This window comes from Manis javanica, chromosome 1 (assembly GCF_040802235.1).
Source record: "Manis javanica isolate MJ-LG chromosome 1, MJ_LKY, whole genome shotgun sequence".
Classification (NCBI taxonomy): Eukaryota; Metazoa; Chordata; class Mammalia; order Pholidota; family Manidae; genus Manis; species Manis javanica.
This window is the reverse complement of record NC_133156.1, coordinates 170347125-170588759: the sequence shown is the minus strand read 5'-3', so window position 1 is coordinate 170588759 and position 241635 is coordinate 170347125. Positions and strand designations below refer to the sequence as shown.

At 46.3% G+C, this 241635-nt stretch overlaps 5 protein-coding genes across 23 annotated transcripts in view; 3 read left to right on the top strand and 2 right to left on the bottom strand.

The window, feature by feature from the left end:
• The first annotated feature begins 31842 nt into the window (after window positions 1–31842).
• TCF7L1 (transcription factor 7 like 1) lies at window positions 31843–170949 on the top strand. Its single transcript, XM_017674300.3, has 12 exons — window positions 31843–32328; window positions 32412–32475; window positions 32720–32847; window positions 153253–153336; window positions 164401–164533; window positions 165260–165362; window positions 165644–165727; window positions 166460–166603; window positions 167245–167404; window positions 167493–167600; window positions 168355–168430; window positions 169570–170949. The coding sequence occupies exons 1-12, from the start codon at window positions 32095–32097 to the stop codon at window positions 170001–170003; spliced, it is 1752 nt and encodes a 583-aa protein (XP_017529789.2). The 5' UTR covers window positions 31843–32094; the 3' UTR covers window positions 170004–170949.
• A 4109-nt stretch (window positions 170950–175058) lies between these two features.
• TGOLN2 (trans-golgi network protein 2) lies at window positions 175059–184007 on the top strand. The gene is made up of 4 exons (XM_017674265.3): window positions 175059–175205; window positions 175439–176742; window positions 177953–178036; window positions 179636–184007. Exons 1-4 carry the CDS (start codon window positions 175160–175162, stop codon window positions 179639–179641), a joined length of 1440 nt encoding a protein of 479 aa, XP_017529754.2. The 5' UTR covers window positions 175059–175159; the 3' UTR covers window positions 179642–184007.
• Window positions 183954–197321, bottom strand: RETSAT (retinol saturase). Of its 2 annotated transcripts, XM_017674263.3 has the most exons (11): window positions 197138–197321; window positions 195196–195378; window positions 194052–194293; window positions 193337–193538; window positions 192696–192893; window positions 190774–190893; window positions 186221–186359; window positions 185887–185993; window positions 185641–185807; window positions 185267–185426; window positions 183954–185038 (listed from the first exon to the last, which is right to left on the bottom strand). In XM_017674263.3, exons 1-11 carry the CDS (start codon window positions 197304–197306, stop codon window positions 184899–184901), a joined length of 1827 nt encoding a protein of 608 aa, XP_017529752.1. In that variant the 5' UTR covers window positions 197307–197321; the 3' UTR covers window positions 183954–184898. The 2 variants fall into 2 exon arrangements, with proteins under 2 accessions (XP_017529752.1, XP_017529753.1); XM_017674264.3 differs by lacking the exon at window positions 192696–192893.
• A 122-nt stretch (window positions 197322–197443) lies between these two features.
• ELMOD3 (ELMO domain containing 3) lies at window positions 197444–227762 on the top strand. Of its 15 annotated transcripts, none has more exons than XM_073241737.1 (13): window positions 197549–197779; window positions 198957–199028; window positions 199929–200054; window positions 203510–203587; window positions 204060–204129; window positions 207020–207088; window positions 208067–208158; window positions 209345–209468; window positions 209698–209820; window positions 212448–212578; window positions 225810–225886; window positions 226179–226306; window positions 226791–227762. In XM_073241737.1, the coding sequence occupies exons 4-13, from the start codon at window positions 203519–203521 to the stop codon at window positions 226991–226993; spliced, it is 1086 nt and encodes a 361-aa protein (XP_073097838.1). In that variant the 5' UTR covers window positions 197549–197779; window positions 198957–199028; window positions 199929–200054; window positions 203510–203518; the 3' UTR covers window positions 226994–227762. The 15 variants fall into 15 exon arrangements, with proteins under 15 accessions (XP_017529755.1, XP_036868061.1, XP_036868062.1 ...); XM_073241731.1 differs by having other exon boundaries at window positions 199929–200060; XM_073241718.1 differs by having other exon boundaries at window positions 199929–200221.
• A 2036-nt stretch (window positions 227763–229798) lies between these two features.
• CAPG (capping actin protein, gelsolin like) overlaps window positions 229799–241635 on the bottom strand; it is a 14395-nt gene continuing 2558 nt past the window's right edge. For 2 of the 4 annotated variants that reach the window (XM_017674273.3, XM_017674274.3), the window contains exons 3-11: window positions 235658–235693; window positions 235328–235500; window positions 235067–235221; window positions 234697–234864; window positions 233315–233464; window positions 232886–232978; window positions 232271–232403; window positions 230524–230612; window positions 229799–229974 (exon numbers count right to left, since the gene is read on the bottom strand). In XM_017674273.3, coding sequence (XP_017529762.1) covers window positions 229909–229974; window positions 230524–230612; window positions 232271–232403; window positions 232886–232978; window positions 233315–233464; window positions 234697–234864; window positions 235067–235221; window positions 235328–235500; window positions 235658–235680 — 1050 coding nt within the window. In that variant the 5' untranslated portion in view covers window positions 235681–235693 and the 3' untranslated portion in view covers window positions 229799–229908. Of the gene's footprint in view, window positions 229975–230523; window positions 230613–232270; window positions 232404–232885; window positions 232979–233314; window positions 233465–234696; window positions 234865–235066; window positions 235222–235327; window positions 235501–235657; window positions 235694–240813; window positions 240962–241168; window positions 241368–241635 lie in introns of those variants that run through there. The other 2 variants (XM_017674276.3, XM_017674277.3) reach the window with 2 other exon arrangements.

Sequence of the window (241635 nt, the reverse complement as noted above, 5' to 3'; positions counted from 1 at the left end):
ATTTATGTCCTTACCTTTATTGCCAGACCATGTTTTTCTGAGAGTGCTTAGAGTCATTTCTCAACTTTAGCATAGCCTGCCATCTAGAGAGACAGAGACCTTTCAGAACCATCAAGTCCTGGCTCCTTTTTCTTTAACAGTCCTTCCTTCAATTTATCTCTCTCCCTTTGCATTTTACTACAAGCAGCGAGAAGAAACTAAGAAGCACCCTCACCACCTTGGAATCTCTTCAGCTAGATCTACAAGTTCACTAGGTACATGCATGGCTCAGCTGAGCTCCATGGCTCAGGGCTTATTACAGGCTGCATTCAGAGTGTTGGCCAGGGCTATAGTCTCATCTGAAGGTTTGACCAAGGAAGATACATTTCCACTCACATAGCTGTTGACAGGATTCAGTTCCTTATGGTTTGTTGGACTAAGGATCTCGGTTCACCTTTGGCTGGTGGCCACCCGCTGTTGCTTGTCATGTGGGTTTCCCCTTATGGACAGCTCACAATATGGCAGCTTCATCAGAGCAAGCCAGATGAGCAAAAGAGAGAGTGCACTTGAGCAAGACACTTCCTCAGCTGGGAAGTGACATTCCATCACTTTTGCCATATTCTATTTGTTAGGATCAAATGACTAGGTCTAGCCTATGCTCAAGGGGTGGTTACACAAGGATGCAAATATCCGGAGGTGGGGATCACTGGGACCCATGTCAGGAGCTGCCTGCTATAGAAGCATTCTTGAAATTCTCTCTTGTGGACTTGTAAATATACCATTTGCCAAGTTCTCCCCTTTTCAGCCCTCAGAGATGTTGATGGACCTCATCTGTCTTCTTTTCTCACATGATACCTTCTCCTTGACTGAACTTAATCTCTTTTCTACTGTTAACTCGGGTTCACTCAGAGGTCCTCAGAGGTAACAATCTGGCTAGAAGATAAATCAAGACTTATGAAAAGATACAAATAATAATACAGCCCCCAGTATAAGAAACACAACAATATTGAGTTCCAGTCCCTGAGTCCTCCTCCCCATTTATATCCTTACCCTTACCCTTCTCTTCAGAGGCAACTGCTGTTTTGAGTTTGGTGTTGATTGCTGTTATGCAATTCTTCATATTCTTACTATATATGTATGTATTCCTAAGGCTTATTTCCTGTTGTTTTGCATATTTTAATCTTCATGAAAACATAATCATATATTTTTTTCTGCAACTTGCTTTTCTTGCTCACATTGTGTTTGTGGATTCATCCATGTTTTACAAGTGGCTCTGGTTTATTCCTTCCCATTGCTGCATAGTATTCCATTGCATAAATACACCACAATATATGTTCTTAATGGACATTTAGCCTCTGTTTCCAATGAGCCCTCTTATAAACAATGTATGATGAATATCCCTGTACATGCCTGTATGTAAATATAAAGTATGTACCAGGAGAAGAAATAGGATATGTGTATCTTAAGTTTTTTCTAGATACAATAACAATTAGCTCTCCAAAGTGGTTGTCCCAATTCATGCTCCAATCAGCCATGCATAAGGTTTAATTTGTTCATGTCCTCAACCCTTGAAGTGTCAGGCACTGAAGTGTTTGCCATTCTGATATATGTGAAATGGAATCTCATTCTGCTGCCAGCACTGAGATAAATTAGATATTCTCAGAGGACCTCCCTCAAAAACCAAAACTATAACCGTTGTTTGTATTACTTTGCCGCATTTGCAAGAAACAGAAATCTTCAAAGAGGAAAAGTTCTGAGAGTTGCCTAGACAGGAAATGCTGACATAAGCTCTGTGGCCCAGAGATTGAACCTTGGGCCAGCAGCAAAAGAGCTGGTGTAGGGAGCTGGGCCTCAAACTCTGATGGGGAAGGGTCCAAAGGGGGCTGAAGTGGCCCCAGGAGTTTGGCCCTCTGGCTCCCAGCAGAAAGAAATGTGATTTTATTTGGAGGGAGTTATCCCCAATGTAAATCCTTAGGATACCCCCAGATTAACATAGACTAAATATGAGCTCACAATCTGTTATCACCATAGAAACACAAAAATGAGAAAGTGACAAGAGACTGTCAATAACAAGACAATTTTTAAGGCAAATTAAGTAGAATGTTTAGAAATTGAAAATATAATCATTGAAATAAAATGTTGACAGACCAATCTCCCTCATGAATATACATGTAAAGATCCTTAACAAATATTAGCAAATAGAAGTTAGTAATATATAAAAGAATTATACATTATGAACAAGTGTCATTCCAGGGATGCAAGCCTGGATCAATATTCAAAAATAAACCAATGTTACCCACCATATTAACAGACTAAAGAAGAAAGATCACATGATCATATCAATTGATGGAAAAAGCATTTGACAAAATTCAACACCCATTCATGATTTTTTAAAAACTCTCAGAAAAATTGAGTAAAAGGATGACTTTCCAGAAAACTATGCTGAGTGTAAAAAGTTGATTCAAAATGGTTACACACTGTATGATTCCATTTATATAACATTCTTAAAGTGACAAAACTGCAGAAATGGGGAACAGATTAGTGATTGCCAGGGGTTAAGGAGGAGGTAGAGATGGGAGGGGAGTGGGTATGAGTAAAAGGACCACTGAGAGATCCCTTTGTGATGGAAATGTTCTATATCTTGTCTGTATCAATGCCAAAGTCCTGGATATGATACTGAACTACAGTCTTATAAGATGTTACCATTGGGGAAACTGGGTAAAGAGCAAATGGGATCTTTCTACATCATGTCTTAAAACTGCATGTGAATAGAAATACCATTTTACCTAGGAATTCCACTCCTAGGAATTTACCCAAAGAATACAACTTCTCAGATTCAAAAAGACATATGCACCCCTATGTTATTGCAGCACTTTTTACAATAGCCAAGATATGGAAGCAACCTAAGTGTCCATCAGTAGATGAATGGATAAAGAAGATGTGGTACATATACACAATGGAATACTATTCAGCCATAAGAAGAAAACAAATCCTACCATTTGCAACAACATGGATGGAGCTAGAGGGTATTATGCTCAGTGAAATAAGCCAGGCAGGGAAAGACAAATACCAAATGATTTCCCTCATTTGTGGAGTATAAAAACAAAGCAAAACTGAAGGAACAAAACAGCAGCAGACTCACAGACTCCAAGAAGGGACTAGCGGTTACTAAAGGGAAGTGGGTGAGGAAGGTAGATGGGGAGGAAGGGAGGGAGAATGGGATTGAGGGGTATTATGATTAATACACATGGTGTGGGGGGGGTCATGGGGAAGACAGTGTAGCACAGAGAAAACAAGTAGTGACTCTGGGTATCTTACTACACTGATGGACAGTGACTGCATAAGGATGTGGGGGGGATTTGATAATATGGGTAAATGTAGTAACCACAATGTTTTTCATGTGAAACCTTCATAAGAGTGTATATCAGTGATACCTTAATTTAAAAAACTGCATGTGAATCTACAATTATCTTAAAATAAAAAGTGAAAAAAAATTTAAGTGAAAGGATTAAGCAGAGATTATACAAAGATGAAGAAAAAAATTATCCAGAATGAAAAGTGAGGGAGGTAAGGAGATAAAAAATGTGAAGAGGAAGTTATGAGACAAGAAGGATAAGATGCAGAGATGCAACATGTTTATCAGAACTCCAGATGGAGAGAATAGAATGGAAGAGAGACATCTTTGAAGAGATAATGGCTTAGAAATTTCTAGTCCTGAGGATAGACCAGATCAATAGCTGAAGGAAATAGGATGAGTAAAAAGAAATCAACAGAGTGCAGTAAGCCTGCAGAACACCTAACACACAGATTTTTTAAAAGACCCCAGAAAAGTGTCATATTACCTACACAGAATCACAATTAGGCAGTAGAATCCCACACCCATTAGCTGTCACTTGCTCCTCTTCCCACCCTGGCCCTAAGCAATTCACCAACCTGCTGTCTACAGATTTGCCTGTTCTGAGCATTTCACATAATGGAATCATACAGTATGTGGTCTTTGTGTCTGGCTTCTTTCAGTTAGCATGTTTCCAAGATTTATCCATGCTGTAGCACATTTTAGTTCTTTCTTTTTCTTTCTGATGAATAATATTCCATTATATGAATATACCACATTCATCAGTTGACGGACATTTAAGTTGTTTCCACCTTTTGGCTATTTTGAATAAATACTACTACAAATATTAACATACAAGTTTCTGTGTAGACATATGCTTTAATTTCTCTTGGGTATTTATCTAAGAGTAAAATTACTGGGTTATATGATTAAACTATGTTGAAATTTTTTCATTTTTGATTTGAATATAGTTGATACACAATACTGTATCAGTTTCAGGTCTACAATATACTGGTTTGACAATTATATTCTATGTTGAATGTTTTGACAAATGGCCACACTGTTTTCTAAAGAAGCAGCACTATTTTACATTCCCACCAGCAGTGTGTATGGGTTCCCATTACTCCACATCCTTGCTGACACTTGTTATGGTCCATATTTGATTTAGCCATACTAGTGGATGAAAGGAAAGGAGCGACACACAGCAGCAATTCACTGGAGAATTCCGCTTTATTAGGGAAAGGTGCTGGGTTATATAGGAAGGGGCATGGAGTAATTGTGGTGTTACTTCTACTGGGCTGGTGGCTGTTGGCTAGGTGCTGGGATTGGGAGGGGAGCGAGAGGTGATTGGGCTTCAGGTGGCGCTGGCAGGAACTGAGGACCCCGAAGAGAAGCCAGAAGTTTGCCATCTTACTGGTGGAGGCCCTTCATTCCCCCCTTTCTCCTCTATGGGGTTGTGGACATTGCTTTCTCTCTGTCTGCTTCCAGCTGAACAGGGGCGGAGAAGAGAGTGAGGGCTTGAGGATTGGGAGGAAAGGGTTGATAGGACTCCCCACAGTAAGGATGAGTAGATGTGGACTTCTTCAGGTTGGAAATCAATGAAGGTTCCCTGTAACCATAGGTTGAGGACCTGTTGATTCCAATGGTGCCAAGAGGATATGGGTGTCAGGAGCCAGGCATCTGCGGCCATTGTTTCCAGGAACAGTTTCCAGTGGAGAGAGGGGTCCATCTCAGCGTGTGGTGAGGAGGTCACGTGAGGGTGAGGGATCTTCTGTGGCCAGAAGCTGATAGTTCCTGAGTAAAAGCTGGTTGAAAGCTTGATTAGAGATTTTTCCGACTTGGGATTTGATGAACTTTATTATACAGGGTAAGAAGAGACAGGCAAGAAGAATGATTATTATGGGGCCTGCAATGGGCCAGAGCCAGGTGAGGAGCGGGTTTGTTAGTATTGTAGAGAATGGGTTGGAATTGGAAGCAGAGTGAAGGCTGGAGGCAAGGTCAGTGAGTTTGGTGATGTCAGTTTCTACAATGCCGGATTTGTTGATGTAATAGCAGCACTCTTCCCGGAGGAAGACGCAGGTACCGCCCTTCTCGGCTGTAAGCAGATCTAGGGCCTGCCGGTTTTGAAGGGTGACCTTTGCTAGCGAAGTGACCTGTCTTTGGAGAGAGGCTAGGGAATTGGCAGTGGATATCAGGGCTCCCTCAAGTTTGGTGTTGAGATCTCTAACTTCCCATAGAGACTGACCCAAGGCTTCTCCCGAAAACCCTGCCCCAATGGCTGAGGTGATCAAAGAGATACTGACCATGATGGGAAGAAAAGCAGCTCTTTTTTTTTTTTTTTTTTTGAGAGGGCATCTCTCATATTTATTGATCAAATGGTTGTTAACAACAATAAAATTCAGTATAGGGGGGTCAATGCTCAATGTACAATCATTAATCCATCTCAAGCCTAATTCTCGTCAGTCTCCAATCTTCTGAAGCATAACAAACAAGTTCTTACATGGTGAACGAATTCTTACATAGTGAATAAATTCTTACATGGTGAACAGTACAAGGGCATTCATCACAGAAACTTTCGGTTTTGATCACGCATTATGACCTATAAACAATCAGGTCAAATATGAATATTCGTTTGATTTTTGTACTTGATTTATATGTTGATCCCACATTTCTCCCTCTATTATTATTATTTTTATTTTTAATAAAATGCTGAAGTGGTAGGTAGATGCAAGATAAAGGTAGAAAACATAGTTCAGTGCTGTAAGAGGGCAAATGTAGATGATCAGATGATCAGGTGTGTGCCTATGGACTAAGTATTAATCCAAGCTAGACAAGGGCAGCAAGACATCCACGGATGCAGATTTCTCTCAAAGCAGGGGGGGTGAGGTTCTGAGCCTCACCTCTGTTGGTCCCCAAATTCTCACCTGATGGCCCCCTTGCGACTGTGCCTGTCTTAGGTTGTTCCTCCCTTGAGGAATCTTACCCGTCTCTGGCTAACCAGTCATCTTCCAGGGCCATACAGGGAGATGTAAAGTTGGTAAGTGAGAGAGAAGCCATATTGTTTGAAAAGGTTAGGGAAAGCAGCTCTTTTTGTGTGCGAGGGCAAGGGAGGTTGGAGCTCAAGAAATTCTGCCATGCTGTAAAGTGTAAACTGTGGGATTAGGGTGACGAGAATGCAGGGTGTATCGGAGTTGAGAGGCAGTGAGTTGAAAAGACTGCCATTACACCAAAAGAAGTGTCCCGGTTGCGTAAAAGTCTTAGAGCCGGAGGTAGGGGTGTAGATAGAGAGGCAGTGAAGTGCGCTGGAGGTGGGTGGAGTTGGGCCTACACAGTGGTGGATGGTGAGATTATCTGCGTATTCTGGTTCCCATAGGGGTATGTCTGCCAGGGGGTGGAGGGGTTGTCCTTCTGCATGGAAGGAGTAGTTGGAAATATTAAGGGGCACGGCGGCCAGCAGTGGGCGCTGTAGTGATGCGCACAAGAAACAATTGGTGGTGTTGAGGGTGTGGTTGAGAAAGATGGTGGTGTCTTGAATGAGCTGTAACTAAGAGTAGGAGGAATAAGAAGATGAAGAGGCGCCGTCAAGAGTTTGGATAATGACTTTTTCAGGATGTCTGATATCTGATGCAACTTGAGAGATCTGGGTGTGAGAGGGAACATACTCTCGAGAGATATGAAGGGTACCGTGGGGGGCCGAGGACCCCCCGTAGTAAACTGAGGCTCTGACTCTGGCAGCCCATCGAGAGTCTCAGGGATCTGGGATTGATAAGGAGAATGAGCCGTTGGGATATTTCATGAAATGGTTGGAGGAGTAATACTGTGGGTACTGGAAGTTACCCATGTAGTGAATGGTGCAAGACCAGTAGGGACATCTCCTGTAGGTGTCTGGCTATCGCCTGCAATAGGCTTGTTTTTGGTCATAGAGGAAGCAGAGGTAGGGAGAATAGTAGCTGCTAGTGAACACTTCGGTGGAGGGAGGAAAGTGGAGGTATAAAGGCTCAGAGCAGCTTTTCAGAGGGCAGTCTGGTGTGGCAATGAGGGCAGTAACTTTTGTTTGATGCTGTGTGTAAGTTTGTCTGACTTTGAATCGCCATACAGAGGAGGCTGGGGTGGTGGGGAAGACAATAGGAATGAGGGGGAAAAAGCGAGAGAGCAGTAAAGGAGGAAAAAGTCATGATTCACGTATGGATGGCAAAGGGGGTGAACGGGATTTTGGAGGAAAGAGGACAGTAAGGTCAGGAGTCTGGAGGGAGGGAGAGTCTGTAAACTTTTGTAGGTTAAGAGATCTTTTAGGTGATGTGGGGACAGAATGGTAAGGGGCACCCTGAATGTCAGTTTATGAGCTTCCTTCTGCAAGAGCTGTCTAGCGGCTAATGCTCGTAGGCAGGGGGCTCATCCCTGAACTGTGGGGTCTAATTGCTTGGAGAGATAAGCTACTGCGGCAAAGGATGGGCCATAATATTGGCCTAGGACTCCTAGAGCTTGACTGGACCTCTCATGAATGTATAATGAGAAGGGCTTCGACAAATCAGGAAGATGGAGAGCTGGGGCTTCCACAAGGGCTTGACGGAGCTTAATGAAGGAGTGTCGGGGTGAGGATAATGGTTCTTTAGGGGGGCCCTTGCTGAGGTCATATAGGGGTCTTGCCAACAGGGAGCAGTTAGGGATCTACGCTCTAAAATATCTAGCCAGGCCTAGAAAGGAAAGGATTTCTGTCTTGGTTTTGGGAACGGGCAGGTCAGAGAGGAGCCGTTTTCTGTCTAAGGTAATGGACTTTCTTTGTTGAGATAGAAGGAATCTGAGGTAAGTGACAGGAGGGGAAGAGATTTGAGCTTTGACGGGGGATACTCAGTAACCTCTGGAAGCTAGAAGGTTAAGTAGGGAGGCAGTGTCAAGTTGAGACTGTTCCCACGAGGGACTGCAGAGTAGAAGATTGTCCATGTATTGTAATAAGGTGGACTTGGAGTGATCATGATGAAACTGTTTGAGGTCCTGAGCTAGGACTTGTCCAAAAATATGGGGACTATCTCGGAAGCTTTGTGGCAAAACTGTCCCATGTTCAGAATGTCTCGTGCATGGGTCCGTCCAGGTGGAGGTGAAAAAATCTTGGGAGGAGGGTTCCAAAGGGATAGAAAAAATGCGTCCTTGAGATCTAGGACTGAGAAGTGGGAGGCCAAGGCAGGGATCTGCGATTAAAGGGTGTACGGATTTGGAACTAAGGGATGGATAGAGTCAACGGCCATGTTGATGAGGTGAAGGTCTTGGACAAGGCGGAAAGATCTGTTGGTTTTTTTAACAGCTAATATGGAGGTATTAAATGGAGAGTGAGTGGGTCTGAGGTAATTTTTGTTTAAGAGATCTTGAATGATGGGTTGGAGGCCTATGAGGGCTGAAGTGGTTAGGGGGTATTGGGCCTGACAGATATACTGAGAGGGGTCGCGTAATTTGATAGAGGCAGGAGGACATAGAGCCACGGAGGGGCTTGTAATGTCTCAAACTTTGGAATTTACAGGGTGTATGAGGGCGGAACTGGAGCTTTCACTGGGTAGAGGGGGGTCGTCGGCTATGAGGGCCATCAGAAGGGGAGTACTGGGGGCTGTGGGAGTGGATATAGTTATGGAAACGTGGAGGAGAGAAAGGATGTCCCGTCCTAGTAAAGGGATGGGACACTGGGGCATAACCAGGAAGGAGTGGGAGAAAGGTATGGATTGTCTTGGATTGTGCATAAAAGGGGGGGGTTTAATGGGAAAATCTGTTTACCTCGTACCTCGACTATAGGAGTAATGGCTGGTGTGGTAGGGCTCCGGTATTCTCGCAAGACTGAGAAGGTGGCTCCTGTATGTAGGAGGAAGGAGATGGGGCGACCGTCTACTGTTAAAGTAACCCTCGGCTCCTGTTTGGTGATGGAAATGGTTGGGCGAGAAGCCCCCGGGCCCCGTCAATCTTCTTCTGCCAGCTCCACTACGGCGGGCTTACGATGGGGGTTGTTAGTCCAGTCTCCCTTTTGGGTGGTTGGGCAATCAGACCCCCAGTGGCCCTTTTTGTGGCATCTGGGGCATGGGGTGGTAGGAGATCTGGGGGAGGAGCATGCCCTTGACCAATGTCCCTCTTTTCTGCACTTGAAACAAGCTCCTGTGGGGGGGGGCTTGTTTGTAGAGGGGCGCCCAGGTTGTGGCTTTATCAGCTGGGCCAACATTTGGAAATTGGCCTGATCAGCCTTTTGTTTACGGCGTTCTTTCTCCTCCTCCCAGTTATGGAAGACTTTAAAGGCCACTGTTAGGATCTCAGTCTGTGGGGTAGCGGGGCCCTGTTCTAACTTTTTGAGTTTAGCTTTAATGTCGGGGTAGCTTTGAGCTAGGAAGTATGTCATAAGGACATGTCTTCCTTCAGGTGTTTCTGGGTCCAGGTTGGTATACTGTAATAGGGCTTGAGTGAGTCTGTCTAAGAACTTGGAGGGGGTTTCGTCTCTCTTTTGAATTATGTCTTGGAGCTTTTGAAAATTGACTACTTTACGAGCTGCCTTTTTCAGACCTGCTATTAAGCAGGAGGCAAAAATATCTCGAGAGCGGAGACCTACGGCGGTGTTATAATCCCAGTGTGGGTCTTGTTCGGGGACAGCAGTGGGGCCAGGGGGATAGGTGGGGTCAGTCCTGTGGGTTTCGGTAGCGTGCGTTTGGGCGAAGTCCCAAACTCGTCTACGCTTTTCAGGGAGGAGAGTATTGGCCAGGAGCATGAAAATGTCATGATGTGTGAGGCTGTAAGACTGGAGGGTCCATTGAAACTCCTGATGTATGTCGTGGGATCAGTGGAAAAGGAACCTAGGCGTTTCTCTAGTTGGGCTAAATCTCCTAAGGAGAAAGGGACGTGAACGCGCACGATGCCTTTGGATTCTGCTACCTCCCGGAGGGGGGCAATAATTTTGGGGAGCTCTCAGGACCGAGTCTGAGGGGGACTGAAGGGTTCTGGCTCAGTCTGTGGGGGAGTGACGCGGTCTAGCCACGCCTAGTTGAGCAGGTCCTGAAGTGCGGAATGGGGGCAAAGAAAGTAAAGAAAGATAGAATCAGACCCACGTGTTGCCAGCCAGCAGCCCAGCTGCTTGCCTCTGCCGCTCTAGTTGGGCTTGAACTCATGACTCTGAGGTTAAGAGTCCCATGTTCTACTAACTGAGCTACAGCAGGGCTCCAGTTAATTGCTTATGGAATGCGTAAACAGAATGTTCTTTGTTCTCCATTCCTGCCACATCGGCAAGTGGGGGAAGGGCATAGTTAGAAGCAGGGGCGGTGTTTCTACACATCTTCAAGGTCTCCCTATTTTCAGAGTGAGAAGTCTTGGCTCGTCTTCGAGGACAAGATATGTTTTTGTGGACAGATAACTTCCAAGGACTGCACCGGTTGTTCTCTAGCTTGTGCTTTCCCATGCTGCGTTCAGACATGGGGGAAGGTGCTTTCCCATTCTCCCTACAAACATGTGAGAAGACAAAGGTGGTCCCTAACAGGGGAGAAACAGGTGATGAGGGCAAAGACAGAGGAGGCCCCCGGGACCTAGTTAAAGGGGGGCTGAAAGGCTCAGGCTTAATCCGCGGGGGACGAAGGCGGAGGTGAGATGGGGGAGGAGATGGTGGGGGAGGAAGGGAGAAGGGCTGTTGTAGGAGAAGAAGGGGAAGGGAGTGAATGGGAGGCTTCTGCGGGGGCAGCAGCTTGCAGGCTAGGAGAACTTGGGAGGGGGCGGGGGGAGAAGGAGGCAGAAAGCTTCGATATAGGGAATCTCCTTCCATTTTTTCAGGCGCTGGCAGTAGTTAAAGAGATTGCAAGTGATGTTAGGATCAAGAGTTCCCCCTGCAGGCCATTGGTTGTTATTGTCTAGGGGGTATGTCGGCTAATCTTGGGAGCAATATTTACGGAGAAGTTTTGGTTTTATATCAGGCGTCAGAGAGAGGGTAGCCAGATGCTTGAGCAGGCATTCAAGAGGTGAACTTTCAGGGAGGGATGAGGAGGCTCCCATGGCTAAAGGACAGAGAAGGAGACAAACAGGGGAAGACGAACGGAGATCCTCGGACTGGAAGCAGACCGCAAGGAGACAAAGGGCATCCCAGATGATCCTTGGTGGTCTGCGGAAACTCGTATACGAGTCGGAATTTCTTAGGAAGTGTGGGTCGTCACCCAGACTTCTCTAAGAAGGCAGAGTGCTGGAGTCACGAGGTACCTAGTACTAGGAATTTTTGGCAGACAGAACAGATTTCGGTGGACAGAACGGAAGGAGGAGGTGGGGGAAAAGGGAGCATTCTCATCCGCAAAGGAGTCACCTTGTTTTTGGCTGCCGGAGGAGGGGCCTGAGGGTCCACCGCAGCCGTGAAGGCCTGAGGCGGGGAGAGTTCCCTCCTTGTCCCCGAGCGTCAGGGCCTTGCCGGATCATCACAGTCAATGGCACTGCGATAGCTCGGGGAAGAGTGGCCCACTCCCGGGGGAAAACTTACCTAAAGGCCAGAGAGGAGTGGTGAGTGTGAGGAGCCAGCGCCGGAAAAAGAGGACGAGGGCAAGCTGCTGCTGGTGTCGGGGGGAAGACGGGGCCCAGTTGGGGTGTCCCGTCTCCCGGGTTTCAGCACCAATGAAAGGAAAGGAGCGACACACAGCAGCAATTCACCGGAGAATTCCGCTTTATTAGGGAAAGGTGCTGGGTTATATAGGAAGGGGCATGGGGTAATTGTGGTGTTACTTCTACAGGGCTGTTGGCTGTTGGCTAGGTGCTGGGATTGGGAGGGGGGCAAGAGGTGACTGGGCTTCAGGTGGCGCCGGCGGGAACCGAGGACCCAGAAGAGAAGCCGGAAGTTTGCCATCTTACTGGTGGGGGCCCTTCAGTGGATATGAAGTGGTATCTCCTTGTGGTTTTGATTGCATTTCCCTGAAGATTAATAAGTTGAGCACCTTTTCATGTGCTTCTTTGAAATGATATTTCAAGTATTAAGAAATGGCCATCTAAATTTATGTACCCTACAAAACTACCTTTCAAGAAAAAGGAAATCAACAGTTTCAGATAAACAAAAATGGGAGAGTTGGATATGGAAGAACCATACAAAAGAGCACCTAAAGGGTACTGTCTTGGGTCAGAATCCCTCAGAAGTGAGGCTGTATCAGGGTTCTTTTGCAAGTGATTTACTGACATAGTGCTCTCAGGAAAAGCCTGCATGGAAGAGAGGGAATCAAGATGGGACAGGAGAGGCAGACTTTTCAGCTGAAATCTAACATCAAACTAATCCCACGGGAGTTTGGGGGCAAAAACGGCCCTTTGGAGTTGTCTCACCTGGATGTGAGGCGGCTGAGCTCATGTTCCACCCCTCCCATCACTGGTTGTTAGTCATGGGTTATGCTCAAGGGGCCATAATTTTCCAGGCCTCCAGAGGTGAAGTTCTCTTGGCAGCCAATGCTCACAGGGGAAGGAGGGGAGGCGGGGTGCACCAACCCAGGAGGGACATCTGGGAGGGGTGAGCACAGCATTACTAAGGTACTTCGGGAAGAAGAAAAACAACCTGAGATGCAAAAACAAACAGAGAGCAAGGAAATTGCAAATGCAGGAAATCTGCATGAACATTGTCTATAATAATTAGTAGTAGCAATGCCTCATTTGTAAGGTTAAAAACTACAAAACTAAAATACTGGAGAAGATCTTCAGATTTTTTCAGTAGAGTGTTAAGATAACTAACCTTAGACTTTTCTAAGTGTGCCTGGTGAAATTTCAAGGGTAACTACTAATAGACTTTTTAAAGTGTATATAACTTTCCTACCAGCAGAAGAAAAAAATGCACTAACCAAATTTAAATATCATTTCTTTGAAAAGACAAAAAGGGAAAAAATGAAATGGTATCCAATCATGAATTGACTCTAGGTCCCCCCAATTTCTAGTGAGAAACTCTTCACATATTTGTGACCCATTCATGGACTTCTGTTGGTATCTTTGGCCCATTTTTCTTTTGGATCCAGGTTCCTGACTCCCTCCCCTCTACTGATCTGTAGTTCTTAAATATTCTCCCAACAAATCTTTTATTGGATAAATGTGCTGTAAGTATTTTCTTTCTCTCTGAAATTCAACCAAGCAATGATACTAGTGGAATTACCTTTGGAGGCTGTGTGATTTAAAAAAAATCAAAATAATATATGCATATAACTTCAAAACTCACACAATGGCTACAAGTCTATAATAAGATCAGCTGGTTCCCCTCACCTCTCCCTTTTTCTCTCCTCCCTGGCTCCCTAGAAGCAACCACTTTCAATTGTTTTCATTTTTTGTTAGCACCTATTTCTAAGTAACACGAGCATCCTGCTGTCTCTTAATATCAGTCTCTTCATTATTCCTTCATCACTCACTGACTTCCCATTGGGGCAGGAAGGGGCCTTTTCTCTCTCAGGCACACCCTTCTCCTCATTCCTCTATCCTTTAAATACATCACACTTTCCGGCTGAATCAGTGTTTCCCTTATTTTGCCTTTGAAACACTGTTCACAGCTAAGCCAGGTGGAGTGTTGTGACTCCATTTCCTCTCTGATGTAACCTTTCATGTTGCCTCATTCTTCTCATTTGTTCAGCATTCTCTGAATGCTTGGCCAAATCTAGCCCTTCCTTCCAACAGCTCCATGTGATTTTTCCATAGGGGCAAATGTATGCCAGCCATCGTTTTCCCTGAGACACCCACCCTGGAGTCCTGGGTCCTTGGTCCTTCTGCTCCACTCTGAACTGGTTGGTTTCTAGGTATGATGCACAGTAGCTTTCTGAGAAAAGACACATTCTTTTCTGTCCATTACAATCCCCTGAGGAGTTTCTAAACACGGCACATACCCTCTCCCATGCCCAGATGTACTGATACAGTGAGTCTGGGGCAGGACTCAGGAATGCAGGCCCTCTGCGGCACTCTCACCTGCCTCTGGCATCTTGGGAATTAAGTCAGGTTGTGGTTCTGCCCCCCTTTCAGACTTGCAATTCACTTGGCTCTTCTGGGCCTCAGTTTCCTGGGCTTCGAAGCAGAGATAAAGTCTAGCTGCCTTCCTCACCATCTCACTTCCTGAGATGATGTCCGAGGAAATGTCTGTACATCACCCAGACCCCTCAGTATATAAGGGAGGACTAGACCACGGTGTTGCATTACCAGCTGAAGTCTGCATTCAAGTCCTACAGTGTGTCATGTGACGCTACCTGGCCTCCAGGCCTCAGCTTCTCAGATTACAAAATGCAGCATTTGGACTCTGGTTCTCCACCCTGCCTGTGCATCAGAACCACCTGTTGATGGCAGGGCCCCCCTCTGGAATTCTGATCTAATAGGTCTGGAGTGGGGCCTGAGCATCGGTGTTTTAAGATGCTTCCTAAATGATTCTCACATGCAGCCTGGGCTAAACCACAGGCTAGGTGATCTGGAAGGCCCATCATCTAAAAATAATACCACGCCTGCTGCGGATTGACAGGCCAGAGGCACAGATGGTGGTACCGGATGGGCTGGGGCTACCACAGCAGTTCTTGGCTCCCTCATCTCTGCTCGGCTCCAGCAGGACCCTCTCCCCGGCCAGCCAGGCCCTCGATTTGTCATGGCAAGAGCAGTGCAAGCTGTGAGGGTTCACAGCTGTGCACCTGGCAGGCGGCCCCGAGACACTGGTCCATGCAGCCTGCTGAGACTTTGGGCAGGCAGCTGTGGGTGGGGTGGGGGGAGTCAGCTGTCTGGGGGGCTGGCTTAGTGCTCAAATGTTTGCAAATCTAGGGAGCGAGGGCTTCTAGCTGGGAGGTGCTGCATTTCAAAAACCACATTTAAAAGAGTCTTTTGAATTCATTAAAGTAAGACATGATTTTTATAAAAAACTTCAAAAATACAGAACAAGGTAAGATAAAAAGAACAACCAAAAAGCATACAAAATACTGCCATCCAGGGATAATGTCTATTAACATTTTGGAATATTTCAAGTGTCTGTACATGTAATGACCCTGACAGTGACTCGTGTGCTTACTCCAGGGCAGGCAAAAGCTGAGCCTTGTGTGGACTACCTGGTGAGATGGCCACAGGACACGAGGAGGTGAGGACTCCTGACTCCATTCTTAGAGATGAAGAAACCTGCCCGAGGCTGCCTCTGGAAGGTGCTAGATTCACACCCAAGTCTGCCTGGCTACAACTCTACCACTCACTCCTACCAACGGCTACAGCAGATTTAGCAAACATTAAAGATACTGTCCTTCAAAGGAGAGTTCTGGGTCCTTTCCCCCTTAATATCTCCTGACCTTTTCCCAACAGCATTAAAATACTTCTTCAGAGTGACTCATAATCTAAAAAAAGCAAATCAAGGAAGATACCATTTTCACATAACACATTTACAACATTTAAAAATATTATACACATAAAGATACCTCAAGACAAATGCTGGGCATAGAAGCCACAGGGCATAAATCTGCAAAGAAGTAAAAAGCTAACCTTTTCAAAGAATATTGCTTCTCTCTCACTTACCAACTTTACATTTCCCTGTATGGCCCCGGAAGATGACTGGTTAGCCAGAGACGGGTAAGATTTCTCAAGGGAGGAACAGCCTAAGACAGGCACAGTCGCAGGGGGGCCATCAGGTGAGAAATTGGGGATCAACAGAGGTGAGGCTCAGAACCTCACCCCACCTGTTCTGAGAGAAATCTTCTGCATCCGTGGATGTTTTGTTGCCCTTGTCTAGCTTGGATTAATACTTAGTCTATAGGCACAGGCCTGATCATCTGCATTTGCCCTCTTACAGCACTAAACTATGTTTTCTACCTTTATCTTGCATCTACCTACCACTTCAGCATTTTATTAAAAATAATAATAATAATAATAATAATAATGGAGAAATGTGGGATTCACATATAAATCAAGTATAAAAATCAAATGAATAATCATATCTGACTTGATTGTTTATAGTTCATGATGTGTGATCAAAACTGAAAGTTTCTGTGATATGACTGCCCCTGCACTGTTCACCATGTAAGAACTTGTAAGAACTTGTTCACCATGTAAGAACTTGTTCGTTATGCTTCAGAAGATTGGAGACTGTTGAGAATTAGGCTTGGGGTTGATTAATGATTGTGCATTGAGTCCCCTATACAGAATTTTATTGTTGTTAACAACCATTTGATCAATAAATATGAGAGATGCCCTCTAAAAAAATATATATATATTACACACGTGCATATGAGGAGTTCAAACTGTTCAAATGCCTTGATTCTGTTGCCCCATTCCTAGAAACCTATCCTAGGGAAATAGAGGTCCTGGAAGCCATCCACTGCAGCATTATTTAGAGCTGGGGAAAATGCCATGGGAAAATTATTTGAATGTACAATATGCAGACTTCCAAAAAGTATGCCAGTACCAAAAACCATATTTTTAAAGTATATTTAATGGCACACAAAAATATTTCCAGCCTATGTAAAGAGAAAAAAGTAGTATGTGATCCTGATTTAAGCTTACAGAACAAATCCACATACATTAAATAAAAATTCAGTGTTCCTGTTAGCCAATAATGTAAAAAGGGGAAACAGTATCTCCAAATGTGTAGGTTAGGTTTAAGATGGGCTGAATTCAAACACAGTTTCATGGCTTACTCACAATGACCTTTGTGGGCGTGAGCGCCTGACACACCGCAGAGATAAGCAGCCAAGAGGCCAGGGAGAGACCTGCGTGAGGGCCAGAAGGGGCCTGCCCGAGGAAGATCCTGGGTCAGGGAAAAAACTAGTTTCAGATGTGCCCCAAAACCACCGTGCCAAGGACTGAGCCTCCTTGGCAAATTGGCAAATTTGCAAGCAAGTTGCTCCTCCCAGGGGTAACCATGAGATGTGCCTCCCTGGGAATAGCAGAGGCCTATGTTTATTTAATGATGGCTAATGACACTACTAAGCAATGCAGGAGAGGCCAGGGTTTGCAAATAGGAATAGGAACAGCCTACAGGAACACTCCAGTGTTACCAATCACATCTCTGAGTGGTAGGATTAACCAATGAGTTTATAGTTTTTATACTTCGGCATTTGCTAAATTTTTTATCCTGAATATATATCATCTTCTAAAAATTATCACTGAGGAACATTTCAAATAGACCAAACTTAAAGAGACTAGTAAAATGAAGGTTTCTATGTCCATTGCTCAGCTTCAACTATTCTCGACATCCTGCCAAATATGTCCATTCTCCCAACTTTGTTTTTTTCTGGAGTATTTTAAAGCAAATTCCAATCATTTCTATTTTAGGCCAGTGTAAGACCCTTCAGGTTGTCTCCTGTGTCCTTCTGAAATGACTCTGTGAGTCTCTGGCAGTTTCTGTTCTTTCTGACACACAAGACGTCCGTGCTTGTGGTAGATGTTTTTAAATGGTCAGCGACTCCTCTAGGTATGCCTCTTTGCAATATGAGCACAGTTTCTCCCATCATGCTGGGATTTCTTTTTGGGGTGATGAAGCTGTTCTAAAACTGACTATGGTGATAATTGCACATATCTGTGAATAAACTAAAGGCCACTGAGTTGTACATTTGCAGTGGGTGAATTGCATATGAAGTGAATTACATCCCAGTAAAGCTGTTTAACAATTTTGGGGAAAGGAAAAAAATCAATTTCAAGACAGGTAAGCTAAGCTTAGCTTTTTTTTTTTAGTGAAGTTTAGCTAACAAGGCATTTTTAATTTACAGTGGGGGGTAAAAACACATTCCAAATATCACAACCCCGATAACATCTTGTTTGGCAGAAATTTGTAATAAGACTTTAGATCTTCTTGGATAATATAAATAATCAAGTTGGAATTTTTTTAAAAGAAAAGCTGAAGGCTCCTCTACTACAGTAGTGATTTGCATTGGAGTTGATATTTTTTATGAACTGGAGGAACCACACCAAAGAAGTATGTTAATTAGTTAAGCAAAACACACACTCTGCAGGAAAAAAATAACATTCTCTACTCAAAAGAGCATTATTGATTATTATTAGATGACTATGTTTACATTTTGCTAATCACACTCATGTAGGTATAATTTTTATTCAAGGATTCCCTGAGATATAAAAATCATTTCAGGAGTTCCTCTGGAGTAAACAGATAGGAAAGTTGCTTTTAAATGGTAGGTAACCATTTATGCTTTCATTTTTTTCTTTAGGAAAGTATCAGCAAATACATTTGCATGTTCATATTTCCACATTTTTCTTACCCAGAGGATAGTGTACTATACACTATTCTGTACTTTGCTTTTTCTACTGAGCAATATATCCAGGAATCACTCCATAGAGGTAGATAGGTTATCTTATGCAGCCTGGGCTGCCATAACAAAATACTATAGACTGGCTGGCTTATGCAACAGAAATTTATTTTCTCCCAGTTCCAGAGGCTTGAAGTCCAAGATCGAAGTGCCAGCACGGTGAGTTTCTGGTGAAAGCACTCTTGCTGGCTCACAGATGGCCACCTGCTCCCTGTGTCCTCACATAGCAGGGAGAGAGAGTGAGCCCTTGGGTGTCTCTTCTTATAAGGGTACTAATACCATCGGGACGGCACCCCCTGCCCCCCGCCCACCGTCGTGATCTTGTTTACACCTAACAACCCTCCCAAAGGCTCCTTCAAATACTATCTCATTGCGGGGGGGTTAGGGCGTCAACACTGAGTTACCAGGGAACACAATTCAGCCCAGAGCAGCAGGGGAGCTCACTGCTGCTTATATTTACATAAGAATCTATTCCATAGGTGAAACATTCCACCAGTCCCTTACTGAGGGACATCTGCACTGTTTACAGTCTTTTTTATTACAAATAGTGCTGTAATAAACTCCTTGTTTGTATGGCATTTCATAATTTTACCTCTTTAGGATAGATTCCTAGAAGTAGGATTGCTAAATTAAAGGGTAAATACATATTTAATTTTGCTAGATATTGCAAAATTGCCTTCCATAAAGATTGTATCTCTGCATTCCACAAGCAGCATATGGGAGCCTGAGTCCCCACATCTCACCATCAGAGTATGTTGGCAAACTTCTGGATTTTTGCCAATCTGACAGGGGAGAAATGTTATCTCAGGGTAATTTTATTTATTTATTTATTTATTTTTAATAGTTTAAATAATGTAATTTATGGCATAGAGAGTACAAAACGTTGCTTTCCTCTTAATGAACTTAACAAAGGTTTTCCTTGTCATATCTTGTAGCAGTTTTTTTGTTTGCAATTTTTTTTATTGTGGTATCATTAATACACAATCACATGAGCTACATTGTGGTTACTAGATTCCCCCATTATCAAGTCCTCACCACATACCCCATTATAGTCATTGTACATCAGCATAGTAAGATGCTATACAGCCACTACTTGTCTTCTCTGTGCTGTACTGCCTTCCCCGTGCCCCCATCCCACATTATGTGTGCTAATCATAATGCCACTTAATCCCCTTATCCATCCCTTCCCCACCACCCTCCCCAGTCCCTTTCCCTTTGGTAACTGTTAGTCCATTCTTGGGTTCTGTGAGTCTGCTGCTGTTTTGTTCCTTCAGTTTTTCTTTGTTCTTATACTCCACAGATGAGTGAAATCATTTGGTACTTGTCTTTCTCCACCTGGCTTATTTCACTGAGCATAATACCCTCTAGCTCTATCCATGTTGTTGCAAATGGTAGGATTTGTTTTTTTCTTATGGCTGAATAATATTCCATTGTGTATATGTACCACATCTTCTTTATCCATTCGTCTACTGATGGACACTTAGGTTGCTTCCATTTCTTGGCTATTGTAAATAGTGCTGTGATAAACATATGGTTGCATTTAACTTTTTGAATCGGGGTCCTGAATTCTTAGGGTAAATTCCTAGGAGTGGAATTCCTAGGTCAAATGGTATTTCTATTTTTAGTTTTTTGAGGAACCTCCATACTGCTTTCCACAATGGTTGAACTAATTTACATTCCCACCAGCAGTGTAGGAGGGTTCCCCTTTCTCTACATCCTCACCAGCATTTGTTGTTGTTTGTCTTTTGGATGGTGGCGATCCTTACAGTGTGAGGTGATATCTCACTGTGGTTTTAATTTGCATTTCCCTGATGATTAGCAATGTGGAGCATCTTTTCATGTGCCTGTTGGGCCATCTGAATTTCTTCTTTGGAGAAGTGTCTGTGCAGAGCCTCTGCCCATTTTTTAATCGAATTATTTGATTTTTGTTGAGGTGTGTGAGCTCTTTATATATTTTTGTCTCAGAATAACTTTAACCTGCACTTCCCTTACTATGGAAAAGACTGAGCATGTTTGCCACTGCATTTCCTTTTCCACTACTGATGTTCATATATTTTCTCATTTGAGAGATCAGGAACACTTCAGATTAGGATTAGTCCTTTGTGACATAAATTGTAAATACCATCTCCAATTTTGTCAATTTGTCTTTTGAGAATTTATGCTGATTTTCTGTCTCAACCTCTCTCCTATAAAAACATATTAATATCTATGTAGTAAAAGGTATCAATCTTTTCTTCTATTACTTTTGATTTATAAAATTATGAATGTTTTCCCCACTCCCAGGTTATAAAGAACTGCACCCCAGTTTCTTCCCAGTATGTATATATTTTCACTTCTCAAATTTAGATATTTTACTTATTTATCATTTATTCTGGTGTATGGGATGAATGAATCTTACATTATTTTTCTCCATATGGGTACACAATTGTCTCAACACCCTTTACTTTAAAGTTTGTCTTTTCCTCGCTGACCTGGGATACATCCTTTTTTGCATGCCAACTTCCTTTTGCTCTTAGCTCTATTTATGGATTTTTCTATTCAATTCCATTGGTCTGTCTGTTCACATGTCACTTCTATACTGTTTTAATTATAGAGACATTATAACATTTTATGTCTTGGAAGGCTAACCTCTCCACATTTCTCTCAAGGAATTTTATTAGCTATTCTTGCTTGTTTATCCTTCCCTTTTGGAAGAATAAACTTTATGTAATAAACTTGTTTCTCTACAAAACAAACAAAACCCAATGGTAATTTCCATTGAGATCATGATTAGTATTTTGCGTATTAAGGGAAGAATTGACATCTTTATGATACTGAGTCTTCTACCCAAGAACATGGCACATCCCTCCATTTATTCAAGTACACTTTTGTGTCTTTCAAGTGTGTTTCATAAATTTTACTCATACAGATTTTGCACATTTCTGTTAGGTCTACACCAGACATGGTACTTTATTTTTGCCATTTTAAATGAACCTTCTCTTTCATTTTATCTTCTAATTGCTCACTGTTTGTATGTATGAAGGCTATTGACTTTTATATATTGATTCTGTATCATGTTACTTTACTAAATTTTCTTATTGTTTGATAGTTTTCCCTTCAACTCTCTTGGGTGTTCCAATTAAATAATCATATCATCTGCAAACAGAGATAGATTTTGCTGTTCTTGTTTGTTTTTTGGGCATTTGCTGCAAAAGCATTATTGTTTCTGTTGGTCTAAGGCTTGGTAGAGGGCTCAGAGCAGTTGAAAGTTGCCTTGTGGCTTCAGGGAGAGGCTCAGGCAGAAGTCTGACACCAAGGGGATGCAGAGGAGGTCCTCAAAGGCCACTGGGCTCTGGGGCCTCCTACCTGTGCTTGAGGGTAAGCCTTTCAAAGAGACACCTGCCCAACCCAGCCTGGGGTCCGGCCAGCCTGCAGAGGTTACTCACAAGGTCACCATCTTCTTGATGAGTTTCACCTCCTCTTCTAGGAAGTGGGTCTCCAGGAGGCCAAAGAGGTGGGGGTCTGTGTGGGCAGAAGCCAGGGCATGCAGATCTCAAAAGGCCTGGTTTAGGGTCTTCCCCAGGGCCATAGTGACTTCCAAAGCATCCAGGGCTTTACCCTGCTCATCTTGGCGTGGCCTCTGCACACCTGGAAGAGGGCAAAGCCCTGCAGAGCCACATCATCACAGTGAAATAGAAGTGCAAAGAGTTAGGTGCCTAAAGCCCACAGATGCAGGTTGACCAGGTGATTGGCAGCAGCCTCCACAGTGGCGGAATAATTCTGACGCATGTCCTAGATCAGGTTGGTTGGCAATAAGTAGCTAAGCACAAAAAACACTGTTGGCTGGTCTGGAAGGCAGGGTAGTCGAGAAGATGGTTCCAGAAGTCATGACTAGAGAGGAGGTTAGAGGGTGGTGGGAGGATGGAAAAAGGGAAGTCTCCAGGTCTATTCCCTCCAGTGTAGAAGCAATAGACAGATCCATAGGACTGTCAGGAGTGCTGTTAAATAGAATTGCTTTGTCTTCCTCTCCAGTGATTATATTTCTTATCTAAAATGCTTTCTCCTGTATAATATGTGTTGGCTAATACTTCTCAAATGATGTTAAATAATAGTGGAGATGGTAGCACGATTGCTGACTTCAATATTTCTACATTAAGATACATGTATGAATGGTTTCTGAGAGGTTTCTGTAGGCATCCCATGGCACCAGGTCACAGAAGCCCTGGTGAGGACAATATTTATCATCTCACAATTTCTGTGGGCTAGGAATGCAGGAGTAACTTATTTAGGGGGTTCTGGCTCAAGATCTCTCATGTGGCTGTAGTCAGGATGTCCACAGGTCCTGCAGTCATTTGAAGGCTTAACTGGGGCTGGAGGATTCACTTTTAGGATTACTCATCCACATGGCTATTGGCTGGAAGCCTCAGTTCCTCATCACATGGGCCTTCCTATTGGTTGCTTGACACAACATGGCACCTAACTTCCCTGAGAACAAATCATCTACAAGGGGAGAAAAGTTAGTCTCAAATTCCTGAAGCAAAGCAAATAAGTGAACTTGGCTTTGTTTCCATAAAACTTTATTTACAAAACAGACAGTAGGTGGATTTGGTCTGTGGGCTTTAGTCCAACCCTTTGTATCAATGGACCCAAGGCAGTGGATATGAGAGAATTCGTGGACGTATTTTAAATCCAGCACACCATCATAATATAGTCCAAATAGATCTGGACTGTCTGAACTTCCTGAAGAACATCACATGGTCCATTATGTCAATACATCATATTAACGGGGCTACAAGCAAGAAGTAGCAAATATGCTGTACATGCTCTCCAGAGAATGGGACATAAATCCTAGGAAGATTCTGGGGCCCCCACATTAGTAAAGTGTTTAGCAATCTGCTGAAAAAGAAGCACAATACTTTGGTAGCCCCTTTGCGTTCTGGAGATAAAATGTTTCATCTAGAAGAAAACTTCTTTGAGCTATTTATTGGATCACATGGAAGGCTGACAACACTGAATAGGGCCCAGAGTAAGAAAAGGCCCTGTAACTGGTTGACGGGACATTAGAAGCAATCCTGCCACTTGGGCCATGTAATCCGGGAGACTTTAAAATAGCAGAGATTTCTATGGTGAAAAAAGACCTGTGATGAGTGTATGACAAGCCCAAGACAATTATCCACCATTCAATAAACAGCTCCTGAAAATGTCTATGGGCCATAATAGAGATGGAACATCTGACAATGGGACATCAAGTGGCCATGTGGCCAGACGGCAGACCTACCAAGCCTTAAGACTGAGTGAGCCCAGGAGCAATCCATTACAAATTTAAGTGGTACATATCAAATGGAACCAGAGGCCAAAGTAAGCCACACAGCACGTAGACCACTCTCATTCTACACTGTTGTTCTAAAGCCTCTTTCTGCGATTACTAGCTGATAGGGGAGGCAAAAGGCCAAGGCTGATTCTTGGATGAGTTGCCTTGATATGTGGGGGTCAGCTAAAAGTGGACTGCTGATACAGTACTGGCTCACGCAGGGGTGACCCTGAAAGAGTGCTGAGAGGAAATCCTCCCAATAGTCAGTACATCTGGCCACCTACTCTGTGTAGAAAGACAAGTGGCTGAAGGCAAAAATACACACAGGCTTGAGGGCAATGGTAAATGGCTTAACTGATCAAAGATGTGAAAGGAAAAAGATTGGAAATGGGGGTTAAGGAGGTATTGGAAAGAAGAATGTAAACCAGTCTTCTACAAACTTTTTCTGTAAAGGGTCAGAGCAAATATTTTAGACTTATGGGCAATATAGTTGCTATTACAACTATTAAACTCTGCTGTTGCATTGTAAAAGCAGCCATAGACAATATGCAAATAAGTGAACTTGGCTTTGTTTCCATAAAACTTTATTTACAAAACAGACAGTATGTGGATTTGGTCTGTGGGCTTTAGTCCAACCCTTTGTATCAATGGACCCAAGGCAGTGGATAAAAGGTGTGAATATTTTTGTACTGCATTTCAATGACTGCACCAGAACATCCTCCACACATAGAGGAGCCACCAACCAAATGGAGAGAATGACTCAGCCAGTTGTTGTTGGCCAGCCTCTGGTATCACCACCCTGGTGCTGGTACCGTTGGCTCAGGAATAGCATAGCACTGTGGTAGGGTTGGAGGCTACGAATGGGCCCAAAAGCATTAACTCCCACTCACCAAGGCTGACCTAGCTATGACTGCTATGCAATGACCAACCAGTAGCAGAAGCCAATGCTGGGTCCCTGATACAGTGCCATTCCTCAAGGAGACCAGCCAGCTACTTGGTGCCATGCTGATTCCTGGGCTCCTCTGGAAGTAGCATTGCTTCATCTTGACTGGAATTAACACATGTTCTAGATACAGTCTTGCTTTTCTGCCCGCAGTGTCTTGGGCAACACCCCATCTAAGGACTTACAGAGCAGGGAATTCTGCATAACATCACCTCTGATCAAGAAACCCAACTTACAGGAAGGGAGGTGTGGCCATGACATGATAATGGAATCCACTGACCCTTTCACATACCACACCACCTAGAAACTTCCAGACTAATAAAGTGATGGACTAGCTGTTTGAAGGTGTAGGTGAGGCACCAGCTTAGAGATGATAGTCAACAAGAACAGGACATCATCCTCCAGGATGCAATATACACTCTAAATCCACTGCCATTATATGGCATTGTGTCCACTATAGACAACTACTTGAGTTTGGAAACTGAACTTCCATTGACCCACCTGGGAATTTGAGCCTCCAATCCCTTTAGTTTTAAGTTCTAGAGATCCTGGTTCCTAGAGGGGAATGCTTCCACCATGGGACATAGTAAAAGTTCCCTACAGCTACAGCCTTGTCTCTTTGGGCTCCGTACTGAGAGACTAGCAAGAAAGGAAAGGAATAACCATACTGTCACAGGTAATTAATTGATCATGATCATTAGAAGGAGATAGGATTCTTGTCACTCACTGAGAGTAGGGAAGAATACATTTTGCACCCAAATGATTCACTGAGGAATCTCTTGGTACCCACTGCCCAATGTTTATGGTAAATGGACAAGAGAAACAGCCAGTCTAAGAAAAGTCATCTAGAATGAAGATGAGAGAAATCTGAAATTCTAGACTAGAATGTGTTTTAGGGGAGGGAGATAGTGGTTTGAGACCAGTTAAAGCCTGAGAGCTATACTTTGTCTCACTAATATTTCTCTCAAAGGTTTTCCCAGGAAAGGAGATCATTCAGAACCCTGGAGTTGGTCCCAGACGAAGTGAACTGATTATATGAAGGAAGCAGATCCAAGTGGTACAAGGGATAGACCGTTGTGGATGCTGTGGTGTGCCACATAGATATCCTGTGAAGACTGAGATACTCCTTTCCTCAGCTGTCTGTATTGGTTGTCAATGGCTCCAGCTGAATTTTTCTCTAAAAATTGCTCTGGGAAAAAAGAGATCTTCCTTGTTAAAAATTGTGCCCCCACTCTGGTAGCAGCCCAAATCCAATGACTAGTCAATGTAGGAGTACATAGGTCTGGTCCTTTGCCTCAGTTTCACAAAGCCTAAATGAATATTCCAGTTCTGGAGCTCCCATGGGATCGAATTAGTCCTCTGTTGCAACTGCTTTGCAGTTCAACTTTTTCATCTAACTCAACCCTGCCTACCTCACTCATAGACGCTGTCCCTGAGATCATTCCCCAGTAAACCTGCACACAGATCTGCTTTTCAGAATCTGTTTCCTGAGAGCCTAAGACTGATCTTGTAGCTCTCACTCTCCCAGTATCCCTTGCAGGTATGATATGGAACAGACAACCTAGACTTTGACAAGTAGTCATATCTACTTTGGACTTTGAATTAGGAGTTAATTATGCAAAGAAGCAGAACCATGGTACATGCTTTGATGCACTGGTGTTTACAGCCTGGTGGAGTTCCCATAGGGAGCAGGGCAGCTGCACTAACCAGCAAAGAGGGCCAGCTATGGCATATGTCTTTCCCAGACAGGTTTGTAACATGCTTTTACATCCTTTTATACTTTGCTCTTTTTTCAGCATTTTGTGAATTGTCTATTTTCTATAATTTTTTCAATATATATGTTGTTTGTGAACCTAATACATGTATGTATACCTAATTATTATACACACACACACACACACAAAATGTGTTAGGTAAAAAGTACCCTATTAGTTCTTCTCCAGAAAATAGCACTGCTCACTGCTTGATGGGTATTGCTTCAAATTTCTCTTTTATGTGGCCAATATTCCTTTCATAATTTGGAAAAATAAAAATAGATTAAGACTATTTAACAAACCAAAAGATGACAAGAAATGGTATTGGAAACTTTGTACTAGAGTTTGGCTAAATGTAGGGCTCTTGGAAGCAAAAATTAACTCCCTTTATCAAACCAGGTGTGCCCCATTTCAAGGTACTAGAATACTTACTGACTTGTGATCAGCAGAAAGTGTTAAAGTTCCATCTTCTCTTTCAAAATCAGAAAGAAAAAGAAAATAAAACATATGTAATTTTGCCAAGAGCATTAACACAAAATGGTGAGAAGCCAGAAAGTCCATAGTAAATTAAAATAAACTAAGAAAGTGAATTTGTTGGAAGGAAATAATAAATAATAAGCCTTATTTTGATAAATTATCATCTCTTGTATACTTCAACCATGTTCATTTCTCCAATTGGACCAAAAATGTTATACAGCTGATTTATTCATTTAGTTAGGATGAGACAGGGCACCCTGTGGTTTTGTTTCACTGTTCCATAGATGAGGAAACCAAGGCTTCAAGTTACTAAGGTGACTTGCTCAGAATCACATAGTAATTACCATTACCCAGGTGTAAATCCAAATCCTCATGATGATTTAGTGGGATTTTATGGATGGGAAAATTCTTTAACTCATGGAATGACTAGGCTCTGTACTCTTGTTCAAATGTTAACCCATCCATAAAATGATTTATTAAATACTCCATATTTGCAAAAAGGCTAAATGAAGTAACGGGGAAAATTCATTATGACTGCCATGGATTTGTCATGGACAGGCATGTAGTGGCGAGAAAAGAACTTCAAATGCATACTTCCATATTAAGCTGGTGTTATGTGCAGGAGGAAAATTTTGGACCACCTGGGAAGAACATTCATTCCTTCAGAAATGGTAACCCAAAAAGTGCAATTTGGGAAAAAATTTCTCCAGGTAATGAATGCTCTTTGAAAGGAATCCACAATGAAAAATTCAGTATTTTCTGCAAAGTACTTGCTGGCGAATAATATAATACCACAGGCTATAAATACTTTGCTTCTCCACAAGCTTCGAAGCTTGTGCAAGTAAGCCTTTTTCTGCTCCACACATATTCTTACCCCTATCAGTTGTACTACATCTTAGCACATTCCACTTCAGGTTGTACTGAATTAGGTATTTAAAACTATTCTTTCTTTGAAACTATTCTTGCTTGTAGCTGTTGCATGAAGACTAGTTCAGTCACTTCAACTTTGTCATCGATTCTGTGAATAAACAGTAACTGAATAATATTGTCAACATATCAATTCATCAAGAGCCAAACAAAACCATTTGAAACCATTTGCCTTGCTTTCTCATTGACTATTGATGTTGTTCCCAATGATCTCAACTCCTTAAGCAAGACTAAAAGGCTAATAGTCCTATGCAAGTTTATTTTCTTGAAATATATATTTTTGGTTACTGTAATTACACACAATTTAATTAACTCACTATTGGTAAACAACTTTCCTTGCTTGACTAGCAAATAAGCCTCTAAGAAATTTGTGAAGAAATTTTTCTGTGATAAGGTATTCTATTTTCAATAAAAAAAAATTGTGACTATTTCCTCTCAGTTGGGAAAGTGCTTTATCTTTTAATGTTGATATATATTCTTTTAGTATATCTGGTGTTGCATAATAAACAAAATGCTTTACCATCTAATTTGATAATAAAATAATCCACCCTCTAGTATGCCTTAAAAGCACAACTTTCATAGTCCACTTTTCCTTTCTTGCTCTGACATGATGGGTATGCATCTGATAAGAAAAAAAAAAATGTCATGGTACAGTGATACATAGCCCTTGAAACACTATCACTACAATTTATAATATAGAGAGCAGTGGTATAAAGCAATGAGAAGACCGCATACAATCTTTGTTGCAACTACTACATTGACATTGTAGTGTGAAAGCAGCCATAGGTGGCAATATATACATTAATGAGTATGTCTATATTCCAGTAAAACTATCAACACCAAAATTTGAATTTCATATAATTTTCATGTCATAAACTACTATCTTTCTTTGATTTTGTGGGGGGGGGGGACCATTTAACAATGTTAAAAATTCTTAGCTCATAAGCTCTACAAAAACAGGCAGCTGGCTGTAATTTGTCTGCTCTAGACAGTTGCTTTTGTTTGGCCTCCGCTTAGTGTTGTAAATCACTGAAGCTCTGAGGGGATAAAACAGCAGTAAATATGAACTCACTTCAGTGAACTTCTCTTTGGTATCTTGACTCCTTAAGTCCTAGCTGATTTGGTTGACCCTGATGTTCTTCAATCAGCTGGGTTTTGTTGTTTTATTTTGGTATTTTAACCAGCATTTATTGTTCCTGATGGAAAGATCAATCTGACATCAATAGTCCACTAGAATGGGAAGCAGAAGTCAGTATATGTTCACTGCAATTTGCTTTTTCACTCACTATCATGGTCTCTTTCCACATAGAGGAAACATATTTCCACAACGCTATAGCATTCCACTGGATGAATACTCTATGGTTTTACTTAAAAACTCCCTATTTGGGGACAATTAGATTATATTCACTCTAAAGAACACACTTCTACAAGTTTACTTGTATGCCTGGTTATTTCCATAGTATAAAATCCTAGAAGTGCACAAATGAGTCAAACTGTTTTCACTTTTAAAGGTTTTTCATAGGTATTGCTAAATTTCCCTTCAGAAATGTTAGCCAATGTTTCTGGGAATAGGGGCCAGCAGCTGTATGTTTCTGGCATGGGGGCCAATGCTAGGTGTGCTATTCTTTTCAACTTTTGCCAATCTATCTGATAGAAGAAAAATCGTATCTCTGTGCTGTTTCAATCTGCACTTCCTCCAGGTTGATGCATGTGTTAGGCTGATAATGGCTCACTCCCAAAGCTTTGTCCACCTACTAATCCTTGGAACCTGTGAATATTACTTTTAAGGAAAAGGGGCTTTTGCATGAGTGATTAAGGATCTTGAGTTGGGAGATTATCCAAGATTATCTGGGTGGGGCTAAATAACATCACAAGTGTCATTCCTTATTAGAAGGCAGAGAGAGACATTGGACAAATACTAATAAGAAGGCAATGTGACCACAGAGGTAGAAACTGGAGTGATGAGATCTCAAGGAAGGCCAGCAGCTACCAGAAGTTGGATGACGCAAGGAATATATTCTCCCTAGAGCCTCACGAAGGCCTAAGGCCCTGCCAACACCTAGATTTTGATTTAGTGAAACTCATTTTGGATTTCTGGCCTCTAGAATAGCGAGAGAATGCATTTCTGGTATTTTAAGCCAACAAGTTTGCAGTGATTTGTTATAGCAACCATGTGAAGCTAATACAATAGGTTTTTCATGTCTGGGATCACATGGATACCTTCTCACAAAAATGAAATGAAATGAAAACTTTAAAACATGAAATATCACACAGTAGTATGAACATATAATTCTATTTATATGAAAGTAAATCTGAATATTTGTACATTAAACATGTGTGCATAACTGCCTAGGAAAAAGTCTGGACGGATACATACCAAACTAGTGACCGTGGTTAACTGGAGGGAGGTAGGAAAGGGGGAAAAGAGGAACTTTTACTTTTTTACTCAAGATAACTACTTATGATACATCTGTATTGTCTGAAATGGTTTTGCAAGACTACATACATGTACTGTGTAAAAAAATAACTAAGGCCTATCTGCTTGCTGTAACAATAAAACATTTAGAAAGTAATAAAACTGCCCTGCCTCTCAACTATCCCTTCCCAGAAATATTGTTAATCAATATTAATCATCAATGGTATGAATGTTCTCAAACTTTTTCGGTGCAGAAACAAATGTATGTGTGTAGTTTTTTAAAAAAATGAAAGAGTGACATATATACTGTCTTTCATTTAAGGGAGTTCAAAACCTACGATGTGCAGGAGCTTCATTCCGTGGAGCTGGTTGGTGCACAGACTCTCGCTGCAAGACAGGCCCAGAACTCCTTTCATCAAACTTCCTGCTGCTTTGAACTTCCTTGTGACTTTGCCCTTATGTAGGGGGATCACTGAGGAAAATTCCTGTTGTGTTTAAATAGTTCTGGGTATTCCCACACCGCCTTTCCTGCCTGCTTTTAAAATGGATGCTCTCACCAATAGCTCCCCACCGTGGATGGCTTTTTGAAACTTTTCCCAACTAGTTGGAGAGGGATGCTGTCCTCATGCTATTGTAACATTTCTTTAAGCATGCGTCTGGTTGGGTATTTTTCGTACGCTAACGAGGCAGCTTTGTAAATGGCTTCAGACGTCACCGGGCAATTTTCCTTCGAACGAAGCAAATCCAAATCCTTTCCGAAGTCAAGACTGTGAGTATTCGTTATTAAAGATCTAGTCCCAAACTATGGGGTGAAGGTGATCTTTGGGGTTTCATCGGGGGAGTGACTCTGGACACCTGAACAAAGCAAAAAACCTGGGCTAGGGCAAGGGGTGTGTTGGAACCCCACAAGAAAGAGAAGCAGAATGCCGCCCGGTATGATCCGCGGAGCCATCAATTTACCTAGTCCTCTGCTCCGTGTATCCCGCGTGATACTTCGGCCGGGATACACGGAGCAGAGGATCCCAGCGGCCTGGGTGGGATCCCGCGCTCCGAGGAACTCCAGGCAGTTGGTGCCCGCCGCGGGTCTGTGTCTCCGAAGCGTTCCCGCAGGGGGCAGTGCCGCCCGCCTGTGCGCCGATGCGGTGGAACCATGCTGAGTTCTGGGGGTTCTTCGGAAGAAAGTTAGGGGATGCCTAGGGGTGGGGGCGGGACTGCGCGGTCCGCGGGAGGGTGGGGACAGGGCCGCCGGCGGTGCGGGGGTGCCGGGGCGGGTGTTGGAGAGGGGGCGGCTCGCGCGGCGGGAGGTGCAGCCCTCGGAAGGTTTGCCCGAGCCGAGCGCGAGTGCGGACGCGAGGGCGTGTGTGCGCGCCGCAGCTCTCCGGGTTCCGCGGGGCGCGCGGGTGTCAGCTTGCAGCCGGGCTCCTCCCTCCCGCCCCCCTGCCCAGCCCGGCGGTCCCTCCTTCCTTCGCCGCTCGCCCCTCCCCGGCGGGCCAGGCGCTGGGACGCCCCGGCGGAGCAGGCGGCGGCGGCGAGTTGGGGAGCCCTGGGCTCGGCGCCGCCCGAGGGGCCCGAGCCGCGCCGCGCCGCGCCCGCCCCTGCCCGGCCGCGCCGGCCCCGCTTCCCGCCGGGCCACGCCCTGTCAAACTTTGTTGCTGCGCCCGCCGCGGCGGCCAGCGGAGCGGGAGGGAGGGGCGCCGGGCCGGGCCGCGCCGGGCTGCCAGGGGCTCGGAGAGCGGCGGCCCCGGCCCGCGGCCCCACCATGCCCCAGCTCGGCGGCGGCGGCGGCGGGGGAGGCGGCGGCGGCGCGGGCGCCGGGGCGGCCGGCGGAGGGGACGACCTCGGGGCGAACGACGAGCTGATCCCCTTCCAGGACGAGGGGGGCGAGGAGCAGGAGCCGAGCAGCGACAGCGTCTCGGCGCAGCGGGACCTGGACGAAGTCAAGTCGTCCCTGGTCAATGAGTCAGAGAACCAGAGCAGCAGCTCGGACTCGGAGGTAGGGAGGCTCCCGCGGCCGACCCCGGGGGACCGCGGCCCCGCGCCCGCTCACCCGCCCTCGCCTTTGTGTCTCCTCCGCAGGCGGAGAGGCGCCCGCAGCCCGCCCGGGACGCTTTCCAGAAGCCGCGGGACTATTTCGCCGAAGGTACGTGCCGGACGGGGCAGCCCCCACTCCCCGGTCCCGCTGCGCTCCGTGCCTGAACTCAGGCCGCCCACGGGTCCCCTCGGCCCGGTGGCCGTGCCGCTGCTCTCCGCCCCTCTTGGCTTGGCCTCAGCGGTCCTGGGGCACGCGTGGGGGGCGCTTGAGCCTCAGGTCCACGCCCTGGGTTCCCTGCCGCCGCGCTGTCCCGAGGGCCCGGGCCTCACCCCCGCCCTGGTCTTGCCCGCAGTGAGAAGGCCCCAGGACGGCGCGTTCTTTAAGGGCCCCCCGTACCCTGGGTACCCGTTTCTGATGATCCCGGACCTGAGCAGCCCGTACCTGTCCAACGGACCCCTGTCTCCGGGAGGAGCGCGCACGGTGAGTGCCTGTCGCGCCGCGCCGGGTGGGTGCGAGGCCGGGGCCCGCGGGATGCGCCCCGGCCTCGGCGATGGGGTGGGGGATGGGGCCGTCCCGTGAGGATCCTGGGCAGAGCTTGTTTGCGGAGTTAACTACTCGGGCGGCTGAGCGGTGGGCTGCGCTGGCCATGCCTGGGTGGAAAGTAAAGTTCGTTTAAATTCTCTCCTTTGCCTGGGGAGAGAGGCTTTAGGGTCCAATTCTTTGGGGTCTTCTATGGCCTCCAAAATTCTTTGCTCTCACTCAAGGAAAACGGATTTGTGCCGGCTTTGGGGGATCGGAGTCTCGCTTTCTTTACTGGAAATCCGTCAGCCCTCCCTGGCTGTGGGCAGTGAGCCGGGGGAGCTGGGTAGGCAACGTTGCCCCCCGACTCCAGTTTCACTGGGCGGTTGCGAATTAGTATTTCTGGCGAGTTATTCACACCCCTCTCCCCACCCCCAGCCATAGCGCAGAGGCCTCAACTGTTCTGTAGATCGGGATTTTAAACTCCCCTAGATGATTTCGAGGGTGACCCGAGGCATTCTTCAAGATGAGGAACTTGGCTTTTTCCCCCTTTGTTGACGCCTTTTCTCATTTAAAGCGAGCGCTGCGACACTTTAAACCTGTTAATGGGCGCGCATTGTGTGCTGCGCTCTGGCATTTAGAGCCGTGATTAAGCAAATTGACCGGGCCCCAGACGACGTGCAAATGAGGGCGGATTCCATCGCCCCCTCCCTGGCTCCAAACTCCCGCCCCCCGCATCGCGAGGGGCACAGCCCCGGCTAGGCGAGGCCTTTGTGTGCCCCTAGCCGCCTCCCCACCCCAGGGCCCTTTGTCCAGGTGCTAGGACCTATGGCAGATCGTGGGCGCTCGCCTACCTACTATGTGGCAGGCTCTTGCGCTTCTGTCGCTTGGGCGCCAGGCGCAAGGCAGTAGTCCTCTTTGCTTCCCGCCCGGCTTTCCAGGGCCCGCCACTTCGTTCTTGCATCGGAGGAGGAAATGTTCTCACCTTAGGAGCAGGGCCCGACAAAGTCACTTTATGCTCAAGCTATACTTAAATAATGATCGTAATTGAAGGGCCGCCAGAGAAGCTCTCGGTGCTGAATGAGCGCTGTCATGCATGGTACAGCGGTCGGTGGAGAGCCGGGGCACCGGCTGTGGCTTCAGTAGACGCGCTCTTCTGGCCAGATGGGATGTGGAAGTGGCGGTGGGGGGCTTTGACCAAGCCAGAGGAGAGTGGGGGGAACCACACGGCCCTCTCACCTTTCAAGCACAGAAGACCCCAAAGCTTTGTCTCTGCTTTTGAACCCCCTGGGAAGTCCTGAATATAAACTGGATATGGGCGTCTGGCTGTTGCTTTTTTTCATTCATATCAGAAGAAAAAGGTATGAGTAAAACTTGCTCAAAACAAGCTGCAGTGACTTTAGGTTTTCATTGATTCCTTCCCATGTGGGAGAAGTAGCTCAGTTATGAAAGTTCTGGAAGGATTCCTATACCTTTGTGCTACCAAAGTTTCATTTTTGCATTTACCGTTAGATGTCTGGAAAGAGGATCCTGGGAGGTATTAACATCTGTGAGTCACCACTGATCCAGATCCTGAGGCAGGGAAAGTTACCAGAAATGTCCCAAATATGACTAGTTATTTCCCTCAAGCAAGCTATTTCTTCTACTTACCCATTTCTCTCTAGGGCAACCCAAGCCCTAGAGCCCAAGTGGGACAGTTTTAATGTTTTTGTCAGTCCCCTCCTTTCCTCCTACTAACTTCCATGTTCTTTTGCTCAAGAACTTACAAAGGCTGATTCTTGCTTGTACTGAGGATTCCTGATTACCAAATCCAGGCCTACATAGAATTTTGGAGCCTGCCTCTCCTCTGCATCATTCTGACTGTCCCTGTTCATTCCTGCAGCTATTCCTGCTCTGTTCCTGTCACCGTCCTCCTTTCAAGCCCCCAAGACACTCAATCTCTTGCTCGGGTTGCTTCTTAAGGGACCTAGCATGTCCTGTCCCACTCCCATGCCTATATCTCGTCTCCGTGGTGAACTGCCCTTACAGAAGGAAGTTCAATTCCCCCATAGTTCCTGGCCCCTTAGGTACCCATCATTGTGGTAGGCCTGCCTGGTTACAAAGTTCATCCATATATTGGGGATGTTTCCTGCAGTTAGATCAGCTCAGTGGTACCTGCTAATTTTGACGCTCTCTTTGGGCATCATGGCCAGTTAGGAAAGCAAGTGAGAAACACTGAAGCATTTGACTGTCTGGACTACAGGACTGAGGTGATGCTTTTCCTCCAGATGATTACATTAATTTAATTAACATGGTTCTTGTTATAGGCAGACTGTAGGGGCAGACAAAGTGGCCCTCTGTTGGGGTCCCAGCCTGGTAAAATGAGTGTAGACAGATGTGGGACAGAGGAACAGGGAGGGAGGTGACTGAGGTGGGGGTGGGGTTGCCTAGAATATATGATCTGGTCTCTCTTGGCATCCTAGGTCTTTTGTTTTATCGCTAAATTTCACAACTTTAGGCTTTGCTGTTCTAAGGCTTAGAAAGAGTAATAAAATTGAGTGACCTCAGTTCTTTGCTGCTCTAACACTTTCTGGAAATACCAAGACAAAAGCAGAAGTGGGGACTGGCTGGAGCATTTTCAGGGTGTTCATTGGCCCTGGGAGTAGCTAGAGAAGAGCTGCAACACCCTCACCCACTGGCACAGCTCCTGCTGGGGTGACTTGGGGCTGGTCAGCCCTTTCCCATGCATTCCCTTTGCCCTCTACTCTGGTTGGCTGGGAGGCTGGAAGTGGCCTCTTCCCCAGGCTCTTTAGAGAAGAGGTCCCCTTAACTTGGGGTGTGTGCCAAGCCTTCGAGCTGTGATTCATTCTCATCTGGAGCCCCGGGGACTCCATGGCCTATGAAAGGGAGAATGACTGCCATAGACCATTTTTCACTCCTTCAAAGAGTCACCCTGAAATTACACATTCATTCATGAAAAGGCTTCACCAGCTTCCTAAACTCTAGTGCATTGACTAGAGTTTTGTCAAGAAAATGTAAATCCACAGAGAAGAAAGGGGATGTCAGAAATCATTTTAAGACTAATAAGAGGCAAAAAGACAAGGTTGTGATTCAGTGAACGAGCTACAAAGTGACAGTAGTTTGACTGACCACAATATGAGTGCTAATGACATTCTGGAATAGAACACTTCTAGGTAGAGTTGCTGAGCGAGTCCATGTTTTTGTATCCAGTTTGTAAATGTAAGAGCTACTGTCATGCAACTCAAGCATCCCGCTGCTTGAACCTTTCTCAGACAATTCCAACTCAGATTTCTGGATGAAATTGTTCTGTTCCCCAAATGGGTGCTTGTGTTTATGTCCTTTGCATCCCACTGCTCCCCATGGGCAGTCTTGCCAATATCCTGAGCACTCCTGTTTTCTTTCTGACAGAAATCTTTGTATGTATATTGAGAAGTCAGTTTTTAGGAGTTACATGTAAGTCTTCTTCCTTCTTCTGGAAGATCAGTATAAACGCACTGCTTTTGGTAAAATTCTTTTCAGCCATTTTATCTAAATATAACATCTGTTACATTTTTTTTCTAAATGTAACTTGGGGTTTAATGAAGGTTTTTCACATGGAATGAGCTTTTGTGAGGGCCCTGCCTACATTGCTGGAAGTTTTGGCACTTGGATTGCTGGAGTGACACTTAGTGACAAACTGTGTCGAGGGTCTTGAAACCCGTCAGTCTTTTTCCTTTGGGTGGGAGTGGATCTGGCAAGGAATACCTGACTTGCATTGTTATAGTTACGGGAAGTTATAGGTTGCTCACACCCTTCTTGAGGGGAGAAAAGTAGACTGGCTCACATACACACAAAAAACTAATCTTTAACAGAGTGTTGCAGCCTTCTAGCTATGTGCAAAGTTACCAAAAAATTGTGACATGAAAAAGAATTTAAATGATTAAGTCATTGGAAAATCTATAATGCAAATATCCCACTTGTATTCCAATTTAGAGTCAACTTTTACTTGCTAAACTGGGGAAATTTAGATTGGCATCCTTGAGATTAATAAGTAACTCCTCAACTTTATCTGAGGTTTCTTGAGGACCTATTGTGGGCAAAGGCTAAGGGTCTTAGGAAGGTAGGATGAATTAGACCCAGCTTTGCCCTAAAGGACTTGAAAAATTGAGTTAGGAATAGATAATGTTAGCATAAACCACTATAGTAGGAAGTCTTATGTTAAGAGCCAGTAAACTCCAGAGAAGAGTTTTCAGAGTAAAGAGAATAGAAAAATTGTTTTGGCTGGCGTGGTGAAGGAAGGTAGGGAGAGGAAGTTGTTCTAAACTAGTCCCTGAAACTCCAGCATTCTTTAACAAAGTAGTTCTTGTTAGTTATAAATAATTTTAACAGTACAGAGGTATTTACAGTGAAAAGTGGAAGTCCTCCTTCACCCTCATCCTGAGGTAGGACAAAGGCAAAAAGTTCTGGGCTATTTGGGGTAATGTTACTCCATTTGCCTGGAAGAGTGAGGGGTTGGGATGGGAGGCCATGAATGCTAGTGAAGGAATCTGGTCTTATTCAAGAAGCATCAGAGAACCCTTGAAAACAGTGCTGGGAAGTGATGTTCCTCATATGTGTGCTTGGAAAGATAATAGTGATTGTAGGGAGAGGACCTAGAAGGAGCTAGAAAGGACCTGGTCAGGAGACTCACACGAGTCCGGGGGTGAAGTGAAAAGGGACCAAGAATATCCGAATGGAAGGGGAAGAAAGGAGAGACTGGGGTGGTGGCTTAGCTTTGTGCGGAGAGGGGGTGGTACCAGAGGCAGAAAGCGGCTGACGTCACAGTGAACTCTCCGTGTCTGAGCCTGGGTGACCTGGGGGAGTGACTTCTTGCAGGTGGGGCCTGGGCCTGCCTTCTCTGCCTCCCCAGTGCTGGACAGATGCTCATCAGCTGGTTTGGCTACAATAGCCTATGTAGCCTGTGAGGCTCTCATTGGGAGAACTGCTGAGTTTCACCGAAGGACACATGGGGCTCAATGGGAGTTGAGGGTATAGTTGAAATGGCAGCAACTGGATAATGCAAGGGAGGAAGGGGTGAGGATGCTCAGGGCAGAGGAAGGGGTTGCCAGGGAGGATGGAGGGGGGGCACTTGCCAAGGAAGGAGATGAATTGAGGAACTGTGACATGGAAGTTGGAGGGAGAGGTAAGTGGAGGGGTGGTCGTCAGTGTTAGATGCCACAGACAGAGGGGACAGGAAGGTCAAAGAGTCAGAGGAGCTTTGGGAATTGGGCAGTTAGAAGCTGTTGGTGCCTGCGGAGAGAAGTAGTCCAGGCAGGTGTTGGTATGGACAGGGAGGCAGTGATACTAGCTCAGCACTCCCTGACGGGTGCCAAGGTGCTGTGTGCCTGTCCCTCAGTCCTCGGCCAGAACCCCAGACTGAGCAGCCTCCTCTCTCTTCCCCTGTTACTTTACACATTTCACTGTTTACTGTAACCTGGAAGATGTTGAACCCAGTCTGCAGACAACTGGAGGGAAGCTTGGCTGTGACAAGAACAGGGAAGGGAAGAGCCGCAGGCTTTGAAGAGGGTATTTTTTAGGATGCTGGAGCAGGAGCTTGTGTATAGGGGCAGTGGGGCAGGGTGGAAGAGGAATGGGGAGAAGATGGGAAGAAGAGATGAGACTGGATCTTCGGGAAGAAGGCAGTCTTCCTTCATTGATGGAGGGTGCTCGGCAGTAGTGGTGTCCTCCCAGTTTTGCAGACTAGCCCAGAGTTGAAGATGAGGATGCGGAAACGTGCAGGGTGGTGCTGGCAGAAATGGAAGGTAGCGTGCACTGGGTGGCTAGATGGCTTTGATATTCTCAGTAAAACCAGGGGCGCGTTGGCTGGGGTGTGGGTGCTGGAAGTAGGGAGACTTCAGGCCCCATCTCTGCATCCCATTATAAAGCCAAAAAGGTTGGGAACATTTTAACTACATGTTAAATAATGAAACGTTTGTGCATTGATTGAAAGATGTGACCTACCTGGGAAATTTTCCTTCTTATTGTCTGGAGCTGGCTGATTTTGAAGGGGGATAGAGATGGAAATCAAAATACAACTCATTTGCCGTCAGGCAGATACTGGGGTGTGATAAGTAATAGGGGATGGGAAAGGACTGACTGCTTAAAAGTATGTAGAAATGGCCCCAAATTAGCTAATCTAATAATGTAGTTTTGGAGGAGGTTTTTCTGTGTCCTGTGTTTTATTATCTTCTCTGAAACTGGATTGGATTTAGGAAACAATGGAATAAATGCAGTTTCCAAAACCTTGGCATTTGGGAATGAGGGGAAATGGTGGGGACTTGCCTTTTCCTCTATACTGTATGTGCTGCCCAGTGAAAAACTCCTGATACTGTATAGTGTCTCTCTGAGGCTCAAGCTGTTACAGATGGGCTGAGTTACCTCAACTGACAGATGCCTGTAAGGTTCTAAAATGAATTTCAGAACCCTACATCCTTCCTTTTCATTATGTGCATAGCCTACAGATTTTCATGGGAAAATAAACATTTAGTTCAGATATGTATTTCAAGTTTGAAAATAAAATAGTAAAATTGTTATCCTATATACGGCCCCTTTTAAGAATTTTTGGTCAAGCGTTGAGTGGTATTAACTAGTGACCTGGTGTCCTTAGGACAGAGAATACTCATACTCTCAAACTGTGTTATAGCATTTTAGAAATCTAATTCATTGAAGAGGAGGAACAAGGCCCCAAGTGTTCACCCTAATTGTAGAAAATAAACTTATATATAAACAAAAAATTCCCCAAAAGTGTTAAGATGACTAGCAAATATGTGAAACTGTTCAACCTCCCAGACAGTCAAAAAAATGCTAATAAAGAAAAGGGTTATTTTTTTGGCCCACCAAGTTAATAACGATTTTGTCTGACACGACTGTTGAATGTTGGCAAACGTATGGTAAATTGGATGCCCTCCTTGGCTGTTCTTGAAGGGTGTAAAACATACCATCCCATTTGGAAAGCACTTGGCAGGGGCTACCAGAACTTTGAATATTTTTTCACAGCTTCTGACCTGCTAGGAAGTAGATACTTGTTATTCCCATTTTGCTGTGGGGCAGACAGACTTGCAGAGGTCAAGCATCTTGTTCAAGGTTACTCTAGTGGTCATTGACGGCGCACAGATTTGAACTTGGTTGTGAGTCCCAAGTCTAAGGCTTCCTGTTGCACCTTCTGACCTTACACATACCTGATAGAGCTAGCTCCTGCCCCTCCTCTTGGGAGAAGGGCTGCTGACCTTTGTCTTCCGGCTCAGAAGTCCTGATGTGAGCTATCAGTTGGCGTGGAGGGTGGCTAATTTGCCTTGACTTTATGGATTGGACTGGGGAATGTTTCTTCCCAAATAAACAGTTGTCTAAATGAGTGGCTGTGGTTTTAAGCTGTTCCACCAGTTCCGCACTCCAGAGGAGTTAGATGACCTTCAGAGGGTGGCCCCAAGAACTTCACCACCACAGGTCACCCTCTTTCAGAGGAAAGAGTGGTTATCTACTAACAGTTGAACTGAATGAACTTGGGGACTGTTTTTCCTTGCTGAAGTCAGTGAGGGTTGGAGGAATAGACACGTGTGTCTTTGGTGTGACAGAAGACAGGGGGAGCATACTTGCTCACTCCCCCTGCACTTGGTGTTACATTGTAGTTTGGTTAACAAACCAAGCCCTGGTGAGCCAAGCGTGCAAATAGTATTTCCTTATTGTTCGCTTTACAAAATATGTTATAAATTGGTTGCTTATTTAAAGCTCTCCGAAAGTTAAATATCAGTCCCAGTCATCTGTAGCTATTTCAGTAAATTGACTGTTAAAGAAATAAATACTAAACATTTCCAAAGAGAATTATTTTAGGAACTATAGTGTCTTAGTCTCGCCCCAACCCAACCCTACTCGTGTGTGTGTGTGTGTGTGTGTGTAAGATGATTTGAAATTAGGATTCAAGTAATTCAGTGCTTTTTTCTTCACTTCCCAAGTAATCTTCCAGGTGGTCTCTTTCTGAAAACAATAGTATGGTGGGAAGATTAATAAGCGGGGCTTCTGAGTATGGTTGATAGAAGTTCGGGAGACATGGGGTCTAAGCTAAGTCCTCCTGGAGACGTAGGAACATCTGTAGAAAATGTGTGGAAAAAAGAAAGGCATAAATAAATATGAGAGATAATAAGTCATTAACGGGTGCCTCTGATGATGCAGAAGGAGAAAGAAGAATGACCGATATGAAAAGCTGATCAATTTACAAATCCAGGTTTGTTGGCAGTAGTGATTTCTGATGTCCAGGATCACATTTCTCCCCATCCATTCCATAAAGGCTAGTCAGGGTCACTAAGATTAGTTGGATTTATGACACATCCCCACTAGAGGTAGGTTGGGTGTTTCTCTCTACTGTTCTTATGCCAGGACCCTGCATCTGTCTGAGCTGGAAGGACCATCCAGCCTGTCCCACAGATGAGGAGTGCAAGCTCAGGGAGATTGTGAACTTGATCAGGATCAAACAGTTATGAATGATGCACAGAGGACCAGGGCTCACTACTTAGGGAGACCTACAAGCCCGCAGAAAGCAGTACTACAGAGGAAGCACACCTCAAAATGTTTTATGAAACAGTAGCACCTGACTCATGATACATGATTCATAGACATTTGTTGAATGTTGACAGCATGAATATTTAAACATCAGCATTAAAGGAAAAAAAAAGGCCCTGTAGGCACCTTCCCTGTGCCAGGGCAACTATATCACACTGTGTACAACTGTTACCACTTGGAACATGTTGCAGTGTTTTCATGTCTGATGATAATCTCGGTTTTGTCCATGAGGAAGCTGAAACGGAGTAAGCGAGGGGCCCAGGATCACCTCTGCAGAGAGTGGGAGAGCCACAGTGCTGCAGGTTTCCTCCACTGAGAAGTGATAGCCATATTCATGTACAACTGCCATTTGAAACAGGATGCAAAGAAACGGTGTGCACAGGTTAAAGATGAGTGAGGAGTAATATCTCTGCATTCATTCTTTTTGGTGGCATTTCCAGCCCTTTCACTTAACAGGCACCTTTTTTTAAATTAAGGTATCACTGATATACAATCTTAGGAGGGTTTCACATGAGCAACATTGTGGTTACAACATTGACCCATATTATCATGTCATTCCCCCCGCCCCCCACCGCCCTCCTCCACACACAGCCATTGCAGTCACTGTCCATCAGCGTAGTAGACTTAGCAGGCACTTTTAATCACAGCTTCTGCCTGGGGTAGACTCAAAGCCTCAATGGCTGGTCTCTACAGTTTCAGAGATGCTGTTCATTGCTGTCTTAATCTTTCTCTGCTTTTCTGTGTTCTACAGCTCCATTCAATCTATTTTTTCCCTCCAGTTTCCCTGTATTTTTCTTTGCACACCTCCAAGTGGTGCACCACTTGGTTCCTTAGATACCTTGATATGTAACATGTCGTTTGCATCTGTTGACTTGGTGTGTTGCCTGCGTCTTACTCCCTGCCAGCCTCCCTTGTACGTATTGTTTTAGTGTAAATTGAATACAGTCTTTGCTTGTTATATTATCTATTTAAGCTTTTCTAGATGGGATGCATAGAGGAGTATTAGAGGTGCATGAGATGAAAATCCTTTGTACTTCTACTTTATATCATAAGCTTTTCTGTTCTAAAATTGTCTGGTAGGAGACAATGGTGCTGAAACTTTGAAGCAGGAAATGGATCATTTATTTTTCTTTAAAGTATTGTTGATACACAATCTTATGTTGGTTTCAAATATACAACACAGTTGTTCAACAGTTACCCATTTTATTAAATCCTCACCACCTCTAGTGCCATTACTATGTCTTAATGTACTAAGATGTTACAGAATCTTTGCTGATATTCTTCATGCTGTACTACTGTCCCCATGACCAGCCTACATTGTGATTGTGAACTGTTGTGCCCCTTTACCCTCTCCACCCACCTCACCCCTCCCCCTTGGTAACTACTAGTTCCTTCCTGGCATCTGTGGTATACTTGGTATCTGTGGTATCTTGGTATACTGCTATTTTGTTCATTCTATTTTGCTTTGTTTTTATACTGGAAATAGATCATCTTCACAGTGTTCCAGGCCCTTGTAAGGAGAGTTAATAAGGGTAGAGGCTGGGACAGTGAGAAAGGGTCTGGAGTTTGGGGAGAGCCCCTTTGACCTTTCGTTGAAAGAGAGGAGAGGAACTTGTGTGGAGAGGAGCCCAAGGCTGGTGGGATAGATGAGCATCCTGTGCTAAGCTACCCCTTTTCCCTTGCAGAGGCCATGTGACTAAAGGGTCTCAGACTCAAGTTTGGCCTCAGTTGGCCTGATCTTGAATGATCTGTACCCCTGTGCCCCTTAAGCAAAACAGATAATGGTAGTATTTAAGGGTCACTGAATTAGTATTTTGGCCAGATTGCATTTTAAAACCAGGATTTGTCCAAAGGTAAAACTAAACACATCCTACAGTGAATCTCTGGGATATTAAAAAAAAAAAAGAATTGTCATCAAAATAATATATAGTATGATTATGACTTTATTAAGGTTTTAGTGGCCAAAAATTTCAACCAAAGTGGTAATAACTGGATATTTTCTTGCAGTATTTTAAATCATTATTTTTTTATTTTTATTTTTATTTTTATTTTGGTACCATTAATCTACAATTACATGAGCAACATTATGGTTACTAGACTCCCCCCATCATTAAGTCCCCACCACATACCCCATTACAATCACTGTCCATCAGCGTAGTAAGATGCTATAGAGTCACTACTTGTCTTCTCCGTGTTGTACAGCCCTCCCTGTGCCCTCCACCGACATTATGTGTGCTAATCGTCAGGCCCCTTTTTCCCCCTTGGCCTTCCCTTCCCATCCATCCTCCCTAGTCCCTTTCCCTTTGGTACCTGTTAGTCCCTTCTTGGATTCTGTGAGGCTGCTGCTGTTTGGTTCCTTCAGTTTTTTTCTTTGTTCTTATACTCCACAGATGAGTGAAATCATTTGATACTTGTCTTTCTCCACCTGGCTTATTTCACTGACCATAATACCCTCTAGCTCCATCCATGTTGTTGCAAATGGTAGGATTTGTAACATTCCTATGGCTGAATAATATTCCATTGTGTATATGTACCACATCTTCTTTATCCATTCATCTACTGATGGACACTTAGGTTGCTGCCATTTCTTGGCTACTGTAAATAGTGCTGCAATAAACGTAGGGGTGCATCTGTCTTTTTCAAACTGGGCTGCTGCATTCTTAGGGCAAATTCCTAGGAGTGGAATTCCTGGGTCAAATGGCATTTCTATTTTTAGTTTTTTGAGGAACCTCCATACTGCTTTCCACAATGGTTGAACTAATTTACATTCCCACCAGCAGTGTAGGAGGGTTCCCCTTTCTCCACATCCTCACCAACATTTGTTGTTGTCTTTTGGATGGTGGCCATCCTTACTGGTGTGAGGTGATATCTCATTGTGGTTTTAATTTGCATTTCTCTGATGACTAGCGATGTGGAGCATCTTTTCATGTGTCTGTTGGCCATCTGAATTTCTTCTTTGGGGAAGTGTCTGTTCAGAGCCTCTGCCCATTTTTTAATTGGATTATTTGCTTTTTGTTTGATGAGGTGCATGAGCTCTTTATATATGTTGGATGTCAACCCTTTATCGGATATGTCATTTATGAATATATTCTCCCATACTGTAGGATGTCTTTTTGTTCTATTGATGGTCTCCTTTGCTGTACAGAAGCTTTTCAGCTTGATATAATCCCACTTGTTCATTTTTGCTTTTGTTTCCCTTGCCCGGGTAGATATGCTCATGAAGAAGTTGCTCATGTTTATGTCCAAGAGATTTTCGCCTATGTTTTTTCCTAAGAGTTTTATGGTTTTAAATTATTTTTATAGGAAATGATTAAATGGTATAGTCATGGGAGAACCAGAGATGCTTAAACAAAAATAATTAGCACATTAACTTCAGAACTTAGTACAGATTTTTAATTTAACATGGTTATCAGTTCCCTTGCAAAGACTTAGATATCAGTTAAATAGAATTGCCAATTTGTATGAGGTTTTAATCAAGCAGCTGTTAACAGGATGATTTATATACAATTCATGTATATGGAATCTATGTATGTTAACTTTTAACTTTTTAGTTTGGGATAATTTCAGACACAGAAAAAATACAAAATAGTACAAAGAATTTCCATGTATTTCTCCCTAGATTTCTCCACATGTTAACATTTACTACATTTTCCTTATCTGTCTTTCTGCAACTTTCTTCTGAGCCACCTAAGGGTAAGTTGCAGGCAAAATGCCTATTTACTCCTAGATAACTTCATATATATGTCCTAAAGCCAACAACATTCACCAGAGTATAGTTACCAATATCAGGAAATGAACGTAGAGACAGTCCTGTTGCCTCATCTATACACCTTAGTCAAATTTTACCAGTTGTCTTCCCAATGTCTTTTGTAGCAAGAAAAAAAAAATTAAAAGTTTTGAGTGGGTGGTGGTATCCAGGATGCGTCCAATGTCATGAGTTACACTTAACTGTGTCTTAGGTCTCTTTCCATCTAGAACACATCTTGTCAATGTCTTGTGTGTTCTTGACTTTGGAATTTCAAGACATTTGTTTTGCAGAAGACCTTGAAGTCTGCTTTCTTTTTTTTTTTTGCTGAGGTATCTTCATGAGTAGATTTGGTTTGTATATTTTAGATAAGAACACCTTGTAGGTGGTAACTGTCTCAGTGCCTCTCAGAAGGTACCACCTATTTTTCTCATTACAGGTGATGTTAAATTTGATAATTTGGTTAAGCTATGTTTGCTAGATTTTTCCAAGAAGTTACTATTTTTCCTCTTTGTAATTAGTTAGTATTTTGTGGGAAGATACTTTGTGACTATGTAAACATCCTACTTCTCATCAAACCTGCACCCACAGGTTTTAGTATCCATTGTCCCTTTTGATCACTGTTCCCTCTAGTGAAATCCTTGCCCACAGAATCTGCACACAGGTGACCGTTTGTTATTTATTTACATTTCCCTCTTCAAGCATGAAGCATCATATGTAATAAACCAAAAGCAAAATCTGTCTTCCTCCTGCACATTTTTAGGCTAATAGGGAAATCATTGTTCACTTCTGATGTCTTTCAGGGTATAATCTTTGATAAGTTGATTGCTGGTGGTTTATTATTTTTATTTTACTTTTTTGAAAAGTTTCTCAATTCATCCCAGTGTTGAGGCTGTACATCCTTTTAAAAATAAAGCAGATGGCACTCTTTCTCTAAAAAAAATAAAAATAAAAATAAAGCAGATGTCTGTGCTGGAGGTAGAACTTTGAATCTGGCCCACTGGCTTGTAGCTGCGGATGCTCCTTCATCTGTGATCCTGGGAGTCTGTTAGCTGTTGTGAAAGCCATATGTTTTTATAGGCTGGCGCCAAAGAAAATACTTAAGAATTACATTAGTAACTCTAAGGTATTTTGGCTGTTCTGAGAGGACACTTGATAGTTTTCCAGTTACACTCAGAACAGCTTTTGTTTCATGCTGAAGGTTCTTACAGGCTAAGAGAATAGTAGTGCCTACCAGCATTGCCCAGAGTAGCATACTTGGGATAATAGGTAGGACTTCTCAGGCCTCTCACATGTCAGTGTGCACCATGCATCCCTTACAGAGGTGTGTAGAATACAGGATGCCTCTTGCCTTGTGTTCAAAATACCACACTCAGCACCTGCTTCCCTCGTGTGTACGTCTCACCTCATACTCCCTGCCTCCCAGCCTTAAACGTGCTTCCCCGTTGCATATTGTCAGTGACCTGTAACTGAGCTTATTTCAGTGTTGCTAAATATGTGGCAAGTAACTATCTGATACACACTTGTCTCTGGATCCTAAACTCACTGAAGAAAGTGTGGAGTGGGTCTGTTGTATTCTCAGCACCAGGTATATAGAAAGGTCCCCAATAAATATTTGTTGGGTATGTGAAGGAGGCATACAACCCTTTACTTCCATCTTTTGGGACTAGTGCTTCCACAAAACCCAGTTCGGGAACCATAGATTAGTCTGTGATACCACTCTGCTCTTCATACTCCATTTTCAGTGGGAATAATTAGAATTCTGTAGCTCTTTATGATTTCACTTAATTTACTCCGTGCACCCAGCTAGCAGGGAACTGTCAATGTATTAAAAGATGGGGCTTGGTGCTTGAAATAAGCTTGTCTCAGTGGTACACAGTGGATCAGCCAGGATTAGAACCTTAATTTTCTGATACCTGTCTTAGGGCTCTTTACCCACAGGCTGGCTGCAGCCTTGCATAAATAGGAACAAGTGTTTCAGACTCTTGCGGGAAGCAGAAATCAGAAGCCCCTTTGTACACTAATTGAGGGGCAGAACAAAAGGCCCAGCCTAGTTTTCAAGTTCAAGTTTGGCTCATATGTGGTCCTCAGTGAAGATTATGATCTTGGGTAAATTAAAAACAAATGTTAAAGAAGTTGTGATGAGGTAGAAAGGGAGTTCAGGATTTTTGTTTTTAAACACTGGGGGTAAACAGACCTCTCTTTAAAGCAGATGTTCACCTCCCCTCCTCCACTTTACCGCTGTGCTCCATCTTTATGATTACTGTTAATTTGCCTAAGATAGCTAGGTGGGTAGGTAGGCATGTACCTAGGGTCTCATGGCAGTGTACGCAAGCCTCGTTCACCAAGCCCCTAGCTCAGGAAAATAGATGTTCTACCAAATCGGCTAACGCATCAAGTTAGAGGGAATTGCACATGTGGCAAGATGCCCTCCTCTTTAGGACTGACCCACGACGTCCTGCCGCCTCTCGGCGGCTTCCTTTTCCGCACGTGTGCTCCAAGGCATGTTCTGGGAGGGAGCTCACAGAATGTCCCTGTGTTCTGCTCCTCCAGGCTGAGTTCCTGAGCACAATCTTGGCGAGACCCGAAGCTCAGCCGTAAGTTTACTCACTAAATAGGACTCTGTATGCACAAGCCAAATAAAGCCTGCAGGCAGCCTTTACAAGCACAGTAACCGTTCTGCAGATGTAAAGAAGCTCAGAAGAACTGTGTGTGTGTGTCTCAGCCCCTGTAAGGTTTCCATGAGCACATTGCAGGGGCTCGATACCTGGAAATTTGGTTCCCCTGTTTCTGCCTTGCCTAGCTTGTCGCTCTATCGAAGTAGGCATTGTATTCCGTGCGCGTGCGCGCGCGTGTGTGTGTGCGCGCACGCATGTATGTACAGGACTTGTTCTCAACAGCATTTTTCCTCCCCACGGGACATTTGGAAAGGTCTGTGACATTTTGGGTTGTTATGACTTGGTAGGATACTACTAGGCTCTAGAAGGTAGAGTCCAGGAATGTTGCTAACCTTTTTAAAGGGCACAGGATAGCCCCTCACAACAGAAAGTTATATTGCCCCAAATGTCCATGATGCTGTGCTTGAGAAATGCTGCTATACAGACACACTTACATACAGACATGAATAAAACCATGTGAATGTGTGTGTTTGTTTCTAAGAAGGGACATTAGAGATACTAGTTGGATTTTAGTTACTGAAGAAACTGAGGCCCAGAGAGGCAAAGAGAATTCCCAACGTCCTGGAGCCAGTGAGAAACTGAGCGGGACCAGTACTTGGAGTTTCTCTGTCTCCAAACAGCACTTTTTGCAATGACAACAATTTCATTCTTTGAATGTTCTGTGTGGCCCAGAGGAGTATTGCATACATCAGCTCATTTAATCCTCAAAATGACCCTGCAGGTGGGGACTGTGGTTATTCTGGCTTTACTCTAGAGGAAGTCAGGGCTCAGAATGGTCAAGATCTTGCCTTAGGTCACCCAGCAGTCCAGGGGTGGGAACTGGTTTAGAACCCAGATTTGCCCAGCTCCTCCTGTGTGGTGCCATCTCCCGCAGGGCCACGCTGGTGGCTTGTGTGAGCTTGAGGGGTGTGGCCCTCCATGAGGATGCTGAGCTGGGTGACCCCCGGAGTTCCTTCCAGTAGTTGCATTCCGAGGCTACAGTTGGTCAGTAGTGCTCTCTAAGAAGCCCTGAGCTATAGAACCCACTGTGTTTTCCATCCCCACATGCCCTCTGGTGGGTCCACTTGGCTGAGGAGGCCTCAGCGTGGACAGCAGGAATGATGGTGGAAATCAGCCTGCACAGCCACGGGATGCTGGGTGGGGCAGTACCGGAAGCTCCTGACTGGCTTCTGGCCTTCAGCTCCTTTTCCCTCCTTCCCTGCTCAAGGGAGGTCTTGAAGTTAGTAAAAGATGAGGGCCAATTAGAGATAATTACTCTTCATTTGTGCTGACAGGGAGCATGGCTTAGAGCTGGCTTCCAGGACAGAGAGGGGCTGGGGAGCCCTTTGGAGGGTGTTGCGTGGAGGATGAGAGAAGGGAGGGAAGGTGCAGAGCCTCCTGCTAGGGAGGGCAGGTCTGCATACTCCCAAGCATAGAGGAGCCAGCGCACAGCCCAGGAAGTGCTGGCTCTGCGGGCAGAGGATGGGCAGCGGCTGGGAGAGCTGGCAGGGAGAGCTGGCAGGAAGCAGGTACAGCCAGAGACCTGGGCCTGAGCCTCCATCCAGCCCAGTCCCTGCAGCCAAACCCGAAGAATTGACTTAATTTTGCTTCCTTGTCCACTTTAGGACATGGGCGATCCATCTGTCTGGGACCCCTCTCGTCTTTTGAGTTTGGTGTCCAGGACTCCATCTGCATGACTGTGTGAAGCTGAGATCTGTCCAGAGCTCAGAGGTCCATGGACTTGCTTTAGCACTTTTCAGATGTATTTTGTTGTGAGGAGATATGAGCCCATTTAAAAATAATTTCTAAACAAACTTTTTGTGAGAGAGAAAGCCCACATTGCAGTCTAAGGAAAAGTCAGTTGTGTTTGAATTGCCAAAACTACTATTGTCTAGGCTGATACGGTTTTGGGGGATGATAATGTTTCCTGTCTCCTTATGGAAGAAAAGTTCTGGGGTGTTCTGCTATCCGTGTACCTTTCATCCATGTGTCCTGCTTTAATAAAATGCTATTATACCTCTCTGTAAGTGGAAATTGAGCAGAATAGCATGCTAATTTATCTCCCAGGTGGGTCTGCAGTGTGGCCTGGTTCTTTGGAGATGGTCCAGAACCAAATAGCTTCAACTCACCTACTGACGGGCTCTTGGCACCGTGACCCATCGAACCGCTGCCACACCTTTGTGCCTGTCCTTAGAGGGCTCTTCTCCACCCTAACAAAGATCTCAAACGTGCTTTTAAACCTGACTGCATTTCCGTTTCTGGTATGAACTGTCTTCCCTCAGGCAAGCTTATGCCTCAGAGTTGGCTGTGAGGATGAGGAGGCATCCGTCAGGCTTTGCTGCGGAGGAGGGCTTTGCTGTGCCCTGGAAGGTGGGGTTCAGCTTTGTATAAGTAAATAACAGCAAGCTCTAGCTTCAGGAAAAGGGCATTCCTGGAATGAGAGAGGCTGGTGTTTCTGCTTCGTGTGGCCTGCGGGCAGCCCTGGGGCCTGGTGTGCTCTCCTTGAGCTGCTGGGACTCCCTGAGCACCCTGGACCAACCACTGATCCTCAGGAACCTGGTCTGCACCCCTTCTGTGGTCCAAAGAGACATGCTTTGCCCCTCATAAGGCCCAGCCTGCAGCCCTGGTTGGTTTAGCTGTTGGCTGCTTCCGGTTACTCAGAACCAGGTGGGCCAGTGCCTGCCCTGCTTTGGCCTTTTCTCCTCCTTCCCCTGTGGACACTGACTGCGTGCCCAGTGATGCCCTCTGCAGAAACAATCCTGGGGACCAGGAAGGGCACATACAACTTTGGAAGACGTGGTGGGGTGCTAGAAGCCATTCCTCCCACTTCCACATCAGTGCCTGCTCTCCAGCTGGGTTTGATGATAGACCCTTTGACTGCAGAGATAGGAGAAGCCCTGAAGAAATTCAAGCCCATATTCCGGCCTGCTTGGCCCAGGGCCCATGGAAACCTTGATAAAGGGGCTGCTTAGGGAGAAGCGGGACATCTGGTCCTGGACCGGGTATCCTGCCGGCCATGCGGCCCTGGCAGCCTCCTCCTGCCATGCCCTGCCAGTTGCCTTCTGCCCCTCACAAAGCCCTTCTTCTGCTCACTTAGAGGGCCCAGCTTCCTCTCAAAGCATCTCTGCTGCTTCCCTGCTGCCTCAGTTCATCTTCCCAGGTGCTCTGCCTGAGTGTCAGTTGGTTCGTGGGGTTTCAGGGCCTGCCCGTCTGAGGAGAGTTTGGCTGAGCACCCATATGTGCCCAGCAGGAGCCCTGGACACTGTCACATGGCAGGAGAAGGGCATTAGCCACACGTCCCATCTCCAGCCAACACTTTTTTCCCTCTCTTTAAAAGCTATTTCTTTTAATTTAAAAAATGTTTTAAATATACAGAAAATTTGACTCTTCCTTGTGTGCAGTTTTATGAGTTTTAACGTAGGTTTCATGTAGCCAGTACATACTTCCAAATTCCAAAGACTCATGCTATCCGTGTGCCCTCAGAACCCCTTCTTTCCCCAGCAACCACTGCTCATTCTCCGACCTGTTCCTCAAAGATTTGTTGGCTACAGTATATGTGCATCTTCCCAGAAATTTCATTGGCTACTATTGGTATAAGAAAGAAACATGAAAATCAGGTGCACTCTCCAGGAAGCCCCCCACCTTCCTTTGCCCCTTACTCCGCCTGCTCCAAGCTCTGACTCCCACCCCTACGCTCCATAGGGATAAGTCCGCCTTAACCCAGCTCCTCCCTGCCCCCTCAGCTGTGTCTGCAGTACCACATTTTTTGGTCTCTTCATCCCTTTTTTCTTAGACTCATAGTAAAAACACTTCTCTTAGCACAGTGCCTCAAAATTATGAGCTATAGGAAGAAGCAGATGAATTCTAAGTTTACAGGAATGCTGTCTATGATAATAACCCTAAGCTGGAGAATAGCCCAAGGGAGAAAGAGGAGCTGAAAAAAAAGTACACAGGAAACTCTTGATAGTGGATTTGAGCCCAGCTTTTATTTTTTGAAGTCTTGGTATATCTTTTTTAAAAAAGCTAAGAGGCTTAATTTCATTCCAGAAGATCATTTGCACACATCAGAGAGAACCTACAGATCATTCCTCTTTAACCGGTGTAAGGCAGGGGGTGGTTGTTGAAGTGCGTCTGGGCTCCCCTTGCCAGCATGGAAGAATTAAGACTTACGACCCATCAGCTCACAGACGTTTGAATGCCCTCATAGGGCTGGCTTTGGGGGAATATGACAGTGTCCTTCTAACTAAAGATTTGCCATCCGCTTTGCCCACAGAGAAAAATCTATTTCCCCTGCCCATGTCCTCCCAAGTACTGTAACAGCATCAGCTCAGGAGACACATTTTTTTCATTTAATGAAGTGTTGACTACAGGGTTTCCAAGATAAGTTGCAGTTGCCCAATTTCTGTATAAATTTTCAGATTCTCTGGTGGTTGTGAGGGTGTTTTTATAGGGTAACTAAAGTCCATAAAGTGTGATTTGGGTGCCTGCTTGTGTGACTGTCCCTTGAGAGGGAACAGAAGTCAGTGTGTAGTTTTCTGGAAGCTGGATTCTGAGATGGGAGCCGGGGGAAAGTGGGCCTGTGGGAGTGCGGCTGGTTTCCTGAGCTCTGGGCTCTCCCTTACACCAGGGGCTTGTCCCTCCTGCCTCCTGGGAGCAGATGGCTGGCTTAAGTGGAAGGGAATGACTTCCTTGTGCAGAGGACGACCATAGCCTCTGGTGGTGGTCTTTGGTCTTGGAGAGCCAGGCTAGCATGCAAAGCACACAGGGCTTAAACAAGGGCCCACATTGTACCCTTGTGCATATTCAGCCCCTGTGAAAGGGTGGGAACGATTCTCCACTCTGTGAGCTGAGGGTTTGTGGCAGTTACCTTGTGGGGCCTGCACTCTGAGGACGGCCCCTTGGCCAGATTGGTGCTGGGTTCCTGGCCTAAGGAAAGGAGCCAGAGCTGGAAGAGGGGCTGGGCCTGGCTGGGTCCTTACAGGGAGAACTCAGGCTCTGGGTGGTCAGCTGGAGCCCCGGCTGGGAGCCAGGGCTACAGTCCCACATGGGAGACAGAGGCCGAGGGTCTAGCTAGGCAGGCCCAGCAAGGTAAGCCAGTGGCGGACCACGGGCCTGGCAGACTGCCCTCCAAACAGGTTTGGAGAGTGAAGCTGTGAGGTACCCCAAAGACTGAGAATTACTGACCCATTAGAATTCCCTGATGTGCGTGGATTTTTTTGAAAGTACACATGCTTGACCCCTGTGCCTCACATCTCTAGGTGTGGGACCCCAGAACATGTATTTATTAAAAGCTCTTTTAAAAGTTGGTTCACAGGCAGGGTTGACACTGCCTGCCTTGGGCAGTGGCAGCATCTGCAGGCTGCTGTATGGCTGTATGGCTGCAGGCAGAAGCCAGCCCCGGCTGGAAGGTCAGAGAGCAGCAAAGGCCAGCACTGCCTCACCTACGCCAGGCCCCCCTGCTACCCCGGATTCACAGAGCAGGGATTCTCGTGTTTTCCTGGTGTCTGCAGACGTACTGTCTCCTCTGAGCTGAACACATCGTTTCAGCCCATCGTGGATCAGGCCTTCCCGTGCTCTTTTGTCCTCATGAAAGACATTCTCGATCTCCTCTGTCATCTCTGGGGTCACCTCCTGTTGCCTTGGGGGTGATAGCTTGACTCCCGCTCTTATGTGCACCTCTGCCATGGTACTCCTCACTTCCACAGCTGTCAGCTTGTTTCTGGAATAAGACTGTGAGCTTCTGGAGGTCTAGGTATTTGTTTCTATTTCATCTTTTGAGTTCCTGGCAGGTAGGAGCTTCCTAAGCAAAGCTTACTGGATTGATGTCTTAATCAAAAGGTAGAAGGCATTTTTAATTCCCTCCCCTCTTTGCCACCCTCTCCCCCTGGTTTCATAAGTATTCTTCCACTCCTACCCGATCAAGGCCCCCATAGACAGGACCTATAAGAAACCAGACCTGAGGCAGCCCCCAGCATGCTCCTGAGAACCACTAAGATAAACACAAAATGCACTCTTGCCGAATTCTGAGAAGGAAAGGCCCTCAAAGGTCAGAGGGTCCAGTGGCTCTCAACCCTGGCTGCACATTAGAGTCATCTGGGGAGCTTTTAGTAAATGTTCATGCCCAGCCCCCACTGCCAGAGGTTTTGATTCAGCTGGTCTGGGGTGGGGCTCAGGCTGGGGTGGAATTTTCTTACAGCTCCCCAGGGGCTTCTGGTAAGCAGCCCAGTTTGTGAACCATTGCTCTAGGCCAAAGCTCCTTGCAGACTATTTGAATGAAGGATTAGGAAGACCCCTGCCTGGTGCAGTGATGGCCCCCCACTAAGAGATGGGCTGGTAGTAGAATCACCAACAGTGTACCCCTGGATCCCCTCAGCCCCTCCGTTGTCCAGCCCTGTCATCTGACAGACCTGGCCTTGGCCCACCCCTCCTTCCCAGAGACCAGAAGCAAACTGAACAGAATCTAATTTTAAACCGATGAGTGGCCCACGTTAAGGAGACGTGTGATGGGCTCCTGAATTAAAGATCTCCTTTCTACAGGCCATGTAAAGATCTCCTTTCTTCAGGCCATGTATTTGACTTTGAATATTGTATTCTTTTCCTAGGGCTGCTGTAACAAAGTGCCACACACTGGGGGGGCTTAAACAACAGAAACTGACCATCTAGCAGTTCTGGAGGCTGGAAGTATAAAGGTGGATTGGTTCCCTCTGAGGGCTTTAAAGGGGAGTCTGCTGCCGTGGGGGAGGCTTTTCTCCTGGGCTTGTGGATTCCCATCTTTTCCCTGTGTCTCCTCACACTGTCTTTGCTCCGTGTGCGTGTGTCCAGATTTCCCCCATTCATAAGGCCATCAGTCATTTTGGGTTAGGGCCCACTGTAATGACCTCGTTTTAACTTGAGTCCTGCTGTAAAGCCCCTATCTCCAAAAAAGGGCATATTCTGAGGACTGAGGGTAAGGCCTTCAACATATCTTTAGGGGCATACAATTGACTAATGACTAATATCCAAGCCTTTTCCAGCATGACTGCAGTTTTCAGTGGGTAGAGCCCACTATATTTTTCCTTCCCACCTACTCCCACCCTCCAACTGCTCAGGGCCCAGGGCTGGTTGCTTATCCGCATTCAGCAGTAACTTGCTGACAGACTGACATCTGCTCATCTGGTTCTGGATACAGCTGGAGGAAGATAGTTCACATTCAGGCTCCACCAGAGATGGATATAATCCCTCTGATGTGCTCAGAGCAGCAGAGGCCACCAAGAGCCTTAAAGAAGAGGTTGGGTGTGAGGGGTGGGCATCCCCTGCCCGAGATAAAGGCTGAATCAGGTGCTGATGTTCAACATTAGCTTGAGTGGATGAGTGAAAATTCTTTGGATGAGAAGGCCCATGTGGGGTGATGGCACGTCCTTGGAATGTACATACATTATCCTTGGCCAACAGGTGAAGAAGTGACAAGAGTGTGGAAAGGAAGCCCTGTTTCATTCCATGCAGGTTAGACACAACTGCTTACTCCACCAAATTATGGCTTTCTCTACGACCCTCACCATCCTCCCAGGCCCAGCCGAGGCATCACTTTACCTGTCCCCTCATTTCCTGTCCATCCCTCTTCACACCCCTGAACTGACTGAGCTGTTGGGCCTAGCTGCCAGATACCAGATTGAAATAATAGTTGCTCCAGTGCCTGGCTGTGGTGAGGTAGAAGGGAAGATAGTGATACAAGTTCCCAAGGACACTCTGAACTAAAGTGGTAACTTTTTCCCAAAGCTATGTGTTTATTGTATCTTTGGCATCTCCCATTAACCAGGACATCTGATTCAGTGAAACACTCCATTGCCTAACCACGCAGGAGGAACATGGTACTTATCACTTCTGGGTTTTATGGTTTTAGCCTGTCAGGGATGCTGTGCATGTGTGTCTATTTTTATTTTTTGTTCACTGGTTTTTCCAGTTTCTTCGGTTAATGTTTTCAGGTAAGTTCTTAACCTTTAGTCAGAGATAACACCCTGTTCCATACCTGTGCTCACCCACCCCACCCCCCCTTTCTCCTGGCTGATTCCAGTCATGTGGGGCTGCCTGGAGGTGAGAGCTAGTCCCTGGTAGACCACCAGCTCCCAAGAGCAAGTGTCGGGACACTAGACTGAAGATGCGGCAGAGGGGAGAGAGAGCACGGCAAGGGTGTCTGGTCAGCCAGGCCCAACACAGTCCTGAGGGGCTCAGTGAACCAGGTAGAGGGGCCTGGGCCAAGTGAGGAGGCCCGCACCGGGCAGGGAGCTGGGGGAGCCTCGGTACTGCCACGTCCGAGCACCATCCCCCGGCTGGCTGGGATTCAGGCAGAACCCAGGAACTGCAACCCCTGCAAGTTATCAGAGGACCTCACATCCATTTGTAAATATAATTTTTTAAACTAAATTGTGGCAAGAAGCCAAGGTTGCCACCATCCCAGGAGAGAAACCGATGGAGATAACATCCCGACTCCATTTCCTGCATTCAGCTCACCCTGCCAATTAGTATGAGTTCCATCTTCTCCCAAGCACCGTCATCTTGTGACGCTGTTTCTAGGGCGGCAGCAGTCGCTCCCTAGCCCCTCCCACGCCCAGGCTGGACCTCCCTGCCTCATGCTCCAGGCCCCCCTCACCTGACCTCACCTGGCCCCATCAGCCTTACCACTACTCAGTCCTGTCCTCCCGGCCTTTCTGATGCCCACACAGTGTGCTTTTCCTTCCCTGCCAGATTCTATCCTACAACATTCCGTCCCTTTTCTAAGCATTGGCTTTGGTGACCTGAATGCCAGATTCACCTGCTGTCACGTTTTCTCATACGTTCTTCACAACCAAACATAATCGGTCTGTTATATATGTTGGTATTTTCTTGTAACTTCTGTATGTTACTTATCTGTATGTGATTTGTGAACAATGCAAAGCATATTGTGTTGTTTCCTAATTATTTCTGTGCTTAGACCTTGTCTCCTTAACTAGTGGGAAGGCAGGGTCCCTACGCTATTATTTTTGTTTTTTATAATTTATAAATTGAGGTACATACAACAAAATGAACAGACCTTGTGATGTACGGCTTAATGAATTTTGACATGTGTGTACACTTGTGTAACCGTTGCCCAGATCAAAATATCAAACATTTGCACTAACTTTTCCCTCTCAGTTATTTCATCGTCCCCCCATGGTGTATTTTCAGTCTGCCCTGACCACCAAGCGTGGCCATGTACATTCTCCATCAGTGTTTGCTAAGTGAGGGATGCAGTCAGCTCTCATCATGAAGTGCCAGACAGCTCTGGTCTGGGTTCTCATTCTGCAGGCTTTCCAAATAGACTGGAATTCATAACTGCAGGCTCCCTGTTTAGTACTCACTAGCTTAGAATGCAAGGGGCTAGCAATCAGGATATTTTAGCAAATGGTTAGGTTTTACTTGAGCATGAGCTAGGTAAAACTCATTGAGATAACTGAAAGATCAGAATTGGAAAAAAGTGATGATTTATTCTTGGAATTAAAGTGGAGGTAGTTGAAACCTGCTTTCTACAAACAAGTCTAGAGCACAAGACAGGAGACTTGAAAGATAAGTATTTCAGAGGGAGGATGATGAGATCCCAAGGGCAACAGTTTGCAAACTCCCTGGAAGAGCCCCCTCAGCCCTGTGAGTGGAGATGTCTGCACCACCCTGGTGTGGAGAGAGCTGACTCCATGCTGCTGGGCTGTCTTAGGGTTGGGGAGAAACCATGTGTTCCATAGGTGAGCCACCTCGGATGATAGAATTAAGTTATAGGGGGGAAGTCATATATATTCATCAAAAGAAAATCGTTGTTCAAAAGAAAATTGAACAACACAGAAAATGGAAATATAAAAACAAATTCTTAAAGGAGCAAATAGTGCCATGGTTTGGTTTGCATGCCGAAGCGTGGGTTACTCCTGGCCACCATCACGCTCTGTTCGAAGAATAAAACAAGCCAGAATTTCCATTTATATTTAGCAGCTCCTCCTTGGTTCCATTTGCCTCTGCCTTCCTGCTGCTGTCCCAGGACTTCCCTTATTGTAAAGGGAGAACGTGCTCTCTGATGCTTCTTCCTACCTCTGTCTGCTAATCGGAGCAGCCTCACTCTCGTACAGATCTTAGTACGGAACCTCTCAAGAGAGGAAAATGGTGCCCAGGAAACTCACCCAGACTGGAGTTTTGAAAATCAGTTTTTCCCTCCTGCCCAGGAAGCCAGCGCACAGGAGGTATGGAGGTAGTCTCCCTTCCCTACAGTCGCTCCCGACTGGAGCCTCAGCAGGCTGTCGTGCAGGCAGCCTGTGGATAAAGGATTTTCCCCTTGGTTTTTCTGCCTAAGACCACCTTTGAAAATGCACACCTTGAAATTAGTTTTGTTTCCATTTGCCAAAGAATACTGGGTTTGTCATTCTTGGGAAGGAGGAATGTGTTAGAACGATATGGGACCGGGCAGGAGAGGAAGGAATTCTGTCTTAACATGCAGATGCCTGGACTTTAACCCTTGGACTTTCTGACCCCAGTAGGTCAGGGCTGGGACCAACGAAATCTGAGGAGAATCTGACGGCAGCCAGGCTGGGAAACCTCAACAAAACCTTGAGGTGTGCGCTGCTGACTCATAGGGATGGACAGTCCTCTAATGAGAAGTTCTACCTCTCTCAGGAACCTTCAGACCTTCTGTTGTAGATAAATACTGGGAGTGCCAGGCCTGTCCCTATGGTCTAGATGAAGCAGCCGTTCTCATAGTTCACGAGTAATTGATGATTGGCAGTTGCATATGGTCGGACTGATAGAAAGAGCCACCAAGTGAGGATGACCTTGACTTGCAGTCGAGCACCTCCTGTCTGGCAACTTTGCAACTTAGGCCAAGTCACTTGGCCTTTCAAGCATCTTGCCCTCGGTAGAATGGGGATTGGAACATTGCCTTTGCGAGATATTGTAAAGTGTAGGGATCATGCACATCCAGTGTCTCTGGTGCACAGTAGCTGCCGTTTTTATCCTGTTGGGATAACCTCCCCCTTTCCCCACTCCGCTTCATACTCTGAAACACATCTTACTGCTTGAGTACTGCCGGCCCCTTGGGGAGACAGCTTCTCAATCCACCCAGCCCACGTTCTCCTGGACCACCTAATGAGACGGGCAGGGCCATCCCACAAGGCTGTTTGAAATATCTCCTTGATGTTGCCTCCAGAAGGCAGGCCCCAGGCATGGATCCACCACAACACCCCCATGGTACTCACTACCTAGCGTCACTCTCAGCTGTGTGTCCCGCAAATTGCACCCAGCAGGGCTGTGTGACAGGTACCGCCTAGCAACGTTCTGTAACGAGGCAACGTTGAAAAATTAATGAGGCAATAGTTCTCTTTCTCTCTCCTCCTCCTTCCTACCTGAGCCAACCTACCCACGAGGCCTCTGACCCCACATTGCTGGGTCCTTTCTTGTTCCCAAACCCACTTGGGACTGTCTTGTCTCAGGGCACTTGCTCTGTGCTCCCCTCACAGTTACAGGGATGAACATTCTTCCTTATAGCTATGTGCTCTCTCCCTGCCCTCCTTTGGCTTTCCTATCACTTGCTCAGTTCCCTGACCACCCTCTTGAAAAGTGCAGGGCCCCTCCACCAGTACTGCCACGCCCCCCAGCACTTAGCACCATCATCTGGGCACTTGTCATTGTCCACTCCCTAGGACATCAGCCCCACATGGACTTATTCAGCTGTATCATGGCACCCGAACAGTGCTGGACACATAGTAGGTGCCTAATAAATACTTTTTAATAAATAAGTGGCAGCAGTATTGACAAAGATACAAATTTGCTTCCTTTTCCCACACGAACGTTTTCAGAGAAAAATGAAACTCATCAAATAAATCATCCTTTTAAAAGGAAAGTGAAGATGACAAAGGAATCTCCTCCTCCCCTCCCCCACCCTTTCGGGCTCAGTCTCTGCAGAGGGGCCTCGCCCAGGGGCCAGACTGCAGCAGTTTGTTCTGAGCATTGACACAAGCGGGCCTGTACTGCGCAGCAGAGGTATGCAGGGTTTGGGGAGGCATCCTGCAGCGGGCAGGGGTGGGCCGACGGCCTGACAGGGAGGCAGGACAGAAATGAGAACAGGTACCTTACGGGGAGATTGAGAAGCACTTGGCTGGGGCAAATTATTCTAATTACAGCACATGGTGCCTGTGGATTGATAATTAAAATGATGACCTTGAATTATTAATAAAGACTAAGTTGAATCAAGTACATCTGTGTATGAAGATAGGAGAATAGCAAGTATAGTTAGAAGAACTTCCATCAAACCAGTTTTTCACATCACAGCTTTATTGACATGTAATTCCCCTACCATAAAATTCATCCTTTCAAAGGGTGCAGTTCTGTGGATTTTAGAGTTGTGCCACCATCACCACTCTTTAAATTTAGGACATTTTCATCTTCTTATTAGTAGTCATTCCCCGTTTTCCTCTCTCCCCCAGCCACTAATCTACTTTCTCTATGTTCTGAACATTTCATATAAATGGAGTCATTCGACACATGGTCATTGTGACTGGCTTCTTTCATTTAGCATGTTTTCAGGGTTCATCCATGTTGGTAGCGTGTATTAGTACTTTCTCCTATGGCTGAATAATATTCCATTAAATGGATATGCTGCACTTTTTTTGGTATCATTACTCTAGTTACATGAAGAACATTATGTTTACTAGACTCCCCCCATCACCAAGTTCCCCCCACATTCCCCATTGCAGTCATTGTCCATCAGCGTAGTAAGATGTTGTAGAATCACTACTTGTCTTCTCTGTGCCCCCCCACATTATACATGCTAATCATAATGCCCCCTTTCTTTTTCCCCACCCTTATCCCTCCCTTCCCACCTACCCTCCCCAATCCCTTTCCCTTTGGTAACTGTTAGTCCATTCTTAGGTTCTGTGAGTCTTCTGGTGTTTTGCTCCTTCAGTTTTTTTCTTTGTTCTTATACTCAACAGATGAGTGAAATCATTTGGTACTTGTCTTTCAGTGGCTTATTTCATTGAGCATAATACCCTCTAGCTCCATCCATGTTGTTGCAAATGGTAGGATTTGTTTTTTTCTTATGGCTGAATAATATTCCATTGTGTATATGTACCACATCTTCTTTATCCATTCATCTACTGATGGACACTTAGGTTGCCTCCATTTCTTGGCTATTGTGAATGGATATGCTGCACTTTTATACATTCACCCTCTGATTGACATTTGGGTTCTTTCTACATTTTGGCCACACTGAGACCTTTGGAAATGAAAAGAAAGGCTTGATGCTAATGGAGTTTCCTGTCTCCTAAAATGGAGGTGGTGTTTCCCTGACTCCCAGATGGGTGTGAAGATCTGCAAAGGGCAGCCTCTCATCCAGCTGGCTTTTATACTCCAAAAGTGGACCTCTCCCCCTTCTGTGGCCTTTCTATGCTGGTGTACAGTGTGTAAAGTTACTAAAGTGTTCTTCCCCTTTGACCTGTGAGTTAAACCTGAACTCAGTAGCCCGCCCCTCCTTCCCTTCTCTCTTCACTCCTGCCCAGCTGTTTCCACACAGCCTGCTCCGAGGGCCTCTAGCTTTGCCAGGCTTTTGCTGTGCTTGGCCCTCTGGGGACATCTTGGGCTTCTACAGTCCCTTCACGTCCTGCCCAAACCCCACCCCTCCTACTTAGGATCCTTATATTTGGTCAGCCCCTCAGGCCTTTCTGACATGACTACCTCAAACTGTTATGGTTTGTTTACGTGTATGTTTTCTTGTTAGTATGTGTGATTTTTTTTGTTTTTCCCTTTGGTGGTGGTGTCTTATTGTACAGCCTCAACTAAACCACAGCTGTGACGGGCACGGACGCCATCTTGCAAGGCCCTTGTCCCTGGCCCTCCCGGTGCAGATCACAGTGGGCCCTCTGTGAATGCTGGCTGGTCTGGTGTCTGGGAGTGGCTCGCCCTTTGCCATGAAACTGGAGAGGTTGGAAGGTGTGAATGGAGGCACCTGCTCAGCTGTACAATGGTCTTTGGAGGGGGGATCAGGTTTAAATCATTTTGAATCCTGTATTAACTTCTCATTGTTATTTCCTGAAAGTGCATGGCTGAGCAGGCTGACAAGTAACCTGAATTTTGGTCAAAATTTAAACTATGAATTTTCTTCTTGAGTATGCCCATCTGTGTCAGTTCCACAGAATAGCAACCAGGGCCCAGCCACCCTCCAGTGGGACCTTTGCTGACTGCCTCCCTTTCCCAGCTTCCCTGCTGGTCACAGACTGGAGCATTTGCGTTTAGCACCAGCGAGGGGGGCGGGGTGTGACTTGAGATAACCACATCGCTGACAATGGGCACAGCCCCATTCTTTGTTGACTTGTCATTCTCTGTTTTCCCCAATGGATCAGGTAATTCACGTAGTAGGCAACTCAGTTAAGCTTTCTCACTGCCTCTCTGTTGTCTGTGTTCAATGTCTGCTGAGATAACAGTGAACAGAAAAAGAAGAAAATTACGATAGGAAGCTGGGAAGGGCAGGAAGAGAATCTGCAGGCCAGGCAAACAAAAGTCGGCTGTAACACGAGCCAGGACATGGAAGCGGGGCCCAACCCTGTGGACGGTCTGAGCAGGCCCTCGCGTTTTCGTTTTGGTCAGCCCGTCTCCCTACCTCCCTGTCACCAAGCATGTTTAGACCAGTTTTCTTTTTCTTTGTTTTTTTGGCTGTTGTTTCTGAAAAAAAGATGACCAGACGGATCTCTCAGAATCAGTTAAAGACTGGAAGTGTAAATGGGACTTCCTTCTAACGAAAATTTACTAGCTTTTGTGGGAAACCTCTCTTCCCTTTGCTGCGGTGAGAGTCCCTCTCCATCATTCCCCCTCATGGCAAGGGTGTAAAATATGATACTTGTAGGGCACACTGGGTGGATGAAGAAGCTGGAGGCTCTGGGAGGAGGGCCTCCCCGATTGCTTCAGGCATACCCCAGCCCCTTATGAGGCCAGAGGCACCCACCACATTGGAAGCTTCCAGTGGAGTAGTGCAGGCCTGAGGAGATCTGGGATTGAGGCTCCCATCCTCCCCTGACCCTGTGTTAGTCTAAGTATATGGTGGTAAGGAGTGGGCCCTGGAAGCACCTGAGCCCACCGCTTCTGCAGGTGCATGGTTACTCAGAGCCTCCCTCCCCACATGGCTGCGCGCTCGGAGACCAGGGCTTGGCAGTCACCTCCCTTGTTGGACAGCTCCCCTTGGGGAGGACTTGCTTCCTTATATTCAGCCATTACCTTCTCCAATCTTCCCTCAGGAGCCCCCCAGGGTGGGCCTCGCCCCGCCATATCCCCTCTGTCAGGCCTTGGGGTCTCAGGGTAGTGTGGCGGGGCCCTTCTCACCCTCCAGCAGCCCAGCAAAATAATGGCTTTGCAAGTTCCATGCTCCATCCGGAAGCCTATGTTTATCATGTATTTTTTTTTAATTTTAATACTCAATTTAAATTTTCAATATCCACCACATTCTATGAAGAAGAAAAAAGATGACAATGGAGCATTTCCTTTGTCTTTATTCTGGCGACTCTGTATCATTTCGATAAACTTAGGATATATACACAGTGGTTTTTTAATTCACTAAACAAGTATTTCCCCCTGGTTCTAGGCACTGTTAAGAAGATGATTAACAAACAGATGTCCTGCGGCTACAATGAGCACCTGGGTGACTGCCTCAGTCTGCATTTTTTTCACCAGAGACAGTAACTAGACCTACTAGAAAGATCAGTGATGTCGTGGTCCTCTACCCCTGAGAGAGAGCAGGGGACCTTTGGAAGAGGGGAAGAAATTGGTGTGTGGCTGGGCCACATCCTGGTGCGTGGGGAACATCCCCACATGTAGGACAGTGAAGGTTTTTGGACTATTTTAATCATTCAGAAGAAAAAGAAAACAGTGCCCTTTTTACATACTTTTCAGAGTTTCCTGTGTTTTATATTAGCTGGTTCGAGTTTTGGCTTCCTTTCGTGGTAGTAAACACCATTTGTTTTGTTTAGCAATTTCCTTCCCCTTCAAATGCCATCACTGATCAATTCTGCCTTTGCCTGAGTCACACATTCAAGGGCCTTTCCTTCCACTCTCACCTCTCATTTCATTCTATCACTGAGCTCCCGCTGTGCACTCAAGATTCCAGAAGGGGCTGTGGGGCAGGGGTTGAGGAGGAAGGGCAGCTGTGCAGAAGGGGGCATGTGCTGGAGTCAAAGTATCTGGATTCTTCCATCCACCTCCCAGAGGGCTAGGATCGCTGACATTTAATGAGCACTTACTATACAGTTATTCATCCATATAAACAGAGAAATTGAAGCCTAGTTAAGTCACTAGAATCAGAGGTTGGTATGGCCTCACTGAAGCCCTGGCTCAGCTGTGGTTCCCTTCGGTCCCCTCTGAGCTCTGAGAACCACAAACGTCTGAGACAAATGGCCGGGGCTCCATTTTCAAGCAGTGTTGTCTTAAATGTCTCAGGTTAGGAGCCACTGTGGAGCCTCAGATGCTCTGCTGAGTTTTGGGCCTCCTGGCTGCAGCCTGTTGTGACTGAGTGGAGTTTGGGTAGAGGAGACAGTCAGGAGGTGAATGGATAGGGGGAGAAGGGCTGGTTAACCGGAGATGCAAGAAAGTGGCCATCGGCACGGATGGGGCCCTTCAGAGTCCCCTGCTGGGAAAAGAACAGGACCTAGAAGATCGAGCTGATATTCCCTGGACACTTGAGCTGCATTCCCTCCAAAGCCACCATATTCTGCAGGCATTGTCTTTTGCTCTGTAGTTGCTTTAACTGTCACGTTAAAATCATTAGAGCTGCTCACCTTGAATTCAACATGATGTTGATTTTTCCAGTGAAATTGGCAACACCTGGAGTTTGTTTCCAACCAGTTGGGCAGGGAACAGTTTTTGGTTTTCCTTGGAGTGAAACGCGACTTAAATGCTGGAGTTGCTGGACTCATTCTCGAGTTCTCGAGTGTCAGAATAACCTGCAGGGTTTGTTTATACACGTTGCTGGGCTCCTCCCTCAGGGTTTTTGATTCAGTGGATCTGGGGTGGGATCTTGAGAATCTGCATTTCTCACAAGTTCTTCAATTATGCTATTGCTGCGGGTCCAGGACTGTGCTTGAGAACCTGTGTTCAAGGGCATTTCTCAGATTTGGGCTTTTGCTCCCATTTTCATGCCGCAAAACCAACACAGTAAGCAGGGTAGAGAGCCATTGTCTGCAAGAGGATTTATTTGCTTTTCAGTGGAGTCAGAAGACTGGCTAAGTCCTAGAGCTAATCGTCCCTTGGTCTGCCCATGCCCTGCTCCCCTCCCCGAGGCTGAGCCTTCCACTACCTGCCCCTGGTGCTGGGGCTGGAGCAGGTTGAGCTAGCTGCCCCAGTGCCGCTGGGGCCTGCTGCCGTTTGCAGGTTTAGCTCCTTTTAGCATGTGGAATTTGTCAAGCTAAGCGTTTTCCAATTGTAAGTGCATAAAAAAGATTTCTTTTTTTTTTTTAATGAAAAAAATATACATAACCTTTCTCTTGAGTCATAACTATTATTGTTTGATGCTGAATGAGAAAAAAGACAATGTTTCTCTTCATCTAAACAATTTTCTCTGACATTCTTCAGCTCTGGATCTCTTGAGCTCATTTTTAATGACTTTAAGCATGCTGGGCCGGGGAGCCTCTCCTGTGAAGGATGTTCAGGATGCTCAGGACGCAGCTCAGCAAGGCCCCAGCTATGGCTCCAAGGCCGAGTGGGTCAGGAGGGGCAGAGGGGCACCAATGGGGGGAGGAGAGATGTGGGGCTTGGATTCTGGTGGTGTGCCCTGAGGCTTCCAATCTACAAAGTGCTCTTTTTGGTTAAATTTGGGGCAGCAGTGTTAGCCAAGGATCTGGCTTGCTGTTGTGTCTGCTTGCCTGACCCTTGATCATCTCAGCCTCATTGTGGCCAGACCCTGCTTGTTATCATCCCCCTCGGATGTGCCTTGTAATCCCCAGCCTGGGAGTCCTCTCAGGTGTCCACACTGCCTGCCTTCTCCCTTAACCCTCCCAGCCAGGGACTCCCCAACCTCTCAGGTTCACTGTGTTAATTCCTCTGCCACCTCCTCAGATTGTTCGTGAATTCTTGCCTAGACTATTACAATAGTTTCCAGGCAGTCTCCGCCATTTCTCGCCTTCCCAATCTGTCCTTCCTCCCCTGACCATACCATCATCCTGGCCCCTGTTGAGCCCAGGCTGCTCCCTGTGAGTATGCAGCCCTCTATGGCTTCCTGTGGGTCATTAGAAAAGACCCGTTTCCCTGGCATCAGAGCTTTCCTATCAGGGCCCATCCTGTCTGGCCAGAGTTAGAACATGGATGCTCGTGAGGACCTTGAAAATCCTGGTAGCTTCTGGGTACCTGAGCTGCTGAAAGGAGTCCATTTGATAAGATGGTGGCTTGCCCAGAGGACAGGCAACAGTGAGAGGATTTGCTGCTCTAGCCCCAAGTATGAAGGAGGAGGAGGGTGCCGTGAAGTGGGGGAAAGAGGCCAGGGCCTGGAACAGTGGGAGAAAACCAGGGAGCAGAGCCCAGCCCAAAAGCAGAGTTCTCCGAGCCTGGCTAAGAAGAGACACATTCCATGCAGATGACCCTCCCTGGAGACAGCTGAAGAGCCTGGGGTCCTCTAGTGTCGGCTTCTGAAGGTGCTTGGGGGCCCCTCGGAGGGTTCCGGGATGCTCACCCATACAAGGGCAGGCCCAGCCTGCTGGCAGCCAGGTCTGCAAGATGAGGTTCCATACATGCAGGTTCTTACACTGAAGATGGTAGATGGGCGCTTTCATTTTGTTTTGACTATGTAGAAAGTCAGTGTTCCTGATGCTTGGGATGTCATTTTGATGGAGAAAAAAAGGAGTTTCCCAAGGTCTGTCTCACCTCTGTTGTAGGAAAACTGCAGTCCACACAGAGGGGAGCTTGGTCCAGGTCTAGGGGTACTGCTGGAGGGGCTGCTGGAGCATTGTCCTGCCTCATCAGGTCATATGAGGAACCACTGAATCAGTGCTATGACTCAGACTTTATAAGGCCCATAGATGGCTGGAGCTTCCTGGGCTGGTGGGTGGTTTGGGGGGCAGGTGCCATGGGGTCCTGAACCTTACCAGAGAAGGTGCTCTACTGAGCTCTGGAGGGAAAGAAGAGAGGGAGGGGTCATGAATTGTGCCTCAGACAGTTGAAGGGTGTCACAGAGTGCAAATCCAGCTCTTTGTAAGGACAAACAACCTGAAGGTCAAATCCATCCAAAGGTGAAATAATAGCCTAGTACCAAGAATAATCATAGCTTTTCCTTTCTTTTTTTTTAATTGTAGTATAGTTGATACATAATACTTTATCAGTTTCAAGTATGCAACGCAGTGATTCAACAGTTACACACATTATTAAGTCCTCACCCCAGCTAGTTGAGTTACTGTCTGTCATCACTGAAAGATGTTACAGAACCATTGACTGTATTCTCCATGCTGCACTTCTATCCCCATGACTGACTTATATTATGGTTGAGATAATAATAGCTTATTTTTCATGGGGCACTTGACAGTTTGCAAAGCATTTGCATGGAAGGTGGTGAGCCTTCCTTCTTTGGAGGGATTCAAGTTCATGGAGTTATGTTGTTGAGGGGATTCAGGCCCTCCTAAGAGTTAGATGGATCCAGATGGGTTTTCCCAAATGTGTATCAGAATTATGCAAGATAGTTAAAAAATATGCAGTATCTTGAGGCATGCTGAATCAGCATCTCTGAGGGAGGGGCCCAGGGATCTGTACTGACTTCAGGTGGCTGGCCTGCCCAGCATCACTAGGAGAATGTCCACTAGAGACATGGAGTGAGTGCCAGTTCCATGGCAGGTATCCTTGCCTGTCCCGGTCACCACTAGCTCCCTACTACCACACAGTAGGAGGTTGACAAATGTTTGTTGAGTCCATGTGCTGACATTTGCCAGTGTAATTGCCCTGATCTCTCACTGCCTCCTCCCATGTTATCTATAGTGTGGTTGCTCCAGCCTCCTTTCTGCTCTTTAAACACATTGCCTATGTTCGCTCTGCTCAGCCTTTGCTCACACTGTTTCCTCAGGCTGGCTTGCTCTTCTGCTTTTTCTGCTACAGAAGTCCCGTGTTTTTGTTGCACTCTGGCAGTGTGGCAGGCACAGTGCTGGGTGCCACTAGCCCTTCAAGTCAGCCTGGCACATGTGCTGTCCTCTTCCTGGCAGCCCCGTCCCTTGTATCCACAAAGGGGAAGGTCCTTTGGGCCTTTCTCAGGTTGTAACACTCCTCAGCATCTAGATGCTCTCCCTGGTGCTTATAAGTGAAAATATTTGCAAGCTCAAAAGATATGGGTATATGAATAATATGCACACATACGTGCATTTCCTTATTTGAAATGAATGTGTTTAACTGAATTTATGTTTAATTAAATGGCTTCAAAATGAGAGGTCATCATTGCCAGCTTTAGTCAATTACTACTCAACTCATCTCCTAGGTGAGGGATTCAAAAGGATTGTGCTCCATCTGGCATGGTGACTGTGAAGTTTTCCAGATGCTCTTCCATGGACGCTCTGGGTTCTGGAGGGTTCTGTGGTCATGTGCTCCCCTTGGCCTTTACCTTCTGGCTCACAATGGTCTCTATTCCTTGTCTTTCACATTCTTCTGGGGTTAATGACCTCCTAAAGAGAGGCCTAAGGACATAATAACATGGCAAGAGTAAGAGCTGACTCCCGTAGAGTGTTTCCTGTGCACCAGGCGCTGTTCCAAGTGTCGGGATTTATTTCCTCATATAATCTTTATAGCAGCCCTAGGATGTTAGGACTTACCAGCCCTGTTAGCCCTGTTTTACAGGTGGGGAAACTGAGGTTTTGTGATTGCTCGATGCCATGCAACCAGCAAATAACCAGGAGTGGACTGCCTCCTCTCCTGCGGGTCTGAAGCATGTGATTTGCAGTCCTGGCCCCAAGTCCCAGCTTGCTAAGGGCTCCTGACAGACGTTGCCTGCCGATGGCATGTGGGATAGCTGCTGCTTGACTGGGGCAGTCAACTGTTTCTGCTGATGGAAGGAGAGAAAGGGGAGGCTGGTGGTTTCAGGCTCCATTAATTTCAGAGGCATGCTGCCCTGTGGCCCTGCCTGGCTTGGGGCTTTTCTTAGGAAATTTGGGAAGAGACTTACAAAAGAGCAGGGGGCACCTGAGAGAGGGCTGGGTCACCTAGTAAGCAGACTTGCCTAACAAGAGTGGTCAGCATGCTCCAGGGGAGGGGGTGCACTCCTAGTCCGGTTTGCTGTTCGGCCAAAAACCAAGTGTAAGTAAGACAGACACATCTTTTAAAATTGCCCTGGGAAAGGCCCTGCTTTGGAAGATAGAAGGAAGTATGGGAGTCTCCCAGACATATGCGTGCTCTTGTGCTGGGCCTGGCTTGTTGGGGATAGCAGCAAGGGGATAAGTAGCCCATGGGGAAAAGACTGCATGGTGGGGAGAGAGTTCAGTACAGCAGGGGAACCCCAGGTAGCTCCTGGAGCCATGGGGGAGTGAGAGTCAGGCTGCAGGAGAGGGAAGGGGGCTCTGCCTGGAGGAGAAGGTCTGGGGCCACAGTGTGCCCCCTGGAAAGAAAATAGGTTTGTGCCTCTGCATCCTAAATCTAGGTTCAGGGATCCTGCAGATGTACGTGCAAGGCCAGCAGGGAGCTCACCTGGGTGTCACCGTTCTCCCAGTTACCTCACTCAGCAGTGAGTGTCAATTTAATGTGTGCCGATTTAATGAGTGTCCTGTGTCTGATGCCAAGATATGCAAAACACAGCCCCTGTCCTCAGGAACTGTGTTCTAGCGGGGAGACACAGAACTTTGTGCAACGCAGTTAAACTGCATGGTGTGGGGCCCAGTGATGTCTAGGGTCACACTGAAAGTCTCACACATAAAGGGTAAGAACACAGGAGAAGGGATCAGTCAGTAGCCTGTGGAGGAGGCAGGATGTGGGGGGACCTTGCGGAATAAGTGGGATTTCATTGGGGGAGAAAAAAGGGAAAGATGACAGGTCCTCAAAGCTGAGCTTGCTGGGGTAGGAAAACGGACATCTAAGTCTCAGGACAGCCTGGGCCCTGGTTTATTCTTCAGCCACAGCTGCTGGCCTGCAGAAGCTGGAAGCACAGGTTCCCTGATACTTGCTCTTTGTGGACTGAGCCCAGGTACGGGCTCTGGATGCCAGGCAGCCTGTGGTAGGCAGGAGGGCTGGAGGGCACCAGAAAGGTGTTAACCCCAACAGCTGGCTGCTGTCTGAGCCTGGCCCGGGAGTCAGTGACGTCCGCTTCCCCCATTGTTAGCATACTAACCACACTGAATGAATGAATGAGTGAGTGGGTAGATGGTTTCTGTGCAGGCTCTCACAGCTGGGATAAAGTAACCCCAGCTTGCTGCCCTCCAGAGAGCTTGTCCTGCCAGCCTTTGACACTGGGAAACCCCAGATGGGAAAGGGCCCTAATGAGTAGAGAGACCTGAAACCTGGTCATTGTTAGGTGTTGGTTGGGTCAGGATACTTCCTTTACAAAATAACCCTCAAAATGGCTTAACACAACACAAGTTTATTGCTATTCCCCGAGCAGCTCCTCCTCCAGTGCTACAGTTCATCCAGGGACGTAGAGCATTCCATCCGAGCTCTGCTATCATCTGGAGCAGTGGTCCCATTGCTGGGCCCCTCTCCCGAAGTGGTGGGCCTGGGAATTTGCATTTTTAACAAGTCCCACTTGCTACTGATGCACTTGGTCCAGGGACTGCACTTAGAAAACCACTGTTCTGGGGCTCTGTAGTTCTCCATTGAAGCTTCTGAATCCAGCCAGGAGATGAGGGATGAGAGAGAGCAGAAGTCAGTCACAGTGGCTCCATTTGACTCCAAGGGAGCCTCGCAATGTAGTCCTCTGGCCCAGGAGGGAAATAAAATGGCGTTGTCTTTGCCATAATTAAAAAGGACAGCACAGATCCTGATTGTACCTGACCTCTGCCTGAAGTACTAACTCCAAAATGGATTCCAAATGCATGGAGAAAATCAGCCAAGATGTACATTTACTCATGACACAAGTGCCTTTCAAGAAGGCTAAACCTTAATGGAATTCATTACTGAGTTTCCAACTTGTCCCACCATGCTTGTACAGATGTGTCATTTGAGACTCAGGTTCCTATGATGGATGGTCTGTGGTGTCCCAAGTCCAGCCTTTGTATCTCAAGCGTAGGGAAGAGTGCTGCAAATAGTAGTCAGATAATTTTTGCACATGAGGGACTTTGCCAGTTCCTTCTTGGCATCTCTTCATGTCTGTTGCCTGATGGCTCTCGAGGCTCTAACCTTGCTTGCTTGTCCAGGGCAGGAGAACTTTCACTGGGGTGGATAAGCCTGTCTTGTAGCTCACACCTCATCTGGGGCAAAACCAGGGAGCGAATCAGCAGGTAGTTGTATGCCTTGCCTGTGCCCGGCACTCTGGATGTTGCAAAAGAACGTGACTCCAGGCCATTTTCAGTGAGCTCATTACTGTTGTAGAGGCCAAAGTGACCCAGGGTTTGGTGAGGACTGCAGGGATATGGGCCAGTAGTCAAATCAGAGGGCCCAGCTCAAGTAGAGGATGGCCTCAACAGCCCTGTGCTGCTCAACCCACATCTGGAGCTTCAGGCTTAGTTCTGGGAGCTGCAGCTTCAGCAGGACTTAGACAAACATGATTGGGAGGGCTCTGCGGGAAGCCCCCACCAGGAGCAGATGAAAGTGGGGTGGCGGGGGCAGGGAATCATGGCCTTTGTAAAGCCGGGCAGTGCTTGTGGGAGGAGAGCTGGAATAATGCGTGGTTCTGGGGGAGGACTTAGAACCAAGTGGAAGTTAGATGGAGTGAGTGGATCTTTGACTCAGGGTGTGGAAGGAGAACTTTTGAACTCTTGTGGCAGCTTAGAAACACAGGGCACTACTGCCTTGCCCAGCACCAGAGCTGTTCCCGCAGAGCTTGGCAGATTCCCCATTAAGGCGATACCTTTGGCAGAGAAACTGGACAAGAAGACAAATGAAGTGTCTGTGTTGGCTGGAAATCTGGAAGGACCTTTTCTGTGGAGGAGGTCTTCAGCCAAGGTATGAAGACCAGGCAGGCTCTGGGCGGATAGGAGGAGGGAAGGGTTTCACAGCCTCTGTGTGCACCAAATCACATGTTGCACACCTTAAGGTCACACAGTGCTGTATGTCAGTTACATCGCAGTGAAGCTGGGGGAGGGGGGGAGGGAAGGAATCCAGTCAGCAGATGGTCACACTTGGGGTGGGGCACAAAGGAGAGGGCCTGAAGAATGGCCTGAGCAGGGCATGGCAGCCAGGAAGAGCAACTGGACGAGGCCTGGCAGGGGCCACTTTCCGGAAAGGGGAGTCTGGCTGAGGATTGTGAGATCTCCCAGGTGGAGGGTGACCTGGAGGTGGCTTTAGAAGTTTAGTGGTGGAGTGCCCGGATTGGGTATTTGAGGGGAATGAGAGGCACAGGGGCAGTGTGCGGAATTTAAGAGTCAGTGTGCGGGAGCAAGGTCTATAGTCCCTGGTAGTTCTGGCATTTTTGTGATGGTAATTACCAAGAGGCCTCCCTACAGCTCCAGCCCTCAGAGCATGGAGGTTGGAGGCCAGGTTCCTTACCTGAAGAGCCTGGTGGAGGATGGCACATCAGCCTACCCTTGCTGTGTGTAAGGACAGGGCTGCAGGACTTAAACCCTCTCCTACTGGGTACTGCTGTGCTTGGGCTGAAAAAGTGGCCGCACTGATGTTCCCTGCCCTTGGGCCTCGGAGTGGAATGGGGTAAGACAGGCTCTTGGTGACTGACTGTGCCTCCCTTGTTGCTTGCACCCAGTCCTGTGCTGTTCTCCCCAGGCCTGCCCACGTCTGGAAGCTGGCCTTTACTGTTTAATTCAGCCCATGAGCTCTTGTTGATGACAGGTGTGAGGCCCGGACATGAGTTGTCCCTTCTGATCCTTACATCTCAGAAAGTCAAGGGCCTGACCTGAGGTGTCCCAGTGAAGTTGAGTGACTCCCCATCTGGAGCTCATTCCAGCATTCAGGATCTTTCAGAGCCCTGGATGAAGAATCTCATGTTCCTTAGGAATTTGTCTGCCTGGGCAGGGACTAAGATGCTTGGGAAGTCAGCTTCAGTGAGCATGAGCTGGGAAGGAGAAGTGGTCTGTTAACCATTGGCCTGCACTGAGGCCTACCCTACCAGGCCTGTGTATTGAGTTATGAACACGCATCACAACATTGACAGCTGAGGCAGCTGGGGCACAGAGAGGCTAAGTGGGCTGCCCAGTCCCGAGGACTCAGGTGTCAGCACCCTCACACTTGGCCTCCGGGCCAGCAGGGCTCCTCACAGAAGCTCCCTTGGCTGCAAGCGGCCTCAGCTGGGGAGAGGGGGATCTTCTCTGTGCTTCTGGGTTTTCTCAGGAGGCCACCTTGAGTGGAGGATGTATTGTTTCTCAACCTGAGATGCCACCTGGCACTAAGGTTGCAGCCGCTCATGGCCTGTGGTGAGTTTTTATAACTGTAGAAAGGTTGAAAGGTTGCCAGAACTGGGAGGGCTTTTGTTGTGCTGTGTGACCCACATTGGGTTAGTCCTTGCCTCTGGTCTATTTGTATGCTTTGCTGCCTCATTTTACCTTGAGGATCATCGGCTCTGAGCAGCCCAGCCGGGAGATAAGGGTTTACTTCCCAGTCAGGAGAGAACACAGGGAAAATGTCAGGACCATTGGAGGTGACATGAAGAGCTGAAGGTTTGCTCTAAGCTGCGGTGGCTCCTCCTTGCCTTCAGGGGGCGCCGTGGAGACCTGATGCCTCTTCCCTGTGGATGGGAAAAATAAGCAATTGGCAGCCATAGATCTCATGGGACCATACTTTCTGGATTTAAATTTTTAATTCCTGTTGTTTCCATGATGCTTACGCCTCAGATGATATGACGCAAATTTATGGTTGGGTAAATACGGTTACACAACTATATGGCTTCCATTGTCCCTTTTGAATGAGCTTAGATGAAAATTCTGTTGCTACAGAGTTTGAGGGTTAAAAGCACTTGATTGTTTTTGATTCTTTGGAAGTTGGTCATATGCCCAGTGTACCTGTAACTAGAATACTCCAAGAATGAGTCCCCAACAAGGCATTTGCCTGAGGAGTTCCATAAAACATCCATGTAAAAGAAATAACAAACCCAAGAAGGAAAATAGCAGATAAGTGATAAATATATCTTCCATACTGTTAACCTGTTTGGAATATAAATTCTTTGTTTGAAGCTAGGTTTGTACTATATTAATGAAGGACCATCAACCCCCTATTCTCTTAAGCCAATAGACAGACTTTCTCTGAATATAAGCTACTGGATACCTTGTATGAATGTCTGCTTATGTTCGGTGGGCGTAGTTTGGTGAAAACTCATTATCACCATCGCAGCCAATGATGCTGAACCAGGTCGAGATTTAGAAGAACTGACCTTGATAGCATCAAGCATGTAGGTAGAACTTGTCAGAAAGTCACCTTTTTCCTCATACTCCTTTCACTCAGCTATCAGCTGAGGAGTTCTTGATAATCTGATTCACCTCTAAATTTAAAGCTGCTGTCTTATCTCTCCCAAAGGAATTTTCTGGATGAACCCTGTAGTCAAAGGTATGACTATCTAATAGTGGAATTTCAGTCATTTGGGACAGACTGGAAGAGAAGATGTGTTAAGAGGCTCTCTCTCCAGGGCTCCTGTTTTTTCCTAAAGGTTTTATAATTTTATGTTTTACATTTAAGTCTGTGATTCATTTTAAGTTACTCTTTGTATGAGGTATAAAATTGAAGTTGCTATTACTATTTTTTCTTTTTCTTGTGTGTGTCTGATTACTCCAGCACCATTTGTTGAAAAGGCGACACCTTCACCACTGAATTCATTGCACTGTTATCAAGCAGCACCTGGGCATTTTTGTGTGCAGCTAATTGTGAATTCTCATTTTGTTCCATTGATGGTATGTGTCTATCCCTCCACCAGTACCATGTTGTCACAATTAGTATAGCTATATGGTAATCCTTAACATTGGAAAGAGAGAGCCCTTTATTTTTCAAAAATTATTTGGGTTCTTTTAGGGCCTTTCTCTTACGTTCACAAAGAAACTTATGCATGAATGTTCATTGTACCATTATTCAAAATAGTCACATGCTGGAAACTACCCAGGTGAATGGTTGAATAAACTGATATATCTACATATACCATGGAACACTACTTAGTAGTAGAAAGGACAGATGATCTTTATGTGCAACAGCATGGATGAAGCTCAAGGAAATGGAGCTGAATAAAAAAACCAGTCTCCAAATGCTACATACTACACTATTCCACATCTATAACATTCTTTAAATAATAAATCATAGAGATGGGCAACAAATTAGTGGTTGTCAGAGGTGAGGAGTGGGGGTAGATGATTGGTGTCCCTGTAATGGAGTATAATGCTATAAACAGGTAGCACAAGTGGGGACAGTTTAGTATCTTGATTTTGGTGGTTACACAAAGCTACATACTTGATAAAATTGCATAGAGCCACACACACTCCTGTGTAAGTGCTTGTAACACTGGTCAGATCTGAATAAGCTCTGTGGATTGTGCCAATGTCAATATCCTGGTTTTGATAGTATACTCCAGTTACTCCAGTTATTTATGCAAGGTGTTCATAGTGGGGGAGGCTGGATGAAGAGTACATAGCACCTTCCTATTCATTTCTTTTCAATTTCCTGTGAATCCATATTTTAAAATAAAAAGTTAAAAACAAAACAAAACAATATTATACAGTCTGTTCATGTTGCATTAATAATGGCAAGTCTTCTTTTAAAATGGATATACAGGTGCCTCTGCAGAAGTGGGGCAAGTGACTCCTGGTCCATAACATTTTATTTCTTTAAAAAAAACCCAGAACTTAAAGCAAGTATGACAAAATGTTAACATTTGTGAGTTTAAGAAGATGGATTTATTGGTGTTTGTTGTGTTTTTTTCTCTGTCCTTTTTTAATGTTTGAAGTCCTCCATTGTCCACGTTACCTTGATCTGTTCACAGACTTGGTCTGAACATTTAATATTTCCTTAGTTAAACTGCTACTCAGCCACAGACTTCTCCTTTCTCCCCATGAATTGCCAGCTCTGGGTTGGGAAGCCTAAGAATGTAATCCATCTTTTTTATTATGACAAGCTAATTTAAGTTTAATTGCTCATTATAGCATTGCATTATGAGGAGGAACTATCTTTAATTATCTTTTTGAGGGGCTGTTTCTAAAGTAATGTGATCTCGGGTGCTGAGAACCATCCTTTCAAAGTAGCCATCTGACTGAACTTAAAATATTTGTGTGCACCAGTGTAAATAGACTCCTCTGCTCCTGACTGGCAGAGCCTGCCCTCCCCTTGGAGCAATTAAAAGAATTCCAGGTGGGTGGTTCTCCCCTTCCTCCTATTTAAAAATATAAATGCTGTTTCAGAGATTTTTTTTTCCTGGAAAACACCAAGTGAGTGACACAAGAATGGGACCATGTCTCTCCAATCCTCATTTATATATTGGCTGTGTCCTTTCAAGATCATTTTTCTTGGTGACATGTTCAACAATCTCAGGTCAGCCCAAGTCCTTAAAGGTCACCATGGGTGTCAGGAATGCAGTCCTAACCAACATACCAGGCAAGCATATGGAGGTGCCCTTCAGCTCCTCTGGTCCAGAGCCTCATCTTGCTGTTAAAGAAGGGGGTATCTGTTTATTACTGTTTGTTGGATTCTGACTTCTGCCACTAACCCTGTCAGCCTTCTCTATGCCATGCCATCTCTGCTGCTGTTACCCGCTTTGGGGCCGAGGGGTGCGGGGTGTCGTGCAGTTGGCGCCCTGAGGATGCCATGGGAACGTGAAGTCTGCACTCTGGGCTTTGTGGTACTATGGCCTTCCTTCCCGTGGGCAGTCCCTGCGGCTAGAGCCCTCCCGGCTGCCCAGTGGCTTTTGTGTGTATGCAGCTTTCAGCTCCTGTCTATCAGCCTGAATGGGCCCATTCAAGGGCATTCATGCACCTCGGAGACCCTGGCTGCCGGGACACAATCAGCTGAGAAGGGCGCCGTGGGCCGCACATGAGAATGTGCGCCTGCTTGCCCTGCCTCTGGAGCCCCCAATTGTTCCATGGAGTCCGGGGCCCAGGAGTGAGCCCAGAGGGGTGATGCTGGACAGCCATTTGGGGCTCATTCATTCTGTGCACTCTGGGGCTCTGGAAGGGAGAGCGCAGCAACACCTTGCAGCAAAGGAGGAATGTGCAAACTCAGGCCTGCTTGAGCTTATCTTTGGCTCTGACCTTGGGCTTTTATCTTTGTGTACCACCCTTCTGATTCCCTGTTTAAGAATGGAGACCTTGTCCCTTTTATCGTCATGTTCCTGCATACCTGCGGCACTCAATAACTGCTTGTTGAATGAGGGAAGTAAATTGGTGCTGCTTCCCTTGGCCCAGGGTGCACTGATGTAGATGTACTCCCATCCTTCATCCTTCGAAAAACCTATAGTGTACTCTGCCCCAGGGGTGTGGGCAACCTGCTGAAAGAACTAGGACCACCTTGTGTTTAGAAGGACAGTAGATTTGAGACCCTGAAGGGACAAAGGACATTTTCAAGTTGGCAAGTGGCCATAGAGAAGGGCCTTTTGGTGGCCAGGCAGCTGCATCTGGAATTTGAAAGGTTATGTAAGGAGTGTCCCCCAGGAGCATCCCCTGCAAAGGGTGGCCTAAGGCCCATTTGCAGGAAGGGGCAGCACCTTGGGCTGACTTGGAACCAATTGGCAGTAGACGTGGATTTGGGAGCCTGGACTTAATGTAATTGACTCCCTGCGGCTTGTGCCATTTGGCAGCCAACACCTTCGGAACCGCTGGCTCTCAGCTCGGCTTATGTCCTCACTGTGGCTCAGGCTCCCTAGGACCATGTGGAGAACATGGAGGGATGAACGGCACAGGCCAGATGTCCTCAGCTTCACAAAACTGTGTTTGAAGATCACTGCCACAGTTGTGGTAGTAAGAGGAGAATCTTCCATTTGCTGGGAACTTCCCGTGCTAAATTCTTCGTATATAATACTTTCTTTGACTGCAGCCATGAGGCTGTTGTACATACACGTATCTATACAATACATACATGTGTGTATCGTAAGTGCTCTGAGCATTCTAAGGTGGGGAAGATTATTGTTCCCACTTGCACATGGAACAACTGAGGCTGAGAAATGTTCTATGATCTCCCACGGTGAATGGCAGAGCGCCATGGAAACCAGGCCTCAGGCCCTTAGATGCTAAGGTGAGGGCTGCTGCAAGCATCACTCTGCAGCAGTGACCCAAGTGAGTGTCATCATTTCTACCTCAGTTTTAAGTGTTCAGAAAAAGGAAGAAAAGGAAACACAAGCTTTCATGAGGGCTGTGACATTCAAATAATAGATTTCTTAAGAAATCTCGAAGAGTCTCGCATTTAATTGGGGAAATGTAACTCACAATATAGCAACGCTTTCCAAACTGCCAGCCACTGAAGTGGCGGCTGCATCTGTGCTGAGGACAGAAAGGGAAGAGCTTCTCCAGGTATCTCATAAGCTGGGAGGTAGTCACAAACCCACTGGGACAAATTCATGGCCTTTTCTGCCAAGGAAGGAGTTGATTTGCTCCACAACTGATGGAGGGACGTGGATCCACTTACCATGAGGCCAGCTTTAGAACATCAGGGCCAGCAGCCTCTCCTGTGCAGTGCAGGCCCTGTGTGGGGTCTCACACACATAGGTCAGTGCCAGCTCAGCCCCAGGCATGTCAGGGAACCCAGCTGTGAAATGGGATAGGACCCCTCGTAGCATTAGCACTCAATACATGGTGTGCGCTCAGTACTCTTCTATTTCATGCATCAGAAGGTGACTTCTTCATTGCATGTGGCCAACTTGCTACAAAGGGGTGAAACTTTATATTCAGCTCCATAGGGAAAAAGCGCTTCCATATGGAGGGGACAAAAATTCAGGCCACCAAGAGAAATCATTTTGCAGCATGGAACTTGGAAGTTTTGTTGTCAGTGTGATCCCCAAGTCCATTTCTCCTCCACCCCAGGACCCCGTGCTGCCTGTGGCCAGAGTGTGCAGCTCTTCACACCTGCAGGGCCCTATGCCCGGTGGCCTCTGCAGCCATGGTGGTCCTGCTTGTAGATTCTACCTCCCTCTAATCTGCGGCACTTACTTCAGCCTAGAGGAGATTGGTCAGATGGTGAATGACAAGAGTGTGTTTTCTTCCCTCTTTATTTCTAATTCTGAATTAAACCTTCAGCAAATTTCTCAACCCCTACAAACTCAGTTTCTTCATCTGCAAATGGGGATAATAGTGGAATTGGTGGGGCTTGGATGAGATGATGAATGTAAAACATGTAGAGCTCTGACACCTAGTAATCACCAAGTAAAATCAGCTTCTCTTTTCAGTTGAATGAATTGTGTCTTGCATGGGGGAAGCTGAAGGTTTGTTACTTGTGACCCAAGTGACTGATGGCCTTCCATATGTAGAGCACCTGGGCTAAACTGCCAGTGGCTTCCCTGTCCTTTATCCTCATGGGTGATGGAGGGTGGAGCCCAGAGAGGAAGGTGACTTGTCCAATCTGGGTGGACATGTCTAGAAGCTGGCAAGTTCACGCTAAGCACTGTTCAGCTTGGACAGGATCCTGGACACTGGGTTTGTTCTTTTTTTTTTTTGTCTTGCTCTAAAGGACATCATTGGGACAACTGGCAACATTTGAATAAAGTCTGTATCAGTGTTAATTTCCTAATTAGGTAATTAAACTGTAACCTAAGAGAATTTCTTTTTCAGGAAATGCACACCAAAGTATTTAGAGGTAAAGAGGTATCTTCTGTGCAACTTAGTCCCAAGTGTTTCAGAGAAAAAACATTATATGGAGACAGAAAGAGGGAGAAGAGGTGGAGGGAGCTCATTTTACTATTTTTGTGACTTTTCTATAGCTCTGAAATTATTTCATAATAAAATGTTACAAAAAAGAAACCCTCATGTGGTCAGGACTTACACAAAATAACAGCACTTGGGTGTCAGATTTATTGCAGAAAAGTTCCTGATCAAGGCAGTGTTTCTAGAAATGCTCATCCCTGTGTGGTGAGGATGGAGCTGGGGAGCCGAGGACTGTGGCCCTTGGGAGAAGAAGGAGGGCCACCTGAGTCCAGAGAGGAGAGGGTGAATCGCCTGAGAAAGAAATGGACCATGAGCATGGTACCTCTCCACCAAAAAGAGGGGCCACTCTCCGGAAAAGATGTGGAGAGAGAACAGGAGAAACCAAGGCTGCCAGGAGAAATAGCTCTAATTTGGGCCCTGGAGAGTGAAAATTGTAAGAGACGTAGGCAGGGTGCATGGACAGGGCAGTGGATGGACAGGTCAGAAGATCCTGTGAAGCTGACTGGGACCACATGGTGCTTTAAGAACAGTGAAAATTGAGGAGTTTTGTGTAAAACTTGGGCTCCCAGGGGCCCTTGAGCTTTTATGGTTTACACAGTTAGGGTCGTGTGCCACATCGCAGTAGACGCCCTGGGAGAGAACTCTCCCAAGAGGAATGCCCTGGCAGGAGATTTGGAGCTGAATCCTCCTCACATCCTTGCAGGGTGGCCAGAGGAAGCCACTGCCCGGGCACTGGAGACCCAGTTGCCTTGAGTTTGCAAGCATCCTTGTTCAAGTTCAGTCACTCTGCAATGCTGCTTCATCTGAAAGTAGTACATGAATGGTTCTTGTTGTGAAAGATTCAAACCAAACAGAAGGACACATCAGGGCCTTCTTCAGCCCCACCCCCAGTCCCACCCCAGAGGTAACAGGGGTGGACAAACTGTCTCCCTATAGTCCTTCTGCTCCAAGCATTTGCAGGATTAGATTTGCACAGCAGCTGGGACTGTGGGCTCTGGAGCCAGATTTCCTGGATTCATGAACTGCCTTCACTGCCTACAAGATTTGTAACTGGGCAACTTATTTACCCTTTTCTGTGCCTCCATTTCTCATCTGTAAAATGAGAATGAATAATAGTACCTAATAGACCTAATAGGGTTGTTTTTATGACTAAATGAATTGGGATGTGAAAAGTTCTTAGACAGTGCCTGGCACATTGTGAGTGCTCAAGGAATGTTAGCTATCAAGATCTGTTGACATATAAGGACGTATTTCCTTTGTTAAAAACCATAAGAGGAGTCCTGCTCTGAATATATTTATCAGTAGGGTTCTTAGTTGCAAGCAATAGCTATCAACTAACTGATTTCAACAGAAAAGGAATTTCTTTAAAGGACATCAGGGTGGTTCTCTGATGTACTGGGAAGGTATGGACTCAAACTGGAAACTAGTCAGCAGCCTAGACCATGGCCTCAATTATGCTACAAAACTGGAATGTTGAAGACAATGCACCACCGATATTGCTGGCATTTGCAGCTTCTAGAGTGGGGAGTGGAGCCTGCCTCTCAGAGCACTCAAAGGGAAGGAGTTCAGATGCCAGGGGTCAAATGTCTCCTTGAATAGTGTATTATTCATTGGAGCCGTCAGAGTCCACAGATACAGATGATTTCATTCTTTTTCGTGGTTGCATAGTATTCCCCAGATGGACCCTCCACTTCCTTGACCATCCCCTAGTGATGAACCTGTAGGTTGTTAGGCTTTTTGTCCTCCTGCAACATGCCCCACTGAGCATACTTTTGTACATCTGTCTACATAAATGTGGCATTTCTGTTGGGTTGATATCTTATAAGTAGAAAATTATATTCTTTTCATTATTTTTAAGTTAGTATTGTTTATGTTCTGTGAACATTGAAAGACTTTTGAATATATGTAAACACTATCTTAAGCAGTTTTTTAAAAAGTTGTGGTGAAATGTACGTAACAGAATTTACCATCTTAACCATGAAGAGTACAGTTCAGTTAAGTAGATTGACATTGTGGTGCATCCATCACCCCCATCCTGGTCCAGGATGTTTCTCAGCTTCCCAAAATGAAACTCAGTCCCCATTAGACAACAGCTTCCATTCCCCTTCCCCATGGCAACTCTCAAGCACTTTTTTATAGTTTTATTACAGAAATCACTTGCACAGGGTTGATGGTTGAAGGGCAAAGAGATGATTTTGATGTGGAGCTTGAATTTCCAAAGACGGGTGGGTGGGGAGGAAGACTGAAGACACCACTGTTGATGGCAGCTCATATTTTTTTGGCCCTTCCCTGAGGCCTGGCATTCTGCCTCTGCTCTGAGGGCATGGTTCTTGCTTCCACTGTGCTTCAGAGTCACCTGGTGAGCTTTGATGATTCAGTGTGCCCAGGCCAGTCCTGGTGGTGGGACCCACACATCAGGACTTTCTGAGGCTCCAGGTGATTCCAAGGTACAGTCAAGGTCAAGGATGATTCATCTAGAGGATAGCTACCTTAAATCACCACCTCTGTCTGGGGCAGGGGTCATGATTATTCTTAATTTACAGGTAGAAAACCAAGTCTGAGAAAGTGTTCACAGTGACTGAGACATTCTTACCTCCCAGTCCATACCCTGAACTTCAGAGATTTCATTCCTGCCTCCCTGGATGAAGATGGTAAGAAGCCCCCTCTGAAGAGGAGGCCCTTGCTTCTTCTCCAGCCCACTTGAGCCCCCCACTTCATCAGCCTGCTTTCAGATGGCCCACACTCCACTGTCTCTGGGTCTCCTGCTCTGGGTTTGCTCAGCTTAGAACGTTGTTACCCTCACTTCTCACTTAGATAATTTCTACCACCCGCACCCACTCTGAATCAGGCCCCCTGCTCTTTTTTTCTTCATATTGCTAGAAACAGTATGTGATTATGTATTTATCTGCTTTGATTTCCCAGTTGTTGCCACATAGTAGGTTCAGTAAATAAGAGATGAATGGATGGGAAGAAGGCAACAGTGAACTTGGAGCACACATCAGGTGGACAGTTGAGAGAATTCCCTGCTCAGAGAGTGATAGGCATTAAGAACAGACATAAAAGTGGTGCATTTTTCAGGTGCAAATGAGAGGCTTGGGCCACCTGGATACGATCTTGCTCAGAGTTGAGTTTACCTTCAGAAAGTGGAGACATGTGGGACTAGAACTATAGCTCTCAAGTCCACTGCACATCAGACTCACTGGGGGGATTCCAGGTGCTGCCTGGGTCCAGGGCCCAGCTCTGATTGAACTGGTGCCAGGCAGAGGTCTTTGTGGGAGGCCAGGGTGAGGCTGAGTGACATGGGCTGCAAAGTCCAAGGGGGCAGAGGTGGGATGCCCTGGTGGAGGCTGGGTGCTGGGATGGAGCAGGGGCCAGAATGAAGCCACCCCAGCTCGCAGGAGTAGCGCCCGGTGAGACCAGAGAGCCCCGGAAGGTCAGTGGATGATTTCAAATTCCCTGCTACAGGTCCAGTGCTTCCGACATTTCTCAAATGTTGGGCTTGATTTCTTTTTTTAATTCTGCTTTTAATACATGAAAATATGCCACCCAAATAACACATGTCTAATTAAATACCCCACATTTTAACATACTGGAGACCACTGGCACTCTTAACTGGAGCTGCCAGCAGGGTGGTCACATGGGGGGAGGAAGTCCCCTACCACTTTCTGTCTTGTTGAAATTTCTTATAAATGTGGTATTGGTTAGGAAGCTTGTAGCCAAGCACCCGTTTTGTTAAACATGCAGGCACACATAGTCTGCTCTCGTGCCATTATTCAGATGCTCCCACATGGCCTTGGTGGGCCTGGCTTGGGGTGTCTTCTGAGCTCAGTTGAATAATGTCTCATGATGGGTGGTTTCGGGCTTAATGGGAGTTCTGGGTGCATCTTGCTTGATTTTTATACACGTGGTAAAGAAATGAGCAGTTGCTCAGTAGTCTGGGAAGGCAGCGTTGCCTTGTGGTTCTGGGTGTGGAGCTGGGGCATAATTCTGCCATGAGCCACCTGTGTGGCCTTGGGTAAGACACCTAACCTCTCTGTGCCTTATTTTCTTCATCTATTAAATAAGGATAATAGTATTACAAGGCTTGTATGAGTAAATGTAGGTAAAGTGCTTAGAACAGCATCAACAAGTCAGAGTTTTCCATTATTGCGTCTAGTGTTCTTTTAATGATTCTACTTTGAAACAAAAATTGTCTCCCCTGTTTGCAGCTTTGGATCAATTGAACACTAACCCATTGTCAACTGGAATGGTATTGCCTCCGAGAGGGTGAAAAAAATCTAGCTGTGACCATGGTGCACAGCCCCTTGGATGGGTCACCAAACATAAAGAGATCCACCGTGTATGTGTGGTATTAAGATTTCATGGAGGGAGAGAGCACAGTTAGGCAAAACTGGCTACCAAGGTTCCTTAGTGGGGGCAGGAATGACAGAAAGGCCGAAACACTGATGTAACGAAAGAATATTCTAAGGTCAGAAGGCAGTCTCCTAAAAGCCTGTTAGTAGTTGCTACCGCTTACCTGTGGAAATGAAGATTTTTCTCAGTTTTCTGCAAATAAGAACAAGATTCAGAAATACATTACTAGGCAATGTGGCTTATATGAGAAAACACAACCATAAGCATGGATTTTAGGATACAGCAAAACACATAATTTGTTCTTCTCATTGAGTTATCTGATTTTTATGTCTGATGATTTGCATGCTCGTTAACAAAAAAGGTTTCCTTTGCGGAGAGTTCGAACAGCCTCCTGGTTGTGCAGAGTGGCCAGCAATGTGATTCCTGCCTGGCTAGGTGGCAGGTACAAGGCAGTGGCCCAGGCAGTTGTCACCCTGGCTCTTGCAGAGTAAGCGACTTTGGTGAGCAGAGCTGGGCACATTGGGCAAAGCAGGAGGCACAGACGGATGTGCTGTGGTCCTGGAGTGCTGTGAGGCTGCTCGCAGGAGTCCTCAGAAAGGTTCAGGCCCCCCGTTCTGTGTGAAGAAACACAAACCCTTCTTTATTGCCACAAAGGCGGGTGAGGGACTGAAGCCCCCAGATGGTGCACAAGCTTGAAAACCAGATCAAGTTGACCAACAACCCTAGGTCACAGTCACGTGGCATCTCCAGTACTCCTGAATTTCCTGCTTGGGGTTTTACTAGCTTTGAGTCAAAGGCGACATTGTGAAGAAACCCAGATTAGACTTCAACTTATAAAACAGGCTAGTGAGAGAGCAAGTGGGCTGGAGGAGCCAGGGAACCACAGAGAAAAATCACACAATGAGAAGCCAACCAGCTGCCCTGTGTGTGTGTTCCTTGCGAGTAGGGGAAGGCTCGCTGAGCAGGGGCCAAGGGAGAAGTGTTGGTATCTTCCTCGTTTCTGGTCTCAGAGGCCTGGAGGGTCCTTGATCTGGGAAGAATTTCCCGTAGGCAGTAGCTGGGTTGGGGCCTGGGCAGCCTCCCACAAATATACTAATGAGCAACATGCACTGGCCATGACTTTGCCAATTGGAAACAGCTTTGGGCTCCGAAATAAAGGTGGGGCCTAATCAGACCTGGCATGGGTTTCACCAGCTCATGGGAAAATAATGAGAATCAGACAAGCAGTGTCCAGAAAAGTGAGCACTTTGGGGTAACTCACCTGAGATGGGGAGGTCAAGTAAACCTCTAATTCCCAGCCCTCTAAGGAGAATAGGCTTGCTTTTTGGGGCAGGTGGGAGGAGGGGTGGTTCCATTTGACCAAATGAGAAGGTCAAGAGTAGACTTGAGAGTTTGCCGTATCAGACCGACGCTCCACCCAGCCCTTCCGCCTCTTGCACCAGGGACAAGGGTGCTCACTGACCTGACCACTCGACCTCTGGTTCTGAGGGGGTGTAACTAGTGTTTAACATTGGGGTCCCAGGTTCCCAAACACTGAATTGTAACTCAGTCCCCACCCCAACTCAGTGTCTTAGCTGTTTTGTACTTCAGATTCCCTGTCTATAAAATGGCAACCTGCTGACCTTGGGGAAAAAAAAAAAGAAAATGTAGAAGAGACAGCAAAATAAAATCCCAGTTCTAACAACCAGAAACTGAGCCATTTAAAATTTTGTTTATGAGAAAGGATAAAATAACAGATATCTAAACCAACACCAGGGACTCTTAGAAGCTCAAATTCTAGGGCAGCAGTTCTCAATTCTGGCTGCACATTAGCATCAACTGGGAGATTTTTGAAAACTCTGTAGACTCCATGCCCCACCCCAGACAAATTAAATCATAGTCTCTGGGAGGGAGGTCCAAGCACCAATGTGTTTTTAAAAGTTCTTCCTGGGTGATTCTAATGGGCAGCCAGGGTTGGAGACCACTGTTTGGGCTATGCCAGTTGGATGTAAAGGTTCATGCTTTATTTCTAGAAATATTGGGCAAGATAATTTTTCCTTTTATTTCTTTAATGGCTTAAAATTTTTTTTATTTTATTTTATTGAGATAAAATTCACTTTAATATGTGAACAGTTCAGTAATTTTAGCATATTTACAGACTGTGCAACAATCACCACTATCAAATTCCAGAACATTTTTATCACTCCATGAAGAAACCCTTACCCTGTTTGCAGTTACTTTCCCTTATCTTCTCCCTCCAATCCCTGGCAACCACTAATTTGCTTTCTATCTCCATGGAGTTGCTTATTCTAGACATTTCATGTAAGTGGAATCATACATGTGACCTTTTGGGGTTACTTGTTTGACTTAGTATAATTTTTTCAAGGTTTGTTCATATTACAGTGTGAATTGGTATACATTCCTTTTTATGGCTGAATTAATCATCTATTTTATGGAATACCACATTCTGTTTATCCATTCATCAGTTGATGGACATTTGCTTTCACTTTTTGGCTATTATGAATATTGTTATAATGAACATTTGTGTGCATTTTTCTATGGACATATATTTTCAGTTATCTTGGGTATATACCCAGGAGTGGAAATGCTAGGTCATATGGTAGCTCTGTGTTTAAACCTTTGAGGAATTGCCAGCCTGTGCAAAGTAGGTACACCGCTTTACATTGCTGCCAGCCTTGTGTGAGGATTCTGATTTCTCTATATCTTGGCCAACACTTACTATTTTCTGTCCTTTTCATTATATTTATCCTAGTGGGTATGAAGTGGTATCTTGTAGTTTTGATTTGCATTTTCCTGATGGCTAATGATGTTCACCATCTTTTTGTTTACAAAAGTATTTAATTTTATTGAAATAAATCTGTGACCTGCTCCAAATCTGCATGTGGATGCACATGTCACCATTTTTCATCCACCTCTCAGTCTTCTGATGTAAAATTGATTTCCTTGGAGGCTTCCTTGGGAACAAGTGTAAACTTAGGGATTTTAAATAGGAAATAAAGTGACAAAAAAGCTAAACATAGAATCATGAAGTACACCTACTGCCCATGCAGTGTTCACCATCTTTTTACGTGCTTATTGGCCATTGGTGAGTCTTTTTCAGAAAAATGTCTGTTCAAACCTTTGGATCTTTTAAAGTTGGGTTACTTAGCTTTTTATTGTTGAGTTGCAAGAATTCGTTATACATTCTGGATACTAGATCCTTATGAGATATATGATTTGTAAATATTTTCTCCAATTCTGTGGTTGTCTTCTCACTAATTGATAGCATCTTTTAGGCATAGAATTTTTTAATTTTGGTGAACTCCAATATATCTGCTTTTTTTCTTGGTGCTTTAGATGTCATATCTAAGAAACCATTGCCTTATCCTATGTCATGAAAGTGTGTGTCTGTGCATACATTTCAAGAGTTTTAGTTTTGAACTCTTTCCTTTTAAACTCCTTTCCTTCAAGAATTTTATAGTTTTAGCTCTTACATTTTAGGTCTTTGGTCACTTTTGAGTTAATTTTTGTTATCATGTGAGGTAGGTTTTATCACCCCAAAAAGTTAGGGTTCCAACTTCATTCTGTGCAAAGATAATTTGATTATCTTAGAGTATTACAGCAGGCCATGGACCTGGGTCCTCAAGCCCCCTATTGTAATGGTGAGGAGCTTGAGGTACTGCATAGTCCATATTGACCCTTGGGTCATACAAGAACCTAAAATACCTCCTGACCCTTACGAGAGGTAAAGTGTTATCTCCATGGTTTCAGTGAATTTTATTTCATAGCATTTCTGGTATTTGAAGGCTAGAACTTATCTCTGAGGCATTTTGTGTATCTTAACACCAGATTAACTGCAGTGACTAGACTCTGCATGTCCCTATCACAGGTGAAATGCTAACTCAGTATTACATTGTTAAAGGTATTCTAGAGTAGATAGCTAGCCAAGAGTAATTGAAATGCAAGTTCAGATTATGGATACATCAGTCTCAAACTAAATGGAAAATGACATCATGAAAGAAAATAAATTCCAAATGGATCAAAAAGTTAGAAGGTTAAAAAAATTAAAAGGTGCTTTAAAAAGTTTTGAAAAGGATGCTAAAGCATCCTGTAAAACCACAGGTGTGTAAGAGAGAGCTCCCACAGGTGCAAGCACATGCAGAGTAAGGTGGCCTGGGAGGCAGGAGTTAGATCCCTACCTCACGTTGTATTCAGATGCACCAACTTCTACATTAATGGAAAAGGAGGATAAAAACCACATGGTCATTTCAGTAGATGCTGAAAAAGCATTTGGCAAATTCACCATCCATTCATGATAAAAACTCTCAACAGATACATCAACTGAATGAAAGATTTCCTTTCATCATTCTTTTTACACTTAATATTGAGGAATGCATCCTGACTGTGTTACACATTCAGACAGTGCAAGAAAAGTGAAATTGTACCTTGATCCTCCCCTTCCTTTTCTTTACCCACACCACTTCACACTTTATTTGCTGTGTGTCTTTCCAGGCTGGTTTTGACATGAACACAACTATTGTATTTATTTTGTGCTATTTTTTAATACAGAAGATACTATTCACATTTGGTAACTAGTGTGGTTCCCCACCCCATTTAATAGTATATCTCAGAGACCTTTCTAGATCAGTACATGTGGATCTACCTCATTTTTCTTAGCTAATGTGTTGCATGCCAATGTAGAGGTAGATCTTGTAACCACGCCCGTATGATAGACATTTGAAAAAGTAATTAAAATTCTTGTACATGTCTCTGTGTATTCACAAACTAGTTTTTCTCTAGAATAGGTTCCTAATAGCAGATTTACTGGGTCTAATCATATATATGCATTGTTCATTTTAATAAATTCAGCCAAAATGCTATCCAAAAAAAGGCTTTCTGTAAATGGAAGTGTGAATGGATTACACTTCCCTTAACAGTATTGACAGTATGGGAGTGACTTTGAATACATACCCTTACCCATATTTTAAAACTTAAACTAATCCAATGGGCAAAAACTTTTATACATTTTTGGGGGCTTCCTTTATAAGCAGAAAAAACTCTTAGGAAAAGGTATTACCCAGGTATTTTTCTTTAATCTATGCATGGAAAACTATCTGGACATGGAATGGGATTAGAAAAAGTCTTCATTTTCTTAATTTGAATGCTGCTTTGGCTGTTTTAAAATAATAAATCTGTATTGCTTATGTAAATAGAAAAATAAAAAATATATTTTTTAATAGAAAATGCAACAAAAACCTCATGAAGGGTAGTGTCCATTCCCTATTCCTCTCTGAGAGCTGAGGGCAGCTGGTGAGGTGTATATTAAAAGCTTTTGTTTTCCTGCAATGGGGAGGCCACACTTCTTCAGGACCTACTGTCAACTAAAGGTTGAGTATAAAGTCTTGAAATGGCAGCTTTATGTGCAGACAGATTGTTGCGTGCACCTGCATGCAATTGCTACATTGATGGAAGACTTGGAGGGAGCAGGCGGGAATAATGCTTGTCAGCTCACGTCCTTTATTCTAGTTTCTTAATGTAATAATTTCCAAGGGGTTTTCTCCACTCCTGTGTATTTCTAAAACAGTGGACATTATGTAAAAAGTGAATGTTACCACATTAGCTGGCTCCTGGGGATTGATAAGTCATTGATAAGGACTGTTATCTCCTTGGATGCTTTCTTCAGAGCCCTGTTACCAGAACTGAGCAGCAGCTCTCTTCCAGATATGATGCCTCTCAGCTGACCTTTATTACTGAGGAGGAGAGACAGTTCCAAGTGAAGGTGCAGCCACCTGGGGGCATTAACTCCCACCCATTGGGCTCCTATACCTGCCCAGAGGGATTTGGGGCAGTGGCCATGGTGGGAGATGAGAGCATGTGGCCTGAGAGTGGTCCCTGTAGCCTTTCCACAGGACTCCATCCACGTGTCGGAGAATTTGGTGGCCCTTGTTGCACTCAAACAGCACTGATCTTGCATTTGTTGGTGGCCCATTCATCTCTGAGACCTTGTATTGGTTTTTGACCCAGGCTCTGCAGTCGTCCTTGGCCCTGTGGGCCTGTCACTGGGTTAGTGCTTTGTGCCAAGTTAAGATTCTGATAGAAGTCAATTAGGGTGATAATGCAAAAGCTACATGAATAATTTGGGGGACAGTCATCCCTGCCACATAGTGATTAGCTGCCAAGTCCCAGGATGTGGAATGGGTACTCTTTTTCAATTACCATTTCATTTCACTTTCTGGAAAGTGAGTTCCAGAGCCTGTCATCCTACAGGTGGCATGTAGGCAGACTAGTGCTAAACCAACTAGCAGAGTCTTGACTAACAGAGACCCTTTCATCTCATTAAACTTGTTCTGAGGATCTTTTATGGACCAGGCACTGTCTTGGTGCTGAGGACTTGGAGAGAACGCTTCCCTTCAAGGAGTTTATAGTTCCATAAGGAGGCCCTAGTTTATTTTATGCAGTATAAAATTGTGGCGTGTATTGTAATTTTAACAGGAGAAAATAAGGCCCAGGGAACAAACTCACACAAGATAGTTTGCTGTAGTTTAAAAAAGGAAAAAATCCAGTCTTTAAGGACTTGTCTTTCAGGCAGTGTACATTGAGTCCAGTCTCCAGAACGGGAACATTGCCTCCTCTCCTCATCAGCAGTGCTGTACGAGTGGCGGTGTACAGGGGCAGCACGGTATTCTGCCATCAGGGGATGTGTCCACTGCATTTTCTTTTCATACCAAGGTTTTCTCGGACATTTAGGAAACATCTTCAATGATGCAGGAACAAATGGGGATTTTCACCCATATTTTAATAATTAATTTGCATACTCTTTTACAGTTGGTGTGGAAACAAATATTTCCAGTCTGTCTCTTCCTTGCTTCTGTAAATCATGTAAACCATCTTGATGCTTGGTCCTCACTAACTGATTGAGTTCCAGGTTACACCTGCCTGCTGCCATACACACAGCACGGGAATCGAGGGATGGCCCAACTCCTTGTCTTTTGTGCCGCTCTCTCCCGTCCACAGCCACCAAGCTTATCCCTCCCGGACCTCTCTGTGTGCTTCCTCTTCATCCCATGCTTTATTTAGGCAGTGCCCTCTCAGCCTACAGGTCCCAGCTTAAATATTGCTTCCTTGGGGGAACTCCCCGACCTCCTGGCCTTAAACAGGCCTGCCTTTTTCTTTCTCATAGCATCCTGCCCGTTCTCCTTAGCCACTTAACTTCAAACATAGCTTTGAATTCTGTGTACACACATCTGCTGGGACTCATCTCTCTGAGAGCATAAACCATGTATATTCCTGTTACCATCTGCAGAACATCCAGCATGGTGCTGAGATCATGGGCAACATCTACTGAATGGGTAGATGTTTGGGTGGATGAGTGGACTGATGGACAGACGGGCAGGGGGATGGGGGTCCTTCACTAAACAGATACAGTGACAGCAGGCACTTTCAAGGTACTGGGCGTATGGCAGTGAGTAGAACGTCGGCTCCCGAGTTGCTTGCCTTCTGGAAGACAATGCACAGATACACAGTGTGTCAGGTGGTGAGGAAAATAAAGCAGAGTGAGGGGCATAGAGAATAAGTTTGGGATGCTGCTTACATGGTGTCAGGAAAGGGCTCGCAGAGGGAATGTCTGAGCAGAGACCTATAGGCGGCGAGGGAGGGAGCCATATCTCACTGATGGCAGAAAGCTGGATACTCACCATTCCATGTTTTCAGAGTGATTTCTAGGTATGTGTTCATCTTGTCTCACACATAGTTTTATTTTTTGCCACATGTCTGGAGCTGAGCACTCAGTCCAGCACAGAGGGAGCCTCTGGCATGGCAGGAGCTGCCTTTTCTGTGGAAAGGACAATTCCAGCAAGAAAACAAGAAGATGTTCACAATCCATTCTCTGTATCTTAAGTTCATTTTTTATTATCTGGAGGAAGTGATGGATCATAAAAAGTTGATTTTTTTTCTTCTTCTTCCCTTTAGGAGTCAGTACGAAACTAATAAGAGGAAGGTTACTTTTCAAAATGCCCTGGGCTTGGCAGGTGTGTATTTGTATGTCAGTGGTGTATTTTTCCTCTACATCTTTTATAGCATGGATTTTATAGTAGTCATTGAATAACTGGGTCAAATATTTCTCTTAATCTGAAAGGTGCTATATTAAAGCAGGGGGCCTTAGCTGTGACAGATTTCTCCAAGGGGACAGATGTATAAATGCATCTAGTTCGGAGAGCAGGCAAGCTACCCAGGAAGGGCCTAGACGTGAACAAAGAAGTAAATGCCCAGGCAGCAGCCCAGAGGAGAAGGGGGCTGGGCCTCTAAAGCAGGGTCTGCAAGGTCAGGGGAACCCGAGTGGCAGCTTCACCTTTTCTTGCTGGAGGCCGTGCGCACAGTTACCTGAGGATGCCGGCACTTGTCCTGTTTGGGCACATAAATGAGATGTGGGCTTGGATGATGCTCTGCAGGGCCTTCTGTCCTCCGTAATGGGGGGCGGGGGGATTGGGGCGTGAGGGACCTGCGAGGAGTTGCCGGCAAGCCTGCTTCTTGTCCCTGTGTCTGCCATTGTGCCTCCTAAAGACTTGTTGCTCAAACCATCAGTGTCCAAAGGTGCTTCTTGGGTCAGAGGAGGGAGTGGGAAGCTATAGGGGTCTGCCCAGAGGCTTTAAACCTGTAGAACCTTCAGGGCAGTGGTTCTCCAAGTGTGGGCCTTGGCCCTCTGCTTGTGATCATCCTGGCTGCTTGCTGAAGTGCAGATTCCTGTGTCGTGCCAGGTGCAGCCCTGAGCCTGCAGGGCGTGGAGGAGCCCCGGCATTGGGGAGCAGCACCTGTGCACAGACCCTTGTCCTGCAAGTCCTGCTGCACCACATTATGAGGTGATTTCCCCCAAAGGGGTCCTGTGTGTCGTTCCCAAGGAGCCTAAGGTAGCATGGCTGAGATGGTTCCAGACAGGGAAATTGGTTAGAATAATAACTAAGGAGGAAACTGTTCGTCTTCTTTGAAGGGATCTCCATTTCAGACATGGGTGTTCTCTTGAAAGAAAATATGGCATTTGGATCTCCATAAACCTAAAAGCCCAGAGAAGAGGAAGATCTAGGTTGTGCCCACAGGGACAGGACATAATCTTCACAGGTCAAGTTTGATTCAGTCGTAAGTTAAGTCCAAGTCTTGTGTCAGACATCGTGGGGACATGACCATTATGGCTCCTTGTAGTGACCTTGGCTCACATGCTGGGCCTCCCACTCTTCATGCCATTGCAGCCTAGCACAGCCACAGCCCCGGCTGGGAACCCCGAGGTTTCTCCCATGGCAGGGAACTCTAGCACTGCTGCAGGGGCATTGTGGGGTAGACAAGATGGACAGGCCTTCTCCTTTGCGCAAATGACGAGTACACAGTGCTAGGAAAGGAGAGATGGGTTGTGCTGGTAGCCCAGACAATAAAGGTTAGAAAAGAAGAGGCAAAACAATCAGTGTTTGCAGAATGTCTACCTGGAAAACCCAAGAGGATCAAACCCACCATAAACAGACAGATGTTGCCGACTCGTCCAAGGCAGGAAGTTTTCAGTAGGCTGTCAAAGGAAGTGTCAGATGACTGGAGGGCTAGGGTCATCCATGTTGTTCCTAACCCTTTGTCCATGTCTGGTAGGGCCTCTTCCTTCCATGAGGGATGGCAAAGAGGCAGCAGCTTGGGTTTCTAAATAATAACATCACTTCTGGACTGCTTGTCATGTGCCAGACATGGTGCTAAACACAAATGTCAACTAATTCACCACATGCAACAGCCCCAGGAGGCTTGGACTACTGTTAGGGCATCCTCATCTTCCCCACTTCTTAGGTGGGAAAACTGAAGTGTGCAGAAGGCAGGGGACTGGCCTGAGGATCACACAGCCCAGGAGTCCATGAGGCTCCCCCCACACTGTGCTGCCTCTTAGATCCATAGAGATGGGTCATGGCAGGATGGATCTATTCCCTGGAGATGGCTCTGCAGTTCACTTTGAGAGCCGCCACCCCCCCCCGGTGGGGATTCAGTAAATATCAGTGAATAAGCCTTTATCTCTAGGGCAGCATTCAGACTTCAAGGCAGCCAGCATGGCCCTGAGAGCTCTGAGAATTTCGATATCCAGGGATCCACGTGCTTTATTATTCACTGAGAGCCTTTCAAACCAACTGTTCTCTCACTGATTAATTTAGGAATTGATTTCCCTGCCTGGAACCACCGAGATAGAGCATAGCAACAATTACTTACATCCACCCTGTGAGCTGAAAGGAACGTACGTGGTGCTGCCGTTAAAGTCCGTGACTTTAGTAGGTAAGAGACTTAACCCCTCTGGACTTCACAGTCTTTATTTATTTAAAAAGAAAAAGCTAGGTCAGTATTACTGACCTCCACTGGTCATTGTGGGGAATTAAGTGAGCTGAGACACAGAAGGGTCTTGAACACCGCCGGCACGCTGTAGGGTCTCCAAGGAAGGAAGCCGTTCTACCCGGGAGGGCATGAGGCTGTGAAGCGTTTCATAAAACATGAATTCGAAGACTTGCTGCCTGTCCTCACTTCACTTGTAATTTAGGTACGAAGGGATGTATGAAACCTCAAACTCTTAAATCATGATTCCAGGCCGTGGAAGGAGAGGCCCCACATAGCAGTGTCTGGTCAGATGCATAATGCATTGTTCAAGGCAAGCATGACCAGTGCCTGCTGGCCCATTCGTCTTTCAGATGTGGTTTGGGGCTGAACAGTGATTTCACAAAAACATCACATAAAAAAATCCGTATTTCCAGCACCCCTTGACAAGTCAGAGGTGTAGTGAGATTCTTAGGGGTATAGCAATGCTGGGCTCAAATTCTTGCTTGGTGACAGCAGCCCGCCTTGGACAAGCTATGCCCACCCCTACTGCAGAGCTTCATAGTGTCAGGGCTAAGAGTGGGACTGGGTTCAAACCCTGATCTTGAGCAAGTTACTTGACCTCTCTGTATATCTGGGCAGCGACAGTGCCAACCTCTCAGGCTTGTTGTGGGGATTTTCTGTGTAAAAGGCTTGGGTACCAGGCCTGCTTCAGGAAGCACCCAGTAGTTATTATTGTGCCTGCTGTTATTATCCTGGCCCCGGGAATCATTCATGAATTTGCCCTCTGATTCCCAGGAAGGCTCATTGCAGCCAGGGGTCTAGATGGATTTTTTTTTGAGGAGTTGTGTTTTGAATTGAGCCTGAAGTGGCAGAGGAAAGAGAAAGCCAGGCAGGGGAATAGTGAGAGATAAAGCTTGGAGGTGGGAAAAGTGCATGCTTCTTATCACAAATGCATACAGACTTTTAGTTTCTGTTGGGAGCCTTCCTCCATGTTTCTGTGTGAGTTGCAAGTAGCCTTGGGCCAGGTGCACATGGGCATCTCAGCCCCTGAGAAGAGATGTGCTTCCCCACGGGTTTATCACGCACAAGCCTCCTTGGGACAGCAGCATGCACCTGCTGGGCAGGCTGTGGCAGGGTCCTTGTGGGGTCCAGGCAGGGGAAGGGCCAGAGGACCCTGCTGTGTCAGGATCAAGGTTAGAAAGTAGACCAGCGATTGGAAACCACCCAGGACTAGAAAAGGACAAAACTTATACCCCAACAGAAGAGGATATGTTTGACTGGCGGAATCCTTGGAGTTGATGGGATAGATGGTAGAGCAAAAACGGGGTGAAAGGCTGAGACTGGTGGAAATGGGGCAACCCAAGAAATGCCTTGAAGGGGAGACAGAGAGAAGGAAGAGGAAACCTGTGTGCAATTGCCCTGTGTGCAGGAGCAGGGGACGGCTTTTAAGGCTGGGTGCTTGACTGGAGCCCAGCTCCAGCTGCCTTTTGGACCTGGGCAGCCCTGCAGACAGGTGGCTGCATTGGGCTTTGAAATGCTGAACTTGGGAATGGCCTGTGTCTAGGTCAATTTCAAATTCTTTAATTTTCTAATAGTCTTCATCACAGATAATGAGACATATCTTTGCAAATCAAGAATATGCTGTAATTCCACAATTTCCACATCAAAATGACACCTCTTCAAATGTCCTGCATCTAGAAGTAATACCCAAAAATATCCTTTGTGGAACCCCACGCCCCAGTGTTTTATTTGGAAGGTAGGTTCACTGTGTTTATGTGTCAGCCATAAATACTTAGATGACAGTATGAATTCCTAAGGATCCGCCACTTCGGCTGAGAGCATTAGATCCTTTGGAAGTGTCCTGTATAATAATATGCCAACAGATTTAGAATTTTTAAAGTCATGGAAACAAACAGGTGCTCAGGGCACCTAAAAATAACCACCCTGGGAAGGGAAATTGGGTCAGTGCCAAGGAGCTTAGGTGAGAAGCACTGTGCTTTGGTGGGGGCAGGGGGTGGGAAGGTCAAGACTGGGGAGAGGAAGCCAAGAAAAGAAAATTCTGCTCCCCACCCAGCACCCAGGGATGTTTGCTTTTGTCAGAATCTCTTACTGTTGCGTCACCTCAGCTGAAAACTTCTTGTGACCCCAGTCCCCCAGCCCCCCTGCCCCCCACCACCTGGTGCAGCTCTCCTGCCCAGATTTCTGAGCAAAAAACCTACCCAACAGGGTGTCCCCCCTGTATGTGGATGGCGAGCAGGCAGCCTCCTCTTGCTCCATGGGGTGGGGTGGTGAGCTGTACCAGGGGTAATCGGGGAGCAATTCCCCTCAGCAGCCTGAACCTGGAGAGCACATGGAACTCAGGATTTAATCCTTCTTCCCGGGAAGAGACTGGGCACATCCTCCCCACCCTGCTGCCCTTCCTGAGGAGTGAAAGATGCTGACTGTCAGCGGGTAAAGGATGAAGGGTGGCAACGGGGGTAAACACAGCTTGTTCCTACCAGATTCAGTTACTGGGCAGTGCTGGAAGACAAAGGGGCTTGTCCATCCCTTGAGGACAGGGCGATTTAGATACCATGATGGGAAGCGTTATACAGGCTACGGAACTGATGGCATTAACTCAGGTTTTTGTTGTTGGCGGTTTTGAATCCGGAGCCTTGGTGTGACCCTGAGAATAACCAAAACTGCACGAAAGACTGTCTTTACACCAAAAACACAAATATCCAAAAACAAGCAGAACTATCTGTGGTGATAAAGGTTAGAATAGTGGTTACCTTGGTGGCAGAGGAATATTGACTAAGAGGGAACATTTAAGAACCTTCTAGAGTGGGTTCTAAAATGTTCTGTGTCTTCATCTGGTGGTGGTTACAAGGGTTTGCATGTATGTAAAAATGAGCTGTTCATTGAAAAAGTATGCACATTACTCATGTATGTGTATCTCGAGAAATAAGTTAAAAAGAGAAAGATGTCCGTAAGAAGGAGGTCTGAAAGAGAAACACCTTGGAAACATTTGAATAGCCTGGCTTTTACCACACTTGGGATTTGCTGTTCCATGGCCCTAGGTCCTAAAATCCTGACTTGGCCCAGCCCAGAAATTTAAAACACTGGCCACCTATGGAGAAATGAAGTAATGACAAGTCTCTTCCAAGTTTACCAGTCAAGAAAGTAATTTGGAAACTGCCAGCTCTACATCTTGAATTGAGTCTCTCCGTCACTTCACAATTGAATGAGATCATTGGGGCACCAAGGTCAAGCTGACCCAGCTTTGAGTTGTGCTCTGCCACTTAATAGCACTGGGACCTTCTAGAAAGCCATTGCCCTAAGGCTCAGGTTGCCTGTGAATTGGGTGAGTTCTTGAGTGTCCTTCAGCAGGGGCGCACCAGTAAGTACTCAGCCCAGTGCTTAGTGCCCCACAAGTGAGCAGGGAATGTTAAAGCTGCTGGGGCTGATTGCCAGTGTCTCCACCACATCATACAAGGGCCCAGGGAGCGCCCTGAGGCCTGGTGCTCAGTGACAGTGCCGCACACCTCCCTAACTTTGCTCTAACAGTTCCCACACGACCCAACTTCTCATACAGTTGGGCTTGCTCCAGGGAGCAGAAGCCCCCTCTGGCTTGGCAGGATTCTTGGGCTGGAACCTCTGCTGGTTCTCAGAGTAGGAGCGTGATCGAGTTGGACGACAGTGTACCCACACTGAAACAGCTGTGGTGAACATCTGGCTCTGATTATCTGGCTGGGAATGGCCGGGGGTGGGGAGCTCTGTGATTTATAGATCACTCCTCGGGCTGTAAATCCCATCTCTAATTGTGACTTCTCTGTCCCTAATTGTTTGCAGAGAAGAGAAGGAGCTCAATGGTTCCCAATCCCTGGCAGGGCCTGAGGCTGCTGGGGGGTGCAGTCTGTTGCTAGGACACCACCGTCTTTGTTTTGGTCCCTGCTCAGCAGTGTTTTTAAGGCCCTGTATACATTTCTCTGTATTGTTAATGTAATTTGTTCAGGCAGTGAACAGCCAAGTTCAGCCGAAGGAATCCGATACTCATAACAGAAACACCAGAGGCCAGGTTTTTGTGGTCAAATTAGGGTTTTGAGGCCTAGGAAGAGAATGAAATGTTCGAGCTGGGCCAGGGGGACAGTCTCTCTTTCTCTTCTGTGCTGACGTTGGCCTGAGTTCAGCTTCCTTGTGCAGCTCGCCTTGGGGGGCACCAAGTCCACCATATTCAGGGCTGTGTTAGGTGGGGAGAAAAGGAATGCAGATTTTATTCAAAAGGGATGAAAGGAAACTAACAGTAGAGACAAGTTTGGGCCCTTTCTGCTCAGCCTCCCAGCTCTAGGCACCTTTTATCTCACCCCACACTCCCTCCCCACCAAATTATACGACTGGTGCGGAAATAGTAGTTGGGATCTGTTGAGAAGATATGTAACTGTGCAAAATGCAATTTGCCCGTTTCGTTGCCCGTGAAGACCCGACAGCTCACTTGCCATCTGGGAACCTCACGCCCTGCTGTGCTTGGAGTTTTCGGAAACGATGGATTCCGAACAGCTTTCAGTGAGTAGTTAGTGACGTTAACTCTGTTCATCCAGCCCTCTTCATTTTGCTTCAGAAAATAAGCAAACGTACCAACCCACATGTTCCATGCTTTCTTTTGATTCTAGAATGCACACCCATTGTGAAATTAATCAGACCAACATTATCAACTCCTCCCTCCCTCCCTCCCTCTCTGCCTGTCTGCCTTGGAAGAATGCCTGGTGTGCATGCATCCGTCTATCCATGAACAATTACCAAACAAATTCTGTGGTTACTAAGTAAAATATGAGATTTTTTACTTTACTTCAGCCCCATGTAAAACTGGGCTTCATAAAGCTGACCCTGAGTAACTGAAAACAAAGCAAACTGAACCAAAACAAAAAAGATTTTATCTTCATTGTGTAAGAAAGAAGTCAGAAAAGCATACGATGCATTTTGGAAGCCTTCCACCAAAACTGGCTGTAGTAAATTTAAACGTTTTTTACTCTCATGAGATTAAAATGCAGGGGAACAGGCAGGAAAGCCAGTCCTTACAATTGATGCGGCAAGTAGCTGACAAAGCAGAATAGAATGTCCCATGAGATACCTGAGAAAGGAGCAGCTTGGAGGAGTGAGGGAAGGCCCCTGGAGGAGGTGTTTGAGCCGAACCTAAAGGAGAACACCAAGTGTCAGTTCTAGTAGTAGCCTCGGTCTCACCAGCTTTCCTTCCCCATTGTCCAGGGGCTTGGAAGCCCTGGGAGGGGAGAGTTGTCTTATCTTTGAAGACCCTGTTGTCCCTAGAATGCTGGTGGTTTGCCAGAAGTCTGCAGAGGTGTACCATCCTCCATTCAGCAGGTGAATCACATGTGCATGGAACATGGCGCATGGTGTAGACACTTCCTGCCTTCACCACATCCAGAGACACTAACAACTTAGAACAAGCTAATGCAGTCGCAGACATTTCGCTCAGCCTAAATGCTCTTTAATGACTTGACCAAAGGAGTTAGAGAACTTCTGTTCTTGATAGGTACAGGCACGAAATGGGTAGGATTGAGGCAAAGCAGGCACGTTATACTAAGTTCGTATCCTGCTATACTATGTTAGCAGGATATTTAATCTTCACAGGAGAGGAAAGTAAAGGTGTTCTACACTCTTAATTTCCAAGATCCTCATTTAAAGGGCATGAGTCCCAAGGAAGGAAGCCACTTTCTGTTCACACTTGATGTCACTACTGGTGTTGGAACTTCATAGCTTCTTGGCCTGTGTCCCAGCCTGTTACTGTGGGCACCTTTCTCTTAAGCTACACGGACTTGCACTGCTGCAACATTGTTCCACAGTTTACTAGGCGTGCCAGTATGCTCGCCACTGATCCTCAAGGCTCAGTTGAGGCATCTCTTCTCAATTCTACCCATTCCAAGACTTGAAAAAGTTTCTTGACACCCTTACTAATTGCTGAGTTGGAAGTCCATGACTGACTTCTGTACCTCTTCTCCCCATGCCCTGTATTAGGATTAAATCAGCCACAATCAGTTTATATTAAAAGTTGTTCTCTTGTTTGTCTCCTCCACCAGATCATGAATTCCTTGGAATCAGAAATGGTGTTCTTCTCTCCCATGCCCAGAAGAGTACCTGAGTATTTATGGGGCAAAACAATTACCTATGACTTTTATACCCTTAAGAAATTTGGTTTTCCAGACAATAAATGCTCCCTTTTCAAAACGTTTAAATTTACTACAGCCAGTTTTGGTGGAAGGATTCCAAAATGCATCGTATGCTTTTCTGACTTCTTTCTTACACAATGAAGATAGAATCTTTTTTGTTTTGGTTCAGTTTGCTTTGTTTTCAGTTACTCAGGGTCAGCTTTATGAAGCCCAGTTTTACATGGGGCTGAAGTAAAATGAATTTCTCCCAGGCTTTTATGGTATCTAGAACCATTAGATGTTTGTATTGAAAGAACAAAAACTTTAAGCCATCTAGTTTATCTCCTTTTACAGATCAGGAAAACAAGCTGGAACCAGCAGCCAGGTCTGACTTCCTAGCTGGATGTATCTCTCATCACCACACACCTCTGCCCATCTCTTCTTTCTGTCCCTTCCTCTTCCTGAGTAATGGAAGTTAGGGGGCTGTATTTCACCAGCAGTCGACTGCCTCAGGCTGGGAGGGCAGAATACCTTTCTGTTGAGGTTGGTGATGGGCTTGTTGGCCTCTGTCTTGTCCATTCATTGCTGGTTCCCAGAGTTGGGAGTTGGTGCTACTCTTCTGGATATTATACATGTAATGGTTTCAAGCATCTGCATTAAAATCAAGAACTAGGAAATGTTTAGTTAAAATGGGCTTTCGTTCCACTGAAGAGTTGGTTGTGTGTCCTTTACTACAGTTCTTGCTCTTTTATCTATAGAAGGGGTTCCTGGACCTTTACTCAGAATTTACTGATTTGATTTTGGAACACTACTTGGTTATTTGATGGCCTGGTTATCTACAGATTAAGTGGCAGACGACTATCTAGGCAAAGGGGAAGACATAAGTAACAACACAGAAGGGTACTTTGTAATGGAGACTCAAGATGATGGCATAAGATATGCAGGAAAGATTAAATGTGTGCTTTGCTTTCTGTATAGAGAAAGAGGCAGGATCAGGGAAGTGCTAATTAAAACAACAACGAAATGACAAATTTTAAGTACAAGAATACAGGTGTTGGCAAGGATACAGGCTAACAAAAAATAATGCTTAAATTAGTATAACTACTTTGAGGAATGATTTGGCAATATCTAGTAAAATTGAAGATGCGCATATCTTATTACCCAGCAAATCTCTTACTTGGGTCACGGAACATGAGTAAGAACAGTTATTGGTGTACTGTATGCGGTAGCATAACCCGGAACAACATTGCACCATCAATATACAAAATAGATAAATAAATCAGCACAGTAGTATAGTACAGTGAATTAACCAGATCTACATGTATTAATTAACATGGATAAATTCCAAAAATCTAATGTTCATTGGATAAAGTAAGTTGCTAAAGAATATCTAAAATTTGGTACCATTTTTATGAATGTTAAAAACTCTGAAGAGAATGATAATCATACTTTGGTTAGGTAGTAGAATGTCCTCAAGCTAAGGAGATCCATGCTGAGGTAGGAAGGCAAGGTGTCCCGGTGTGTACGAATTATTTTCAGATGGCTCAGCAAAATAGAACACAACTTTCCTGTAAATTTGGAGTTTTTCAAAATAAAAGAATTGGAGAAAACACCCAAACAGAGTCTGTAAATTGTAGATAATACATAATGTAATGAAAGTATAGAAATATGTAGAAGTATGATAAACAGCACATTCAGGCAATAGTTACCCCTGCGCAGGGTTGGGAAATGGATGGCTGAGACTGGGCGCTTTAGCTGTATGTAGTACTGCTTTATTTCTTTTTTAAAAAAAGTCGAGAGAGCTCTGAGATTATGAAAGTGTAAAACTGTTCAATGTGGTGATTGAGTGTTCCAGTTATTTTCTCTACACTTTTTATACATATGTATAGTTTTATGTATAGTTCCATTACTAAAAATAACATTTTTTTAACTACAGAGAAGTAGGTAAATGATTTGGTTCATTTTTAAATTAAAAGGTATTATTAGATAACTGATACCAAAACCCTGGTACCAAACTACAAGAGCACTACAAGAAAAGAAAATCATGGGCCAGTATCTCTGATGAATGTAGATGTAAAAAATCCTCAAAAAAATACTATGAAACAAAATTCAACAGTACATTGAAAGCATCATACACCATGATCAAGTGAAATTTATTCCAGGGATGCAAGGATGGCTCATTATCTTCAGCTTAGTCACTGTGGTCAACCACATTAACAAATAGAAGGATAAAAATTGTATGATCATCTCAATAGATGCAAAAAAAGCATTTGACAAAATTCAACATCCATTATAATAAAAACTCTCAACAAAGTGGGTATAGAGGAACATACCTCAACAAAATAAAGGCCGTATATGACAAGTCCACAGCTGACATACTCAGTGGTGAAAAGCTCAAAGTGTTTCCTCTGAGATCAGAAAAAAGACAAGGATGCCCACTCACCATTTTATTATTCAACATAGTATTGGAATTCCTAATGAGATCAGTCAGGCAAGAGAATAAAGAAATAAGGTATTCTAATTGGAAAGGAAGGAGTTAAACTGTCACTATTTGCAGTGGCATGATATTGTATAGAAAACCCTAAAGACTCCATCAAAAAACTGTTAGAACTACTTAAAGAACTCAGTAAAGTTGCAGTAAAGTTAGAGCACAAAATTCTGTTGTGTTTCTATACACCAATAACAAACTATTACAAAGAGAAATAAAACAATCCCATTTGTAACTACATCAAAAAGAATAAAATACCTAGGAATAAATTTAACAAAGGAGGTGAATGACCTACAAATCAAAACCATAAGACATTAATGAAAAATTAAAGAAGACATAAATTGAAAGATATTTCATGCTAATGGAGTAGAAGTATCAATATTGTTAAAATGTCCATGTTACCCAAAGCAGTGTATAGATAGAGTCAATGCAATCCCTATTAAAATTCCAGTGGCATTTTACAAAGCAATCCCTATCAAAATTCCAATAGCATTTTTCAAAGAAATAGAGCAAATAATCCTAAAGTTTGTATGAGAAAACACACACACACACCAAACACCCCAAACAGCGAAGGCAATCTTGAGGGAAAAAAAGCTGGAAGCATCATGCTGCCTGATTTCAAACTATATTAAAAGCTATAGTAATTAAAACAGTATAATATGGCATAAAAACAGACACATAGATCAGTAGAACAGAATGGAGAACCCAGAAATTAACCCACACATAGATGGCCAATTAATTTATGACAAAGGGGCCAAGAATATACCATGGAAAAAAAGACAGTCTCTTCAGTTAATGGTGTTGGGAAAATTGTATGGCCACATGAAAAATAATGAAACTGGACCATTGTCATATGCAAAAATTGATGCAAAATGGATTGAATACTTGAACATAAGAGCTGAAACCATAAAAATCCTAGAAAAAAGTGTAGGTGGCAAGCTCCTTGGAATAGACTTTTGTGATCACTGTGTAAATCTGATACCAGAAGCAAAACAATAAAAGCAAAAATAAGTGGGACTACATCATACTAAAAAGCTTCTGCATGGGAAAGGAAACCCTCAACAAAATGAAAAGCAGCTTAATGAGTGACAGAAAATATTTGTAAATCATACATCTGGTAAAGGGCTAATATCCAAAATATATAAAAACCCATAAAATTTACTAGAAAAAAAAAATACAATTTAAAAACTTGGCAGAAGATCTGAATAGACTTTTTCCAAAGAAGACATACAGATAGTCAGCAGGTACATAAAAAGATGCTTAATATCAGTAATCATCAGGGAAATGCAAATCAAAACCACAATGAGATACCACCTCATACTTGTGAGAGTGGCTTCTCTCAAAAAGACAAAAAATAACAACAAGTGTTACTGAGGATCTGGAGAAAAGGGAGCTCCTGTGCACTGTAAATTGGTGTGGCTATTATGGAAAACAGTATGGAGGTTACTCAAAATATTAAAAACAAAACTACCATACAGTCCAGCAATTCCACTTACAGGTATTTGCCCAAACAAAATGAAAACACTTAACTGGAAAAGATGTGTGTACCCTCCCCACCACATATTCATTGCAGCACTATTTACAATAGCCAAGATAAGGAAACAACCTTAGTGTCCATCAGTAGATTAATGGATAAAGAAAATGTGGTCCATATATACAATGGAATATTATTCAGCCATAAAAAAGAACAAAATCTTGCCATTTTTGACAACATGGATAGACTTCAATGGCATTATGTTAAATGAAATAAGTCAGACAAAGAAAAATACTGTATGATCTCTCTTATATGTGGAATCTTAAAAAGAAAAAACAAACAACAAGTTCACATGTCCAGAACAGATTGTTGGCAGTAGAGTTGGCGGCAAGGGGTGTAGGAAGAAATGGGTGAAGGGAATTAAAAGGTAAATGAATGCATGCATGCATGCGGTACAGTTTTTTTCCCTAGATGCACAAACGTAAAACAGGATAGAGGTTACCAAATAGTCAATTCCAGTTCAAGTTATTTTCCTCTTTAACCGTATTATTACAAGAAAACTTACATTGAAATATAAACCATATTTTAAGGAATGTCCATGCTCACACTTTTCACTTTAGCAAACAACTTCTGTTTACCTATTTTCTGCATTTGCATCTGGGAATAAAAGAAAGGTTATTATTAGAAAGTATTTTGGTGCTTAATGGATTGTGGAACACCTCCTTCTCTCTCATAGACACCTGTCACATGCACATGTGGGCATTGCTTCAAAGATTCTGAGTTTCAGAGGTTCCTGGAGCCAGATGGGAGCAAACAGGAATGTAGGGAGACCAGTCAGCTCAAAGCCTGCCCCACTGAGGAACAGCCATCCACCGAAATCAGTGTCAAAAGGGAGGGGCACACTCTGGTTTCATCCTAACCTAGATTCAAGCCTCTGACTGCATGAAATTCCTGGATATTCCTGGAGGAGCCAAGTCTGAGGCCAGGTGTCTGCTGTAGTTCAGGCTACTTCCTTGGTTTGCACTGCGGTGGAATTGGCCAAGAGTAGGAAGGATGTCTCACCTTCAGCTGAAGGCTGCATATGCTTCAGTCCCAAGGACAGGGCCAGGCTGGAAACCCGGAGACCTAGGCAGAGGCCAGTTGTACGAACACAATTATTTGTATATCCTAGTAGATGTAACATAAGGATGAAAAAAGTGCCCCCCACACACACCAAAAAAGACCCTGTTACACTCTTTTCATTTGCCATGTTGTGACGGTGGTGTTTTTCTGAGTCTGTTGTGTATATATCTTGAAGGAGTTGATGAGTAATTATGTTGGTATCACTGAGAACAAGGATTTTCAGTGTGGGAGGAAGGAGATACAGACGGAAGATCAAGGAGGCTAAGAAAACATATTGTACCCTGAATGAATATTGGGAGGATCAATGTAAATTCCTAACATTTTCATACTTATAAAATAAAGAGAAAATAACTTCCTAACTCTTTCTACTGAAGATGCCTAGAAACAACCATCATCTCAGTAGCAGTGTGCAACTCAGATTGTGTTCTCTTAATCCCATTTTCTACTTAAAACAGGGCTTCTTGGGGAAATCAGTGATTTCTTGTATAAGACAAGCCCAGAATATATTGTTTTATAAGTCAGCAGGAAAGCTATCAAAGGGCATTAGAAACTCTGGTCTACTGTTCTTAATGTTAGGGATGCAGGTACTTAGACTTATTAGGTTAGAGGACCGAGGCGCCTACCTCAAGGAGGGAAAAGATGAAATAATTTGAGCATCAATAGCATCATATTTATGTAAACCCTTAAGTTCACAATGACTCTAAAAAACAAAACCACACAACACACTGATCTCCTTTGGAGGACACAGGGAGCTAAGTCACTTTAAACCTGATAAGTAAAGGGAAAGGATCAGAGTCCTGCCTCTGCTCTGTGCTATCTGCTGTCGGATCACCAAACAGTAGTTGGGAAAGGTTTTCTTTACAGAAGTATCCCAGCTAATAACTGAAGAAGAAATACTCTTGTTCCCTCTCCCCCAAATAAACTAAAATAACATGAAACCCAAATTTGATCAAGCTTCTAGATCTAATTTTAGTTTACAAGAAAAACAATGGATCAAAGGAACATGTTAAATGACATCGTGAGAGTGTGAGTTGCAAAATCCAGACTCTAGAAAACTCTACGGGACCAATAGCCTGGTTTCTTCTACAAGTAATACAGAGAGAGGCAGAAGAAGAAAGGGGGACACTGAGAGACCCCCCCAAAGATTAAAAGCTAAAAGTGATTAAAGGCTGAAAAAAAGAAGAGACATATATTGTCCTATAGCAGTATCTGGACCACTTTTGGATCCTGATTGAAATAAACAGACTGAAGGGGGAAAAATTATTTATAAGACAATTGGGAAAATATAAAAGCTTAACTGGGTATTTTGTAATATTAGAGAGTTGTTAGATTTTTAAAACCTGATAGTCATTTTATAATAGGAATTTTAAAAATTCCTGTCTTCTAGAGATACACACTGAAATGCTTATCAGTGACATGATATGTGATATCTGGAATCTGCTTCAAAATAGTTTGAGGTTTAGGGGTGGGTGGAGAGGTCAGGGAGTGGACGGGGATAGAATGAACCGAGCTCCCCGTGGGTCTCCAGCTAGCCACGGGCTTCTCCTACCCCCACGCCACTGCACTGCCGGCTCTCATTACAGGTTTGACCTCCTCCTCTCTGCTTACAAATCAAACTCACACTCGGGACTCAACTGAAAGACCATCCCCTTCAGGGATCTGTTATTTCCGTAAACTACTAGAGCATGTGCCACCTGGACCCCCACTTCTGGGTTTCCTTGACCCTTCAAATTTGAGAAAAACTGGATGGGGAGGGATTGGCAGAACAATACCAGCTTGTATTTTTACCAGGTAAGGATTTTAATAGAAACAACTACCCTTTACTGTCTCTGTAATTTCATTTCAAAAAGAATGTCTTAATGACAGTAGCCAAAAAGGAGCAAAGTAAATTCACCCCGCAGTCCTTTAAATTGTGTACATTTAGCTTTAGGAAAAGCCTTCCTCTTTGTCCTTATGTCTGCCATTTTGACAGTAATCACTGGTGTGTGCCATGTTTTTGAATGCATTTCTGTTGTATTTCCCATCATTACCAGTTCTTTGGGATCTTGGAATTTCTTCCTTTATTGAAGTTTCTCAAAAAGTATTTGATGTTTGGTTGGCTTAAAATCAATCATTAACAGTTTGGTGGTGTTTGGATATTTGCTTTTCATTCAACAAATGATCATTGAGCAGCTCCTAGTGCTCTGGCGATGTCTTAGGGACTGAGATATAAAAAAAGAGATAGGGTCCCCAGCCTGGAGAGCCTGCATTTCAAGCAAGGGAGATGAGTTAGTGTGCAGGGACAGGTAAGGACATGGTGCTGGGGAGGGGCAGCCCTCATTGCTGTGGACACAGCTGGCTACTTGGGGAGCCGTGCTGGAAGAGGGGGTAGTGGGTTGGGGCCCCCTTCGAGGTATGCACCTTGACCTAGGGTCCCCAAGCAATTTAGAATGATTTGAATTTAGAGAAAGCAAGGAAGGAGATGTTGAAAGATGGGCTGTGAGGTACAATTAGAAATCAGGACCTTATTTTGAAGGAAACTGAAGAGCTATTGGAAAAAGTGTGATATAATCTAAATTCTGTAAAAAAAAAAAAAGATGTAAACATGTGCATGCATGTATATTTATATATGACTATACGTTGAAGGGAAATGGGGAAGATTCACACTTGACAGGAGGGATATTTCCTTTTTTTAATTGAGTTACTGGAAGAGAGACATGGAGAGAGAAGCATGTTTATTAAAGAAAATTTGGAAATTGGGTGATTTTTTTTCAAGATCACTTAATTATCCTGTCACTCCAATACAACCATTTTAATATGTTGACCCAGTTTCTGCCAGTCCTTTCTTTTGGTGTGTGTGCTGCCTACTTCTTTCTCTTTTTCAAACATCAGTGTCTTCATAGTGAGGTATAAGTTGGTCTCTTGCTTTTTTTTCATGTACTGTTTCACCGTGTTTTCTCCAAGTGATATACTTAACCATTCGTCTCTTTTTAGGAACTTGGGTTTTTCTGGTACTTTACTCTGCGTGTCTGTTACATACAAAGCTTTTTCTGAAGTTAGGATATTACCCTAGAGTAGATTCTCCAGAATGGGAATGAACATTGAACAAAAGACTACAGGAACTTTTAAGCTCTTCATTATATTGCCAAATTTTTTTGCAGTGGGTTGAACCAGTTTGTACCCTGGGTTACCATAGAGGACCTGTTCTCCTGCACCCCTACATGGCACTCCTTCCTGTGGGGCAGAATCAGGAGGATTACAAATCCTTTAAAATAATAAGACGAATGTAGTAGCTTCAACTTGTCACCGTTGGCCCTACCAATATAGGGTGGGTGTGATTGTATTGCCAGAGGAAAAGCCTGAGGGGATGGGTGGGGAGCGCCTTTGAATTCGCTGTTAGTCTGTCATAAAGGAACAGATGTCTTAAACTTTCCAAAAACTTTGTCTAATCTTGGATAGATACCTTCATTTTTGTAATCTTGGTTCCCTCAGGAGTAATGCTTTATTTAGTGAGGAAGAACATACAAATGTTCCCAGAAACATTAACAGGGTATGTTGAAAATCTTTGAAACATCTGCAGGATCTTGCTGAGGGACAGCGATGCCAAGTGGGCTCCTGCTGCTGGCTCTGCTGGCCACCAGCCTCGCGGAGCAGGTCTGTTAGGACACCCTGGGCTGCAGGGCTGCGATCCTGACCCAACCACAGGGGAGCAGTTCTTCTCCGCTGTCTTGATGCTTCCTCCCAACAGCCTTGTTTGTATCTCTTCTTTGAGTTGGAACTGGGTTTTTCCATTCCTGAATTGTTTCTTGGAGATCTGAGAATCACTTCGCATCTGAGAATAATAAATCGTTGGCGGAGATCACAGGGTTATCTGGCCCCACAATTTGATGTCTGGCCTCTGCGTGGACCCCTGCAGTGGTGGGGGCAGCCCAGAGCGAGCGGAATTCTTCCTCATCCACGTGAGAGCCTCTCGCTTTTCAGAAGGCAGCGTTCCCATGTGTCCCCTTCACACCGACGTCTCCAGACAGCATAGTTTTAAATGTCCTCAGTCTGCCACTCCTCTGGATGCTCTGGAAGGGTGCACCCAAGACCAGAACGCTATTCCCTGGGCCCCATGGAGGAGCGTAGGCATGGAAGCAGCTTCCCTTTTTGGGCACCTGCAGCAGAATGGATTCCTCCAAAGTTACTGTCATGCGTGTCACTGTCAGTTCAGCCATAGCCCCCTGCCGTGCCCTTTCCCCCCACTTAGCGGTGGGATGTCTATGGCCATGGGGCCTCATAGCTGTTAGTTCTTGTCCTCATGGGTTCATGCCATTTTTCCACAGGATTGTAGGGATTACGCTTTCAGGGTAAGTTCAGGTCCTTCCCCCGGCTAGTCAGACCGCTTCCCTGTGCCTGTTTTCTCATGGGTAAAATGGGACTCTTAACAGCCCCCGCCTGAGATGGTTGTTGTGAGGATTAAGTGACTTAATGTCAGTAAAGTACTTAGAACAGTGCCTGGACATTAAGATAGTAGAAATGTCGGCAGCCTTCCGTCATCATTGCCTTATTGAGATTCTTTGGGATTGTCATTGTGTTTCTTCCAGCTAACCTACCAGATCAGCAGCCAACACGGCAAACAGGTCTGGACTGCGCAATTCAGAGCTGGAGAGTTAAGGCTCCTGTGCCATTTGTCTGGGGGTTTATTTTGTGGGTTGCTTTGTTTCTGTTTTTGTTTTTTGCTTTATATATGTTTGGCCTTATAGTTGTTATTTTAACTCACTCTCAGAACACGTAATAATACTTAATAACACTTTATAATACCAAATGGGCATTATAAATCCCCCATGTATTTCTTCTCCATTTCCATTTAATCATATCTTCTCTGAGCTTCTACCCTGAGACTTATTCATTATTCAACAAATATTGATTGTGCACTTCCTTTGGGCCCCGTATTGTTCTAGACAGTGGAGCCACAGCAGTGATACAAAAGTCCTGGTGAAGCTGACATTCCAGAGCTGTGGTAGACATCTGTATATCTTGTTCCCCAAGTCTGGATGACCTCTCTGAGGTCACATTGACCCTCTGCATGAAGACCTTGAATTTGCTCACCCTTGTTCAGCATATGGGCGTTTACCCACTTGAGACTATAACACTATCTTTTCATTCTTCTTTCCACTGTTTTCTCTCCTACTCATTAAGGAACATCTCCTCCACTATTATTTTTTCTTCCCATAGAAAACTCAGAAAGAGCAAGGCCTCAAAAATAAAAATATTGGTGTTCTCCACCCAATCCTGGTTGTTACTAGGTGGGTTATCGTTATCCTTCTGATGAATATGTTCACCTTTACCTTCACCTGGTAGAGATCGCAGCAGCAGGGATTCCAAGGAGTGGGCTGCACCTAGAGCTTGGCAGGTATAATTTAGGAGAGCAAAGCAGGTTCTTTATTGTTTTATCCTGGTCTGAAAAGTCATCATACTGTTTCCTTGCTTGTTCTCTAGAGGACTAAATTTAGAGAATTTTTTGTTTATTATTATTATTTTTTACATAACCATAAAATTCACTCTTTGGGGAGTAGAGTTCTTTGTGTTTTGATGAATTGTACCACCACAGTCATGATGTAGAACAAGTCTACCCCCCTCCCCAAGGTCCCTTTGGCATCCCTTTTTTAGTCAGCCCCACCTGAGTCAGTCACAAACCCAGGCAACCACTGAGCTGCTCTCCACTGCTATAATTTTGCCTTTTCCAGAATGACATGCAAGTGGTTTCACACAGTGTGTAGCCTTTATAGTGTGACTTCACTTGTTAAAATGCATTTGCGATTCATCCATATTGCCGCGTGTACCGGTAGTTCCCGTTCCTTGCTGAGCAGTGTTCCATCACACGGATGACAACAGTATGTGCTGCTCCAGTCACCTGCTGGAGGACGTTTGGATTGTTCCACTTTTGGTGGTTATGCCCTAAACATTCATCCGAAATATTTGTGTGAGAGAATAATCTTTTAATAAGGCTTTTTGCTTTTTTTAGTAATTTTACTTTGCACCTCTATTGTTCCACCCTGATTTATAGGCTGTGGGAATTCTGGTAGAATCTCTGTCCCGATACATTACAGACGGCAATACATCTTTTGAAGTAATGTTCCCATTCTTTTAAAAATGTGGGGTGGGGGGGAGATTTTCAAGAATTCCCAAATACCATTGAACTTCTCATGTCTAAGAAGTATTGGTTTTGAGCCACATTCCTTATCCACTGGAATTTATTTTATGCCCAAAGTGGATCGCCTGCTTAAATTTTCATTCTTTGTCTTTGCGTTGATGTCTTTCTAAATCACAAAAGCACCATAATGCTGAGCAGATGAAGATACCAGAAGCCCAAGAATCTCATAACAAGTGTTTGTCCTCTCAACTTTGGACGTGTGTGAAGAATGGTGAGCTGAGTCAGGGTGTGTAGACCCTGGCATTCTCCTAGTACAAGAGTGGAGTGTTGGGAACAGGATGAGGCTTGGGGATTTAACTTGTTTCTGAAGGGCATTCCCAAATCCTGCTCTGAATAGTTCCCCAACTACCATTTAATCAGCTCCATTAAACCCTGCCCTGTCTAGTGCACTGTGCTCCAGACACAGCTCTCCTGGGCTCTCAGTAATAGCTCAATTGTGTGTAAGTGACTGTGAAGAGGCTCTGTGTGCAGGATGAATAGGCCCCGTCTCCATGGAAACCAGCACTGACTAAGGGGCTGACCTTTGACCCACTTGTTGCCACCATACCGTTAACCACTGGTGCCTCTTGGGTGGAGAAAGAAAGCAAGGAAATAGCTGTCAAAGTTGTTCTCATTTTCCTTTAGTTTAAGCCTAGATCCACACTAAGTAGAAATAACACACCAATATTAGTCCAGGCACTTGGAAAATATGAGTTTAATTTAATTATAGATTATGCCTGTGCTCCCTACCCTCCTCCAACTTTTCCTTTATCCTACAATGCGGAACTCAGCCATGTGCAGCAGGATTGTTTTATCATCAACCTCTGGAGATGCGCAGGGGTGTAGTTCTAAGGCGCAATGTGGAAAAGGCAGTTTCCTGTATTGGGAGTCACTGTGGTGTGACCATGGGCACATTTGCACATCTGTGCAGTGGATCTGATATTCTACCTGCAACCCAGCACCCTTGTGAAACGCAGCCAAGAAGATAGGGTGAAAGCATTAAAACTGCGAGGTGTTAGCATCTCGAGGCAATGTTACACCGTGCACCTTTTAGTGATGATGAAACAAACTTGGGGGCCACACCACTTCACAGGTGAGGCCAAGATGACTGTAGCAACCCTGATGTGATTTCACAGCAGCGGCCCTGTCTGTGTGGCAAGTATCGTAGTCCCCGTGACACTGCACACAGGTAGATCTTTTCTGGACTCCTTTTGCTCTGAGCTGACAGGTCATCACAGTTGTCCTGGGCTATTGAAGACATCACAGACAGAATTGGGACTGTCATTTCCAGGTTTCCCTGTAGAGGGACCTCTGACTGGGTCGGCTGCTCTCCTAGGTGCATGGCTAGAGGTCTTTGTATGGGATGGTGTAAGCATGTTCGTGTCCCTGGGCCCCAAAGTATATGAGTGAACGTTTCAAGGGGAAGCTAACAGGAAGGTGCTGGGCTTGCCAGATTTCTGGCTGGGACTACCCCCAGAACACAAGTCAGGTAGTCTCTTGAAAATTTTTTATTAAGTGGAAAAGGAAAGCAACCCATGGCTCTGTAGTACTAAGTCCTCTACTGGGGCAGGAGTTGGGGTGGGGCTGGGTAGGTCATTGTATGTACCTGTCCCTCAGTGTGTCATCCCGGGGAGTACAAACACAAGGGGTAACTGGGACCCAGCCTGAGTTCCCTGGAGAAAGTCAGAATGCAGAGTGACAGCTCCTCCGTTAGGGACAGAAGCCTCAAGAGTTCTATGGCTTCTCAGGAACTGCAGATGGGAGGACTAGAAAGTGAGGAGGCCCTACACGGGACCTGTGGAGATTTCCGAATGCTTTGTTCACAAAACCTGTTGAACACCATGAGGGGTCAGTGCATCCCCTTCATTCTGTATTGTATTCCTCAGACCCCAGGTCACTGTCTTGAGTTTTTTATTAGTATTATGATCTCATGGAAGCCACATTAATCCACGATGCCACTATTACCATCATGGGCTAATGAGTGGTGCTTTCTAGATGTGTCTGGTTGATTTTTTCCCATCGTGCCTGGAGTATTGTTGAGGAGGTAAATATTTGGGGCACCTCGTAGGCTAGGAGAGGCCCCAAATACTTCTAGGATCTTTAGATATAATTCTAAGATGTTTGTTAGAACTAGACAGCTTGTCTAGTGGGGAGTTGTCAAAAAATTTCCTGTGCCTTGTCCGCAATACTTGGTCAAGCCTTGGTCTCTGAAATACACACATCAAAGATCCCATTATAATCGCCCCCCGTTGGATCCCTGTTCACCTGGAGGTATGGCCACCTTTCAGTTGCTTACTTCCTGGGGCTAACACGGTGTGGAAGGGCTGCCCCTGTCTAGGGCTCCAGAGAAGTGACAAGCAGCCTGTATAGGTGTCTGCAGGATCAGTTAGTTACTGTAAGCAGTTCAACGTGTTATTCCATCCCCAGAAAGTACCATTATCAGCGTTTGGGCTGCTCTTTACAGGAGGTACGGTCGGGTTAGCATTCCCATTGCCACAAGTGGTAGGGAGCCGGAAATACACATACATTAACCCGGGCTCCGGGAGGGGAGAAATGAGCGTCCCTTCACTCTGCAGCTGTGTAAACAGTCCGAGGGGAGACAGCCTGAAGCTAAGGATAAAGGGGAAGGAGGGGTGCTGTGTGCAAGGGCTGCCCACTCAAGGGGCCCCCATGGGGGTCCTCCAGAACTCCGAGCGGGGCGGGGAGGCATGAGCGGGAGGCGTACAGGGGGGGGGGGGGGGGGGGCGCTGAGGCTCCCAGGTTTTTCACCTACGGGGGACACGCTCTCGAAAGCAGGGGTCCCGAGCAATGAAGAGTGAACGGTCTGGGTCTGCTTGATTGGAGGAAGACGGAATGAGAGAGAGGTGGTGTGGGAAGGCGGGGCCGGGAATGCACCCCAGAGGGCAGCTTCCTCCATGCTGGACTGGCTCTGCACCGTTGAGGGCAATAGGAGGAAAGGCTCTCCTAGACTCAGCCCTTTGTCCAAGCAGCTAACCGTTATTAGGTTCCTGCTGTATACCTAGAACAGTTCTGCACAGTGGCAGCGGACAAGGTGGGTGTGAGGTTCAGTTGTAGGACAGGGGTCCTAGATACAAAGAGTCCATAAGCCGTTCGGGAAGAAGGGCGAGCACACAAACACCCCCAGTCCTCCCCCCTTTGTGTCCCCCCACTGCGGGTCTGGGGGGAGGGGGCGGAGACGCGAAGCCAGCGCTGCGGAGCACTTGCCAGGGAGGAGGGCTTAGGAGCGTTAGCGGGGGTGTGTCTTGCAGGTAGTGGGGGGAGGGTCGGGGCAAAACGGCTAGTGACAACGGAGGGGTAGCCCTGCTTTGGAACCAGGGCCCGCTTGAAATCCTAGGCACTGTATGAGCTGGACTTTTCTGTTTTTTCCGAAATGCAGGTACGGATGGTGGGGGATTCAGAGCAGCATCGTACCAAGTGCATTGCACGTGTAGCAAGGACTCGGTCACCAGGCGTTGCCGAGGGGCCAGTCAGGGCTCCTTTGCTCATTCTTCATTCAGCACTAATTTATGGATTGCCTTCTGTGAGTCAGTCGCCGTTCTAGGATCAGGTCAAGGCAGAAAACTAGACAGAGTAGGGCTTTGCCCTTAGGGACATCACATTCTACTGGGGGTACACAGCGAGCAAATAAACCACCACCCGACAGCAAAGAGGTGCCGCTCAGACAGATGACTGAACAGGATGGTGTGGCAGTGGTGGTGGAAGAGACTGGAAAGTGGAGATGGCTGTGAGGAGGAAGCCGCAGTGCAGCGATCCAGGGTGGGCTGTCCCTGGCAGAGAGAGTGGTTAAAAAGGCTGTGGGGTGGGCGTGGGAATAGGAGTTAGGAAGAGGGCGGAGGCCAGATCAAACTGGAGAGTTTGGATTTTATTCTAAGTGCAGAGAAATTAATTGGAGAATTTTAAGAAGGGAGGTATGATTTCATCTGATAGACATTTAAAAATAATTTTCCACCTACCATGTGGAAAAGAGATGCAAGGATGGGACAGGAGTTGGGTGCACAGCCGAGGCCTATTTTGGAGGTTTGTGCACCAACCTCCTTCACTAGTCCCAGCCACCCCCCTGCCACCCTGTGTAGGCTCCTCTCCAGGCAGAGAGTCCGGCAGGCCCTTCCTGGGGTCCCTGCCATCATACAAATGGACAGGCAACATTCTTCCCCTCCTTCCTGGGCTCAATTCAAGGCAGACCATTTCTTATCTGTATGTAAAGCTCTCCCCAGCTTCTCAAGCCCTGAGAAGCTCTGTGTCCCCGAAATGCAGTAGGAGCAGTGGATTTAGCCCAGGTTTGCCCCTGGTCCCGAGATGACTTTGCATCAATCCCTCTAGGGCAATGCCACCCAGTGAAAATGTCACGTGAGCTGTAGAGGTAATTTAAAATTTTCTTGTAGCCGTGCCCAAAAAGAATTCCAAGGACATTAGTAATTTAATTTTAATAATGCATTCCACTTAACCCAATTTATCAACAATATTATCATTTCAACATATAATCAATATAAAAAGTTACTACTGAGAGCCTTCCCGTTCTTTTTCCGTACTGTGTTTTTGATGTGTGGTTTATTGAATACATCATTTCAAGGCCTCAGAAGCCCCACAGCGGCTGCACTGGAGGGCTCAGGGAATCTCCCTCTCCTCACCTGCACCGTGGAGGAGATAACGTCCCCGTGCCTCTCTCCCTCCCTAAGCTGTTGGGAATACAGAGGAGAGGGGGCCTGAGGATGCAGCGGGGATTGAGGATGTTATAGACCTTAGGCTGTCATCCCAGGGTGGGTGGTGGGAAAGCTGAGAAGGAACAGAAGGGCTGATGTGGGAGTTCCCCTCCTGAGTCTCACAGTCACCATGTTACAAGGAGAGGGAGAACTGAGAAACGTGCAGCAACCGCTGAAGCCACAAATGGCCTAAAACAGTGCATATACTTATGGACCGAGTTATGCAGGGACAGAATTTAGTGGCTCACTGAAATTTAAAAAAGTAATCTTGCAGCACAGAAAAAAGAGAGAGAAATGTATTTTTCCCCCAAACCATGGTAACAGTAAAAATGTGTATGCTTTTTGTTAAATTGTGCTTTAATAGAAATATTAAATCTGTGAATTTTGTTTTTGTTTTTAAGGAAATGGAGAAAGGAAGGAAGCTGGAGGGTTTAAATTCGTTACGCTAGCTTTGGATTCTGCAAAATGAGGAAATCAGAAAGTACAAGTTCTCAGAGCAATGACCTTTAACTCAATTGGGAAGGGCACACCCAAAGGTCACCCTTTTAAAGGGTTTGTCTTCCTTTTCAGCATTTTTATGCAGCATGTCTTTTTGGAGCTCAGCATTTTTCAGTCTTTCTTTTCCCCTGTGGGAACATAAGTTTGAATACAAGGGTTTTCTCACTTGCCTCTGTCCTCAGTGTCTTTTATATGATGGCACTCAAAGGAAGTTTGTTGATTGGCTTACTGATTGTGCCTTGGAGAGGGGCCCAGAGGACTGGATGCATTTTTAAGTGGTCCATGTTCCTGTGAGATAATTCAGGCCCCAGGTATATTTTTATTTTATTGACTCCCTTAGAAACTTTAAAAAAGAAATTAATACAGCCATTGCTTATTTTTTAGTATTTTAACTAATAAACTTCCCATTAGGATTCTATTTGTATTTTAGGACCTACACAATGACACAGACCTCAGAATAGCTTACTTCTATTTCTCCATAAATATTCCTTTCCGGTTTCTTTTTTCTTTCTTTTTATGGTGAGAGAAGCTTTTGAATTACCCAGAGTCTAAGAACATCTAGCTTTGAGAAACTGATGAAAACTATCTGGATCACTTTAAATCAAACCAAGCATTTACCTACAGGACCCTGGGGGGAGGGAGGCTTAGATGTCACCCAGCAGGCCTTTTCCATCTCTGATATTTATGATCCAATAATTCTTCCATGGGTGCCATGAGGCTGGAAATCTTATGGCTGCTGGCTCCTCTGGGGCATTCCTGCCAGCCCTGGGCTATCAACTGCTGACATAGAATCCATGTCAGATAAAGCCCCAGCCTGATAAAACGCCCACACCCAGACAAATCCACACTTGCCCATTTGTGCACACATGGCCCTTAAGAATATCTTTCCCTTCTCTTTCTGTGGGATGCCTCACATAATGGAAAGAATGGTCCTACATGGCCTTGAGATTTTGTCAGCTCAATTTTCTCACCCAAACCTGGCCACGGCCATTATTACCATATGAAGACAAACGCCATCTCTCCTGACCTCAGAAGCTGCACTTTTGTGTCTGTGTTTTGTGTGTCTACGCCCACTTTTACTCTAGGGAGCAGTCTCTGAGGTTTGTCTACGGTGTTCCTTCTCCCTGAATGGGACAGTTCGTAATGATCAGTGTAAAGACCCCGCTTGTCCCCACTCACACTTCCAGAAGACATTTTCCCTTGCGCCTCCTGTTTCCAGCATCCCTTCTGCACAGGTTTATTCCCTTCCATGTGGAATGTGTTGCTTCCTTCCATTTCTTCTTGCAAATCTCTAGTTTTCTGTCTCCTTCGGGAAATCTCCCCTGACACTTCTCTCTCCCCTCTTTCTCTGCCTCCCTTTGTTAGAAGCAGCTATTTTGCCTCAGACTTCCCTGATATGCTACTGCATTTTTAAAAAGACTCTTGAATGGAAAAGGCATGTGTTTCTTCCCTTTCCCCATTTGGATTACAAACCTCAACACAGCAAAGTGTCAGTGTGTAGTAGTTATTCTTGAATTGGCTTCCAGGTGAACCTCAATGTATCTTGGTTAATATACAAAGTTGGAATGCGTTTTTCCATTCTCAGGTTATTCTTGCAGTTTATTAATAATCAGTTGGCATGCTGTTTCAAAAGAACTAATTCCATAATGTGTTATGGCTCCTCAGTGGTGTTATTAAGTGCTTGAGATCCCCTTGCTGTCCCTTTGTGTTCTGATGAAAGGGAACACTGTGGTTGTCCCCAGCTATCACTCAGAGGTGAGGACAGAAGGCTTGGCTCTTACAGCTTATTGCCAGGAGTAGTGAAGCTGAATGGAGGCTTTTCAGTAACTCAGATGAAGCTTCCACACTTTGTTTTGGGTCCCAAAGGGCCATTTTGTACTTGACTCATGAGGAGGCATTATGTGACATAGTGGGGAAAGGGATTGTGGAGACATGCCTGGTGACGCTACACAGGGAAGCTGTGTTTACAGTTATTTGTAAGGCATCCAGTTTTTTTGGAACTGAATAGAGAGAGTACCCATTTCTGCTATGGAACCATTGTTTGTGTCTGGACAGCAGAAGAGGTGCTGGCAGCTCAGCAAGGAAAGGGAGGGAACCAGACCAGGAAAAGATGGCCAGGATGTGAGGTGGGGAGGGGCGAGCTGGCTGGCAAGAGAGGCATGTCCCAGGCACAGGTCAAGGCATCTAAGGGATTAGGATTCTTGTTTGGTGTGAAAGACAAGGCAGTGTTTGATTCCTGCATCCAGTAGGTAGCTGCTGAGCCACCCACCTATGTGCCCTGCTCCACGTGAGGAGACAAGTGTATATATTACAATGCACAAGATACAGAGGATCCTGTTCTCATAAAGAGGACAGAGTAGTGGAGTTGGCCTTTGGAGACAGACCCCTGCCCATCATGGACCAGAGCCGTGAACAGAGCCATGGTGGGCAGGGGGTTTGGGATCCAGCCCCAGGGAGAGAACTAATTGGGGCGAGGCACTATGTGAAGTCCTGGCCCACCAGTGAGGGTTCAGATCAAAGCTGCCAGTTCATTTGTTCATGTATTCACTTAACAACTATTTATTGAAGGCCTCACTGGGTGATGGCTTTTCAGTAAAGACTGAAGGGAGCCAATTGTCTAGACATGTGGGAAGAGCATTCCAGGCAGAGGGAACAGCAAGTGCAAAGGTCCTGGGGTAGGATTGTGACTGCCTTGTTTGAGGAAGCAAGGGAACCTGTGTGGCTGGAGCAGAGTGGACACAGGTCATGAGGGGGAACACTGAAGGAGGTGCAGTCAGAAAGGGAACAGGGAACCAGTCACAGAGGCTTGTAGAACATGGTGAGGATGTGGGTCTTTACTCTGAGTGAGATGGGTGGTGTTGGAGGGTGTGCACAGCAAACTATGGTCTGATGTATGTTTTAATAGAGCTCTAAGGCTGTGCAATAAAAACAGACTGGAGGGGACAAGGGTAGAAAATTGTAGACAAGTTGGGGGTCTGGATGGTGGCCATAGAAATGGAGCGGAAAAGTCAGATTCTAGATCCAATTTGAAGGGGAAGTGGCAGGTTTGCTGATGGGTGCAAGGAATAAGAGACTCAGGAATATCTGCAAGGCAGCAGGAAGAATGAAAGTGCCATGGACCGAAATGGAGAAGACTGTGGGGACAGCAGATGTGGGAAGGGAATAACCAGGAGCTCTGCTTAGAGGATGTTCCTGTGAGCTGCCTTTTGCACTCCCTCACCATTGGGGATGGTGAGGAGCAGTGGGTTATTGAGGCCAGGCTTCAGGGAAGAGGCCTGGATTGGAGAGAGAGCCTGCAGTCGTCAGCACATCCTTGGCACCCAAAGCAGCAGGACTGGAAGAGGCCTCTGGGGGAGGAGCGGCCGAGATGGGGCAGAGTCCCTGAGGCAAGCGGGGAGAGTGCGAGCAGGAGGAGGGGGGGATCACGTGCTGCTGCCCAAGGGCCAGGTAAGGTGGGAGGTTAGCAACTCACGTGGGCAACAGCTGTTGGCATGGGGCTCCCAAGGTGGACTTAGCAGTCTCACAGGTAGCAGGACAGATTGCAGTTAGGGAGTCAAGGCAAAGACTGGGCAAAGGAGTGCCTGGCCACTGAGGAGCGTCGTCAGCAGAGTCCTTAGAGGCTGCACTGGAAGCCCTGATCTGGGGACATTGGTGTCCTCCCTGGGTAGGTGTCAGGTTTCCACAGGGGAAGGGGCTGAGGCTGGCTATAGCCTAGGATGGGCTCAGGAGCTGGAATCTAGGGGATCCCTCCTCAGAATGGGGGGTGGAAGGTAGCCTCTCCTGCCAGGCTCCAGTTATACCCCAGTTACCATTCCCTATGTCATCTTAGACGGGGTGAGTGGCTGAAGAGGCACCTGGCTGGCCATTGTGAACACAGAGTGCCAGACCACTAAGTACCTCAGAGGTGAACCTTTCAGCTCCGGATCAGGCCTAGGACCTCTTTAAATGAACCAGTGGTTGTCCAGACACTGTTCCCTCATAGGCAGTTTGGCACTGGTTTGGTTATCGAGTGACTGGCCAGCTGTCCTTCCCACAGGAAGGTCTCCATCTGAGTAGCAGTCAGGTGTTCTGACTGGTGCCCAGGGCAGGTCAATCCATGCTGACTTGATCCAGTGGTGTTATTTATTGCTAGTGGTGGGGGCTGGCTTGGTTCTCGCCTCCAGATGCAGCAAAGGCATCCAGAGAGCTTAAATCATGCATCAGAAGAAAACTGTTGATGGACATCTCAACACAAGTGATGGGGGTGGAGTTTTGGCTTCCAATTACTCATAAGCTTCTCGGGCTTAGAGGAACCTTAAGCTGCCCTCAAAGGAAACTCATTTAGATCAAAATGGATTTAATTGATTAGTAAATTCTAAATGTGTTAAAATTTTAAGGCAAGCTTGTTTGCGGGCCAGGGAGGGGAAGTACTATGAGTATCACATGCTTTTTAGGACAGTGTAAAAGAAAGTTCAACTCACCCCTCCCAACACCCCAGCCTCACCCACGGATGTCCCAGATTGTATCATATGTGCTTGGCTTGTTGGCTGATTGACAGACTTAAGGACTCACACCCATGATCTCCTTTGATCCTCAAAATTGTTCCAAGAATTAAGTGAAGCTGGCATAATCACTCCTGTTTAATAGAGGTAAGCCTCTGTATTGAGGTGGTGGAACTGCTCCTGGGAAGGCTAGGCTCAGCCCAGGTCTGGGATTTCCACATCTGGCTGGTGCAGGGGGTACGGATGAGGAAGTAGCCCCTTTGACAAGTGTATTCATGGATTTTGCCACCGGCATTTATTAGTAACAGATGGACCAGGGATTCAGAGGAATCAGGAGTCCTAGGCATTTTACTCTCGAGACATTTTTTTGGCTATCTCATAAAATCATGTCATGTAGTCATTATCTGATACTTGCTCACCCAAGAAGGGTCTGACTCACCTCTGCTTGGTAGATGGGGGTGATTAACAATTGTCACTTTCCTCTGGGTTCTTGCAGGACCTGAGCGTTGCCTTGTGGCTGTTGTCACCATAGATCCTGATTACCCATCATTCTCTGTGAAGTGTGAATGCCAGCAACCTTCAAAGAAGTGTATGCCATTTGAGTGGAAGGGTTTTGTAGCTATTTCCTTCAAAACTGAAACAGTTGATTATGCTATTACCAAATTCTGTGTATTTGTCCCACTGGGTTTGCATCCCTACAGAAGGGGCCTTCTGTCTTTCTGCAGATGTCTTAGCAAGTACACGTGCTATGAGCAGCTCAACAGACTCCGTATTCCTGGAGAAACTGATTGAATGAACAAGGCTTTCCAGGCCAGATTCATCAAAGATGGCCACATTCACACACTGCCTGTTGTTTGTATGGTATATTACATATTACGTGTACTATAAGTCATACGTTACTATATTATAGTAATATGACCACTGTTATTAAAAGCCTCTCCCTCCTACACACATATATACACTCCCAAACATCCTACTTCAAAAGATTTATCTTCTTAAAGACTAATATACTTTTCACTTTTTACTTAACACTGAAAGAAGTATAGGAGGCCAGAAAGCAACAGCAAAGCTAGAACCTAGCTCTTAGATTCCAGTGTCACTAGAAGAAATCTCTTCCAGTTAGACTGTATTTTCCTGAGAAACTTTGCATCGTATTTATTCAGATACACTTGTATTTAACTTGCAAAACTTAAACAAATGGACTTTTTCTATTTTCACTATTTCAAGACTCACATAAAAACATAATAATAAACTAAAGTCCAGTCTCCTTTTCAAGCAGCTAAATTTAAGGTCTAGCCAGAATTGTGAGGGTTTGGAAATCGGCTTTACATTTAGAGCATGCCATGGTTAGGTTGTTCGTGGGTCCTGTGGCTCTGTAGAATTAGGCATTAATGTTGCAGCTGGATTCTATTCCTTTGTGAACATGCAAATTGATGTCTTCCGTGCCTCTCTCCACATGCATACTTATATTACCAGTCTCCAAATGTGTTATTTGTTATTAAAATCACCATATTTATGTGTGGGGGTTTGCAGTGACTTTCCCAGATTCACTGACCCTAATTGTAACCCTACAGGTTATTCAAACATACTTGATATTTAAAACAGAAGAGAATGTAGGCCAGAATGCGCTGTTAGTCCGGTATAATGTAGAAGTGGAAGGGAGCCTTGTGGCGGGTAGTGTTCAGTTCTGTTATGATTGAAGAACGTATCTTCTTGTGTTAATTGGCCTGGATCCTTCCAGGTAACTTACTCTTAAATCAGGAGTCATAATATAATCACAGATCTTTAGGCTTTACTAATACTTGCTTTTTCTGAGCAGAAAATCTAGGGCACCTGCTAACTGGCCCCCTGTGATATGGAGGACAGGTGTTTCCCAAATGTGACATTGGGGGGAAATCTGTGGGGTTTAATCGCAAACAGTTGCTTAGTTATCTGGACTGGTGCTAATTTTAAACTTGCATGTGCATGGGAACCACCTGATGGGCTTGCTGAAATGCAGAGTCCACATTAGCAGGTCTGGGGTTGGGCCTGAGAGTCTGCATTTCTGACATAATCCCAGTTGATGCTGGTCCGTGGAACAAACTGAGTCACAAAGCTCTACAGCCAAGTAAATACTACCAAGTTTCCAAACTAGAGAGGGTCAGGCCCCCAGAAAGCTGTTTCCACGGGTCCTAGATTTTCCTAATCTCTCCCTCTAGGTCACATATTTACATTTGGAGAAAATGGTGACCATCTGACATTTGTTTAACTAATTTTGATTGTTGTGGGGCTTTTTGAGAGTTGGAGGAAGAAGAGCATCTCAGCCAACCCCCAGCCCCCAGTCCCCACCCCTAAAACCATCAAGATTGTTAGCACTGTGCTCGTATTTTTCCAAAAATGTGCATGATCATGGTGGATCCACCCCCTTTGGCCTTATGATAACAGAGGCTGCTCAGCCAGAAGAGGGTGATTGGTCCAGAATAAACCTCCCCGGGCGGCAGTTGGTTCTTTTCTGCCCTGTTTAGACCTGGTCCGAGGATTGACATTTCCTTTTACTGTCTCAAGTGAGGCTAGCCTGGGCTTCTTCCAGCACCCCGCATCTCCTCCCAGACTCTGCAATCCTGTGGGCGCTCCATAAATACTTGTTGACTGATTTGACTCATTCCCTGGACAGGAAAAAAAAAAAAAACCCAAGAGGAAGTAGGGAAAAGGGCAGTGGACTTGGGTTTCTGTTTCTCCTATATATCATAAGGGAAGACCCAGCCTCATGTGTGACGTTTGCAGGATATGGCTATTCTCTTCGTACGGAGTACCATTAACAAATTTAATTTTTGTTGTACATTAATTGCAGTTTCTGTCTTTAGATGCTGAAGGCAGAAAAAGCAGTTCCCTCTAGGATTTACTACTGGGAACCCAGCAGGAGACCCAGCTGCCGTCTCCACCATGACTGCTTGGGAAAGTGGCCTGTCACTGTTCCTTGTGCAGTTGGCCTTGCGACGATGAGCAGCGACCTTTGTTGGGGGTGTTGGCCCTGGTGGTACCCAGGTTTCTGATGGTTTAAGGTTGGGTTTTTCCTTCGTTGTTCAGCTGTGAGAATCCAAGGGTGTATCTGTTCTCTCATAATTGCGTACTGCGTCTTCTTCCTTTTCTCTCCTCCAGAAGTAGGAGGGGTTTCCCTGGCTTGACAAAGTGAGCCAGGAGACGGAGCTTTGTTACAGGGGTCCTATTGTATACAAGAAGCTCTCTTCTCAAGCTGCCCTTCCTCAGTGCCACTCAGCCACCTTTCCTGGGGTCTCTGGGACCTTCCTCTGAGCTTACATAATTTTTGTCACTTCTGAGAACCCTTCCTAAAATAAAGCCTCCATAAAATGATTTGCTCAAAGTCTGAGCTCTGGCAGAACATTTCCTAAGTGTCGTGCTCTGGAGCTTACACCTGGGCCTTGCCATGGGCCAGTGGAAAAACCCTGGGCTCTAGGGGTGGGGAAGAGCCCTCATTTCCCTCATCTGTAAAAAGGGGGTGAGGAATCCCCACAGTGCTGTGGGGACGTAGGCAATGCTGGACGCAGAGCATGTTAACTGTTACCGTTGGTTTTGTGCAGCATTAGCACTGTTTTTGATATTATGAGCTTACTAACTCATCTTGGAATCCAGTGCCTAGTGTAGTAGGCCGTATGCACAATAAATGCTTCTTTTAAATTAATGATAGAAGGAAAAGCAGGAGGGATGGGTCACAAGCAATGATGGGCTGGTAGGTGTCTAACAACCTTCCCTGGGGGGTGAGGGTACCCTGATTCATAATGTTTGTCATTTTCCATGTGTAAATACTCCCACCATGACTAATTTCAAGCTCTGTGGCAGCACCGAACACTGAGTTAGGAAGAGATACTAATAAACCAGGAGACAGGCAGAGAAAGACAAGTATCAAATGATTTCACTCATTTGTGGAGTATAAGAACAAAGAAAAAACTGAAGGAACAAAACAGCAGCAGACTCACAGAACCCAAGAATGGACTAACAGTTACCAAAGGGAAAGGGACTGGGGAGGTTGGGTGGGAAGGGAGGGAGAAGGGAAAAAAGGGGCATTACAATTAGCACACATAATGTGGGGTGGGGTGGGGGCACGGGGAAGGCAGTGTAGCTCAGAGAAGACAAGCAGTGATTCTACAGCATCTTACTACACTGATGGACAGTGATTGTAATGGGGTATGTGGTGGGGACTTGATAATGGGGGGAATCTAGTAACCACAGTGTTGCTCATGTACTTGTATATTAATGATACCAAAATAAAAAATAATAATAAAAATAAATAAATAAAAATAAACTGGGGCTAGCTGGCTCTAGTACACCCCTGCTAGCTAGAGGTCATAAGACTCTACCACCCCTGGCCTCCCCAATGCCATATGAATTGGTAATTTGGCCTTTTAAAAAAGCAGTCAGTGATAAGATCTTAAACAGCCTAGTTCAAAAGTGAGATTTTGAATAAGCCTGTGTTAACTTTGTATTATACAATTTTGTGTTTTGTGTATGTTAAACGCCCCCAGGTTGTACTGTCCCCTCCAAGGGAAGCCCTGAATGCAGGGAATTAGGCACATCTGGAGGACAGATAAATAACCTTTGAGAGACCTTCCAGAGAAAGGGAAAGGAGAAACTGCAGTCTCTGGAGGACTGAGTGTTCAATCTGAGCAGCAAAAAGGTGATGAGGAAGTGATTAGTGGTAATAAAAAAATAAAAAGTAGGGATGAAGTAAGTAAGTAACTGAATAGCAGCTAAGAGTTAGGGGCCACATGCAGAGAACCTGGCCTGAGGCCCCCAGGAGTGGGCGAGAGCCCCTCCAGCCCCTAGGCAGGAGTGCTGTGCTAGAGCCAGAGGTTAGAATCAAGGCCCAACTTTGTATTTAGGAAGTTTGTGTGATTGTTTTTGGTTAGGGTCTAATTTAACAATTTGTAAGAGTGTAAAGAAAAATTAAGCATTTTATCATGCTGCTGAATAATGTTTTGGAATAACCAAGGTCAGTGTACCAAGAGGGTAGGTCAGCATCCCCCTTGATCTATATCTGGGTAACATTATTGTCCAGAGTGATAACCAGTATTGTGTTCACTACACACAAAGACAAGGCTTAGAGAGAAGAAATAAAAAGCCTCTGCCTTTAATTGTGCACAGCATGTAGTATAAACAGTGGGTGCTTAATACATGTTTGTTTCAATAAAGGCTTTTTCTAGCAGCTATGCTCAGCGAGGGGTGGGGCCTACCTAGGGTCACATTAGCTAGGGCTGAGTTGAATGAACCCAAGACTTTGGCTTCGGCCTGATGTACCTTGCAAGGGACCAGTTGTACAGAATGGTTAAGGAGGAGATACTTTGATAACAGCCATATATTAGACACAAATCCTTCATCTCTAGGGTAATGCTTATAAGTTTCAGCTTACTGATTGTTCCCAGTGACTGACATCTGTTTCAAAAGTGTCATGATAAGAAGCTATGTTCTGCTTATGCCTTAAACTAGCTGAGTTTCCCATTCTAGTGCAGATTGCAGTTGAAACTCTAGAACCTTCCATGTTGGAGGTGCTGTGTACATATTGTGTTGTAGGGGGGAAGGGGAGTGACAGGAGGGCTAGACAGAGCTAGGCATAACAGAGGACTGAGGAAGCCCGGGTCAGTCTCCCCACACCCCCTGCCCAGGTTAGCCTGCACCTCTGCTTTCTCAGTTGTTCTAAATTGAGAAATTAACTCGTTTCTTCTATTGAAGCCATAGCCATGGGCCTGAATTGGCAGCTGCAGGGACTGGCCCCTGTGCAGTCACAGGAACTCGAATACACTGTTGCGGGCAGCTACAGCCTTGTTACAAGAGGCAGACAGTTCTCCAGGCAGACTACACAAAATGAGTGTGCGTTCCCAGCCTGCTTCCTATTACATGCTGATCCAAGCTTCGGCTTAACCCCTTGGCACAGCCCAGCTCTTTCCTGGGAGTTTGGAGAGTCCACGGCTCCAGGGAGGGTGTGGATGAACAGAGTCAAGAGGGGGAAGAAAAAGGCCAGGAAAGCATGATGTGTGTAATGGAGAACAGTTCCAGAAATGTCACACACGAACAGTGCACTCTGAGCAAGCACACGGTTCCCGAGCAGTCTGTACCCCAAGCTTCCCCAGCACCCAGGACCACCCCTACCCAAGGGCCAACCCCAACCCCAGCTGAGGCACTCCTGTTCAGTCCTTTGCAAAAGCTTTCCTCTGAGCTAATTCCACCCTCCTTGGGGTCCAAAGGACAGGCTGAACTTTCTAGGGCTGAACAGATGACAGACAGCTCATGAGGAAACAGAAGTGCTTTCTGATTCTAAAACCTCAGAAGACCTAAAAACTTGATCCTCATTGCCAACTGTAGGAAATTAAGCCTGGGGAGAACAGCACAGCAGTTTCTCAGAAGGCCTAAAATTAGCCCTCCACCACCCCAAAAAGAGGTCGTTACTGGCCAACCAAAGCATATCCCGACCTGGAAGAAGGTGGTCCCTGACCTTACAACCCATTTCCGTAAAAACAAGGTAGGATGTGTGGACAGTGAAGTAAGACTGTTGAACAATACCCTCTTTGCCTGTGTCGCATTGAGTATAAATGTTAGAGACCGCATTTCTGAAGAAGAATCAGAGGGCCCCTGAAGCCACAGAGGTTTGTGATGATTCATTGTGTGGCAAACCCAGCACTTAATGTTTGCTTATAAAAAAATAGGGTGTTGGTGGTCATTTTCATGAAGAGTTTAGCACTAGGTCAAAATTCCTTGTTTTACCATTGTTCCAAGGACAGAAGCAGAACAGGCTTATGGTGGGTAGGAGGTCTGGTCTGCACACCTGCCGGACCCACCTGGTTATGGCGTCCATGCTTTGTCCTGTGTTGGCTGGTTCCTGCTGGAAAATCCATGCAACAGATACTGAGAAGGTTCACCGAATAGCAAGCATTGGATTCAACATCGTAGGAGGTTCTAAGATAAGTAAGACCGTGACATTATGAGGAGTTTTCTATCCACTCATCCATCATAGCAACAGGAGTAGTAGCTGAACTGACCTCATGGCAGAGAAAGGTCAAGGTCTCAAGAGGAAAATGATGTGCTTTGGAGCCTCAAAGAAGGAGGGGTGTTAGACCATCTTCCCTACCTTAAAAAATGTTCCTCTTGTTATCACCATCAAAAGAGCTTATGCAGTCCAGGTCCTGTGCTTGCTAAACATTAACTCAGTTAAACCTCAGCACAACTTTATGAACTGAGTTATACTAATACCTTTTTAACAGGTGGGAACCAAGGCTCAGAAAGGTAACTTAGACCAAGGTAACACAGCTGATCAGGGCAGGGGTGCAGTCAGGATTCAGCCCTAGCTCGGGCAGATCCCACTATGTCTGCAAGGGGCACCTTGCAGCAGGGGCAGCAAGGGGCCACAGGAGCCCTTCGGTCAGTTTAGCCTTTAGAAGCTCTGGCCTCTCTTGCCATGAGAAGCCCGTCAAAGGGTTCATGGTGTGAAGCAGGTGGAAGGGCAGAAAGCCCTGTTGAATGTGGGGCAGCAGCTGAGTGCTTGGTATGGCTCTGGTGTCGTTTCATTTGGGGTAATCATTTGTAGATTCACTGCCACTGCAAACCATGAACCCCGCTCAAATTTCCTCTGCAGCAGTGACCACGAGGTGATTCCCTTAGCAGTATGCAGGGGCCCTTGAGGGCACTGCCTGGAAACACAGTTAATTCAGACTTGGGGTGGATGTCACAATGAATTAGGGAGTCTTGTGAATTATAAGAGCACAGATTTATTGCATCTGAATTTCACCAGGAATCTGAGCCAGGCTAGGAAAGGGCTTCGTTACTGAGGACCTGTGTTTGCCATTGCACTTCAGCGGTGCCCTCGCCTGCATCTGGAGGGCTCAAGCCTTTTAAATATCCCCAGTGCAGTCTCACTGGCAATTAATTTGTACTGTCTACAAAGAAAGGGTTTGCTAAGTAAAGGTAAAGTCCAGCACCCCAACCCCCATGAATTGAGTTTTGCCTGTGTAAACCATGTTAATAGTGGTTGTTGCTTTTTAATTGTCCTTAAGTTTCTTGTATGTTAACTGCCCTGGGGCTGGAACTCTGGTTTCTGTTTCCACTGGGGGCTCTCTCCAGCCTACCTCCAAGAGCCTTACTGCACACATGCGCATGCACGCACACCCGCACACATGCACAAATACACGCACGTGTGTGAGTGCAGCATGCCCTCCCTGTTTTGTATTAGTAGGGGGCGTGGACATGTGTGAAAACAAGCAAAAATCAAAAGGTTTTCCCTCCAAGGTCGGAACTTCCAGGTCAGGAGAAGAGAGACTTTAGATTGCCATGGGGGTTGCGGGTCGGGGTGTCATCTCAATATAAGGAAAGGACTCCAGCAGAGTTGTGCACAGTGGGGACTGGCTGCCTTGAGAGAAGGGTTTAAACTGGAGTAGGACAACCCCTCGGTGAAGTAGTATAGAGAGGGTTCCGCTGCCGAAGAGGGAGCTCAGTCAGTCTAGAGCCACACACAGAGGGTGGACCTCAGGCCAGCAGCCCCCCATCACCAGGAAGCCATTAGAAACGCAGCATCTTGCGCCCCACCCCAGACCTGTTGACGAGATCTGTATTTTAACAAGATCCAGGCTGATACACATAAACATCTGCTTTGAGAGGCCCTGCTTTAAGACAAAATTGCATTAGAATCACCTGGAGGAGGTTTTAAATGACTAATGCTGGCCTTTATCATGCAGCTGTAGCTGAGAAGCCTGTTAATCTAGGATTTTCAAAGACCATTCCTATATGTTAATACTCTGATTCTCTCCCCTTTCCCTGCTCTCTGACCTTTCCAAATTCTGCTTTTCCAAGTTCATGCATGTGCATGCACACCTGCACACAGGAGAAGAAGAAGATGACATTGACATGGAGTAATGTCTGCAAGCTGCTTCAGTCAGGGCTTGCCCCTAGAGCAGGCAGCTTTCCCAGGAAGCCCCAGGGCAGCAGCCAGAATCACCTTCCTGCTGTATCCCCTGACAGCTGGTTTTGCCAGGAGGAAGGAGAAAAGCAAGCCTCGTGGGCTGGGTCTGCCAGGCCTGCCCTAGAGCTCCTCACCCCAGCACTTTAATCCCTGGTCTCTGCAGGCCTCTCCTAGGAGTTTGGGGTTCCTGTCAGAAATGAACTCAGTCACCACAGGGCCTGAATGTCCAGATTGGTCTGGGTGGGGCAGTTTCCTAGTTTCTTAGGCTTTGTTAGGGAAGCACACCCATCCTCAGTGGTCCTGCACAGGGCAGTCTGGTAGGGGGGGCCGCCCTTGTGGGCAGTGGTTACTGCTCAGTGATTGACTGGGCCTGGCGCCTGGAGCCTTTGTCTGAGCCCCTTGCATCCCTCCTGGAGACCATTGTCAGGTTTCGTGGGTGTTAATCCACAGCCCCCAGAAGCTGCCTGGCAAATGGGAGGTTAATGTGCAAACAGCAGGGAGTGTTGTCAGCGAATGAAGTTGGACAGCAAGGAGGAGGGAAATAGTTAAAAATCCTATTCATGGTCCTGGAGAGGGAGGGGTGGGCTCAGGAGCAGGCCTGGGCCTTGTGCTAATCTTGCTGGAATGTAACCAGTTCGGGCAGTTTCTGGCTTCTGCGTGCCCCCGCCTCACAGAGGTTTGCTCCCCCCAGTCGCCTCTGCCTTGTGCAGGCCCAGCAGCCCAGGCACTCGAGGGCCACCCTTTGTTTGCCCCAGCCAGACTTCAGAGGGTCTGAGTTAAACTGCTGTTCGTGGAGAGGATGGGGAGAACACCCCAGTTCACGCACCCACCCCTCACGGCAGGAGGAGGGTCCAGTGAGGCAGCTCTGCCGCGTGGTGGGGAATCCTCAGGCTCGCTGTCTGTTGCTGGGATTGGGTGGGGGTATAGGGTGGACGGAGAGAATGTTCTTGGAGAAAGATCCTAAACCTGTTTGGTCAGACTGCTTTGCTGCCTGAAGGCCTGAGAAATGCCAAGGGGGAAGCCACCCCTTCAGACACCGATCTACAACAGTGGGGCCTTGTGTGTGGGGGTGGAGAATGCTAGGAGGGGAGGGAGGCCAGAGGGGGGTCAGCTTACATGTCCTGTGTTCATGCTTTACAAAGAGAATGTGTTCGTGTGCTACTTCTGCAATTTATAATTACTCTTTAGAAATGTTCTCTATCTTGGTCTGGATGGTGGTACATATTAAAAATTCATTGAGCTGTACACAGGATTTGTACACTTTCCTATATAAATTTTATAGTTTAAAAAGTTAAGACCATCAAATTTTAAAAAGGACAGAACAAACATCCTCCTTCCTGACCTGAAAGGCTGGGCCTGGCCCTCGGGCATCTCTGGCGGCCCTGTGAGTCCTCACCGGTGTGTGGAAACAGAAAGAAGTTGCACAGCAGCCAGTCCCGGGGCTTCCCCACCCCAGCCCGCCACTTTGCTCTCAGGATTTGGAAAAATCATCAAAGGCAGCAGCTTTAGGAAAGAACTCCCAGGGCCCCGCTTGGCGTAAGGTCACCTTCCCAGCTCCCAGAGTGCCCCTTACGCCTGCTGGGCTGCCTGACCCCTAGTGGCTTTGCCGCTTGCCCTGTGGAGCCTGCACCCACTGCACAGTGGTCCTGGCCCAGCAGGCAGGACTCTGGATTCCTCCCCAGCCACCAACCACCAGCAAGTCACTGTTGGAGGGTTTGACACACGAATTTCGTGGTTCTTTCTGGCTCTGTTTCCATGATTCAGGATAAGGAAATGATTTTCCTCTGAGTATTTTTAGGCCATGAGACTCAGTACAACATTCAAATTCTGGTTTTGCCATTCTGAGCTCTAATCTCAGTTTCCTCATGTGTGAAATGGGAATAACAATACTGAACTCGTAGGCTTTAGGAGAGGATTAAGTGAAAACGAGTCTAATGTTGTTGTGTTCATTATCTGGGATAAAGGTTACCCTCTGGCAGCAGCAAGACCAAAACCACACGGCACTGGGCCTCCTGGGCCTGCATGGTAGGCTCCACTGGCACTCCGGCCTGAGCTGGAGAGGCCCCACTTTCAAGCACCCTCTCTGCCTCCCTAGGCTCCTGCCTTCCCACAGAGCCGGGCATCCCTGGGGTCCAGAAACCCAGGAATGGGCCTGAGACCCCAGGGCCTGCCCCATTCTCATCCTCCTGGGTGTGGATACCCCCAGGTTGAGGGCCAGTGGGCTGTTTGCTTGCCTGAAGCTGAGGTGTCTGGGTGGCGTCCATGTACATTGGTTTTCCTGAGACCTCATGGCACAGGGTGGAACTGGGAGCGGAAGGGAAAGGAGGGCTCACCAGTCAGCCACCACCACCACATTCTGTTCCGGAACTCAGAAGTCTAGGAAGTCTAAATCTGAACCTAGCCTTTTGGTATCAAAAAACCCAGCCTTTGGGGAAGGTGTATTTGTCAGGGTAGGAGGGTAGAATATGCTCACCAGTTTGTTAGTTTGAGCTATAACTTCTAAATATGTCAGCACACAGCTTTCATCTGGCCCCATGGATCTTAGGGGTGAGGCTGCCTGTGCGGCCCTCCTTCCCGATGGGCAACGATCACTCACCTCTGAGATCCTCTCTGTAGCTGTCTTTAGGAAAACACTGCCCTAGATCTTTCTCATTCAGAACCTTTGCTTCCTTATTAATACATTAGTTCTAGACTACAGCCCTGCTCAGGGTAAATAGTGCAGATGGCAGCCTGGATGCACAGTGAGTATTTGTGGAATGAGGGGTGAGCTCACTGCAGATTCATTAGCTTTCTGTGGACCTGTGCTGATTTTCCCAAACTGCTGTGTCAGTTCGGCTCCCCGTGCATGTATGTAAATGTATTCAGACCCTAAAAAAAATCAGGCAGCCAGCCTTGAGCAAGCCCCATAAACCCAGCCCTCATTTTTGCTACCTTGGAGGGTAGATTTGCTTGGGAATTCGTATCTGCAGAAAATCTTGGTGTTTGCTGCTGTCAGGCAAATTTTTTGCATTCATTTATTCTTTCAGAGGTTTGGCCCTGTAAAGTGGAGGACCAGCCTGAGGGAAAATTGTGAAAGAATTTGTCTTTGGTGGTAGGAATTAAACAGCTTCTCTAGGCCTTGCCCTCAAACTTCAGCCCAGTTTACTATTGAAAATTCTGTCTCAAGAAGTAGAGAGCCATGGGATAACAGAGACTAAACGTTTTTGAAATGTAGTCACTTTTCTTCTTCTCTCAGAGAATAATCTTTTGGAAAAAACTTGGAGGGAGATACTTAGAACCACACCGTTTTATAAGTTGAATTCCAAGCCTCCAGTCATGATGCATTTTTTTCTGAACAATAGACAACTAATGCTGGTGGCAAGCTGTGAAATACCGGGGTGTAGAATGAGGAAGAGAAGGGGAGGGCAGGGTTGGCTGAGAGCCTCCCTGAGCACTGACTGGCTGTGCTCGCAGCCACTGTGTACGTGTGAAGCAGGGGCCTCCGTGAGGAACAGCACCCCCTGAGCAGACCTCTCGGGGCTTGCACCAAACTGCAGGATTATCTTCCTTCTCCATTTCCTGGATTGCAGATTGTTAGCACCTGGAACCAAGACGTCTCTGGAGGGCAGACCTTCCAGACTCACCCTCATTCATTACAGCAAACACCCCTCTGTCCAGTGTTCTAGTAACAGTGACAAGAAAAAACGATGATAATGGCTAGTGGCTCTTGAGTCCTTACAAGGAACCAGCCCATCATGTGCATCTCCTCATCTCCTCTGCACAGCCGCCTGTAATAGGCACTGTTGCCGCCCCCATTTTACAGGTCAGGAGGCTGACATTTAAACTGAAGAAGAGCTGTTGATTCTGATTCTTCATTTAAAGAAGCCTCACATGGGAAGTTCAGGTGAGGGCCTGGCCATTTGTTAACACGTGTTTGAAAGATGTTTCAGTGGTCATTTAACAAATGTATGTTGAATATTGTGCTGTGAATATAGATACAGAGGACAGGGACCTATACAGAAGTTAAAAATACCAATTATTTATCTTGCCTTCAGGAAGCCCAGGATAACCTCAGTCCTTTCTGGATAGCACAGGTTCATCCAAGTGGCAAAACCCCAAAACATCATCCTCAACTCCAGGATGTAGAAGTCATTCTGCCGGGATTTGGGAGCTTTATTACAATTAGCATTTGCTCACCCTCAGCCATCATGTCTGCTTGTGACAGGCCCTGCAAGGTCTTCTGAGATTCTTCCTGTCAGGGATGTTTCTGCCATTTCTAATTAGTATCTGTGTGGTTTGTAGTTAATGTGTAGTTGTTAAACATACACTCAAAGCATTATTACGGTTTTCAACTGCTTGCTGGGGTGTATGTATGTATATGTATTCCAAAGCAAAGGGATAAAACTTATAATAATATTAGTAGAATTATTTAAGCCTCTAAAGCCCACCATAAAAGTTAACTATAATACTAGAAGGCCCACAGTCCAGACCTCTGGACCCCCACTCTGGTGGCCACTCTCTATGCAGGCACTGAAGGAAAGGGCATTTTCCGTGGATCTGTGATCATGAAGCACATGAGCTCAGGCCCACAGAGCCAACTTGCTGAAGAGTCTGCCATTGACTTGCTTGGTGGCATGGGTGAGGATCGTGTGAAACGGGGGCCATAGACAATTCCACCAGTACCCATGTGTCTTGACAGGTCGTAAGGACAGGAAGGTGGGCTTTAGCTGTAACCAAAAGCTGGGCTGAGTAGGAGATGATGTCAAAGCTGAAAAGAACATGCTGTGGACTAGGGCTTCCTCTCCTGAGAAACTCTCTCACTTCCCTGGAGCCTCTGGCAAGCAAAGTGGAGGAAGGGAGAAAGCAGTCTGCAAGGTTCCAAGACTGTGGTTTGGAAGCATTTGTGTGCCTCAAATCCTTAGTGAAGTATGGGTGGTTCCAGGCACTTTCATTAAGGACTTGTTAAAGGCCCGGGTTCGACGTTTCCCTGAAAGAGTTTTCACCCCAACACATTGCCAAAAGGGGAAGAGAACAAACTGTAGAAAGAGCCATGATATGCATGTGGGATACCTGTTAACCATGGGTCTCCTGGGAACTCCGAAAGCAGTTAGAGAGGAAGCGTATATGAGTTGTGATCTATGGAGATGGTGCTTAACGCTTAGCTGGAGTGTGTGTGTGCATATAGGGAGAGGAACGGCAAATGACAAGCATACATCGGATTCAGTTCCAGACCACCACAATAAAGTGAGTATCACAAGAAAGCAAAATCAAATGACTTTTCTGGTTTCCCAGTGCATGTAAAAGTTATTATTACCCTATACTATATAGTCTCTTTGGTGTGGGATAGCAGTATGTCTAGAAACATAAACAATGTACATACCTTAATTTAAAAACACTTCGTTGCTAAAAAAAAATTGGTAACCACCATCTGAGCCTTCAGCAAGTCATAATCTTTGCTGGCAGAGGGTCCTGTCTCCATGCTGATGGCTGCTGACTGATAGGGTGGTGGCTGCTGAAGGCTGGGGTGGCTGTGGCAATTTCTTACAATATGGCAACAATGAAGTTTGCCACATAGATTGACTCTTCTTTTCACAAACAGTTTCTCTTGTAGCATGTGATGCTGTTTGATAGCATTTTACCCACAGTAGAACTTGTCTCAAAATTCTCTCAAACCCTGCCACTGCCTCATCTACAAGTTTATGTAATATTCTTAATCTTTTGTTGTCATTTTAACAATCTGACAGCATCTTCACCAGGAGTAAAATCTACCTCAAGAAACCACTGTCTTTGCTCATCCATAAGAATCAACTCCTCACTCATTCAAGTTTTATCATGAGATGGCTGCAATTCAGCCCCATCTTCAGGCTCCACTTCTAATTCTAATTCCCTTTTCTCCTTCCACCACTTCTGCAGTTACTTCTTCCACTGAAGTCTTAAAACCCTCAAAGTCATCCATGAGGATGGATTGGAGTCATCTTTTCCAAACTGTCATTAATATTGAGATTTTGACCTCTTCCCATGAATCATGAATGTTCTTAGTGGCATCTAAACTAGTGAGTCCTTTACAGAAAGCTTTCAATTGACTTCGGCCAGATCCACTGGAGGAATCACTGTCTACAGCAGCTAGAGCCTTATTGTAAGTCCAGGATACAGAAATCCCGGGGCAAAATACCTCTAAAAACCGAAATCAGTCAAAGGGAGAAATAAAGTGTAAAATCCGTTTATTGCTTTTACAAACTGCAGTCCCATGGCCTTCTCTCTCTCCTGCTCCAGCAGAAGCAAAACCGGCCCTTACCCTCACCTCTCCGGTACAGATAAGCCCTCTGTTGCCCAGGCAATTATCCATTAATATGGAGATGAACTTCTTTCCACCCCTGAGAAATTATGCAAATGCACTAAAGCCATACTTCTTTCCACCTCTGGACACCTATTGATATGCAGATGTACTAAAGCCAGGCAAGATATTTTGGAAATACTACAATTTTACCCACACTTAGGAAACGTATTTCTTAAATAATAAGACTTGAAAATGAGAATGACTCCTTGATCCTTAGGCTGCAGAATGGATATAGGATTAGCAGGCATGAAAACAACATGAGTATCTGTTGTGTATCTGTCAGATCTCAGAGGTGAATGGGTACATTGTCGATGAGCAGTAACATTTTGTTATTTTTCTGGTCACTACCCTTTTTTCCTGAGAAGTAGTTCTCAACAGTGGGCTTAAAATGTTCAGAAAACCATGTTATAAATAGATGTGCTGTCATCTAGGCATAGAGTAGATTTAGGCTTAGTGTAGTTCTTAAGGACCCCAGGATTTCAGAATCGTAAATGAGCATCAGCTTCAACTTAGTCACCAAGTGCATTAGTCCCTAACAAGAGGGCCTATGCTTGATGCTTTGAAGCCAGGCGTTGACTCTTCTCTAGCTCTGAAAGTCCTGGGCATCTTCTTCCAGTGGGAGGCTGTTTGGTCTACATTGAAAATCTATTGTTTAGTTTGTTTACAATCATTAATGATCTTAGCTAGATCTTCTGGAAAGCTAGCTGCAACTTCTGCATCAGCTCTTGGTGCTTTATCTTGTACTTTGATGATATGGAGACGGTGTATTTCCTTAAGCCTCATGAACCAACCTCTTATAACTTCCAACTTTTCTTCTGCAGCTCCCTTGCCTCTCTCAGTCTTCACAAAATTGATGGAAATTAGGGCTTTTCTCTGGATGAGGCTTTGGCCTAAGGGAATGTTGTGGCCGGTTTGATCTTCTATCCAGACCACTAAAACTTTCTCTGTATCAGCAATAAGGCTGTTTTGCTTTCCTATCATCCATGTGTTCAGTGGAGTAGCACTTTTAGTTTCCTTCTAGAACTTTAACTTTGCATTCACAACTTGGCTAACTGGCTCAGGAGGCCTAGCTTTTGGACTGTCTCTGCTTTCAACAAGCCTTCTTCACTAAACTTAATCATTTTTAGCTTTTGACTGAAAATAAGAAATGTGTGACTCTTCCTTTCACTTAAACACCTAGAAGCTATTGTAGGGTTATTACTTGGCCTAATTTCAACATTGTTGTGTTTCAGGGACTGGGGTGGCATGAGGAGAGGCAGAGATGGGGGAACAACAAGTGGGTAGAGCATTCAGAATTCATACATTTATGGATTAAGTTCACTGTCTCATCCATATGAGGTTTGGTGCCCCCAAATAGTAACATCAAAAACCACTGCTCACAGATTACCTTAACAAATGTAATAATATTGAAAAAGTTTGAAATACAGCAACAGTCACCAAAAACAGACACAAACTGAGCAAAGGCTGTTGCCAAAATGGCACTGACTTGCTGAACACAAGGTTACCACAAACCTTCAGTTTGTAAAAATCATACTATCTGCACAGCACAGTGAAGCGGAGCGCACTGATACGAGGTATGCCTGTATTAGGAAACTGGATCAGTGCTGAGTTTTAATGCGTATGTGTGGGGTTGAGATGCCTGTGACTGATGTGGAGGAGGCAGTTGGAAATGGGGGGCGAGGGGGTCAGGAGAGAGGTTGGGGTCGGCCACCAAGGTGAGAGTGGTCATATTCTGTGGGTACCAAACAGCCTGCGGAGGATGACATCACACGGACAGGACTGAGAACGCCAGTGCTTCGGGCAGGCCAGCACATTAAGGAGTGAATGGGATGGGGTGAGCAGAAAAGCAGCTGAAGGGGGTGTCCCAGAAACTGAGGGGCTTCTTAGGGAAGTGACCAGAAAATGACTGTGCATTTGGTAGTTCAGAGGTCAACAGTAACCTTAACCAAGAACAGTGTCAATGACGGAAGCCAGAGTGCAGTGGCCCAGACATCAGAAGGAATGGAATGGAAGCGCCAGCAGTGGGTGTTCTGGGTTTTGTAAAAACACTAAGGAAGAGATGGCAGCAGCACGGGTGCCCACCCAACTGTGGGGCTCTGGCCAGCTGCACTGATTCTCCTTCTTTGGGTGGGGGGTGGGGAAGTAAATGGAAATTGAGGAGGAAGAAATGAATGATCCATTGAAACCAAGACTGACTTTAATTCAGTGTGCGCTTGAGCAGCTGAGTGAGTTTGCCGGTCCTCAAGGTAAGTAGTGTGAGGCATTCAAGAATGCAACCCGAGGTCGAGGTAGAGGAAAGGGAGAATGTAGCTGGTGAACTTACACAAAAGTGTTCTGATGACCCACACTTACCTGGTCTGACTCTCTGCATCCCGGGTTTTGGGATGTGGAGATGGCACTGTCACTCAATTCAGTGATTGCCTTTGACAGTCCATGGATAGGAACTGAGGCTCAGGAAAGAAGCAGCAGAGATGTGGAACCTTGGGGCCACGAGACACAGGCCCTGAACAAGGCTGGCCTCTCCCAGTCTCTCTCCCCAAACAGCTGCTTGTGAAACTTGCATTGTTACCAGGCTCCCAGGCTCATGCACAGGCTATGCCTAGGATCGGTGTGCTACCAGGTCACTTGGGATATGACGTGAGATTTGAGAAAAGTTTTTAAGCCTTCTGTGCTCTGAAATGTATGCCTCTCCCCAACTCAACTAGCCTAGCCTGGATGCCTGAAATTCCATAAAGACCAAATCTTTTGATTTGGATGGAGAGGTTGTTAAATGCTTTGCAGCCCCTCTCCCAACTCAGAAATAAGGCAGTGATAATGCTAATGCCACTGGGAATGTTAAAAGAATACTGGTTGTGATGGTGAACCTGCCCAATAGCATCAGCAGGAACCACAGTGCAGGCATTTCCTATCTAACCTCCCGATCATGAACTTAGGAGGCCCTGCAAGGGCTGCTCTCAGGTTTCTAATTCTCCATATTTGCCAGAAACTTCAGCCTTTGTTCATACAATCATTCCTCTGTAATAAAGAGTATTCTGGGCAAGGAGTTAGGCTGGGACAAGACCATGTTACCTGGTCGACAGTAGCACCAAAAAAGGCTTAATGGGTAGGTAGGTGGATGCTTGCTCTAGGGGATAAGAAGAATGTGAGAGGGACAGGACCGTAGATCCATGGAGGTAATCTCCAAAGGAGAAGCCCAAACAGTGAGTAGAAACTGCAGAAAGTTATTGGGGGGAGGGGTTGTTAGCATCTGGGAAAAACTAGCATCACCTGGGGAGCTTTAAAAAGGGGTTGGGGGTGGTGGTCAAGCCCTACCCTTGAACAGTTAGATTCTAGTGGGGGAAGGGCAAAAGCCAGTGTTTCTAAAGCTCCTCCAGGCATCTCTGATGCCCAGTGAGGTTTGAGCTCCAGCATAATGGTTATGTCCACGGCCCTTCCCCTCTGGTCAAAATGGCACCCAAACGTCCCCCTTTGGGGCACCCATCTGTGTTCAGTCCAGGCAGGGTAAGAGCGAGAGGAGCATGTCAAATGCCTGCAGAGGGACCTTTCCTCAGCTGGTGGTCACAGCACTACTGGCCCAGTGCCATCTGCCCAGGGACCAGTGAGGATCCCAAGGAGCTGAGATCACCCTTTTTCAGGCCCTAATGGGGGATGGTGGGGAGAATTGTCAGGGGCAGGACATCATTCAAGGGACAACAGTACTTAGAAGTTTAGAAATAAGAGATTAGAGATTTGAATATAGATTTTACTGATTGGTTTTATCTGTCTTTAAAATCTCTAAGTAAAAAGTGATTTGCATTGCATGTATTTTTTTTCACATTTTAAAAGTAATACATGTTTAGCCAAAAGAAGAAAATAAAAAATACCCCCGATGTTGTCATCCAGAGACAAGTTCAGTTCACCTCTTAGTGTCTGTCCTTCCAGATGGCTTTTTATCACATACATAAAGATACTTAGTTTTAAAAAGTGGGACACTATACATGTTTTGTATCCTGCTTTTTCACTTAACAGTACGTAGTATACAACACCTTTCCATGTCCGTAAATATCCACCTACCTCTTAAATTCAGATATCGTAGCATAACGTACATAATATCTTAGGGCTATTATAGACAATTCTTCAGTGAGCATTCCTACAGCTATGTTTTGCTCATATGCTTAATTATTTCCTTAGGATACATTCCTACAGGTGGTATTTTGGAAGACTTGATGCATACTTCCAAATTTCACAAGAAAGTTTTACTAATTTACTCTCCCACCAACAGGGTAGGAAACAGTCCCCATGGTAATTAAAGAGCATAGCCTTTGCCTATTTGATGAACTGAAAGTATTTAACTGGTTACTGAGACCACAGCTTCCTTATCTCAAGTTCTGCAAACAAATGGATGTGGAGCCCCGAGATTTTCCTTGATTGCTTGGGTAAGTGCCTGGCCCTAAGGGATCTTTGCTTTCTAACCTAGTAGGTCATTGCCCGTGGGATTTCTAAGGCCTTGACCTGTTGTGGTTCCAGAGCCCTTCATTCTCCTTAGTCACTGGTCTAACCTGCTTCCGGTGTGTGCTTGGGAACCACCAGGGGGCAGTATGGAGCTATGACCACACTCAAGGTCTTCTGGTTTCTCCAACGGAATCTCGAATGATACAATTACTCCTTTGTTGTGTTATATGACTTCTGCTGACTGGCATTCATAACATTGCTTTGCTTAGAGCAATGTTTCACCCCCTTCCGATTATTTTTCTATTTTCCCCTGTAGGTTATGTGTTTATTGCAAAAAGTAATCTGACCATACTAGCTCTTCTGCAAATGGGGGCCCAGGTGCCTGGTTTGTTCCAGTCCTACTAGCTCTGCCAGTGGCCCGAGTGCCCTTATCTGAGAAACGCCAGGATGGGCCGAAAGAGTGGGTAGTTGTTCATCTGCCAACACTACTATAATAAGAGGGTTCAGAGTATGGTCTTTGGGAAGAGACAGGACTTAGACAAGTTACTCAACCTCTCAGAACCTTAGTCTCTCCATTTTTTAAATGGGGATAATATAGCAGCAATTTATAAGGCTGTGGGGGTTAATTGAAATAACATGTGGAAATAGCTTGGCATAGTGCCTAGCTCAGGGTAACTGAGTAGTCAATAAATGTTAAAGAAAGCTGTTTACTCTTCTATGCAGAAGTTAGCTGTCCTTGGGCTTTTGCACCTATTTATCTGCTTACCTGAAATGATACAAATATAAGGCAGAATATGAATTTGTGAAATGGTATATCTCATAGCAACACTGAGTAACACAATCCCAGTGTCATGGTCCCCACTGGAGAAGAGCTGAGATATATCAGGTTACTTTTTGTAATCAATATATAAACTATAGGGGAAAATATAAAAATGGTTGGAAGCCGATATGACACCAGCACATCTTTGATTTGATGGATCTTACTGTATTAGGTAAGTGGGGTCATTATTGGCTAGTAAATTGCCCTTTGGCTGTGGGCAGACCCATTCACTCTATCCATTGCCTGCCCTACCCCGAACAGATTAGGGTCTCTGGGGACAACCCCAGGAGCATGGCCCGCTGACTGCCTTTGGCCTTTGGATGCTTTCCCACCTTGAGCTGGCTGAGAAGCAGCCCTCAGGGGAAGAAGCACTTGCATCTCTGTTGAAACACCCTGAAGTGGTCATCAAGCTCCTTTCACGGGTGATGGGCTGTGCCAAGGGCTGTGGGGACCCAAGGAACAAGTAAGCTGTGGTTCCTCTGCCCAACTAGCTCAGAAGGTGACAGAGGAACTGCCTTTCTGGCTGTGAGCAGAGAAGTCAGCAGGGCAGCAGGGTGTGTGAATGACTCGGAGGAGGGGCTGAGCCAGGGCAGGGAGAGGTTAAGAAGCCAGTGGGTGGAAGAAATAGGAAAAATACTGTGGCAGCTTGAGAGTACAGGATGGTGGGTCTGGGTGAGTAGCATTTGGGAGGAAAATAGTGATGAGTCTTGGGACATGTTGGCTTCTGGGTTTGGGTGCAGAACCTCTTCCAGTTCCTAGGGATACCCTCACCCATAATTTTCCCCATAGCCTCTGGATGGTCATAAATACATGATTCTATACCAGTGCTGCTTAAATGTCACTATTTGCCTAATATTTTCCATATAGCACCTGTAACATTTTTCTTTGGGATGAATCACTTTAAAAATGAGTTTAATGGAAAGCAATAGTGTCCAAGAAATCTGTTTTCCTTTTACACATACATATATAAAATTCATATACATCTTAATGCTTATTAAAACAAATAGTGTACTAGAAAAATAGGAGTGTTATTTCAAAGAACTGAGATGGGAACTAAGGATGAGGTGCAGCACCCTTTTGTGAAATGAGGAAGAGCAGGCCTGTGGGTTTGGGTGGGGAGAAGGCATACGAAGTCTTTATATACAGATCCCAGCAGTAAATGTTAATTTCTCAGCCCTTCCCCTATCCTATCCTAATTTCCTGTGCCCTCACTTTAGTATGAATACAGAATCATTTTGTGGCTCCCTATGCGTGACTAACCCAGTTGTGAACACGCATGTGCACATGCACTGGGGTAGGATTCAGGAACCCTTGCCCTGCATAGTGTGGTCTTATTCCAGCATCCTCTCTCGCCTATGGAGTCAGCGATCTCTCTCAAAACTGCCCACCTATTGAAGGGCTTCTCAGACATTTCCCATTTCCTGGTACCCAGGAGTTGTTGACTTTGGCCAGCCATGGGGCCCACGGGAGTGCTGGAGAAGGGTCTGGAGAGAGGCCCCTGAAGCTCCATGTGCTGGGAGGCAGCTTGGGGCCGCTTGGCTGTTCTTTTGTGTTATGTATTTTACTGGCCCACGATAAGCACTTCCTGTTCCCCATTGATTGTACACAGATCCTGCTTCCTCTCCCTCAATACCTGGGATGCTTTCCAGCTTCTCCTCCCACAGGGGAAAATCCATAAACTCCAGCATTCCCAGGTCTGCCTTTTGGTCAGTGGGCTCTCTGCATTACTGTTTTTGCTGTCTAGCCACATTCTACTGTTGCTCTTTCCTGTCACTCTAGAAACTTAGTTCCTCAAACTTCTCCTCACCAGGCAGGAGAGAAACGCTCCAAGGCCAGGTCTCAGCCCTCCTTCTCACCAGTCAGAATATCTATATCTACCTTAAAGCTTAAATAGAACAAAGAGAATGCACCTCCGAGATCAATTTTAACCAGCTGTTATTGTCTGCCTGGTCCTAATTGAGGACTCCTGAGGTCTTACCCAACAGTAATAGGGAAAAAAGCCAAGATCTATTGACAACATCTGTTGTGGGCACCTGAGGGGTGTGGCAGCACTTGTGCCCTGTATTTGCTATCCCAAAATTCTAAGATGAGACTGAAGCTTCTAGAAGACAAAAAGCATGCTCTCATGCCCTTTGAGTCACACCATAAAAGCCCAAAGCCCTGTATTCTAGTGCTGACTGGAAATTCAGCTAGTTCCTGACTATGGGTAAAGCTGGGAGCTTCCAGCAGGCTCAGTTTCCCTGTTTTTAAAATAAAGATAATATCCATGATCTATATCTAGAGGTAAGATTAAATGAGATTAATATAAAGTGCTTTAAAATCCAGAGTGTATCTTGCCTACATGACCCAGCTCAGATGACACCTCCTCTAAGAAGTCTTCCAGTTTTCCCATGAGAATCTTGCTCACTGTGCACCCTCTCTTCTCTGCACCTGTCATTTGGTGACTTACATTCTAGTTATTAATGCACTTAAAAAAAAATCTCCTGTGATGTATCATGCACATAAACAGCCACCTTATATAGGAGGGGCCCAACTAAACATTCATGGGGTGCTCTGTACAGAACTTCCATTGTGTTTTGATTGGTTCTATAAGTAAGCAGTTCTGTAAAGATGGGAAGCCACCTGCTGGCTTTTAATAGCTTGGTTTTATGTTTTAGAAAGATATTTCTGGGAGCAAGTGAAAGGTGGACTGGAAGGGGTAGGGAGGGAGGCAGAAGCAGTGGACACTCTGGAGAGGACTTGGGACCCCTTACTCTGTATCTACCACCCTGTTCTTTGATAGGGACGACAGACATTCTGTAAATCTGCAGCAAAGCAACCTGCCCACCACCTGCTTCAGACCAGCTTGCTACCTCCAAGTGCTTCCTGGATAGAGTCTGGAGCAGGACTGAGCTGAGTCAGGACACCAGAGGCAGATGGAGGCTGCTGCTATGGCCCAGCTACAAAATAGGGAGGGCCCAGATCCCTGGAATCTGGAAAGATGCCTAGAATCCTCAGAACGTGGTGGCCAGTGTACAAGGGCAGAGGCTGTTTGCTCTTTCAGTCGAGTCTGAGCCCACAGTGGGAGCCAGGCAGGGATCCGATCTTACCTGATGGGAGGGGAGTGCTGTCAGTATACATCAGACATGGCTATGACAAGGCCCAAGCCAGGGGGAGAGGCAGGGTTCAGCTCGGGGACAGGAAGGCCTGGCATCCTAAGCCACCTTCTGAGAAGAAGCTTCTCTGTGGCTTGTCCATGTTGGGCTGTGAGCACAGAAGCTGCTTGGGCCCAGTGAAACATCACAGCTAATGCCAGAGGCTACAGAGGACGCAAGACGCCTCGGCTTTGGAAATGAGGACCCAAAAGCAGTTTGTTTAACACTGACTTTTTTTGAAAACCCAGGTCTCTGCCCCAGATCTCCTCTTAGCACAGAGTGGCCATGCTCAGCGCTCTGGGGGCAGAATTTCCCTGCTCCTTCTGAAAGGAGCACGCAGCTGCCAGGAAGACTGCCTAGGCAAGTATCCGGCTCTGCCTCAGACCACGGGCCCCCTTCAGCCGAGCACCACAGGTGTTGACCTTCCAGCCATCTGTGAATGGAGCTGACAGTCCCAGCCAGTCAGGGCCAACCTGAGACGCCCTCAGCTCTTGCCCTCTGCCGGAGCCAGCTGCCACCCAGCCAGTGGTTAGCGTCTCCTCCCAATGCTGCCATCAGGGATGTACCAGGGGAGCTTACAGTCAGCCATGGTGGGAATACTGACACTGTGAATGCTAGCAGATGTTACAGAGCAGAGCTGGTGTTTGTGTTTTTATTTTTGTTGTGAGCCAGTGGTTAACCATTTACCAAGAACCACTGAACAGGACCTCTGTCCCCACAAAGTACCCAGAGATGAGTGAGTGGCCAAACTCTATGTTAATTAGCCCTTCCCTGTCCTTCGGTAAAGTTGAGGTAATAGGCTTACTGAACAAAAATAACTTTTAATGTTAGTGATGCAACATACTTCCTAAGAGCTCACTGTGGGCCCAGCAACTCTGCCTGGTCCTTTCCCAAGTGACTGCCACACTAAATAAAAACACTCTGCCAGGCAGTAGGCTCTGTTATTCCCATGTTACAGGTGAGGAACAGATTCTGAGAGGTAATATCCTCAGGGTCATGGATTGTAAGTGGGGATCACCTAGCACTCCGGGTTCTCTATTTATTGAGCACCTCAGCTCAGTCTCCCCTCCCAGGAAACCCACTGTGCTTTAGACAAACAGCTGCATTTGATTAATTTTTTCCAGTCAGGTGCAGGTCCCTGCCAGTGAAGTAAAATGTCCTGTCCCCATTTTAAAGATGAGGTGATGGAATCCAGAGAGGTTAGAAAGAGCCTGGAACCCTGTTCCCTCTCGCCTGCCCTGCTCCGTCCTTCCACCAGGAGAAACTGGCCTCTAGGGGGAGCCAGTTTTTAAAATCCAACCTTGGTCAAGTCTGGGACACAAGAATTGCCAGACTTCCTGAAAGGACGAGAATAGTTTAAGGCCATCCAGGAAAGAAGGGGAATTATTTGAGGAAAGGAGTGGGGAATAGGTGTTTATGGGAAAACTGAATCCTAACCAGCCCACTCTTAGTTTGGAGGTTATATTCAGTTGTAAAATATTTTTAGAGCCCCTCTGCTGTCAGCGCACAGGAAGGGCTCCAAAAATATTTGTTGAGTAAATGCTGTGACAGGTGCCTGAGAGAAAAAAGTCACTTCGTTTGTTTAAAACACTACAAAAACGTGGTTCTATATAACTCTTCCTAGGAAAGTTCTGTCTTGTTGTATTATATTGAAAGTGTAGCTTATTTTAGGACTTGCCTATCAGCAAAACCTCAAGAAGTAATTCAACCAACTACACTTAAGTAAAACAGAGTGATTGTATTTGCAGTTTGGTGCCATCCACAAAACAAAGCAGATGCAGACACTACTCACTTTCAGGAAAGAAGGTTGTCACTAAGAGTGTACACCTTGTTTTGCAAACTTTTGCTCCTTCAACTTTGTCGAACCCACATGTTTGGAAACCAGTTCTCCCAATACTTTCATTTTATCTTCTTCAGTGACTTTCAGAAACTCAGTATTTGTTCCACTCGGGAAAGTTTCTCTGTCTCCCTGTAAAGCGTTCATTGCTCCGTGTTGGTAGGCTTTCGAATGTAGGTCAACTTGTATGCATTCTGACAGAAAATCAAGGATCTTAAACAGGCCTCCAGGAACTGGCAGGGTTGGGGATCACAAACTCCAAGCTGCATCTACAAATTCTTGGAAATACTAAGCCAATTAATGTGAGAACTGATTGCTCAAGAGCTAAAGGGGCTCCCCTGTGTGCACTCCACATCTCTGAAGGATTCAGGAAGAGGCTGGACAGCTCAGTGTTACAGATGTGGAAACTGTGGCTTGCTTTATACTTAAACTCAGGGTGGGACAGGGTCCGGACAAATCATGAATGGGTGAGAAATTGCAGATTTAGACATGACTCTCGAGGAGTTTATAGTCAAAGGACAGACAGAACTTGGAATGGCTAACAACACAGCTGTGACGCCGAGGTGAGAGTGACTGACTTGTGGGCAGCTGGAGAGGGCTTGCAGGAAGGTAAGCGTGTGCCTGAATTTTGAGGAAGAGCCTAGAGTTTCTCACAAGCAAAGGATACACCCGGCTGGGGACTAGCCTGGCCCTATGGCGCAGAGTACAGAGAGAACTGTAGTGCAGCTGGTATTCGGGGGTTGGGGAGCCAGGAGGGTTGAAGCTGGAAGGATAGGTTGGCCCCGGATGGATGGTGAGTTTGGGGGTTTATCCCCTGACCCCAGCCACCACCCAACTCTTTTAAGTGAGGAGGGGAAATAGGTTGGTTTTTAGAACCTGAACTCTAGTAGAGTTTGGAAGTACTTGTACTAGTCCTGATGAGAAACAATCCCATGCAGATTGTGGCAGGATGGAGAGTAAAGAGAAACTGATCGTTTGTTCACTTTTTCATGTGTAATACACCTCTTCATGTTGAACATTGCATTTTGCACAATGTCCATGTCAGTGGTGGACAGCCATCTGTCTAGAGGGTTGAATTATCAGCCTGTTCTCCTAGATGGCTGCGTGCACCCTACAATCTCCTGAGAACTCTCTTTTTAAATTAAAGCCCTCTTTTTTTTGTTAAACGGGCTCTAGCTCTGGGGTCCCAGAGTCTGTTAACCACTGGGGACCAGAGTGGCAGGGAAGACTGGTCCCCTAAACTGGTAAGTTTCTGTTGCGGAAGTACAAAAACCATGCGACAGGAAAGCGAGAAAACAGGACCCTTTCTTTCTGTACCAGGCCTGTCCCTCCCACCAAAAAGGAGAAACAGAAGGAAGTGTGGGAGGAGGGGTGTTCTCACCTGGGAAACTTCCTGAGGTGACTGTGTCCCTGCCGCCAACTGTAGTGCGCCCCCTCAAGGAGCCCTGCTGTCCATTCTGTAATACGAAGCTCTGCTTCCTATCTTGCCTGAGCCCTGCTTAAAGGGTTTTCTGTGAGAACGTGTGAATGGGGAGAATGTGGGCGTTACCCAGAGTCCTGTCGAGTCTTGTCCACACCGAGTCTCGTCCACACCGAAGCAAGCTTGAAGCAGCTTGAAGCAAGCTTGGGACCGGCGTGTAGGGCTGGGGGAGGGGTGGCCTACCTTCTGGGAGGCCGAGGGTTAATCTCCGTAGCTCATTGGCCGTTCTGCCGCTGTACAGGGCATGCTGGGATTTCCTCCCAGCTGGTTTACATCACGAAGATTTGTATGTTGGGGAAATTCCAGGGCACAGCTGCAATTAATCTGCAGTGTCTTCAAGCTAAGCAGGAATTCTGTAGGACCGATTCCCCTATAGGAAAAGGGGTTCTGGCTCTCTGGTGAGAGCCCCCTTTAGAGGGACCCTTCCGTAAGCCTGAGTTGAGCGGAAGCAGCCCACCTGGCCCGGGAGGGCACCGAGGAGGGAGTCCAAGAAGCAAACAGGGACCCAGAACATTAAGAAAAGGAGGAGCAGCACCCTTTGCATATCATAAAGCATAACTACTGATGGCAACACTTGATAAAAGATGTCACACAACAAGAAAACTTTTGTTCACTCTAATTTAGGAAGTCGAAGTAAAAAGTCTTAAAACACACGTGATCAGCATTCTACCATATAGTGCAGAGGCGGACAAGCTGCTATGACCAGAAAGGTGCTTAAGAAAATCCATCGCTGTGTATTTAGCTGACAAGTGAGTCAAATAAGAGAAACCTCGTTACTATTGGGTAGCTCTTGAGAGAATTCAACCATGTGAAAATGATTTAAAAATAAGAACAGAATCATCCTTCCTCAACAAAGTAAAGAAAGGTTCTAAACCACAGCCTCAGTCCACTTGACTGTGAACCACAATAACAGTATTTCCCCAAGTGTGTCCCGTGGAACCCCAATCCCAGAAGAGAGTTTCTCAGATTCAGTAAGTCGCATATTAAGCAGCATGTGTATATCAAGGGTGGTAGGACTCACCGTTCGGGTCTGTTTTTTCTTTTTCTTTCTGCTTTCGAGTATCAGAAGAGAGTACTTTCCCACAGATGGCATCCCAGAAGCAGTGGCCATTGCTGTGGCTTGGCCATCAGTTGCATTGATGCCACACGGGTCCCCAGTTTTACATCCCAAAGAGCATCCCCAAGGAGGGAGGCAGCTGGACCACCCTCACCATGTGCTGCAGCCTGGCCACGGTCCACTGGTCAGGAGCTGGTTGTGGCCATCTGGATGGAGCCTACTAAGTGAAGAAATCAGCAGTTTTAGTTCACCCTCATGTCATTACCACACAGAGAACCTAGGCTCAATCCCACATCCCTTACCCCCCAGGGACATGCTCCCATCAATGAGTGATGGGAAGGGCAGGCCTCACATGGCAATTAGAGCTGAAAAGAGCTTTATTCCCCCAAACGCTGGGTAGGTCCCACCTAGGAATTCAGAACAACCTTCCAATTCCTGGTGCTGGGGTGCGGGAGGATCACAAGCGATGTTGCTGGCTCCTTCTGCTCCATGTCATGGTTCTGGGAAGCTCAGCCATCCCTTTTGCAAGTGCCTTTCCTCAGAACTGCAATCCAGAGGCACTCCGTCGCTGAGCAGCAGGGCTCCAGTGTTTATCACTTGTTCCAAAATCTTCAAAAGGCGGGAAAGTAGAAAGGGGAAGTGACGATCTTCCATTTGAAGATTGTCCTCCCAGAGAGAATCCCTCTCTATACACGTGTGCCCCGACAGCCCCCCAGGATCCACCTAAGCATGAAGGTCCTGAGCTAGATGTACACTATTCCCAGAACTGCCTCTCCCCACCTGACAGTCTGTAAGTACCAGACTTTGGGCTGGAGGGGTTGGGCGGGCAGCTAAAGATTTTCACATAGAACCCACCTCCCCAGCTTCCAGGTCTCAGTTAAAGTCAGTGAATGAGAGGGAACCCTAAAGGGAGAAGAGGCCAGTGTGGCCCCTCCTACTTCAGAAGTCCAGGCATCTTGGTAGGTGGGGAAAACACCAAGCACATGATAGACAAGCAAATAAAGTAGCCAAGCCCTTAACGTGTATGTGTGTGTGTGTGTGTGTGTATGTATGTTTGTACCATGATAATTGTCCCAGTGTGTGTGTGTTTGTACCATGATAATTATCCCAGTGTATGTGTGTGTGTGTGTATGTTTGTACCATGATAATTGCCCCAGTGCCAAGGCAGACAGGCCTTCATGCAATTCATAGTATATTGGCCAGCAGCTTCTCAGCCACTAGAGGGGAACAATTTTGCCTTTCTAGGAGATATTTGGCAAAGTCTGGAGACATTTTTGGCTTGTCTCCAGACAAACCTATTTGCCCACAAATGGGCCAGGAGAGTGGGGGCTCCTGTCATTTAGTAGGTAGAGACCAGGGATGCAGCTAAACTTCATGCATTATGCAGTACAGCCCTCCTAAAAAAGAATTTCTGGCTCAAAATGTCAGTAGTGCCAAGGTTGAGAAAACCTGGTCTGGAATCCTACAAGCCTGCTGCCTAACGACCCATAAAGAGAGCTGACAGTATTCTTTTAGACCCCAAATGCCAGTGCTGTCCCAAAGTAGGATTCGAATAGAATCCTTCAGGCCACACCCACGTGATCTAAGAACATCCCTGGTAAGCCAAAGAGAATGAGGGGTGTCTACCAGGTGTCCTTAGGACTCTAAATAAGGAGCCAGAGGCTAGTGGAGTTGGTGAATTTCAGGAAACCCCCTGCTGTGTTTCATGCTAGGCCCAGTGTGTTTGGGACGCTTGTCTTATAGGGAGTATATTTGTGGTTATAGCTCAGCTTTAAAAAGCAAACAGGAATGGTCGAGTTGTAGCTTTTAGAGAAATAAGTGTGATGTTTAGCACTGGAACAAAAGTTTTGGCTGCTTCAAGGGTCCCTACAGGAGACCAGTCATGTCTGTGTATTTATTCAGCTCCTGGGTGGCCAGCCGGGGTTGAGACAGAAAGAAAAACCCATCAGAGCAAAGAAAAGATTGCAGTGGGGGTAGGGTGCTCACAAAGAGGGTGCTATGTATGAAAAGCTTTGTGACTCAGGCTATAGTGGGAATTGTGGGATTTGAAGTCAAGAGACCTCAGCTTCCGCTCTCGTAAAGTTGAGCCAGTCATTCCCCCTGTATTTACCGGCACTAGCTCATCTGAAAATTTGGGAGTCACCTCTATTTATACGAGCAGGCATGCTGGCTTATGTGTGTGAAAATGCTTTGAAAACTGCCGGTGTAGCACAAATGTTGTTCGCTGAGGAAATGAGTTTTAACTAATAATACTCATATTTGTCCAGTGGTTTTAACTTGCAAAAGACATTGAAATCTTAGGTTAGTTTATCTAGAAAGTGTAGGCTCTGGGTAAGAGAAGAGATGGGTGGGAGTGGGAAGGGAGGAAGAAGATAAAATCAACTGAATACATGGGTAGGCGTGTGGGGTACCAGAGGGCCCAGAGCAGAAAGACTGTCCTTAGTCAGAGGGTCCCCAATGCCCGCTTCCTTTCCCACCTCCCAGCCTCCCACAGCCAGGCCTACTTGGCCCATCCCACCTGCTGTCTGTGCCACTCACTGGCCCTAGTTAGATGTGTCCTTGGGTTATTATTCTTGCCTGTGGACACCTTTATGAAAGCCCAGGTCCTACCCTGTCACACTGTTCTTGTGGTTGACCCACTGTCCAGCCTAATTTCCTGATTCTGTACACATAGCTCAAGGCCAAATCATGATTTTTCCCCCCAAAATCAATGGAATGACTAGGCAAGGGATGATTCAAAGACTTCTTTCTGCCTATGAAATTCTTCCTGACGCCACCACCCCCTATAAGAGATTCAATTTTCAAAGTAGTCTCAAGACTTCTGCAAAGAGGCTGCGTGGCTGGTCTGCTGCCCAGAAGCACCATATCAGTGTTGACACTAAGACAACATGTGTGCTTTTGTTCCTGGCAAAGACTAGTGGTTTGCTTATGAAAATAATAGCTGCCATTTATCAAATGTCTCCCACATGCAGCACTACGTTCCATATTGGATATTGTTCCTAATCCTCCAAACGACCTGTAAGGTTAGTTATAATAGCCTTGCTGTACAGGTGAAGAAAGAGACTCAGAGTCGTGAAGACGCTTGTCCAGGGTCACACAGCGTGGAGAACCTGAATCTGTAGATGCTTGCTTGGCTCCAGAACCCAGGCAGACTCACCCACTGCCCCCACTGCCTCCCCACTCACTCCCTTCCAGGCTCTTGCCAAAGCCTGTGTGGCTGTGCTGGGGATTTACTCTGCTTTGGATTCTCTGCGGTAATACCTGGGTGAGTTCAGGGTACTGGATAATCTTTTCAAGGTTGAGAAACTCTATAACCAAATAAAGATCAACCTCCTTGAGTGTGGATCAGTATTACCCAGGACCCTGCAAGTGCCAGGCAGAAGGCTTGTATCACACTCTTCACCGGATCCTTCTAGAGAGGCTGTTACTTCAGGACTGTTGCATGTGATGCTGTGTGAGATGGAAATGACCAGGGCAGCATCACCATCTGGGAGCCTTTGAACCCCTTGCTTTTCCCATGACTAGAGCAGGGAGAGCTGAACTGTCACCGATAGGCTCTTGGAGTTCTTTGGTTGGTTGTGGTGTTGTGTCTGTCCCCCCAAAATGACAGGGGGCTGCTGCTGCTGCTGGTAGTGATGGTGAATATATGCCCCGCCCTGCGGTAACCATTCAGACACTGACCCAGGAAAGAGCCCAGCTTTTGGTGCACGCGAGGCCTCGCCTCACCAGCTGCTCTGTGTGTTCTGTCTCCCATGCAGTACCTGCAGATGAAATGGCCGCTCCTCGACGTCCCTGCCAGTGCCACAGTCAAGGACACCAGGTCACCATCCCCAGCACACTTGGTAAGTGTGTTTCCCCTTAAATCACCGAAGGGACACTTTGGCCCGCCTTGGCCCATGTCACTGCCACCCTTCCACCTTCCAGACTCTGATGGGTCCAGTGGTGTAGCCTCAGCATGCAGCCAGCGAGGAAGCGCTGAGCGGCCCAGGGGTGTAGCAGTTAGGTTGTGACTGTGCACTAGCCACCCTTCCACCTCCCCACATGCACATACACCTGAGATGTTGTGTGATTGGCGGTGCTGCCCTCCCCGGCCAGTAACCCTGGTCCTTCCCCTGTGCCCCTGCCCCTGGGCAATGGTGTTCTCCTTTCTGGCCCATTGGTGCGTGTTCAGTATGCCCTGCTTTCCCCTGCAAGGCAGCAGTTGAAGAGGCTCTTCTGTACAGGATGTTATAGGAAAGAATTAATTAAAGTGTGCAAACAAAAACCCCGTGGGGCAGCTGAGGCTTTTCTGCAAGCCCTGTGGCAACATGGATCACAGAAGAAGGTCTGGATGGTTCTGGGAGGCAGGAGCAGTGGGGTCTCAGCAGGCCTCCTCAGGGCTTGCAATGGATTGAAATTAAAAGCAGGTAAGGGATGTTCCTGGGACCTTGCATCACCCTTACCTGGACTCTTCTTGGGCAGTTGGGGCAACCCTTGCCTTAAAACCCACATACTGCACAAGCTACTGCTGTTATCCACTGTTCAGTGAGTCTCAGAATCCTAGAGGGCGCAGCTGCATAACCTGCCCATTTTACAGTCACGGAGCCCTGGGAATACGTGATGGGCTTTAGAACTTTATTCTGGAAAATTGCAAACCGCTCCCTTCACCCATACTGCCTCTTCCACCACACTGGGTTATCTTAAAGCAAATCCTAGTCATATTATTTCTTCTCATTCAGGACATTTTAAGATGTCCTGATAGTTCTTTTACATTAAAAGCTTGGAGTCTAGTTAAGGAGAAAGAAGATATATGCAGAGAGATAAAAGAATGGTGTGGTGAGCCTGTATGATTTCCAGTAATCATGAGGCTGGCGGACAGTGCCAGAGCCCTTGGTAGTTTATAGAACAATGTCCTGTGTAGTTCCTAGGTGACAGTCATAGCCATCCGCTAGGGCGACAGGTGGGGATGGCCGTTTTCAGTCCCCGGGACAGGCGAGTAACTGCAGGGAGCAGTGGGTGGCAGGGCCAAGCAGCCAGGGCAGGCCGCTCCTGAGAGCTTCTGTGGCCCATGAGCAGCCCACTGAAAAAAATACCTCTGAGGAGGCCAGGGAGGTGCCTCAGGTGCTCCAGATTCCTGTGCGGGATGCCTGAGCGCGAGGTCGCAGCGCCCTCTCATGGTCAGTCAAGGTGGAGAGCACAGCACCACACTTCCACCCTGCCTCAAACCTGGCCTGTCCCCTCCAGCACAGCTCTCTTTAACTGTGCCAAATCATTGCCTGGCCCCCACCCATCCTGTGGCCCTCCCAGCCCACTCCAGGGGGCAAGGGTCTCTCTCTCTTCCCCCTACACATTGTCCCTCTGCATGTTGTCTAAAATCTCCATCTACTTAAGAGGAAGTGAGTTTCCTTTAAAACTAGCACATGTACTCTGAGTTTCCCATCCTTCCTGTTGCAGGGAGCAGTCGGTCACTGAAAAAATAAGAAGCCTGTATCCAGCCTCGTCCTCCTGTGAGCATTATCCTATTTCCTTTCTGATGTTTGCCGGCCAACCTCTCACACAGGAGGAGCCAGACCTTCACTTCCGTCACTGTGTCATTTTAGCTCCCAACCCATGTAGCCTGGCTTAGCTCGCCGGTTGCATCTACTGCCAAAGTCAATCATTTCCCTACTTTTCTCAACACAGGAGACATCTAACATTATTAAAACCCTCTGCTTCCTCCCCTCCTTTTTGCCCTGGCTCCAAGAGACTGTGTTAATACACAGGGCCAAGTTCTTTGCCCTCTCTGAGCTTCCATTTCTTCCTAGACTCGTCCTCAAATAAATCAGCTACTCATCCTCACTTATTATCTCAGTATAAGTGACATAAAAATATATGAGACCCCTAAACACTCCACAAGGTTACGTCCCCGTAGCTCCAGCTATACACTGGCCATATGCACTGTACACTCCAGCTGTACACTCGTCAGCACTGTGGTGCAGCGGGGGCTCCTTGTTTTGTCCCAGAGAGGAGAAGCACGAACAGTAATGTCTACACTATATTTGCTGTAGACAGCAAAATGGGTAATTTTCTAGTAAATTGTGTAGTATCATACTCCGTATTCTAATATAGAAAAGCAGAAATGGGCTGCAAAACCTTCAGGAACATTTAGGGAGAAAACCTTAACTTGAAATTCTATACATTAAGCACAGACCACCACTTTCAGTTTTTAAGTCAGAGCATCTCATTCTGACTTCCGAGATGCATGTGTGTATAGGACCAAAGCGTGAATTACCTGCGGAGCATGATGGGGGGTGGAGGTGGGGAGGTTGTATAATACAGTGAGTTTAAATCCCAGCTCTACCTCTTCTATTTGTGCAGCTTCAGGCAAATTACCTCATCTCTCTTTGCCTCCGTTTTCTTGTCTGTAAAATGAGAATTAGAAGAGGACTGGACCTCACAGCTGTGCCTCCCTCAGCCAGTGCACTATAATGATTTCAGAATTGTACCTAGCACGGACTAAACCCTCAATAACTGTTGGTTACTGTTCTTCCCACCACCACCATTACTATCAGTAAGTACCACTACTGTTAATAGGACAGAGAGCGAACAATTAAAATACTTTTAATTAGCTAAGAGGTGATGAGGGTCTGAATGAGGTGCCAGATCAAATGGACAGATTGCAAAGGTAACAGAGATAATGAGCGTATAGAATTTGCATCTCATCTCCTAAGGATGTGATTTAATTGGTCTGGGGTGAGGCTGCTGTCTTAGTTTTTTAAGCTCTCCAGGAGATTCTCAGGGGCAGCCAGAATTGAGAACTCTTGCCCTAATTGCAAATCAGAGGCAAAAGGGAAGGAGGAACTGGAGGTGATCGCAATTTACTAGGTGCTGATTTCTCTAGGCGAGAGGTGTAAGCAGGACTTGAAGGTGACCAGCAACCTTGGTCCGCGTGGGTTTGGATGCTGGCATTTTTATTAGAAAGATGAAAGTATTTGTTATGAAATTTCTTTTAGAATCATGAGCAAAATATTTTAAGATAAAGGTTGCCCTGGGAGAAGGGCAAATGAAGGAAACAGCCTGCATATTTGCCAAGACTTAGTGAGTCATGTCGAAGCTGCCTATCAAGGAAATGTGTATAAACAAGCCATAACTGGGCCAGGGTGGAGACGGAGTTAAGTGTTATTACTTCTTGGATTTTTGTGCCTTAAAAACAAGCTCTAAAAACTGCACAGCAATGATATTTTATATGTAACTGTTTATAATATCTGATCACTATAATCCCCTTGAACGCAGACTGTTATGCAGACCCCTCTCTGTAGCCGAATGTGCCTGGCCCCGTCTTTCCATCCACTCTCTCCCTGGAGACTGTGCCCAGCCACGCAAAACAAATATATGCACTAACTTGAAGATAGGAATTGCATCTGTTCTGCTCACATTTGTTTACCCAGCACCTGTCATAATGCCTGGCACAGAGAAGGTACTCAAGGAACATTTGTGAATGAATAAAGGAATAAAGGAGCTGGAGAAATGTGGTACCCCTTCCAACCCCCTCTCTACTCCTGGATCCAGTCCCTCTTCTCACACAGAATTTTTTAAATTATTTTTTGAAATCATGAAAGTAATGCATGTGCCAGTGTAGAACACTTGGGGAAATGCCAACACCCACAGAAGACCTACAGTCCCACAACCCACAAGCCTTTTGCTACATAGCACTTGAGTCTCCTGTGTGTGTGTGTGTACCTGTAATTTGCTAAGTGATGATCAAATGCTTCCTTTAGTAATAGTACACACCCTGCTTTAGTGGTAAGCACTTTCAGAAGGAAGTTCTTGAGCTTCATGTCCAATGAGTAATCAATCATCAGGCAATGCGTGGAAACCCTCCTTCTAAAGAATAGCAGTCTCACTGCTCTGCCTTTGAGCTGAGAAGCCCAAGTTTTGCTTAGCATGCCGGTTCTCAATGAGCATTCACTAAGGCTTACCTTTGGAACTGTACTTAGTTTCTCCTATGGGCCAATATACCTGTATAGTCACGTCACCTGTCACTGCCCTCTTCTACCTCCAGTACTGATTTCAGTTCTTATTATACTGTATGAAACTTTTATTTGAATATAACTTAAACTTCCAGAAAATTTGCAAGAATAATACAAGGGGCTCCCATATACTCTTTATCCAGAGTCAGAAATTTTGCCCCATGCTTTGCACCCTGTATGTATGTGTATACACACACATCCAGGCTTGGTTTTTCTTTAACAATTTGAGAGTAAGTTGAAGACATTGAGCCTTTTTACTCCTAAATACTTTAGATGTATTTCCTAAGAACAAAGGTAGATACTATCTTACAATGACCATGGTACAGCTGTCAAAATCAAGAAATTAACTTTTTGTATTATTATCTACCCCCACAATACATATGCAGATTTTGGCAGATGTCCCAATAGTGCCCCTTATAGCCGTGTGTTTTTTCCTGGTCTGAGGTCAGCCCAGGATCACATGCTGTGTTCAGTTGCTGAGTCCCTTTCTATCTCCTGTAATCTAGTGGAGATCCTTAGCCTTTGTCTTTCCTGACCTTGACATTGTCTGAGACCTGCCGATCAGCTGTTTTGTAGAATGTTCCTCAGTTTGGGTTTGTCAGCTGTTTCCTTGTGGTTAGATTCAGGTTGTAAATCGGGGGCAAGAACTCACTGCACGAGGTGTCCTCGGTGCATCACACTGGGAGGCAGGCCCCCATGGCCCTTGGCCTAGTATTGGGGGTGCTGGCTCTGGTCATTGGCTAAGGCCGCGTCTGCCGTGTGTTTCCGCTGTGCAGTGACTCTTTTTCCCCGTGTAATTATGTAATTAGTGAGTGCTCTGCAGGGAGAGGTTTGAAGCTGTAAATAGCCCGTTTCTCATTGCACTTTCACCCACTAGTTTTGCATGCAGGATGATTATCTAACTCCATCATTCCTTTTATCAGTTGCTGCTATTGAGATTTAGCTCTCGGGAATTCTTCATATCTCCCAGCTCATTAATCTTAGTATAGAGCAGAATGTACATTGTGGCAAGTCAGATCTGTGCATTGATTAACACTGATGAAAAGATGATAGAAGAAAAACTGAAAATCTAGTCTACAAATAGTGTTACTTAGGAAAAGACCAAAACAGGTGATAATGACAAAGGCATTAAGAGAAGAAAGTTAAACTGGGCATTAAAAACAACAACTTAAATTTCTAGATTGCAAGGACTTACCTGAATTCTACAAAGTAAGTGAAAATTGGCACTCACCTAGACACGTCCCGGCAACAATTTGAATTGGTTTAAAGTTTTTCCTACAAGCATCTATGTTTGGGTGGGGGAGAGGGCTAGCATCAAAGAAAGAAAAATAAAGGTAACCTCAGGGTTCTCTTTTGCCATTTTTTTAAATGCAGAAAACAGGAAAGGGAGAGTTGCAGTAAAGATTTATCCCAAGAATTTGACACCCAATCCAATTTGCAAAGACCTCAGAAATGTAACACTGCTCAGGAGAAGGTCCTGAAGCATATTATGTGAGCCTTTTCTCCCTCCTGTTGCCCTGCAGAGCCTCTGGATTTACTTTTACATCTTCCATAGCCTGTAGCACACTGCTCGCCACAGATGAGGAGCTCAGAAAGTGTTCGTTAATATATTAATAGAGACCCTCCTCTTCTCATTTTCTTCTCTCTACTCCTGTCCCTGGCCTCCTGGTGGTTCTTCAAACATGCCCACCTGCTGCCCACCTCAGAGTCACGGCCCTGCTGTTCCTTTCACCAAAATGCTCTTCCCCAGCATACCTACCTGTCTTGCTCTCCACTTCCTTCAGGTGTTTACTCCAAAGTCATTTTCTCATTGAGGACTTCCCTGGTCAACATTTCTCACAATCTCATACATTATGTATTTTCTGTCTCTCCAGTTAGAATGTAAGTACTGTGAAGATAGGTATTTTTGTCTAAATAAACAAGATTGTGTACTGTATTCACAAGACCCATCACAGTACCTGGCACATAGCAGATACAACATAAAGACTTGCTCCTACTGTTGTGATATGTATTTTCTGTATGGCCAGTTAGTCCAGCAATTCAGCCACATCATTAGAGACCCAAGTTCTTGCCACCCGCCAAGCTGGAATAGAGAACAACTTGTTTAGTTGTTGTTTAGTTAGAACACCGAATTGGCTGCCCAACTTGGTGCCTGCTGTGTAGACATTCTCCACAGACATTTACCCAATAAATAAAAGTGTGAATGTGAATTTTCATTTCCATTATCAGAGGAAAATTCTGATAGGAGACATTATGTTCAAATTCCCTTTCCTTAGTAGGATATGATGACAGAATTGACAAAGAGCTTACATTTTATCTTTAAAGTAGTATTTGTTAGAGAGTGGAGTGTGTGTATACAGAGAGAGAGAATTGGGTTTTTTCCCCCAACTTTAATTAAGTTCCTATTTGCCCCTGCTTCTATTATATGTAAATCGTTCAACCTTAATTTTTTACACCAGCCAACCAGCCTGCTCCCTCTGGAATATTTTGCTAATTTTAAGAAAGACGTAGGGATAGTTTAGAGACAGGTAGCCAGAAATAGTGGGGAACCCAAAAACTGTGGCATTTGAGGAAAATAAAGACAAGACCTCAGGGAATAAGGTAGTTATTTTCCAAGACTTGAGTTCACGTTATGTAGAGGGAACACTTACTTAAGTGATATGACAGTATCAACAGATAGGGAGGAGACATATAAGTATTTAAGGAAGAATTTTCTAGGACCTAGGACCTAGGCTTGGAAGGTGAATCCAGTTGGTTATCTCCAAAGAGGAGTGCAGCCACAGGAGGCTTCATTGGGGAATGGGGTGGGGGTGGGGGGACCACAGTCATTTTTATATTTTAATCTAAAAACCATAAGGAAGATATTAATCTTTACTGCATCTAATGTGAGGGGACCAATAGCAGGGGCTTCACCCATTGTTGATTTGCATCATACTGCAACATACTTTAATTTACCTGAGCCTAGCTATGTGGATTTACAGATTACTGAGTTTTAACTAAAATAACCCACAAGGAAATATATGAATAGCTTCCAAAGATTCCTGCAACAACCTTAGACTGGAAATAATCCTAGTAAGAGCACAAACCAAAGGAACATGGCAAAAGTGCTGCTTTATATCATTTGAATTGCATGATTCAAGAAAACCAGAGACCTGTCCTAGCTGATGATCTGCCCCAGATATGAGAATCAGAGTAACACTGAACATTGCAGTTGGACCTAGAAAGTCTTTGGAAACCCTTGTTGTTTTGCCATTGAGGATTCTCAGCAGGCATGCTGACCTTAAAGGGAGCTTTCAGACCCCATCCCCTTCCACAGGCATTAGGACGCTGAGTGCGCTGAGAGTTCGGGAACAATCTCAGTTCCTTTCTCCCCCAAGTCGTGCATTTAAGCATAGTCTCTTGAAAACAGTTCTGACCCTCAGCAGAGAAGGTTGCCTCTATCCATACAGACAATGAATGTGGATAGAACAGATTTCCTAAATATATCAGATCCAGTACAGTTAGCAAGCCAGTGGAATGCTGAGTATCTTTTCTGGCACTGGGCAGAGCTGGTGACTAGTCTGTGACTGCTTTGTGAGTGATGCCGCAAAGTTAAGGCTCATCTTTGCCTGATCTACAGAGCTTTAGCCTTCTGATCTGAAATGTGGGATCAGGAAATAAAAAGAATAGTGCAGAAACAGTGGGAGCCAGTTATTGAGAGAAGCAGCTGGCGGAGAGGGGCAGGGCCTTGCAGAGAGATCATGTGTGGAGAGGTGGCTTCTCCATCTGTGGTGGAGCTGTGTGACCTTAGCTTTACTTTGAGCTTGAGAGTGAGACCTGAACAAGGGGAGGAGAGGACACATTGCGCCCCTTGGCAGCCAGGAGTTTACAGAGGAACTTTGGCTTGGACCTACTCTAGAACAGACTGAAACAAATGGGAAACACGTGAGCGAGGAAAGGGTTGGGTCCCTGGGACTGACGGAAGGACTCATGTCCAAGACTGCCCTGAGATGCTCTTCCTCGGGTACATCTGGACTTGGCCACCTTGCCAAATAAACGCCTGTGTCCTCGCCTGTACATGGTGTTTATACCAGGGTTGTCCGCCCATGGGGGTACAGTGGTTCCCAACATTCCTGACCCTGACCTGAGTTTATGCTGCGGACATCTTGCCCTGGAGGGCAGCTGAAGAGAGAATAGAGCAGGAGTGTGTGTTGGGACTGTAGCCTCCAAGGAACCTTCTCCGGGTCAACCCAAAAGAGAGCATTTCTTGCTCATCTGTCCCACAGGCCGCATCTTCCCAGACTGACCAAGGAAAAGTGTACCTTCCTTTTTCTGAGCCTACTCCCTTCCAGGCCATTTTCTGGACAATGATGCCATCTAATGGGAACCAATGATAATGCATAGAGCTTTTAAGTGTTTCAAAAACAGCTCACTTTTCTCTGCTTTGTACTTAACCCTGCCACCCATTCATGCTGTCTGCCAGCTTCTAAAGAAGCCCAACTCAACAGCACATGGGCAGTGACGATTTCATAGTACTAGTAAGCATTTTAAGAAAGCTATATATACGTATATTAAATCATCACTTTGTACATTTTAAATATATTAACTTGTGTCAACTATACCTTAGTAAATCTGGAAAAAAAATTTTAATCATGGCTATAAACAATATAAATAAATAAACAGATGCACAAGAAGCCTAAATGAATTGGAGATATTATGAGACTAGTGGCTGTTTTAGCCTAGTGTGATTTTGTTTTCTGAATGCTTTATAATATAGTTTGTATTTCTTGTGTTCATTATATTTTTATAAATAATAACTGAAGTTGGAAAATACAGAAAAGGAAACAAAAATAACCTATAGTTCCACTGAAGCATATCTACTGTGTACATTTTGGTGGGCTTCTAGTCTTTTAATTCTAGAGTTTGTGTATTTTTTTTTTAATTGTAATCATTCTGTGTAATTCTTTTATCCTTCAGTGCTGCTTCTGTATGCTTTTACTAAAACCGTTTACACAAAGCTGCTTCCAGGAAAACACCATTGTATCATTTAGATTCATCAGGTACCTAGAAATCTGACCTTAAAATAATTTTTTATACTCTTAATTATGCTCTGTATTTGGGGACATGGAGATAGCCTCAAAAGTCAGTAAGGGAGCAGGTGAAAGAGTAAGAAAATAATGTTTGCATTTACTCTGCATCATCAAGTGAGAGCCCTGGGGCCAGTGATAAGAAGTTGCTGCAGGTGAGGTATCAGCAGGGCCTCTCCTTGTGCCAGCCCCACCTAGTGATTGTGTTTATGACTGGCCTGAACTTGGGGGCACCTCTGCTGGTCTGGGAGCTAGACCTCTAGGCTGGGGCCTGGCTCCATTACTCTGCCCTTTGTCTCTGCTTAGCCTCCCATAAATGGAGCAAGACTACGTAGGAGAAGTACAGAGTGGAGTTTGCATTATGAGCACCAAATGGCACATAGGAAAAAGGGGTTCATGGAATCTATGAAATGTAAAACTGAAATGGGAAGACAGCAGTGGGGAATTCTAGCCTCTGGCTGCCTCCAAATCATCATGTTTTTACAAATCTCTTTCGAAATAAATCTCTTCTCCACTTGTAACTCTTATTATCCAAAAAAATTTCTGTCAGTCCTTTCTCACGGACAGATATGTCTTTATTAGGCTTTTGGGGCAGCAGGTAGTACAAGAGAACACACTCTGGTTTGTTAGAGCTGTAAAAGGCTGATATGAATCCAGTTCTGCCATTTATTATCTCTGGGTCCTGGGCTCAGTCACTCTTACTGAGCTCGGTTTCCTCATCCCTCGGATGGGGATAGCTATAGCTTTCATGCTGGGTTATAATAAGAGCTAGACATCATACTATTATTGCATCATGCATCATAGTGAAGGTACTCAGTAAAATGTAGCTATTTTTATATTTTAAAAAATCCTTATTGTAAAGTCAGATTAGGTTAAAATAATTGAAAAATTAATTCAGTTTACCAGGACACAGGTGTTTCCCATTTTAACATCTCTGAAATCAGGATGTGTCAAATAACATGCCAGTGTTTTTTCTTTCTTAATCATTATATAAAATAATGGTACTCCTACTGTTGAGAATTAGGCTTGGGGTTGGTTAATGATTGTGCATTGAGTCCCCTATACAGAATTTTATTGTTGTTAACAACCATTTGATCAATAAATATGAGAGATGCTCTCTCAAAAAAAAAATAATAGTACTCAGCAAGGAGAAGACAAGTAATGACTTCAGAGCATCTTACTATGCTGATAGACAGTGACTGCAGTGGGGTGCGGTGGGAGACTTGATAATATGGGTGAATGTTGAAACCACAGTGTTCATGTGAAACCTTAGGATTGTATATCAATGTATAAATAAATAAAGTTTTTATAATAAAAGCTGGTACTGTAAAGGACATGTGGTCAGCAGAGTGTTTGAAGTACTACAGGGAGAATTGATCTGATGCTCTTGGGTTGTATCTGTAAAGCCTGAACATGCCAACTTGGTTATATGGGGTCCTATGGTGATGATTCTCCTACTGCTCTGTTCTCAGTCTCAGACTTGAACTTGTGACCTACTATTTCTATAAAATTTATTTGGGAAATATGTGTTGAACGTTTGTAAATTCACAGAGGTTATAGAGCACAGTCTATAGTTCAATAGCCTGTAGCATTTAGCACCACAGAGTATACATGAAGGGAATAATGGTGGGTGGTTGTGAAGAGGGTCTGTTGGTGGGTGGGTGTCATCTCCTCTAATTCTGCTGGTTTCTTCTCTGTTGCGAAGACCACTACTTTCTCTCCAGGGCTGTGTGAGGACAGAATGGGATGTCGCATGGAAAATACCCGGCACCTCCTCACCTCAGCCAGTATCAACAGATGTTGCTCTCCATCTCGTTGGCAACCATCCCTAGTCTTTTTCTCTCTCTTTCAGTCTAATAAAGTTCCCGTTGTTCAGCACCCGCATCACATGCACCCGTTGACGCCCCTCATCACCTACAGCAATGACCACTTCTCCCCTGGCTCCCCTCCCACCCACCTCTCCCCAGAGATCGATCCAAAGACAGGTGAGTCGGCTGCTAGAAGGGAAAGAAATGTTCTCTTCTCATGGACTTTGAAGACTTGCCCAGCTGCAGGTGGTGCCTCCCTAAACCAAGACCATTGTCCTAAGCGGAACATTTTCAAATAGAATGATCAATAGGACATAGAAGTGTAGCTATAAAGCAATAAGACTAGGTAGTGTTGTTTTGTTGTGTTTTTAGCTTGTTTACCAGACTGTCTATCCCAGGAAACCATAGTCTTTATAAATTTCCCACAGAGTTGTTGTGGCTCAAAGCATTTTTGGAGCCCCTCTTTAGAGAAATCACTGTTACTCTAAGTTACAGAAAATAAGGAGAACAAATAATGAAACAGAATCCCAAAGTGTATTTCTCCATGACTGAGGGCGTTATCTAGGGGGTGGGTAATTGATGACTCTAGGAGACTCTCAGCCCAGGATTTCCTGTCCCTCTCTTGTACGACTCCTACGTAAGCAGCTGCATGTTGACTCCTGAAGATAGGGATGGGAATCCATGTAGCCAGAGAGAGAAGCTGCATTAGTCCTGCCTTCCTTCCCTGAAAATGTCCTTGACTGACTGGCCAGCAGAGCTGGGGAGGTGACAGGACAAGGCTGATGAACAGAAGGGCCTCTCAGGCTTCAGAACACCTGGGCCCCAGGGCAGGGAACTTCCCATTTGTTGCTACTCTAAGGTGTAATGGTAGGGCCAGTCTGACACATCTCTCTTTGGAGGCAGGTATCCCCCGGCCCCCTCACCCATCTGAGCTGTCTCCATATTACCCACTATCTCCTGGAGCTGTCGGACAAATCCCCCATCCCCTTGGCTGGCTCGTCCCACAGTAAGGAAACTTGCGACCTCTCTTACCCTCCCTTCCTTATGCTAAGCTTTGCCTTCTATACCTCCGGCCCACTCTGGGGTCTCTATACGGGCACCCTGGCCCTGAATAGGGGAGCCCTTGCACCAAAGCCCAAGACTCAGACCTCCCTGCTCTCCCCAGGTAGCTTTCTCCAGCTCTTCCCATTTCCTGCCCTTCATTTCTCCTCCTTTCTTCCCAGCCCCCTCTCCTTCCCTGTTTTTATCAAGATGCTGACCAGACTTCCTTTCTCCTGTCCCTTACAGGCAAGGACAGCCCATGTACTCCCTTCCTCCTGGCGGCTTCCGGCACCCCTACCCTGCCCTCGCCATGAACGCCTCCATGCCCAGGTGAGTCTGGGGCTGGGCCCCGAGCATGCGGTGGCAGTGCAGGGACTGCTAGCTAACCACCGTCCTTGCTGTTGCTGGACATAGAACAGCCTTCTTAGCAGTCAGCCTGGCCACAGGCTCTTACCACCTCTCTCTGATAAGGCGCTGCCTCGTGCCCCATGGTCGGAACAGAGACCACAGACCCAGCTCACTGTTCCATCTCTCTAAGAGAAGACATTCAAAGCCCTGGCACTCAACCCTCCTGCCATGTCCCCCAGCATGCTGGGCCTTGTGCATTTTGAGTACATCACACTGAAGCCAGAGATGGGAGAAGACTGCTTTTTCCTGAAGTGATGTCAGGAAAGGGGACAGTAAACGAGGATTTCTGTCTCTGGCCAGATCCACCTGACAATGGTACCTCAGTGACAAAGGAAAGGCAACCCACAGCACAAGCCCTATTTCCCAATGTGTACCCAGTCCCTGACCCACTGCACCTCCTGTTGTTTTCATCCTACTGTGTCCAGCATCAGATACAGGAACCTGTGCATTTGTGAGGGAAGGGGAGGTTTGTTGGGTATCTCCCAAACCTGGTTCTGTCGAGGTCAATGAATGGCCTTCCATCCCTCAAACGCCACCCCAGCAGAGATATTGACATGCCTCTGCCATGAAGGCAGGGGGACATGCGTGTCCTCTGGGGTGACAAGCACTCAGCCTGACCACCCCCCACCATTGTCATTTGTCTCCACCTGGTAGCCTGGTTTCCAGTCGCTTCTCCCCTCACATGGTGGCTCCCGCCCATCCTGGTCTGCCCACCTCAGGGATCCCCCACCCCGCCATTGTCTCCCCCATCGTCAAGCAGGAGCCGGCACCCCCCAGCCTGAGCCCAGCCGTGAGCGCGTGAGTAACAGCCCCTGGATTGGGGTGGCTGGCCTCAGAGCAGCACCTCCACTTACTCTTCTGTCCCGGTGGCCTTCAGCAGCCCAGCACCAACACCTCCCTCAGCCGTGTCCTATCTCTGGGGGATTGTTCGCATCCTCTCAGACACCTCAGATCTTTTCTCACATTAAGGAAAGTTTCAAAATCAGGATTCAGAGGCTGAAAGAGAACCTGAAAAAGCTTCAGCTTCCTTCCCACTCCCTGTACATATGAAATTGCGAGGCCCAGAAAGGATTTTCTCAGTGTCACATGGGAGAGATTAGCGCAAAGGGCCTGCTTTGTCCACTACACCAAAAAGACAGCAGGAAAGCCAAAATCAGTGTCCCCTGGTCGAGGGGACCCCCACTCTCTGCCCAAAGCGCCCTGCCCCCCTTCCTCTTTGTCACTGGGGCCCGTGCCTCCCTGTGCTGCTAGGTTGGGAAATGATCTCTGAGAATATGGCGGGAGGTAATTTGGACGTTAGGAGCTCGGGTGCAGAAAGCAGCCTTTCGGGTGAATTAGCTTTCAGGCAGCTCCTCTGGCGCCTCCCCTCCAGCAGTCCCTGAGAGGCAGGGACCGGGGGCAGCCGACTCATGCTAACGTCCAGCCTTGTGACTGCCCAGGAAATCACCAGTCACGGTGAAAAAGGAAGAAGAAAAGAAACCCCACGTGAAGAAGCCCCTTAATGCCTTCATGTTATATATGAAGGAGATGCGGGCCAAGGTGGTGGCTGAGTGCACCCTGAAGGAGAGCGCGGCCATTAACCAAATCCTGGGAAGAAAGGTAAGACCTGCCCTTGGCCGCCGGGCTGGCGGGTCCGCGGCCCCTGCATTCATCGCTCCCTGTCGGCTCTGGCCCTCTTCCCCCGCAGTGGCACAACCTGTCCCGAGAAGAGCAGGCCAAGTATTACGAACTGGCCCGGAAGGAGCGGCAGCTTCACTCCCAGCTCTACCCAACCTGGTCAGCCCGGGACAACTACGTAAGTGGCCGCTCAGTCCTCAGAGCGGCATCTGCAGGGGGAGGGGGGAAAGTAGCCGAGCACACTGTGAGGGTGCCTAAGGCCAGGGGAGTCTGTGTTTCTCTGGCAATAAGGAAGGCATGTTACAGTCTCACGAGGTCAACAAGGGCATGGATTTGGTGTCCTGAGGGCAGACTTAAATTTGTGCCCCTTCCATTTGAAATGAACTCAGCCTCTGGCTCCATGAATCCTGGCAGTGTGAGCTGTGTGCTAGCTCTGGCAGTAAGAGTCTCTAGCCAAAGATTTTTAACCTGGTGTTCAGAGACTGATATATGTACCTCAGGTGACACATCAGCCTATTCTCTGAAATGAGGCAGATTTTTGAATTTATGTTCATATTTGCCTTTTTCTGCTAAGAGGGTTCATAGCAGCAATCAATTTTCAGGGATCCCTCAAAAAATATCAAGAACCATGCTGTTCTAGGGAGAGAAATGGAAAAACCAGCCAAAGGGCAGGGAAAGGGTGGAGCCTCTGAGAAGGCCAGGAGCCCGGGGTGGAAGGGAAGGGAGGGCGGCACCCCAGGAAGGCTCAGCCTGCCTCCTTGTGAGGCTCCTGGGGAAGTGTGATCTGAGTGGCCTCCTCTCCCCACCCCTCACCCACAGGGCTCCAGAGCAGGGCAGGCAATATCCTGTCTCCCCTCTTCGTATCTGGGAGCCCTTCTGAAAAGCTGGTCATTCTGTCCCTGGTTACCTGTTCCTTTGGCCATGTTTTTCAGGGTAAGAAAAAGAAGAGGAAGAGAGAAAAGCAGCTGTCGCAGACACAGTCCCAGCAGCAAGGCCAGGAGGCCGAGGGTGAGTCCTAAGCAGGTACCCCACCCCGCTGCTGTCACAGCCGCCCCAGCGTGAGCATTACTCCTGGGTCTCTCACGGGTGCAGCAACGGTGCTGTGTTATGAGAACTGCCATTCCCAGGGCCCCTGCCTCATGGAAGCCTCATGTGTACTCAGGTGGGTGTTATTACCATCCTCTTTTTGGAAATGACAGACTAAGAGGCTCAGAGAAGTGAAGGGATTTTCCCAGCCACTCTGCTTGTGAAACGGTGGAGGGAGGATTTGACCCCAGCACTTTCTCACTCAGAAGCCTAGGTGCCTTGCAGTTCCATTGAGTTGCATCTTATCTGAGGTTTCTAAAATCAGTGCATAAGGTAAAAATTGAATGTAGTTGAAATACCACCCGCCAGTGAGTCCAGCAGAATCAGGGTTTCCTCCATGTGTGGTTGGTCTGACACCAGAATGGTAATTTGCTCAGGTTTGGGGTCCACTATGCGTCGGAAATTTGTTCTGTGTCTTTTACACCAGAATCACACCTTGCACAGAGGTGCTCCCACTGTGACAAGCTTTTGGATCACACCTGCCATCTCATGCTTGCTCCAGGACAAAGGTCAAACTGCTGGTGCCATCTAAAATGCTTTAGCTCTCTTTTCTTTTTGTCTTCCTTTTTTCTTCTTTGTCTCTCATTTTCTTTTTCTTCCATTCTTTCTAGTATCTGTATGATGTGCATATTCTTCTACACAAGTAGTAGCATGTATATGATGCAGAATTCCCTGTATGCTATGTTGCTTAGCAGGTGCTACACCATCTGCTGGTACCACAGACCAAAGATTGTACAGTAAACTGAGTGGAAATCCATCCCCCAAACAGTGAGATTTAGGCAGGAAAGACAGTAACTGCAATAGACTGAGCTGTTTTTCCTCCAATCAGATACTGAATAGGCTTTGTCACAGTGGCGTTGCCCCAGCTCAGTTGCTGAAGGTGTCCTTGACTGCTGCTTCCTCATCTTGAAAGCGTTTGACGTAATTCCAGTCCTTGCTCCCCTCCCTCTTGGCATGCTCGTGTTTCCAGAGTCGACGAGCGTGTCCGCTATCCTACACCCTCCACCTCACTCAGAGCTGCCAGCTGCTGCTTACTCTTTCTTATGTGTTTTTCCCGCTAGGTGCTCTGGCCTCCAAAAGCAAGAAGCCATGTGTTCAGTACCTGCCCCCTGAGAAGCCTTGTGACAGCCCTGCCTCTTCCCACGGCAGCATGCTGGACTCCCCAGCCACCCCCTCCACGGCCTTGGCCTCACCGGCTGCCCCTGCTGCAACCCACTCGGAACAAGCGCAGCCCCTCTCCCTCACCACCAAGCCAGAGACCCGGGCCCAGCTGGCCCTCCACTCGGCTGCTTTCCTGTCAGCTAAGGCTGCAGCCACCTCCTCTGGCCAGATGGGCAGCCAGCCCCCACTCCTCTCCCGGCCCCTGCCCCTCGGGTCCCTGCCCACAGCTCTGCTGACTTCTGCCCCGTCCTTCCCAGCCGCACTCCATGCCCACCAGGCCCTCCCAGTACTGCAGGCCCAGCCTCTTTCCTTGGTCACCAAGTCTGCCCACTAAGCTGCCCCCTGACCTCTGCAGGCTGTCAGGTGACTCAATTGAGTAGTAATGATTCAGAAGAAAAAAAAGGAAACTTTATTGGTCAATATTTGACCACTCTGGACTGCTCTGTAAAGTGCCTGGTAACCATAGCGCTTTACGTTTTGTAGATGTAACCAGTAGCTGATGTTAAGGCTTTTTTAAAAAAACAGAACAAAACAAACAAAAAAAAAATTCTTTAAAAGAAAGAGAACTGAAAAGTAGTGTGTTCTTCCTGTATGTGCAGTGGCAGACGGACCTGAGCAGAAGGCACCTTTCTGTCTTTCTTCCTTCCCGCCTTCCTCTCTCTTCACATCGGGGCCCCCACCTTCTCCCACCCAGACTGCATGTTGGCCCTCGCTGCAAATTCTAGCCTTTTGCCTCTTCATCTGGATCCTGTTCCCGGACATTTCCCTTTATCGCACCCAGATTTTTCTCCTTAGCTCAACTCTCGGTTCTCGCCTTCATCTGTTCCATCCTCTGCCCAGTGTACGGCTGTCACCAGGTGAGGAGACACCTCCGCCTGGTTTGTCTCCACCAGCATCCCCTTCCCCTCAGTGGGCCCTACCCGCCAGCCTCCAGCTTTTGGTGGGGAAAGAGGTCCTCTGAAATGGTTCTTCCCCACATTGAACAGGGACTCAAGGTGCCTGCCACCTGCTCAGCGAAGTCCACGTCCCACCTGTTGCCAGTCGCAGTCTCCCCCTCACATCCCACGATGGCAGGCAGGACCTGGCTGCACAGCCTGGCTTCTGTCCCCTGGGTCAGAGCTAGCACAATCTGCCAAAGTTTGAAAGGCCCTCCTCCCTACCCCTGTCACCTCACATGCTTCTTCTGTGTGTATTTTTTTGTTTTTATGGGGTTTTTTGGAGCAATTTAAACTCCCAGTTGTTTATTTTCACAAAAGAAAAATAAAATTGCAGTTGCAAGACCTTTTCTGAGTATTTCAGTCCTTTTGTTGAATCAAGCCCCCTTCTTGATCCCCTGTGCTAGATTTTTGCAGGGGAGGAGGAATTAAAAACATGCCTGGTATAATTAGGAAAATCCAATGCAGTGTCCAGCCTCCAATGTACATACACCAGTATTAATAACTGAGATCAAAGGGAAGAATCTTTTTATTTTCATTTGTCTTTTCTTACATGCCAGTGTTCACTTGTCTTCTGACATGGCCAAGATGTAAGGGGCATCCTTTGGTTTCTTTGCATGGTACCTAGGACTGCAATTAGTTTTTTTGTAACAACTTTAGAGATATAATTCACATAATGTACAATTGATTCATTGAATACAATTAAATGGTTTTTACTATGTTCAAAGTTATTTATCCATCATCATAATCAATTTTTCATCACTCCAAAGAAACACTTTAGAAATCACCCTCCGTTTCCTCCTTCCCACCCCCACCCCAGCTCTACACAACCACTAATCTACTATCTGTCTCTGGATTTGTCTATTCCAGACATTTCATTTAAATGAATTCATATAATATAACATGGCCCTTCCCCACCGACTTCTTTTAGCATGATGTTTCAAAATCCATCCATGTTATAGCAAGTATCAATATTTCATTCCTTCTTTATGGTAAAATACATGTAATAACATAAAATTTGCCATTTTAACCATTTCTAAGTGTACAGTTCAATGGCATTAATTACATTCACACTGTTGTGCAACCATCACCACTATTTCCCAAACCACCATTACACAAACAGAATCTCTATAACCATTAAGCAATAACTTGTTCATTCCCCCTCCTGCCAGCCCCTGGGTAAAGTTTATTGTCTTATTTTAATAAATTGCCACAGCCACTCCAACCTTCAGCAACCACCACCCCATTCAGTCAGGAGCCATCAACACTGTGGCAAGGCCCTCCACCAGCAAAAAATTCTGTGACTTACTGAAAACTTGGATAATGGTTTGCAATTTTTAGCTAAGGTATATACATTGGGGTTTTTGTTGTTTTAGACATAATGTGATTGCATACTTACTGGACTACACATAACTTTTTATTAAGGTATCGTTGATACACAATCTTATAAAGCACGTGTGCAACGTCATGGTTACAACATTCACCCATATTATCAAGTCCCCAACCACCCCACTGCAGTCATTGTCATCAGTGTAGTAAGATGGTATAGAGTCACTACTTGTCTTCTCTGTGTTATACTGCCTTCCCCATGGACTACACATAACTTTTATATACACTGATAAGTCAAAACATTCATGTGGCTTGCTTTGAGTAGGACAATTACTTTATTGAGGTGGTTGAGAACTGGACCTGCACCGTCTCTGAGGTATGTCTGAAATTTGCCTTTCTCTTTCTCCATACACACACTCCTGCCAAGCCAGTTTCCTTTAATGTTAATTAAATATTTATTTAAGGGAGGTAGAGAGAATTTTCTTTTAGAAAAAGATTCCTTTACCAAGTCACTTTAGCCAAAGCTGAGTCACAGTTCTGAAGCAATTTGGTAAAAAATGTCTCACTTATCTGTTGTTACTCTTCTCTTCTCTCCTTGGTAATGAGGGTGTGTGTAAGAGATTTTCTTAAAACAGAAACACTGAGAAGCATATTAAAGGGTTTTTAAGAGTACTTGCTTTATATAAAGAGCTCGTGCACCTCAACAAACAAAAAGCAAATAATCCAATAAAAAAATGGTCAGAGTAGCTGAACAGACAGTTCTCCAAAGAAGAAATTCAGATGGCCAACAGACACATGGAAAGATGCTCCACATTGCTAGTGATCAGAGAAATGCAAATTAAAACCACAATGAGATATCACCTCACACCAGTAAGGATGGCCACCGTCCAAAAGATAACAACAAATGTTGGCGAGGATGTGAAGAAAGGGGAACCCTCCTGCACTGCTGGTGGGAATGTAAATTAGTTCAACCATTATGGAAAGGAGTATGGAGGTTCCTCAAAAAACTCAAAATAGAAATACCATTTGACTTAGGGAATTCCACTCCTAGGAATTTACCCTAAGAATACAGCAGCCCTGTTTGAAAAAGACATATGCACCCCTATGTTTATCATAGCACTATTCACAATAGCCAAGAAATGGAAGCAACCTAAGTGTCCATCAGTAGATGAATGGATAAAGAAGATGTGGTACATATACACAATGGAATATTATTCAGCCATAGGAAGTAAACAAATCCTACAATTTGCAATAACATGGATGGAGCTAGAGGATATTAAGCTCAGTGAAATAAGCCAGGCGGAGAAAGACAAGTATCAAATGATTTCACTCATCTGTGGAGTATAAGAACAAAGAAAAAAACTGAAGGAACAAAACAGCAGCAGACTCACAGAATCCAAGAATAGACTAAGTTACCAAAGGGAAAGGGACTGGGGAGGATGGATGAGAAGGGAGGGAGAAGGGGGTGGGGGGAGGAAAGAAACGGAGCATTATGATTAGCATGTATAACGTGGGGTGGGGGCACGGGGAGGGCTGTACAACACAGAGAAGACAAGCAGTGATTCTATGACATCTCACTATGCTGATGGACAGTGACTATAATGGGGTATGTAGGGGGAACTTGGAGATGGGGGAGTCTAGTAAACATAATGTTCCTCATGTAATTGTAGATTAATGATACCAAAAAAAAAAGTGCAACTTAGAATTGAGGAAATACTATGTAATACATCAAGGCTAATTATATTCACAAGTTTGATCATTGGCTTTATAGACAACTTTATATATTGTGCTTTTATTTATATATTATATATGTATGCATTTTAAGATTTCAATTAAAAATATTCCATTAGTAAAAAAAAAAAAAAAGTACTTGCTTGTGACAACTACATTTATGCCATGTACTGTTGCTTGAAATTCTTCAGAATTTCAACTGATGAGAACTACATGCCATGTAACCTAGAAACTGTACTCAACAGAGCAGTGTCATTTCCCGTGGCAACTGCAATCCTTTTTGGTGGGATTACATTTCAACCTAGTTAACTGGCATGTTTTCTGACATCCTTTCTGGACAATTCCCAGGTCACTTACCCTGAACCTGGCTCTGCTCCAGCCTCACACACACACACGCACACATTTTATATTTGTGTGCCTCACTTGGTTACGTGCTCCATTAAGTTAGGGCTTATAATTTCTTTAATCACTGTCTACAAAGCACTTAGCCTGGCAGATGTTCATAAAACGATTTCAAGCAACAACGTATAAATGTAACAGTGATTTTAAACAATGGATGCAAATTTACCCCATGATCCCAATTTGGGAGAAAATGATTATGCATAGAAAAAAGACCAACAAAATAAACTAAAAAGGGAAAAGTAATTTTTAAAGTGGATGGAAACACAATATACTAATATAAAGTGGTAACCTGTGGAGCGGTACGGGGCAAGAATATTCTGAGGTATACCCACTTTATCCCATTTTTATTTCTGAAGCATTAGAATATGTATTACCTAATCAAAATATTTAATGTTTGCAAGACAGAAAATACACGTAAGCATTAGTAGCGATTATCCCAGAAGAGTGGGAAAAGATTTTTTTCTATTACTTACACGTTCACTAATGTATTTTCTACAGCGAATAAGAATGACTTTTACGATCAGTAAAAGAATGTGCTTTTTAGAAAAGATCTGTGGCGACCTCGGTGGGTAGTTTCCGTGGAGTCGGGAGAGGGAGCAGCCGGGATGCGAAGGCTCCCGCTGCAAAGGTGCCGAGATTGCTTTCCGTTTCCAGACGGCACAGACCTGAGCACAGCACGTTTGAGCGGCGGACAAAATGCCATGACAGGGCAGAGTTAAACATGCGGCAGAGGATGGGGCGAAGAGGCGGCCGGCCCCGCCACCGGGCTAGGGAGCTCCTGCTCGGCCTCGGTCGTCTTGAAAACAGGCGGGGAAGGAAAGGGGAGTTATGATCTGTTGTGGGTGCTCTGAAGCAAGGAAACCAGGAAAAGGTGGACACGCCTCCCACAGGAGATCTTACGGAGCCTCCAAAGACAGAAACTGTCAGAACCGGAGAGGAAAGAACCACAGCCTTCAAACCCCTTTCCCCTAACGCTTCCGCTCGCCTGGGCGGAGCTGCGCGGAGCGCACGCAGGAAAGGGCGGGGCTGTGCGCCCGGAGCCAGCGCGCGGGTCTCGCGAGAGCGGTAGAAGCGGAAGCGCGATCTGTGCAGGATGCGGTTCCTGGCTGTGTTGGTCCTGCTGAGCTTCGCAGCGGCGGGTAAGACCCCCGCCCCCGCCCCACCACCACCATCACCACACACCTAAGTAATCCCCCTTTCGCCCCCAGGCCCACCATCCTCGCCGTGGCCGGTGGCCATAGGGCTCGCTTCTTCCCTGCCCGACCCACCCCTCTTCTCGCCGTCACCCTCCTCCTGCGTTTGCTTGTTGTCCCGGTCTCTTCTAGCTCTGAGTGTTCTTTTCTGCTGGCCTGCCTCTCTTTCTCGATTTCAGGAGCCGGGCCGCTCACTTCGTCAGCCACGGAAAAACTGCTCTTCAATCCTGAGAAAGGTCAGACTTCTACAGGAAGAGACTCCAGCCAGCTCCCCTCCAGTCAGCTGTCTAAGAAGGAAAGTCCCCACAGACACAATCTGAAACAGCGGTTTGCGGGAGATGGCAAGTCGGATCCACAGAAGCAGTCCACAGAAGATGTCTCTGCCAAGTTGGATTCGCAGAAGCAATCCACGGTAGAGGACGCTGACAAGTCGGATCCACAGAAGCAGTCCGCAGATGTCTCTGTCACGTTGGGTCCTCAGAAGCAATCCACGGTAGAGAACTCTGACAAGTCGGATCCACAGAAGCAGTCCACGAAAGAGAACGCTGGCAAGTCGGATCCACAGAAGCAGTCCACGAAAGAGGACACAGGCAATTTGGATCCACAGAAGCAGTCCATGAAAGAGGATGCTGGGAAGTCAGAACCACAGGAGCCATCCATGAAAGAGAATGCCAGCAAGTCAGTTCCACAAGCACAGTCCACCAAAGAGGACACAGGCAATTCGGATCCACAGGAGCCATCCACGAAAGAGGGTGGTGGCAAGTCAGAGCCACAGAAACCATCCACAGCAGGTTACTCTGGCAAGTCTGATCTGCAGAAGCAGTCCAGGAAGGAGGACTCTGGCAAGTCAGATCCAGAGAAGCAGTCTGCAAAAGAGGATGCTGGCAAGCTGGATCCACAGAAGCAGTCCACAGGAGATGCCTCTGGCAAGTCAGACCTGCAGAAGCAGACCACAAAACAGAACACTGGCAAGTCAGATCCACAGAAGCAGCCCATGGAAGGTGCCTCTGGCAAGGTGGATTCACAGAAGCAGTCCACAAAAGAGGACGCTGGCAAGCCAGTTACCAGCCCTTCCTCAGATAACAAGGAGCCCACCAAGCAAGAAGGTGAGACCTCTCAGCAGTCTTCCAGAACTAAATCTGTGGAGAGATTGTTAGTGGACTCTGACTCCACTTCTCCTCAGCAGGAGGGAGAACATAAGTCTTCAAAGCCTACTGAAGATGTGGAGCTCAAGGAGGCAGAGGAAGGTGATACAGAGCCTGAAGAGGATTTGCCACCCAAAGAAGAGAAAGAGATGCCTGGGCCTGCCTCCAGTGAGGACCATGAAGGGACACTTCTGGATTCCATGAATAGGGAGAAGGATGACCTTTATAAGGACAGTCTTGGAAGTGCCAGTGCAGAGAGCAGCCACTTCTTCGCATACCTGGTGACAGCAGCCATTCTTGTTGCTGTCCTCTACATTGCCTATCACAACAAGCGTAAGGTAAGTCAAGAGTTGCCTAAAGAAGAGGAATGGAGTGTCCTCCACCCAGAAGCTTGGTGAATGGGTCAGTGTCCACGTGTTTGCTGGTGAGCATTGGGGATTTTAAGTCAAATTTCAGTTTTTCCTCAGACCCTGCTAAGGCTCTTTACTCTTGTTTTGTAAATTAGTTGCTTTTATGTCTGTTTTGAGTGCCCTCTGCTGCTGGATTAGGTACTAGTAAAGACATTCTTATGATCTTACCTGAATGAGGTCTCCTCTCATGATCTTGAACTAGATCCTCCAGAGCCTCAGACAATTTGAGGACCTAACAGTTTGCAGATATAGTAGTTCTTTTCTTGTTTCCACTCCCAAGACAGTGCATCATTTTTAGCTTCTTTTCCCAAGCGTTTGTCTTCCATCTGCAGTGGCAGAAAGAACAGTTACATAGTCTTCTGACATCAACAGCAGGGAGCCCAGGTGATATCTTCTACAGTCAGCTGTAAAAGCTGACTAGCAGAAAGGCCTGTAAGTGTATGGATACCCTCATGTTTTATTTCTTCAGCAGAATTTGGTGTGTAGTAATACCAGTATAGCTTAACAAGCACTCTAATATTAGACAGCATTCTTGCATTTCTTACCGATTGCTAAGAATTTAGTAGTTTCTATAGGCTGTTTGAAATTCATGAGTTCAGTTCATGATGGCCATTGGCTTATGTCTGTAAGGAATGAGGGAAGACATTTAGTGAAAATGCTGCACTGCTTACTCTATACCCAAGTATTCATCATGGAGAGTAACCTTTGGCCTGAAATGAGAGTGGTAAGGTTAATGTGAAGCAGGGTATGGAGTCAGAGAATATATTTGCAGATAAGAAATAATTACTGCTTAAGATTTTTAAAAATAAATAAAAAGGAATGTCTTAGCCTGGAGCTGTCTAGGGAAGTGTTGGCGCATCTGTGACTGAGTATTCTTGAGTAAACCACAGACTCCCACAAGCTGGAGTCCATAATAGCCTTCCATGTGTCATTTCCTATTTAGCAGTATAAGGGATATTCTGATGTCACTGGGCCCTGTCCTCTTTAAAATTTGCATAGGACTCTTTGTGGCTGTACTGCTCCTTTTACTGTCAGCATCACTAACAAATCTATGACCAGGTGATTTCCTCTGGTTTCAGAGACTGAAGTACATCATTATAGAGTCACTTGTTAATCATTTTCTTTTTCCTTTCCCCAGATTATTGCTTTTGTCCTAGAAGGGAAAAGATCTAAAGTCACTCGGCGGCCAAAAGCCAGTGACTACCAGCGTCTGGACCAGAAGGTGAGGAAGACAGACCCAGGTCTGGGCGGTGGGGGGAGACGTGCAGTCTCAGGTGGGCCCGGCAGGGGGCTTGCACTTGGCATGGCAGTGCAGTGGGGTTCTGGGGCCGCTACCCTCGTTTCCCTGCCCCTTTTAGGGAACATGTCTAATATGTGTACACGTTAGAGCTAGAAGAGACCAGCAGCTCTCTACAGCAGCTCCTGCCCTCAGCAGAGGAAGAAACTTGGCTCAGAAACATTGTGATTTTTTTCCCCTTCAGTTCCCACTACATTGTAGTTCATGGCAAAATCAAGACCTGATGGCAACTTCTTAGGCTATCGTCTTGTGATTTTTTACACCAGCACTTGATAAAATTTAACAGGCATTGCACATTTAACCACAACATGTCCTATATATCTAACTCAGACTTCTCAACTGCAGCATAGTCTTCTGTGCAATTGTTCCATAATTTAACTGGTCCCCTATTGCTGGACTGGTTGATTCTCTTTCAGTCTATTGCTACTAGCAGTGCTGCAGTGATACCTTTTTACATTCATCTTGGTGAACATAGAAGCACAAGTGACCCTTGATCAACATGGGTTTGAACTGTGTGGGTCCACTTATACTCACACCTTTTAAAATAAATGTATTGGAAAATTTTTTAAAAATGTAATAGGCATATGAATCACCCTGGGAATTGTGATACAAAGCAAAATCTGATTCATTAGAAACAGGGTGGAGCCTGTGCTTCTCCATTTCTAGGAAGTTCCCAGGTGACGCCAAACGCTGCTGGAACATCTCTATAGGTAGCAAAGCACTGGATGACACTCCCTGAATACAAACAAGTCCAGAAACACATAGCCTCCAGCTCCCCAGATCAACCCTGCTAATAAGCACCATGGACTAGATTTCCTGAGTGCAGCCAACCCATGCCTCTGCCAGAATGCAGAGCCCTCCTTCCTGTCCACAGTGCAGGAGCTGAGTAAGGTTCTTCCCACAGGCAGCTTGTTGGAGCTGGAATGGTACTCCACTGCCTTGCTGCTAGGACGCACCCTTCCTTTGCCCGTCTGCATAGAGACGGCACTGGGGAGAATAGTCAGTGGCCTCGCTGTGAGTTGCACCCAAACTTCCCACAGGGAACATAATTCATGTGCACAGCTCATACCAGCTACAAAATAAGCCCTTCAGCTTAGAACATCTTTGCCAGCTGGCCCAATGGGTCAGCTTTGCAATTTAGCCCAGCCCAGTACCTTCCCAGATAATTGACTTTAAGGATTTTTTTCCCCATCACTATAATATTATTTCTGACTTTAAAAAAATGCACATACAAGCAATTCAAAGCAATACAGAATGGTACAAAGCAGAAGCCAAGATTGTTACATTCCCTCCACCAAATATGTATCTTTTTGGTATATGTTTTATTTCAAACTGACTTTTAAAATAACTTCATGTCCTTTTACCGGTTGCTGTTTGTATTATAGAGCATTCAGTTTGTCTTCATTCTGAAATTTTCCCCTGAACTGCAACTCATCTTTTTTCACCCCTGAAATCACAGTAGTGAGGTATATTCCTGTGGAAAAAGATGAACTTTACCAATGGATTTTGTTGCTCTTGTTTCAGATTTGATTTTTCTGTTCTTGAGAACCTTGTCCTCCCTGCTGATTTGTTTCTAAATCAAGAAAAATGAAGAGAAGTACTGTCACCTAAGGGACACCCTGTCCTCTCGGGTTTCGTGGCAAGTCCGGGCTGGCAGAGGCAGGGGGCTGCTTTGGTTTGTGCAACTGCACTTTGGTGCCCTTGTACTCCTGTGTTGCTGATGCCTGTGCTGGTGTCTTCCGTCCTTTCCCTCCTGAGTGTGAGTAGAGGGGGCTGCGGGAACTCAGCCGTGACCAAAGGAAGATCTCAGCCGTACGCAGGCCACCGCTGCTGACTGCTGCTCTCGGGCCTTGGCTCTGTAGAAGTTACCCCTTGAAAATAACATTGCACTTGCCACTATTTATCGTCACAGACCTAGCAGAAAATTCTGCAAGTTGAGATGCTTTTCTCCCAAGGCCTCTTACTTTGAGGGGCATGTGCCCTACGAAAGGTGTAGATGGTGAATGCTGATGGGCGAAGGGCTACTTTGAACACATAATTCTCTTCAGAGGCTTCAGCAGCAAGCCAGGTGGTAGCTTAGAGAAAGTGCTTTATTGCCTGTGAATTCCAGCTGTCTGGCATAAATTCTGAACAGTTTTCTGACATTTTCTTATTAAGATGGAGTAAATTAACTTCCATTTGGTTGTGTGGCGCATAATACCAAAGTTGGAGATTCTGGGAGAAATGCTGTAAAGCCACTGTTCCCACTGCAAATTTCTAAAAATACAGTTATGATTGTTGAAACATTGTGTTCTTCCATACTCACATCATGACAGGAACTTTCCGGAAAAGGGTAAGCTCATGCTTTGTGCAAGAAAAATGTAGGAGGGTTTTGGTTTTGGTCTGCACTTTTTTCAAGGGGTTTTCATGAGTCAGATTTCCCACAAACTCTCCTTAGCCTTTGTTGCCTAACCTAGACAAAATAGACTTGTATTTAGTACTGTCCCTTTTACCTTTATATAGTTAATGATCCTCTACTCTGATATAAAACGCCAAGAGCAATTAGTAAAAATTCTTCCATCCCATGTGAGGGGTTATTAAAATTTAAGTGCAGAGGGTTTCCCTAGGGTAACAACGAGCAGTGTCTTGGTTCTTGTTGTTGGTTGACATTTTATTAAAGCTGTTGCTGGCATGCTACCCTATTACAGAGAGCCTAAGGGGAGTTGTCTCTGCAAAGCAAGCATGGGAATAGAACAGCTGATCTCAGGGAAATACAAAGAATGGGAAGTGAGGGAAGGTGATGGAGTCTGTGCTATTGAATTACTAGGTCTGAAGGAGGGACATCCTGCTTGTCCTGTTACCTTCCGCCTTGCTCACAACAGCCCATGGCACTGAGTTGAGATTTTCATTCTTTGCAGGTAAGCTATTTGTGGAGATAAGGAATGAATGATGGATGAATGCTCTTTTGGGCATCATTCTTCTTGGGCACCATTCTTCTAATACTGTCCTCTGCATCCTCTTCTCAGCAGCTTCCCTAATACTCAGACCACCACTGTTCTGTTCCCTGTGCTGGTTCCCTGCCTCCCTACCTTCCCTCCTCCTCCCCAGTGTCTTCTGTTCCAGTCTGCAGAAGCACCTTTCCTTCTGCCCGCCCGTCCTCTTTGTTATTCACTCTGCTGTTCAGCTTCCCCAGTGTGTGTTGCTTTCATTACCTTGCCATTCATTCTCCTCATAACCTTTACAAACTCACTTTGGTCTCTGCCTTTCTACTAAGAATGGTTTTCTGAGGTTCACATCACCAAATCTAGTGGCTTGTTCTCAAAGCTTAGCCTTGTCCTTGATAGAATTGGGTACTGTTGACCCCTGAAATTAAAATTCCCTTCTTGGTTTCTCTGACAAACTGCTGGCTGCTGAGAGCTCCTTTACCTTACCCTGTGCTGGTGGGGAAAGGGCCCACAGAGGCAGGTCTCTGTTCCTTTGTCTCCTCAGAAATTCATTCCTCATCCTCCAAGTGACTCCTAAGCCTTCCCTTGGCCTGGCCCCCTGAGAGACCAGTCCTGTCGTGTGCTGAGCATTTCACTTGGTTGTCCTGTTGTCATTAAAACTGACTTTCTCTCTTCTACCCCTTACACTGCCCCTCAAAACTGCCCGGTTTCTTCAATCATCTCAACTGTAAACTGCAAACTGTAAACCTTTACCATTTTTATCTGTCCTATCCATTTTTAAACTATCTCCAGCTACACTCTTTCCATTTTCCTTGCTTCTTTGTCCCACACCCACACTCATGTCACTTCTCGCCTGGATGTTTTCTCAGAGCCGCCTTAATCGGTTCTTCTGCCCGTCTTCTCTTGCACGTCTTGAGACCAGATTGATTCCAAAGTACTTCCCTTATCTGAAGCTTCTGTCTGTACCTCTCACGGCTTAGCGAATCTAGTTTATAGATACTCTCACTCAGGACCATGCAGGTGGCACTTTCTTCCTGTCCTTCTCTGCATCCTGGCCATGTCAAAGGCCCCTCCTGTCAGGTGCCCATCCAGGCCTCTGTGCCTTTTTGTTTGTGCTGTGGCCTCCATTCGGGGCCTCCGTTGGTGGTTTTTTGATTAGGGTGCTCTCCTTTCTCTTCTTCCCCTTGCCTTCCCAAAATCTGTTTGTTCAGGGCCCAGCTCAAGTTTTCCCATCTACCTTCCTGACCCTGCCGCTCCCCAACTAATGTGATTGGCTCTTGCCATTCTACTCTAATAGCTCTTAATAATACCAATCAGAAATTGTGGAACTTCCAACAAAGCAGGATAGTGAGTATCTGATGTCTGGTCTTTTCAAGAACACTAAGCTACTAGAGAGAGGGCCCTTGGCACTGTCTGCACGTCTGCCCAGCACAGTGACATTCCCTAGGCACTTCAGGAGCTCAGTTTCTGCTTGCAAAGGAGAGACACTTTGTTTAGGACATCTGGGTGTGACTTAACTGAGGCCTTCTATGGCTCTTTGTGGCTACTGGTTGCTGTCCCTTATTGATGGATTTTGCTTAGGAGGAGAGCAAAAAGAAGGGGTGTCAGGAACTAAGAGGGTTGACACCAAGTGGACACTAAGTATTGTTGTGGAGACCACATGCCTCCACTTTTTGAGCCTCTGAGAAGTATCACTTCTTGAGCTGAAAGCACAATAGAATTTGTTTCACCGTATCAACTACACTGAAATATCTGTAAAGGAAAACTTGTTTACTGAGAGTTGTCTTTTTAAGAGACTATTTGAAGCATGCTTTCATAGTGGTTATGAGGATGAGGGTGAGTCAGCTGAAGCATTGCTCGAGCTGGTGCGGGCAGTGAAGCACATGGCACCATGAGAGGCACCCCTATCCAGACAGCTGCGCACCCCTTTTCCCTTCTTTAAGGGGGCTTCCAGTAGGAGGAATCTAAGCTTCAGTCATGGATGTTAACAGAGGAGCTTATTTTCCTGCTAGGTTACTAAATAGAATTATCCAGAGTGTACTTCTGTACTTGAGGGAGTGGAAGTCCAGTCTATCTAGAAAGGCTAAGACAACTCAGAAAGTCCTGACACTAGCAACATATCCTCTGACATTTCTTTTCCCATGTTGCCTTTGAATGAAACATTTGGTGATAGAATTATAAACCTTTAAAATCCCCCTTTAAATGGTGGTGATTCTCGTATTTTCCTTCCATTTCATGTTATTTAAATCCAAAAGAAGAAGCCTGTCCCTTCTGTTTACAGGGTAACCTGACAGGTGATGCTGTGCATGTGAGGAAAACTAGCATGCCTTGCATGTGTTCTCAATCATCTGAACAGGGAGGACAAGACACTGCACCAGCGTGTAGTTCTGCCAGCCAGTTTCTGAAACTGTTGCTGGGAAGGTTACCTTTGGTAGTGCCTTGCTCAAGTTAGAGTCCTGGGAAGAGATTTTCAGGTTTAATTAAGGTCCAGAGCCAAGACTGAATCTCAATTCAGTTAGTTCCACAAGTCACATCTGAATTTCCTAAATATCCCATTTAGGAACTCCTCTGTCAAGGCGCTGGGGCTGAACTGTGTATTGTTCAAGCTGCCACACACACAACAAAGATAGCCTCCTCACACACTGATAGATAACCTTTAATTCAGAAATCTACTGTGTTAAATAAATAATTGATGGTTGAAATTGTTTCTTTTTTTTAACCCAGTTAGTAGAGTGCCAGTGTTTTGCAATGTTTTATATTTTCAGCATTTTGTAATTTATAATTACTGTATTTTTTTTAAAGCTTATTTGGTCTGATGATAAGTACTTTTCAGTACATAAAGTTTTACTAAGCTTTTATGAATGCCATTTCAGTGTAGTTTTGTGTCACTGCACAGAAACCAAAATAAATTTCAAATATTAGTTATCAAATCATTAATTTATTAATATTGCATTAAAATTGACTGAAATAAGGCCTCGCGTAAGTGAAAGTTCATTTTTTTCTTAGCCTTCCTTCACCTTCCCATCCAGTCCCCATATGTGTACCGGGAAACTGGAAAAGCTGTTCCTGGGCTTTGCACACATTCTGTAGCTCTCCGTGTTCTCATCCTGACTGATCTCCAACCCCCGCTCCTCCCCACCAGGCAGCACAGATCCTCCGTGCAGGGGGCCGCTGGGCTGTTTGGCCCAGTACATCCAGTGCTCCCTCAGCGTGCTGCTACACCAGTGACGGGATCTTTCCAGTCCAGTGCCATCTACTAATGTCACTCTGCATTGTGTATTTTTGGAAGAGCCTTGAGCTCAGGTATTGAGCTCCATGAGGATATCTTGGTGCTGGCATGTTGAGAACCCTATAAGGACAAACCTAGAGCCTGGTTGCATACGAACTGGATGTGATCTTCTAATATACATGTTGCCTTGTTTCCTTACCAGCTGAGAACTGCAGTGCAGCACTAAGAGTGAATGAAAGGAGGGAGATGCCTCAGTACAATAATGCCACCCTTTCAGCTAGCCAGCACTTCCAAGGGTTTTGTCCACCTAAATAAAAGAATATTCTGTTTGTTCAGAGTCAGGAGGTATGGGATAGGAGGCTGTGCAAGTCAGTAGCCCACACTGGGCATTTCAGTAGGGATAGCCTGTTAGAACAGGCATGAACGGTCAGCACCTGCCCCAGCTGGGGGAGCTTCAGTTTAAGAACAGTAATCTTAAGTGAGAATTGAGTGTGAGGTGAGAGCTCTACTCAAATAGAGATCAAAAAGAAATCAAGAGTGCTTTATGTGAGCAAGAAAAGAATGCAGGAAGACATGGGCATGTCGGGGGCAGTGCCAAAGCACTGGCTGAATTCCTGACTCATTCCTGACCCAACTAATTCTTCTTCTTCTGTGCCTGGATCCTTGAGCCAAGCTTACGAAGGTCTGAGTACAAGTTCCGCTTCAGAATGGCGCTGCTACACAGCAGGGCCCCTTGCAGGGCCCCCATCAACCCACAGGTGAAGATATCCTGGCCTAGAAGATAAGAGCAGAGGCCCATGAGCAAGCAGGGAAGGGGGAGAGCAAAGGTTCTCATGGCCACCCCTCCATGCCAGGCTGTCCTGAACAAGTTTTAGGTCAGGACCAAGGTCCACAGCCTGCCAAGGCAGCCAGCTCAGGGTATGGGAGGCTACAGGGGACAGCAGGACCAAAGGACAGGGTGACAGAGTCTAGGATAATGGCAAGATAGGGCAGTCAGTGTACCTGTCAGGTAGAGGTTGGGGATGGGGCTTTGGGCCCTCAAGGAGGCCATCACGTTAGGATGCAGACGGCCCAGGTCATGGTCAGCTCCATAGGTGGCACCTCCGGAAGCAGCCAGATAGAACTGATTGGTCAGTGGGGATCCTCCAGCCACACTGTCCACCTGAGGGAGCAACAAAGGTGGCCACAGAGTGGGAGTGGGACCTGGCAAGATCGCTTCTCCCTTCTCTGCTCTCCCAGAATGAGCTGACGCCCTTTGTGGATTCCCTGTCCCTCCCTGGAGCCCAGTTATCTCAGGGCTTTGTTCCCCTGTCCAGAGAAGGGCGGAAATGGCTCCAAGAGGTCTGTCCCCACAACCACCCAGGTGCCCCTCCGACCTTCCCTTCCAGTTGCGGGAACAGCTTCAAGACAACGGACAGAGAGGCTTCAACAAAGGAGTTCTTGAGGGTCTCATAGTCATTGCTCCGCTTTCCCTCGGGCTCCTCCTGCCACTCCTTAAACCACTCATAGGACGTGGGTGCCAGCACAATCATTGTGGACCGGCCTGGGGGCATAGAGCCAGCCTTACTACTGCCCAGCATCTTCCTCCATCCCCTCCACCCCCTTGGGACCTTAAGCCCCACCTGGGAAGCGGTCCTCCCAAGTCGGATCCTTGGCTGAAGAAGAAATGAAGAGAAAGGGCATGTGTGCTGCAGCCTTTTCCCTGGGCTTGGAGAGGTAGTGCTCCATCCTGTGGGCGAGGAGTGTGGCTGTGAGCGCACTGGCACCACTCAAGGACAGACCTCCCCAGGGACCCCCCACTAGAGGGATGACGCTGAGGCACTGCCTAGGTTTAAAAGCCTTCCAGGAGCAAATTCTGTTCCACTTCCACCCATTTCACACCCTGCTGCTGACTCTCTGCAGGCCCACGCTGACACCCCCCCCCCAAACCTACACACACACACACACAAGCCTTACGCCTTGTCCATGTCTGTGTCAAAATAAACGTAGTAGTTGGTGGACTGCAGACCCAAGTCCTTCTTGGTGCCTTGCAGGCAGATGAAGACCGAGATCATGCCCAGGCTGGGCCGCACCATCCCCAGCTGCTGCTTCACGCCTGCCGAAGAGAGAAGGTGAGGGCTGCTGGACGAAGCCCAGAGAGGGTTGCTTGCACCCTTGGAGCTCCTGCTGGTGCCGCTCACTTCGCCTGCAGCCTTGGCCCCAGCCACCAGCCTGCTCCTGGGCCATTTTTACAACTGCTGTTTCAACACTGACTTGGCAGAAGGGCTTGTTCATCTGTCTCCTGGATACAACCCTCACCTCCTATCCTTCTACCTCCATCCACTTCTGCTGAGAGCACCTTGCAAAGGAGGTGACACCTAGTGTCTCTAAGCTGGCTCATGGTGCCTGCAGGGCAGTCTCAGGCCAACTGCCTCCAGTCTTCCCCTAATGTCCTTAAGTTATGACTGGGCTCCACTCTCTAAAGACCACACATGTGAACAGTTTAAGCCTTAATTTCAGTGTTGAATTCACCAAGCTATGTATTTAATGAATGACTATGCATAATTCCTAATGTGCTGGACAGCACTTAATATCTAATGTGCTGTCAGCCCAAGGTCTCAAAATGGTAAGCAATGCATATAAACAAATGGCTAAGAGCATGACCGGCACAGAGCATCTCAGTATTCAGCTAGTGGGGCAGGGAGCACAGTGGAGGAAAGCATCAGTTGCAGGGAGAGCCCTCTGCAATCCCCGGGCCTGAACAGCAGGGCTTCCCCACCTCTCAAAAGGTGACCCCAGACCAGTTTTCTGGAAATTGCTTTCCCAAGATGTTACCCTTTGTTTCCATTCCCAGGACCTTTCCAGCACTTGCCTAGGGGATAACTCAGCCACTTGGCTCTGCTTAATTCATTTAACAAAGATTTGTTAATTAACATTTAGCAAAGATTTGCTGAAGACCTGAAATGTAGAGAGTCCTGTGAGAGGCCCTGAGAGTACTACTGTTAGGCAGGAAAATAGATATGAGCAGAGTGGAAACAGAATAAGGTAAGTAAAAGCCCCCTAGAAAGGACTCAAGTTAACCAGTTAAAACTAGGCAGCCAGAAAAGACTCTGAGTTAATGAGTTAATTAAGTATCTGAGCACGGCCCATGTTTTCACTGTGTCAATCAGATCATTGTAAGATTTACTCTAGCCTGCTAAAAGGCCCACCTATAAACAGCATAATAAAGACAGGGAGATCCCACCTTAAAGCCAAAAAAAGTAAGATTCATAACATACCATTTAGCAAACAAATAATAACTCAGCCCACCCTGGAGGGCAGGCAAATGGTCTTAATTGATATGCCCCCAGACCAAAAAGCTGTTATTCTGGGAAGAAATCAGCAGTAAATTTCTTATGTTAATTTTGCAGAATTACCTGGAAAACGAATCAAAAGAAAGATGTAATGACTCATCAGGGATAAACATTCGAGTCCACACCCCTAGCCCTTTGAAAATCCTCAACCACCTATAAACCCCAGACCCTAAAACCTTGGGGGCGCCTCTTCTCTGAGGAAGTCCACACTTCCCACTGAGTGCGTATCTTTTTGCTTTTAATAAATCACTTATAACGTTTTGTTTCTGAGCTTTCCAAGTGGTGTCTTTGTTACTTTGCTTTTTCATTCTAATTACCTTATACTCTAACTTCCCTGCGTCTCCAAATCAACCTTCCCCCCAACACTAAGAGGAATCAGATACGACACCTGTCGAATAGAAGGAGAGTTTCCTGAAAGAAGCTGGCTATCCTGCTGTCCTAATCAAGTTACAAAGAACTGAGCACTCTGGGGAGGGTGACCTTAGAATTTACCATCCCAAACAGATCACTTTCGAGAGGGAAAGGGAGCATCATAACAGTTACAGCAGGACAACAGACAGAGGGTTTGCAATGCCCAGCAAGGGGGCACCCTGAGGAGGAAGGGGAACAAGGCTTCCCACAGGCCCAGGAAGGAGCAGAGAGTGGCCCTGGAGCCGCAGGAGCCCCTCACCGCCTGGGCCTGGCATGCAGAGAGACCACGCTGTGGACACCCCCTTTCCAGATTGGGGAGGGCGGGCATGGAAGGAACCAGGGGCCAGGAGTGAAACCCCCTAGGTCTTCAGAGGCCCCTCAGAACAGCAACTACCTCCAGCTATCCCGGATCCAGGAACAATATACCTGGCAGAAAAAATATACTCCTGGGTCCCAAATAAGGCACACAACAGTTATATCAAACCCTTTTCACCATTCCAGCCTTAGCTTCCCTTACTGGTATTGCCAGACCAGTCTTCCCCACCCAAAAAACTTCCTTTCCAACCATCCCCAGTAATCTCAAGGCTTAGCAGAGTTGAGAAAGCATTCCTATTCACAAAGGCTCCCTCCGCCTGACCACCCCACCTCCACCCTGGACCCCGACAGGCACTGCTTGTCCTAAATGCCACCAGATACCTAGTTCTCATTTCTGAGAGGTAAGCAGACCTATCAGAATCTCCACCCCCAAACAGCTGGGAACGAAGGAGTCCCAGCACCTGGGTTCTCTGAGCTAAGCATCATGACTGCCTCTAGCTGAAATGCCCCCAGACTGGTATCCACCTGGGGCAGCGTCCAACTCCCCATCCATGGACAGCACTCAGTCCTTCAGCTGGCAGGGCTGGTACCATCAAACTGTTTGCAGGCCTGAGACACGTAAGAGCAGTTAAAGCTGAGCTAGATAGTGAAGGAGGGCAAGCTGAACGGGTAACTCTGTAGCATGGCTCCCAGGAGAGAAGGCAGGCCTGGTGGGGCACTGGGACTTGTCAAGAGGGCACTGTCAGGGTTCAGAGGTCCTCGGAGAGAGGGAAGCAGACAGTACCAAAGGCGAAGTCTCTCAGACCACCCGGCCCCTTCCAGCTGCCCTGTCCCTGGGCAGTCAGCCTCACCACACTCAGCTCACCCAGTGCAAGAGGAGGGAGGCCTCAGCTGGCAGCGGAGGCTAGCTGATGCCCAGCTAAGTGAGACAGGAATGAGAAGGCTGATTTTCAGTAGCACACAATTCATATCTTAGAGACCATTACAATTGCTACCCCATCCTCTCCCCAACAAGGAAATCCAGGACCTCATTTTTCTACCAAACGCACTCTGCTGACCACCTTCTCTGGCTCCTCTGAGAGCAGCCCCCTGGCCCACCCTCTGGGGAGAGAGCTCCTTCCCACACTCTCCAGGCTCCTCCTCTGTACACCACTCAAGTCGATGGTTTCCATCCCAACGGCATCTTCAGCTGCTCCTTCCTTTCAATCTCCCACCCTAGCCACAGAAGCCTCTACCTAGACCCTTCTCCCTTACCCTTCAGGATTATGGGCCCCTCCCAGCCAGCCAGCCTTCTTTCCTCAGGTCACACCAGTAGCTTCTAGTTACACAATACCCACAGTCCATTTCTAAAGGGTAACTTCTCATCTAACTTTGGCTCAACAGCTTGTTCCTTACAGGCTGATCTGCTCTCCTGACCCGTTTAGTGAGGCCTTGTCCCTTGAAGCCCCATGCTTCTTAGCCCAGAGGGGGCCAAGAGCCCAAGCTTTCAACTTAGACACACCAGTGTTCTCACTCCGCTTTGCTACTTTCAGCTGGGTGGCCTTGGAAAGTTGCTTTACCAATATGGGCCCCAGCTCACCCCTACCACCATCTTAGGATGATGGTCCTTCTCTCCCAGGTGGCTGTGAGCATCAATGACAGAGGTAAAGCCTCTCACACAGACTTACCAGAGCAGTGTGCACCCATAAATATGCCTACCTTCCCAACTCCACAAAACCAGGCTTTGATTTTTAGACACAGCCTATCAGAGATGACTGCATTGAGGCATATTTCTAACTGCGTCCCAGACTTGGAGCATAGTGCTCAAGAGACAGAAGAAAGCCAGAGGGCACTCCTGCAACCTCAGGCCCAATAAGGGGCTGGTTACCGAAAGAGGCAGAATATATAACCTTGGGTCCCACATAAGGCACATACAATTTCTGCAAGCCTTTCTTCTCCATGCCAGCTCTTGCTTCCCTTACTAATGTCAGACCACTCTTCTCCACCCAAAACAAGTGAGAAGTTAAGAAAGGAAGCAGGATTCATATCACAAACTTGGTGAAAATTCAAGAAATGTTCCTTTAGGACTCTACATACCACCATTAGCTGTTGGAGAGATGAGCTAAGACCTAGAAAAAGAAACCAAATGGGCAACTCGGAATGGAAACTAAAAAGGGGAGAGGGCAAAGCAGTTGAAGTTATAGGGGGAAAGGGGGCTGTATGCCAGCAATGGGATGAGAGATAAGGGCCAAAGCTCTTTGGGGACCATGCACTACAAAGGAAGCTGTCTCCCAATCCCCAAACACAGAGGCCCTGTTGAGAATGGATGTTGGAGACCTGGGTGCCCACCTTTGCTGCTTAAGGATGGTCAAAGGGAAGCCAAGAGGAGGAAAAGCATCGGCCAGGCTGAGCAAGTCGGCCCCAGAGGGCCACGCTGAGAAGCTTGGAAGGGAGTGGTGCAGCCAGTCTTACCTGGCAGACAGCGGGCACTCTCCGGCAGTAAGTGCTCATACGTATTGAACAAGCCTGCACTGGAGACTACGATGCGGCAGTAGATGTTCACCAGCTTCTGACCTTTCTTCACACTGACACCTATAGACACAAGAGCTTGGCTGAGGGGCTGTGTGCTCCAGAAGAAAGGCCCATATCCTGCACAGATCTCTCCCAGCCTACACTTCATTTCCTCAGACCTGGGCATCCAGCCCCACACGGGCCAAGCAGGCAGGCCCTAGGCAACACTGGCCAGAGCGCAAAGCACCCTCACGTACTCTCAGTGTTTCCCATTAGCCACCTCTGTGTGCACCTTCCCTTGCACTCTCCCCTCCCTACATGGGCACTCTTCTTCTGCCACCCAACCACCTCCACACCAACCCCAACAAAGCTCATCCATTGGGATCCTAGACCCTTCTTCACTGCTGCCAGAGTTCTAGTTCCCAAATATGCTCCTTAAAACCCTCCAATGATACCTCACCCTCTGTAAGATAAACTCCAAAGTCTTATGTCAGTCTTCTATGATCTGGTCCCTTCTGTGTGTGTGCAGCCTCATCTCTGGCCACTCTCACAAAACTATTAGGTAGAACCATACAAAACAGCTGGTATTCAACCAATTCTGACCTATACAAATGGCTGTTTCATATGGTTCAACCTAATATTTTCATATGCCTAAAAATATTTAGCTCTTTCATACCTCTGTGCCTTTGCACATTCTGTTCCCCCTGCCTGGAATAACCTCCCCAGCCTCTGGCTAGCTTCTTCTCACACTTTGTGACCTGGCTCAAGCACCTCTGCCTTCCCTTGGAGGCTTTCTCTCTTCCGCCAATCCTCTATGTCACCTCCATCTTTAGTATGTGCCTCTGTATATCAGTGATCTTACCTATGAGACTGGAAACTTCTTGAGTTAGAGATTGGGACTTAATCTATTTTTTTTTGTCTCCATATTTTATCACCTAGCACATGAAAAACACAGATAATATTCTGAATTGAATTTAATTGAACTGATAAACTTGCCTTTCTTCATGGACCCCTTTCAGCTAGAAGGAGAACTTGCTCATGGATGTAAGAGAAAATCTCACAGCTTGCACAGCCACCTCTTTCTTATCACCCAGCAACCCCCTAGTCTCTACTACAAATGCACTCTCAGAGATTGCTGATGCCTTTTCTCCCTTGATTTTTTTTTTTTTTTTTTGCATAGGGCCATCCCTTCTTCTCCTCCCCGCAGAAAGATTCCTTTGTTGAATTTGCCATTGCACTGGCCCTGTTTTCCTCAGGCCCCCCTCTCTGTCCCATTCCCTGATGCTTCTGTAAGCACTCCCTAGTCATGGACAACCTGTTCTGTTTACCAGAGTCCTTCCTAGCATAGACCTTCTCCTCACAGAATTCATCCATAGTAGGATTCTGACTCTCTGGGCAGGTAACAGCAGGGACCTGGGCCAGGACAATGAGCTCCTAGGCCCCACTCTGCCATTTACAGATTGAGGGCAGGCCATCCTGCTGGCCTCCACACTGCCCTCTGCAGCGCCCAAGATACTGGTTCATTCCATCAATCACTGAACAAACATTTATTGGTCTTCTGCTCTGTGTTAAGATCTGTAGACATAAAGATTACAATGACACAACCCCTATACTCAGGGAGGTCATGGATTACTGGATAACTATTTTTACCTACTGAATAAATGATTAAATACTGTTCTCTGGGGACCATGCAATTTTTTATAGTTCCTGAGTTCCTCTTACCTCCAGACTCTTTGCAATCCCCCAGTGCCTGTTCCAGGGCAGACTGCAGCCTTTAACCCCAAGGAAGCCAGTTCCTCTATGCCTTCAACCCTCAGTGCCTTTTCTCTGCACCCTGGGCTCTCCCACCCCAGGGGCCCCGAGGCACAATGTGGGGCTCTCACCACAGGCTTTCCCAGCAGAGTCCAGCAACACACTCTGCACAGCAGCCCTGGTCAGGACAGCACCCCCGGCCCGCTCTATCACAGGGATGGTGTGGAAGGCAATTTCACTGGGGCCCCCTCGGGGATAAAAGGCCCCTTCTAGGAAGTGATTAACCAGCAGAGCATGCATGGCAAAGGTGCCTTGGCTGGGGGTCACACCTAAAGGGGAAGAAAAGGGTGATGAGGCAAGAGCAGGCAGCAGCACCATTCAGAAAGGAACATGGATTCCTGTCAGAAAGCACGCAGCCTGCGTCTGTCAACCCCAGGATCCAAGTCCCCAGAGCTCCTGGCAGCCAGAGGGCCTATTTCCACCCAAACATGTAGTACCTTACAGCTGTCAGGGCCAAGGGAATGTCCTCTCCAGAAACTGCCATGCTCCCAAGACATGGGACAGTGCAGGTTAAAAAGGCATGCACGAGGGGAATTTTTACCAGGGAGTCCAGCCAATAGGTGGACGGATTTCTCATCCAGAAGCTCTGGAGGGCTTGGGGTTTATACTGCTCCATTTCAGTTGGCCAGGTGGGTTCAGGAAGAAAGACTGAGAGTCAGGAGGGCAGTACCACCTCCTCCAGGAGCTGCCCAAGCCCGGGGCCAGTACTCACCGTAAGTGGGAAAGATGTAGCTGAGCACTGCCCGGAGCTCTGGGGAGGCCGGCAGCTGCTGCAGGACCTCGGCCAGGCTCTGTGTGGATGCACGGAGAAACGGAGAGAAACGAGTGAGCAGGCCACACTTGCTGAGGAGCTGAACCACAGGCAACGGGAGGAGCTTCAAGAAGATGGCATGAAGGACTCCCCTCGATACCACCTGAGAAGAAAATGAGCAGGCGGGGCAGGTCTCATCTCTAGAATCAAGAATCACCTACATTAGCTGGAGGGCCCAGCAGCACCTATTCCTGGCTGAACTTCGCTGAATCTGGATTTTTAAAAATCTGTACTCTGCAAATTTTTCCCATTCACACTCAGATGAGCCTTTTTTTTTTTTTTTTTTTTTTTTTTTGCTTTTAAGGTTCCTGCCCAAATTCCTTTTGGAAAATCCCAATTTGGTCTGAGATGAAGTTAAAAAGGGTAGTGATCTGGCCACACGGAAGCCAGCCTAGTCAGGGAGGAGAGCAGGGTGCCCCCTAGAGGCCAGAGTGAGAGAGTGGCAGCTGCTGAGCCCAGGCTCCAGAGACCGGGCCCACCTGGGCATAGAGGCCAAATCGGGTGGGGACTGAGTTCAAGACAGACATGACTGTTCCTCCCCCACCAGTCACTCCACTAATGAGGAAAGTCAGCCTTTCTGGGAATAAACAGGGGGTCTTAAGCATGTCCGAATTACCTTAACCAGCTTTATATACTTGTCAATGGCAGCTTTCTCCTGGGGAAACTTCTCCTTGAGGCCCTGAACGTAGGCTTTCTCCCCGCTGTACATGGGGAACTGCTTTTGACCATTGGGCCCTTCTAGTATCATGATGTCAAAGGGAGAAGACATGGCAGCCCAGTCCAGCTGCCCCTCAGTGATCTGGTCCAACATAAAACGGCCAAGGCTGCCCTCCTGCATGCGCCCAATATAATGGATTCCTGTTGAGAGACAGAAAAACAAGGTGTCATAGGGAGAAGGGACTTGAGCACTGGCTGGAAAGGTGGACAAAGCAGCAAGGTGAAAGAGGCTGTCCTGCACAGCAGAGTCTGTGCCCAGAGGGGGCTCCCCACCCTTTCTGTGGGGAGGATTTGCTGCAGAAACCACCAAACCCCTGCCCAGCTCAGCTCCCAGTGGATATGGCTGTCAGATGAGGAAAATGGTGCCCACAGAGAAGACAGAACCTCCAAAACAACGGAAATGCCCAGTATCATCCCACAACCAGCCCAAGGAGGTTATCGGGTGATATACTGGATGCTGGTATACACACCCACACACACAAACATACTCAGGAGATTAAGGTAGGAAGGCATCACAATTAGCAGAAGAGTACTTAGTTAATTTGTCAATTTCTTCTTTGGTGATGGTAGTTCCACTGTGAGCAGCAGTATATTTGACATTGTTTAAATTATAAAGCTCTTGATATCATACAGGACTTTGACCCCCACTCCCTTCCCTATGATTGGTAAAACTATATTGTACATACATCTAAGATTGAACATATCACTTGGTGTTACAATTTTTTAAAGGTTTGTGTAAAGCTCCATCTCCTTCAATTGATTCCAAGTCATCCTTATATTCAGAGTGTAGTACAGTTGAACATGCTCCCAAGTATATGCATGTATGTGTTTATGGGTATTTGTATAATATTGGCCCACTTCTCTCCAGGTCTATGATCACCAGCTTAATCAGAGTCACCATCATCTCTCACCTGGACTTTTGAAAACCTAACTGGTCTCCCCTTTTTCGGATTTGCCCCATCAGAATCATTCATCATACAATGGCTGCTCCCAACCTGATGAGGCAGAGCCATGCTCCCAACCCTTTCCCACATAAGTCCTACCTGTGTCAAATTCAAGGCCATTCTTTCCAAAGGTATGACAGCAGCCTCCTGCCTTGGTATGCTGTTCCAGCACCAGAACTCGCTTGCCAGCTTTGGCCAGAATTGCAGCTGCAGCCAGGCCCCCAAAGCCACTGCCTATCACCACAACATCCAACTTCTCTGGGACTCGGCTGTCCGAGAAAGCTGCAGCAGAGAGAAAAGAGATGAAGAGTGGACGTCTCAGGCAGCAGCAACAAAAAAGCAAAGATAAGGAAACCAAGGAAGACTTCTCTAGCTGGTACCAGGTAAGAAAACTCTAGAGCAGTTTGGCACAGAGCCCCTACCTAAAATATCTCAAATATTACCTGGGAAATACTCAGGACCAACTAGGCAGATTAAAGAAAGTGATTTGGTTTGATCTGAACTGACTTAAGCAAAGTCACTATGTACCTGGGGATTTTCCTTACTTCAAAGAAGGTAGGAATTGGTAAACTGCTACAGGAACAAAAACAGGAAGTTGACAATAACACAGACTGAGAAACTTTAGTGCAGATAGAGCTGGGAAGAAAGAAAACAAAGAGATAGGGAAAGGGGTGCTGTGGGTTAGGCTGCTGATCATGGAATTGTCCATTCACAAGCCGGTTATCTCTGGAAAATGCAGGCTCTGCTGGCAGTAGTGTGGGGGGCCATATGGTGGTTCTTCAAGATCCTGAAGGAGGCTTAGCAGGACTTTGCTGAGAAATCACAGCACCACCCCCTCATAACAGGAAAGTCTGGACGCAAGGCAGAGGGGACAGCACATAACTAGACAACACTGGACAGCATGTGGTGCTATGTGGGCACTTCCAACACCAGATCTGTTCTTTAAAAGTTATTCCCAAAGGACTGGAATTTGGAATTTTTTAGTCTACAAGATAACTTGATAAACTTTTAACTTAAACGTTTTCAGACAGACCGATAGTGAAAAACTAAATTTTATATCACAACCCAGATCTGTCACATGTAAGTATGTAATAGAAATACCTGACACAGAAGTTTCACAGTACAATACTTTCCAGAACCATATGTGATTCACACTAAGTTCTATTTTACTGCATTATGAAATGCAACCTACTAAATCCATTTCATGGCCCACTAATAGATCAGAACCTGGTTTGAAAAACAGTTAAACTAGTCATCTCATTTTTAGACCATCCCAGATAAGTGAAGTGACTTGCTAATGGTTATGCAACAAATTACTGGAAGAGTTCAGGCTAAAACTGATCTCAAAAGTTCAGATTAATAGTCCTTCCGCTTACAACAGTACTGCCTCAACTGTAACAAGACGTTTCGCACAGAATTCTAAAATTTGAGAGGGACCCTGGAGGTCAAAAAGGGTATCCAATTTTTTTTTTTTTAAAGCAGAACTCTTCCTTAATCCTTAGAATTTATAATTCTTTAAAACCAAAATACGTTTTAAAGATGACAGTGGAGGTAGTTTGGTTGATAGAAGAGTCACTCTGAGCCTGGGGCACCCTGTTGAGCCTGTATCAAAGTTTTACAGCCAGGGTTCAGCCATATCAATCGGGACTGGGCATAACCAGTCAACTCATTTAATGGGCAAAATGCAATTTCCTATATAGGTTGGAGATTTCTGTGCAGCTTCCCCAGGCTCCTGAACCCATGAGGACGGTAAGTGAAAAAGTTAAGGTTCTAGAACCAAGCGGGGCAAAAGTCTCTTGTCTGCCCCGTGAGTCTCGGCCACATTAAGAGGCGCACCTTGGCGCAACGAGGACCGTGCCCGCCCCCGCGGGACACTAATCAGCGGGCCTGCCCGGGCGAAGGCTATCGCCTGTGGCAGACACCAAAGGGGGCGCTTCCACGTGAAGGAGTTCCTCTCAGCACCCTGCTCACTGCCGGAATGGAACACCCACCCGCGAGGTGGCCCGAGCGCTGCCCCGGACCCAGGGTGCCTCCCGCTAACCTTTCTTGAGCACCTTTTTCCTGGCCTCCTTGTCGGTCACCAGGGGCGAAGGGGGCCGCTTGACGTCGTCGGAGAAAGGGTTCGGGGAGCTGCCCGCGAACAGCCCCACGTAACCTCTGCAGAGGACCGCCAACAGCAGCACAGCCAGCAGCACCACCAGCAGCCACATCGCGCGCGAGAGAGCAAGGGGTCAGCCCAGACTTCTAGAGGCCTCTGCGGTTCTGGCTCGGCGCTGTCAGTCGGTCGTTGTCAGCCTAGAGAGGAGGACGCTTAGACAGCCGGACGCCCAGACTCTGGCGCAGATTGACCCTCCCGACTCTTCGTACTAATCTGCAGGGTGGAGTTCCCATGGCCTGCTGGGAGGTGCGGTTCTTCCTGCCGGGGGAGGCGGCACGGAGGGCTCTGGGCGCATGCGCGGAGGCGCCCTGCCGGGCTGCCGGGCTCCGGCTGCGACCGCTCGGGGGACTTCGGGGATGCGTCCGGCGAGCCCACGGGGGACGTCTGAGGAGGAGGAATGTGCCGTGGAAATGATCGCCCTGAGGCGAGTCAAGGCTGTGAGTTGCAAGCCAGAGAATCCCGACTGGCAGACAGGAGACCTGGGTTATGGTCTGTTGTCTGCCGAGATTCGCTGAATGACCCGAGGCAAGTTGCTCTCCTTGGTTCCTCGCCAAGCGGTGAGAAAGTTTCTGGCCGGAATTCCCACACAGCCCCTGTCTGCTCGGTATCTTGGTGGATTGAGAATCTATTGAGATCCGCTCTTCACAGTGGCTAGCAGCCAGCCCTGTGCCCCCAGATTGTCCGTAGTTTTTGCCGTGGCGCCCCCCAAGGGTGGCATTGCTTGAGGCGGAGGCCTGGGGGCTCCCCAGGCCTTTGGGTGGGTCCCCATGGGACCCCTTCCGTGGGGTGACGCGGAACCGCCCAGCAACAAGCCTGAATAAAAGATGATTGCCATACCTATGTACGCATTTGTGTTTAAGGTATGAACCCGGTGTCTAGATTAAATATCCACTCAGAGTTTGAGTTCCAACAAGCAATTCGAAAATCATACCCCTTAATGTAGCTCCTCGTCTAAAGTGACTGCATCATAAATACTTAATTTGAAAAGGATCCAACTTTATAGGAGGGTCGTTTCCTCAGGCACAACAGCTTTAAGGAACTTGCCTAATATTGGTGAGAGTGACTTCATTAACTTGGGGTATTTGCAAGTTTGACGGTTTTTGCTCTATTCTTTTTCCAATACAAATAGTAATTGTCCCTATTGAAGATGCTAGTGCTCTAGGCTTAGCTGAGGCACAAGAGGTGTGTAAAGCTGGTCATGCTTCTAGCTGCTTGATTGATTTCATACACAGTAACAGAAGAGCCTTCCTGAAATCGCTGTTAGCATACCTCCCTGTCACCTTCCTCAGGTTGGCTGGTGTGTGAATGTTTGGTCATATGCTGTCATGGAGTTCAGGGAGGAGGGAAAGGAAAGGCAGGCCGATGCTGAGGCCCCAGAGGACATAGCAGGAGAGAGCTAGATCCTGAGGTACCAAGGGACACTGCCCTCCCCCATAAATTACAGTGAGCTAAATGCAACTCGAGAGACAGAAGTATTCCTGTTCTTGGAGCTAGGAATCAGTGCATCCTGCCCCTCAACAAAGACTCCAGCTTGTTGCAGGCAGCCAGTTCTTAGACAATCCAGATCATATTCCCACAGTGGAGGGCTGACATCATAGACCACCCACCTTCCTTAGTTACCCAAGTCTGTGAAGTACGGTTGTCAGTTATGTGTGGTTGTCATCCATCTGTCCACTTCCGATCTGGATTTTTATTGTGACAGGCATCCGTGATGTCCAGTTCTCCCATGATGAGGTGTGAACCTGTCCAGTCTTGTGGCGTGCCGCTCACTCGGGTGAAATGAGAGTGAACAAAACACACAGACAGACAGATAATGACTGCAGCAGCCCCGATGTGGCGCAGCTCCTTTATTTTTCTACTGCCTTTCTCGGACCTCAGCCAAATGCTATACTCATCTTTCCCTTTTCAGGGGGACAGGCCAGAACATCTTGTTGATTTTCTTAGAATCTGCCCAGTAAGCAGGGGCAGTGTTTTCACACATCCCCAAGGTCTCCCTGTTTTCAGCGTGAGGCGTCTTGGCTCGTTTTCGAGGACAAGATATGTTTTTGTGGGCAGATAACTTCCAAGGATTGCACCAGTTGTTCTCAAGCTGGTGCTTTCCTATTTTGCGTTCAGACATGGGGGAAGACAAAGGCCATCCCCTACAAGTCTTCCTAAGGTGGACTCGTGAGATGACTTAGAGTTAGCCAAACCGGGTGAGCAGCCGCGACATGTACAATATTGATGATAGCCGAGGAAGGCAAGCATTGTGTTGCATTTTGATATTCTGTCATGATAGGAACCAGATCACAGTGTTGTAAGTCTCCAGACCCAACCTGTGTCTGAGCACTGCAGCCAAGATCACCTACTAAGGTGCCATCCATTAGCCTCATCCCTTTAAGAAACTGCCCCAGATCCCAGTAACTTCATTGTCAGAAACAGACCCTTCCACATACGTAGGTGCTCCTGCCTTCTGGACACAGAACCCAGCCCTCCGACTCTATAGAATCCCCTTCTTTCCATCCAGTGGCACAGATGGTAAGAGGTAGGCATTTGGCTAAAGGAGCTTATTTATTCAGAATAAATTTAGAGTTCCTTAAAGATTTTTAAAGTCAGTTGTCTCAACAGGGGCATAACTGAATGATGAAACCAGCTTTCTTTTTTTAATTTTTTTCTTTCTTGTTTTTTTTTACAGAGTTGAGGCTTCAGAGACCTCAGAGACTTCTTTCCGTGCTTACAGAACCACCTCACCCCCAACCCTGGTGATGGCCCACAGGGACTGTTTTCTTGCTCGTAGTCTGGATGCCTGCCAAGAAGGAAGGTGAAGGTAGAGCAGTCGGGTCTCTGGCTGTCCCCGTAGCTTCTAACCTCAGACCTTATTAAACTACTTTCTGAGCCCAAGGACACAGCTCACTTGAATAAATGAGTTGAGTCATGAATGAGATATCTTGCTCTTTCCATAATGAGAAGGAATTAAGAGATGGACAGGTAAGCAAGCACTTCTAAAAATTGGCGAAAGAAGGTATTGGTTTGGGATATATCATTATTAGTATTAAGACAATATATCAAGAGAATAGGGAACTTTGGAAATGTTTAGGGAAAATCCTCATTATAATTATTTTTCTTCTCTTAGGAGAAGCTTTTATTCACCTCTGGGTCAATTGCCTTTCCTGGTAGCTTATTTTCTAAGTGGGTCATGGGATTCTGTTTTGGATTCACTTGAGTGAGAGGAGAATTTCAATGAGGAATTCTCCAAGAAGTTGGTAATCCATTGATTAGAGTTGTTTACCTTATTGGCTCTTTCTCTGTCAAGCACCTGCTTTGGCCTGATTATCCTTAGAACTTATGGTTCAGTGTGGCATCTTTGAGCCTGGCAGCTAACCCTGCGTTCCTTACCTGTCTCCCTACCTGGCCCAGACATGGTTTTAAATGGAGCCTGTGGGATTCAGTGGCCCAGACTAGTACGAAGCCTTTGCGGGTCCAAGAAGGTTTTCTTCACTATACTAAGACGGTTGAACTGTTCGGTCTTGGGACGCTGGAGGTGACTTAATTGGAGAGAGAGAAGAAGGATGGAATGTGCCCTGAGTACACAGACTCCTGCAGGGAGTTGTTTAGCACAATGAGTCACCAAATATTTTTGGAGACATAGTTTGTGCCTGCTAGTGTGCTAACAGGTGTGGGAAATATAAAAGAAGCATAAGAGAAGGTCCCTACACATGAAGCAGCCGAGGCTGATTGTGAAGTTAGGCTGTGCTGGAGGATGTGAAAACCCCAGGGTCACTCCGAAGGTGAAGTTTCAATGCACTTACACAGACAAAGTCACAGGATTTATTAGTAGCATATCCCAGAAATGGGGGTGGAAGGGCAGTCCTCCATCCCAGGTCATGAGCAAGCAGGAGATGGAGAGGAGAGTAACAAGCACCTATTACTTATGAGGTGGATCGGGTGGGGGTCACTGACTTTCCTCAAGCTCAGCTCTAAGTGGTTATTTTAAAAGGTGCCCCAGGAGAAATCCTGCCATTTGCAACAACATGAATGGACCTAGAAGGTATTATGCTCAGTAAAATAAGCCAGGTGGAGAAAGACAATACCATTTCACTTACATGTGGAATATAAATACAAAGCAAAACAGAATGAACAAAACAGCAGTAGACTCATAGACACCTAGAAGTGACTGGAGGTTACCAAGGGGGAGGTATTGTAGGTGGGTGGGGAGGGTGAGGGGGATAAAGAGATCCAGAATCTCAATCATAATATAAGTTGGTCATGCAGATACTAATACAGCATGGAGAATATAGCCAATGATTCTGTACCATCTTCCTAGGTTGACGGATAGTAACTGCACTAGTGGGGAGGGGGGGGTGAGGATTTAATAATAAGGGTAACTGTTGAACCACTATGATGTATATTTGAAACCAATATAAGATTGTATATGAACAATACTGCAATAAAAAAAAAGGTGTCCCAGGAAAAGAAAAGTGGAAACTTGTGGCAGGAATCCTATGCTCAGGTCCTTATCTAAATGTCCAGTCTCTGTGAGCAGGGCTGTCACACTGCAAAATGCCCAGGCAGCAGTTCAAAGAAGCTGTTTTCTCATCATGTGGGCCTTCTAGAGAAGAACTTGTATTGCCTGCAGAAGAGTCATAGGACTTAGAGAGGGAGAGACCATTGTAGCCTCCCCCCCCCCCCCCCCCCCCCCCCCCGTTGGTAAGGCAGGTGATGAAACTGATCTTGCAGGGACCAGAGGACACAGAAAAGGTGGAGGTGGGGTATGTGCTGGAGGAAAACCACGTGACCCAAACGATGGAGGCGGGGGCAGCAAGTGTATTCATCGAATTGAAGGGAGAAATGACAAGTGCTCAGGCTTCATGAGGCTAGTGCGGAGGAGTGTGTTCAGCTGTGGTGTGTTTAGGCAGCCATTCTTGCATCCTGGGCATGAAGAAATCAAAGCTGCGGTTAAGGAGTTATTCTTTGAGAGAAATGTGTGGGAGGGATTTGGGAACAAGGAAGTCTAGGACTCCAGGACCTGACATAAGCAAGGATTATTTTATTAGTTGTTTTATTTTAATTGTTATTTTTCTGTCTGTATTTTGGTGCAAATAATACATTCACATGGTTCAAAATCCCAAAAGTACAGAAGATATACACATAGTAAAATAACTTCCTTCCACCCTTGTCCTGCAGCTACCCACCTTTCCTCCTAGAGGCAAAGTTACTGCTTCATTGGGTATAATTCTGGAAATAGTCTGCAGAAACAAGCACATATGTTTCTAAAAATAAAAACAGTAAAATAGTGTATATGCTCTACCTTTTGTTTTTTACACTTAATGTATCATGAAGATTGTTCCATATTGTTCCTAAAGCACCTTCTTATTCTTTATGGCTGTATATGTGTCATTGAGTAGGTGTGCTTTAATTCGATTAGTCCCTTAGTGGACTTCCAGAGTTTTTCAAGCCTTTTGCAGTTATAAACAGTGGTACCATGAATGATGCTGTAAAGCATGTCATTCAGCACATGGATGAGTATATCTGTTAGACGAATTCCTGAAAAGCAGTAGCAGGCCCAAAATGTACAGAGTATGTATGGTTTTGTCGGGTATTGTCAACCTATAGAGGTGGTAACAATTTACATTTCAGTGTGTTTTAACACCTGGCCCTCTAGCCAGCACAGTATGCTATCACACTTTTTGGTCTTTGATAATGTAAGTGAAAGACATTATTTCAGAGTAGTTTTATTTGACATTTCTCCTAAGTAGTTGAGCATTTTTTCATGTGTATAAGAATTATTTGTTTCCTTTTGTATAAATGGTCCATAACCATGCCCATTTTTCTACTGGGTTGTTTCTATTTTGTTCCCTTACTGAGTTGTAAGATTTTTTTTAAACATGTTAGGAAAATTAGTCCTGTATTGGTGATATTTGTGAAAAATTGGGTCAAGTGGTTTTTTTAAACTCTAATAGGCAAAAAGTTTGTCTAAGCAGGAAGACCAAAAGTGAGGAAACTGCCTCACTGAACTTCACTTACTCAGAGCCCTGAGGCCTGTAGCAGAGCCAAGAAATATGTATAAGATTTTTGTGATAACAGTAATTAAGCTTTTTACAGTTTTTCTTAAGACTAGATTAAACATAAGCTTTTCCTTACATTGTTCTTTGTAGTTGACTTCTCGGGAGTTCATGCATTTTCTGTGTGTAGTATTGGGAACAGGTGCAGCATTACGGCTGTTGTCTTTGGGGGACTGATGCATGCCCAAAAGGTTGACCCTGGCTTGTCACACAGGTTGAAAACATGTGTGCTGGGCACTCTCCAACATCTAACAAGGACCACAGTGCTCTTCTGGCTTTCCGAGGGATTCCTGTATGTATCACCTACACCCCAATACCCCCACCGATACAAGCTATTGTTGCATGCTGCCAGACACCAGGGACGAAGGGTGGCATAGACCCTGCCCTCCAGGAGCTCATGCTTTGGGGTGGGAGGTGTGGGGCACAAATGTGCAATGACCTCTGTCTAATGAGGTAGTTGCTGCAGTGAAGTGGAATATGTAGTGCGGCGGGAAAACCAGAGGCACAGTGGCCTCAGTTGAGTTGTGCATTTTTGTTTCCTATTCAAGGACAGCATGCACTGGTCCCCACATTGCCCAACTTCTACACCATAGTTGGAGTTTTCCATGTGCTTCTATTTAAGACTGGCTTTGATCAGCCCCTCAAGGAAGACCAGATCCTCTGGCCTTCAGTTTCAAGGATATTCAATACAGTGGGTGGGACATGTTTGTGTAAATGAGGGATGTAGATGCTGTCCTCACACTGAAGGTCAGCTGTCCTTATAGATCTCAGAGTTGAAGAACAACAGCATCCTCCGGGCCCTGACAGCAGAAGCTAATGGATGGGAGCCAGATGGTAAGGTCCCTTCGGGCCCCTAAAGCTTGGGTGGGACCCAAGGCACAGCTCCCCATGGGTCTACTTTCTAATCATTTGAATTTCTCTCACCATTTATCCTATAGAATTTTACAGATTTATCATACTTAAAGGAAGATTAGAATCCATACTGGATTAGAAGTCAAAAGACCTGAGTTCTAATCTAGCTCTACTAGCCCTGCTAGTAGTTTACTGTGTGCCTCTGAGCAAATCGTATAATCTCTGTGTCTACAGTGGAAATACTAATGCCTCCTTTATCCTCAAAGGGGTATTAAGATAGTGAAATACAACAGTCTATGTGAAAAAACTTTGGAAGGTATCCTATTATATCTGCTTTACATGGTTCTTTCCTATGCCGTATTTAAAGCTCACTCCACTTGCTTATTTTTTACACATAAAGTCACACTCACCAGTTCAGAAACACCAGTTCTGGAGTCATATATCTCTGATTTAAAGCCTGGTTCTCTCCCTCCCAGCTACATGACCTTGAGCAAGTTCCTTAACCTTTCTGTCACCCTCCTCATCTGTGAAGCAGGGATCATATGAGAACCAGTATAATGAGAATGCTATAAGGATTAGCTGAGTTAACGTAGAGTGGTCGGTGCACAGAATGTAAATTACAGTGCATACTCATTGGTATGTATTGTTATCTTTAAATTCTGCAGTCTGCAAATGTGATCTCCAAAAATATGGGGCTTCTTAAAAATATCCTAATGTAGAAAAGTTATTTGGAAGTCTGTGAATTTCTTTCAGTGGAATTTTGTCTTTACTGTGTGATGACAAGCCTAACATTTATTAGAGGTGTTGCCTTAAATGTCACAATACTTTATATTTCAGTGCACCTGGCATCTATGTGCCAGATATTTTTAAGCCTCTTAAGCAATTACAGTTTTTTCGGAGTGCCCTCAGCTAATTTAAATTAATAGGCTGACTGGATCAGCAATGCTCTTTACTATGTGAATAAGTAGAAGAAAGCCTTAAAAAGGAGGCAGTTGAAGAGAGAAAAAAGACAAAGAACTAAACTAGTGTGCATTGCATTTATTATGCTGAAAATTAGTATTTTGCCTCCATTTTCTTTTGTTAATCAAAACAAATTAGTATTTTTTGGCAGGATCATCTTCAGATACAGGAGTCTACCCGATTCCAAGAAGAAAGGGAAGAGGTGCCCTTACGTGGTTTGAGAATTTGTCTCTAGTTTTTAGGTCTGAGATTACAATTGCTAGTTGAGACCTTACACTTTCTGTTGACGAACCTGCTGTCACAGCAAATTTCCATACTGTTGCTGGTGACAGGTCTGCTCCTGGCTCATAACCTTTGGTCATGTTGTTTGTAGGTGAGAGTGTGTGGTGTCAAAGATTAGTCAAGCTGCTTGCAATAAGGACCTGAGGGGTGGAGAGTCCATAAGGCTGGGCAGGTGAGGGGGTTCAATGCTATGAGCTGCTCCCCTCCTCTCTTCTTGCTCAGCTGCTTTGTCCCCCCTTTGGATATCCAAAGGTTCAGCGTGCTAGAAGTGAGTTTTATTTTCTTCGCCATCCAAGTACTCTGTATTCTGTTGCTGTCTAGCTTGGAAGCCCTGAGGCTCAGTGTCTGCTACCCCAGATGGGGACTGGCAAGACTGAATTTCCTCGAAGCCCAGACATTCAGGACCCTGGGCCCATCTTACCAGTTACCACTGTCTGCTGCCCTGCCGGACCCAAGTCCTTGACGGTGTCAGTAGTACTAACCAACATGTACTGAGTACTTACCTTTGGGCCACATACTCCTAAGAAGCTGAAGAGTTACATCATCCGTAACAGTCCCATGAGTGATTGCAGATGGTTAAGTAACCTACCCAAAGAAAACAGCCAGGCAGGGATGATATATTCAAGGTCCTGTGGCTGTAGAGTGTGCTTGTAGCAACTATCCTCTTTGCTTCCCAGCAGCTTTCTGTTTTTCATTATCCATTAGTGTTTTGAGTTTGGGGCAGCATTTTATTTAATTTGCAAGTATAATTTCAAAACAGTTTATTGTCCTGTGATGTCCCCAGCCAAGATGGCAAAGCAGAAAGGAGCTGTCATAAACCATTCTCACTGCAGAGGCTGCGGGGGCGGCCAGCACTTTTGGTGTTGAACTGAAGGCTGTCCACCCTTCCTGTTATTGGTTGATGCCTTCTATAGCAAATCAGAGAGGTCAGTGTGGGACACACCACTGGCAATTTGGGCTAGAGATGGACAGCTGTGGTTTGGGGAAAAAGGCTGTGGTGGCTGCAGAAGACCTGTCTTTCCCCTGCTTTTTTCCCCCTTGTATTCTGCTTTCCTTTATTCATCAGATATTTGTTGAACACCTCTCATGTCAGGTACGGTGCTAAGTTCTGGAGAACCCTGCCTTCATGGAGCCCCTGGCAAAGTAGGGAGACAGTTACAACACTGTGATAAGCACTGGGCATCAGGGTGTCTCAGAGGAATGGCTCCTTATCCAGACAAACGAGGTCAGAGAAGACATCAGGTGAGGGTGGTGTCAGAGTTACCTGGAGGAGGAGGAGCCCCAGAATGGAATAAGTCTGCAGGTGAGAGCACTCAACGTGCTGCCTGCCAGCAGAGGGAGAGCAGCTGTGTGAAGGCGCCGAAGGTGGGAGGTGTAGGGGGCTTCAGGTGGCCCTGCCTGCCCAAGGGCAGAGCTAGAGAGGTCAGAAGGATCCAGCCTGTGAAGGTGCTCAGATGCTCTGCTGGAGAGTTTGGTTGTGAGAATTATGGAGAATCCCTGGAGGGTTTGAGCATGGGGGTTACATCAGTTCTGTCTTTTCAAAAGCTCACTGTAGAAGAGGGTATCTGAGGGCAACAACCCACGGCAGGCAGACAAGGCCCCAGAGGGTCTCCTTTTCTCACTCTTGCAGTTGTGAGTACAGAGGTGCTCAGAGCCCAGGAAGAATGGGAAGCTGTGGACAACATCCAGCCAGAGACAGGTAACTTCAGGCATGACACTCTCTCCATGGTGCCCGGCTGCTGTTAAAGGCCCCATCCGCCGTGTGGCTCATGTTTCTGTGACTTTGGGATTTGGAGGCAGAATTCCCCAGTGTTCTCATGTTAGCTATGTGACATGGAATGAATTCTCTTTTCCAAAGCCAAAGATGATGACATTCTACCTCCGGCGGGGAATAGAAATGAACACCGTGGGGAAAGGGCTGCCATCTACCCAGCCCTGAGAGAAGACAGGAAGGACCATGGTCAGGATCGGCTTCTGCTGGGCCATGAGGCTGGGCAGAAGCATGGAGGCAGGCAGCCAGGGCCCCATGTAAGGCTGAGCAGGTTACTTACTTGTACACACAAGTCCCTGGAGATGGGGGCTAAAGCCCCCTGCTGGAAGGCTCTGAGGGCTGGGTGAAAATTATCTCATGCCCCTAACTGAGAGTTTTGGATGGAGCTACAGGAGGGTAAAACTAGGACCCTGGCTAGCCTGAGCCCCACTTAGGCTCCTAGAGAGATGTAGCAGTGGACTGCATCAGCCATCACCTACATTGCTACCTGGTAAGTTAATCCCCTGTGAACTATTGCAAAGGATGGAGAGGGAGTAATTCATATCACGGCGTAAGAAGGAGCAAAGTTGAAACTAGGAAAGGCTCCTAAGCAAACCTTAGCACACTCCTCCATAGGCACCTCCTCCAGGCAGTGACCTGCCCACACAGCTGGGACCTGCAGGTCTACCCCTTCTCACTGCAGAGGTTGGCCCAGCAAGCCTCAGAACGGTCTGGGCTTAAAAGGGAGAGGGCCCAGCAGGGAATGCCAGCCCCCTGGGAGAGGACTGGTTATAGCTGCAGGTGTCTGGTGTTTGCAGCTGAAAGCCAGCCCTTGGCTTAGAGGTGACAACCAGGAGGCACTCAGTCAATGTTTGCAACAGTGTGACTACCATTACAAATGCTCGAGTGTCTTCCCTTTTGCCACAGGAAGCCAGGTCAGCTCAGGTGAGCCTGGGCAGCTGATCTCCTTCAGTGAGGCCCTGCAGCATTTCCAGACTGTGGACCTCTCCTCCTTCAAGGTATGACAGTAGGGGAGTTTAGGTTCCCAAGCAAAGGCACCTTCTTCCCAGAACCCACGTTTCTAAAGAACACTGGGCAAGCAAGATGGAAGCTTCCAGTTGAGAGCCCTATCTCACCTAAAAAATTGAGGAGCATGGATAGCTAAGGGCCCATACCTCATGCAAGGCCCCAGTGGCCTTTTTGAGACTGGGCCCTCAGCACTCCCATGGTCCTGTCATGCTGAGGTCTCTGTAGCTGCTCCTTCCTCTTCCCTCTTAGGGATGGGGAGGTCCGTAGTTCCTTAGGAGGCAAAGCATCCTGTCCAGAGAGCTAATTCCAGGCTATTGTAGGAAAATCTTCCATTTCCTCAAGTCACCAAAAGTTATTTGAAAATTTTGAAATATGTAGAGTTGGAAAAATAAGGGATATTGAGGGGAATAAAAGCTGGCGGGCTTTCTCAAGGATCGTATTATCTTGAGTGACCGAGAATAAATTTAGAGGAATGTGATTTCAGATTTTTAAACTAAAACCTGGCTCAAGAGAGAGAGAGGCTGAAAAGATAGGACTCAGGACCCAGAAGCTACCAAAATCAGAAAGTTCAAAGACCTGTAGGAGTGGCCCTGAGCAATGAAAAGTCAGCCTGGCCTGGTTCAGGAAGTGCTGGTTGTGCTTGGACAGAAGGCCCCAGGCACCCCTCAGAGGTATCCAGCTCAAAAACAGTCCCCACTCAACTCCCCTCCCCACCGGCTCTCTCATCCTGGAGGCTGAGAGGGCTGCTAGGTTTTATCATTTATGTCCTTGACAGAGAGAGACAGAGGCAAGAGACATACAAAAGGAGCAGCAACCCTCCTGGGAAAACTGGCCTTGCTTTTGTTAGACTACATGGGCGGGGCCCCACAGCCCAACATCTCTAGCCTCCTGGCAGTGGAATAGCTAGTTCTGGTACAGCCCAGAGGACCAAATGCGGACAACTGGCTAGTCATGCCTATAGGGACATGCCTTTCTACTTAAAAAGAACTTGGAGATGGCCTCCAGAGATTGAACAGGTGCTTCCCCACTTCTGCTCCTTTCCACTGACCCAGAGACCAGTTAGTTGGAGGAAACTATTTCTTTCTGCAAGAACGGTATCTGTGCTGAGTCTGATGGTAAATTCATTAAGGCAAGTGAATCCATTACTCTGCCCATCGCCTGCAACTTTCTCCCCAGGAAAGAATCCAGCCAACTATTCGAAGGACTGGGCTTGCAGCTCTCCGGCACTGCCTCTTCGGGCCTCCAAAACTCCACCAGGGCCTCCGTGAAGAAAGGGACTTGGTCCTGACCATTGCTCAGTGTGAGTGCACGAGTGCTGCCACAAGGCAGGCTCCGTATGTATGTGGTCAGGCAGAGAGCACAGTTTGCCCAGTCTGTAGCTAGGGTTAAGCCAGGTGTCTTGTGTGTGCTATGCTGAGGGGCAAAAGCGTGGGAGAACAGGGTGTCTTGAGCACAGAGCAGATGCATCTTGGCTGAACCATTCTCTGAGGAGCACTCTGAACAGAGAGCATGGGTGTGTTTTGGGTCAGGTGGCCTGGATAGCCAAGACCCAGTGCATGGCCGAGTCCTCCAGACCATCTACAAGAAGCTGACCGGCTCCAGATTTGACTGTGCCCTCCATGGAGACCACTGGGAGGATCTGGGCTTTCAGGGTAAGCGAGAGGAATGGTTCATCTTCTTTTCCTTGACCCCCCTTGATTCCAGGACTAGAGTGAAAGCCTAGATCGTCTTCTTGTCATGCCAGCTCCATGAGTCAGGGGATCTGGGGAAAGCATTCCAGGCAGACAGTACAGCAAATGCAAAGGCCCTGAGGTAGAGCATGCTCACCCTGTTTGGGAAATAGCAAGGAGTATGGCTGAAGTGGAGTGAGCAGAGAAAAGTTTACCTGCAGCCTTGCAGGCCATTGTAAAATACTTACTGTAAAGTGAGGTGGAAAGCACTGGAGTGATGTGATTTGGAATCTGGTTTCTTATTTTTCTTCTTTTAATATTGATGAAAAATTTTTTGTATTATTTTTTTGAGTGAAAAAAATGGTTCAGCTGTTTTTGGGTTGTGCTACTCCTTTTTCATAGTTTTTGAGTGAAAAAAATGGTTTCACCTGTTTTTGGATTGTATTGCTCTTTTTTCCAAATTACATTCGTATAGAATATAATTAATTAGGAGTCTGTTGGTATTGACAGTGTGTTTTTGAGCCCCTTTATTGTCTCACATCTATAGTATAATTATCTTAAATAATGCCTCTACATACTTTAAGGATCACATCATTGCTTTTATTTCAAGCATCAAACAATTTTAAAAACTGAAGAGAAGAAACATTCTGTTGTTTTTACCCATATGTTTAATTTCTATTGTTCTTTCTTTCTGATATTCTAGTATTTCTTCTTTTATCATTTCCTGCTTTAAGAACTTCCTTTAGCCAGTTTCAAAGGTAGGTCTGCTGGTGATAAATTTTCTTAGTTTTCCTTCATCTGAGAATGTCTTGATTTTCTTTTCATTCCTGAAGGATACTTTCTCTGGATATAGAACTCCAGGTTGATAGTTCTTTTCTTTCCACACTTGAAAAATATGCTACACCCTTCAGACCTCCATGACTTCTGATGGGAAGTCAGCTGTGGTTTGAGTTATTTCTCTCGGATAGGTAAGGGGTTGTTTTTCTCTCTGCTTTCAAGACCTTTTTAGTTTGTGGGAATTTACCTACAATGTGTCTTAGTGTGGATTTATTTGGGTTTATGCTATCTGGGGTTTGCTCAGGATCTTGCATCTGTAGGTGTGTATCTTTTGCCAAGTTTGGTAAGTTTTCAGCCATTATTCCAGTACTTTTTTCAGCCCCACACCTCCTCCTCTCTGTGGGACTGATGACAAAGGCTAGACCTTGTGTTATTGTTACACAGGTCCCAGAGGCTCTGCTCATTTTATGTTTGATCTCTGTTACGGCTCACTGATCTCCAAGGCTCTGCTCATTTTGGTTTTCTCTCTTTTGTTCAACAGATCAAATCTTTTCTGTTGTTTCAACTTCAAGTTCACTGATTCTTTCCTGTTTTCTCTGTTCTGCTGTCAAGCCCATCTAGTGGGTTTTTAATTTTAGTTATTATATCTTTAGTTCTAAATTTTCTATTTGGTTCTTTGTATCTGGCATTTCTTTACTGAGGCTGATGTTCATCTTTTCAGAGTGTGTTTGTAGTTGCTCATCAAAGGTGTTTCTATGGCAACTAGTAAGGTTTTCTGTCATTGCTGCAACAAATCACCACAAATTTAGTGGCTTAAAAAAGCACAAACTTACTATCTTACAGGTCTGTGATTCAGAAGTCTGACATAGGTCTCTCTGGAGTAAGATTGGTGTGGTAGCCAGGCTGCATTCCTTGTCGGAGGTGCTAGGAAAGAATCCATTTCCTTCCCTTTCCCACTTTCTCCAGACCCCCTGCATTTCTCCTTCAAAGCTAGGAGCATAGCATCTCTCTGAGCCATGATTCTGTCCTCACATCTTTCTCTAGCTCTGTTTCTTCTGCCTCCCTCTTTCACTTCTCAAGTCTCTTCTAGTTATATTGGTCCCACCCATATAATCCAGGATAATCTCCCTGTTTATTAGCAACCTCAATCCTACCTATAATCTCAATTCCCCCTTGCTATGCAACATAACATTTTCATAGGTTCTGGGGATTAGGACAAGAACACCTTTGGTGAGAGCATTATTTTGTCTATAACAGGTGCTTTTAAATCCCTATCAAATTCTGTGTTATCTCAGTGTTGCTATTTACTGGTTGTCTTTTCTCATTCAAGCTGAGATTTTCCTAGTTCCTGGTGTAACAGATTTTTTATGATATCCTCAACATTTTGGATATTGCATAATGACACTCTAGGTCTTCTTTAAGTCATCTATTTTAGCAGGCCTCCTCTGACACTGAGCCAGTGGCATAAAGGGGATGTCACCTCGTTACTGCCAGGTTGGGGTGGAAATCCTAGTGGCCCATTGGGCCTCCACTGATACCACTGGCTGGGAAGGGCAAGCGTGCCTCATTACTGTTACTTTCTTGCCTCCACGGACATCATGGGAGGCAGGTGCCTCCTTAGCACCAGGGAAGAATAAAAGTCCCAGCTCCCTGCTTTTCTGACACTGCCCTAGCAAAGCCAAGGGTCACCTCATTACAGTCAGGGAGGGGTGGAAGTTCAGGCTCCCCACGTGGCATATAATAAAGGTAAAATTCCTGAAGCTTACAGGAACAGGGGCTTCAGTAAGCATCACTCACTAATACCCTCGATTTCCCTGTGGTTTCTGTTGCAGGAGCAAATCCAGCCACAGACCTGAGAGGAGCAGGCTTCCTCGCCCTCCTGCATCTGCTGTACCTGGTGATGGACTCAAAGACCTTGCTGATGGCGCAGGAGATTTTCCGCCTGTCCCAACATCATATCCAGGTAGGGCTTTGGTGGGAAGTCAGAAGAGAGGGCTGTAGAGCTAGGACATTGTCACAGAGCTGTCCTGAGCAGTCAGGTAGGCCTCGCAGATAGTATCTTTAGTTGCTGAAGGTTCTCAGAACACCTGAGGCAAACCAGGAATGGGCTTACCCTGTCAGCCTGATCTGCGCTGGAACCTGAGCTCCACCACTCATTAGTGTGTGTCTCAGGCAAGTGCCTCAGCTCCTAAGAGCCTTGCTTTTCTCATCTGTGGAATGGAAATCATGGAAACTTCAGCTGCATGGTTGGGAAAATGAAGTGAGCTAATGTACAAAAGCACTGGGCACATCTGTGACGTTAGTGCTGTACCTCACCTTGCACAGAATGGGTAGGTTGTGACCCTGAAGGAGGAGAGTTAGCCTTATGTGCCCCAGAGGAGGATATCTGCCCCCAAGGGTCAGGTGACACAGACTTATGGCCAGGCCAGAAGTGGCTTCTGTAGCCCTCAGTTTCTGCCCAGGCCTGCTCTCTGGGGTTGGGTCTGATGGTTTCCTGGACAGTAAAATGTGGTAATCCCACCATTTTAGAAAACAGATTGGACCTGTTTCCTGCTATTTGTCTATTTCAGATCCATGGGACCTGGAATTCATTCATTAACAAATATTTATTCAGCATTTCCTGTGCTAGGTAGTGTTCTTGGGGCTTGGAATACCTCAGTGAACAAAGCAAAGATCCCTCTAGCACTGAAGACAAGACAGTAAGCATGACAGATAAATCAAGTATAGAGTATGTTAGAAGGTGGTAAGTGCTGAAGGAAAAGAACAAGTAGGGGAAGGTTAGGAGAATGTGGGAGGAGCTCCCAGGACTTTATGGGACGGTCAGGGTGACTCTTGTGAGAGGGTGAGACTTAAACCAGGCCTTGAAGGAGTGAGGATGTTGGTAAACAAATCTGGGGGAAGAGTGTTCCACACAGAGGGAGCAGGTAGAGCAAAGGTCCTGAGGAAGGAGTGTGCCTGACACAGAAGGAATAGCAAGGATGCCAGCTGGAGCAGAAGGAACACAGGAGGGTGTTTCTAAAGGAGGTCATGGGGATGACAGGGACCAGAGGGCACAGGACCTGTTGGCTGTGTAAGGACTTCTGATTTACTCTGAGTAAAATGAGGGTTTTCAGCAGCCTGGAGTACTTGATCCAACCTAACATTTTAAAATGGATCCTACCAGCTGCTAGGCTGAGAATAGTCTACAGCAAGAGCTTTTTTTATAATCAAGTTAGAGATGATAGTGGTTTGGACCAAGGTATTTGCAGAGGAGGTAGTATGAAGAGATCAGATTCTGAATGTAGAATCTCAAACATACGGGTTTAAGAGAGTAGAGCCAGCATATTTTTCTGACATAGCGGGTGTGGGTGTACAGAAAAAAGGAGTCAATGATGATTTTTAGCCTGAGCAACTGGAAAGATAAGAGTGGCCATCAACCAAAATGAAAAAGAAAGAGCAAGTTCAGGGGGTTCAGTTGGCCATGTGCAGTCTGACTGCAGTTATGCCACGGCCCTCTCCATGCCTCACATTGGGCGCATGCAGTGTCAGCACGGCTTACTGCTTACTGGTGAGGTTAACCTTGATCCTGTGCTTAAGTTGATGCCTGCTGGGTTTCTCCCCTGTAAAATTACTACTTTTCCCTTTGTATTTGCCAACTATCTCAGGGAAGACTTTTTGAGACCTTGTAAATATCCTGTTTCTCCTTGAACTCTTTTCTAATGGTGATTTTCTGTTAACCTCATTCCTCCTACATTTATTAATTGGAATTCTTCTGTTAGAAACGATTTCCTATGCTCATCTGTTTATTTATTAAGTTGCTTTTTATATCAGTATGGACTCATGGATATTTATTTAATTCTGTGGGTTATCACCCAATACTATCACTATTATGTTGCTCAGACTGTTCCAGCTTTGACCATTTTAGTTCTTTCAGGTGAGCACCTGCCTGTTCAACATGCCTGATCCTTTTTTTTAGCTCTTTTTTACTTTCCAGACACCAAAGGATGTTCTAGCTTCATCTTGTATTTTCCCTGTATGATTCCCAGCCTAAGAAAGCAACCACTTCTCCAAGGAGCTCTTGTTCCTTTAATTGGAGAATGATATTTAGAAACCAAGATCTGAGCACCAAGTGTTCTTGCTGCTATTAAGATCTTACTGCTTCTAGGCCGCAGTGGACAGAGCACAGAATATGTATGTCACTGGTTGACTCCTGACTCTGATAGGAGATGTCTTCAGTGGGGTGCCAGACAGCCCCAGCCAGGGAGAGGAGCCTGAGAATGAATGGCTGAAGTTCAGACCTGCCACGAGTAATCAGGTCATTTTATCTTAGAGGGCAGAAGTCAGTCAAGCAGGCTGAGTTACCAGAACAGACTGTCACAGTGACAGTGTTATTGGCCATGTTACCTCACTCTCACCACTTCTTTGCCCTTTGTCTTGTGAGAAAATAATCCCAACCCTGTAGAGTTATTCTGAGTTGGAGACAAACACGTGTCATTCAGTGAGTGTTAGTTATCAATGTAACTGCTGATTTCCGTGAGTAAGAATACATTTTATACATCTTATATGTAATAATACATACATACATAAATACAGCTTAGGTTTTTTAAATCAGTTGAATACATATGTGTGTGTGCATGTGTACATGCTCACATTCACACACACACACACTCATATACTCATATTAAGGTAGATATTTTTGAATCCAAAACTTCTTGAATATAAAGCAAATAATCATACAGTTCCTGCCAGGTGGGCAGTTTTTCATAGCTAACATTTCCTGAAGGATAACAGGAAGATGGCAGTGTGAGTAGTTCAGAGGAAATCTCCTCCCCAAAACATATATATTTATGAAAATACAATAAATACAACTATTCCTAAAAGAGACACCAGTGGATGCAGTACAACAACCAGGATGCATCTACATCTGCGAGAACTCAGCATCACATGAAGGGGGTAAGATACAAGCCACAGCCAGGCAGGACTCAAACGCTCTCCCACCCCAAAACCCGGCAGGAAGAAAGGAGTCGGAATGGGGAAGGAGGGAAAGCCCAGGACAGCTAAACAACCAGCTCTAGAAATCCGCACCTGGAACGCAGACACAAGGTGCACAGGGTGCTGGATATTAGAGAAATGGAAAAGCAAAACCTGTGGGCAGGTCCCCACAACCGGCGCCCCTGAGACAAAAGACAAGCGAATGCTTTCTGCAAGTCTTAAAGAGACAGGGACCCCATAGCTGGACGAAGTTGTCCCGGCAGCTGGGAATACTGGGGAAACTTAGGTGCCCTAAATGGAGGCAGTGCAGCTCTGAAGCCCCTCACAGGACTAGGAAGCCTGCCAGTTGTTCCTCCAACTGGTGTGGACCCCGACACACGGACCCAGTAGCAGGAGAGTGGGAGCATGCGCTGGGGGCGGAAGCACTGGAAAGAACCGAGAGCAGATCCGTGCACCGCAGGACAGGCTTGTGCTAGCCCACAGTGGCGCAACCGAACAGCCCGGGCGCGGCTCGCGTGTACCGGAGGCAGTGAAGCCAGAGCCCGGTAGAAGCCTGCGTGGAAAAGCCCCGCCGCACCGGCAGCAGAGCCAGAGGGAGCAGGCGCACTCCCAGGAGCCGACCAGAATTCCAGCCCAATACACAGCTGCCCGGGCCAGACCCAAAGGCCACTACTGCCACACAGCTGCCCAGCAGGGTCACCGCCAGCACGGAGGAGTGCACCTGGCATGCCTGCCACTCCCCACAGGGCTCCACGCTGCTCTGACGGACACCCCACCCACAGCAGCTTAGGAGATTAACACGGTGGCTGCTCCAGGAGTGCAGGTAGCCACCACAGGCAGCAGAGAAGGGCAAGGCATCCAGCAAGCAGGAAAGGACTTTCTTCTCCCAGCTGACATACCGCAACCTGCCTACACCCACTATCAACATGAAAAGGCAAAAAAATCTGGTCCAGTCCAAGATAGTTACACCTGAGAAAGGATCTGCAGAGGCAGACCTAACCAGTCTCCCTGAAAAAGAATTCAAAATAAAAATCATAAACATGCTGACAGAGCTGCAGAGAAATATGCAAGAGCTAAGGGATGAAGTCTGGAGGGAGATTACAGACATCTGGAGGGAGATCACAGATGTCCGGAGGGAGATTACAGAAGTGAAACAAACTCTGGAAGGATTTATAAGCAGAATGGATAAGATGCAAGAGGCCATTGATGGAATAGAAACCAGAGAATAGGAATGCATAGAAGCTGATGCAGAGAGAGATAAAAGGATCTCCAGGAATGAAACAATATTAAGAGAACTGTGTGACCAATCCAAAAGGAACAATATCCGCATTATAGGGGTACCAGAAGAAGAAGAGAGAGAAAAAGGGATAGAAAGTGTCTTTGAAGAAATAATTGCTGAGAACTTCCCCAAACTGGGGGAGGAAATAGTTGCTCAGACTACAGAGGCACACAGAACTCCCGAGAGATGGGATCCAAAGAGGTCAACATCAAGACACATAATAATTAAAATGGCAAAGATCAAGGACAGGGACAGAGTATTAAAGGCAGCCAGAGAGAGTAAAAAGGTCACCTACAAAGGAAAACTCATCAGGCTATCATCAGACTTCTTAACAGAAGCCTTACAGGCCAGAAGAGAATGGCATGATATATTTAATGCAATGAAACAGAAGGGCCTTGAACCAAGGATACTGTATCTAGCACAATTATCATTTAAATATGAAGAAGGGATTAAACAATTCCCAGACAAGCAAAAGTTGAGGGAATTTGCCTCCCACAAACCACCTCTGCAGGGTATCTTAGAGGGACTGATCTAGATGGGAGCACTCCTAAAAAGAGCACAGAACAAAACACCCAACATATGAAGAATAGAGGAGGAGGAAAAAGAAGGGAAAGAAATAATCATCAGACTGTGTTTATAACAGCTCAATAAGTGAGTGAGGTCAGACAGTACGGTAGTAAACAAGCTAACCTTGAACCTTTGGTAACCACAAATCTAAAGCCTGCAATGGCAATAAGTACATATCTTTCAATAATCACCCTAAATGTAAATGGACTGAATGTACCAGTCAAAAGACACAAAGTAATAGAATGGATAAAAAAGCAAGACTCATCTATATGCTGCTTACAAGAGACTCACCTCAAACCCAAAGACATGCACAGATTAAAAGTCAAGGGTTGGAGAAAGATATGTCACGCAAACAACAGAGAGAAAAAAGCAGGTGTTGCAGTACTAGTATCAGACAAAACAGACTTCAAAATAAAGAAAGTAACAAGAGATAAAGAAGGACATTACATAATGATAAAGGGCTCAGCCCAACAAGAGGATATAACCATTATAAACATATATGCACCTAATACAGGAGCACCAATACATGTGAAACAAATACTAATAGAATTAAAGGAAGAAATAGAATGCAATGCATTCATTTTGGGAGACTTTAACACACCACTCACCCAAAGGACAGATCCACCAGACAAAAAATAAGTACGGACACAGAGGCACTGAACAACACGCTAGAACAGATGGACCTAATAGACATCTATAGAACTCTACATCCAAAAGCAACAAGATACACATTCTTCTCAAGTGCACATGGAACATTCTCCAGAATAGACCACATACTAGGCCACAAAAAGAACCTCAGTAAATTCCAAAAGACTGAAATCCTACCAGCCAATTTTTCAGAACACAAAGTTATAAAACTAGAAATAAATTGTACAAAGAAAGCAAAAAGGCTCACAAACACATGGAGGCTTAACAACATGCTCCTAAATAATCAATGGATCAATGACCAAATTAAAATGGAGATCCAGCAATATATGGAAACAAATGACAACAATAACACAAAGCCCCAACTTCTGTGGGATGCAGCAAAAGCAGTCTTAAGAGGAAAGTATATAGCAATCCAGGCATATTTAAAGAAGGAAGAACAATCCCAAATGAATAGTCTAATTAGTCACAATTATTGAAATTGGAAAAAGAAGAACAAATGAGGCCTAAGGTCAGCAGATGGAGGGACATAATAAAGATCAGACAAGAAATAAATAAAATTGAGAAGAATAAAACAATAGAAAAAATCAATGAAACCAAGAGCTGGTTCTTTGAGAAAATAAACAAAATAGATAAGCCTCTAGCCAGACTTATTAAGAGAGAAAGAGAGTCAACACACATCAACAGAATTAGAAACGAGAAGGGAAAAATCACAACGGACCCCACAGAAATACAAAGAATTATTAGAGAATACTATGAAAACCTATATGCTAACAAGCTGGAAAACCTAGGAGAAATGGACAACTTCTTAGAAAAATACAACCTTCCAAGACTGACCCAGAAAGAAACAGAAAATCTAAACAGACCAATTACCAGCAACAAAATTGAATCGGTGATCAAAAAACTACCCAAGAACAAAACCCCCAGGCCAAATGGATTTACCTCGGAATTTTATCAGACATACAGAGAAGACATAATAACACCCATTCTCCTTAAAGTTTTCCAAAAAATATGAAGCCAACATCACCCTAATACCAAAACCAGGCAAAGACCCCACCAAAAAAGAAAACTACAGACCAATATCCCTGATGAACGTAGATGCAAAAATACTCAACAAAATATTAGCAAACCGAATTCAAAAATACATCAAGAGCATCATACACCATGACCAAGTGGGATTCATCCCAGGGATGCAAGGATGGTACAACATTCGAAAATCCATCAACATCATCTACCACATCAACAAAAAGAAGGACAAAAACCACATGATCATCTCCATAGATGCTGAAAAAGCATTCGACAAAATTCAACATCCATTCATGATAAAAACTCTCAACAAAATGGGCATAGAGGGCAAGTACCTCAACATAATAAAGGCCATATATGATAAACCCACAGTTAACATCATACTGAACAGCGAGAGGCTGAAAGCTTTTCCTCTGCAATCGGGAACAAGACAGGGATGCCCACTCTCCCCACTGTTATTCAACGTGGTACTGGAGGTCCTAGCCACGGCAATTAGACAAAACAAAGAAATACAAGGAATCCAGATTGGTAAAGAAAAAGTCAAACTGTCACTATTTGCAGATGACATGATATTGTACATAAAAAACCCTAAAGACTCCACTGCAAAACTGCTAGAACTAATATCAGAATTCAGCAAAGTTGCAGGATACAAAATTAACACAGAGAAATCTGTAGCTTTCCTATACACTAACAATGAACTAATAGAAAGAGAAATCCGGAAAACAATTCCATTCACAATAGCATCAAAAAGAATAAAATACTTAGGAATAAACCTAACCAAGGAAGTGAATGACCTATACCCTGAAAACTACAAGACACTCTTAAGAGAAATTAAAGAGGTCACTAACAAATGGAAACTCATCCCATGCTCCTGGCTAGGAAGAATTAATATCATCAAAATGGCCATCCTGCCCAAAGCAATATACAGATTCAATGCAATCCCCATCAAATTACCAACAGCATTCTTCAATGAACTGGAACAAATAGTTCAAAAATTCATATGGAACTGTCAAAGACCCCAAATAGCCAATGCAGTCCTGAGAAGGAAGAATAAGGTGGGGGGGATCTCGCTCCCCAACTTCAAGCTCTACCACAAAGCCACAGTAATCAAGACAATTTGGTACTGGCACAAGAACAGAACCACACACCAGTGGAACAGAATAGAGACTCCAGACATTAACCCAAACATATATGGTCAATTAATATTTGATAAAGGAGCCATGGACATACAATGGGGAAATGACAGTCTCTTCAACAGATGGTGCTGGCAAAACTGGACAGCTACATGTAAGAGAATGAAACTGGATCACTGTCTAACCCCATACACAAAAGTAAACTCCAAATGGATTAAAGACCTGAATGTAAGTCATGAAACCATAAAACTCTTAGAAAAAAACACAGGCAAAAATCTCATGGACATAAACATGAGTGACTTCTTCATGAACATATCTCTCTGGGCAAGGGAAACAAAGGCAAAAATGAACAAGTGGGACTATATCAAGCTAAAAAGCTTCTGTACAGCAAAAGACACCATCAGTAGAACAAAAAGGTATCCTACAGTATGGGAGAACATATTCATAAATGACAGATCCAATAAAGGATTGACATCCAAAATATATAAAGAGCTCACATGCCTCAACAAACAAAAAGCAAATAATCCAATTTAAAAATGGGCAGAGGAGCTGAATAGACAGTTCTCTAAAGAAGAAATCCTGATGGCCAACAGGCACATGAAAAGATGCTCCACATTGCTAATCATCAGAGAAATGCAAATTAAAACCACAATGAGATATCACCTCACACCAGTAAGGATCGCCATCGAAAAGACAAACAACAACAAATGTTGGCGAGGTTGTAGAGAAAGGGGAACCCTCCTACACTGCTGGTGGGAATGTAAATTAGTTCAACCATTGTGGAAAGCAGTATGGAGGTTCCTCAGAATGCTCAAAATAGAAATACCATTTGACCCAGGAATTCCACTTGTAGGAATTTACCCTAAGAATGCAGCACTCCAGTTTGAAAAAGACAGATGCACCCCTATGTTTATTGCTGCACTATTTACAATAGCCAAGATATGGAAGCAACCTAAATGTCCATCAGTAGATGAATGGATAAAGAAGATGTGGTACATATACACAATGGCATATTACGCAGCCATAAGAAAATAACAGATCCTACCATTCGCAACAACATGGATGGAGCTAGCGGGTATTATGCTCAGTGAAATAAACCAAGCGGAGAAGGACAAGTACCAAATGATTTCACTCATATGTGGAGTATAAGAACAAAGGAAAACTGAAGGAACAAAACAGCAGCAGACTCACAGAACCCAAGAATGGACTAATAGTTACGAAAGGGAAAGGGACTGGGGACGATGGGTGGGAAGGGAGGGATAAGGGTGGGGAAAAAGAAAGAGGGCCTTACAATTAGCATGTATAGTGCCTGGGGGGCACGGGGAGGGCTGCGCAACACAAAGACAAGTAGTGCTTTTACAGCATCTTACTACACAGATGGACAGTGACTGTGAAGGGGTATGTGGGGGGTACTTGGTGAAGGGGGGAACTTAATAAACATAATGTTCTTTCTGTAATTGTAGATTAATGATACAAAAAAAAAACATTTCCTGGAAACCTCTGTATCTTTTTGGGAGAAACACCCATTAAATCTTAAAGCCTCACCCATGCCTGTCTGTTCCAGGAAACTCTGGAGGAGGCAAGAGTAGGCCTTAGGTTCTGGTCTTGAGACGTGTCAGGACACCCATGTTGAGAATGTGGACATATTCCATGGTCTTCATGATGCGGGGAGCATTGTCCAGGTCAAGTGTGAAAACTGTCCAGTTAGCTTGTGAACCGGTGCGGCCTCTGGCCACACACTTGGTCCTAACAGCCTCCCAGAGGTTGAGCAGTACTTCAGCAATCACTGGTGCAGCCCCTCATCTTAGAGGTAGGGACCTGGAGATCCAGGGAAGGGAAGTGGCCTGCCCAAGTCCCACAGCTAATGAGTATTTCCCATAAATCACCTCTGACCTCAGTGTCTCCTTTGTGATTTAGGAAGGCCCTTTTTTAGGACTTTGCGGCAGAAGTATGGAAGCCAAGGTAGAGGGTTATTGCTATCTCGGATGTCCTCATTTGTTTCCAAGAAGGGGCTTGAATAAGCGGCGGGACCAGCCCAGGCAGCTCTCTGAGGAAGAGGAGCTGAGCTCAGGTGGAGGAAAGACAGAGAGGGGAAGTAGTGGGTACTTGGTCATCACAGACCCAGACTGACTGCCTGACCAATCTGCTTCTCATCCCTTTGCCCACCAGCCTTTGTGGAATTTACTGGGATATATTTACTACACAGTATGCATATCAGAAAATAAGAAGGAACACCAACTTAATATGATAAAATAAGAGGGCTAATGTAGGTATCAGGAAACTACACGCTAGTTCCATCTACACTATTATCATTTAGCTGTGCTATTAGGCAAGTCACTTAACGTCTCTGGGTTTGCTTTTTTATTAAATAAAGGGTTCAGCCTAATAATTCGAAAGTCCCTTCCAGCTTTATTTTATAATTCTGTGAACTATAATTCCAAGGTTTTAAAGGAAAACTTGCCCTTAAGCCCTCATGAATCTTGAAAACACACACGTTTTCATGTGCCAGATCAGAGTAACAGTTGGGGCCCCAGCCCTGCCAGCAGCCAGTTGTGTTCTCTTGAGGAGAAAATTGAAGTTTCAGGTACCCCTGGCACATCCTACTGAAGGGGAATTGGCCAGAAACTACAAGTATTGGTGGCTCCCAGGACCCCTGTGAGTCCCACAGTGTAGAAGCACCTGGGCTGCACTGTCCTGATTAGGAGGAGTGCAGGGCATAGACACTTCAAGGTGCAGGGCACCTCGGGCTACATGCTGGTGGGCAAGGAAGCACCTTATTGTTTGTTTGTATACAATTTGTATAGCCTTCTGTGCACCTTCCATCCATTAGTTCCCTCCATCAACATGACGAGCATGCAAAGAGGTAGAGCAGAGATGTTCTATGAATCTCTATTTTCTAGCAAAAGAATGTGAGGATCAGAGAGGTAAAGGCTTCTGGGCAAAGCTGGGTAGATAGTAAGTGGCGAAGCCAGGCCCAAGACCCACATCTCCTGGCAACTAGCCTAGCAGTGGGCTCCTTACAATGGCAGTTCTCAGCCAGCAACACACTCCAGAGTCACCTGGGTGGATGTAGATACCCAGGCCCACCCCGAACTACTGAACTGGAATCTCAGGGGTGGGGCCATGTCAGCACCAGCCACAAAAAAGATGATGCTGGCTTCCTACTCAGTATTCAAAGGTGTTTAAACACAAACATGAGGCATAAAGAGAAGTGAAATTTTAAATGGGAACTCAGAAGTGGCCAGGTCTGATTTCCTCTGCTGTCTTTTAGCCAGCTCCCTGAACACAGCTTTGTGGTATATTTTACTCAAAGCAGCACTTCTCAGGCCCAAGCGGACTGTGGAAAGAAACGAGGCATTCAGATCTCAATTCCAGCTTTTCACTGCTTTTTAATAAGTGGGTTTTACAAGAATATTCCTGAGAATGAATGAACACCAGGTTTAGACCCTCTGTTAATTATGTTGCTACCATATTCTTGGTCCCATATTTATTTTTAGACTGAAAAAAAAAAGGAAGGGGCAATATTATACAAGTAAATATGATAATGAAGTAGGCAGTGCTTGAAGGTATAAATACACTGCTGCTGACCTCAGCTACCCATCTTGAGGCAAGGCTGATACCTAGGAACATTTGTGAACAGCTACTGAGGCTGGTGTTGTGCTTAGTATTTCCTATAGGTGATCTAAATTACTCCTCAGAGCAATTCTGTGGAGCAGGTTGTGGGATAATAGAAAATGTAAACTCTAGATGACAAACCCTATCTCATAGAGTTTTGTAAAGATGAGTGACTTCACTCCACCCAGCATGGCACTTGTGCTGGGGTCTGCAGGACCAACCCCAGGTTCGGTGATTCACTGGGAGGATGTAGTCATACTCACAGCTATGATTGATTAAAAGCAAAATCAGGAAAAGGACAAGAATCCACAGGAGACCAGGAGCAAGCCCCCGTGAGTCCTCTCCCAGGGGAGTCACACAGGATCACTTAACTCCTCCAGCATTGAAGGGTGCAACACGAAAGGTTGCCAGCCAGGGGAACTCATTAGAGATGCGGTACTCAAGGTTTTTACTAGGGACTGATCATGCAGACACTGTCGGTCTAGCACATACCAAAATTCCAGAATCACAGAGGGGGAGCTGGTGTTCCGCATAAACCATATTGTTTGCACAAACAGTTTAGGCACAGTGAGTCATCTGAAGGGATTGGTGGGAACCCTCTCAACATCCAGGTTCCCATATACTAGCCATGGGCTAACCTTTAAGCAGCACCTTCCAAGAGTAGCAGTCTCAGGCCTGCTGTGTTGACTCTTTTCTGCACAGCCCTCAAAATTTACTTCCTTTTTGATTTTGAGAGATGGAAAGCTGAGTCTCATAGAGTCGGGGTGGCCTTCCTAAGGACACACAGCAGGTGGCCAGGCCAAGATCTGGAATCCAGGTGTTAAAAAAGACCCTGAGAAAAATCTTTGTGGAACCAAAAGGCTCTGTGCAATTCAGTGCTGTCAAATAGAACTTTTCCGCGATAACAAAATATTCTCTATCTGCACTGTCCAATATCATAGCTGCTAAGCACATGTGGCCCGTATGGCTAGTAGGACTGAGTTTTTAATTTTACTCAACTTTTAATTAATTTAAAAGTAAATCGTTCCATGTGGCTAATAGCTACCATGCTACCATACAGCACAATTGTACATCAGAATGTAATGGATTTTCTTCTCAGAGGAGGCAGATGGGATACTTTGGTTCTTGTTCTAAACTAAGGAATGCACTGATCTGTGTGCGCCTCTGAATGGATATCCTCGTGTATGTGCAACATCGGAAACTACCATGTAATATTTGCAAATTCCCTGGGAAAAGCCCCTTTTCGTTTGCTTGGCTTTTTGTTAGTAAAGAATAGGAAGGAACTTGTCCTTCCCAAAATAAAGCATTAAAGCAGAGCCCACAGGGGATTCTGAGGCCCGTCCTAGTGAAGCACCTTTGGACCCCATGCTGCCTCCTCTCAGGAGTTTGACATACACAGCAAGTTCTCAGGTCTGTGTGTTTCTGATAGATGGGGTGTGCCAGTAAGTCAACGCTTTATACCTGCTTGTACCTTCTCTGTCTGCGTTGGATGAAGTGTTTATGAGCAAATACCCAGATGCCTAGAGGAGACATTTTAAGAACCTATATAGAATTAGATAACTGAGCCTCACCCTCGTGTTCATCTTAATCCCAGAGGGTGATGAGGTCCATAGGTGGCCCACGAGGGTGTCTGGAGATGGCCAAGGAGAGCTAATGGGTCGATATGTTGAAGAGGCTGGAGAACTATCATGGACTATGCAGACCAGCTTTACAGTGAATTAACCTTAGTTAGAATCCTGGTTCTAATACCTTAGGAAATTTATTGAAGCCCACTGAGCCTGTCTCCTCATCTGTAAGGTGGATGGAAAATTATTGTGAAAATTAAGTGTAAGCATCAATATTAGCTGCTGCCTCTGGGTTATGATTGCTGTTCCTACCAGAGGGCCACGCTAGGTCATGACAGGAAACAGAAGGCAAGAGCGTGGGTTGCCACTAACCTGGGATCCCCTTCGTTCCAGCAATTCCCCTTCTGTTTGATGTCTGTGAACATTACCCGCATTGCAATCCAGGCCTTAAGGGAGGAGTGTCTCTCCAGGTGAGTCCCCCACTGCTTCCCACCCCAGCGGCTGACAGGGACCAGCTGTGCCTGGTCCCCTCCCACTGCTGCCTCATTCTCATTGTCCCTGGCTCTCTTCCTTACCTGCTGGCTGCTGGGGGACACTGCTTGACAAAGTCCCTGTGGGCTAGTCTCCTGGCCTATCTCTCCTCCTAACCCTGACCTCTGATGTGAAGGCTGCCTGGGGAGTGGCTCCCCTGGGGAAAGAGGGCAGACAGCCCCCAGGTTGGCTTCTGTTCAGTGCTGAGCAGATCGTCTCCCTGTCCTGCAGGGAGTGTAATCGTCAGCAAAAGGTGATCCCCGTGGTGAACCGCTTCTATGCTGCCACTTTCCTCCGCCTCGCCCATGTCTGGAGGATGCAGCAGAAAACCATCTCAGACTCAGGCTTTGTCCTCAAAGGTAAGCTCTTCTGGGGAGGCCTGGCTCCTGAACTCCAGGTTCAGGGACCCCAGGATGGTGGCTGAATGGGGCTGTAGTTCCCTCCCCCAAGCCCCCATTCACACCTTCTCAAGTTCCAGCTTCCCGAAGTGTCCACTGGCCCACCCTCTGGAACCTGCCAGCCCTCCTTCTCTGCCATCACTCTCCTCCTTTTCTGTCCTGATACCTGTGCTGACCATGTTTTCTGAATCAAAAGCTGGGCCCAAAACAGTGGGGCTGACTACTCAGAAGCTGAGATTGTCCTGGCCTGGGTATCACGTGTGGTGCCTGTGCTGTATCTCATTTCTCCGTCTCCACCTCTGGCGATCTCTCCATCTTGGAGGACTCCTTCACCTACCCCTCTGTCGGATCTGGGTTTGGGGTGCTCCCCAGAGTGCGAGGCCCTGAGTGTGGTGCAGTCCAAAGCCCCCTCCAGGCTTTTCTTCCCCACTCCTCTCTGTTCCAGACTTGGAGGCGTTGGCCAAGAAGAGCCCGAGGCGGCTGCTCAAGACCCTGGATACCTACTTGGCCAGAGCGTCAAAGGGACAGGCCTCCTTGTTGGGAACACAGAAGTGCTCTGAGCCACAAGCCCCTCACTCCAAAGATCTCACCTTCACAGGCGTGTGTGACTTACCATCACACTCACCCAAAGGCACACGGCTGATCTGACCAACCCCAGAGGTTCACCAGATGGAAAGACTTAAGACTGGGCCACATGGGCTCTCGGAGGGCACATGGCAAATCATGTGAGGAGTACCCTGGCTGGGCCAGGCCCAGTCCTGTCTCATCAGAAGGGGTGTAGGAAGGTCCTCGGCCTGGCTGCTGAAGCCAAGGACCCTCACCCACATGAGACATTAAGCACACTTAGACTGCCCCACTCCCCACAGACCTCCACAGCCGTACTCTGAGTGGGGGTCAGTTCACAGAGTCAGGTCCCAGGTAATCTCAAGGAGAGGGGAGGGAGGGATCATGAGGTGGGAGAGCCCCACCTGCATGCCCCATGTGCTCTCACAGTGAAGGCTAGCCCAGGCAGAGGTGCCAGAATTCTGACTCTGGGCAGCAGGGTGGTAAGGCCCCTGGGTGCCCGTAAGACAGGGACTGGACAGAGACCCTGTAGTCAGAATTTGAAGGGAGAAGCAGTAATGGCAGTCAGTGCAGCATGAACCAACAAGCTTCAGCAGGGCCACCCACCTTCCAGGAGCAGGGACCCTGGGGGCAACATTTTCCTACCCACTCTGCCCAACCCTCCTCCCACTGCTGATGCAGAGCCAGACGTGCTCTAGGTATCTCCCTTGCTGCCCATCCTAACCACCCTTCAGCTGGGCTCGGCCCCCAATCCCACCCCCGGAGGCCCATCAAGGATGGTTTTTGGCCTGGTTGAGGGAAGGAGGAAAACCACACAACAGCAATTTTTGAATAAAGAACTGTTCCAGGTTAAGGGTCCCAAGTGTTTTTCTCTAAGACAAGCCTTGCACCTTCCTGGAGCCAGGCAGAGTAAAGGCACTGGTCATGAGCACCAGGAGAGAAGGTTCCTCTGCTCTGGCTAAATGCTTGCTGAGTCACATGATGTCCATCTTGCACTTAGACCCAGAAACTCCTTGCACGCTTGAGCCAGTGGGTGAGGTGGCCCTGGCTCTTCACAGTGACTCATATGAGGCATGCACACTGGGGTTTTCCTACCTTTGCTTCTGGGGAAGCTAGCCTTCTCGCCCCTATCTCCCCAGACCGGGGGATCCTGAGCTGGGGAGCAGGGAGCAAGCAAAAGCCCAACTATGCTGCTCTGTCCCCCATCCTCCCTCAAGGAGAGGCATGAAGACCACTGTCTAGCACCTGCAGGCCTCTGGGTCTGACCTGCTGGAGGTGGGGACAGCAGATGGTCACCCAAGGATAGCAGAGAACTCCCCAGTGCTGCCAGCAGGTGGACTCAACAATGGGGCTGCTAACAGACTGTGCAGTCTGCCTAGTGTCATCTTTGCCCAGCCTGAACTACTCCTCTGTACACCTCACTTCCTCTAGTCTGGTGCTTGGCTGACCAGCAGAGGGGGCAGGGGGCTTGCTGGGCCTGGTGGAGCTGGGCCACAGAAAGGCTGCAGCTCAGGCTCTCCTCTGAGAGATAGGTGGAGTGGCTCCTTCCCTGCAGATTCTTCTCACTTGCTCAGCCTGAAGGCTAACTCGGCAGACCTGACCAGGACCACTCAGCCCACAGCACAGCCAGGGACCAGTCCCCGGGGCCTCTAGCTGGAGGGGAAGCTTGCAGCCCCTATAGGAGCCCTTTGCTCCTGCGGCCCTCTTGTGTAATGTGTGCAGCTTTGAACCTGGGGAATCAGCAATAACATAGTTCAGAGATATAATAACAAGCTGCAGTCATACTGGTGGAGTGGTTGGGGGATGGGGGTATCTAAACCCTCCGAAAGTTGATCATTAATCTTAATCTGTGCGTTTTTCTTGGGAAAGGCCTACCTAGGCCTCTCATGGGGAGACTTAAAATCCTTCACAACCCCCAAAACGTCAGAACCAGGGGTTTGGTGTGGCCCTTACTCTCTCCCCTTTTAAAAATCATCCCTGGCCAGTGCTGTTTGTGCAGGCTACCCAGGGACCACAGTGCTCTCTTCAGGGGAGGGAGGGATGGGGGGAGATATGCAAGGGAGCTGATTTTTCTGTGCTGCTTGACAAAATCAGTAAGATGAATAAAGCATATCAGAGCTCAGAAGCCACAGAACCCTTAGGCCCAGGGGTGAGGATGGGTCAGGACAGCTGCAGCCCTACCCTGCCCATTGGACCGGGGTCCAGGCTCCCACAGCTCCCACCCTGCTCTCGCCCCACTGGGTCATGCCATCCATGATGGGACCACTTGGGCTACTCCATTCTCCCCCTAGGTAACTTTCTGGTTTCTTTGCCACCCCATTGTACAAAAAAACGAAGTGAGGGCTAGACAAGGAAGAACAGCTTGCCCGGATGCAGCAGGCAGGGTGAAAACCAGTGCTGGTCCAGCACTTCCCCGCAGCCCCATGGGGGCCTGGATACATCAGCCTAACAATGCCCTGTGCCTCTGGAAGAGCAAGCCAAACTTCTGCACAACAGCAAAAAGGTCTTCTTGCTCAGCAAGCATGCCATTTGGAAGCTGCTTCACAATAGCTTATTAGGGCATCAGAGGAAATACTGGCTTGAATGGAGAAGTATCTGGAACCTGTCGCCACATCCTTCTCCAGGTTGGGAATGTGAGACAACTGAAGCCCAGGCTGAAAGTAATCCTGGGGCCTGGTGTTGTGCCACCTCCCTACTGGGTTCACAGCAGAGCTGCCAGGCCTGCTGGGACTCCTGGCCCCTCTGCCTCAGTCATGCAAAGCCATCTGTAGCCCCTTGGAGTTGGGCAGTTGTCACCTGGGTCCTGCTCCACCCCAGCATGGGCTAAGCGCAGGTGAACAGGCAGGGCAGTGAGAATTAGCCCAGGGCAGGCAGTGCACAGAGGGTGGGGACAGTCCTTGTCTCCTTTATTGAGCATCACCAAGGCACCTCAGCAGTGACCAGGCAGCTGAAGGAAGAGCAAGCAAGTCAGCAGGTAGGGGGCAGCAAGATGCCCACCTTCATTGCCAGCTCTTGAAGAATTGCTTGAAGATGGGGCTCTCATGACCCTGGGACAGAATCTCCACCTACAGGGACAGCAGGCGAGAAGTCTGGCTCATAAGGTTGCCACCTTCAGGGAAGGCTGGAGCCATGGAGGAGGTGCTGGGCACCAGGCTGGAGTCCACAGGCCGTCCAGGCCAGGGATGCTCCTCCAGATAAGCCAAGAGATGAGAAAGAAGGTTACAGGACATGGGCTGTGAAACAGACTACCTCAAGGACTTGGGTGCACAGTTTGATAGATGCACCAGTTATAGGTGAGCCCTATCAGCTCCCCCCGGAATGGCCTGTGGAGTCACCATGCTGGGGCGAGCTGGGGACAGCGGCCCACAGAAGGCCCACAATCCCTGCAAAGGCACACCCAGCTCTCTGGGCTCCCAGGGGAGTTGCTACCTAAATTCCCTTAGAAAATATGTCCTTGTACATTTTGAAGGATTGAGAAGGGCTTCCCACTGACCCAGGGTCTGGAAGGGAGGCCGGATTGTTCCTGACTGTGTCCACATCTTTCCTGTCCTGTCTGAGGGGAGGAGGCCAGAGGAAAAGCCCCAGGAGGGGTCTGGGCTGGGGTGGCTCCTCACCTGAGTGTTTGGGGGGTACCGCATGCGTGAGATGAAGTCCTCAGCCACTTGGAGGGCTGCCTGCCGCTCCTTCTCGTTAGCTTTTTGCCCTGGATCATAGGAAGGAGATCATAATACAAGCAGGGACTCTCTAGCCCACATCCCATTTTTCTTGAGGAAATTTAAAAAGGTCCACAGACTAGCTGGCAACTTTTAAAATAAATGGACAGAAGGTGCTAAGCATGCTCAGGAGATCCTTGGGTTTGAAGTAAGCCTGTTGAGACTGCTCCCAACCCGGCAGCTCCAAGCAGAATGAAAACTGCTCTGCCGCCCACTCTCAGTGTCAATATCCTGCTAGTCCGGGGACCCTGGGATCCTCCCAGAGAACTAGTCTTCTTCTCACTGCATCACTAAAGCCAGGGCCACCCTGGGACCCCTCACCTCTTGGTCTGTCCCCAGTCATTAGTTGTAAAACTAATAGGACAAAAGGGTGTAATTTACTACAGCTTTACTCCCAAAATGCCAGATAGGCACATCTAGCCTATTGGTTATGCCAACTAGGGGCTTATAATAAGAAAATGGTACAGCCATCCATTCCTTCCTGCAGGCAGGCTCTTTAATACAAACTGTGCTCTGGTTTAAGGCATTTTCCAAAGAATCAATGTTGTGAACTGTAATTGGCTCTCTAGCCAGGCTATAAAACTCCAGTTAGCTATGGTGTACTGGAAATTAATGTGCCTTATCCTTCCTCTGTGATTTGACCAGCTACCAGCCAGATACTTCTCTTCCTGGTTCCGACTTTCCTGTTTTTATCCCCTCTGGTTTCTCTTTCCAAAATAGTTGAGTTCTTTGCCTGGGGTTAAATTTGCTTCTCTGTGCATGTTGGGCACTATCCCCACCCCCTGAGAATTGGTCCAAAGTGTGCAGTTTGCCCCCCTCAGTTTAACTGGTAGAAACCATCTAGCTGCTGGTGTTCCCACCCTACGTGAGGCAAGAGCATGTTGCCTGGCAGCCCTGGTATTAGAACACTTAATACTTCCTCATCTTCCTGACCAGGCTGAGGCTGGGCACTTCTCTTGGCCTTGGTTGACCCCAAAAATATTTTTTGAGCAAATGCTATTTTGTCAAGACACTAGAGACAGTCTGGCTCCTGCTTACAGTAAGTTTATAATCTGGTCAGGGAGGTGAGGCACGCTCAAGAAAAGACAGACATGGAGAAGTGGTGAAGGTTCCAGTATCACTCAGACTTAGAGCTTTGTTTCAGCATTTTCCAAGTCAAACCAAGCAAACAGGCTTCTGCACAGGAGTTCCTATTTCCAGCCAATACAATCTCTTGAAAAATCAAGTTCTACCAGTTCACTATCCACTGCCTAAAATGAGGTTTTGTTTATTGAAATTTCAGTCACACCTCCAGGCAGAATAGCAAGATTGGCTCCCAGCAGCCCCGAGGGCCTCAGAGTGCTTGAGCACAGTGGTCTGCAAAAATGTGGCCCTGGACAAGCAGGAAGAGTCACAGAACATTAGATATGCAAATATTCAGGGGGAGGGGTTACAGCCATCCGTTCTAATATCCTCTTGGGTGACTCTGTGCCAAGCTCAAGTTCCAGAGCCACTGCCTAGAATTTAGGGGGTGGGAATAGTGAAGAGGAACCCCCAGCAGTTCCAAGGCTCCCTGAAAGCAGCCATCAGGCTGAGCCCTCCACTGGGAAGCCAGCCCAGGTCAGAGGAGCTGCAGAGGTCTCAGCTGGAGTGGAGGAGCCACACGTACCCTTCCAGATGTAGATCTTGCCACAGAGCCCGTTGTCCAGCACGAAGCAGTCATCAGATACCAGCAACTCCAGGGCAAAGGGGCTGGAATCAGCCACCTTGGTCAGGTTCATCTGCCCAGTGGCATTAGAGACCTGGGGGAGGACAAGCAGTGCCAGACCCCGCCCTCCTTGCCCTAGCACACAGCCTTAACCTCTGTCCCCCGCACTGCTGCCCCCTCCCACGGCCCTAGGGCAGATGGGACCAGGAGTAGAGCACTGCCAGGCAAATCCCAGCCACCCCACCCCTCACATGCCCCTCAACCACTGTAGCTCAGAGGCCCCAAATTCATTTGGAAATGAAGTGGATTCCAAATTATGAATAAATGCAAAGAATCCAAAAAAGTAAAGCTCAGCATTGGCTTCAAGCCTCTTCTCAAAGAATGGGCCAGCAGTGAAGTGGCATTTCTCTCCTTAGGACTGCCTGACATCCATCCACTTCCCGTCTCTTCTCACTCCAAGCCCTGGGTAAACCACCGTGGTGCCCAGCTCAACCGTTCCACTGCTCTCGTCTCCCTTCGGTGGCGTGTACCAGGCTCCCAACCCCAGCAGGTCCCAGGCAGAGCTGGAGTGCCCACCTTGTACAGAGCTGCAGTGCGGGAATTCACCTGATCAGCCATGAGGTCTTCTTCAGGGTTGCCCTCCTTCAGAACAGGCTTAGGGCCCAGGACCTGCAGAGGCCAGGGCAGGCCAAGTTCTCAGGAATTCCTGGGCACCTGCCCCAGTCCTTCCCCACCCGTCAAGCCCAGGTGGGCAAATTCTCCTGCCTGCCTAAAGGTACCCTACATAGGTGAATGAAGACTGGGTCCAGCACCCCGCCACTTGCAGGCCACTGGTCCATCTGCCCAGGGGGTACTTACTCTGAATCACACAATGGCACCCTATAAGCTAGGCAGTCTGAGAAGTGCCCCCGATGTGCCATCCTCCACCAAACCCCTTGTCCCCCCCAGCCTCTCAGCAGCTTCCAAGCAGAGGCTCCCAGCTGTCCACCCCAACATCCCCTCAACCTGGATCATCTCAGCAGGCTCCTCCCCATCGGTGACAATCTCCACCCGGGCCTTGCCCTGTCGCTCACTGTCCCGGATGGCCAGGGCCAGGTCCCGCGCCTTGTTGCGCTCCAGGATATTGGACTTTGCACCACACCAGGTGAAGATGTTCTGAGGGAAATGGGGAGGCTTGGGTTAGAGTTGGCAGGTGGGTGGCTGAAGAACTGTCCCCGGAGGCGAGACAATCAAAGACAAGCAAGAAGGCAAGAGGGAAAACAGAGGTCTCGCTGAGAATGGGGCCCAGCCCCCATCTCCCTCCTGATTTATTTTTCTCCAGATCCCTTCTCAGCATCTATTTAAACATCTTTATCTTGTTTATGATCTGTCTCCCCTGACTAGAAATTATGCGTCACCAGAGCGTAAGTGTTCCACTGGGCCAGCCGCACTTTGTGCACTGCTGTACGCCCAGGGCTGAAACAGAGACTGGCACATGTTTGGCACAAAACCGATACTGAGTGAATGAATGAAGGAGTGAATGAAGAGGCAAATGCCACTCTTGAGCCCAGAACAGCACCCTCCTACCTGTGCCCCTGCCAGACATGGCCCTCACCACCCTTCCCCTGCCAGCATCGCACCACTTCTGATCCTCCTTCCAACAGCTCTTGGGTTGATCTTCTGCCCAAAATCTTTGGCACAAGATGCAGTGCAGACTCCTCAGACAAAGCCAATCTCTTTGTGATCTGGGTTTCACTCTCCACATTTTCTCTCCCACTGCTCTTGTACCCACCCAGGGTCCCAGTCAAACAAGACCCTTCCCTGCTGTGCACAGACATGTTAGCTGTGCTCAGGGCCTCAGCTCCCAGTCCTTCACCTGGAAGGGCACCTCACCTCCATGAAGGTCCAGCCAAATGGTACCTTCCTGGGACACCAGCTTTGGCTCAGGCTAGAGGGCCCCTCCATGCCCCAAGCTCCTCCCACACATGCGGTCACCTCTCTCAGCCCTCCACACATCCTGCCATGGGCTATAGCAAGTGACAGGCCCATCCCTGCTGCCTTCCCAGGGCAAGTAGTCTGTGGTCCCTACGCTAGCTCCGAGCGGGCATCATTGACTGAGTGGACAGTAAGGGAATAAATTAACGAATGGCCTGGTAGGCAGCTAACTCAGAGTTAGCAAGCCTGCAAGAGAAGGAGAGAGTAGGCCCCGAGGTACAGGCAGTGGCTGGACAGCAGAGGGGGGTTTCTATCCTTATGAGCATAAGGATGTCTTCTAACAGCTGGAGCAGTCACACTCAGAATGGGCTTAGAGCTTCTCAGCATCCTTCCCTCTCCCCAGGCCTCATGGTCCCTGCCTTTTTAAAAGACGGTGCCAGTACAGAGTGCTCAGTCTTGCCCTACCTACCCACCTGGCCCAGGTCCAGGATGAAGCAGTCCCCAGTGTTGAAACTGTCCCAGCTCAGCGCCTGCTCTGTGGCACGGATGTTCTTCTTCCCCTTCACCTGGTAGAGTTTCTTGATGGGAGCTGGGGTGGTCCCTGGGGAGGTCTTGTGAAATGCCGACTCCACTCCGCCCTCCTGCAGTCCAGCCAGCCAGCCTGAGTGGGCCAGTGGGAGGCCCCGAGCCTTCCCTTCCCCGTCCCATTGGGAGATGGGCAGAAAGGTGGGGAGGACCCAGCTTCCTAAGGCACCTGAGCTTTTTGCAGGGTAAGAACCAGCTGGCAGTGGGGCTGACTCTGAAAGAAACCACAGGGTAGGGGCCCAGGACATGGGCTCTGACCTGGTACTTGACGCCATGTGGGAAGTAGCTCATGAAGAGGTCGGACTCATTGCCCTGCACCTCTCGATGCTGCACAGGCCGATCCCCAAGCAGGGTGTTGAGTTGCACAGCGAGCATAGCACAGGCCCCCTGCTCATCTCGGGATGACTGCTGGCCTGTGGCAGGCGGGAGGTGGCAAGGCAAGACCCTTGAGACCCATGCAGCCCTGGCTCCTGCCCAGGCCAGACTCACATCCCCACCCAAGTCCCCGCAGTCACCTACCTATCCACATGTGCAGGTGGGAGAACTCTTCCAGGCCATTGTACAGAACAAGGTAGGAGTCCCCGGAGAAGAAGATGCCCTGGTTCTCGCGAGCTACTGGCACTGGCTTCAGCTTCTCCACCCGCCAGATGTGCAGGCCAGGAGAGCGCACCAAGCCCGGGAATGGAGAGCCACTGTGGGCGGGGGGAAGATTAACAGTGGCCAGGGCCCGTGAGAATGGACCCAAGCAGAGATCCAGGGGGCCTGGGCAGGCCTGGGAGGAGAGGTCATGAGGAAAGCCAGCCCTTGGAAGTGAAGGAGGAGGGAAAAGGGGAGGGGCACACAGCCTACCTCTGGGGAAGGGGTGTGTACATGCTGTTTCCAGATCTGGAAAGACAGGAGAAGCCATTGTTATTACTACTATCATGACAACCACTCTTCATTTTGGTCTAGGGAGGTCCTTCCAGCTGGCCAGGTGTTACTCTATTCAGCAACTGCTTCATCTCCAAGTGCCTGAGAGATTATCCCTGTCTCCATTTTGCAGGAAAAGAAACTGAGGCAGAGAGTCTAAGTCCAAAGGCACACAGCTAGTGGGTGGCTAGTGAAAACCATATCTCTGGCTCCTGGGCCAGTGTCTTTCCCTTGCTGTCACCTCTCAGTCACACCTCTCTTCTGCTTCCAGACCCCTAACTCTGGGCATTACATGAGGTGGGGATACAGCACTCTAAGAAATAACTGCTTATATTAGAAAAGTCTAAAATCAATGACTTCAGTGCCACCATAAAAAAAAAAAGAAAAAGAAAAGCAAATTAAACCCAAAATAAGCAGAAGAAAATGATAAAAAGAATAGAAAACAAAAAATAGAGAAAAATTAATGAAGCTGGTTTTTGGATAAAATTGATGAACTTTTAGATAAACTGATTAGAAAAAAAAAAGACACAAATTTCCGACACAGAAACAAGAGAGATGACATCACTACAGATTATACAGATATTAAAAGGATAAAAAGAATATTACACAAACTTTATGCTAATATATTCAATAACTTAAGGAAATGGACAAATTCCCTGCAGGATACAAATTATGAAAGTTCACTCAAGAAGAAATAGATTACCCGAATAGTTATATCCATTAAAGAAACTGAATTTGTACTTTAAAACTCCACCACCACCACCACTCCACCCTGCCAAAAAAAATTCCAAGTCCAGATAAATTCTAGCAAAAAATTAAGGAAGACTTCTCTGGAAAAGAAGAGAGAACACCTCCCAATTCAGTCTACACTGTCAACATTATCCTGATATTACAAAACCAGATAAATATAGAAAATTAGATTAATGTCCTGCAGTAACATAGACAAAATTTTAGCATATGTAAGTCAATAATACATAAAAAGTAAAAAACATCATGATTAAATGTGGTTTATCCCAGAAATGCAAAATCGGTTTACATCTGAAATTAATGTAATCCACCCACCAACAAACTAAATATATGTGTATATACATATATAATTACCTCAATAGATATCAGAAAAAGCATTTAGCAAAATTCTATATCCATTCCTGATTTTAAAAAACTTCCAACAAACTAAGACTAGAAGGGAACTCCCTTAATCTTATAAAAAGCATCTAACCAAAACAAACAAAAAACTCTACAGCTAACATTAGACTTACTGCCTCTCCTAATTCTAATTTCCCTCCCTGGGGAATGTCACCCATTCCCAGGCATCAAGCGATCACTTCTAGATGCCCAGCTCCCTTCAAATGCCAGGAAGATGAACATCATCCTTATTCTGTCAGTCAATGAGAGCAACCTTTTTTGGACAGAAGTTCTTAGGAAAAAAATAAATGCTATTAACTTCCCTTTCCTCCCTCTGCTCTTACTTGCTCTCAACTGCCTGTGTGGCTGTTGCAGTTCATTACTACTCTTGCTTTAATGAATCCCTTCCTTACCTGAACTCGCCCAACCTGTTCACGAATTCTTTCTCGATCAGTCAGGAACCCTCTCCCAAGCTGAGTTCTCACCAAGGGCTCAGAGAGATCTCCCTGGACTGGATTGCCCGACAACATTTAACCAGGGAGTTATTAGGAGGGAAGATTCCTAACATTTTATGGTGATTAGACAACTGACCTATCTTAAGTCACGGCAAACAGTACTAAATATGTTTTCACTACTTGAGGGTAATCATTATCTTGGAGAAGAACAGGATCAATAAATTCCTTATGTTAAGTTTATCTTAAAGAATATCTAAAGGACTGACTATAGATGGTGACAAAATGTCTGTCACTAGAGATAGACATCCTGAGACCATATGTCAAGCCTACACTCCCCTGGCCCTTTACCCCATTCTTGAAATCCTTAAAAAAAAAAACCACAAATGCTAAATCTTTAAGAGCATCTCTCCTCTGAGGCTGCCCACACTCCCCTTTCTTCGAGTGTGTATTTGCCTTAAATGAAGCCTCTTGCTGCTCAACTTACTGCGTTTTGTCTCCTGCTCTTCCAAGCCTCTGGGAGGTTAATAAGAGACTCCTTCCCTGGTGGTAAGCATCTTTGTTACTTTATTACTTCATTAAACTGTCTAGACTTAAGCACAGATCTTCACTCTCTCTGTTCTACTTCTGACAAGTAGGGAAGGGATACTGAGATCTCTGATTTGGGCTTGCAAGTTCCCATCACCTGGGTGACCCAGCCAGGACTGTTAGCTGTACCACGTGCTCTTTAGTAGCCTGTCCAAAAATCTCCTTTCTTTGTCTTGAGGAAGTTCTCAGAACATAATCTCACTTCATCCAGTGCTTCATGGCTCCCCCAAATCCTAGAGTAGTAGGGGCCTAGTTCCCACACCTGCAGATCAAGCAGACACTGGACATCAGGTGACCCTGGCTTTAAGAGTTTGCAAGGAATTTGCCCTATGCTGAGCAGGAGTTCAATGAACTTCCCTTTCCTCTGTCTGTTCTTCCTTGCTCTCTGCTGCCATCCACTACTACTCTCACTTTAATGCATTCCTTCTTTACATACACTCATCTGACCTGTTTGAGAATTCTTTCTCAATCAGAGTCAAGAACCTTCTCTGGAGTTGGCCTACTGCTCAGGGAGATCTCCCTGAACTGGATTGCCTGACAACATTACTAAAAGGTTTCTTTTTTTGTCTTCAAATGCAGAGCCCACACCAGCCAGCACTGCAGCCCAATTCATGCTGCATTGCTGCACAGTGGTTTATTAGGTGAGTCCCAGTGGTGCCAGGTATGGGCCTGGCGAATTTCAGGATGAAGAGGCAAATAAGCACCATTAGGAGATTCTTGGGGGCTAGGGAAGCAGGAAGGGTGGGCAGCCATGTTTAGGGGGTGGATTGGAGAAGAAAGGGTGTTGAGTCTAAGTAGGAAATGGAGAAACAGAAGCAGTGATAACAGATAGAAAACCACCATTTTGGGGGGTGTTTTATACCAACAGATCATAAGGAAATTATGACTTTCCTTTTTCATTCCAAACTTACAACATAGCTGAAGGCATTTTTTGGAACCACATTCTCCCAAATTGGGAGGTAGTTTGGGGGAGGGAAACTACCATTTCTCCATCCCACAGAAGATCACATGCTGTGCCCACATCCCCTGCAGCAGGCAGCTGAGCATGTGACTCAGGGCTGAGGTGGTCAGGCGGCTGCCCCAAGCCCAAGGCTGTGAGGAGAGCTTGGGAAGAGAGATGGTGTGAATGCGGGGGCCAAACTGTCTGCTTCACTATTTTTTGTTCTGTGTTACCAATCTGAGAGCTCAGGGCATAATACAGAAGCAGGCAGCCCACGCATGGGGACTGATGGCCTTGGAGAGCCACTGCAAGGGTCCCATGCAGGGGGTGGCTGCCTGCCCCGTCATCACTCTGGCTCTCCACCCTGCTTGCCTGTGAGAATTCCCTTGGGACCTTATAAAAACATAGATGCCCAAGGCCCAGGCCTGGAGATTTTGATTCCACAGGTCCGGAGTGGGGCCTGTGCATATACATTTTGAACGTATGTTCCAGGTGATTCCAATGCTATCAGTTAACTCTGTCAAGCGTCTCACATTGGCCTCGCATGAGAACCATCCAAGGGGAGGGGGGACTTTCAAACAACCCCAATTCCCGGGCTACATACCAGATCTGTTAGAATCAGACTCTTTGGGGTGGAGCTTGGGATATCAGTGTTTGATAAGTTCCAGGTGAGTCCAGCGTCAGGGCTGAAGCTCCTGCTGCCCCATCAAATCCCTGCCCCTTAGCCTTTTCTGCTCCAGGCTCTCACAGGTAAGGGTCCACCCTGACATCTGGCTTTTCACTCTGTCCTCTCTCTCTGGGCCCCTGGGCCCAAGCCCACAGACCCTTGAGCTTTCTCAGTGCACGTGTCTATTAAAGCCCACCACCCCTCTAGGTCCCTATCAGGCCCTAGCTGTCCATGGAGTCGTCTCAGCCCACTCCTGGGGATGTACACTCCAGTCCCTGCCTGCAGGCTGTCCTACAGCATGACCTGACTGTCTCAACCAGAGCAGGGCACATGCTTGGTACCACTGAATGCCTTAGGGGTCTATTCAATTCCATTCAAGGTCTATGCTGGGAGCTTAGCACAGGGCTGAAGAGGTTGGGGGTGGGCACAGAAATGAAGAATACCATGTCCCATGGTCAAGCTGGAGGGGGCTGAGAAGGAGGGAGCCATCACACCCAGTGAGACTGCACACAAACTTCTCCAAGGTGGGGAATGTCACAGAGTCACAGATGGCAGCATGGAGATGAGCCTAAATGCTATCAGAAGGTCAGACACATGCCTGCTGGCTGTCCCATGGCCCGGACTTTAGGAAGGAGGCTGCCTTTGAGGACACAATGGGGGACCCACGGGCGGCGGGGATGGGGGTCACTGTTACACATACCTTCACTGTCAGACAATGAGAGCCGCCAGTGATATCTGTGCTCTCCTCAGAAACCGACTCCATGGATGCCCTAGCAGGTCCTTCACTCCTAGGCCCTGTTCACCCCTAGCTGTGAAATGAAATAGCCCCCTACCCCTCTCCCCAAAAAAGGGTGGAGGGGTGAGTGTCAACACTAGAGACTGGATCTTCCCAGCCTGGGATTTGGGCATTCTTGGAACTGGGTCCAGAGACCTCGTCTGGGGACACTGCAGCCAGGGCTCTCACCCTGACACCAAGCAGGGTTCCTATCCCCCAACACCCCCCCTCCACTTCTACCTCCCTCTCCTCCCCCCACACTACCTCAAGCCACTGACCAGACCCTCAGGGGGTATATTGAATATGCAAAATAATGTGCTATAGGCTTTGAATTCACTCTGCCTGCTGGGCCTGCTCTGCCCCCTCCTCCAGTTCCTCCAGCCCAGCCCACCAATCTCCAATCACACTGCAGTCCAGTCTTAGGCACAGGTCTCCTCACATCTGAATGCCCCTCCCGGCTGGCTGAGGACCTCCAAAACTGCTCACTCGAGTGTGGTGGCCTCTATCAGAAGAGGCAAGTTTCTCATCAGTGCAGTGAGCACAACCCACCTTCTCCAGTGCTTCAACACTCCAGTCAGACCTTGTACCTGGAACCTGGTGCAAAGCTGCCAGGACAGTGAGCTGGGGAACACCGGTCCTGGACAGAACGGCTTCCTGAAACATGAGTCTGTTTCCAGCCCAGCAGCCAGCTCTCACCTGCCCACCTAAGAGGGTTCTAGCCAGCCCAGTGCCAGGGGCCCACTCCCCTCAGCCACCAGCTGAGGCTCTTCACCTTTCTGCAGCTCTCCCTCCACCTACTTCTGCTTTTCAGGCTCTTCTTCTCAGCCAGCCCCACCCCAGCTTCTCACTTCCCTCTGAACCCCCAGGGGCTGCCCTACCCATCTGCCACCTCTCGGCTCCTTACCCAGCTCATACTGGGGCCCCATCCATCCTCGGACAACAAGCACTGAGGCAGGGGGGCTGCCAGGCGGGCTCTTCAGAGGCACCCACAGGGAGCTAGAGGGCACCCCTGCTCGGGGCCTCCCCACAGTAGCCTCAGCCAGTCAGCATCTCTGAGTGTAGAACCTGCCAGGAGAACCACTGGCAGCCTTGGTGCTCACCAGCCTTGGGCAGGCGCATTTGCCCAACCCCAGCCTCCCAGCCTCTGCTGAGCTAGTCACATTTCCTGGGTGGGGTCACTGCCTGTGCAGTGACTTTCTCCTCTTCTTCCAGACTTGTCTTTCTCCTTGTCCTAAATGCATAAATTTGATTTTGTTTACAGCTCTGTTCTGAGGGAGTGGCTGATGTCTGTGAAACATTTTTTGCCGTGTCTCGCATGCCAAATGCCTCTCAAGTCTACCCTTGGTCAGCTTTCTATCACCCTATGAACTT

Excerpts from the sequence above, each read along its gene's own strand:
- ELMOD3 (XM_017674266.3), top strand. The coding sequence starts at position 197,548 with ATGCGCGGAGGCGCCCTGCCGGGCTGCCGGGCTCCGGCTGCGACCGCT. Across the intron at positions 197,692-203,509 it reads CCCTGAGGCGAGTCAAGGCT|GTTGAAAACATGTGTGCTGG; the intron begins GTGAGTTGCAAG and ends CTTGTCACACAG. Across the intron at positions 207,089-208,066 it reads CAACATCCAGCCAGAGACAG|GAAGCCAGGTCAGCTCAGGT; the intron begins GTAACTTCAGGC and ends CTTTTGCCACAG.
- RETSAT (XM_017674263.3), bottom strand. The coding sequence starts at position 197,306 with ATGTGGCTGCTGGTGGTGCTGCTGGCTGTGCTGCTGTTGGCGGTCCTC. Across the intron at positions 192,894-193,336 it reads CTACATCTTTCCCACTTACG|GTGTGACCCCCAGCCAAGGC; the intron begins GTGAGTACTGGC and ends CTTCCCCTTTAG. Across the intron at positions 185,039-185,266 it reads CCCCAACCTCTACCTGACAG|GCCAGGATATCTTCACCTGT; the intron begins GTACACTGACTG and ends CTTATCTTCTAG.
- TGOLN2 (XM_017674265.3), top strand. The coding sequence starts at position 175,160 with ATGCGGTTCCTGGCTGTGTTGGTCCTGCTGAGCTTCGCAGCGGCGG. Across the intron at positions 175,206-175,438 it reads GCTGAGCTTCGCAGCGGCGG|GAGCCGGGCCGCTCACTTCG; the intron begins GTAAGACCCCCG and ends TCTCGATTTCAG. Across the intron at positions 176,743-177,952 it reads CCTATCACAACAAGCGTAAG|ATTATTGCTTTTGTCCTAGA; the intron begins GTAAGTCAAGAG and ends TCCTTTCCCCAG.
- TCF7L1 (XM_017674300.3), top strand. The coding sequence starts at position 32,095 with ATGCCCCAGCTCGGCGGCGGCGGCGGCGGGGGAGGCGGCGGCGGCGCG. Across the intron at positions 32,848-153,252 it reads CTCCGGGAGGAGCGCGCACG|TACCTGCAGATGAAATGGCC; the intron begins GTGAGTGCCTGT and ends TCTCCCATGCAG. Across the intron at positions 166,604-167,244 it reads CTGAGCCCAGCCGTGAGCGC|GAAATCACCAGTCACGGTGA; the intron begins GTGAGTAACAGC and ends GTGACTGCCCAG.